General features: G+C 34.4%; 8 protein-coding genes and 1 non-coding gene across 10 annotated transcripts; 5 read left to right on the forward strand and 4 right to left on the reverse strand.

Moving 5' to 3' along the window:
• Positions 1–18,720: 18,720 nt before the first annotated feature.
• LOC124367100 (cilia- and flagella-associated protein 251-like) lies at positions 18,721–38,390 on the reverse strand. Its single transcript, XM_046823755.1, has 18 exons — positions 38,264–38,390; positions 37,338–37,450; positions 36,770–36,902; positions 35,688–35,796; positions 34,562–34,692; positions 33,398–33,529; positions 32,484–32,592; positions 30,669–30,808; positions 28,434–28,582; positions 27,991–28,169; positions 27,330–27,453; positions 26,997–27,086; positions 26,091–26,213; positions 24,348–24,439; positions 22,629–22,863; positions 21,350–21,611; positions 19,542–19,657; positions 18,721–18,847 (listed from the first exon to the last, which is right to left on the reverse strand). Exons 1-18 carry the CDS (start codon positions 38,358–38,360, stop codon positions 18,791–18,793), a joined length of 2,391 nt encoding a protein of 796 aa, XP_046679711.1. The 5' UTR covers positions 38,361–38,390; the 3' UTR covers positions 18,721–18,790.
• Positions 38,391–39,276: 886 nt separating this feature from the next.
• On the reverse strand, positions 39,277–45,225 carry LOC124368025. The gene is made up of 3 exons (XM_046825296.1): positions 44,890–45,225; positions 41,140–41,286; positions 39,277–39,336 (listed from the first exon to the last, which is right to left on the reverse strand). Exons 1-3 carry the CDS (start codon positions 45,118–45,120, stop codon positions 39,277–39,279), a joined length of 438 nt encoding a protein of 145 aa, XP_046681252.1. The 5' UTR covers positions 45,121–45,225.
• Positions 45,226–51,513: 6,288 nt separating this feature from the next.
• On the forward strand, positions 51,514–55,853 carry LOC124367102 (sorting nexin-29-like). The gene is made up of 3 exons (XM_046823757.1): positions 51,514–51,953; positions 55,322–55,546; positions 55,733–55,853. Exons 2-3 carry the CDS (start codon positions 55,323–55,325, stop codon positions 55,836–55,838), a joined length of 330 nt encoding a protein of 109 aa, XP_046679713.1. The 5' UTR covers positions 51,514–51,953; position 55,322; the 3' UTR covers positions 55,839–55,853.
• Positions 55,854–55,885: 32 nt separating this feature from the next.
• Positions 55,886–57,804, forward strand: LOC124367101 (sorting nexin-29-like). Its single transcript, XM_046823756.1, has 2 exons — positions 55,886–56,148; positions 57,604–57,804. Exons 1-2 carry the CDS (start codon positions 55,929–55,931, stop codon positions 57,801–57,803), a joined length of 420 nt encoding a protein of 139 aa, XP_046679712.1. The 5' UTR covers positions 55,886–55,928; the 3' UTR covers position 57,804.
• A 13,904-nt stretch (positions 57,805–71,708) lies between these two features.
• Positions 71,709–104,673, reverse strand: LOC124368026 (cilia- and flagella-associated protein 251-like). The gene is made up of 18 exons (XM_046825297.1): positions 104,429–104,673; positions 100,675–100,821; positions 93,147–93,250; positions 92,178–92,326; positions 91,259–91,371; positions 90,661–90,793; positions 89,578–89,686; positions 88,442–88,572; positions 87,299–87,430; positions 86,379–86,487; positions 84,546–84,685; positions 82,326–82,474; positions 81,883–82,061; positions 81,214–81,337; positions 80,881–80,970; positions 79,973–80,095; positions 73,343–73,434; positions 71,709–71,856 (listed from the first exon to the last, which is right to left on the reverse strand). The coding sequence occupies exons 1-18, from the start codon at positions 104,657–104,659 to the stop codon at positions 71,709–71,711; spliced, it is 2,403 nt and encodes an 800-aa protein (XP_046681253.1). The 5' UTR covers positions 104,660–104,673.
• A 19,571-nt stretch (positions 104,674–124,244) lies between these two features.
• On the forward strand, positions 124,245–154,550 carry LOC124367326 (sorting nexin-29). Its single transcript, XM_046824059.1, has 13 exons — positions 124,245–124,683; positions 128,043–128,267; positions 128,453–128,862; positions 130,313–130,455; positions 132,083–132,195; positions 135,320–135,431; positions 135,995–136,046; positions 137,530–137,689; positions 138,615–138,729; positions 141,685–141,909; positions 144,386–144,526; positions 152,643–152,782; positions 154,006–154,550. The coding sequence occupies exons 2-13, from the start codon at positions 128,044–128,046 to the stop codon at positions 154,091–154,093; spliced, it is 1,923 nt and encodes a 640-aa protein (XP_046680015.1). The 5' UTR covers positions 124,245–124,683; position 128,043; the 3' UTR covers positions 154,094–154,550.
• Positions 154,551–163,171: 8,621 nt separating this feature from the next.
• Positions 163,172–192,506, reverse strand: LOC124367328 (protein MCM10 homolog). 2 transcript variants are annotated; one of them, XM_046824061.1, is made up of 12 exons: positions 192,172–192,506; positions 189,193–189,625; positions 187,806–187,965; positions 186,400–186,554; positions 183,918–184,010; positions 181,959–182,127; positions 180,010–180,254; positions 174,297–175,215; positions 173,381–173,510; positions 173,101–173,291; positions 171,284–171,475; positions 163,172–163,492 (listed from the first exon to the last, which is right to left on the reverse strand). In XM_046824061.1, coding segments are annotated over exons 1-12 (2,796 nt in total). In that variant the 5' UTR covers positions 192,173–192,506; the 3' UTR covers positions 163,172–163,384. The 2 variants fall into 2 exon arrangements, with proteins under 2 accessions (XP_046680017.1, XP_046680016.1); XM_046824060.1 differs by having other exon boundaries at positions 163,173–163,492; positions 173,101–173,294; positions 192,172–192,504.
• Positions 192,507–200,520: 8,014 nt separating this feature from the next.
• On the forward strand, positions 200,521–200,594 carry Trnan-guu. Its single transcript has one exon. It is a non-coding gene; the product is annotated as a tRNA-Asn (tRNA).
• Positions 200,595–203,424: 2,830 nt separating this feature from the next.
• LOC124367329 (U6 small nuclear RNA (adenine-(43)-N(6))-methyltransferase-like) lies at positions 203,425–214,522 on the forward strand. The gene is made up of 6 exons (XM_046824062.1): positions 203,425–203,816; positions 208,808–209,024; positions 210,140–210,280; positions 211,407–211,662; positions 212,854–213,127; positions 213,941–214,522. The coding sequence occupies exons 1-6, from the start codon at positions 203,712–203,714 to the stop codon at positions 214,499–214,501; spliced, it is 1,554 nt and encodes a 517-aa protein (XP_046680018.1). The 5' UTR covers positions 203,425–203,711; the 3' UTR covers positions 214,502–214,522.
• Positions 214,523–244,489: the final 29,967 nt, after the last annotated feature.

The raw sequence follows: 244,489 nt of genomic DNA on the forward strand, positions 1-244,489 counted from the left end.
CTGAAAAACCTTCCTAAAGAACAGCAATTATGAATAGAATTGTTGTTGTTGAATTTCTGTCATAAAGTTTAATAAGTTCATATTATTTATCTAAAATTATTGATTGAATTGAAACAAAAAATTTGTTTTAACTATCTGAAAAAATGACATCTGTTTGTCAAACAAAATTCAAAGAATGGTTATTTCACCAAGTAAAACAAAATTCAATTTTATCATGTCAGAACTTGTCTCCCTCTGTTTAAGCCTCATAACCTAGTTTTAATCCCCTAAGAAAGTATTGTAGTTTAGTAGGAGAGGGAGGTGGTATATGGAATAAGTAGTTATCATATATTAAAAGACATTTTAAAAGTTTTATGGATAGTAAATCTTGTTTAATTTTTTTCAAAATTATTTTACAATTTTGAGGTATACAACACTGTGTGTATTTTTTGAGGGAATAGTTATTTAGTTTCTGGTTGTTTGGAATAATCTATTCAAAATTTCCGTAATCATAATCGTAACAGAATTTTCTAAAACATTGTCATATGTATTTAACAGTTATGATCTGACAGCAATACCACTATCACAGTCATATTTAGCTTCTTATGATCGCTATGATGTGAAATCATATGGCAGCCAAAAATACCCATTTATATACTTATGATGTTTTTATTATGAAATATCACACAGGTTTGTGGACGTGACTGTGATATTTCTTGAGAGATTCAAAACAAATTTGGAAAAATATGTGCATATTTCTGGGAAATTTTAGTAAGTCAGCCCAATTCCATTATAAATCTCAAGCTGCAGCTGGTTAGAATTTTGTATATATTCTGTGAACAAGGACAGACCAAAAATATGAACTAGTAGGATCTTTTTAAATATAATTTATTATATATTTGTAATTTATGTTTTAAAGTTTCGAGATGGTGATTATGAAAATGATTTTTAATCACAATGTGCCCCAAACTGTTGGTGTTATTAATAAAAATGTATTACAAGTTTTAAATTATACTCAAAATCATGTTACATATTAGTACCAAATTTATATCTTGGTTGTTATTTAGTTGGAGAAAATATACTGCTTTGAAACCAATTTCAGAGAACAATGAGAAAATTATTTAAACCGTAAAGAATTTAAAACTAGAGTAGGAAACCCATGTTTCCAAGTTCTACCATCTCGCATCAATTACTCTTTTGATTTTACCAAATAGATAATTATTCTACTAAATTTAGTACATTTTGTTCCAGTTATTTTTGGTACTGAATCTTCTCAATTGCTGTACAATGTAAACTGTGCCAATAAGACAACGTCACATTATTTGCCAGTATCCATCAGGTGACCAGTTTTATAGGAATAGCTGATTCAATAATTGCAACATATAACTGATTGATTACAGATATAATTTTCCCCATAGAGAAATAACTTAGTTAACACTGCTATTAATAAAATTTAAACTTTAGTTATAGAAGTCAAAAGAAAATAGTCATACATTTTGCTTCCCTATTTCTTTTGGAAATCTTTCACATTGGGATTTTATAAATAGTCCATATATCAAACATTTTTTATTTTGAAATGTAAAGCTTTATTAATTTTACAACATTTGAATCACTATTACTAATTTTCACACAACTAAACAATTAATTAATTAATCCAATTTATATTTTCATTCAATGTTTTCAAAATGGAAGATTTATTTTTTTAAATAAATGTTCCTCTTTTGCCGTCAAATTACTAAAAAAATGTACATTATTTGAAGATTAAAAAATTTTTAGATTTAGATTAGAAAAACATCCCAAATTCATAAAGATAACTTTCTGTAAGAGACTAAGTATTGTAATATTGTATTAAATAACGTGAGTAGGCTACTTTGCAAATTCTAAGTAGATATCTCTGCAATTTCATCATCCTCCGAATTTTCTGTCCTTGTAGCTTCGGCAGCATTAAGACTGGTTTCCTCAATAATCAGCATCTGATTTCTTAAATCTCTAATTACTTCCTCTTCTACTTCTGATGGAGTTGGTAGGGGGACTGCTAATTCAGAATCCGTAGATGAAGTAGAATGTTTAGCCTTCACTTTTTTTAAACTGGGGATGAACCGTGATGAGGGATTCCGGTGGGAAGTACAAAACTCATTATTTTATTTATTAATTTAACTAAAACATTTTAAAATTTTGGATGGATACAAACATAATAAATTTTATAAAGATCCAAAAGAGTACATACCTTATTCTAAATTTAATGACTCGTAAGTTTTAGAGATATTTTGAGTTTTGACAAAGATCAACTTTGACCATAATTATTAGCGTTATTGCAGCTGATTGCCATAGTCAACATATCTATGTATAAAGTGTTATGATATATTTTTATTTGAATTAAACTCTGGTTCCAAAGCAGTTTATTACAATTATATTATTAAGTTATAAATCAATTTATCATTATTCTAAGAGTGGAACAATTGAAAGGTTAAAAAACATGATAGAATAATTCACGAAAAGTGAGTTTTGAATTTTTTTAATGGTGGAGTAAAAATTCTACTGTTTTTATTAATGTAGTTGTAAATAACTGAACTTTTTATGATAGCAGGTGGTAGTGCTTTTTATCATTTAAATACCATTAAAAAAATAAACCATCGTCCACAGTAGTAGTTTATAACTTAAAGGATATATATTTTAGTACCAAACAGCTGATTAAACCAACAAACCCATTCAAACAATAAAATACTCAAAACTGAAAAAGTACATTATTTGTTACGCCAGTTTGATTTTCAAGAAATCCTAATGTGATAAATTCTAGATCTGGTATCATGATAAAAGTTTCGGACCTTTCAGTTATTATGTTTTCACTATTCAACAAGTTTCCTTCCCAAATTACCTTTTAAAATTCTGAATATATATTGTTAAACATAGATTATTTTCTCAATAAATGTAAGTTAGTTAAGCAAAATAAAAAAACACATTCACTACTTCTAGACAGTTGCCTCACATGTGCAGCAACTGAATTCTAGCAACAGGACTACCGCTGCACATTTACCGTGTGGTCCATAAAAGTAGACTGCATGCCCACGGGTGGTATTGTCCTCATGATTTTTACAATACTATTTATTTTGAACACCAGAACTATACACTATTTCATAACAATGTGAATCGCTTGGCCTCAGAATCTGACGATTAGTAACGTCACACCACAGTAGATTTTAATCTCCGAATCATAGTTTTAAACATTTTGTAACATATAACGATGGCAGATGTCCGAAATCCTATTATCATTTCAAACTATCTATAGTCAACAACAAACTTAAATAGTCACACACTGCTGGGATTCACTTACTTTCAGTTTTTTGTTAGTTTGGTATAAAACATAAAGGGTAATCAAATTGTAAAATTATAGAATAAAATAAATTAAAATACCATGCTATTCTCAGTTACGATTAGTAACGCAAGAAAATTAGCAGGCGGGGATTCCCTTACATCTTTTATATTCCTCATCGTCAAAATTCTCTCATGAACTGTCTAATTCTGCCTACTTTAGTTTTTCAAAGTGTTTTAAATGGGTGTTGACACAAAATCTTTCTTGAATACTGAACTTTGGAGTCTTCTCTTTCCATAGGTGCCAAAAATATTTCATTATCCATTCATAAAAGTGTTTTATTTGTTAACGTACGTAGACCACATGTGAGGTTACACCAGAGTTCGGTTTAACATGGTCTTATGGAGGATGTCACTCATCTTTTCAGACAAAAACTGCTAATTGAACTAATCTTGCAATGAATGTCCAAAAAAGAATAGTTGTTAAAGATGAGGCTGCTTAAAACAAGCATTGTTTCTGCATCAGATGATGTAAATAAATAAATAAATATATATATATATATATATATATATATATATATATACACTTTAATTATTCCATTTGTATGCTATACATTAAGGAAATCTTTTAAGTAAAGCTAATAACATAGACCTGATTAATCAATATAAACTTATAAATGGATGAAAGGATGTGGCAGGTTAATACTGACTGATTGGGCTGCAAAAATGGAACACCAGTGCCGGAAGAGGCTGAGGATGTTACTTGGCACTCAGTGCCAGAACAGGCTGAGGATGCCACTTGGCACCAGTGCCGGAAAAGCCTGAGGATACCACTTGGCACCCAGTGTCGGGACAGGCCGAGGATGTCACTTGGCACCAGTAGTGGAACATGCCGAGGGTGTCACTTGGCACCCAGTGCCGGAGCAGGCTGAGGATGTCACTTGGCATCATCCACTTGCAGTATGGGTTAAATGTGATGCCAGCTGGTGTTGTCAGCTAGCGAACTCGTTATGGGGTGCTCTTCATCACTTACAGGCAGAGGGAGACTGGTGATTTTGGCTCAGCGGATTTAGCTTGACTTGTTTCGTAAATATTCCATACGTTTCCCAGTAGGATTCTTAGTAGTTTTTAACAGTGCAGGGAATAAAAGACGGAACATATAGTGTTTTTTAACCTTCTTGCTAGCCATCCAGTGTTTAATTGTCATGATACGTTTTTTAATTGAAGTCGTATTTGCTGTTACTGTGCTCTCAAGGGAGTGCCGATAGCCGTGCAGTCTAAGACGTTGGACTTTGAGTCTGAGATAGCGCAGGTTCGAATCCTGTCTGTAACCCTTGCACAGTAACATCGCACAGGCCAGTGGTCCATGAGGATGGCAGAATAAAGCATAAAGGAGGATCGGCTTCTCCTTTAAAACAAAAATTATGTTGCAGTTTGCAACAAAGATTTAAAGCAATACTTATTCATTTCAATCTTGTATGAGGAAATTTTGTTAACACGTCTACCGGAGGTGACAGTAATATAATTGGTGGGACTCCCAGCATATGCTTTTGTGCCATTTGGTAACCAAATTAAATTCATAATTTCATGAAGGAAACCCCATTTATGTGTATAATTTTGAGTAAAACGGTTCCAAAGCAGTTTGAAGAACCATAAAAATCAGTCAATATAGGTTTGCCAGCATATGAAAGTGGGTGGCCAGTTCTAGGGTTAAACATTTGTAAAATAACAGATTGTATTTTGTTACGTACATACATAAAAACATTGAATATAACCTTATGTATGACCATTATCACTATTCTCCCTCAAGTCTGCAAGTGCACTTTTTAGCACCCTTAAGGGATTTGTGTCCCAGAAGGGTTTATCCCCTTTACATCTGGTACCAATAGTACCATCCTCCTCTTATACCATTGTTTACTGTTCATTTATATTTTACTAAAGAAGTTTGATAATTTGTTATAACAATACAAATAGTCAAACTGAGACTATTTAACCAGCCTTTTATATAATCTGCCTTTAGTAAACTGCAGATTGTTCTTGATTACCTTTAATTTAAATAATTATCTGTTTATTTACTCTATTATATTACCTATAAAAATAGTAATGTTATTGTTAAACAGTAGTGTAGCTAAGTATGGACAACAAACAGCATGTAACTGGTACCAAAGTGGCTGTTGCTCTGCCGTCATAAAATGTTGTTTGTGTTGTTCTATTGTTAGTGTATTTGTTCTTTCAATTACCTACAGTAATGAGAACGGTTTTCCAACGGTAACTAACAGAAGTTTGTCAATAACACTGTCAGTTTAAGACCATAAAAACGTTGTGTAATGTAATCACCTTTTTTGTGGAAAAAAGTAATGAGTTTTTTAAAGTGAACAATTTTAAAACGACAATTGAACAACAAAATACAGCAGAGCGTTAAAAACAATTTTAAGTGGTGGGAGAGTTCGTTTTAACTTTTCGTACAAAATTATGGCAATACTGGTGTTATTAGATTACTTGTTTCCCTATGAATTTCTATGTCGTCCAATTGTTATCTAGGTAATATAAATTCTATTTTTTTAACTACCTAGTTACGGAAATCAAATTTACAAAAAAAGCTTAGACTTACAAATGTAAAATAAATTGTGAGAATTGATCTGAACACACTGTACAATTATTGATGTTGCAATTTTTTAGTAAAGTGTTTTAGTTTACTCTGTGTTTTACTAGTTTGTTGAGATCTCCCCTGGCTTGAGCTGATTTCAGTATACACTGTTGTTGTGTGTACATACAAATCTGTTTGTAAAATTGCGTGTACAATATATACAAAATATAGGTTTAGTTTTGTATCTGTTCCAGTCTCGTATTCTATACCCAACCAATAATCACCTTTTTTATATCAAGTTTGGTGTCTTGATTAGCTTGTCTGTGATGGCAGGGAAAGTTTGCCATTGTAAAGTCTAATTTAGTATTTTTAACATAATACAATATAAAGGCTAGTAGTTAGACTGTACATTTCATTCTCTAAGATATTTTTATGTAACAGTTTAACTTATATCGTTTTTGTCATCAGCTGTAAATATTTTCTATTTGTACATTTTGTGATTGTATATAAACCTGTAGCACAGGTCATAACAGAAGAGTTCTTCATTCAAGTATGTATATATAGATCCACTGTAAACTATGTTTTGAGTTAGTTCTCTGCAACTAGGACACATGCTATTTGTAAAGATATTAAACATACATAAACCTATGTTCACCTTCTCAGTTATTTACCCCATTCACTTCTCTAGTTTAGACTGTGCCGCAACGATTTGCTTATAGTAGCTTTCCTCTACATCTCCTGTTGGATTAGATAGATACCTTTGAGGAAGACGACTTTCTTTGCGGCAATGATACTGTCGGAAAAAAGAGACCAGCCACCGCAAATCTCTATGTTGTCAATGAATTAATGTTTTGTTACTGTCTTTTATGAGTTGCGGTCATAATAATAGTGAATGAATGTGAGTGAGTAAATAATTATTATACATTTGTCTATGAATATAATAGTTGATATTATATTTTTATGTAAACAATTTAATTACTACAGTGATTTTTCCATCATGAGGTTATTTAGATTATTCTTTCTATGGTCGGTTGCGAGGGTGGCTGCTGCATTTTGATTTCATTATCAATGTGTTAGGCTCTAGATCACTACCACCATTAGATACCATTGTTTCTAGGAAGATCTAGGCTTATCTGCGCCTGTTATCTCATCTTAGCCTGTTATGCATCCAGTTAGTATTAATCCGACATTTTAAATTTTCACCACTTAACAAAAAGTCATAAATGGTCTTATCTTGATTTCAATCCTTCGATTTGAACTTGAAATTTGTTTATCAACATTGAGAATACCAATATTCAGCTTTGAATTCAGCATCACCATGAAGCAGATATTGGTATAGTCACTGTTTGTATCAGTCTTGTTTGATCAATGCTGAATTTATTCCAAAATGAACAAGACAACAGTCTCTGCTTTTAAAATTAAAAGAAAAATGCGTGTATTCTCAAAGCATATTCAACATGTGATGTCAGCCTTTTCACACCTATAGTCTGATATATGACACACATTTTTATGAATATTCAATTTGAATATTCAATATGAATTTTCATTTGATTCACAGATGCATTGAATCAAATGAAGCAACCAATATTAACTATGTTACACAAGAACAATATTTTTTGTGCTTTTACCATTCTGTATGTTACATTGGTAGCATATAAATGTGTATAGTAAGTCCAGTATCTTTTTCATAACAGGATAAGCCATTTCAATTTAAAATAGCTTTATTCAGACAAAACGTACATCAGTGTACAATAAATAGTGTCGTCTGTAATTTCTAATTACAATGTGTTCCTAAAACTAGGTCATATGTACTACACAATCATTTTACAGAATGTATCTACATTTAAAAGTCATCAATTGAATATAATACTCCGATAATTAAATAATCCACAACTAAACTTTTGTAAGTATTTTGGAAAACAACCTAATAAAATACATTTTTTGTAAAGCTTTTACACACATTGTAATTAAATATAAACAGTTTAAAGTTTCAATCTATAAATATGTGATTAAATTTAAGTTTTTTATATATTGTTATTGCTGGAAAGCCTATTTAACTGTCTATAATGCTTAAATAGTTAAGATTTTCATAAAAAATTACATGATTTTTGTGAAAATTTACAATTTAGAAAAAATATGCCCAGATGGTTTTAACTGAAAAACATTGGTGTCATTGGAAGGGTTAAACTTCACATTGTTATGGTCTGTAAATAAACAAGTGGAGATTGATCTAGACAAGTCATATTTCAAAATGCTAGAGATTGATGCTGTGTGAAGAAACATCATAGTCTTAACCTGTTCTTCAATCTGTCATTCATCAAATTACACATTAACGTCAGTATTTTGATAGAATGACAGTAAATGCCCAGTCTGCAACATCACTATCATTGACTTCAGTACTGAAATTGACCTAATGCTAGTCAGCAGTGATGATATAAAGAAAACTACAGATTTCATACTCTCATGCTGGATGTTATTGTAACTGAACATGAGATAAAAGAGCATACCCTATGTAGTGTTTTACAACCCAAGGTTTATTTAGACTAAAATGTAGAGAAAACAATAATGCTCTCCTTGTTAAATACAGAGTATCTGAACCCAAGACAAATTCATAGGGCTTCTGGAAGTTACAAGAAGAGTCAATTTTATGCAACATTTCCAAAATCCTTCCGGAGCTAGCACCCTACGAAAACTGAGTGAATAATGGAAGCTTTTACTGACAAATGGTTGAAAATGTATAGTATTTTATTAGTGAAGAATTCATTTTGGCCATAAAAACATTTAAGAAGTCTTCAAAGGGTTTTTGAGGAAAATGTTGTATAATAGCTCATTGTGATATGCCAACCAAATTGTAAATTTGGCAACACCATTAATTATGTATTAGGTTAGTTCTTTACCTGAAGAAGAGATCAGATTGCAGATCTCGAAACGTAGTGTTACTGATTTCTTGTTTCACTGAACGATGGCAAATGTCCGGAAAAATCCTGTTTCCTTCACAATCCTTCCATCGTCAAAAATAACCTTCAAACAAAGAACACCATTAAATTGTACATAAATAATGTTTGAAGGTGGGAGCTTCTGTGTGTAACTCTCCTGGGCAATAATTTTCAGTGTAACTCTAATACTAAATACAGCGTGACAATTTAACAATCTTGTGTTTACTGTCAAAAATATATACCTCAAGATTCAGTGAAAGTGAATTTTTCCTGATTTTTGAATGATTCTCAATCCTATCCTCCCATTTAGACATATTAACAATTTGACCATGTATTTAATTTGTGGTTAACTTATCTGTCACAAGAATAACAATATCATCTGTATATCTCTATACATACTTTTGAGTGCAGTACAGTGAATGTAGGATTTGCACAACCAGATTTACCAGAAGAGGAGAAAGACACATCTGTGGACAACTGCTGAGAGCCCTTGCACTAACCTTAGCCCCAAGACAATCGCTATCCTATCCTGTCCGTGAGCAAAGTCTTAAGTCGAGTATCAACTCTTACTCCTAGAACTATATCACAAATCATATGAGGACCAGTGTTGTCAAAAGGCCCTTCAATCTTTAATAAAACATCCAGAGACACTCCTTTTACCACCAATGCTTTTTCTATTATACACACTGAGTATGTAGGACTGAGTCATATGATTTCCATGGCATATATACATGCTGGTTTACATAAGGGCGCTGCAGAAGATCTTCCTCCCAAACAAACTTCATAGCCAGTTTTCAGATTCTTTATACAGAAGGACAGATAGCCCTGAAGGGTTTTTAATGATTCTATATCAATTGTTATAAATACACTGTACCCTAGATAATCACCATGTTAGAGGGCATTCCTGAGGAAGCTCATTCTTGCTCAAAGATTGCAAAATAACTCCTAAAGTAGGAGAGTCAAATAGCAGGCTTCTCTTGCCCATACACATAACTTAAATTGCCAATCCAGAACATTTGTGTATCTTTTTGTAGTTTTTATTTTTGTGTTAGAACAAACATAACAATGCCCTTGGATTTTTCGGTTTTGTCCTTTACAATTTGGCAGTGGATATGTAAAGTAGAGTTCTGCCAGGGACAAAGGATGCTTGTTGTCATTTGATGCAGTTCTCTTGATATTGGGATTTTTTTTCTTTTGGAGTGTGATGGGTATCAAAAATCCGTATAGTGAGATGTATACTGGAACTTGAAAAATGAACTTTCTTAGTTGATCCACCTATACTGACGTAAAATTTTAAAAAAAGCTTTTCAATATTGTGATTTCTAATAAATGAAAGAATACTTTCTGTGAACCACTTGGTTGTTTTTCAGTTGGACTCCATTGCATTATATCACTACATCTGTGTGATCCTACTACACCTATGTCCTTGCAGTAATCAATCACCACATTTGGCTTTAATTTTGTTATTTTCTTTTTTACAGAATTCATAACGTTCTCCAGTTACTTCAAACACGGTAATCTGTTACAGATTTTACAGTTACACGGAGACTGAGGCATAGTCATGTAACAACACGCATATGTTATTTTGAAGGAGAACATGCCAATTTTATTTTGATCATTAATTTGATCAAGGTAATGAACCTTTACTTATTTTGTACTCTTGTTCCATTTTATATAAAAAAAAGTCTGTAAAAATCAGCATAAAGTAAAATAGCCCTATACTGATACCATCTCTGAGGTTTCTGGTCAATTAGAGAAATCGCAATCTCTACATTCCATCCTGTCCCGTTGTTCTAGTAATATATTCCACATGTACATCCAACATCAAGGTGCCATCCAAAATAATTAAGAAATCAATTTCACTTAGTATTTAGCTGTAGTCCATAAGATAAAACTTCTTATCAGTAAGGGTGCTTCCCAACTGAGTATAAGGCCCTTCTTAAGGGAGGCAAGAGATGAAGAGAAACATCCCCTAGCAATGCTGAAAGCTGCAATTTTAACTTTATATACCACAATCTATGTACTTTTTCATTACTCTAGCTAAAGTAAGAACACCTCGCACTGAGACATCACTAGGAGTGCTTGGATAAAAAGCTGAATGTTTCTAAGCACCATTGAGGTAAGTAATGGTCATTGGAAGAAAAATACATCTCTGCAAGGTATTCCATATATTTTCTTTTTGTCATGTTTTTAAGGACTCCAATAGGGATGTCATCTGGAACCCTGGCATAAAGGGGTAAATTTTACATAATATCTCTGCAAAAAGCTATTGTTATTTAGAATATTCTAATCTTTGTAAATATATTCTGTCCCATTACTCCAGGACAGATTCCACAGTGCTTCAAAATGGACATTAAAACCATTACTATACATAATGATAAGTTTCCTAGTATCTGTGATTTAGTCATGGTCACAATGGAAGAAAACTGCTGCGGATGGAAGCTTGTTCTGCGATGTGTCATCTTTCAATGACTGTTATTATTTATTCTACTTCTGTTGTTAGCTTGACTATTTATTTTGTTGATTTGTTTACGTTGTCATTATTCATACATATTTATTCTTTGTTATATTTGTTTAGTTGTTTATATCGTTAATGGTTTATATTGTTAATTTTTTATAAATATTTATTTTATTTGTTAATACTTACACATTTTACTTTTTTTAATTGCTTGTTGTCTGCTTGATTTATATTTTTAATTGTTACTGTGTCATATTTGTGTATTTAGTTTATTGTTATTTGCTCGCATATCAAGTATTGTAGTTATTGCTTGCTTTCTTTCCATGGACTTTATTATATGATTGTTAGCCACTCATTAATGTATTAAGTATATATTAATTAACAATATTTATAATTCTTGATACACTCTGTTGGCAATCTTTGTTTGTTTTTTGTAATAATGTAAAATGTTGAATAAATAAATAAATAAAACTACATGTTACCAATGTATTCCATCATTTCGCCCCATGTTATGTTTCGAAGGATTCATTGTGGAGCGTAATATGAAATCCTGATGTGAACTAGGAAGTTTCCCACAGCAACTCTGGTGTAACATATAACTTATGACGATTTGAAATATTTCAGTCTCCGCATTCAATCCTGTTTCATGGCTCCAGATCAGATTCCGCATTGTCTCCAATAGGGACGTTACTCATTCCAATACTGTGAACAAACGATATAATCTCTAGTATCTGTGCAAGGTAAGTTACAGTAATTGGAAAATTAAACTTCGGCGACTTATTTCCATCTCATTGCTCATGTCATGCTTCAAAGGATTCCTAGAGAAGCGTTATTTGGAACTCTGATGTAGGCTAAGAAGCTTTCCACAGCAACTCTGAGATAACTTATAGTGGTTTGAAAAATCCCAGTCTCAGCACTTAATCCCCTGTTCTACTGCTCAAAGATGAATTTTTTATATTGCCTCGAATAGGAACAACACTATCTCAAAGCCAAACACAAAAAGCGACGTTTCCTATTTATGACGTAGCCTTAGTTGTAGTAATTTTAAGGAAAGGACATACCCTCCATTTATTTTGTAGTCTAGCTTTACTATATGGTTTTATAAATGTGACATTTCGTAAATGATATTTGGATTATATTATAGTGGTCTAATTCTTTAAAAATTTGAGTGGTACCATTCTGAGGCAACCGTCTTTTAATTAATAAAGATTAATCAAAATTGGTTCAGTAGTTTCAGCCATATATAAAAAAAGGAGACAGAAACAGGTCAAATCACATGACCTCCTCCTTTGAAGTCGGCTAAAAACATAAATTGTTTGCGTTCAAACAAATAAATAGTGCCTCTCAAAATTTTTGAAAATTCCCAATGTTTTCCAATTATACTGAGCTTGTGGTTACACAATCAGTTGATCACACAATTTATAAGTGTGACGTTGAACGAATAAATGGATTGGAGTGAATAAATGGACAGTGAGAATCGAGTCTAGACTAGCCAAGAGTCTTCAAAGACTAAGTGAACTAGAAAATCTTCTCTGCTTAAATTGGCCCACTGCTTGCTTGAATACATGTGTCATACTCTATCAATTTTAGTGAGGAAAGAGCAATAGAATCCAAACTAAATCAAATTTTTCTATGGAAAAAAGCTGTTAGATACATTTTTGAAATGCCTCACCTACCACACTAGAGAATCTTTAAAGAAATTAGGAATCTTAACAGTGCCCAGTCTTTATTACTAGGATAGGTTTCAGTATGTACTAAACTTTACATTCAAAATATGCTAATAATATACATAGATATAATATTAGACATATGCATAGATTTGTAAAATCACATTCAATACAGTTTTTTTTAAAGGATCCTAAGTAGTTTGACCTACATTTTTCTCAAGTTTTGCCTGTCAAAATTAAATCACAGAAAAAAAAAATTAGGTTTTAAAACTACCTTTATCATCTACAAGGTTTCCCGATTGTACCAACCAACAGGCTTCATGCACATCTCCGACTAACCAAGCTATGCAATTGGAAATGGAAAGTACTAAAAATAGGCAAGCGATCAACTGGTCACAGCATGAAGTACATGCAGTAGTTCATCTTTATTTGCTTCTTATTGCAATGCAAAGAACTAGATAACAGTCAAACAAACTATAATATAAATCAATTTTCTTACCTTCAATCCAGTAGTGGGAAGAGACCAACTTCAGTTTGTTCGTTTTCAAACGTTTTAGGTTGGAATTTATCACCTTTATATTTACATGAACACGTATTCCTGAGACTAGTCTGGGTGTCGCCAACATTTGCGTTCTCTTCATTGTCACGACCCACTACCACCGTTCATCATGCCACAAATACAAGTCATTCATTTAAACACGGTCTTTCTCAGTGTCACTAACAACATAACTGTTACATTGTAACTACACCAAACTGATCACCCACACTTGCATAGTTCAATCTGTACGTTCAAAACGATCATTACTCCGTTCATTGTAACTCACAATTTAAATTTGTAAGGAAATAAAATCGTTCCACGCACTGCATGGTTACTAGTATTAATACACAATAAAGAAAATATTATCTTTTAATGCCAAGGATTTCCCGCCAATACTGTCACGGATATTTAGAAAAAATACGCGCATTCTCCAGCCATTGGCGGGAACTGGGTGTGGTACTACGCTTGTCAGCAATAGACCAATCAGATAACAGGTTGGCATCAGAAGAGGGCGAAGCCTCTCACAGATTATAATGCGCACAACACATTACGAAATCAGCTGTTCTGGGGTTATCTTTCATACTAATTGGGCAGTTAGCTAATTTAATAGCAAACTATGTCTTGCAAAATCATGCATACTGTCAATATCTCAGAGAACATTTAGCTATACAAGTTTTCTGTTGAATATTGACATTATTATATGATAAGTTTGCCCAAATTTTCGAACTCACACATAGAGTTTTGCTTTTCCACCTCAAAGAAACAAGTAAATAGTTCCCAGGATATTTTGGATCTTTTCCTATTAACATAAAGGCAACGGTTCTCAAAAGAGTTCACAATGGTCAACATAGAATTGTTAGATTATAGTACTAATCCTGTTCTTAGTGTTGCAAGATTAAATTATCATTTCTGATGGCGATGTTTATAGCATATATGTAAGTATCCTATATTGTTTTAGCTTTACGTTTTAGCGTATTTCTAATTAAATATTCCTAATGGCCTTGCCTAAAAACAACAACGGGAAATTGGAATTTAACACAAAAAACAGAGACTTATTTCATATTTTTCGATTTTAGGCATTTTGCCATACTGTTTGCCAGTAAATTCTTCTTGGTAGTTTGGAATACAGACAACATCGGCCGGCCATTGATGTAACGGAACAAGAACTACTGTAACTGAAGTCCGGTGACTTTGGGAGCCAGTTTAAGAATCATTTCAGTTACCGTTCAGTCGATTACTTATTCTCTCCTGCTAGAGGTGAGTTCTGAAATGGAATTTACAACAAACGAGCGTTTATCGATCTTCTATTAATTCTGTAGAATAATTATATGATTATTATAATTGACTATTTTGTGTGGTTGTTAGTAATATTATTATGACTAATAGGTGATATTTGTATTTATTTAGTTTTACTGTGATTACATTCTTGTTTACACATATCAATTTCTGTATTTATAATAATTGGTTTTATTATCTTTTATGGTGATATTTCATTTTAAGCAATTTTTCTTCTTCTTCTTCTGAGGGGTAGCCTATTTCCATGCAGTGAAGCCTCGAGGGAATTTTGTGTACCCCGGAAGAGTACTGTGAAATCTACAAGTTTTAAATTTTAGCAGTCTCGCAAACCGCCGAAAACGACCGATCATGTCCTGCTGGAGAAATTCACCACGGTTTTCCAAAATGCCAAAGATGGCATAATGCTCCTTTGATATTGCTGGGCAATCAAAGGGAAGGCGTTCAACAGTTTCCTCCTGTTCATTATACATAACCACAGAGCGGACCATTCCGAAAAATGTTGAGTATGTGAAAATGCTTCATCAGACGCCCATGTCGATTCAGAGCAACAACCTAAGAAGACAGCGATCTACTTAAGGAGGGAAGATCAGACGCTACTTTCAGGAAAGATGACTGAAGAATCAGCATACTCACCCCTTTACCCGGATGCAAATTCTACCTTCTCACGTGTTCAATGCATGAACCCACTATAGGACGAGCCTAGAGAATTCACACCTAGGAATTTCACAGAACGGTTGAGAATCTGCCATGATAGACACCGAGCCAAGGTATCAGCCTTTCGTCTCCAAAGACATCTTCCCCTCATGACCAGGAACTCGACAAACAGTAACATTGTTGATTCCTACAAAATTGGCTGAGTGATGATAGGCACAGGAATTCTCCCTTTTGATTCAGTGGTTGTATATGGATATCTCGGCCACTTTGAGGTATGGAACCGTGTCCACAATCCGAGTAATTTGCCTATTCTTATTTGTTTGATTATCTCCTTTCCTTCCCTGACTCTCTCTGTTTTCTATGTTTATTGTAAGTGAAGATAGTGCTGAACAGTTCTAGTTATGTGACGTAAAATCTGTTCATTTCTTATCATGGGATATCGGTAAGGGAATAACTCTTTGAAGCAGATCCATATTCCATACCAGTAAAGAGTTCCTTGATGCTCTAAAGGAATTCAGCATTGGTGAGATTAATCTCTAACATAATTATCCACTTATTCTTTGTACCATGCGTACCTATACTTTTGATATTTTTATACTATTGTACAGCTTCTTCCTTCGCAAAACCTATTTGGTCTTTAAGAACCGTTTCACTAATTATTGTAATTACGTTTTCTGTATAACCTAAAAGTAAAAATCTTCATATTTCTCAATCTAAAAAGATACATAGTGTTGTCGTCATCTCGGTGTGCCCAATAAATCGCAGTTATAGCGCAGTATTGCTGTGTTGTGCTGTATTTGAATAATCCCATCAGAGACGTAGAGTTTATTTCGAGAACCACCGCTCGTTTTTGTCACTAAACTGTGAAAGGCTGTGTTGTCTCATATTTCTGCCAGTCTGCTTTCTCTCTTTTTGTACACTCATCCGTCTGTTCTTGTTAGATTATTTATAAAAAGGAATTCATATTTAATGTTTAACATTTCAAAATTATAATAACTTTACAACAATAAGTTCATAGTTAATTTATAGGAACATATGTATAAGTACTTCATCAATTATTCCACTCAAATTCTTTCATTATTTTACATTGCAATACCCCTTAAACTTACAACATGTATATCCACTTAACATAAAACTTGTCAGTTAAAAAAATAAGAAAACAAGTCCATATCATAAGCACAGTTTTCATTCAATTTAGATAAACACAAATATAAGGAGAAGGAAAGGATCCTTGGCACAACCACCTAATGTGAGTTAGCTGAGCTGATAGTCTATGAGAAAATACACAATATAATGCTAATGTCTGTTGCAACTTAAAATATTGCAGTTGCATGATATCTAGTGGGAAATGGAAGAAACAGCCACTACATACATATTTATTTAAAGATTAATGTGAATTGCAACTTTAAACAAATTATTTAGAATAGTGATGCTATCATCTAGAACTAGCTTTAATGAACAAAATATCTGCCACACAATCCCCACATGGATACAAGGTATATTCGCTAGAAAGACAAAGATAACGCTGAACAAAAAAATACTAATATTAAACAGTCAAATGCAAATGCAGTATAAACATTTTGTATAAATTACAAAAATATTAATTACAAAATTAAAACCATGATGGCAAACAAACACAAAACAGAATAATTATTGATTTACTACTAATTCAGTTTTAGAATCTCAAATTGAAAATACTGAAGCAATTATAAGACGTTAAATGAAAATCAAAAAGTAAAACAAATTGAAAGCTTGTCCAAACATCCAAACTTTGTTCAAACGGGAGCAGCACTAGCCGGGTGATTTACAGGGTTGTAAACTTTCCGCGAGGAGAAAGTCAACATTTTTAAACTAGTATTTATTATACCTCTATTCACTCGGTCGGCCACAACCGAAAGAAAGAAATGTTGTGTGACTTATTTTAGCACCGGTACTGCATGCAAGCAAACGTCTTAAAGATTTACAAATTTTCATTCACTGTATGCAAAATCTTTTTTTTTTTTTTGTTAAGCAGAGGGAACCTTCAAAAGGTACTGGCGTCCCAGTTATGTGGGCCTTACAGCACCTGGACCCTAGGTCCACTGACTGTAGAGGAAGCCCTGAAACATATTGGTTAACTTAGCCTAATTAGGAGTCGTTGTTTTCTGGAACAAAATTTAGTTAGAAAACTTTACTGTTACGTCCCAGGTTTGGGATCGCGGCTTCTTCCTTGGGTTGATTGCAAAATCTCTTACAGGCATATTAGACGCCCTTCTATTCAACCACTTTAAAATGTTTAAAGATATTTGAGTGCAATGTTTTGACGTATTGCCTCTCAATGTTATTGCTATTCTCTCTCCAGAGTTGAGAAGTGACGCCCACTTCACCGTTTGCTGTCGTTCTCCAACCTCTGGCCCCTGCACCCTCGTCGACTGAGATGTGTGTTGGGATGCAAAATGTCACTGAATCTTTTTATGTTGCCTTCAGTGCAATGGCGATCTACCTTATCTTCTCATACATTAAATCCGCTTCTTCCAACAAATGCTTCTTGATCTTTTTAATATTTAGGCCACTCAATAATTCATCTCAATCAAATGTAATTTCCCATTTATGACATAACAGTTCGTTGAGAATCAGATATCCCCCAAGAGGATTCACTTTTGGCTATTTTATTTCTACCATTTGAACCTATAATACTGGGTACAGCAAAAGCAATGTCACATAAATGTGGGTAACCTTATGGATGTCCAGGAGCGGCACATCACTAACCCCAAGTTCTGAAATATTGGGGTGCAAGGGTAGATTGGTAGGTCTAGTCTGCTGCAGAGTATGATTGCTGCTGATGGTGGGCCTCTGTTAAAGGCAGTTGGTAGTCTGAACATAATGGAGTGCTACTCCTGCCCGCTTTGACTGGTAGAAACTTTCCTCTCTGCCTTTATCTCATTACATCCTCAAAAATACTCAATCTGTTAAATGTAAGACGGTCATAATTTTTTCTACAAAATCAAAACACAGATCCTATACGTATGTATGTCGCCATTTTGTATAATCTGAACTAAGCAATGAGTCCATCCTCTTTCTTGTCCTCAGAAAGGCTTTTATTCTACAGCCTAAGTACAGAATATTTCCTGAATCTGCAGTAAGGAAATCTTTCTTAAAAAGTCCATGGAATGTTCAATCACTCCAAGAATGACCAGCTTCCCACGTCTATTTAGCCTGACCAAGTGATCCCATCAATATTGTCTATCCCAGTGAAAATACATGACCAGGTTTCAGATAAAGTATAATATCATAACATAAAAGAATAACACAACATCAAAAGTTATCCAAAAATTAAAATTTTAATAATAAAATCTGAAGGTATCAAACAAATTTAAAAACAATAGTCTAAATGTAGTTCTTGAAGCCCAACAAAGTCGTGAAAAATGTATCAAATGACATCTCCTGAAAAATGAAAATTACAAAGCGAATATATTTTTATGCTGACATTGAATTGAACAACAATTAGTAATATATTTTAAATAATAATCGTAGTATTCTTAGAAATAAAATATATGAAATTAAATTAAAAACCGAACTGCGGTAGAAAAACAAATAATCATTGCACCTGAATGGTGCAGATCAGGCTTTTGGATTAGAAACAATTTCGTTATACACACCCTCCAACATCCTTCTTCTGCTATAAACTTGCGCTGGGTTAATAACTTAAGTTTTTGGCACAGTTCCAAACTCTAGTGATCTCTAGAGTTAAAAAATAATAACTTCAAGGGCCAGGGTCATATGGACAGAGTATTGCGTATACAGTATTACATTAATTTCAAATAGCAAATTGCGATGTGCAACAGATTGAGTTCTTCATATCAAATTTTAATTTTCTTTAAGATTATAATATATGAGTATATGTTATACAAATGTATCATTATGTTTTTCGAATACTCTATCACAGTTCTGCAAATTATTATTAAATATGGTCCGAATTTTGGGTTCCGAGCACGAAATTAACAGATTTTTTATTATTATCTACTGAACGTCTGAACTGCCTTATAAAATAATGTGTGAAAACAGTTTTTTAAAACAAAAGTTATCATTCTAAAAGAATACCAGTGCTCTATGTGTTAAGGTCCAAGAAATAAAATACCTTAGGCATAAAGGGCATTGGGGGAACTGAATAATAATCTTCATGCCGTATCTCCAGCTTACTTTCCATCAAGGTGCTCAGGGAAGTGTACAGCTCTTGGAAGGTGGTCTCTTCACCTGGGCATACGACATATTGCATATAACATAAACAGGCATACACAGCATTGTAAAATATTTAGACATCAGTTTAGAAAACTTAGTGGTTTGGGATATAATATTTTAGCTTTATTATTCCAAGTTTTAATGGCTTAATATTTCAATTGTCCCATTAATTTAGTATTTTTTTCGTGTTTAGAATTTAGAATATTTAGCAATAAAACATTTTCTGAAAACATCGAACGAGAAGGCAATATAAAAACCATCACATATTTTTAATCCGTTCTTAATATCTAAATAAGTTATATTAAAAATATATACAGGAATTATTAATTTATTTCGAAGTGTACATGTGGAATGACCTTGTAAGATGTTATCATACACAAGTAATGTGACGAACAGTTTAAACTGTTGTGTGCCAGAAGAAATAGTTCAAAAGTACAGTTGTTAAAACTAGACTTATCAGGCAAACATTATGAAAAGCTATTAATAGTACAATGTTCTCTCAGTTTAAGAATGTCCATAAAGTCGAGTATATTTGTGCCTATTTCACAAACTATTTTCGCACACACATTGTTTCTGTCGCGATTAGAAGAGTGGAAGGAAAAATGGTAAAGGAAATATGAAGGGAACATCAAACATGAGGGGACCCTGTAGAAGACCTAAGGAGATTGGCAGGAGTGGTAGAGCGTACTGTAGACCGCTAGAGATGAGGGGTCTAGTTAATGAGCAAAATACCACCTTGGGTAATAATGTGGTTCATTCCTAGAACATTCATGCTCCTCTTTTGTAGTCGTATTTTCTGTAAATTTCCCGCAAATAGTAGCTACAAAAAGGTGTAGAAAAACGAGCCAATTCCAACCAAACAAAAATCCTTTCGTTAAGTTTTTCTTGAAGCTACAGCATGTACCCGTGAGGAATATGATGTATTGTGAAGGGAACGGGATCTTAACGGACATTTACCATCGTTCAGTGATACAAAAAAATCAGTGCAATCTGACCTCTCCTCAGGTAAATAACTAACCTAACACTTAAATGCAAGCTAATGTTAAAACAAACAAATCATACCAGAGTGAATTGTGATACGCTGAAGTAAGTAATCACAACCACCATGTTGTGTTTCAACTCCATGCACACTAACTTTACAACATGCACTTAATAAAAAGAAAACACAACACTAATAATTATTAAAACTGAACTACAGAATACAGGTCACGATAGGTCTCCACCCACCGTCCGACCACATGGAACTAACCAAAGGATAATAGTAAATTCCGATTGTCATGGCAGAAACAAGATGGCGACAAAAGAGGAGGAAATGGGAGTGAGCCTTATTTATTATTTGGAATTGGGGATAATACATCAGGAATCTTCTCAAAAGGAAATTAATCGATGCTTCATACAATAAATTGGCAGACCAACCTATCAGTCAATCATCAGTCGAAGTCAGGTCGTTTTTTTGCCAATTCTGAAAAGTGGACTAAATTTATAATAAACCAGTGCAAAGTCACATGATGGTTTTGGGAACTTCATCTAGACTGAACCAATACTAAATAAAATTACGGCGATTGTTACGGTAAAAACAAGATTGCAGCAAAAAAGAGAGTGTAAAAACGTCCGGAAATCAAGTTTCCTTCACAATCTTTCCTTTGTAAAAAACAAACTTTAAACAAAAATTGACGTGTAACTTAGTGGTAAAACTATTATGATCACCTGTAGTTACAAGCTTTTCGACCAGAGATTCTGTATTGAAGACAGGATCAACATCAAGTCTGCGCTGGCTAAGGTCGCGGTCGGTGAAGTAAGCACCTTCGTAGAAGTCCAGGAAAGCTTGATGCAAATCTGTTACAGTGAGTTCCCGACATGGACGGTGGTTCAAGTAGACTTTCACAAAGTCCTCATACTTGATCTTTGTTTCAGATTGGTGCTTCCTGCTCACGTCTGCGCCCAACACTTCGTACAGTATGTTGTCAATCTGTACAGACCATAAAGAAAAATTAATTTTCATCTCCGACAGGCAAAGTCACATTGTAAAAATGTGGTTGTCATGAGATATGAGGATATCAAATTCTGTAACTTGAAATCCACCCTATGATTATGGGAGTATGTACAAATTCAGTGCCAGACTGGGTCCATCAAAAAGCGCAAACCCTTTGGTCTTGAGGGCACAGTATTGTATCGAGGAATTTAGTTGAGAACCAGGGACCCAAGTCCCCAAGAAAATTGTGAAAAATAATTTATAAAAAGAGGGATTTTAGCTGATTTGAGTACGTTTTCTCTTTCTAGTAGCAAAAGACAATTCTGGAGTTTCCATAAAAGTTACTCTTCTTCATAACTCAGGATAAAATAAATTTTTTTAGGTGATATTGGTTTGATTCAATCGTATTCTTGATTTGTTTATCAGGCAAGGCAGACTAAAAAATCATACACTTAACATGTTTTGGTACAATACAGATTATTTGAATTATTATACAAATAGACATCACATTATAAAATATTGATAAGGGGATGAGAATGAAACATCAATTATTTTAGTAGTCAGTTACATACTTTTAATACAGTTCTTATACAAAATTAAGTATAACAGTCTGTTGTTTATTTACCTGAGCATAAAAAGTTAAAATTGAGTAATTATCGTCATACATCACAACACCAGAAAAACATTTTCTTTGCTCATAAAGATTGGTACTTGAGAGGAATTAATAAAAATCGAGCTGAATAATGGTATTTTAAGAAATGAGATGTTATTAGTCTTCTATGCAGATAGCATTACAACTACAAAACAACTTATCTTACTTTATAAACAAAGATAAAGATGTATTATAAGATAAGATTTTGATAAGTTTGTGATATACTGTATTTCAAGCTATAAACTTATAGTGGATTACGTATAGCTGGATTAAGCTGTTAATAAGAGTTACATCTCATCTCTTGAAGATTTGATCGTTACCTGATCCAGTCAGATCTAAACAAACCGAATATCGCATATCACCTGGTATTTGGTTGGGAAGAAGCCGAGGGCTTGGAAAATGTTAATCATCTCACAAACTTGAAGGGATTTGGAGAGAGTCCGCACAGTGTTAGGTCGCTCTCCCTGATGTATGAACTGCCCGAAGAGGAAGAACTCTCGAAGATCCTTTACTTGACTGCCTCCCTTCCCTCCCTCCAACAGTGACAAGAACGGATCTAGGCCAACTCCTCCTTGGGCGTAGAACTCATCCACGGCTCTGTCAACATTACAGTATAATTGGAGTAGATTTGTTGCTGCTGTCTGACAGCAAAAATATTATATAGGCAGTTTAGTTCATGTTTCATATGTTTAACTTAAAATTCTGTTTGTACTCCGGAAATTGTAGTGTAGGTTGATTGAAACATAAATTACTTCCCAATATTCTGAACAAAAACTCACTTGAAAAACAGTATACATACGTAATCATAACATTATTGTTTACAGCAGTTTTAAGTAGAATTCACAAGTGGCTGAAGTACTCTTTCAAATCAGAGACAGAATGATTTGTTTTATTCTCTAAGATCAATAAGTTGTGAAGCCTCCAGTTCACTTAGCCCTAAAGGGAACTTTGCGTTTGCTTCCGGATAGACAGGACGTTTCGGATGGGCAGGATTAGGCGTAAGGGCCATCTCCTGTCGAGATTTCATGAGTAGAGATAGTGGGTACCCACAATATCACAGTCTTATCGCCTTGGAAGAAGAAGAGGCCAGGGCTCTGTACCACCCTCTCTAGTCCAAGCGGGTAGGGGTGGCACGCCCTTATGTTTAGGCCAACAACTGTCTTTAAGACTTAGGGAGCCTGGCCATCTCAAACAGAGGCTCTCAGCAGCACCCTTGCACCCCAATATCTCGACATTTGCGGTTAGATAAGTATAAAATTGTTCAACACTGTTGGTCTGAAAATCATCAAATGAAGTGAGATGCACACACTGCGAGAATTTTTCAAATGTAATCTAATTGAGGCTTCACAATAAATTAGCATATCAAAAGAATTAAATAAGAAACCTAAACAAAATTGTGACATTTAAAGAAACCTTAGCCAATAGAATTCAAACACACAATATCACATATGTAAATAATTAAAAGTTTAAGGCCAAAGGCAGCTGCCTTTTATCCCTTTCCTTCCTAACCATCGCCATCCTGTCCCCCTCTTTGTTTAAAATGACTTGCCACGCTACCCAGGAAGCCCCATATACTTTTTTCACACTCTTTCACAATCACTGGTGGATTTTAAGTTATTATTTTGTGTTATTCTGTGTAATGAAATGGTTCGTAATCCTTCCAATCATCTGGACCCTCAGGTACATCCTTTGAGTTTTTTACGTATGCCTTTATTAGTTGATAACCTTGCGTTCATTAAGTTCTTGCCATTTAATTGAAAGTATTTAAAATATTTTGTGTTTGCTTAACTGTCCTAAGATCCTTTGACACCTGATTAGAAGGATAGATTTCAATCCTCTAAACGTAGTGGGTGCTTCTACTTTTAAAACATTAACGGGGAAGCAAATGTCTAAAAATCTGTTATCCTATCAAATCGTTCATCATCAATAATAAATTTTAAACAAATAGTTTGTTAGGCTGTCCTATTTATTGTTATTTGTTTGTATTATAATAAACTTGAATAACGTGAAAGTATTCATTTTGCAATGCGTTTCACGAAGAAAAAAATTAAAGAGTAATAAAAAACAACACAATTACTTACGTAGTATTGATTTTCCACATATTTATAACGCTACAGTTCTCTGATATTGTAAACATGTATTTCCCGTGTGAATGCATTCTGCAACAAATTATCTGAAACACAAATTATGCATTCTTAAACAAAACCTTTTTTTTTAAATATGTCACTTTTGTTTCTATTTAAAAATAAATGACACCCAATTTAATTAATTAACACCATCTTTGCAGCAAGCATTCAATCTATCAACTAAAAATATCGTTACCGGGTTAAGTTTAATAGTTATAAATTTAGTATATGTATCATAGACACTAGTAAAAAACATTAGTTACAGAAAATAAATTCAATTTATTTAGAATGGTGGCATAAAATGTGCAACTATCTTTTTCACATAATGCAGTTATGGTGGGAATGGTTGATTAAATGTGCTTCAATTCACCTTCCTCTTAAGTGCAGAATCTGAAGTCTGACTAAACATCGTAGTGCATACAAATGTGCATCTGCATGAGAACATCTCTTCAGTTAGATTACACTTGATGGTGTAACTGTTAGGTGACTGATGTCAAAACGAAGCAAGGAGTTCGATTTTTGCCTGTCGATTTTATTACTCTTCAGCCTGATAGGACTCCAGATTCCAGGAGACAAGCCTGAGACAGCGTCAGACTTCAGACGCTGCTCTAAGAAGAAGATGAACTGTAGCTAAACTCAACATCTCATCTTTTTTTTCAAACTACATTTCTATCTTTCCAAAAGGACAAGACAACATGATCGTTAAACGTTATGTAAAGATAAAATTCAGATTTTCTTACATAAATAAGTAGACTATAACAAAAATTAATGTTTTATTGTGCATCCCTTGAACTATTCTCCAGCACTAACAACAAATACTCAGCCTGTTATGTAGTTTAATCTGACCTAGTTAATGTGAACACGGGGAGACTTTCGACTATTATCGAAGAATTCGATATATTATCCAACTTCGATATGTAACAATCGTACACAATAAGAGTTGTAATAAATTACCGTAACAAGAAGAATCTCGTACATTGAAATTTTTAAAAACACAAACTGATCAATAACATTACAAAAAAAAAAAACCAACTATAGTGTAGATTTAGATATCAAAGAAACCTCACAATATTTATAACTTGCCCAGCTTGATATCAATGAGTAACCGCTTTTCGTACAATGGAGAAAAGGATTCTCCCCATGGGTTACCAGCAGCCAAACCCTCATGTTGACGCCACTTAAACAAATCCCGTCACTTGTGAGAAATACCTCACATATTTTCCTCATGTTCATCGCCATTTCCAAAGTCTAAAAATATTAGTTACTAGTTGTTGTTTATTGTTGGCATTAAAATTACTATAACTAATAATTTGAAATCATATGCTAAGTTAAATTAATAAATTGTAATATCGAATTATTCCTTCGGATAAAAATAATCGAACCATTCAATAATAGCAATCGAATAACGAGTGTAGGCCGCTTATTAAAGTCTACCCGTGGACACTTAGATCTTAGACTATTGCGTCAGAAGTTACGACTAGCATTCAATCTACTTTAACAATTGTCCTTGTGTTAGCAATGTTTCAACTCAGTTCAAAACAACAACAAAAGACCTTGGGTGGTAACCAATATGGACAGTATTCACAAAAATTGCAATTTGCTATAGGCTAGTTTTTTCCTAACCTCTTTATTTCTATTTTGATCCATGATGCACCCCTAATGATACAAAGTAGCATGATCAAACACGCACTATCTCACCCGTGTAGGACTCATCCTGTACGCTAAAGACTTGTAGGGGTTGCCGTCTGGAGGTAGAATGTGCAGACCGATCTCTTGATCAGTCCCAAATAACAGGTAAGGCTGGTCATCCCCTGTAAAACACTAACAGCTTCTGTTATTGTGAAACTCCAAATAAACATTTTGGAAATGATAGTTTAATTAAACCAAACAACAGTGTTCGTTGAGGTCAGAGCTGCCTGTAGAACATTCTGGCTCGCGTGGGACAAATTAATTACTTACTACCCTACTCCCGTAGTAGGAATGGGGCACGAATATTCATACTCATTTCCAACAATGTTGATATAATGCAATGGCTCATATAAAAAAATAATGTTAGAGGGGATTTAATTTAATTAGTGGTTTAAGAAGGATAAAATGTCCTCTAAAATTAGGAGTTCAGAAATCTTCACACTGGAAATCACTCATAAATAAATGTATTCTAGCTTAAAAGAAACTACTGGGTGCAAATTTCATGTATGTCTTTCAAAATTTGGTAAGGGGAGCTTTAGCTCCTTGACATATACGCCAATAAAGTATACTATGAAGCAATACAGACTTCATTGTGTTTAGACTACAAATCTGTACTAATTCATGATTCTAAAAAATATTACCTATGTAAACCTTTAGGTGCCAATTTTAATATGGTGGCCATTAAAACAGCTATATTGAATACTATATTTCAAACTTGCTTTTTTTAGTAAAAGAATTTACTGTGCAGTAACATTTGTTATACTGAAAACAAAAAATAATCATCTGTGGTAAAAGTAAAAAACAACAGGCTTCACAGGACAATTTCCTTTTAAGCTATCACTCTCCTATACATGTACCTTGACCTATAGTAGAAAATCTTGTACAATATTTAAACGATTTTCGTTCTAAAGTTACCTCTAGAAAGTTAATAGAAGATTCTAGGTTAGGAGCTTGTATAGTTTTGGAGCACCGTAGCGTGTCTGCTTCCAGAAACTTGAATTTCATCTGAAATAATAAAAGATAGTAAATCCTACAGATTAATATGATACCAATAAAGCTAAGTACTGTATCCAATGTTTTCAGGGTATACAACATAATCGTTACTGTTATTCTGTTTTAACTTGTGAATTCAACCTTATGCATATCGGGTAGTTTGTGTTTGTTTTCACTTATGTCCACAGAACTCAGCACATGCATAAATGTCTAATTCAAAAGTGTAGATCGATCCATACAAACGAATGGAGGCACCTCTGTGTTGACCATGAGGTAGTACTTTTCGTCCAGCGAGTAAGGCACAATACAGCAAGGCACTGCGCTCTGCTCGGCTCTATGGATGTTGAAGAACTTCAGTACTTTGTCAGTAACTACATCACTGGAACAACCAAGAGCAAATATTAAAACATTGAAATTATAAATTTCTCCATAATTTTCGATGTTCTATGGTGATGTTTCGCACAGTAAACCGCCTGGAAAATATTCACTTGTCAAGTTTTTTTCGGCAAGATGTTCATGCATTGTATTGTTGCCTAAATTATACCATCACGGATTTTTAAAAATACTGTTCAATGGACGTTAGCTCACCTTCTTCAAAGATATACGAGCACATATATTCTTCTCGCATAATAAGCACAGTTTATCAAAGTTTTGGAATGTTATAGCAAAAGTAAAGAAAAATACGTACATAACACTATTTTTTAGTTAATCTCTATAAACAAAATTAAATTCTTTATATAAAACGTTATAATTTTTATTCTAGCGCCATATTATTAACCCACACCACCTTACGATTAATAAACTAATAATATACTCCTTTATGAAATAGCTTTATTAATTAGTGATCTCGTTAAGTAAATCAATTCCAACAAAATGGAAAACTCCACTACGAAACCCATTCCTAGCTCCAACATACCTTTTGTTGACAATCTCAAATTGCACAATGTTGCGGTCTTCGCCAACGGTGAACAGCCGAAGACGATCATCGGAGGCGACAAACAAAATGTCCCTGATGACCTTGGAGTGAGCTTTGAACTGGCCGACAGATACAGGGGGGTCCAAAAGGTAGAACACGGTTATACACATCCCAGTGTCCTGTGTAATTAACGATGAATTTAGTCATGATCTATCTATATGTATGTTAATAAGTTGTGAATAAAAATAAAAATTAGAAATCCCACTGGTGGATAAATACATACTGGAGATGATATACAGCTAATCTCGTCATCTAGTGACAGTTGTTTACTATTTTTTCACCATTCGGCATATTATTATTATCACATTACAGCCCTTATCTCCAAACTGAGAATTCTTATAACGTTTTCATTAACACTACAAATAATGAAACACAAGACTTACCGCAACTGCGAAGTAATCGGATCTCGGTGAGAAGACTAAGTGAGTGATACAGTCTACACAGTTGGTGAGGGGTAGATAACGAGGAGTGAGTAGGAGAGGGTCCAACAGCCATACCTCCCCTGAGTACATGGCACAGGCGAGCACCAGTCCTGGATACGGACACGTTTGCAGTTAGTAACAGGCAAGTAAAGAAAACAAAAGCTTTGAATGATTTGTGGGCTTTTTCGGTTGTGATACCCCTCTTGAGCTAAGGAGATTGGGTAGAAACAGAAGATTTCAGTAGAATAATAGTTCTACCTAAGAACATAGTGGTGGTACTAACAAAATACTTTTGACACAAACAGTGCTTCATTTTGCCAAAAAATGTCTTTAATGAGTCAACATCTTTTAAGCACGATGACATAAAGCACTGCCAGCTCCAAGCGATGGTTAAAGCGTTTGGCTACCCTTTTGGGATCCATTACTCAAAGAGTCTTGAGACTTAAAGAGATTGGTTACCGTTTTGGAATACATGACTCAAATATATTCGGTTACACTTTTGGAATCCATTACTACAATAATCTTGACTCAAATAGAACGGTCACCCTTTTGTAATCCATTACTCAAAGAACCTTGAGGTTCAAAGACTTCAGTTACCCTTTTGAGATACATTACTTAAAGAGTCTTGAGGTTCAAAGCGTTCGGTTACCCTTTGGGAATCCATGACTAAAATAATCTTGACGCTCAAATAGATCGGTTATATTTTTCGGATTCATTACTAGAGTGACTTTGACCACACCAAGTGTCAACGACTGTCGTTGCTAACAAAACCATAAACGTAAGTTCTTGTTAACTTAGTGCTGTTACCTTTTTCGGCTTAAATTCACCTCTTGAGTTGAGTTTGTATAGAAATAACATATTTTAGCTGAAACACACTCCTACCTTAAGATAGGCCGGAGAAGGTAAGAAAATACCTTTGACACAAACTGTACTCCAATTTGCCAAACATCTTGTTCGATGAGTCAACACTTTTCAAGTACAGTTTTAATTTATAATAACATACATTATAGGTACAGTGTGTGATAAATGCGGTTCAATACTTCGAGAAATAACAAAAAAGATGATCTCAGTAAAAATATTCTTTTACCATCCTATTAGTACACGCATTTTGTTATTATTTACTATTATATTGCAATTAGATCAACTAACTACATTACCTTACATTCATAAACATTTTATAATTTATAATAAAAACCCTTACAACCGAATAATTAACACAAAGTTGGTGATCGTCGTGTTTGCGATGAATATCGACGCGAACTCGATGGACAAACATCACTTCGAAATAGTTTAACATTTATCTTTGACGTCGAAAATAATGAGATTTTTTATGTCTTTGCATTGGAAAGTGTGTGAAACAATCCTTCCGTTAATTTGTCAAGGTCGATATTTTTCTCCGACATTGAAACTGTCTACAGTAAGATTGAAATAGGATACATTATACGTTTTCAGCCTCGCAACTGTTGGTGTTTTGTTGCAATGCTATAGATAAACCGCTCGCAAAGAAACCTGCGCAGAAACAAATATCTGAGCAGCCACGCGCAGGAGAGGCCCCCTCCAGTGGTGGTGAGTAGGACAAACATCTCCTCGTCTCTGTTTTATCAGCTGTGTGGATCGTGTATCGTTCGCGCCATTTTGTTTACACTGCAGCAACTTACCTATTCTATAAGTATGTTTTTGTGAGTAGGTATATACTATTTTTATGAGTAAGCCTACACAAGCGTAAAATATTGATTGAACAGACTAAAGTAGCCATAGACGTATCCAGTGGGCTTGCGCTTTGGTGTGAAGTTAGCCACTAAGTGTGGCAGTGGTCAGGTCAGGGGATAGAGCAAGCGGGCGAGTGCCGAGCAGTGGTGGGGATACTGAGGGAGGGCGACACCACACCGGCGGAGGGATATTTACCCCACCCTGCGTGAACTACAAACGAACAGTGACTTTTTGTAAGCGGTTTTCCAATAATAGTGTGATTACTTAGTTCTTGTTGCAAAGAGAATTTTTGTTATAAAAGCAACTCTACCAAACGAAAGTTATTAATATTTTTATTCCTTGATGTGTTTATATCTTTGGTACTTTTCATCAACTAATAACATTAAAATCTTCCAAGTGCTAATAATTTGCAATCTATTTTGCAAATTATTGCCATTTACAATTTAAGAATTAAACTTATGAAAGCTCAAAATCAAAATCAAATACCTGAGGGCGAATATCGTAGAAAAGATACGGCTTTGCACGCATCCTCCCCTATTGGCAACTGTTTTGTGACCTTGATCTTGCAGTCACAAAAGTCAATCAAGATCACTTGTCCCTCTGATGTACCCGCACAGATGTAGGGACTGAAACAAACGCTTAAGTTAAATTTATTCAAATGTGCTTCTTCAAGTAATCTGTGGTAACGGTAAAACAAATTTTCATTAAACACAAGTTTAAAAATTACTGAGAGCTAGTGTCGATTTCAGTATTATTGGTAATCTAATAAGAGTTAGTATCAATCTTCATATAATTGATTGATATTACCTAGCTCAAAGTCTTATTAACCTATTAACATTTGAAGTTGTAAGACTGATGTTTCAATGTTAGAGAGCACGTATTGCACAAATTATATGTTTATTTAGCTAAGAATAACTGTATAATGAATACAAAAATCTTCTCCGTTAAAAATCTAAAAATGCCTATGGATTCAAATACCACGAAAAGAACACGCAGCACAGACTTGGTTTTCATTAGTCTAAATATAAATGTGAAGTTGACAATTTAAATTATCTTACAAACATTTCTTAAGTACCGTTTCTTAATATTTTAACTGAAGTTGACATGAACGTTCTGTTTGGTGCAAAAAGAGGGTTTCCAAGAGTAAGCAATGATTCCCCCAGGAGGGTTCACTTCTGGCTGATTTATACCTTCCAGATGAAACCCACACTGGGTACAGCAAAACAGACGAGTCACTTAAATCTGGGCAACCTTATGGATGTCCAGGAGCGGTACATCTCTAACAGCAAGATATTTGTATGATGGCTAATTTACAGTAGGTGTACAGGCAAATATTTTACCAACGAGAATGAATTATTACGTGAATTGTAAAGCAACAATACTGTATTGTTATTCTTCATCGGCTCTATTGAGATAAGCTGGTGGGAGGGGTATCGCGGAAAGTAGTACAAACTTAAGGGGAACCTTGAGCCCAAAAAGTTAGGGAAACACTGACTTAGGAATAGAAGATGAGAAAACTCTCATTGTACTTACTCTTAAAAGGACCTTTGACATGCTTCCAGAGTAACAGAATGTCCAGGTATGGGTAAGGTAAGTTTTATGGGTAATATCCTGTCAAGATCCTATGAGGAGGTATAGTGAACACTATATCTCAGTCATTTCACATTAGAAATGGAGGCTGACTCTGTTCCAGCCTGTGATCCTATAACTCTACAGTAGGGAGTACGAAAAAGTACTATTGAGGGAGGAGCCTATTTGATGCGTGACCTTGGAGCAGCCAATGAGAACTGAGCGACGTAGCCAAACTTGTCCCCGCTGCACCACAGCGGGCCGTGCCGGGCGGCAGTTAATGTGCTGAATGGCAACATCGCGCGGTCATTTCAATAATATTGGTCGCCGCCAACTGCACTTTTTTAGTCATCCCTACTGTATGGATCATTCCACCCAATCCGTCAGTCATCCTCAGCAGTAAACTGACATATCGATCAACCCTTTACCCTAATATCTTAGCATTTGTGGTTAGTAATGTGCCGCTCACTGAACATCCATAGGTTTGCCAGATGTGACACAATGGTTGTTGCTGTACCCAATATAGGAACTGGAACTGGAAGTTGTAAGCTAGCCAGAAGAGAACCCTCCTGGGGTACCATATATTATTTATTATGAAAGTAGTAAGGTGGCAATAATAATATACTTGCGATGAAGAAGTTTCACATGTAACTTTAACTGTACATATATATATATATATATATATATATATATATATTATAATCTTTTGAACAGTAAGGCACAAAGCGGTACCTTTGAGGCATGACATCTATCGCAGTATAGTTGGCACTGGAGGGGTACAGCATTTTCTTCGGAATCTCTTTTGTTGAGTTAAAATAAGCGACTTCTCCATTCTTTGTGCCTGTAAAAGCAAAATCAACTTAATTTTTAGTTTCTCATTTAAATAATATGTTATAAAGGAATTTGTAGGCTAATACAGTTTTAAAATCGTTGACACAACATAACTGAGGCACAATTATTGTGTATCACCAAAAAGTAGCTGCTATTAAAACAAATTAAATTAATACACTCATAATGACATTATGTAAATATACAAACAAGTTGACTCATTATAAGAGATTATAAGATTGGTTTTGAGATACCAAAAACGATTTTTTTATTATAAAAATATTTCAGACAACAAAACAACTTTCTAAAAACCAGTAAGCACAGGACCTCTGATTCAAGAACTGCTTATGTTCTGATTGGGCCGGGTATCCAGTTGACTGTGGCAAAAATATGTTTTTTTTTACGTAATGATCATTTCTTTAACTTAATTTTTAAATTTTTATGATTTTTAAATACATTTTAGTAAACGATCTAAACACAGCTTAATGCCCTATTATAAAAAAATATTACCCAGATCACTCTCTTGCCGGACGAGAACGATGATCCATTACACCACAGAGCCCTTACTTTTTGTCCATAAATTATTTTATTATTTGCCTCTAGTCTATTTCACATAATATGTTTAAATAACAATCCAAGACGTGACCTGACGGCAAACTATCTGTGAAACGACTTTTGATTGAATAAGTTTGTTTAAAGCGGGAGTAGTGTACTTTAATTTGAAGACAGTTAGTTGAACGAAAAGTACTCGCTCTGAGAGTATGAGTAGCGCGCTGATTTAAGTACTCATATTATTGTTATTGCGAACCAATACTCACTAATGATAAAATGACGGACGTTCAGGGGATTGTTTTGTAATGTAGCGTCGATCAGCTGTTCTGTCTCTTTGCGCCAAGTCACTGCGCAGCTGCTACTGTGAGCCGGGACTGGACACACTGCGTGTACCACGTCTACCAAAATACAAAAACAAAATACATTTTTTATATTAATTATAATAATTCTTTCATAATATTACGGGTATATAATGAAAATTAAATTGTATACTATAATATTATTGTGTAATGCATTGCTAATAGTATAGCAACGTTATGGGAATTAATTTTGTTGAATTTACGAGTGAAGAAAAATTTAAGTGGTCTTATACTACACTTATAAACAATATTTTAACGTATAAATTATGTCAATGATGAGATCAAATCTAAATATTAAATATGTTGTTGTAGTATAGAGACTTACAACTTTTTACCCAATCTCTCTCTCTCTCTCTCTCTCTCTCTCTCTCTCTCTCTCTCTCTCTCTCTCTCTCTCTCCCTCTCTAAGGAAAACACAAGACCTAATTTCATGACAGCTTTTGAAATAACACTGTTTACATATTCGGAGAATATTAACTTATAACCCATTAGTACTTCCGAAGGTGCAAAGAATCTCTTATAGCATACTCCACCAAATCGTACTCTAAACGGATTTAGTTAATTTGTTCCAGTAAATAAGTTGAGAAGAATTCCAAAAGTCAGAAGCTACTTCAAAAATAAATCTTTTTAAGTGCTTGTTGGAAATCGCGGCTGTAGTATCAACTTGAACTAGACTCTACCGGTCACTGGTTAACATGTTTATAGATATTTGTCTATTTATACTTTAATCCGTTTTCTACATTTCTAGAATGCTGATTTTTATAGTTGCATTGGCCAGAATGATCCAATTCTACCTTTACCACTTCTGTGACATGAGTATGACTGAATACTCTCCATAGTAGGTCATCAGTGACTACAACTCCTAAGCTCTTAAGTTTTGTATTAGCAGATTAACTTTAAATGACTCAAATGAGGACGAAGTAAATTATTGGAGAGGATATTTTCTTCACGTTGAATGACAAACTCAGATACTAACTTCCTATAAACTCTTTTAACTAAATTACATAATTCGTACATAATTAGTTTTTAAATCCTATAAAACCTCTATGGAAGATATAAAACAGTGTTTACCTCTAGCTTTACCATACAGATTGAAGGATAAGGTTAACAAAGTACCAAGCTGCTCTTTACTGGCCCACAAAAACTTAAGACTGTAGTCATAAAACCTTATGTTTCCCGAGACTGTCGCTATAGCAACTACTCTGTGAACAAAAACAAAAGATTTGCAGATTTGTTTACAATAAAACACAAGAGTTTTTTTTACTTAACAGAACTATATTTAGTTATTATGTCAAATTAACTTTACGTTATCATGCCTCATCAAGGGCAAAGAAGTATTCATACTTTAAAATTCCTTTAAGAATGAAAGGAAGGTTATCTCTATATGAAAGTCAACACCTTCAATCACTCACTCACTTATCACTCCAACTTTACGATATCTCTGAAAGTTGAAATTTGGCACACGCCTCATGGTGCCTCATGGATAAAACAGAAAAATTAAAACATCAAACATCTACAAGGATTGAAACCCCCAGAAGAAATTATATGTTGTTTTTAAAATATCCTGGTGGCACAGAATCATGAGATTTTAACAGACAAAGTAAGATTTTAACATAAAAATCAACCGTTCTTAGGGGTGGAAATGGGGTTGCACCCCCTTAAATAATATATATTTAGTTATTATGTCAAATTAACTTTACGTTATCATGCTTCATTGAAGTCAAATAAGTGTTCATACTTTAAAATTCCTTTAAGAAAGAAAGGAATGTTATCTCTACATGAAAGGCAACACCTTTAATCACTCACTCATTTATCACTCCAACTTTACGATATCTCTTAAAGTTGAAATTTGGCACACGCCTCATGGTACCTCAAATTTTATCCAAGGTGCCTCATGGACAAAATAGAGACCAAAATTAAAAGATCAAATATCTACAAGGATTGAAATGGGATTGAAACCCCCAGAAGAAATTATATGTTGTTTTCAAAATATCCCGATGGCACAGAATGATGAGATTTGAAATGAACACGTACATTATGTTCGCAACAGACAAAGTAAGATTTTAACATAAAAATCAACCGTTCTTAGGGGTGGAAATGGCGTTGCACCCCCTTAAATAACTAAATATTTGTTTTTCCAACTTTCCGATGTTCTAGGAAGACAAAGTTCAACAGAAACTCATAACAAGAGACTTACCCATCTACCACCTCAATGTGCGTTATTTGCTCCAAATGTAGACGGATGTGTTTTCCGTGATGTATGGTGTGGTGGAGCTTATCTTTGCCCTCCCACACGATCACATATCCTACACAAAAGCGTTACAAACATTGGATTATCATTTAGGGGCGTCGTGATTAAGTTTATTGGGCTGTGTAATACCAATATATCAGTTATATTCAATAAGTGTACAGTGTACCTGTATCTCTCATTTACTATTCAGCACTCACTTGTTTGCCATTGTTAGTTAAAACAATAAAACCTGTAAATCCCGACTTAAAGGGACGTCGGTTTTTAACTCTATTGCTAATGTAGAAATACGAGACATACCACAAAAGTTTTTGATACTAGCCTTAGAAAACTTCTTTCTCTCTCTCTTTTAAGGCTCAGCGCCTAAGTCAAGGTTATGTTATGTTAGGTTAGGTTGTTAAGCAACATCAGGAAATTAAGAAAGCAAAAACTTTTCAATGATAACATTGTTTATTGACAGCTAAAACAATTAATTCATAGTAAAACTTTAAAAATAGTTGAAACTCACGTTTTCAGATTTTTTTCGCCAGCTTTAATATTAGCGAATGTGTCAATGATATCATTAAAGTCAGGCTAAGTGGTTTTAAATTGAGTAAAGTATTCATTTCTGAATGGTTCTGAATGGGGACGGCGTAATACCTTGGCCCCATGGGCGGCAAATTCGTAAATCTGGCCCTTAAATGGTACATACCACTGGATAATGATTAAATGAGTTTTATCGAGTCAATGTATATTGTCGTGCACCTCATTAGGCAATTAGAATAGGTACCTCTCCATTGCATTATACTTTGTAGTCTGTTTGTCTCTGATGTCGAAACGATGTAAAGAATTCATTGTGAGCTTCTTCGTCGTCGACTTTTGTTTGGATCTCTTAAATGAATTTTAAAAATTCCAAAAGTTAAGTCTGTGACTGTCAGATCCCAGCCGTGCTTAAGAGTAATGTGAACTGTGGTACATCATATTTCGGTGAAATTCTGATATAACATATGTTATTTTAGGTGACCCCAAAAAGAATTTCCACTGTAACTAACCTTTGGAGGTAGAGGACAGAGCTATTGCCTCTCTTGGCAAATACGTTGTATCTGTAAAAGTGCCCAGACGGCTGTGAATCTGATGAAGGGTCTCACAGTGCAACCTCTCACCTGGATTTCTCGCGTCCTTTCTCTGCAAATATGATGCAAAAATATTAAAAAGTTGTAAGTAAACATTAACACTTTATGTATTTATAACTTATCTGAACGTCTCCCTACTTCGAGAGGTCTCGTACTGTTAGGGCTATCGTGTGTGTGTGTGTGTGTGTGTGTGTGTGTGTGTGTGTGTGTGTGTGTGTGTGCGAGAGAGAGAGAGAGAGAGAGAGAGAGAGAGAGAGAGAGAGAGAGAGAGAGAGAGAGAGAGAGAGAGAGGCGTTCTTAGCACTGACTCGTGAAATAAGACATTGTCGCTGTGTGTCCATAGTACGATTTAAAATTTTTTAGAGTTTCGTACCTCATGGTTTTTTTAAGTTTTTTTTTATTCGGTAACAACCAGAGCATTATTGTTTGTTAGTGGTGGTGACTATAATTTATGGGATTATGTAAGTAAAATTTCCACAATACTCACAAAAGAAAAGAAAAACACTGCTAACTGACTCGTCAGCACAAATTCCTCTTCACATCTCGGATTCATGACCAGCTCCACGACATCTCCGTATGACTCAATGATGTATTTATCAGCTAGAGGAGAAATAAATATTATTAATGTCAAATATGTATATGTATATATGAGAACATACAAGGAATAAACGTAGAGAGGGGGTGCGAATATACATTGGGAGTGCCGATGGCTGAGTGGTCTGACACCAGACATACCAGTGTTATAGATAGCGCAGGTTCAAATCCTGTAATTTAACAGTACCATCGAACTAGTACTGTATCGACTCTCCCCCCCCCCCGTTTGATAAAACCCTCGCACAATGCAGTGGCCCATGAGGATTGACAGAATAAGGCTTAAAAAGGAGGGATAAAGTTTTATTTTGAACTGTATAACTTTTCAGTAACTTAAACTTTATAACTTAAAAGTAGCCTTTTTTCAAATTTATCATTGACGATGGTAGATTTAAAGGAGTAACAGGACTTCGAAAATTTGCTATCGTTATGTGTTGTTCATTTAATCCTTGTAAAACATAACGATGGCAAATGCCCCATCCTTTCTATAAAAGTATCAAATATTAAGTGGAATAAGATCTACACAAACATTTGGATGACTTAGGACAACTATCTGGCGGTTATGGAAATTGTTGAGATTGTATTGCAAATTTTTCAGTCCTGCAACTTGTAGAAGCGTATGCATTAAGTCTGTGTAGACTTTTTTATTCTTTTGCTAGTCTATATCGCAGTAAAAATTGTTGGCTTATGAAAAAAACTTATTACACAATGTCTCTGTGACTAACCCTTTACTTTTTCTGTTCATGGTCATCCTGTTACGACCTTAGACCCTGGTTTTTCTTACTATCAGACCTCATGTTTTCAGCTGACCTCACCACTCACCGGCAGGTGTGTGCTTGTCTTCACGCCAGATCCAAACCTGAACCAGTGGGTGTGGAAGGGGCGACACCGTCACCAGGTACTCCCCAGACACGCTCATACCTGCCAAGATTGTCCCACTCGGGTGCACATTCTCCAGCACCTCTACCACACTGTGGGCAGGACAATTTAATCTTCACTGCACTTATATCACTATAAATACATTAAGCAGGAAAAATCTATAAATAGCTTTTTAACGCTTGAAACAAGATTCGACCTTGAAGGAAACATACACCAGTGTGATGATGGACTATTCATCTAATCCTTCATGAACATGGTAGGAGTACCACACCACGTATCGGAACAGGTTTTGCTGAGGAAAATTTAAATTTGATGCGTGCCGTAACTCTTCTCCTCCAACTTCCAACTACCATTCCTTGACCTTGAAAAATCGTTGAGCTTATGTGTGACCTTGAACATTTGAGTGAAATCTCTATCTTACCCTTGCAAAACGAACAAAAGCGTGACATAGACATCATTTCTAAAAGCTGCATTAAAAACGAAGTGTTTTTATCTTTCCCCACCGTCGCCCGTAAAAGAGGTAAACCACCTCACCCTTCGTAAGGTTGTAAGCATTAATGAAATAATAACAAATATGTCCAGCCTCTTTAAAAACTACGGTGCCAAAAACGCCACCACTCGTTATTTTGTCAATAACGAGTTTTCTGAACTGTCTTTAACGAACTGGTGGGTACAAGTTATTCAAATGTGTAAACAGAGACGGACAAAATGTTATTCATAGTTCTATCATTGCCTTTTAAAACTACATTTTAACTCATTTTCAATCATTTTGAGTTTTTGGGCTGTTTTGGTAAGTTTGTTTTGATAAAAAATGATGCTGAATAATAAAGTAAATATATATATTATATATGAGTACATATTTGGAAGTGTTCTAGCAAAGTAATTTACTCATTCTGAAATGTGTTATTTACCAAGGGCGAGAGTCCCAAATGATCACTCGGCTATTGGGCCCGCTGTCAGCTGATACTAGTAGAGAACCCGTCGAGTTTCTCGCCAAAGCAACTTATCTTGTTCAGCTGGAAACATAACACAATTTTAGCGGAAAACAGGATTTTGGACATTGTCATCGAAATGTGTTACAAAGATAGAACACTACATTTCGAAGGTTGGAATCTATCCTCGTCTTCAGGTGTAAAAATACTTTATACATCGATTTAAGTAAGCACAAATCGGTATATGATGGTTAACTCATCATGTAAAAAATGACAATAGATAAAATTGTAAGTAAAGAAATATCAAGAGTGTACCTGAGGTTAATATAGCTGTGTGAAGACTCACAAACTGCACAAACAACACGCTGTTCGCACCATACAAGGCGAGAGACTGACGGTCGATCAATTTCGGCTCATCCCGTAGTGGCACATATGAAGCAATAAACCGGTTGACTATGGCTGGAAAGGCAGACGCCCTCGGCCCTACGTTTTGTTCATCGTTTCAACGCCGTAGTGTTTAATCAAATGTTTTATCTGAAGTTTTATGATTATAGATTTTACAGAAATCGTAGCCGAGAAATGATTTTAGTACGGTACACAAAATAAAAGTGAACAAATCATATTTAAAAACTCAACAATCACGTATATTCTCGAAGCAAATACTTCCAAACAATCACAGGCATTAATTGCATATGCAATCCAACAGTAGGAGAATGCAAGAACTCAACTGATGCTATTAATTTAGCAAGTCATGCGGCATTACTAAGGTAGAAAGTACTAAGAAGATTAAACTCACCTAAATCCTCAAATTCAATTGATATCAGAAGGACTTGCTACAGTCGAAATTAGCTACAATAAACTAGTTTATAAATTGCTTGATGAAGGAATTCTATGTCTTAGTATGATCTATTTAAGAAATTAAACTAATTCATGTTATTTGGTTTGTAAGAGAATATGCACTGGTTCCAGTCAGAAAGCAGGATATGTGTAAGTCATTAGATTAAGTGACACATTAATTTGAATAGTGTGACCTCAAAAACAACGAAGCTACACTGAGTAGTCTAATTGAACTTGAATTTTGTTTTTTAAAAACAGTTTGAATTTAGTGCCGAATATGAACTTGACAACTTTATCAACAGTTTGAGCAACATCAATTTCCTTCTGTGTAGAAAAAGAAACGCTTCATTACATGAGAGTATGAACTAGCCATTTGATAGGGGATGCCCTAGCTTTATTTTGGAAATCGGAAGTGGTAACTGTCACATCTTGGTAAAACAAGATAGAAGTACAACACATAATGTAGAGCAATGGTTCAACGGTTTGATTCAATAAGGATGTTAAGTTCAGCTTCCTGTGACAATAAGGAAGTATAAACCCTGTGACAAAATTGACTCCTGGAATCTGGAATAAACATCCGTCTGAAGAGAACAGTCGGCGATGAAACTCAAAACGAACTCTTCACATCGTTTCGACATCAGAGATACATAGGCTACAAACAAATGTAATCCAGTTGAAATGATTTTCTCATTAGGAGCACAATTGATTAAAACATAGAAGTACGACACAGAACATAAGAAAATGCCAGCGTGGATTGAAGAAATACGTACATATTTTGAAGGAAAGATTAATTATATTTGTTGTGTAGGCCTAGATCTCTAATAATTGCCGTACAAAACCAAACAATGTGAAAATACATATCAAATCTCTATCTTGTACAATGACTATTCGACTTACACACAATAATTATTATTGCTAGCACTGCATTTGTGGCTTTTCTTTTAGATCAGTTTGATTCTTCCCTTGATCTCTGCATGCTGCTGTACAGACCGCTCATTGTTCCAGCCTTATAAACAGTGGGCTAACTATAAAGTTCAAAGGAATACTTACATGTCCTTGCATGAAGTGCATGGTATCCTCATGAAAGTTATACAGAACAGGGAACTGAGAGTTAGCAAACAGGATCAGAGATTTTTTGTCTGTGGAGAGGTTTAAAATCTGCACATCCGGGTTAAAACCAAAACACCACCTTGGCTCCTTAAACATGGAAATAAGTAACATTGTAAAAAACGCAGCAAATTGTGTTAAATCAGATATTATTCGAAAAATATACTCGTTGATGGTAAATATAAGTGATGAGCGTTCTAAAGCCTAAGTCTAATAGACTTGAACATTGAATTCCAAGACCTCAGTCTTCTAGCATTGATTATGGATCCTTCTGAGAAGATAAAATTTTCAATGCTATAAAGTCGTGCTCGTATGAAATCCCTCGACAGATGTACCACCTAGCGGTTATCGCTAGAAATACACGCTATTAGTAACCGGCGAGCAGCGCCAAGCGGAGTGTCGAAGAACTAATGCAGTGCGCGCAGTTTAGGATCCATAATCAAGGTAGAAGTACGACACATCACGTGTCGAGTAACAAACTTCTCTAAGGTTGTATTCAAATTTTCAAATCTGTAGTTCGTTCCATTCTCGAAATGTCCTGCGGACGGGTAGAAAGACGGACAATCGAACAGGAAATTTTACATTTCCTCCGGCAGGCAAATAAGAAACTATACTCAGCCTACTGAGTCATAGGCTTCAATGACGCCCAAGCCAAATTCCATGGTTCGACATACACCATCATACAACACATTCTTGCCTATGTAGAAATTAAATTTAACGCAAAATTTAAAATCAACAGAGTAAATCTTTCTCGAGAAATCTTTGCACATAATGCATTCCCATTTTTATTCATTGAATTAGGTTACATAGCAGTGTTCAAATAATAAAGGTTGCACTGAGCTACGGATGCTACTAAAAGAGTGCGCCGAAGCAAGTTTTAACATTGATTTTCTACTCTTTTTCGTTTTACTACATGAAAAGTCACACGTTGAAACCTTAAATGATGGATTCAGTTTGGTTACAAATTTATTTATTCTGTCTTTTCTTGTTGCCATCACGGTTATCCATTATCATAAGACCAAAGATAAAATATTCGCTAACGCTGTGTCAAATTCTATGGAGTGAGATACACCGTCATCCAACTCAGTGTTTCTAACACATACATGAAACATCAGGCAAACTTTCAAGTCTATTTGCCACTCCGTTATCGAGATTTCGTCCTGACAAACAGACAGACAGAAATGGATATTTTCCAGCCCAATTGTTAAAGCTCAACCAATTATAGGTATACTTAGCGTGCTGAAATACACTCAGGAACTATAAGGGTTAAGAACACGAAGTGGCTAGTTGACAACCTTTACATAAGTACAAAATTACGAGTGTAAATTAAGAAAGTCTTGTGAAAAAATGAAACAAGAATAACTTGCCATCAACGTTTTCCGGTTCAAGACGCGTTGAAAATTGCTAACTTAATGTAAATCTTAAAATATTTTGGCCAACGATTAATATATCAAAACATCTACTGAAGACGGATAAATTTGTTGTCCGATTGTTTAAGATTAGAAATGTGTTAGTAATTATTCTCAAAAAAGGAAATAGGATGTTTGTAGTTCAACTGTCCTCCTTATTCTGTTCGATAAGATCCTCGCATAGGCCAGCGGCCGATGAGGATGGGCAGAATAAGGCTTAAAAGGAGATCGTTAAAAAGATTCGATGTGGCTTAAGCCGGAAAACCTTTTGTTAGTCGTAGCATCAATCACGCAATCCTGAAAAATAAGAAAAATTTACGTTTCTCACCAGTGTTAGAGAATTTAGAATGCAAACTTTTTTCAATTTGGATTGCGTACTAATCTTACAATTTGGTCGTAAAAATCAAAGAAACAATTTTTCATTACAACGAGTAGGGTATTAAAAAAATCCTGCTTCTAACATTGAATTCGAGTAAACTGGACTGATAAAATATGTGCAAATAATATTACAATTTGGTATTTAGAATAATCGAAAATGAAGACGAATACTAAAATATGTCCAGTAATAAACTAAAATTTGGTTAATTTCTGTTATATCCCCATTTCTCAAAAGTTTTCAATTTACACCGAATGTAGCTTTCTAATAATACTCTCTTCCTCTGGTACAAGTAATATTATTGAATATTTCGTTAGCTCTGATCGAGCACACGCTCCAGATTTAGATCGTTAGGTAGAGAAAAAACACAATATTCATCTTGAAAAAGATCTGAAATCGGAGGCCTTACCATCGACGCGTCCTAAATGGATTATCAACAAATTCCTTATTTTGAATAATATGCTGCGTTGAAAAAAATAAAAGACGGTGACGTCTGCTGTTGGTCTCTATAGTATTAGCAAATAAGGATTGGGCCTAAAGAGCAAGTTAGTCGCCTCGCTCGTATGTACCCCACACTCACGAACGCGGAGGGTCAAGGCCAGTCCGGCACAGTTTTCCTCCTCAAGTTATTCTTATTCAATACCATCTTATACTCATAAGTAAACAATGATTTGTGACAATTTCAGTGTATTATACATTTTTGGTGTCATTTTTTCTTCTTGTAATTTTTACTATTCACGCATAGTAATCATTGTAAGATGACATTACAAATAAGTCAAATCTGAATTTGATTGGGTAAGAGTATTAGGTGACTAACAGAGTAAAAATGCTTCCGGGTTCTAATCCTCTGCACTATAATGTGAGTGGGGTCTGAGTCTCTGAGGGTGCGAATCTACCTGGTTCCAGCTCCAATCACTATATTCTAATACTATAAGGCAAACAAACAAAGAGCTTATTAATAGTATTGCCTTGATGTTTAATTATCTAATAAATGATCGCGCTATGATCTGATAAGCAGGATACCTAAATTTTCCTAGTTTGTTTAGATTAATTTTATCCGTTGGGTTCAGTATAGGTGGAGGAGAACTCGGTCTAGAGCCAGACTACAGCTAGTTGTGCAATATTGCACTATCTAGTAGAATGAAGATTACAAAACGAAGCCTGTCACTCAACGTATTGAAAATTCACATTTGCCTGTACGCTTCCATAAAATTTACAAATCTATTGAGTATAGACTTAAAATCTTGCGTTAATTCATTTCTGTGTTCGATGATGGCACACGTCCCTTCATGGGATTTGTCTTAGCGTTAGTTTAGCCTAACTTTCAGCAGGGGTTTCCAATGAATGAGCAACAGACTTGAAATTTTGTATATTTTTCTGCTACTCACATATTGTCTGTTTTCCATATGATATCTCGAGAACTAAATGTGATGTGGAATTGAAATTTTAAATGATGCTTCATGTATACTTAGACAACACCAAGTTGGATGATCTAGTAAGTTCCTTCGTGGAAATAGGCTGAGGTACAACTCTTCGCAGGATATCTCAAGAATGGATTGAGCTGTAAAGTTATGTTACGTTTATTGTATTCAAACAGAGTACAAGGTAACAGTTGTCCTCATAGTATGGTAACAGGTAACTCTGTAAACAGGGGAATTGAGTAGACACTAGACAGTGGGATGAACCATACCACACCAAGATGTTATTGAGCTAACGACCATGGCTTTGAAACTTAACGAACCCTGTTATGTAACACAATGATCTGGCGTATTCCTGGTCAATAAGTAAATCCATCACATTATACATCACAAATTACATTATTAAAAGCTCAGCGATTTAGTACTAAGCAAACAATCAACACCCCCTACCTTAAATGTTATTTCGTAATATATTTTTAGACATACTTACGAATGGGCTATTAACGTGAGATACTTCATCATGGGATATAAGTGTTTCACTTGATCCAAAATGATCACTTACTGATTTTAAAGTTCTTGTTTCAGTTGGGCCAACAGGCGTCAATGTAGTACCGCTACCAAATATGTCCGATTGCAAGAGTACTTGCTCCACCTTAGCTTTGGTATCTAAGAATGGCCTGTTTTTAAAATTCTTGATTGGCAAACTTAGTTCTTTAGCCATAACACTTATTCCTTCAATTTTATGTTTGATAGCGATTTTATCACTACTTTTCCCAGCAGCTAAACCTCGATCCTCTTTGGTTTTCCCCTTCAATCTTTCCCTAAGAGCCGGGAAAGCGACAAATTTAACTGAACTGAACCTATATTTGATGAAATTACCTTCAACTCTCTATCTATTGCAATTTCCTGTGGTTCTATTCCAATTTTGGAAAGTACTTCATCTAAAATTGACAACACAATTTCTATCTTACGGTGTTCACTGTTCATTTTCTCGGCCTCTACTGGTATCACTGACCTTACAGACAGCCTTCCCTCGAAGTTCAGATAATACCTCATATTTCCTCTCATTGCTGTTTGTGAAATTAAAGATGGTGTTTCAAGCTTCCTTTTGGAATTCTCGTCTAAGAAAGTGATGTGTCTCAAATCACCTGAGTGTTGAACAAGGTCTTTCTTAGACCCATGGGCTTTAATGCCATCTAAACGCTTTTTGTGACCATGTTTGTTAATATTCAAATCTTCCGATTTTACTCTTGACAGTTTTACCCTTCCATAGTCTTTGATACCTCTGTCATCATCTGTCTGTACAACGTACGTGAAGATGTCTTTATTCTCCGAAATCTTATCTCCGGCCTCTGATGTACTGTCTACACTTTTTTGACTTAAATCAGCATCTGAAGGAAATATTCTCGACTTCCTTATTCGAACTAATATTGTATCAACGTTGGTATCAGATTTTGTTGACATTTTCAGTATTTAAGTTAAATAGTTTTATTCGTTTTGTGCATATAAGATAGCTAACCTTGCTAATAGGACATTAATTGTAGTTAGTAATAATAGTAAGGTAGTTGGATATAACATATGGCTGAAAAAATATAACTGGTCTAAGTTACAATAGGTTTTAAGGTGAATTAAATGTCTCTATACAGCACATGTTAATTATTTTCAGATATTTAGACATGTTTTTTTTCGGAAATCATGAACCAAACGTATTTACCTTTTTTAATGTGTTTATAATTAACTTTTGTTTTTCGCTCTATATAATCAATAAACATATTGTTGCTTTAAAACAATTTTACATTGCATTTGCAAACGTCAATAAATAAAGCTAAAACGCTTGCAGTTTATATTCCAACATTCATTCATTGCGCGCATACTTACAGTAACTTACATTCTCTCTCATACATGGCTTTAATATTGGTACTTAGTTACGAAAATTAGAGGTCCCAACGGCGTAACATGAACCCATCTACACTTCAAACACTAAAAGATCCTTTAATCGAGCTTTAAAAAGTGTTGGATTGTTGACATTTTTTATGCTCTCAGGGAGATTATTAATTAATCTCACACTAGCTTCCGAAAGAAGTTGTTCAAATGCCAGTGTTCTATGATGTTGCATCATGTAGCTGTCCCCACCTCTAGTATCATACCTGTGGACTTCTCTGCCCCGCACTAACTCACATCGGAATCGGCAATACAGAGCTACATCTAACATGTAAAGGCAAGATAAACTAAAAAAACCATGCTTCCTGAAAGCATCGTGGTACGTTTCTCTTCGTTTTAATTTGCACATTATTCTAATTACTTTCTTCTGAAGCCTGAAAACTCTGTTGAATCTGATCCAGGCACACCCACCCTAAAGACGTAGGTTAATGGGACTATAAAAGGCTAAAGTACGCTATTTTTAGAACGTCAAAAGATAAAACTTGTGCCAAATTACTCACGGAAACAACGCCTGAAGCAATCCTTGCACATACATGTTCGGTCCAAGTTAATACTCTGTCGAGGCATGATTCTGATTTTCACAACAGAGTGGCATGGTGAACACAATCAAAAGCATTCGAAAGATCGAGAAATATACTAATTGAGTGCTTCCTGCCTTCTAAACCTCCTATGACTGTATCCAAAAGGTGTGTGATGGAATGAATTGTTGACACGTTTTTTCGAAATCCAAATTGGTTTGAAAACAAAACGTCAAACCTATTGAGGAAATCCATGAGTGTTTCGAAAATGTTCTTCAAATACTTCTCTCAAAACTGGCAGAATTTAAATATGACAATAGTTGCTTGCGAGGCAAAGATTGTCCTTCATTAAAATTTGAATCATTTGGCTGTTTTTAGCTGAGCTGAAAACACTCCTATTTCAACGGACATGTTAACCAGTCTTGTCAGTGTTTTTAAAATGTACTTTAGGCAACAATTGCCATCTCACCTCGTTCTCGCTAGCAGGAGAAAGCACCATAGACAATACTGGCCCATTTACAGGTTCCAAACCAGACTGACTGCCGCTAAAAGGGAGGTTCGGCACTGCGGTTGCAACAATATTACTAATCTCCATGGCCACTTCTTGTTGGGTTTGTAAAAGTTCATCACCAATTTTAATGTTTATTGGTTTTGAATATTTGGAAAAAATCTGGTTTTAAATGTGAGTTAATAATAAACCCTGGATTTGTTGTCTGCTCTCTTCTGTCTACTTTCAATGGCATAGGCTTTAGCTGCTTTTATGACTTTCCTGTAAAATTATCATATAACTTTTGAAAAAGTTTTAAACCGCTCATCTTGTCGAGATTTCCCAAAATATGGAGTAGTAAAACTGTAATTTTTTTCTCTTGATTTTAGAATGCCCTGGGTAACCCATTGATTTAAAAAAATATGTTTCCTTGGGCATTTTGATTGGAAAAGTGGCGTCAAGATATGTGGTTATAGAATAATTGAGTTCGTTGAATGTCTCATTTAGGGATTTTAAACTGCTTAAGAAAGTCCAGGATTCTTTTGAAAAAGACTGACAGAGACGATCAACATTTCTGGGATGTAGAGACTGTTTGAGTGTATTTATTTTTATGTTCGGGTTCCGGCCTCATTCCGCGCATGGTAACGTCCTGCGAAAAATGGCCAGAGATGGCGGTGTCCAATACAGAGACCACAGCAGTTGAAATGTTTGTGATGACATTGCCAATGACTGTACTTGATTTAGCGGTCACTCTGGTGGGTAAGTTGACAGCCCACTCCAATCCGAAGGAATTTAACACGTCTCGAAGCCGCTGGGTCATATGGGAGGTGTGGTTTAAGACATTGATACTAAAATCGCCAATTAAAATTAAGTGCTTGGATTTTGGTTTAAAACGGGACAAAATGATTCGAGTTTCTAAAAAAAATGTAAAGCTGCAACCTCTGGGATCTATACAATACAACTATGTTTATCTTTTCTGAGAATTTTAGGGAAACACTTGCGCCATGCACTAATTTCAAAGTCCAAGTCAGAACTATAGTTTGCTTTAAAATGTTCGATTTAAAAAAAAAGTTTTACAAAAATGGTCTCACCTCACCCTCTGAATAGATTAGGATGAAAAGAGTTTACTAATTGATAATTGTTTGTTCTAAACTGAGAAATTGAATTAATGTTAAAACTTTGTTCGGAAACAATAAAAACATCAGGATTCAATTCCTTACATGACGATGACAGTTCACTCACTTTATTCGTAGCGACCTGGGCATTTTGATGTACTCCAGGAAACTTATTCAAATTAAATTTAAGGTTTGTTTGTTTTGAACAATGCCAATTTGTGTTGTGGTTTACCGATACTGAAACCGAGATACGTCTACTGAGACTTTTAATAAAACATGTGGTCTTTGTACAGCCAGTTTATCTTCGTTGTTAATTTTTACTGGGTACGCAAATGAGTCTGTACCGAGGTACACAAGTAGGGAGTTTTCAAATGGAGGTCCAAAAAACGGACGAGAGCTCACTGGAGAAAAGGGGCCCGGCTGCATTAGTCAGTACAGTAACAGGAGGCTTAAGATGGCGTTCAGCAGGCACAGGAGGATCATTACAAGGTTCAGTTGCAGAAAGATGGCCAGCAGCAGAAGATCGAGTCCTGCATTGTGTTGAGGCCCGACAGTGGTCACGTATCCGGTGGCTTCAGAAGATGATTATTAAATATATTATGAAAGAATAAAAAAATAAATAATCTGAATTATGAAACTTACATTAGAAATTTGAAATTTAATGAAACAAATAAGATAAAAAAACTGCATGGTTATGTCACTTTTAGTTTCTGAGAAAAATTATCCTTTGTATTAAAAAATGTTTTTCTTAAATGCCCAATAAAATTAGTAAATACATCAATTCGGTCTTTATCTTCTTTTAGCGTATTCCAATTCTATGAAGTGTTGTTTTCCTCTAGCCTATAGTAGTATATTCCTCTTGTTGAAAAATTTCGAAAGTGAAGGAGTTATTATTCTGAATGGGGTCACCTGTTGTAGTGGTACGTACGTCTGATGGGGATGTTAGACTGAGAGTCGATTTCAAATTAACTCTTAATTCTCAAATGATTGATTCATACTATCCAATTCAAAGAATTGAAGTTTTTTTATGAAATGAAGAGAGGAAGTACTATTGTAACCTTAATTTTAACAAAGCGTATCCATACTTGGAGGTCGATAATAGCATTACAATGTTGCAAACATTATCTACACTTAGGGAATTTACTTAATGAATCGACTTGCATTTGGTATTAAAAGTGTCACAAATGAATTCCAAAACTTCGTGGATGGTGTTATTTTAGATCTGGAAGGGACAGGTGCATCTTTTGGTACCATAACAATCCAAGGGTTAACATTACAAGAGTGCAAGAACAGATTCATAAAAGTGTTTGTGGCAAATGAGGGAATCAAATCTTAATTTGAATCTCGAGAAATGTTAGTTATTGAACAAGAGATAAGTTAAATTTGCCATGTAATTAGTGCTGATAGTCTGAACAAATCTCCAGTTAAGATTAAATCTATAACAGAAGCTACTCGCCCGAGAAATATCGAGGAGCTTAGGATCTTTCTTAGTCTTACAGCGTACTACTCAAAGTTTATTCCTAATGCATCTACACTCATACAGTATTTAAGGTAACTTTTAAAGAAGGACTCCAAGTTCAAATCGAATGTACATTGTAAAATTGCATTCAACAGTGTGAAACAAGAAATATGAAATGATAAGGTGCTTGTTCAATTTGCTCCAATCTTCCCCTAACTCCGGTTACAGATGCAAGTCTAGTTGAATTATCTGGAGTGTTATCACACATCTTAGACAGAAACAGAACATCCTATTGCATTTATATCAAGATCACTGTCGTCAGCTGAAAGGGGCTATTCACAGTTGGACATGAAAGCTACGGCCATTTTCTGGTCATTTCAAAAGTTTTTACCACTATTTGTTTAGGAGGAAGTTAACACTTGCTGTAGATAAAAAACCATTACAATCCATTTTCACCCAAACAATTGGCTCTCCCAGGAACAACTACTTGTTTACTGATCGTTATGTGACATTCCTAAATGGTTTCAATTAAGCAATTGTACACAGACGGCCAGATAATCACAAAAATACTGACTGTTTTTTCTACATCATTTAGTTAGCAAATATGACAAGATCAACGAAGAACCCCTTATGAATTAACAGACTATCAATGCTATTTCAACGAGAACAAATTACCCATGTACGATTTACAGGCGAGGATCCAACTCTACCACGTGCCAATATGAAATTTGCTATATGGTAAGTTCGGTGGTGTTGGCAAATACTTCTGAGTGTAGAACGACTAAGAGAGGAGCCCTAAAGACCGTAGACTAAAAAATAAAATATGGTCAAATGGTAGCGTAGTCTTATTCCTGTTTACAAGTTTGAGGTTGAGTGTAAGGACAGCCGTACGCCTGCGTGTTTAAATATATATTTATTTTAATAACAGTGATTTTTTTTCTGTTAATAAGTATTCTAGCCATTGGAACTATATAAAACCACATATATATCAGAGAAAGGCACTATCTGCTTTATATATACAAAACTGTAGCCCGACATATTCAATACCTACATTTTTGAGCATACCTTGTTATAAAAACATAGCTATCGAATACGCATGCATTCGGAAAACTTATTACATATTATTTACAGGATCTGTTGCCTCCGAGATTTTGTGAGTTTTTTGAAAGCAAAATGTTTGTAATTTGTGTGTGTGTGTGTGTGTATGTGTGTGTGTGTGTTAAACTAACTTGTAAGAAGAGTATTTGAAAAATATATATTCAGAACTATTACAATAAATAGATTGTTATGGAAGCTAAACTGCAGCACTCATATTGAATAATTAGTTCTTATCCTCCCCTCGTAATAGAAACAAGTCAACATATATCAACTATTCTATCAGAGAATAAAAAAAAATAGTTTTTCGTTTGACAAATTATTTTACAACTGTCCATGCCTAAAAAATTATATATTATAATATTTATTATCATTATAATACATATAAAAACCAGCAACACTTTGTATTTAACGATCGTGAATCAGCTGTTTTGAATACATAATCCGTTATTTTCCGAGAAATGAAGAATCATATGGTTTTTATGTAGAAGTCCACAGAGCAGAGGCTGCAGTGAAATTGTTGATTGTTGATTTCTTTATTGTATCTTTTGGTACTTCGTAGTAAGCTCAGTTGTTTTCTAATTAAACTTGTTTTAGATATGGACAGTTATAAAATAATTTAATCAAATGAAAAACTAGTTTTTTATTCTCTGATAGAATAGTTAATGTATGTGGACTTGTTTCTATTACGTGAGAATAAGGACTACTAATTTAATATTAGTGCTGCTGTTTAGCTTTCATAACAATCTGTTGTAATAGTTTAAAGGTTTTGATTGAGAAAATAACTGTAATATTCCAGTGATATATCAGGCAGATATAAGTTGCTGATGTTAAGTTTTTATGATTCTTTTCATTAATACTTGTAATTCATGAGTAATACTTTTCAGTGATATTAAATAATGCTCTGAGGGAGCCAAGGCCTGCTCAGTCTTCTATAAGGTAAGATAATACAGACCTAGCCTATGATTAATGTTACATAAAGTAGGTATTATTTTTTATTTACAAATTTAAAGTCAAATTTAAAACCCTTATTTTCTCTAGAGTAGACTTCAATACAGATGCCCCTGAGCAATTAATTCTATGGTAACTCAACAGGCAGAGTGGCAAAATTTGAGTTTCGCATTACTAATCTATTGCGATTGTCCTCCTGAATAAACCAATATAAGGATTCAAGGGATGGAAAAGTAGTTCCATTTTCAATGGTTTATACTTTAACCATAACCAAAACTGTAGCTTATTTTTGATTATTTTTTGCCTATGTTACCATTTTAAAATTATCATATTTCCATGTTGTGTTCGCATGTTAAGTTAAATTAATGTCTTGCACTGGGTTGCACGTTTTGTTTTTTTTTTTTTACATTGCTATTAGGGTCTACTTAACTTTTTAACTTAATATTTACTTTAAAAAAACACTTTTTAACTTAGTACCTATTGCTTTTAGCTATCGCTTTGATTCAACGGTATTATGCCCGTGATTTAACTATGAGTTTACTGCACGATTGATTACCATTGTTTATATGTACTGTAATGTATATATATTTGAATGTAATTCTTGATCTGTTTTAACTTGCAAATTGTAATTGCATCATATTGTGACGATATCCATTGCCTGTAAATTTTTAAAGATCAATAAAGATATCTATCTATCCATCTAATTTTCTAAATTTAATTTTTGTCATTTTTATACCCTAAAACTTTATATTGATCAGCAGTATAATAAGAGGCCACCTCCACAATAGAATCATAGTATATCCTTAAAAACAGTAAAAAGTAACTAAATGTTAAACTGTTTTGTTTGTTACATTTTATAGATACACAACATAAGACAGTTTTTTATATAATGTAATTTGTGTCAACATTTTTGTCTCTATAGTTTAGTAGATAATCATAAATATGATTCTATTGTGGTGGTGGCCTCTTATTATACTGTAACCTTATATTGTTTTGTTCAGTAGGACTATAGTAATAGGTTAATAACCTGAATCTCGTTTCCGGTGTAGATAAAAATAATGCATACAAATTGAATGAAACGTTCAACAAACCAATAAATAGTGTAAAAAACAAAACAAGTGTAATAAATGAGCAAAACTAATATAACCATAAACCTTCTTATTTACTTTTATACTACTTGGTAACGTCCAATCACATAAAAATATCTTTTGATTTAAAAATAAAACATGAGTACTCAAAGAACTTATACTCTCACTCTGAAAAAACACGATGACCAAGTAAAAAGGAATAAATTAATTTCCTAATATTTTAACTTCTCACATAATCCGCAATCAAACACCTAAATATTTTTAAAAACTAAATAACTGTGTTACAGTTAACGCACCACGATTGAGTAATAAAGATCATTGTTGTTGAAGATCCACTGAAGGATACTGCACGTTACTATTGATGTTGCTTAACTAAGCTGTTCTAACCACAGAACACTTAGATAAGCTATTGGGAGTAGATTATGTTGAAAATCATAGTTAACAAGAAGCACAGTACACCAATATAACCACAAATTTACATTGAAATTATTGAATAACAAAATCTGATTTGTGATTTCCATCCCCTGTAACCATATATACATTGTTCGTTGAAAAGTACCGACAGGGAATGCCTTTCGCCATTAATGCAGACTTTGGTAGTACCTTCCCATATTAGTGGCAGAAAAAGAAAAACATACCTCAAATTGGTACCTAAATTCAAGCTCATAAAAGGTTAAATTACCTACACCACATGATAACAAATAGGTTAGTAGATGGGGAATGGACTATTTTGCTTTATTTGATGTTTTTGAAACAGTTTTGGGTAGGGTACGTTAAGCGGGCCCGGTTTTTTTATATCGAAGAATGTAATCATCGATACCTAATATTCGCTTCTCAAATCCTAAACTATCAATCGATATAAAAGTATCTATAGTCCTCAATAACAAACATTATGTTTTAAATTAAAAATGTGAATTTAATATTAACAGTGATCAAACCAATTATTATAACAAAAATTAAGAAAACTGAAGACGACCATATTTGCTCCTCTTGTAGTTACATTTGTTTCTTTCCCACAAGTTTCACATAATGGGTCTTTCGGTACGAGTCCTACATGTTGAAACCACGAAAAACTTGTCTTATAATCTTTCAAAGCAATGTCGTGTAGTTTTCTAAAATTGACTGCCATGTTAATAATCAAAATGTTACTTATGTAAGATTGAAATATTACCTTACGTGTATTATTTGAAAGTGTTTCCAGCTGTTGATATAGATTATTTACGTTAATTATTGTTCAAAATAATTTAATTAGTATCGATTGATTATATCGATGGTTATGATTAAGTAATATAGTTTGCCAGTTTCGATATAAAAAACCGGATCCACTTATCGTACCCTACCCACAGTTTTTTTAAGTTATTTCGTTTTTCTCTACTTATTACCATATATATTAAGTAGTCATAATATTATTAAGTATTCATGTCAAATTTAAAACAGTTAGTAGTTTTTTGCTTGACAGAAGCACAAACATTCACACAATGACATTTACAGTTCGTTGAATGTTCGAAAAGAACACATGTCTGTATTACGACATGTGTTATGTCTGACTACCTGTTTTGCTATCTTCATTCGTACCCTCATTATTCGTTCTTAGAAAGTAAATTTGATACTAAACAATTTATGTCCATGCTCTCCAATCTTTCTTCTCTATATCATCCTGTTTCCTTGGTTTAGTCTTGGAATTGTACAAATTTGTATATGTACCTAATCAGTATCATATCCTATATCAGTGCAAAATAGACTCACTGGCATCTCAATGGTTTTCATGGTCCTCAAAAAATGCTTTGTATTTCATTTGCAATGTTTGTGCTGTTTGTAAGTCTTTAGCAATTATGTCAGTTTTTATATCAAAACAAAATTGCCATAATGTTTTTGTTTGTGAACATCTTACTGTGAAATATTTCAACAGCCATTTGTTATTGTTTATTAATTGAATGTATTAAGGACCTGAGGGTCAGGAAACTAACAGTAAAAAAAGTTTACCTACATAAAAACTTTAATTTTTTAGGGCAGATAAATAAAAATATTGTTGAGAAATAACATACCAAAGTAATTCCATATCTTGGTTTTTCCAATTACTGAATTTAAACATTTTTTCAGAATTTCTTTTTTAGCAGACCCGTTTTATACTCAGATTATTATATAAATTTGTAATAAGTCATTTGTATTTGGGTCGGAATCAACAAGATAATGGGGATGACATTAAGGTCATGGTTATTGTTGATTGTATGTACCACCGTAGATAATTGATTTTATGAATTGTTCTAGAATGCTTCCTGTTCAAGTCATATCTACAGGAGTGGACGCGTGCAAAATCTTGCAGGCTGACTTGCTTCACTCCGTGAAACTCTGTCAGATTCGCTTCGGAGGCAGGACTGAGTTAGCAACAGAACTAGACCCCCACGTGGTAGATGTCTGCAACAGGATTGAAGCAGTGTTGAGTCATGGTTTAAGAACGAAGGCATTACCAAAAAAGAATCATTCCACTATCAAGTAAGAATGTAATAAAATACTGTAACATAAAGTCCTGTTAGTTTAAAATATGTTTTGAATATATTGGTTTATTCAATTTAAAAAATTTCAAGGTACGGTGGACATTAAAAAATATAGTTGATATTGATAAGCGTAAAACTTTGGGTTGTTCAAACCAGGATCGTAATGTGAGCTGATTATTTGCAGGCAAGTGACGGAGTTGGTATTGGGTGGTAACGGGCAGGAACCTGCAGTGGTGTTTTGGCATTTTGTTCGTGACTTCTTGACCAAACACGAGCGGGGACCGATATGAACAGTTTTTGAAGCAGATCTATACAGACAGTGGAAGAGGGAGAGAGCGTGGCTGCGATCGGCACTTAATGAAAAGTCGCTCGAACGCTACATGCTGTGTCTGATCGATGCTGCACCAGAGCATATCTCCGTGTACTACGAGGACTGGGCGTTCCTGCGAGACCAGGAGCTCAGCAATGTGTTGCCGCAGGCTGCGGCCGGTCTGGCATCTATACTCTTCGCGATCAATATCTGCCGGGCAGAGCTCAACCAAGATGGTGGCAGTGGAATTCCACCAGAGCCTGTGATACCAGCTCCTATCTCAATACCAGGTAGGGTTAGTTGCTTGATCTCAATCACTGATATCAATTTTGTTTTAGTGCTTCAAAAATATTTTTATAAGAGGGAACTACTACCTTAAGAACTATTTCATAAGTCCCGTATTCATTTACTCAGTTTTAACTTCCACAACTTGAGCCAAGACAAGAATATCAAACCATCTAGAACAGGACCTACATTGGTAAATGTTTCAAACTTTAAACAACATGATTTTTTTTTTAAAGAGTGAATCTTTTTGAGGTCGGATTTGTGGCATTACTCTAGTAATAAAGATCTTTAATTTTGATTTACTACTCGACCTATGCTCTCATTTAAGATTCCACTCTGACTCCTTGCGGGCGATCCCCCTGACATGACAAAAATATGGTAGTTACTTCAAAAAGTAGATTTACAGGTTTATGATGTACCAAGTTTTATTGCTTTACCTGCAATCGTTCGGTAATTATCAAGCCCTATCTTATGTAATAGTCATCCATCCGAAATATGTACGGTATATATGCTTTTAGTTATATTCTGTCAGTTTTAAACTATCTATTATAGTAACCCATTTACTGTTATAAATGTATAATTTTATATAGAGGCCATTTTTCCTGATTTCCAAGAGCACTTTTTAAAAATATAAAAGAATACTTAACAGTATTTGATTATACATGCCCGTTTATCGTTATTCTATAAAAGATAATAATTTTTGGAAAAGTATATTTTATGTTAAAAATATTTGTAATCATTTCGTTGTTTTCTTTTGATTGTAATCCTGTTAACATGGATTGGACACAGCACTAATGTGAATAGAGTAAGACTGTCCAACTAGTAAGCATAGCATCAGAAAATGGCTTTTAATTTCAACAAAAAAGTTCTTTGCATTAGAAAAATTAAGTTTTTATATAGAAAAAGATATTAGTTTATTGAAAACTGGATCCGTAAGTCTTATGCTAGAAGTTGTGGTGTCTGTCTAAAAAATTATGTCTAAATCACATCTGTTCATCAAACATGGCTATTTAAGGGTATTTTATTGACTACTGCTGTAGCCAGGTGATTATCAGCTGTTTTTTACTGTCGATAACTTGATGTCTTTTGGTTATTCGAACAGCTGTGTTTTTGGTTCAAATTTTTAACATTAACATAATGCTGATGACTAAATTTTCAATAATGATTAACAGGAAGATCCTTGTCTTTGGTATAATTCCAAATTGAATATTGGTCCACTTGCAACCTATGTTGTAGCTTTAGTTTGTTTTCTTTCCAGTTAACCTCAAATTATTGTACTTTAATGAATGAATTATTTAAAATTATGAGTTCAATCAATAACAACAGAGACATTAAACGGAATAAATGAAGGTAGAAAATGCATAATTAGTTAGGTATCGGTCTAATATTGAGTATTGTATACATTTTTAATAATATATCACGTATGGAAAAATGTCAAATGATTCGTTAAATGATTGCAGGAGACAAAAGTAAAAGTCGGAGAAGGAGGGTGGCTGGGAACATCATCTCTTTTGATGAAGATGACATCGCGGGACGGTTGGAAGAGTTCAGTGGCAATGTTGGCAGGTCTTCCTCTTCAACTCAAAACACCTCCCCAACAGAGGTAAAGTTGCATACCCACGAGGTGGCTGAGTTGTTTACTTATTGTACTGATAAATGAAGGGTCTATATTCCCGTATTTGGAAAAATGTTGGGCTGGGTAAATTGAAAGGTTTTAAAAAAACATGAATGCATAAAAATTGATTTAGTTATAGTGAAAATCCTGTTATAACGTTTCCTGCATATGATGTTTTCTTGCTTATAATGTTAATATTACATTTCACCAAAAACATAGTCTAGTTAAGGTTTCCTGCTTTGTAGTGTTTTCTCACTTGGTCCAGTACGTGTTTGAATACGTTTTTATCACTTACAATGTATTATCCTTGCAAATGTCTCTTGCACTGTTTTCGGCTTATTTTTTTGGATACTGGAAGCAAAGTTTGTGGTGGTGGCAGCATTGCATCAGTTAAACCACCACTACCTCACCCGGCCACCAGTGTGTTATTTCTACTTCTCTAATGCAAGGTGTAAAAAAAATACATATATGTGTTTACAGAGAAAATACTAATACAGTAGCTTACATCCATGCATAAACGCAATGTGCAAACATTAATATAAATGATACAATTGAAAGTAAAATGTTGTTTTCAAAACATATAACTCCTTAATTCGGTTTCACTATCTACGTTTTCATGCACAAAGTGCAACAAAAAATGGGCTTTTGCAATCAATAATGTATGAACTGTATATTAACTGTCAAACGCAAATGGATGCAGCAGATTCACTATAATACTTGTAAGTAGAAAATAAAATTTGCAAGTAAAATATTATTTTAAAACTATTGTTATTTGTGAATTTGGTTATCTACGGTTTATACACTAAGTACAAGAAAAACGTGTTTTAGCAAATGGTAATTTGTATACTGCTGATCAGGTTTCATCCATAAATAAACACAGCTGACTCACAGTGATGCGTGAATATAAATATTGAAATTATGAACAACAAAGTATTGTATTAAAAACTAAAATAAAATTATTGATTAGATTATCTCTCTAAGGTTATTCAAACGCAGAGAATGAAAAAAAAAACATGTTTCAGAGATCAGTATTTTATGTACTGCAGATCAGGCAATAATCTGTAATGCGGTGATTCCAAGCAGATTAGCTTGTCAAAATCTTATCAATTGATTCTCGGATTTGACTCTCCAATTAAGATGCATTAAGGATTTGGCTTTTGACACATTACTGACCTCCAGTGTCTCCAAGGCTCTAAGTAATCTTTAAAATGCCAAAAACAGTAATTTGAGGGAAAAAACTATGAGAACCCTAATTTGCTTACAAAGTTTCCTACTTTGTTGTCAGGAAAATGTTATAATGGGGTTTCAACTCTTGTTTAAGCATAAACTTCGCTTTAAATGAATTTGATTACTGAGAGTCTGTTACAGAACAGTTTATATAGTGGATAATTGACTAGAAATCTGTGACAGTAAAATATTGTTGGCCCTTAAAGTAACCGTACAAAAATGTTGCTCTGGAACGATTAGACGTTTTAAAATTGCAATTGAGAACTATGTTTATCCGTATCCTCTTTCCCACTATTGTTACCACAGATTTTGGTAATCTTCATTTTAAATTCAAGTACAGTGTATTAATTTTCATTGTACGTAACCCATGTATATTTATACGTTGATGTGTCTTTGATGCAGAGCGTGGTGGGTGATAGGAGTTGGAGTGTGTAGAGCCTATGGTGGACGACAACGGAGGACAAAGCGACATTGACATCAGCGGAGAATGTGACATCAGTTTCCGACCCTGACAATAAGTAAGTTCTGCCGATGTTTCTTGGTTATAAAATCCGAGCATATCATTTTAGTCTTTGAATGGAACATATTAATTCAACTGGACTTTTTTGCTTTGGTGGAATGAGAGAAAGGAAAAATCTTTAGTGAACTTCAGCAAAAAGTTAGTTTATCAAGGGACTAACAAAAGGATCGAAAATTCAGGGACATCCAAATAGAAAGTGTTAACACGATGGTAAAAAACCATATTTTACATAATTATACGTCAATAATTGTCCAAACCACAGTTTTTATGTCTTAAATATGTGTCATATCAATTACTCAATGTTTGTAAATATTTTGGCTGCAATCGTTATAATATGATTTTGACCTTCATAATATTTTCACTAAATGTTATCATTAGAAAGATTAAAAAAACAAACAAACAAATCACTTCATATGTTTCAAATTTATTAAAGATACGTTTTTAATCAGAGATGATAGACTTGTATTAATGAACTCTAACCTTCAGTTGTGAAAAGATTATCCCTATCCAAGATTTCACTGTTGATAGTGTGAGTAAAATAGTCAAGTTATCCTAGTAATAGTTAGCTTTGTGACAATTATTGTAATGTTTCTATAGAACATATTTTTCTGTGGTTAATACAGCTGACAATCTTGGCATTCAGGTGACCTAATAATGGCCAGCATTTAAGTGAAAATTAATTTGAGCTGGATTTCTGATCAGTGATAACTCCTTTTAAATACACAGAGGATGAAATAAGGTTTAATAAAATTTTACTGAAAATAGTCAAATTATTTTTAGTTTTATTTAAATTTATAGTTTTGACATTTATAATAGATTGTGATTCTCTTTTACTTAGTAGAAAAGTTTTTTTTTTTGCCATGTTTCATATTATAAATTTATATCCAGTATGAAATTGAACTTCCTATTTATTATAAGACAAATTTTTGTCAAATATGTAGTGAAAGTTGGTGGAATTATAGGGACTGTTACAGCACATTATGTTATCAGAAGCTGCTGCTGATAGTGGACTGTACTGTTATCAGTAATCTCTTCCACCAGGCCAACCAGGGGGCCCAGTGCTGTGTTGTAAACAGGATAATTTTTTAATATAGTTACTGAAGAAAGATCGCATCTGAATCAAATTTCTACAATTTTACAAAAAATAAGATTATTATTTTTTGTGTACAAGATAGATATTTAAGTCAGTACAATTCCTATCTTGACAGATGAAACTTTCTCTCATAGATAAAGTCTCTTGGATTTGTTTTCTGTGGGTTTCAAACTTATTCATTCCTTCTGATAACTGTGGGACCAAACAGAATATTTCAAGTGGAAACTAATAGAGTGCTAACTCAACCGAAAGAATTGTGGTGATTTAAACCTCATTGAGATAATAAAAGACAAAGTCCAAATTTATTTATTCATCTATATACAATTTAATAGTGCCAGTATTAGCCTATCCCTAGCTAATCTAATCTAATTGTAAAGTCATGTACATTTTATTGACAATTCTTGACCGCTCATACTAATTGTCAAAATGTAAGGTTTAAAACATTTTTTATTCGCTAAATATTTTCGTATTACAATTTAAATCTACGTTGAAATGTCTTTGACCAATGAAACAAGATATGAATGTATCTAATCATCTGAAATTTGAGGAACATTAATTACTTAAGTAAATCAAGTAAAGTAAGTTAGGGTAAATAAATTAACACATTCAAAATAATTTGTTACCTGTTATTTGTTCTATTACTGAACAGTTATCTAATTGTGAAGAAATTTGATATTTGATTGGACTAAGTTTGCAATAAGTTAACTTGTTGATTAATTTTCTACAAGATTATTTTTGTCCAATTTCTTCTGAGGTTATTATTGTTTTTAGATATTTGCAATAGCCACTATTTTTGACATTTAAGTGACAAATTTGACTAAACTTTCTTTTTAATATTGTTAGATTTTCTCAATTGGATTTGTAGTTGGTTGGTTAGTTACAAAAATATAAATTTTTAAATCAACACACACAGACAGACTGTTGGTAAACAAAAAGAAATAGGCCATTGCTTCAATTTAGTTTTTGGCACTTCTTGATCCATAGAACAATATCCTAAGGTTTATAATGAGACTTGTGACACATCCTGTGTAGAGAACTTGAACTTTTGCACGCCACTAATAAATCCATTAATTTTCCTATAACATCGAGACAAGTGAAAAAAGTTTTCTTTAAGTTCAAAGCTAATTTTTATTATAACTAAACTATAAAAGGTGAAAGCAAACAAAAGTATAAAACAGGCCATTTTTCTTAAAATTTGCATATTTATTGATAAAAAAAAACTATTTACAAAACTAATTTTAAATAAATTAAAATGTTATTGTAAAACATAATTAAACTGAAAAGTTTGATACACTACTAATTATTAGTATTATTTTCTAATCACAACGCTAACACACAATAAGGAATGATAACGAGATACGTAGTAGACGCGCACGCTCGTGACAACCGAGAAAGCAGTAATACACGCCACAGATATGTTTGGTTATGGCTCTGTAGTAGACACAGAACTGACGAGCAGGTGGTGGCGTTAAACAAAGGTGGCGCTCCCCTCCCCCCACCCACTGCAGAGTGAAGATCTCCGTGATAAGCACAGAGCGTGCACTGAGCATTTTTGAAGGCCTTTTGTGAACTAAAAAACTCTCCAAGAGACATAATCCATAATATCGGATATAACTGTATTTGGCGTTTTGGTCAAAGTCTACCATTTATAATATATCAGTTAATGGTGTGGGAAGGATTAAAGATACAATGCACAGCTTGTGTTTTCTACATCATCCACCTTCTGTATGAAGCACATTAGTCATAGTGAAATTTCATGAAAATGACCTCACCTCGGAGCCAATGTGACTCTTAAATATAATAAATAAATTTTTGCAATTAATTAATGATCAATTATTGCATGTTACTTATCCTCTTACAAAATTATTTCAACTGAAAAGCTAAATTTTTTGTTGAAAATACATTTGCTTGGCGTTCTTTTGGTGAGCAGTGTACATGGCAGATATTATTAGATTCAATTTGAAATATAAAAATAAAATTTAATTATATTATTCTACAACTTATTTGTTAAAGAGATTTTAAATTGAATATGCTACTCATAAATGACATTTCTTTTCACAGAAAAGGCTTAAGGCCAATTAGTAATTGCAGTATTGGAGAATTAATTCCAGTTCCTTTAACCGAAGAAAAGAAACGCAAACTTCTGAAGATTCCTTATCAGTTCCTAGTTTCTCTGAGGTTAGTTGCTGTACAAACTGTTAGTATTATATATTAGTTTTATAATAGTGGCTAATTTAGTTCAGGAAAACATGAAACTGTTTTTTAAAGGATATGAGAGGAGGAAGCTTAACCTTCACCATATTGGAAGGATATCCCTTGTATTCTTCATGATGAGGGCATAAAAATAACAAACAAAAATTGGATACTTCATACCCACAATTCAATTTCAAATATCAATTTATTCCAATTGTCTCATTTTTTAAGATCTTAATAATATGCATCCAAACAAGTTTTTAGTTTTTTGTAAAGTGTATACTTTTAATATTTAAATGTTAATGTACAAAATATTGAACAAATTTCTGAATAACGAATAAAAATGTCAAAATAATAAATGAAAAAGCGTTTAAAAGTGTACAAATTAAAAAAATGAGACAATCTATCGAAATTCTACAACTAAAAATGAGGTCTTAAATGTGCATTAGGATTAGCATTATTCTTATGCAATTATTAGTTTCATTATTGTTGATTGTTTGGAATTGTATTTAAATATGTTGTTTCTTCAGTTTATGTGTGTTTTTGATCTTGCTACTTTTTCAGGATGCAGATGCAGGAAGTGTGGAGGCTGTAGAAGCATGTTCTGGACCTTCTGGTGAGATTCTTTATGGTGCATTTGGTGACCATTCATTATGTACTTTGTATTATTTTATTTTCAATATTGTTTTTATTGATGTGTTGAATTTAGTATAGTTTTTGCTCTCAATATATTTTTGTTTAGCAGCGAATGTGTTAATTTACTGCTATGTCACACAAAAATTTAAAAAAACCTTACATAATTATGTAAAACCTATAAACAAAAAAATCTGTGTGTAATTTTTAGAAGAAAAACAGTTTTGCCTTTTTTTACTTTATATGCCCAAAAAATGTGTTCTACATTTAGTGGTTTAATTGTATTTATTTGTGATAAATCATTCGTCTAACCAAAAATCTATAAGAAAAATATTTGTAGTAGTCCAAATAAAGGTCGTCTAGTAATTTTCACTGAAAATAATGAAAATACAAGATAACTGGGATGAGGAAAATTTGATGTGGATAAGGGAAAAAGGGTTTAAAGCGACCATCTTTACCTGCACTTATAGTACAGAAAAAAAATGCAATTCTATGCCAAAGTCTTATTAATACCGATCCACAGTTTTTGAAAAAATTACTCTCCCGTCAGCCATCATCCACGCATTATAGATACTCTTTCTGAATCGCTTCCTCATATATTCAATAAGTTTAATCATTCTAATAATTATAATTCAAAGCTTTTATTTCTTCTTTTATTGATCAGACCGCGTGTTTTGAAATGTGAATGGTTAAAAAGGATCTAAAAATTTCACTTGTTTTTTTTACTGTTTTTGTATAACAAAATGTCTGCATATTTTTTAAGAAGGACTTTGACTGTTGTTAGTTTACTTGGCTTTTGCATCATACCACACTTTTTAAATTAAAATAATATATTTAGTATATTAAGTTATAAATAAATTTTAATGTATACTAATTGTAGTTAGCCATTAAAATTATTTTATTTTCTCAGTATTGCCTGCATTGAACTCTTGTTGTTGTCCGTATATCTGTCCATCTGTGCGATAACACTCGATAGAAAGGTCCCAGATACTTTAAACTTAGTATTGTAAGTTCCTCTTGGGCAAAAAAAAGATCCTATTGAAATTTTGTAACCTAAAAGTCAAATTAGAAGTCGATCTGTCTTGCGAGGTACTTTATTCATTCTTTTCTCGTCCTTCCAATATACTCTGTTAAAGTCAGTTTATTGGCCTAAACCTTTTAAATAAGTTTTTTTTCAAAAATATAAGTGATCTGTGCAATTTTTTGTCATCCTATATTGGCTATGAATTGTGTTTAACTTTACAAATTTCGTTCGAGAAACAGCATTTATTCTTTATCAATACCATATGGGATTTTGGGTAGAAAATCTTCAAAAAAAATTATAACAATAAAATCAATAGTCTTCTTGCGTTGCAATATTTGGTTTTGGTCTTCTTTTATGGGGAGGGAAGATAAATATAAAACCAGGCATTTTTACATAGCATCAAGTATCTATTGAACTTTCTTGCTCAATTCAGTTTCGGGAAGGAATCTGTTTAGTATAAATTTCAGAATTTAGTTGAGAATATCTCACTCCTGAATTCGACCAAAGAGACGACCACGAATGAGTGCGAGAGGATGTTTTAGTGTTGTGTAGGGATCGAGAGTGGCGTTGGGACTCCATAAGGGTGGCACGGGCTACAGAAGGACATGGAAGCGCTGAAGGAGACGAACCAGGCACTGAAGGCTCAACTGAAAAACTGACAAGTCGGCAGCATCAGCAGGAACCTGCAAGGACTTTTTAAGAAGTCCGGAAAACAGGCTCTTGACAGGTAGTCACCAAATTTATTATAATATTTAAAAATGGAAAATTAAATTAAACGTACAAATCGTATGTCTGAAACTTCAAAAGGCATTTGTTAAGATAGGCACTAAACATTTAAGTCAATCTACAATTATTTACATGACAAGTTATTCCAGTGACACATTTGTTTCGATAAAATTATTTTTCTGAATGAGGAAAGATGATAAAACTTGAATCGACTTCTTGGTTGTTATCAGGCAAGAATAGGTTTGCCAAACCAGTACGAAGGAACCTAACGGTCTTGTTGAAATTGTGTTGTTCTCACATCTATCTGTGCAATAACTCTTAAATAGGAAATTAGCGTAGGGAACTTGAAAATGGAAGTACGCAATTGAATATATGGAGTCCAAAAAGCAGGTCTTCTGTTCCTGTCCATCTGCACTTCTTGTGTGCATGGATGTTCTTGATAGGTAGATCCTAGAGAACTTTTAATATGGTACATAGGATTCCTCAAAAGGCGTCCGAGGAATGAACCCTTTTGGCTTTTGGAATCTTGGCCAAAGGTACAGTGAAGTTTCAGTTTTGTGCACCCAACGCTCTCCTTGTTACATTCCGTTGGGATCCCTCATTCAGTACTTACGGAGCCTGTATCGGTTTACTCACGTTGTCGTGATTGGTCTTTCTCTTCCAATCACAACACTTTGCAGTGGCAGTTTTAAAAAAAATTGTCTTGGAGGAACGTATTTGAATAGACCGAAGAAGTCAAGAAAAAACAAATATTAATCAATATTGTGTCTAATTTTTTACTAACATTTATACACTTTATTTGGGGTATTAATTTTCAATTTAAAATAAAATAAAAATAATTTTGATAATAATAGTAATTAGTTAAATCATTTACCTGAAAACATTCCTGTCAAATTTATTAACATATTGATAAGAGAGAATTTTAGAAAAATCTAAATTTTATAAAACGAAATTAAAGAAATAATTGTAGTAAATACAAAAGCAATATAAAAATACTCCTGAATCTTACCCGTATCCTTATTTATCCCGTTGTTTGGCTTAATTAACGTGTATACAGTGTTTTTGTTGATAGAGTACATGAAGCTATATAAAGGCATTCCAACTTCGGAAATAAGTGGGTTTGGTGCGGTTGCAGATGTTGTAAACAAGAGCAACGGAGGGGAACACAATGATAGAGGCAGATCTCGCGCCTATTACGAGAAGAAGTTGGGTTCACAGGTTAAAACTTGTAAAGAATCTGAATAAGAAAATTAGTATTCATTTTTAGATTTGTACATATTTAATAATTACTTTGTTTAAAACCTCTAAGAAGTCACAAGCGAAGATGGAAGCTCTTGAAAAAAAAATATAACCCTATTCATCATTAGACCCACTGGGCAACCAAAAACTCTGTGAAAATTCTGTAAATATAAAGACATTATTGGTTCATCAATAATAGAACCTTACTATTGTTAATTATCCTAATAATTCTTAATTAAAGAAGAATAAAGATGGAGCTCTATAAAATAACAATCTCTCGTTATGAAAAAAAAAAAAATAGCCTAAGTTTAATAATAAAATTTCAATAAACATTGATACACAAAAAAAAAAAAAAAAAAAAAAAAGAGACAACTTTGCTCCGCCGGGACTCGAAACCCGGATCTCTTACTTGCCGGGTGAATGTGCTGACTAACAAACCTTACACCACCGACGCAGAGCCCTTACTTTGTATTTACGAATACCATGTATATATGTATTTTGGCCCGATCTGTACATAGTGCGTTTTTGTAAATATACCATCGTATATTATTTTTATTATAATTATATTTATTTATAGGTAACCATAGTATATATTTACACAATTATATTAATAAGAGTTCTTCAGTAATTTGTTTTATTGATAGTAAATTTAGGCAAATAGTTTGTAGTCATTCATTCTATGAGACATTTCATTAATCGTCAATTATTTGTATTAGCCATCTAATCCACTCTGATCCACACCCTACAACCTTTGTTCAAACCAAAAAACAACAAAACATACCAGGTAACTCGGAAAAACTTTCTTTTCAAAACATTTTCAATAAACGCTTTGAGGAAATTTTCAATTTTTACAGTTATACATGAACATTAAAATAAATATTGGAAATATGAATGCAATCCCCCCCCCCCACCCCCCCCCCCCCCCACCCCCCCCCCCCCCCACCCCCCCCCCCCCCCACCCCCCCCCCCCCCCACCCCCCCCCCCCCCCACCCCCCCCAAATATCATAACATAAAAGAATAACACAACATCAAAAGTTATCCAAAAATTAAAATTTTAATAATAAAATCTGAAGGTATCAAACAAATTTAAAAACAATAGTCTAAATTTAGTTCTTGAAGCCCAGCAAAGTCGTGAAAAAATGTATCAAATGACATCTCCTGAAAAATGAAAATTACAAAATGAAATATATTTTTATGCTGACATTGAATTGAACAACAATTAGTAATATATTTTAAATAATAATCGTAGTATTCTTAGAAATAAAATATATGAAATTAAATTAAAAACCGAACTGCGGTAGAAAAACAAATAATCATTGCACCTGAATGGTGCGCAGATCAGGTCTTTTGGATTAGAAACAATTTCGTTTATACACACCCTCCAACATCCTTCTTCTGCCTATAAACTTGCGCTTGGGTTAAGAACTTAAAGTTTTTTGGCACAGTTCCAAACTCTAGTGATCTCTAGGGTTAAAAAATAATAACTTCAAGGGGCCAGGAGGGTCATATGGACAGAGTGTTGCGTATATTACATTAATTTCAAATAGCCAATTGCGATGTGCAACAGATTGAGTTCTTCATATCAATAATTTATAATTTTCTTTAAGATTATAATATATGAGTATATGTTATACAAAATGTATCATTATGGTTTTTCGAATACTGTGTCACGATTCTGCAAATTATTATTAAATATGGTCCGAATTTTGGGTTACAAGCACGAAATTCGTCTGATTTTTTTATTATTATCTACTGAACGTCTGAACTGCCTTATAAAATAATGTGTGAAAACAGTTTTTACAACAAAAGTCGTCATTATAAAAGAAATACCATTTATGTGTTAAGGTCCAAGAAATTAAAATACCTTAGGCATAAAGGGCATTGGGGGGAACTGAATAATAATCTTCATGTCGTATCTCCAGCTTACTTTCCCATCAAGGTGCTCAGGGAAGTGTACAGCTTCTTGGAAGGTGGTTTCTTCACCTGGGCATACGACATATTGCATATAACATAAACAGGCATACACAGCATTGTAAAATATTTAGACATCAGTTTAGAAAACTTAGTGGTTTGGGATATAATATTTTAGCTTTATTATTCCAAGTTTTAATGGCTTAATATTTCAATTGTCCCATTAATTTAGTATTTTTTTCGTGTTTAGAATTTAGAATATTTAGCAATAAAACATTTTCTGAAAACATCGAACGAGAAAGACAATATAAAGACTATCACATATTTTTAATCCGTTCTTAATATCTAATTAAGTTATATTAAAAATATATACAGGAATTATTAATTTATTTCGAAGTGTAAATATGGAATGACCTTGTAAGATGTTATCATACAAAAGTAATGTGACGAACAGTTTAAACTGTTTGTGTGCCAGAAGAAATAGTTCAAAAGTACAGTTGTTAAAACTAGACTTATCAGGCAAACATTATGAAAAGCTATTAATAGTACAATGTTCTCTCAGTTTAAGAATGTCCATAAAGTCGAGTATATTTGTGCCTATTTCACAAACTATTTTCGCACACACATTGTTTCTGTCGCGATTAGAAGAGTGGAAGGAAAAATGGTAAAGGGAAATATGAAGGGAACATAAAACATGAGGGGACCCTGTAGAAGACCTAAGGAGATTGGCAGTAGTGGTAGAGCGTACTGTAGACCGGTTAGAGATGAGGGGTCTAGTTAATGAGCAAAATACCACCTTGGAAAACAATTTTGTGGTTCATTCCTAGAACATTCATGTTTCTCTTTTGTAGTAGTATTTTATGTAAAATTTCTGCAAATAGCAGCTACAGAAAGGTGTAGAAATAACTAGCAGATAAAGATTTGGTACAGAAGGAGACGTAGAGTAGATAAGAGCGTCCTCCTATAGGTAGAATCTGACCCACCATCTCAGTGTCAAAGTCTGGTGCCGTAGATCTGTGTGGTTACCCGTTTTAAGGTTCTGCCCTGCTTTAACATGTTATATTAATGTTTTCAGCACACACATTACAATAATGCACTGTACCACTTGCAAATTATTTAACTCATAAGTTTTTCTATCTACAAGTATTAAACGAGCCAATTCCAACCAAACAAAAAACTCTTTCGTTAAGTTTTTCTTGAATCTACAGCATGTACCCGTGAGGAATATGATGTATTGTGAAGGGAACGGGATCTTAACGGACATTTACCATCGTTCAGTGATACAAAAAAATCAGTGCAATCTGACCTCTCCTCAGGTAAATAACTAACCTAACACTTAAATGCAAGCTAATGTTAAAATAAACAAATCATACCAGAGTGAATTGTGATACGCTGAAGTAAGTAATCACAACCACCATGTTGTGTTTCAACTCCATGCACACTAACTTTACAACATGCACTTAATAAAAAGAAAACACAACACTAATAATTATTAAAACTGAACTACAGAATACAGGTCACGATAGGTCTCCACCCACCGTCCGACCACATGGAACTAACCAAAGGTTAATAGTAAATTCCGATCGTCATGGCAGAAACAAGATGGCGACAAAAGAGGAGGAAATGGGAGTGAGCCTTATTTATTATTTGGAATTGGGGATAATACATCAGGAATCTTCTCAAAAGGAAATTAATCGATGCTTCATACAATAAATTGGCAGACCAACCTATCAGTCAATCATCAGTCGAAGTCAGGTCGTTTTTTTGCCAATTCTGAAAAGTGGACTAAATTTATAATAAACCAGTGCAAAGTCACATGATGGTTTTGGGAACTTCATCTAGACTGAACCAATACTAAATAAAATGGCGATTGTTACGGTAAAAACAAGATTGCAGCAAAAAAGAGAGTGTAAAAACGTCCGGAAATCAAGTTTCCTTCACAATCTTTCCTTTGTAAAAAACAAACTTTAAACAAAAATTGACGTGTAACTTAGTGGTAAAACTATTATGATCACCTGTAGTTACAAGCTTTTCGACCAGAGATTCTGTATTGAAGACAGGATCAACATCAAGTCTGCGCTGGCTAAGGTCGCGGTCGGTGAAGTAAGCACCTTCGTAGAAGTCCAGGAAAGCTTGATGCAAATCTGTTACAGTGAGTTCCCGACATGGACGGTGGTTCAAGTAGACTTTCACAAAGTCCTCATACTTGATCTTTGTTTCAGATTGGTGCTTCCTGCTCACGTCTGCGCCCAACACTTCGTACAGTATGTTGTCAATCTGTACAGACCATAAAGAAAAATTAATTTTCATCTCCGACAGGCAAAGTCACATTGTAAAAATGTGGTTGTCATGAGATATGAGGATATCAAATTCTGTAACTTGAAATCCACCCTATGATTATGGGAGTATGTACAAATTCAGTGCCAGACTGGGTCCATCAAAAAGCGCAAACCCTTTGGTCTTGAGGGCACAGTATTGTATCGAGGAATTTAGTTGAGAACCAGGGACCCAAGTCCCCAAGAAAATTGTGAAAAATAATTTATAAAAAGAGGGATTTTAGCTGATTTGAGTACGTTTTCTCTTTCTAGTAGCAAAAGACAATTCTGGAGTTTCCATAAAAGTTACTCTTCTTCATAACTCAGGATAAAATAAATTTTTTTAGGTGATATTGGTTTGATTCAATCGTATTCTTGATTTGTTTATCAGGCAAGGCAGACTAAAAAATCATACACTTAACATGTTTTGGTACAATACAGATTATTTGAATTATTATACAAATAGACATCACATTATAAAATATTGATAAGGGGATGAGAATGAAACATCAATTATTTTAGTAGTCAGTTACATACTTTTAATACAGTTCTTATACAAAATTAAGTATAACAGTCTGTTGTTTATTTACCTGAGCATAAAAAGTTAAAATTGAGTAATTATCGTCATACATCACAACACCAGAAAAACATTTTCTTTGCTCATAAAGATTGGTACTTGAGAGGAATTAATAAAAATCGAGCTGAATAATGGTATTTTAAGAAATGAGATGTTATTAGTCTTCTATGCAGATAGCATTACAACTACAAAACAACTTATCTTACTTTATAAACAAAGATAAAGATGTATTATAAGATAAGATTTTGATAAGTTTGTGATATACTGTATTTCAAGCTATAAACTTATAGTGGATTACGTATAGCTGGATTAAGCTGTTAATAAGAGTTACATCTCATCTCTTTGAAGATTTGATCGTTACCTGATCCAGTCAGATCTAAACAAACCGAATATCGCATATCACCTGGTATTTGGTTGGGAAGAAGCCGAGGGCTTGGAAAATGTTAATCATCTCACAAACTTGAAGGGATTTGGAGAGAGTCCGCACAGTGTTAGGTCGCTCTCCCTGATGTATGAACTGCCCGAAGAGGAAGAAACTCTCGAAGATCCTTTACTTGACTGCCTCCCTTCCCTCCCTCCAACAGTGACAAGAACGGATCTAGGCCAACTCCTCCTTGGGCGTAGAACTCATCCACGGCTCTGTCAACATTACAGTATAATTGGAGTAGATTTGTTGCTGCTGTCTGACAGCAAAAATATTATATAGGCAGTTTAGTTCATGTTTCATATGTTTAACTTAAAATTCTGTTTGTACTCCGGAAATTGTAGTGTAGGTTGATTGAAACATAAATTACTTCCCAATATTCTGAACAAAAACTCACTTGAAAAACAGTATACATACGTAATCATAACATTATTGTTTACAGCAGTTTTAAGTAGAATTCACAAGTGGCTGAAGTACTCTTTCAAATCAGAGACAGAATGATTTGTTTTATTCTCTAAGATCAATAAGTTGTGAAGCCTCCAGTTCACTTAGCCCTAAAGGGAACTTTGCGTTTGCTTCCGGATAGACAGGACGTTTCGGATGGGCAGGATTAGGCGTAAGGGCCATCTCCTGTCGAGATTTCATGAGTAGAGATAGTGGGTACCCACAATATCACAGTCTTATCGCCTTGGAAGAAGAAGAGGCCAGGGCTCTGTACCACCCTCTCTAGTCCAAGCGGGTAGGGGTGGCACGCCCTTATGTTTAGGCCAACAACTGTCTTTAAGACTTAGGGAGCCTGGCCATCTCAAACAGAGGCTCTCAGCAGCACCCTTGCACCCCAATATCTCGACATTTGCGGTTAGATAAGTATAAAATTGTTCAACACTGTTGGTCTGAAAATCATCAAATGAAGTGAGATGCACACACTGCGAGAATTTTTCAAATGTAATCTAATTGAGGCTTCACAATAAATTAGCATATCAAAAGAATTAAATAAGAAACCTAAACAAAATTGTGACATTTAAAGAAACCTTAGCCAATAGAATTCAAACACACAATATCACATATGTAAATAATTAAAAGTTTAAGGCCAAAGGCAGCTGCCTTTTATCCCTTTCCTTCCTAACCATCGCCATCCTGTCCCCCTCTTTGTTTAAAATGACTTGCCACGCTACCCAGGAAGCCCCATATACTTTTTTCACACTCTTTCACAATCACTGGTGGATTTTAAGTTATTATTTTGTGTTATTCTGTGTAATGAAATGGTTCGTAATCCTTCCAATCATCTGGACCCTCAGGTACATCCTTTGAGTTTTTTACGTATGCCTTTATTAGTTGATAACCTTTGCGTTCATTAAGTTCTTGCCATTTAATTGAAAGTATTTAAAATATTTTGTGTTTGCTTAACTGTCCTAAGATCCTTTGACACCTGATTAGAAGGATAGATTTCAATCCTCTAAACGTAGTGGGTGCTTCTACTTTTAAAACATTAACGGGGAAGCAAATGTCTAAAAAATCTGTTATCCTATTCAAATCGTTCATCATCAATAATAAATTTTAAACAAATAGTTTGTTAGGCTGTCCTATTTATTATTTGTTTGTATTATAATAAACTTGAATAACGTGAAAGTATTCATTTTGCAATGCGTTTCACGAAGAAAAAAAATTAAAGAGTAATAAAAAAACAACACAATTACTTACGTAGTATTGATTTTCCACATATTTATAACGCTACAGTTCTCTGATATTGTAAACATGTATTTCCCGTGTGAATGCATTCTGCAACAAATTATCTGAAACACAAATTATGCATTCTTAAACAAAACCTTTTTTATTAAATATGTCACTTTTGTTTCTATTTAAAAATAAATGACACCCAATTTAATTAATTAACACCATCTTTGCAGCAAGCATTCAATCTATCAACTAAAAATATCGTTACCGGGTTAAGTTTAATAGCTATAAATTTAGTATATGTATCATAGACACCAGTAAAAAACATTAGTTACAGAAAATAAATTCAATTTATTTAGAATGGTGGCATAAAATGTGCAACTATCTTTTTCACATAATGCAGTTATGGTGGGAATGGTTGATTAAATGTGCTTCAATTCACCTTCCTCTTAAGTGCAGAATCTGAAGTCCGACTAAACATCGTAGTGCATGCAAATGTGCATCTGCATGAGAAAATCTCTTCAGTTAGATTACACTTGATGGTGTACTGTTAGGTGACTGATGTCAAAACGAAGCAAGGAGTTCGATTTTTGCCTGTCGATTTTATTACTCTTCAGCCTGATAGGACTCCAGATTAGAATAAGAATAAGAATAAATTTATTTTCTCAGGATAACATAAATACATACAGTTAGTTTACAGAGCGTGAAAAAAAAAAACAAAACAAAACAAAAACTCTCCCAGGTCTGACCTTAATGAAGAAAAAAAATATCAAATTATACAAACTAAAAAAAAACCTTTGTCCAAATTGTTAAGTCTTAAACTACTATGTACATTACAGCAACTACAATATGAATGTTAAATTAAAAGTATACATCAGATTAAAGCTAACAAAATACACAACTAGAGGAAGAAAAACTAATAACATTTTTAATATGTACATAAAAAAACAATATTTTTAAATCCTGGAGAAAAATTTAGGCCTCCAAGGCAAGCCTGTTTAGAGGACAACCGTGTAATTATATTATTAAAAACTAAAAAAAAATAAAAAGTTCAGACTTTTAAATTTAAAAAGAAAAAAAGTCCCTATAAGCTATTTTATTGAAATTTTGTAATCATGTGTAAGATAATACATGCTACTGGAATCTATTTCAGGGTAAATTTTGTGGACCATGCTTGGAAAATTAATGAAAATTTAATTCATTTATTCCTGAACCTCAATTAAAACCTCAATGTCGCAGAAAGAAAACAACCATTGTTTTAATGTCTTCAAAAAACAGAATTTTGACTTTTTTAAATTTTATTTCATTAGGAATTTTGTTAAATATCTTGGGGCTAAAAAAAGTAAGTTTTAGTAAAAAATGTTTTTTGTGGTTTAGGTGTTCTAAAGTTATTTGCATTGCGAAGTTTAAACCTATACTCATTAATGTCAACATCCGGTAGGTTTCCACTCTTATCGTAGAACAACTTTAAAGTTTTGTACACAAACAAAATCTTAGAGGTAAAATATTAAGGCTGACAAATAGAGGGAATGAGGTTTCAGTTTTAGGTTTGTTTACCATAATTCTAATAAAATGTTTTTGAAAGTTTCAAAATAGGCTGTAGCTTTGTCTTGTAAGTGCCTCCCCAACACGAAATACCATAGTCTAACCGACTGTTTACCAATGAAAAATAAAAAAGACGTAATATCTCTTTGTCACAAAAATTCCCTCAGAAAATAAAAAACTCGTAAATAATTTTTTTTTAATTTAGATTTCAATACTAATATGTGGTTATTCCAGTTTAATTCTCTGTCTAACACTACGCCTAGATATTTAACTTCACTTGCTTCTGCAACCGGTTTTACAAGATAAATTGCAAATAGAATTATTGCAAAAGACAATTAAAACATTTATAAAATAATTGCACCGGCGTCAAAAGGCACTTGACCTCTTAAACTAAAATTAATATAACTTGTCTTCTCAGGGCTAAGAACCATTCTGTTTTTACAAAACCACCACTTTAGCGCTTTGAGATCAAACATTCATAGCAAGCTCTATATCACCCCAGCTGGAGCTGGAATAACACAAAGCAGTGTCGTCAGCAAAACAAGTTTATACTACCCTGAAGACTAGCATTACAAAGATCATTGATGTAAATTAAGAAAAGAGTAGGGCCTAAAACTGATCCTTGAGGTGCACCACACTTAATTTCATCCATTGCACTGAAAACTCCATTAATTTTTACACACTGTCTTCTAGATTTTAAATAATCTTGAAACCAATTTAAAACAACTCCCCTTATCCCACAGTCAAACATTTTTCCCAATAATATTCCGTGATCAACAGTGTCAAAGGCTTTTTTTATGTCCAAAAACAGCCCACTAACATGTTTGTTTTGGTCAAGTCCCTCAGATATCAATCCAATGAAATTTAAAAGTGTAGTTTCGGTGCTCACCGCCCTCTCTGAACCCATACTGATTGCGACTAAAAAACTCCGTCAAAGTGAGGAAATTAATCAATTTTTCGCTTCATAATTTTCTCTAAGACCTTAGATATGGTAGAAACCAAAGAGATAGGGCGGAAGTTGCTACAAATTGTTGAGGGGCCTTTCTTGTGAATCGGAATAACAACTGCTGACTTCAATTTTTCCGGAAAAACTCCTGTTTGAAAACTTAAATTTTACTATAAATAAAAGAACATAACAAATTTTAGGAAATGTGTGTTTAATTAAAGTTGAAACTAATTCCGTCTAATCCGGGAGACTTGCCATTCTTTAATGAGTTGACAGCGTCTTGCAGGGTCCTGTAAGAGTACAGGTTCCAGAAACATAGAACGCATTTCGTAATTCTTAGGGAATGACCCGGCATAAAGGCAAAAATTCACAATTTGTCGGTTCTTCAATACTGTCGGCTAAGCTATCAACAACCGTTAGGAAATAGTTGTTGAATTTATCAGCTATTATTTTAGGATCTCTAGTAATTTCATTTTGTCCTATTTCCAATGAATAATCCATTTGTTTACTTTTTTGACCAGTTATTTCATTTAAAATATTCCAAGTTTGTTTTGGGTTACCTTTGCTTTTTTCAAACAGATTTTTATAATAAGCATTTTTTAGATCTTTTATGTCTTTGTTCAGTTTATTTCGAAAGCGAATGAAAAAAAATATTAAACCTGTCACCTTGTTGGTTTCTGTGCTTTTTAAATCTCTTAAAACAGTTTATTTCTAAATATGATACGCTTACAGATTCCATCGTTGATCCAAGGTTTCAACTTAACACATTTATTTCTTAGTTCAATTTCAGCTTTACTTGCACTAATCGCAACTTGCAACAAATCATAAAACTTATCAAAAGCATCAGACGCGTTTTCCGTTCCATACACTTGTGCCCAGTCAGTTTGGTCGAGAACATCGTTAAGATATTTATAGTTGATGCGGTATTGTTTACTTGTGCTATCAGCTGTTCGAGGACCGGGTGAGGAGGGGCGCCCCCCCTCAACCCACCCCCACACGGCTGTCAGCGAGTGGTCGGTTATGTGAGCATGCTCTACCGCAGCACTGATCATTGTCTTGTCTTTGCAGGCAAGTTTAACATAAACATGATCAATGCATGTCTTCAGAACGCTCTGCAATTCTTGTAGGCTCATTGATCATCGACTCAAATCCATGACTAGCCATCAACATTTCTTAATCGTCTACTGCACTACTATTGATTAGTAAATTAATGTTCATGTCACCAATTATACAAGCACTTCTTTTTTAATTTTAGTTCATTTTCTAAAAATGTTTGTAGCTCAGATAAAAACGCAGGAATAGAATAATGTTGCAACCTGTACATAGCCATAAAAAACCATTCATATGAATCAATTTTAACGGAGAACGATAAAAACATCTGCTGTTTGAAAATAATTAGTAGTTGAAATAAAATTTACACTTTTAACAAACGAGTCATGAACATAGACAGCGACTCCACCAGCTCTATATTTATTATTACATTTTAAAAATAGCGTAATAGCCATTAATTTGGTACAGATTCGCTTCGGAATCTTTATTAATCCATATCTCGGAAAGGAATATAAAATCGGGTCGTCTTTTTATAAGAAGATAGGTGTACTAGCAGGCTATCAAAGTTATGCCTCATGCTGCGAATATTTTGATGAATAACCATAAAAGTTCTATCGAAACAATTTATCTCTTCCAAAACTAGTATCATTTAATTAAGTTCAATTTTTTTATTAGTAATATAATTTTGGACTGCCTTTAGAGAAAAATTAAACTAAAATATTACAATACATGTCACAAAAAAATTCATAATTAATTTCATCAATTACACAGCAAATTAAAGTTATGGAATCAATAATTAAATACATACTTACAATACAAGAATAGTACTAGAGCCTTTCAAGGTCAGCCTGGTTACATACTTGTATGACAGGTGCATTGTCCTCTTTTCTTAGGAAAAACTTTTCCTCCCCGGTGCCACACATACTTGTACCCTTTGTCCTTTTTCGCCTGACGAGCGAGCGCATACAACCTCCTCCTTGAAGGTGTCAGTGACTCGTTGAGGTAGATTGTGGAGTCCATAGCCATTCCAAGATGCCGCGTTGAGAGATCCCTCTTCTGATGCTTCCTCTTCTGGAGTTCCTCCTTGTTCAAGCCGACGGACAAACTTTCACAATGATGCCACGGGGGGTCCTCTGCGAGCCGCATCATTCTTCTTCCCCAGACGGTGACAAGCGTCGATCATCGTGGCGTTGATGTCCATGTTAACCGCTTTCCCAACTTTAACCACGATGTCAACCACGTCGTCGACAGTCTCTGTAGGCTCCTCAGGGATGCCCTGGATCTCGATGCAGTTTTCCTCCTGGAGTACATCTCTTGTTCCTCTACGCGGGTCTCCAAAGCAGCAAATCTCATTCCTCAACGCTTTATTCTCCGCCTCCAACTTCTCCATCCCTTCCCTATACTTCTTCATTTCATCCACCTGGCTCCTCAAAATAGCAGCAGTTTCGGCGAGCTTGGTGTCAAGGCTCTCATGTGATTTATTGAAGTCAGCAATTATTACTTTCTGGTCAGATTTTATTTCATTGAATTGCCTGCATGACATCTTCAAGTGACAGTTTACCTTGCTCAGCCTGTACTTCCAGTCTCATACTGCGACGTCGGATTGCAGCACATGGGTTGCACCTCCAGGCGATGTCCTCATTAGTGAGAGTCTCGATATCCACTTTGCTCATGTTAACACAGTTTCCATGAAACAAACGCCCACAGTCAGCACACAACAACTTTAGGTGTTTACCGGTGACGGCCTTCACACAAACGCCACAACTCGACATAATTAACAAATAAACAAACAAATTAATAAAAATATAGACAAATTGCGAAATTAAAACTCCACCAAGTGATCCACTAACTACGATAGTTAACGCACACACAACTCCAGTATCGCGAACTTAAAACCCTGCAAAGGGACACAGAGAGAGATAAGAGCTGAGCGATCCGCACTGCCTGAACTCTGAACCATCACTGATTCCAGGAGACAAGCCTGAGACAGCGTCAGACTTCAGACGCTGCTCTAAGAAGAAGATGAACTGTAGCTAAACTCAACATCTCATCTTTTTTATCAAACCACATTTCTGTCTTTCCAAAAGGATAAGACAACATGATCGTTAAACGTTATGTAAAGATAAAATTCAGATTTTCTTACATAAATAAGTAGACTATAACAAAAATTAATGTTTTATTGTGCATCCCTGGAATTATTCTCCAGCACTAACAATAAATACTCAGCCTGTTATGTAGTTTAATCTGACCTAGTTAATGTGAACACGGGGAGACTATCGACTATTATCGAAGAATTCGATATATTATCCAACTTCGATATGTAACAATCGTACACAATAAGAGTTGTAATAAATTACCGTAACAAGAAGAATCTCGTACATTGAAATTTTAAAAACACAAACTGATCAATAACATTACAAAAAAAAAAACAAAACCAACTATAGTGTAGATTTAGATATCAAAGAAACCTCACAATATTTATAACTTGCCCAGCTTGAATCAATGAGTAACCGCTTTCGTACAATGGAGAAAAGGATTCTCCCCATGGGTTACCAGCAGCCAAACCCTCATGTTGACGCCACTTAAACAAATCCCGTCACTTGTGAGAAATACCTCACATATTTTCCTCATGTTCATCGCCATTTCCAAAGTCTAAAAATATTAGTTACTAGTTGTTGTTTATTGTTGGCATTAAAATTACTATAACTAATAATTTGAAATCATATGCTAAGTTAAATTAATAAATTGTAATATCGAATTATTCCTTCGGATAAAAATAATCGAACCATTCAATAATAGCAATCGAATAACGAGTGTAGGCCGCTTATTAAAGTCTACCCGTGGACACTTAGATCTTAGACTATTGCGTCAGAAGTTACGACTAGCATTCAATCTACTTTAACAATTGTCCTTGTGTTAGCAATGTTTCAACTCAGTTCAAAACAACAACAAAAGACCTTGGGTGGTAACCAATATGGACAGTATTCACAAAAATTGCAATTTGCTATAGGCTAGTTTTTTCCTAACCTCTTTATTTCTATTTTGACATTACTGGACAGAACCATGATGCACCCCTAATGATACAAAGTAGCATGATCAAACACGCACTATCTCACCCGTGCAGGACTCATCCTGTACGCTAAAGACTTGTAGGGGTTGCCGTCTGGAGGTAGAATGTGCAGACCGATCTCTTGATCAGTCCCAAATAACAGGTAAGGCTGGTCATCCCCTGTAAAACACTAACAGCTTCTGTTATTGTGAAACTCCAAATAAACATTTTGGAAATGATAGTTTAATTAAACCAAAGAGCAGTGTTCGTTGAGGGTCAGAGCTGCCTGTAGAACATTCTGGCTCGCGTAGGACAAATTAATTACTTACTACCCTACTCCCGTAGTAGGAATGGGGCACGAATATTCATACTCATTTCCAACAATGTTGATATAATGCAATGGCTCATATAAAAAAATAATGTCAGAGGGGGATTTAATTTAATTAGTGGTTTAAGAAGGATAAAATACCCTCTAAAATTAGGAGTTCAGAAATCTTCACACTGGAAATCACTCATAAATAAATGTATTCTAGCTTAAAAGAAACTACTGGGTGCAAATTTCATGTATGTCTTTCAAAATTTGGTAAGGGGAGCTTTAGCTCCTTGACATATACGCCAATAAAGTATACTATGAAGCAATACAGACTTCATTGTGTTTAGACTACAAATCTGTACTAATTCATGATTCTAAAAAATATTACCTATGTAAACCTTTAGGTGCCAATTTTAATATGGTGGCCATTAAAACAGCTATATTAAATACTATATTTCAAACTTGCTTTTTTTAGGAAAAGAATTTACTGTGCAGTAACATTTGTTATACTGAAAACAAAAAATAATCATCTGTGGTAAAAGTAAAAAACAACAGGCTTCACAGGACAATTTCCTTTTAAGCTATCACTCTCCTATACATGTACCTTGACCTATAGTAGAAAATCTTGTACAATATTTAAACGATTTTCGTTCTAAAGTTACCTCTAGAAAGTTAATAGAAGATTCTAGGTTAGGAGCTTGTATAGTTTTGGAGCACCGTAGCGTGTCTGCTTCCAGAAACTTGAATTTCATCTGAAATAATAAAAGATAGTAAATCCTACAGATTAATATGATACCAATAAAGCTAAGTACTGTATCCAATGTTTTCAGGGTATACAACATAATCGTTACTGTTATTCTGTTTTAACTTGTGAATTCAACCTTATGCATATCGGGTAGTTTGTGTTTGTTTTCACTTATGTCCACAGAACTCAGCACATGCATAAATGTCTAATTCAAAAGTGTAGATCGATCCATACAAACGAATGGAGGCACCTCTGTGTTGACCATGAGGTAGTACTTTTCGTCCAGCGAGTAAGGCACAATACAGCAAGGCACTGCGCTCTGCTCGGCTCTATGGATGTTGAAGAACTTCAGTACTTTGTCAGTAACTACATCACTGGAACAACCAAGAGCAAATATTAAAACATTGAAATTATAAATTTCTCCATAATTTTCGATGTTCTATGGTGATGTTTCGCACAGTAAACCGCCTGGATAATATTCACTTGTCAAGTTTTTTTCGGCAAGATGTTCATGCATTGTGCATTGTATTGTTGCCTAAATTATACCATCACGGATTTAAAAAAATACTGTTCAATGGACGTTAGCTCACCTTCTTCAAAGATATACGAGCACATATATTCTTCTCGCATAATAAGCACAGTTTATCAAAGTTTTGGAATGTTATAGCAAAAGTAAAGAAAAATACGTACTTAACACTATTTGTTTAGTTAATCTCTATAAACAAAATTAAATTCTTTATATAAAACGTTATAATTTTTATTCTAGCGCCATATTATTAACCCACACCACCTTACGATTAATAAACTAATAATATACTCCTTTATGAAATAGCTTTATTAATTAGTGATCTCGTTAAGTAAATCAATTCCAACAAAATGGAAAACTCCACTACGAAACCCATTCCTAGCTCCAACATACCTTTTGTTGACAATCTCAAATTGCACAATGTTGCGGTCTTCGCCAACGGTGAACAGCCGAAGACGATCATCGGAGGCGACAAACAAAATGTCCCTGATGACCTTGGAGTGAGCTTTGAACTGGCCGACAGATACAGGGGGGTCCAAAAGGTAGAACACGGTTATACACATCCCAGTGTCCTGTGTAATTAACGATGAATTTAGTCATGATCTATCTATATGTATGTTAATAAGTTGTGAATAAAAATAAAAATTAGAAATCCCACTGGTGGATAAATACATACTGGAGATGATATACAGCTAATCTCGTCATCTAGTGACAGTTGTTTACTATTCTTTCACCATTCGGCATATTATTATTATCACATTACAGCCCTTATCTCCAAACTGAGAATTCTTATAACGTTTTCATTAACACTACAAATAATGAAACACAAGACTTACCGCAACTGCGAAGTAATCGGATCTCGGTGAGAAGACTAAGTGAGTGATACAGTCTACACAGTTGGTGAGGGGTAGATAACGAGGGGTGAGTAGGAGAGGGTCCAACAGCCATACCTCCCCTGAGTACATGGCACAGGCGAGCACCAGTCCTGGATACGGACTCGTTTGCAGTTAGTAACAGGCAAGTAAAGAAAACAAAAGCTTTGAATGATTTGTGGGCTTTTTCGGTTGTGATACCCCTCTTGAGCTAAGGAGATTGGGTAGAAACAGAAGATTTCAGTAGAATCATAGTTCTACCTAAGACCATAGTGGTGGTACTAACAAAATACTTTTGACACAAACAGTGCTTCATGTTGCCAAAAAATGTCTTTAATGAGTCAACATCTTTTAAGCACGATGACATAGAGCACTGCCAGCTTCAAGCGATGGTTAAAGCGTTTGGCTACCCTTTTGGGATCCATTACTCAAAGAGTCTTGAGACTTAAAGAGATTGGTTACCGTTTTGGAATACATGACTCAAATATATTCGGTTACACTTTTGGAATCCATTACTACAATAATCTTGACTCAAATAGAACGGTCACCCTTTTGTAATCCATTACTCAAAGAACCTTGAGATTCAAAGCCTTCAGTTACCCTTTTGAGATACATTACTTAAAGAGTCTTGAGGTTCAAAGCGTTCGGTTACCCTTTTGGAATCCATGACTAAAATAATCTTGACGCTCAAATAGATCGGTTATATTTTTCGGATTCATTACTAGAGTGACTTTGACCACACCAAGTGTCGACGACTGTCATTGCTAACAAAACCATAAACGTAAGTTCTTGTTAACTTAGTGCTGTTACCTTTTTCGGCTTAAATTCGTCTCTTGAGTTGAGTTTGTATAGAAATAACAGATTTTAGCTGAAACGCACTCCTACCTTAGGATAGGCCGGAGATGGTAAGAAAATACCTTTGCTACAAACTGTACTCCAATTTGCCAAACATCTTGTTTGATGAGTCAACATTTTTCAAGTACAGTTTTAAGTTATAATAAAATATATTATAGGTACAGAGTGTCTGATAAATGCGGTTAAAAACTTCAAGAAATAATAAAAAAGATTATCTCAGTAAAATATTCTTTTACCATCGTATTAGTACACGCATTTTGTTATTATTTACTATTATGTTCCAATGAGATCAACTAACTACATTATCTTACATTTATAAACATTTTGTAATTTATAAAAAAAACCTTACAACCGAATAATTAACACAAAGTTGGTGATCGTCGTGTTTGCGATGAATATCGACGCGAACTCGATGGACAAACATCACTTCGAAATAGTTTAACATTTATCTTTGACGTCGAAAATAATGAGATTTTTTATGTCTTTGCATTGGAAAGTGTGTGAAACAATCCTTCCGTTAATTTGTCAAGGTCGATATTTTTCTCCGACATTGAATCTGTCTACATTAAGATTGAAATAGGAGAAGTTATACGTTTTCAGCCTCGCAACTGTTGGTGTTTTGTTGCAATGCTATAGATAAACCGCTCGCAAAGAAACCTGCGCAGAAACAAATATCTGAGCAGCCACGCGCAGGAGAGGCCCCCTCCAGTGGTGGTGAGTAGGACAAACATCTCCTCGTCTCTGTTTTATCAGCTGTGTGGATCGTGTATCGTTCGCGCCATTTTGTTTACACTGCAGCAACTTACCTATTCTATAAGTATGTTTTTGTGAGTAGGTATATACTATTTTTATGAGTAAGCCTACACAAGCGTAAAATATTGATTGAACAGACTAAAGTAGCCATAGACGTATCCAGTGGGCTTGCGCTTTGGTGTGAAGTTAGCCACTAAGTGGCAGTGGTCAGGTCAGGGGATAGAGCAAGCGGGCGAGTGCCGAGCAGTGGTGGGGATACTGAGGGAGGGCGACACCACACCGGCGGAGGGATATTTACCCCACCCTGCGTGAACTACAAACGAACAGTGACTTTTTGTAAGCGGTTTTCCAATAATAGTGTGATTACTTGTTGCAAAGAGAATTTTTGTTATAAAAGCAACTCTACCAAACGAAAGTTATTAATATTTTTTATTCCTTGATGTGTTTATATCTTTGGTACTTTTCATCAACTAATAACATTAAAATCTTCTAAGTGCTAATAATCTATTTTGCAAATTATTGCCATTTACAATTTAAGAATTAAACTTATGAAAGCTCAAAATCAAAATCAAATACCTGAGGGCGAATATCGTAGAAAAGACACGGCTTTGCACGCATCCTCCCCTATTGGCAACTGTTTTGTGACCTTGATCTTGCAGTCACAAAAGTCAATCAAGATCACTTGTCCCTCTGATGTACCCGCACAGATGTAGGGACTGAAACAAACGCTTAAGTTAAATTTATTCAAATGAGCTTCTTCAAGTAATCTGTGGTAACGGTAAAACAAATTTTCATTAAACACAAGTTTAAAAATTACTGAGAGCTAGTGTCGATTTCAGTATTATTGGTAATCTAATAAGAGTTAGTATCAATCTTCATATAATTGATTGATATTACCTAGCTCAAAGTCTTATTAACCTATTAACATTTGCAGTTGCAAGACTGATGTTTCAATGTTAGAGAGCACGTATTGCACAAATTATATGTTTATTTAGCTAAGAATAACTGTATAATGAATACAAAAATCTTCTCCGTTAAAAATCTGAAAATGCCTATGGATTCAAATACCACGAAAAAGAACACGCAGCACAGACTTGATTTTCATTAGTCTAAATATAACTGTGTATAACACTGTGAAGTTGACAATTTAAATTATCTTTCAAACATTTCTTAAGTACCTCCAGGCCCATTTTGGACACACATTTTAACTGAAGTTGACATTAACGTTCTGTTTGGAGCAAAAAGAGGGTTTCCAAGAGTAAGCAATGATTCCCCCAGGAGGGTTCACTTCTGGCTGATTTATACCTTCCAGATGAAACCACACTGGGTACAGCAAAACAGACGAGTCACTTAAATCTGGGTAACCTTATGGATGTCCAGGAGCGGTATATCTCTAACAGCAAGATATTTGTATGATGGCTAATTTACAATAGGTGTACAGGCAAATATTTTACCAACGGGAATGAATTATTACGTGAATTGTAAAGCAACAATACTGTATTGTTATTCTTCATCGGCTCTATTGAGATAAGCTGGTGGGAGGGGTATCGCGGAAAGTAGTACAAACTTAAGGGGAACCTTGAGCCCAAAAAGTTAGGGAAACACTGACTTAGGAATAGAAGATGAGAAAACTCTCATTGTACTTACTCTTAAAAGGACCTTTGACATGCTTCCAGAGTAACAGAATGTCCAGGTATGGGTAAGGTAAGTTTTATGGGTAATATCCTGTCAAGATCCTATGAGGAGGTATAGTGAACACTATATCTCAGTCATTTCAAATTAGAAAGGGAGGCTAACTCTGTTCCAGCCTGTGTTCCTATAACTCTACAGTAGGGAGTACGAAAAAGTACTATTGAGGGAGGAGCCTATTTGATGCGTGACCTTGGAGCAGCCAATGAGAACTGAGCGACGTTGCCAAACTTGTCCCCGCTGCACCACAGCGGGCCGTGCCGGGCGGCAGTTAATGTGCTGAGTGGCAACAACGCGCGGTCATTTCAATAATATTGGTCGCCGCCAACTGCACTTTTTAGTCATCCCTACTGTATGGATCATTCCACCCAATCCGTCAGTCATCCTCAGCAGTAAACTGACATCGATCAACCCTTTACCCTAATATCTTAGCATTTGTGGTTAGTAATGTGCCGCTCACTGAACATCCACAGGTTTGCCAGATGTGACACAATGGTTTTTGCTGTACCCAATATAGGAACTGGAACTGGAAGTTGTAAGCTAGCCAGAAGAGAACCCTCCTGGGGTACCATATATTATGTATTATGAAAGTAGTAAGGTGGCAATAATAATATACTTGCGATGAAGAAGTTTCACATGTAACTTTAACTGTTTTTTATATATATATATATATATATATATATATTATAATCTTTTGAACAGTAAGGCACAAAGCGGTACCTTTGAGGCATGACATCTATCGCAGTATAGTTGGCACTGGAGGGGTACAGCATTTTCTTCGGAATCTCTTTTGTTGAGTTAAAATAAGCGACTTCTCCATTCTTTGTACCTGTAAAAGCAAAATCAACTTAATTTTTAGTTTCTCATTTAAATAATATGTTATAAAGGAATTTGTAGGCTAATACAGTTTAAAATCGTTGACACAACATAACTGAGGCACAATTATTGTGTATCACCAAAAAGTAGCTGCTATTAAAACAAATTAAATTAATACACTCACAATGACATTATGTAAATATACAAACAAGTTGACTCATTATGAGAGATTATAAGATTGGTTTTGAGATACAAAAAACGATTTTTTTTTATTATAAAAATATTTCAGACAACAAAACATCTTTCTAAAAACCAGTACGCACAGGACCTCTGATTCAAGAGCTGCTTATGTTCTGATTGGGCCGGGTATCCAGTTGACTGGAGTTGCTTGCAAAAATATATTTTTTTTTACCTAATGATCATTTCTTTAACTTAATTTTTAAATTTTTATGATTTTTAAATACATTTTAGTAAACGATCTAAACACAGCTTAATGCCCTATTATAAAAAAATATTACCCAGATCACTCTCTTGCCGGACGAGAACGATGATCCATTACACCACAGAGCCCTTACTTTTTGTCCATAAATTATTTTATTATTTGCCTCTAGTCTATTTCACATAATATGTTTAAATAACAATCCAAGACGTGACCTGACGGCAAACTATCTGTGAAACGACTTTTGATTGAATAAGTTTGTTTAAAGCGGGAGTAGTGTACTTTAATTTGAAGACAGTTAGTTGAACGAAAAGTACTCGCTCTGAGAGTATGAGTAGCGCGCTGGTTTAAGTACTCATAATTGTTATTGCGAACCAATACTCACTAATGATAAAATGACGGACGTTCAGGGGATTGTTTTGTAATGTAGCGTCGATCAGCTGTTCTGTCTCTTTGCGCCAAGTCACTGCGCAGCTGCTACTGTGAGCCGGGACTGGACACACTGCGTGTACCACGTCTACCAAAATACAAAAACAAAATACATTTTTTATATTAATTATAATAATTCTTTCATAATATTACGGGTATATAATGAAAATTAAATTGTATACTATAATATTATTGTGTAATGCATTGCTAATAGTATAGCAACGTTATGGGAATTATTTTGTTGAATTTCGAGTGAAGAAAAATTTAAGTGGTCTTATACTACACTTATAAACAATATTTTAACGTATAAATTATGTCAATGATGAGATCAAATCTAAATATTAAATATGTTGTTGTAGTATAGAGATTTACAACTTTTTACCCAATCTCTCTCTCTCTCTCTCTCTCTCTCTCTCTCTCTCTCTCTCTCTCTCTCTCTCTCTCCCTCTCTAAGGAAAACACAAGACCTAATTTCATGACAGCTTTTGAAATAACACTGTTTACATATTCGGAGAATATTAACTTATAACCCATTAGTACTTCCGAAGGTGCAAAGAATCTCTTATAGCATACTCCACCAAATCGTACTCTAAACGGATTTAGTTAATTTGTTCCAGTAAATAAGTTGAGAAGAATTCCAAAAGCCAGAAGCTACTTCAAAAATAAATCTTTGTTAAATGCTTGTTGGAAATCGCGGCTGTAGTATCAACTTTAACCGGTCACTGGTTAACATATTTATAGATATTTGTCTGTTTATACTTTAATCCGTCTTCCACATTTCTAGAATGCTGATTTTTATAGTTGCATTGGCCAGAATGATCCAATTCTACCTTTACCACTTCTGTTATGACTGAATACTCTCCATAGTAGGTCATCAGTGACTACAACTCCTAAGCTCTTAAGTTTTGTATTAACAGATTAACTTTAAATGACTCAAATAAGAACGATGTAAATTATTGGAGAGGATATTTGCTTCACGTTGAATGACAAACGCAGATACTCACTTCCTATAAACTCTTTTAACTAAATTACATAATTCGTACATAATTAGTTTTTAAATCCTATAAAACCTCTATGGAAGATATAAAACAGTGTTTACCTCTAGCTTTACCATACAGATTGAAGGATAAGGTTAACAAAGTACCAAGCTGCTCTTTACTGGCCCACAAAAACTTAAGACTGTAGTCATAAAACCTTATGTTTCCCGAGACTGTCGCTATAGCAACTACTCTGTGAACAAAAACAAAAGATTTGCAGATTTGTTTACAATAAAACACAAGAGTTTTTTTTACTTAACAGAACTATATTTAGTTATTATGTCAAATTAACTTTGCGTTATCATGCTTCATTGAGGTCAAAGAAGTGTTCATACTTTAAAATTCCTTTAAGAATGAAAGGAAGGTTATCTCTATATGAAAGGCAACACCTTTAATCACTTACTCACTCACTTATCACTCCAAATTTACGATACCTATCTCTGAAAGTTGAAATTTGGCACACGCCTCATGGTGCCTCATGGATAAAACAGAAAAATTAAAACATCAAACTTCTACAAGGATTGAAACCCCCAGAAGAAATTATATGTTGTTTTTTAAAATATCCTGGTGGCGCAGAATCATGAGATTTTAACAGACAAAGTAAGATTTTAACATAATAATCAACCGTTCTTAGGGGTGGAAATGGGGTTGCACCCCCTTACATAATATATATTTAGTTATTATGTCAAATTAACTTTACGTTATCATGCTTCATTGAGGTCAAATAAGTGTGTTCATACTTTAAAATTCCTTTAAGAAAGAAAGGAATGTTATCTCTACATGAAAGGCAACACCTTTAATCACTCACTCATTTATCACTCACTCCAACTTTACGATATCTCTTAAAGTTGAAATTTGGCACACGCCTCATGGTACCTCAAATTTTATCCAAGGTGCCTCATGGACAAAATAGAAAAATTAAAAGATCAAATATCTACAAGGATTGAAATGGGATTGAAACCCCAGAAGAAATTATATGTTGTTTTCAAAATATCCCGATGGCACAGAATGATGCGATTTGAAATGAACACGTACATTATGTTCGCAACAGACAAAGTAAGATTTTAACATAAAAATCAACCGTTCTTAGGGGTGGAAATGAGGTTCCACCCCCTTAAATAACTAAATATTTGTTTTTCCAACTTTCCGATGTTCTAGGAAGACAAAGTTGAACAGAAACTCGCAATAAGAGACTTACCCATCTACCACCTCAATGTGCGTTATTTGCTCCAAATGTAGACGGATGTGTTTTCCGTGATGTATGGTGTGGTGGAGCTTATCTTTGCCCTCCCACACGATCACATATCCTACACAAAAGCGTTACAAACATTGGATTATCATTTAGGGGCGTCGTGATTAAGTTTATTGGGCTGTGTAATACCAATATATCAGTTATATTCAATAAGTGTACAGTGTACCTGTATCTCTCATTTACTATTCAGCACTCACTTGTTTGCCATTGTTAGTTAAAACAATAAAACCTGTAAATCCCGACTTAAAGGGACGTCGGTTTTTAACTCTATTGCTAATGTAGAAATACGAGACATACCACAAAAGTTTTTTGATACTAGCCTTAGAAAACTTCTTTCTCTCTCTCTTTTAAGCCTCAGCGCCTAAGTCAAGGTTATGTTATGTTAGGTTAGGTTGTTAAGCAACATCAGGAAATTAAGAAAGCAAAAACTTTTCAATGATAACATTGTTTATTGACAGCTAAAACAATTAATTCATAGTAAAACTTTAAAAATAGTTGAAACTCACGTTTTCAGATTTTTTTCGCCAGCTTTAATATTAGCGAATGTGTCAATGATATCATTAAAGTCAGGCTAAGTGGTTTTAAATTGAGTAAAGTATTCATTTCTGAATGGTTCTGAATGGGGACGGCGTAATACCTTGGCCCCATGGGCGGCAAATTCGTAAATCTGGCCCTTAAATGGTACATACCACTGGATAATGATTAAATGAGTTTTATCGAGTCAATGTATATTGTCGTGCACCTCATTAGGCAATTAGAATAGGTACCTCTCCATTGCATTATACTTTGTAGTCTGTTTGTCTCTGATGTCGAAACGATGTAAAGAATTCATTGTGAGCTTCTTCGTCGTCGACTTTTGTTTGGATCTCTTAAATGAATTTTAAAAATTCCAAAAGTTAAGTCTGTGACTGTCAGATCCCAGCCGTGCTTAAGAGTAATGTGAACTGTGGTACATCATATTTCGGTGAAATTCTGATATAACATGTGTTATTTTAGGTAACCCCAAAAAGAATTTCCACTGTTACTGACCTTTGGAGGTAGAGGACAGAGCTATTGCCTCTCTTGGCAAATAGGTTGTATCTGTAAAAGTGCCCAGACGGCTGTGAATCTGATGAAGGGTCTCACAGTGCAACCTCTCACTTGGATTGCTCGCTCCCTTTCTCTGCAAATATGATGCAAAAATATTAAAAAGTAGTAAGTGAACATTTACACTTTATGTGAACATGTATAACTTTTCTGAACGTCTCCCTACTTCGAGAGAACTCGTACTGTTAAGGCTATCATGTGTGTGTGTGTGTGTGTGTGTGTGTGAGAGAGAGAGAGAGAGAGAGAGAGAGAGAGAGAGAGAGAGAGAGAGGAGAGAGAGAGAGAGAGAGAGAGAGAGAGAGAGAGAGAGAGAGGCGTTCTTAGCACTGACTCGTGAAATAAGACATTGTCGCTGTGTGTCCATAGTACGATTTAAAATTTTTTAGAGTTTCGTACCTCATGGTACATACCAGACTCGATCTTGGGTTTTAATAGCACACAACGGTTTTTTTTATTCGGTCACAACCAGAGCATTATTGTTCGTTTGTGGTAGTGACTATAATTTATGGGATTATGTAAGTAAAATTTCCACAATACTCACAAAAGAAAAGAAAAACACTGCTAACTGACTCGTCAGCACAAATTCCTCTTCACATCTCGGATTCATGACCAGCTCCACGACATCTCCGTATGACTCAATGATGTATTTTTCAGCTAGAGGAGAAATACATATTATTAATGTCAAATATGTATATGTATGTATGAGAACATACAAGGAATAAACGTAGAGAGGGGATGCGAATATACATTGGGAGTGCCGATGGCTGAGTGGTCTGACGCCAGACATACCAGTGTTATAGATAGCGCAGGTACAAATCCCGTAATTTAACAGTACCATCGAACTAGTACTGTATCGACTCCCCCCCGTTTGATAAAATTCTCGCACAATGCAGTGGCCCACGAGGATTGACAGAATAAGGCTTAAAAAGGAGGGATAAAGTTTTATTTTGAAACTGTATAACTTTTCAGTAACTTAACTTTATAACTTAAAAGTAGCCTTTGTTTCAAATTTACCATTCACGATGGTAGATTTAAAGGAGTAACAGGACTTCGAACATTTGCTATCGTTATGTGTTGTTCGTTAATCCTTGTAAAGCATAACGATGGCAAATGCCCCATCCTTTCTATAAAGGTATCAAATATTAAGTGGAATAAGATCTACACAAACATTTGGATGACTTAGGACAACTATCTGGCGGTTATGGAAATTGTTGAGATTTTATTGCAGATTTTTCAGTTCTGCAACTTTTAGAACCGTATGCATTAAGTGTATGTAGACTTTTTTTATTCTTTCGCTAGTCTATATCGCAGTAAATTGTTGGCTTATGAAAAAAACTTATTACACAATGTCTCTGTGACTAACCCTTTACTTTTTCTGTTCATGGTCATCCTGTTACGACCTTAGACCCTGGTTTTTCTTACTATCAGACCTCACGTTTTCAACGGACCTCACCACTCACCGGCAGGTGTGTGCTTGTCTTCACGCCAGATCCAAACCTGAACCAGTGGGTGTGGAAGGGGCGACACCGTCACCAGGTACTCCCCAGTCACGCTCATACCTGCCAAGATTGTCCCACTCGGGTGCACATTCTCCAGCACCTCTACCACACTGTGGGCAGGACAATTTAATCTTCACTGCACTTATATCACTATAAATACATTAAGCAGGAAAAAATCTATAAATAGCTTTTTAACGCTTGAAACAAGATTCGACCTTGAAGGAAACATACACCAGTGTGATGATGGACTATTCATCTAATCCTTCATGAACATGGTAGGAGTACCACACCACGTATCGGAACAGGTTTTGCTGAGGAAAATTTAAATTTGATGCGTGCCGTAACTCTTCTCCTCCAACTTCCAACTACCATTCCTTGACCTTGAAAAATCGTTGAGCTTATGTGTGACCTTGAACATTTGAGTGAAATCTCTATCTTACCCTTGCAAAACGAACAAAAGCGTGACATAGACATCATTTCTAAAAGCTGCATTAAAAACGAAGTGTTTTTATCTTTCCCCACCGTCGCCCGTAAAAGAGGTAAACCACCTCACCCTTCGTAAGGTTGTAAGCATTAATGAAATAATAACAAATATGTCCAGCCTCTTTAAAAACTACGGTGCCAAAAACGCCACCACTCGTTATTTTGTCAATAACGAGTTTTCTGAACTGTCTTTAACGAACTGGTGGGTACAAGTTATTCAAATGTGTAAACAGAGACGGACAAAATGTTATTCATAGTTCTATCATTGCCTTTTAAAACTACATTTTAACTCATTTTCAATCATTTTGAGTTTTTGGGCTGTTTTGGTAAGTTTGTTTTGATAAAAAATGATGCTGAATAATAAAGTAAATATATATATTATATATGAGTACATATTTGGAAATGTTCTAGCAAAGTAATTTACTCATTCTGAAATGTGTTATTTACCAAGGGCGAGAGTCCCAAATGATCACTCGGCTATTGGGCCCGCTGTCAGCTGATACTAGTAGAGAACCCGTCGAGTTTCTCGCCAAGCAACTTATCTTGTTCAGCTGGAAACACAACACAATTTTAGCGGAAAACAGGATTTTGGACATTGTCATCGAAATGTGTTACAAAGATAGAACACTACATTTCGAAGGTTGGAATCTATCCTCGTCTTCAGGTGTAAAAATACTTTATACATCGATTTAAGTAAGCACAAATTGGTATATGATGGTTAACTCATCATGTAAAAAATTACAATAGATAAATTTGAACGTCAAAAATATCAAGAGTGTACCTGAGGTTGTACCATAGTTCAAATTCATTTATGCTGAATCACGGTAGGAACTAGGCTCTTATTAACTAGACGCGGTGCGGGGACATTGTTTGTTCAGTTGGACCGGCAATCAGCTGATCGGTCAGTGACGTATCGGGTGATGCGTTCCTCCCGGCTCGCTGGAGGAGCGGTCAGTCTAGTCTTGGCGATTGAGGAGTACGTGTAACGGTCGAGTTAGTAGCTGAAGTTCTTTCTCTAACCCAATAGTTGGGATTTAGAGTAATTTATTTTTCGTGGGTAAAGTCAATTTGAAGTATTTAAAATTTTTAGTGCGTTTTAAGATCCGATCTGCCTCCGTAATCTTCAAAGTAGTAAGTCCCGTACCAGCGTATAGTTAATATCTTTTATTTTATAATACTGTATTAAAAATTTCTAAAGTTTCCCATCTTTCAGAGTCTGAAAATTTAATTCAAATTTTTGAAGTTTTGTGAATTAAATTTTGGTGATAAAGTAAATATCAAGTTTTGTGTTATATTAATTTTGAGTATTTTGAGAAGAGAACTTTTATTTTGTTTTGTTAATTTAAACCATTTTTTGGAGAAGTATACATTTTTAGTTTAATTTTAATTTCAGTACCTTTTGATCAGACTCTTAATTAGATTTGATTGATTGAGTGATTTTTGAATAAAATTGAATCAAAAGTTTGTAAACTTTGTAAACTTTTGGATGAACTTGAATTTCGGAATAAACCAAGTATTTCCGAAAAGTTGTTTAATTTTATAAAGTATTAGCTCCATATAAATTACAAAATATGTGCTGTAATAACGGTACAAGGTTAATATAGCTGTGTGAAGACTCACAAACTGCACAAACAACACACTGTTCGCACCATACAAGGCGAGAGACTGACGGTCGATCAATTTCGGTCGATCAATTTCGGCTCATCCCGTAGTGGCACATATGAAGCAATAAACCGGTTGACTATGGTTGGAAAGGCAGACGCCTTCGGCCCTACGTTTTGTTCATCGTTTCAACGCCGTAGTGTTTAATCAAATGTTTTCTCTGAAGTTTTATGATTATAGATTTTACAGAAATCGTAGCCGAGAAATGATTTTAGTACGGTACACAAAATAAAAGTGAGCAAATCATATTTAAAAACTCAACAATCACGTATATTCTCGAAGCAAATACTTCCAAACAATCACAGGCATTAATTGCATATGCAATCCAACAGTAGGAGAATGCAAGAACTCAATTGATGCTATTAATTTAGCAAGTCATGCGGCATTACTAAGGTAGAAAGTACTAAGAAGATTAAACTCACCTAAATCCTCAAATTCAATTTATATCAGAAGGACTTGCTAGAGTCGAAATTAGCTACAATAAACTAGTTTATAAATTGCTTGATGAAGGAATTCTATGTCTTAGTATGATCTATTTAAGAAATTAAATTAATTCATGTTATTTGGTTTGTAAGAGAATATGCACTGGTTCCAGTCAGAAAGCAGGATATGTTTAAGTCATTAGATTAAGTGACACATTAATTTGAATAGTGTGACCTCAAAAACAACGAAGCTACACTGAGTAGTCTAATTGAACTTGAATTTTGTTTTTAAAACAGTTTGAATTTAGTGCCGAATATGAACTTGACAACTTTATCAACAGTTTTGAGCAACATCAATTTCCTTCTGTGTAGAAAAAGAAACGCTTCATTACATGAGAGTATGAACTAGCCATTTGATAGGGGATGCCCTAGCTTTATTTTGGAAATCGGAAGTGGTAACTGTCACATCTTGGTAAAACAAGATAGAAGTACAACACATAATGTAGAGCAATGGTTCAACGGTTTGATTCAATAAGGATGTTAAGTTCAGCTCCAGTTCACCTTCCACTTATTGCAGCGTCTGAAGTATAACCCTGTGACAAAATTGACTCCTGGAATCTGGAATAAACATCCGTCTGAAGAGAACAGTCGGCGATGAAACTCAAAACGAACTCTTCACATCGTTTCGACATCAGAGACACATAGGCTACAAACAAATGTAATCCAGTTGAAATGATTTTCTCATTAGGAGCACAATTGAGTAAAACATAGAAGTACGACACAGAACATAAGGACAGCAATAAGGCAAAAGCCTTGTTTTTAGGTCCCTCTGTAACACAAATTATTAACCATGGTAGCCCTGATGTTGTAAAGCAACAACTGAAAGATCTTTCTTTTTACTCATTTGACTTTGCTTTTCTTTGTATAAATAATAATAATGGAGCGGAACTCAAGTCTGACAATGGCACTCATTGGAGTTTACTTTTTATTGATATTAATGCTAAGTCTGGTCACTGTCTTGACTCTCTTTCAAACACTAATTTGGGCATTGCCAAAAAGATTTTTGTACATAAATTGAATTTTGAAGAAAACATGTTTTTTTGTAACTAAATGTAGTCAAACAGAGCAAAGATTTTGAATGTGTGGTATACATGTCCTTGTGAATACCAAGCTTGTCTATGACGGATATTGTAGTGCTGTTAGGATAAGTAACACTTCTTTCAATGATTGGTGTATTTTCTTCTCACATATTTGTGCCTCACCCAAGTGGTGTAAATGTAAATAGTAATAAGGGGACCTCCTCTCTGACATTCCTGTGGTAGGCCTGGAACGAAATGAGGCTGTAAACTGTAGCTCAGTTTGAAAGCATTAGTAATAGTAAATGTGACTCTGTAATGGGCAAAAACAAAGGTTAAGGATAATTTTTGGACAAGGGTGAGTCCCAATCATAGCAAACAACTAAAGTCCAATAGAATACAAGCTCAAATAAAATCTAGTTTTGTCCACAAAAATCCGTATGTATGTATTGTTAGGTTCTGGTGACCAGGAGGAAGTAAACTCTGGCGTAGTTGGTGTAATAAGAAATGTATCTGGTAAATGGGAATGTTAAACGGAAGAGAAATACCAAAAATAATAAGTATAGAAAGTCCTCCAAAGGTAATGTTACCTCAGTTACACAAGATGCTAAACATAAGCCTAGTTGTATTAATATGAAATGTTGCAGTAATGTTTACTGAGGTAGTTGCAAGTAGTAGTAGGGCTGACTTGGGGGTCTGTTGTACTTCTGGAGAGGCCGGCTCTGATTCATACTCAATTGGGTGTCTATCATCCGCGGGGGGGTGTTGGTGATTGGGGACTCTTTGTTGAGGTACGCGGGTGCCCCTTGTGCTGAGAATGGGGCAACCGTTGATGTCTGTCCCGGGGCAAAAAAATAGTACATATTAAGCAAAAGCTTTCGGGGTATGTGGCTTCCCAGCCGAAGCTTATCTTCATTCATGCTGGGACAAATAATCTGGTAAATGGGTACAATGGGGGTGCTGGATATAATGGTGGATGGGGAGAAAGAAGGCTGCTCTCCACAGCATGGCTGATCTGCTGAGTGTTGCTAAGGGTCAGTTCCCTGAATCTAGGATCATCTTGAGTGGAGTCCTGAAGCGAGGAGACATCAGCAACTCATCCATTTATCCTTTTTTACGAGCAATTAGATCTCATGTGCAATAACTTCGGTGTGGTTTTTGTTGACGCCAATGACTCAATAAAAAGATATCACTTGGCTCGTGATGGTCGTCATCTTAACAGAACGGGGAACCATCTTCTCGGCAACTTTATTTTCTCTCATATTCAGGAGGGAGTGGATGTAGTGCCTCCGGTGGTTAGCTCTGTACCTCTTCCTCTAGCGCCTACTTCTTCGGAGACCGCAGCCTTGGACGGTCATCCCTCTTTGAATGTTTTGCCTTCAGTGGCAGCTCTGTACAACCACCTTTATCTCCCACCTTGTCGGGAAACGCCGTCATAGGCCGCCATCTCTCTGCAGATTAGCCCATGTGAAACATTCGTTCAATTAACACGGGGTTCAGTGAGCTCTGCTCTGTGGTTGAGGATTTTAACTTTGATTTCCTGGGTATCTCAGAAACCTGGCTTACTCCTGATATGTCTTCGGATTGTTACAGTTTGAAGGGCTATTCATTTTGGCGTTGTTGATAGGACGTGCGGCCCTGGCTTGCCTTCAAATGGCGGCGGTGTCGCCCGTCTACTTCAGGGAAAGATTCGATATGAAGCGGATCTATCTTGATCATATTGATGGCCGGCTGGAATACATATGCGTGTTGGGAAAAGTTCAGGGATTACGCTTGTGTGTCTGTGTTGTCTACAAGCCTCCGAATATCCCTTATTCATGCTTTTCCTTCTCTGTTCCACGCCCTCTTCATTGACATGCTCTCTCAAGTTGATGAGGTTGATTTTGATGGGCGACTTTAATGTTGATCTTCTTGGGAACAATAAGCCGGAGTTCAAATATTTTCAGGAATCTCTTGGCATCGATGAACCTTGCTCAGATCGTCAATGAGCCAACCCGCGAAACAGACAATACCGCAGCCTTGATTGATCATATCATCGTTAGGAATTCCCTGAGCAACATGACTGTTGGTGTGGTTGACACGTCTAAGATCTTGGATGGTCGAGGCAAGCGTATCACTGACCACAAGTTGGTTTTCTGTGACTGCCCTTGCAAGACTAAGGAAAGGATGAAGGAAAGGTTCATTTCCTACAGAGAAAACTGTCAAAAGTGGATCTGCAAATGTTTTCCTCAGAGCTTTCCTCCATTGAATGGCATGGGATTGAACTTCAGAGTGATGTTGACGATGCTGTGGATATGTTAACCGCGGGGAATTATGCAGGTATTTGATGCATGTGCTCCATTGGTAAAAAAGCGTGTGACCAAAAGGAAGGCGCCTTGGCGAAAATTCAGAAATAATGCTTTTGACATGCACAAAAAACCAATTAAAAAAAGATTTACTTTGTCGTAATGATGCACGTGCGAAAGCGGCATACTCTAGCGCACGCAATAAACTTAATTACGCCGTTAGAAAGGCGAAAAAAGATATTTTGCGGCAAAGTTAAAGTGCAGTGACTCAAAATCTTTCTGGGCAACCTTGCGCGCAGGAGATCTAAAGGTGGGCACTGCTGGCGGTTCTATATCGGTTAATATTTCCCCGGATGAAATTAACCGCTACTTTGCTGGCTTGGGTGGCGATAACAGTGTGAACCCGGAAAGGCTCGGTTTTTATAAGCACGCTACTTACGAAAAGGTTCAAGATAAATTTCAGTTTCGGCAGGTGAGTGAGAGTGAGGTAAAAAACATTATCAACAGTATCTCCACAGCGGCTTTTGGCATTGACGGAATTTCAATCATCATGGTCAGAGCAGTTAGTCCTTTCTGTATCGGGGCTATCACCCATATCATTAATCTCTCTCTCTCCTCTGGCCGATTCCCCTCTGGATGGAAAAAAAAGCCTGGTCATCCCTCTTCCCAAAAATAGTAATCCTACTTGTGTGTCCGAGCTTAGGCCATTTCCATTTTGCCAGTTCTGTCTAAAGGTATTGGAAAGAATTGTGACAAATCAGTTGGTTTCCTTCCTGGAGTGCAGCGGTGTTTTGCCCGATAGTCAGTCTGGTTTCAGGAAGGATTTCAGTACGACATCTGCTCTACTAAGTTTGACAAGCCAACTTTTTTCCGCCAGGGATAAGAATTTATGTAGTAGTTTAGCTGCTCTTGATTTCTCACATGCATTCGATTCAGTGAATTTTGATATTGTTTTTGGCTAAGCTGCATTACTACGGTTTTGATCAGGTTTCAAACAATGTGGTTTCGCTCTTATCTGATCGACAGAACCCAGGTAACCAGGTTGAATGATCGTCTTTCAGGGATTGCTCTCAAGGAGTCAGGGGTTCCTCAGGGTAGCTGGCTTAGGTCCTATTATGTTTTCTATTGTATACTTCGGATCTTAATCTTGAGTTATCATTCTGTTCCCTTTACTCCTACGCTGATGACACTCAGCTTGTGTTGTTATCCTCCATTACAGTCTTCCTTGGCAATGCAGCAGATTTAATTGCTGATTTGTCGAGGGTCAGGCTCTGGGGCTGACGATCACGGGCTTCAGTTGAATCCAAGAAAGTGTTCACTTGTTAATTTTTACCCCTCTTGAAATGCAGTCTTTCTTGGTAATGGACCCTTGGGAGTTTCCTTGGGAGGTGTTCCTTTGCAGGTTTCAGGACACAGTAAAAATCCTTGGCGTTACTTTTGACAAGCAGTTAACCTTCTTGAACCATGTTCAAAATATCAATCGTGGTGTAATGAATAGGTTAAGAGTGTTGTTTAGGTTTAAGGGGTTGCTCCAGGAGGAAGTGAAAACTGAAGATTGTCAAAGCTGTGGTTTTCCCAGTTATTGTTTATGCTCTTCCTGTATTTGGGGGAAGATTGACCCTTGAGGGTGCGGTCCTGATTTGATGGGTTACAGAACTCTGCTGTAAGATTTGTGTACGGCCTGAGAAAATTTGATCACGTTAGCCAGTATCGCCGTTACAGCAAGGATCCTCCCGATAAAGTACATTTTCAAACTCCAGGTGGCTTGCCGTGTTCACAAGGTGTTGCTGACGGGAAAACCCTCTTACCTCAGGGGGATGCTACAGACCCGGGCTGAGATTAGGGACTGTCACACTCGGCAGGACGCCATGCTGGAGGTGCCCAGGGTCAGGCTGGAGATGGGGAGGAATGGATTTCAATACTTTGGCCCCCAGATATACAAAACAGTGTCCCTCACAGTCTAAAGGCTTATGGATATTCCTCGTTTAAGGACAATCTGAGACTGGCTTTGGAGAAGGAGTGTTTCACTCTAAATAGCTGTGTAATGTATTAGATTAGTTTAAGTTAGGTTAGATTAGTTTAATTTTATATTTCTCGGATGATGATATAGATTTGTATGTGCCTTGATTTAAAATGTATGACTTCAGTTATTTTGAAAAAACAACAATGTAATGTTGAAAATCGCGGCAAATAAAGACGTTATTATTATTATTATAAGAAAATGCCAGCGTGGATTGAAGAAATACGTACATATTTTGAAGGAAAGATTAATTATATTTGTTGTGTAGGCCTAGATCTCTAATAATTGCCGTACAAAACCAAACAATGTGAAAATACATATCAAATCTCTATCTTGTACAATGACTATTCGACTTACACTCAATAATTATTATTGCTAGCACTGCATTTGTGGCTTTTCTTTTAGATCAGTTTGATTCTTCCCTTGATCTCTGCATGCTGCTGTACAGACCGCTCATTGTTCCAGCCTTATAAACAGTGGGCTAACTATAAAGTTCAAAGGAATACTTACATGTCCTTGCATGAAGTGCATGGTATCCTCATGAAAGTTATACAGAACAGGGAACTGAGAGTTAGCAAACAGGATCAGAGATTTTTTGTCTGTGGAGAGGTTTAAAATCTGCACATCCGGGTTAAAACCAAAACACCACCTTGGCTCCTTAAACATGGAAATAAGTAACATTGTAAAAAAACGTAGCAAATTATGTTAAATTATATATTATTAGAAATAGATTCGTTGATGGTAAATGTATGTGATAAGCGCCCTGAAGCCTAAGTCTATTAACCCCTTGAATTCCAAGACTTCAGTCTTCTAGCGTTGATTATGGATCCTTCTGAGAAGATAAACTTTTCAATGCTATAAGTCGTGCTCGTATGAAATCCCTCGACAGATGTGCCACCTAGCGGTTAACGCTAGAAACACACGCTATTAGTAACCGGCGAGCAGCGCCAAGCGGAGTGTCGAAGAACTAATGCAGTGCGCGCAGTTTAGGATCCATAATCAAGGTAGAAGTACGACACATCACGTGTCGAGTAACCAAACTTCTCTAAGGTTGTATTCAAATTTTCAAATCTGTAGTTCGTTCCCATTCTCGAAATGTCCTGCGGACGGGTAGAAAGACGGACAATTCGAACAGGAAATTTTACATTTTCTCCGGCAGGCAAATAAGAAACTATACTCAGCCTACTGAGTCATAGGCTTCATCAATGACGACCAAGCCAAATTCCATGGTTCGACATACACCATCATACAACACATTCTTGCCTATGTAGAAATTAAATTTAACGCAAAATTTAAAAATCAACAGAGTAAATCTTTCTTGAGAAATCTTTCCACATAATGCATTCCCATTTTTTTATTCATTGAATTAGGTTACATAGCCAGTGTTTAAATAATAAAGGTTGCACTGAGCTACGGATGCTACTAAAAGAGTGCGCCGAAGCAAGTTTTATCATTGATTTTCTACTCTTTTTCGTTTTACTACATGAAAAGTCACACGTTGAAACCTTAAATGATGGATTCAGTTTGGTTACAAATTATTTATTCTGTCTTTTCTTGTTGCCATCACGGTTATCCATTATCATAAGACCAAAGATAAAATATTCGCTAACGCTGTGTCAAATCCTATGCAGTGAGATAACCGTCATCGAACTCAGTGTTTCTAACACATACATGAAGCTTCAGGCAAACTTTTAAAGTCTATTTGTCTCTCCGTTATCGAGATATCGTCCGGTAAAACAGACAGACAGAAAAGATATTTTCCGGCCCAATCGTTAAAGCTCAACCAATTATATAGGCAATACTTAGCGTGATGATGAAATACACTCAGGAGTGAACGAGTGTAAATTAAGAAAGTTTTGTGAAAAATGAAACAAGAATAACTTGCCATCAACGTTTTTTTTCCGGTTCAAGACCTGTCGAAAAATTGCTATAAGAATTGCGTAAATAAGAAGAATTTACGTTTCTCACCAGTGTTAGAGATTTAGAATACAAAACTTTTTTTCAATTTGGATTGCGTACTAATCTTACAATTTGTTGGTAAAATTCAAAGAAACAATTTTTCATACGATGTTGAGGTATTACAAACAATCCTACTTTCTAACATTGAATTCGAGTAAACTTGACTGATAAAATATGTACAAATAATATTATAATTTTGTATTTAGAATAATCTAAAATGAAGACGAATACTAAAAATAAATCCAGTTAATAAACTAAAATTTGTTTTAAATTTTGTTATATCCCCATTTCTTAAAAGTTTTCTATTCACACCGAATGTAGCTTTCTAATAATACTACTCCACTGGTATAAGTAATGTTATTAAATATTTCGTTAGCTCTGATTGAGCACTACGTTCCCGATATAGATTATTAGGGGTAGAGAAAAAGCACAATATTGATCTTGAAAAAGATCTGAAATCGGAGGCCTTACCATCGACTCGTCCTAAATGGATTCTCAACAATTCCTTATTTTGAATAATATGCTGTTTTTTTTAAACGGAAGGTTTAAAAAAAAACGGTGACGTATGCTGTTGGTCCTTATAGTATTAGCAAATAAGGATTGCGCCTAAAGAGCAAGTTAGTCGCTTCGCTCGTATGTACCCGACACTCACGAACACGGAGGGTTGAGGCCAGTCCGGCACAGTTTTCCTCCTCAAGTTATTCTTATTCAATACCATCTTATACTCATAAGTAAACAATGATTTGTGACAATTTCAGTGTATTACACATTTTTGGTGTCATTTTTCTTCTTGTAATTTTTACTATTCACGCATAGTAATCATTGTAAGATGACATTACAAAATAATTAAAATCTGAATTTGATTGGGTAAGTGTATTAGGTGACTAACAGAGCAAAAATGCTTTCCGGGTTCTAATCCTCTGCACTATAGTGTGAGTGAGGTCTGAGTCTCTGAGGGTGCGAATCTACCTGGTTCCAGCTCCAATCACTATATTTTAATACTATAAGGCAAACAAACACAGAGCTTGGTAATAGTATTGCACTTGATGTTTAATTATCTAATAAATGATCGCCCTATGATCTGATAAGCAGGATACGTAAAATTTTTCCTAGTTTGTTTAGATTAATTTTATCCGTTGGGTTCAGTATAGGTGGAGGAGAACTCGGTCTAGAGCCAGACTACAGCTAGTTGTGTGATATTGCATTATCTAGTAGGATGAACATTAAAAAAACGGAGCCTGTCACTCAGCGTGCTGAAAATTCACATTTGCATGTACGCCTCCCTCCTTTTTTAAAGCCTTATTCTGTCAATCCTCATGGGCCCACTGCATTGTGCGAGGATTTATCAAACGGGGGGGGGAGTCGATACAGTACTAGTTCGATGGTACTGTTTAATTAAGGGATTTGCGGGATTTGTACCTGCGCTATCTATAACACTGGTATGTCTGGTGTCAGACCACTCAGCATCGGCACTCCCAATGTATATTCGGCATCCCTCTCTACGTTTATTCCTTGTATGTTCTCATACATACATATACATATTTGACATTAATATATGTATTTTTCCTCTAGCTGATAAATACATCATTGAGTCGTTACATTAAAATCTACAAAAAACCTATTGAGATATAGACTTAAAAACCTTGCGTTAATTCATTTCTGTGTTCGATGATGGCACACGTCCCTTCATGAGATTTGTCTTAACGTTAGTTTAGCCTAACTTTCATCAGGGGTTTCCAATAAATGAGCAACAGACTTGAAATTTTGTATATTTTCTGCTACTCACGTATTGTCTGTCTTCCATATGATATCTAGAGAACTAAATGTGATGTGGAATTGACATTTTAAATGATGCTTCATTTATACTTAGACAACCACACTAAGTTGGATGATCTAGTAAGTTCCTTCGTGGAAATAGGCTGAGCTACAACTCTTCGCATGATATCTCAAGAATGGATTGAGCTGTAAAGTTAATTTACGTTTATTGTACTTAAACAGAGTATAAGGTAACACTTATCCTCGTGGTATGATAACAGGTAACTTTGTAGACAGATGAATTGAGTAGACAGTGGGATGAACCATACCACACCAAGATGTTATTGAGCTAACGACCATGGCTTTGAAACTTAACGAACCCTGTTATGTCACACAATGATCTGGCGTATTCCTGGTCAATAAGTAAATCCATCAAATTATACATCACAAATTACATTATTAAAAGCTCAGCCCATTTAGTACTAAGCAAACAATCAACACCCCCTACCTTAAAATTTTATTTTGTAATGTATTTTTAGACATACTTAACGAATGGGCTATTAACGTGAGATACTTCATCATGGGATATAAGTGTTTCACTTGATCCAAAATGATCACTTACTGATTTTAAAGGTCTTGTTTCAGTTGGGCCAACAGGCGTCAATGTAGTACCGCTACCAAATATGTCCGATTGCAAGAGTACTTGCTCCACCTTAGCTTTGGTATCTAAGAACGGCCTGTTTTTAAAAATCTTGATTGGCAAACTTAGTTCTTTAGCCATAACACTTATTCCTTCAATTTTATGTTTTTTGATAGCGATTTTATCACTACTTCTTCACCAGCAGCTAAACTTCGATCCTCTTTGGTTTTCCCCTTCAATCTTTCCCTAAGAGCCGGGAAAGCGACAAATTTAACTGAACCTATATATTTGATGAAATTACCTTCAACTCTCTATCTATTGCAATTTCCTGTGGTTCTATTCCAATTTTTGGAAGTACTTCATCTAAAATTGACAACACAATTTCTATCTTACGATGTTCACTGTTCATTTTCTCGGCCTCTACTGGTATCACTGACCTTACAGACAGCCTTCCCTCGAAGTTCAGATAATACCTCATATTTCCTCTCATTGCTGTTTGTGAAATTAAAGATGGTGATTCAAGCTTCCTTTTGGAATTCTCGTCTAAGAAAGTGATGTGTCTCAAATCACCTGAGTGTTTGAACAAGGTCTTTCTTAGACCCATGGGCTTTAATGCCATCTAAACGCTTTTTGTGACCATGTTTGTTAATATTCAAATCTTCCGATTTTACTCTTGACAGTTTTACCCTTCCATAGTCTTTGATTCCTCTGTCATCAATCTGTCTGTACAACGTACGTGGAAGATGTCTTTTATTCTCCGAAATCTTATCTCCGGCCTCTGATGTACTGTCTACACTTTTTGACTTAAATCAGCATCTGAAGGAAATATTCTCGACTTTCTTATTCGAACTAATATTGTATCAACGTTGGTATCAGATCTTGTTGACATTTTCAGTATTTAAGTTAAATAGTTTTATTCGTTTCGTTTTGTGTATATAAGATAGCTAACCTTGCTAATAGGACATTAATTGTAGTTGGTAATAATAGTAAGGTAGTTGGATATAACATATATGGCTGAAAAAATATAACTGGTCTAAGTTACAATAGGTTTTTTTAAGGTGAATTAAATGTCTCTATATAGCACATGTTAATTATTTTCAGATATTTAGGACATTGTTTTTTTTTTTTCGGAAATCATAAACCAAACGTATTTACCTTTTTTAATGTGTTTATATATTTTTTTTTTTTGACTAATTTATTTACAATCTGTTTTATATACAACAAACAATAAGTAAATTTGATGATAAATCTTAAGGACATGGTTAATCAAAGTTCATTAACCTTAATTAACATAAACATTTAAGAGATTGTTCATCTTTAAAATCGATCAGCTAAGTTTAAGAAATCATGTCTTTTTAGCCGAAAATTGATGGTCACTGTTTTGTCCAGCAGATTAATAGCCAAGTAGTTTTAGGATGCAGAAGTTTTAATTTGTTTTTGATACTTGATGCAGAACTTTGGAATTTCTTCAGTAACAAAAGGGATGATTCGTGTCTCAGTGAATGACTTCATTACGAACATACCATGGGGCCTGTAATATGTTTCGGAGAACTTTAGATTGGAAAACGCTGTATAATTTCAATATTTGATGTAGAAGCAACTCCCCACAGTTGAATTCCGTACGTTCAGATGGGCTTTAGAACAGTCTTGTACAACAACAGTTTGCTTTCTATTGATAAATGGGATTTTGTTCCCAAAAAAGCCAATTTTAGTTTTGAAAATTTTGAATTTAATTGGAGCCTTTTGTTCCATATGTGTGGTTTCCAAGTCAGCTTCCTATCGAGATGTTACACCCAGATACTTAGCTTAATTTCTTTGAGGAATTTGAATGTTGTTTAAAAACACTGGTGGACAGGTGTCATGTTTCAAACGTAAATGTGACGTGAACAGATTTAGTTTTTCATTCACTTTAATTCTCCAAGTTTTAAAGCCAAACTGTGATAGAATTTAAGTTAGTTTGTAGAATTTGTGATGCTACAACATGGTTGGAGTGGGATGCCAGTACGGCAGTGTCATCGGCGAATGTTGCTGTCAAAGAATTTTGATTAGTTGGAATGTCTGCAGTGAAAATTAAGTACAGCACTGGTCCTAGTACACTTCCCTGAGGTACACCAGAGTTTATTTCATTCAGATCTGAAAGACAATCATCAAACTTGATTTGGAAAAATACCTTCGTTCTAAATAAGATTTTATAATGTTGTAAACAGTGTGACGTAGATGACTTTTTATTTTAAATAGAAGCCCTTCATGCCACACTTTGTCAAAGGCTTGACTCACATCGAGAAAATGCTGCAGAACAAAATTTTCTTGGATTCCAAATCTTGCCTTATTATATTAGCTACTCTATGGACTTGTTCGATAGTGGAGTGGGTGCACTCTGAAACCAAAACTGATGATTGGGAATTAAATTGCATTCAGTTATAAAAACCTGAAGTCGTTTTAAAAAAAATAACTTTTAGAATAATTTAGAAGGTATAGGTAGTAGACTGATTGGCCTGTAGGACATTCATTACTTCGTTTTGAGGTTTTCCTGGCTTAGGAACAACAATTAACTTGAGCCACCTTCCATTGTGATGGGAAGTATTCAAGCCTCAAAATAGCATTAAATACGAAGGTAAGAAAGAGTATGGCTTTCCTAGGAAGCTCTTGTAGTATCTTACCTGTTATTAACTCATAACCAGGGGCCTTTTTGGGATTAAGATTTTTAATCTCATCATATATTTCAGATGGTTTAAAGGAGCCAATAGGTAGTGAGAGTTGGTTAGGTGAATCAAGAAAACTCCTTTACAACATGTCTATTATCAAAGTTGTTATCTACAGGGGTATGGGTTTGAAAACATTACTAAAATATGCAGCAAACAAATCAGTTTTTCTCTCTGTTACTTTTCGCCCAAGAACCATCTGGTTTAGATATTGGAGGAATGGGCACTTGCGGTTTTCTTTGTGCTTTTTGTTACTTTCCATAAAGAATAGTCTGTTGCTTCAGTTGGGGAGAGATTTGAAGTGAATTCTTGAAACCATATGTTTTTTAAGTTTTTAAGCAAAATCTTTAACTGTCTTGATTGCTCTGTTAAACATTGTTTTATCTCTTACATTTCTAGAATTTTGCCATATTCTTCGTAAGCGACGTTTTTGAGCAATGTGCTGCTTAATATATATTGGGTAATTGATATTGCCACACGTTGTTATTATTAAGTTCAGGCGTTGCACTCCAAGCAGATTTCTGAACAGTATAATTAAAAATTTCCACAGCGTTGTCTATTTCCTCTCTTGTTTTAAGTGATATATTAAGACTTAAACTGTCATTTAACGTTTCACGAAACCTTCACCCAGTTTGTGCCTTTATTCGATAAGGACGCTGCCTTTTCTTTCAATACAAATGATAAACTTATTGATAGGATGACCGGAGAGTGATTTCGGACGACACAAATCAAGAGATGAAACAGCCTCCATATAGTTAGGAGAAATACCTCCCGTAACAAAGAAATCAGAAGATATGGAATTTTGTTGGGATCTGAAGGCCAATAGGTTGGTTCCCCTGTAGATACGTAACTCAAGTGATTGTTATTCATGCAATTTAACAAATTTCTACCTCTAGGGTTAATCAACCTTGAACCCCACATGACATGTTTGGCATTAAAGTCACCACCTGCTACAAAACGAGAGGCCCTAAAGTTTCGAAAAATTCGTTGAATTGAAGTTTTGGTAATATTGTGCCTCGGGGGGACAGTAAAACACCAGAAAATGTAAGTGGTCCCATCCAGTCCTCAACCACTATGCTTGTAGCTTGAATATGATCTTCTTGAAATCTAGGTAATTCATAATGTTTTATTTGTTTTCTGATTAGCACAAGCGCTACCTCCATGCGCCGTATTGTCAGGGTGGTTGTAGAATAAAAAGTAAAATTTGGGGATTTTGAAAAAAATTTAAGTTTGTTAAAGTGGGTCTCAGAAATTAACATAATATCTATTTTGTGTATTGAAATAAAAAGTTGAATATCTTGGCCATGTCGGGCCAAGCCATTGGCATTCCAGAGTCCAATCCTATAAAATCTATTCATTTTAGTTTTGATATGACAGTTGTCAATAGGTTAATCAATGTACCTATTTGCTGGGCTTGTTGAGACATCATCATTTCGAACTTATTTAAAAATCCATCAATTATTTGATTCAGATTGTGATTTGCTTCTACATTTGATTGACCTGATGCCACTCTAGCATAAGATAAGGTTGGTGATTACTGGTTGAGACTGATTACCTGTTGAATTTTGAGTACGAACAGATATAGGTCTATCTACTTCTCGATCTTGCACTGGAGGAGGAGTGTCTTTTTTTAACGCTGGTCTTAGAGGTGGGAAAAGCCTTTTTCTTAATATCTTTGTAAATAGAGCAACCTTTTATAGTTGGCTGGGTGCTCACCACCACATAATACACATTTGGGAGGAACATTTACAGATTTATTACAGCTGCTAGTATCATGATCTGAGCCGCATTTTACACAGCGGTTTTGGTACCAAGCAGTAAGCCTTTGTGTGCCCATATCTTTGACACTTTTTGCACTGCACCACATCATTACGTTTGTAAGGGGGCTCAAGTACAATTTTGGCATTTAGTAGGAATTCAATTTTAAAAATGTCTTTGTTGTTTGATGCTGGCTCTTAAGTCTACAAAAAAAATTGACAGTGGATCTTTAGATTTGCTACTTCTAAGGTTCGACACATTCCTAACTTTGTGGTTATAAGCTTCTATAGCTGTTTTAATTTCCTGGGGTTCCGTAGAGAAGTGCATATTCTTAAGCACTACTCTATAAGCTCTGTCACCCTTTATTTGGTATGTATGGAAGTTTACTTTCATGTTAGTTAAATGTTTTGACTAATGCGCGGTAGGCTTCAAATAGTATCAGTGTTAATTTTTACTTTATCTCTAGCTATGCATTTAAAAGAATATGACTCTTTTTTAATTACTTGTTCAATGTTTACCATCATTTTACTTATGTTGACAATGTTGGGGGATCAAATATAGGTGGAGGCCTCACCTTCGTCCTAATTTGTCGTCATTCATCGTTTCTTCTTCAGAGCCTAGGTTGGCGTTACTCAGCATTTCAAATCGTTGTGCAATTCAATAGGTCTAGCAGTTTTTTGCAACGTACTCTGTAGGTCTACAAGGTTTCTTAACATCTGAAACGTTGGCTGTTGACAAATGTCTTTTGTTTCTAGTTGTTTCGATTTGCCACTCGTTTTTATTATTGACATCGTCATTAGAAATAGTTTTTCCTGAAATGATGTTCATTGTTTGCTTATTAGAACAATAATTGTGATCATTAGTTATGGTATCAAAATCCAAACAGTTTGAGTTGTTTGAAGGGGCAAATTTTTAAGTTGTCCATTACCTTCTCACTTGAAAAACTACTAATAGTAAACAAACTCTGAAAACAATTAAAGTTAAACCCGTGAGGGGGTCCCCTTGTTAGATGCCATCTAACAAAATAGTAGCTCTGAAGAAATTTTTTAATTTTCTAATTTAGGCCTCCTGATTCTTAGCAAGTGCCTCATAGGCTATATAACACGTATTTTCACTGTGGTTGTGATATGATTCATGCGTAGGCAGTGGAGGGGGGAGGGGTGGAAGCGCGCGCCGCATACTCTGTTAGTTGCCATCTATACACGGGACTGATCGCGTTAGCGTTTTGTTATGCTTAGTTCGCGTTTCTTATGAACAAAGTTTTTAGTCTTTTATTGTATTATTTGAGTGTCTAAGTGAAACATTTTAGCGTAGAATTAATTTCAAGTGTCACTTAGTGTCACTTAGTCTAATAAATGGTCAGATTATCTACAACCTGAATACAAAAGACACCATGCAGAGGAGGACTTTCATAACGAGCTTGCGAGGGACCTAGTAAAGCCGCATATTTCTACATAGAGCTTCTATTCAGACCCTCTCACTCCCGTTGAGGACCAGCATCAGGGCTGTCGCCGGTGTAGAACTTCCTGAGCCAAACCCCCACCAGGTAGGGATTGATCTTTTTTACCAGTAACTAAAAACTGTATACATTTAATATTTTACCGATATAAAACACTTGGTCTTACAAAAAACTCTAATACTTCTTGATTGTGAACACAATAAATTCTTTGATCCGATCCTACATTATAAAAATATATATATATATGTATATATATCTGTTTGTATTTTTTTTCAGTTGTCGAGGGACGAAAACCAAGGTGTCACTACTGCCCTGTCAGGAAAAACAGGTTTACTCCATACAAATGCTCAGCTTGTGAAAGATCCGTATGCAAGGAGCACACTGCCAAAACAAGCTATTGGTGCCACAACTGTGCAGCAGAAGGGAACTAGATCTAAGTTTTTTGTTTCTTGTATTAGTTTTTCCACTTCACATGCATTATTTTTACATTATCAATTTAATTTAGAATGTCTTAAATATAATAAAAAAACATTTCCTTAGTAACTGAAAAAAATTATTTCAACCTTCTGCATGTGTAAGTAAATGGGGATAAATTTAATAAAATTAAAAAAATCCAATAGTTAGTAATTATTTTTGTTATTAATTTTTTTTTAAATTGCCTGACACTTGTAAAATTACAAATTAACTTATCAGGAAACAGGTACAAATTGCATTTATAAGTGCAAGTTAAGATTTAAAAGCAATAGAGAGCAAATAGCAATAAAAAAACGCAATGTTAGATGGGCAGCTATACAGGTGGACCTACTACGTAAGTGGAATATACGGGGACTCCTCACGGGTTAACGGGTAAGGTTAGTTTGTAGGAAAAGTACTGGAAAAAAAAGATTACGAAAAAAATCTAAACATTTTTATGTAAATTAATTATGAACAAAAATGTTTTAAGAACTGTTTTTATATAGTTTTAACCACTAATTGGGTTAAAAAAACTACATTTTAAATTAAAATAAAGGACACAACACTGAAACAAGCACAGCTGGGGTTCACACATACATCGATTCCAAAAATACCAGTCGTGTTTATAATTAACTTTTGTTTTTCGCTCTATATAATCAATAATCATATTGTTGTTTTAAACCAATTTTACATTGCATTTGCAAAACGTCAATAAAATAAAGCTAAAACGCGCTTGCAGTTTACATTCCAACATTCATTCATTGCGCGCATACTTACAGTAACTTACATTCTCTCTCATACGTGGCTTTAATATTGGTACTTAGTTACGAAAACTTAGATGTCCCCACGGCGTAACATGAACCCATCTACACTTCAAACACTAAAAGATCCTTTAATCGAGCTTTAAAAAGTGTTGGATTGTTGGCATTTTTTATGCTCTCAGGGAGAATTATTAATTAATCTCACACTAGCTTCCGAAGGAAGTTGTTCAAATGCGAGTGTTCTATGATGTTTGCATCATGTAGCTGTCCCCACCTCTAGTATCATACCTGTGGACGTTCTCTGCCCCACACTAAACTCACATCGGAATCGGCAATACAGAGCTACATCTAACATGTAAAGGCAAGATAAACTAAAAAAAACCATGCTTCCTGAAAGCATCGTGGCACGTTTCTCTTCGTTTCAATTTGCACATTATTCTAATTACTCTTCTTCTGAACCCTGAAAACTCTGGTTGAATCTGATCCTGGCACACCCACCCCAAAGACGTAGGTTAATGGGACTATAAAAGGCTAAAGTACGCTATTTTAGAACGTCAAAAAGATAAAACTTGTGCCAAATTACTCACGGAAAAAAAAACGCCTGAAAGCAATCCTTGCACATACATGATCGGTCCAAGTTAATACTCTGTCGAGGCATGATTCTGATTTTAACAACAGAGTGGCATGGTGAACACAATCAAAAGCATTCAAAAGATCGAGAAATTATACTAATTGAGTGCTTCCTGCCTTCCAAACCTTCTATGACTGTATCCAAAAGGTGTGTGATGGAATGAATTGTTGACACGTTTTTTTTCGAAATCCAAATCGATTTGAAAACAAAACGTCAAAACCTATTGAGGAAATCCATGAGTGTTTCGAAAATGTTTTTCAAATACTTGTCTCAAAACTGGCAGAATTTAAATAGGACAATTAAATAGGACCGTTGCTTGCGAGGCAAAGATTGTCCTTCATGAAAATTTGAATCATTTGGCTGTTTTTAGCTGAGCTGAAAACACTCCTATTTCAACGGGGACATGTTAACCAGTCTTGTCAGTGGTTTCAAAATGTACTTTAGGCAACAATTGCCATCTCACCTCGTTCTCGCTAGCAGGAAGAAAGCATTTACAGGTTCCAAACTAGACCGACTGCCGCTAAAAAGGGAGGTTCGACACCGTGGTTTGCAACAATATTACTAAACTCCATGGCCACTTCTTGAGGGGTTTGTAAAAGTTTCATGTCTGCCCCAATTTTAATTTTTATTGGTTTTGAATATTTGGAAAAAATCTGGTTTTAAATGTGAGGTTAATAGTAAACCCTGGATTTGTTGTCTGCTCTCTCTGTCTACTTTCAATGGCATAGGCTTTAGCTGCTTTTATGACTTTCCTGTAAATTATCATATAGCTTTTGAAAAAGTTTTAAACCCGCTCATATTGTCGAGATTCCCAAAATATGGAGTAGTAAAACTTTAATTTTTTTCTCTTGATTTTAGAATGTCCTGGGTAACCCATTGCTTTTTTTTGAGATTTTATGTTTCCTTTGGGTATTTTGATGGGGGAAAGTGGCGTCAAGATATGTGGTTATAGAATAATTGAGTTCGTTGAATGTCTCATTTAGGGATTTAAACTTGCTTAAGAAAGTCCAGGATACCTTTGAGACGATCAACATTTCTGAAATTTAGAGACCGTTAGAGTTTATTTATTTTGGTTTTCGGGTTCCGGCCTCACTGCAATGGATGGTAACCTCCTGCGCAAAATGGTCAGAGATGGCGGTGACCAATTACAGAGACCACAGCAGTTGAAATGTTTGTGATGACATTGCCATGGCTGTACTCGATTTTAGCGGTCACTCTGGTGGGTAAGTTCACAGCCCACTCTAATCCGAAGAAATTTAACACGTCTCGAGGCCGCTGGGTCCATATGGTCGGTGTGGTCTAAGACATTGATACTAAAATCGTCAATTATGATGAAATGCTAGGATTTTGGTTTAAAAACAGGGCAAAATGATTCGAGTTTCTAAAAAAAATGTAACACTGCAAACTTCTGGGATCTATACAATCCCGACTATGTTTATCTTTTCTGAGAATTTTAGGAAACTCTTACGCCATGCACTAATTTCAAAGTCCAAGTCAGAAGGAGGAAGTTAACACTTGCTGTAGATAAAAAAACAATTACAATCCATTTTTTCAACCAAAACAATTGGCTCTCCCAGGAACAACAACTTCTTGTTTACTGATCGTTATGTGGCATTCCTAAATGCGATTCAATTAAGCAATTGTACACAGGACGGCCAGATAATCACAAGAATACTGACTTTTTTTTCTACATCACTTAGTTAGCAAATATGAACAAGATCGACGAAGAACCCCCTTATGAATTAATAGACTATCAATGCTATTTCAACGAGAACAACATATTACCCATGTACATTTACAGACGAAGATCCAACTCTACCACGTGCCAATATGAAATTTGCTATATATGGATCCTTCTGAGAAGATAAAATTTTCAATGCTATAAAGTCGTGCTCGTATGAAATCCCTCGACAGATGTACCACCTAGCGGTTAACGCTAGAAATACACGCTATTAGTAACCGGCGAGCAGCGCCAAGCGGAGTGTCGAAGAACTAATGCAGTGCGCGCAGTTTAGGATCCATAATCAAGGTAGAAGTACGACACATCACGTGTCGAGTAACAAACTTCTCTAAGGTTGTATTCAAATTTTCAAATCTGTAGTTCGTTCCATTCTCGAAATGTCCTGCGGACGGGTAGAAAGACGGACAATCGAACAGGAAATTTTACATTTCCTCCGGCAGGCAAATAAGAAACTATACTCAGCCTACTGAGTCATAGGCTTCAATGACGCCCAAGCCAAATTCCATGGTTCGACATACACCATCATACAACACATTCTTGCCTATGTAGAAATTAAATTTAACGCAAAATTTAAAATCAACAGAGTAAATCTTTCTCGAGAAATCTTTGCACATAATGCATTCCCATTTTTATTCATTGAATTAGGTTACATAGCAGTGTTCAAATAATAAAGGTTGCACTGAGCTACGGATGCTACTAAAAGAGTGCGCCGAAGCAAGTTTTAACATTGATTTTCTACTCTTTTTCGTTTTACTACATGAAAAGTCACACGTTGAAACCTTAAATGATGGATTCAGTTTGGTTACAAATTTATTTATTCTGTCTTTTCTTGTTGCCATCACGGTTATCCATTATCATAAGACCAAAGATAAAATATTCGCTAACGCTGTGTCAAATTCTATGGAGTGAGATACACCGTCATCCAACTCAGTGTTTCTAACACATACATGAAACATCAGGCAAACTTTCAAGTCTATTTGCCACTCCGTTATCGAGATTTCGTCCTGACAAACAGACAGACAGAAATGGATATTTTCCAGCCCAATTGTTAAAGCTCAACCAATTATAGGTATACTTAGCGTGCTGAAATACACTCAGGAACTATAAGGGTTAAGAACACGAAGTGGCTAGTTGACAACCTTTACATAAGTACAAAATTACGAGTGTAAATTAAGAAAGTCTTGTGAAAAAATGAAACAAGAATAACTTGCCATCAACGTTTTCCGGTTCAAGACGCGTTGAAAATTGCTAACATAATGTAAATCTTAAAATATTTTGGCCAACGATTAATATATCAAAACATCTACTGAAGACGGATAAATTTGTTGTCCGATTGTTTAAGATTAGAAATGTGTTAGTAATTATTCTCAAAAAAGGAAATAGGATGTTTGTAGTTCAACTCTCCTCCTTATTCTGTTCGATAAGATCCTCGCATAGGCCAGCGGCCGATGAGGATGGGCAGAATAAGGCTTAAAAGGAGATCGTTAAAAAGATTCGATGTGGCTTAAGCCGGAAAACCTTTTGTTAGTCGTAGCATCAATCACGCAATCCTGAAAAATAAGAAAAATTTACGTTTCTCACCAGTGTTAGAGAATTTAGAATGCAAACTTTTTTCAATTTGGATTGCGTACTAATCTTACAATTTGGTCGTAAAAATCAAAGAAACAATTTTTCATTCAACGAGTAGGGTATTAAAACAATCCTGCTTCTAACATTGAATTCGAGTAAACTGGACTGATAAAATATGTGCAAATAATATTACAATTTGGTATTTAGAATAATCGAAAATGAAGATGAATACTAAAATATGTCCAGTAATAAACTAAAATTTGGTTAATTTCTGTTATATCCCCATTTCTCAAAAGTTTTCTATTACACCGAATGTAGCTTTCTAATAATACTCCCTTCCCCTGGTACAAGTAATATTATTGAATATTTCGTTAGCTCTGATCGAGCACACGCTCCCGATTTAGATCGTTAGGTAGAGAAAAAAAACAATATTCATCTTGAAAAAGATCTGAAATCGGAGGCCTTACCGTCTACGCGTCCTAAATGGATTATCAACAAATTCCTTATTTTGAATAATATGCTGCTTTTAAAACGGAAGGTTGAAAAAAAATAAAGACGGTGACGTATGCTGTTGGTCTCTATAGTATTAGCAAATAAGGATTGCGCCTAAAAAGCAAGTTAGTCGCCTCGCTCGTACGAGTGTACCCCACACTCACGAACGCGGAGGGTTGAGGCCAGTCCGGCACAGTTTTCCTCCTCAAGTTATTCTTATTCAATACCATCTTATACTCATAAGTAAACAATGATTTGTGACAATTTCAGTGTATTATACATTTTTTGTGTCATTTTTCTTCTTGTAATTTTTACTATTCACGCATAGTAATCATTGTAAGATGACATTACAAATAAGTAAAATCTGAATTTGATTGGGTAAGAGTATTAGGTGACTAACAGAGTAAAAATGCTTCCGGGTTCTAATCCTCTGCACTATAATGTGAGTGGGGTCTGAGTCTCTGAGGGTGCGAATCTACCTGGTTCCAGCTCCAATCACTATATTCTAATACTATAAGGCAAACAAAGAGCTTAGTAATAGTATTGCCTTGATGTTTAATTATCTAATAAATGATCGCGCTATGATCTGATAAGCAGGATACCTAAATTTTCCTAGTTTGTTTAGATTAATTTTATCCGTTGGGTTCAGTATAGGTGGAGGAGAACTCGGTCTAGAGCCAGACTACAGCTAGTTGTGCAATATTGCACTATCTAGTAGAATGAACATTACAAAACGGAGCCTGTCACTCAACGTATTGAAAATTCACATTTGCCTGTACGCTTCCATAAAATCTACAAATCTATTGAGTATAGACTTAAAATCTTGCGTTAATTCATTTCTGTGTTCGATGATGGCACACGTCCCTTCATGGGATTTGTCTTAGCGTTAGTTTAGCCTAACTTTCATCAGGGGTTTCCAATGAATGAGCAACAGACTTGAAATTTTGTATATTTTTCTGCTACTCACGTATTGTCTGTTTTCCATATGATATCTCGAGAACTAAATGTGATGTGGAATTGAAATTTTAAATGATGCTTCATGTATACTTAGACAACATCAAGTTTGGATGATCTAGTAAGTTCCTTCGTGGAAATAGGCTGAGGTACAACTCTTCGCAGGATATCTCAAGAATGGATTGAGCTGTAAAGTTATGTTACGTTTATTGTATTCAAACAGAGTACAAGGTAACAGTTGTCCTCATAGTATGGTAACAGGTAACTCTGTAAACAGGGGAATTGAGTAGACACTAGACAGTGGGATGAACCATACCACACCAAGATGTTATTGAGCTAACGACCATGGCTTTGAAACTTAACGAACCCTGTTATGTAACACAATGATCTGGCGTATTCCTGGTCAATAAGTAAATCCATCACATTATACATCACAAATTACATTATTAAAAGCTCAGCGATTTAGTACTAAGCAAACAATCAACACCCCCTACCTTAAATGTTATTTCGTAATATATTTTTAGACATACTTACGAATGGGCTATTAACGTGAGATACTTCATCATGGGATATAAGTGTTTCACTTGATCCAAAATGATCACTTACTGATTTTAAAGGTCTTGTTTCAGTTGGGCCAACAGGCGTCAATGTAGTACCGCTACCAAATATGTCCGATTGCAAGAGTACTTGCTCCACCTTAGCTTTGGTATCTAAGAATGGCCTGTTTTTAAAAATTCTTGATTGGCAAACTTAGTTCTTTAGCCATAACACTTATTCCTTCAATTTTATGTTTGATAGCGATTTTATCACTACTTTTCCCAGCAGCTAAACTTCGATCCTCTTTGGTTTTCCCCTTCAATCTTTCCCTAAGAGCCGGGAAAGCGACAAATTTAACTGAACCTATATTTGATGAAATTACCTTCAACTCTCTATCTATTGCAATTTCCTGTGGTTCTATTCCAATTTTGGAAAGTACTTCATCTAAAATTGACAACACAATTTCTATCTTACGGATGTTCACTGTTCATTTTCTCGGCCTCTACTGGTATCACTGACCTTACAGACAGCCTTCCCTCGAAGTTCAGATAATACCTCATATTTCCTCTCATTGCTGTTTGTGAAATTAAAGATGGTGTTTCAAGCTTCCTTTTGGAATTCTCGTCTAAGAAAGTGATGTGTCTCAAATCACCTGAGTGTTGAACAAGGTCTTTCTTAGACCCATGGGCTTTAATGCCATCTAAACGCTTTTTGTGACCATGTTTGTTAATATTCAAATCTTCCGATTTTACTCTTGACAGTTTTACCCTTCCATAGTCTTTGATACCTCTGTCATCATCTGTCTGTACAACGTACGTGAAGATGTCTTTATTCTCCGAAATCTTATCTCCGGCCTCTGATGTACTGTCTACACTTTTTTGACTTAAATCAGCATCTGAAGGAAATATTCTCGACTTTCCTTATTCGAACTAATATTGTATCAACGTTGGTATCAGATTTTGTTGACATTTTCAGTATTTAAGTTAAATAGTTTTATTCGTTTTGTGCATATAAGATAGCTAACCTTGCTAATAGGACATTAATTGTAGTTAGTAATAATAGTAAGGTAGTTGGATATAACATATGGCTGAAAAATATAACTGGTCTAAGTTACAATAGGTTTTAAGGTGAATTAAATGTCTCTATACAGCACATGTTAATTATTTTCAGATATTTAGACATGTTTTTTTTTCGGAAATCATGAACCAAACGTATTTACCTTTTTTAATGTGTTTATAATTAACTTTTGTTTTTCGCTCTATATAATCAATAAACATATTGTTGCTTTAAAACAATTTTACATTGCATTTGCAAACGTCAATAAATAAAGCTAAAACGCTTGCAGTTTATATTCCAACATTCATTCATTGCGCGCATACTTACAGTAACTTACATTCTCTCTCATACATGGCTTTAATATTGGTACTTAGTTACGAAAATTAGAGGTCCCAACGGCGTAACATGAACCCATCTACACTTCAAACACTAAAAGATCCTTTAATCGAGCTTTAAAAAGTGTTGGATTGTTGACATTTTTTATGCTCTCAGGGAGATTATTAATTAATCTCACACTAGCTTCCGAAAGAAGTTGTTCAAATGCCAGTGTTCTATGATGTTGCATCATGTAGCTGTCCCCACCTCTAGTATCATACCTGTGGACTTCTCTGCCCCGCACTAACTCACATCGGAATCGGCAATACAGAGCTACATCTAACATGTAAAGGCAAGATAAACTAAAAAACCATGCTTCCTGAAAGCATCGTGGTACGTTTCTCTTCGTTTTAATTTGCACATTATTCTAATTACTTTCTTCTGAAGCCTGAAAACTCTGTTGAATCTGATCCAGGCACACCCACCCAAAGACGTAGGTTAATGGGACTATAAAAGGCTAAAGTACGCTATTTTTAGAACGTCAAAAGATAAAACTTGTGCCAAATTACTCACGGAAACAACGCCTGAAGCAATCCTTGCACATACATGATCGGTCCAAGTTAATACTCTGTCGAGGCATGATTCTGATTTTCACAACAGAGTGGCATGGTGAACACAATCAAAAGCATTCGAAAGATCGAGAAATATACTAATTGAGTGCTTCCTGCCTTCTAAACCTCCTATGACTGTATCCAAAAGGTGTGTGATGGAATGAATTGTTGACACGTTTTTTCGAAATCCAAATTGGTTTGAAAACAAAACGTCAAACCTATTGAGGAAATCCATGAGTGTTTCGAAAATGTTCTTCAAATACTTGTCTCAAAACTGGCAGAATTTAAATATGACAATAGTTGCTTGCGAGGCAAAGATTGTCCTTCATTAAAATTTGAATCATTTGGCTGTTTTTAGCTGAGCTGAAAACACTCCTATTTCAACGGACATGTTAACCAGTCTTGTCAGTGTTTTTAAAATGTACTTTAGGCAACAATTGCCATCTCACCTCGTTCTCGCTAGCAGGAGAAAGCACCATAGACAATACTGGCCCATTTACAGGTTCCAAACTAGACTGACTGCCGCTAAAAGGGAGGTTCGGCACTGCGGTTGCAACAATATTACTAATCTCCATGGCCACTTCTTGTTGGGTTTGTAAAAGTTCATCACCAATTTTAATGTTTATTGGTTTTGAATATTTGGAAAAAATCTGGTTTTAAATGTGAGTTAATAATAAACCCTGGATTTGTTGTCTGCTCTCTTCTGTCTACTTTCAATGGCATAGGCTTTAGCTGCTTTTATGACTTTCCTGTAAAATTATCATATAACTTTTGAAAAAGTTTTTAAACCGCTCATCTTGTCGAGATTCCCAAAATATGGAGTAGTAAAACTGTAATTTTTTTCTCTTGATTTTAGAATGCCCTGGGTAACCCATTGATTTAAAAAAAATATTTTCCTTGGGCATTTTGATTGGAAAAGTGGCGTCAAGATATGTGGTTATAGAATAATTGAGTTCGTTGAATGTCTCATTTAGGGATTTTAAACTGCTTAAGAAAGTCCAGGATTCTTTTGAAAAAGACTGACAGAGACGATCAACATTTCTGGGATGTAGAGACTGTTTGAGTGTATTTATTTTTATGTTCGGGTTCCGGCCTCATTCCGCGCATGGTAACGTCCTGCGAAAAATGGTCAGAGATGGCGGTGTCCAATACAGAGACCACAGCAGTTGAAATGTTTGTGATGACATTGCCAATGACTGTACTTGATTTAGCGGTCACTCTGGTGGGTAAGTTGACAGCCCACTCCAATCCGAAGGAATTTAACACGTCTCGAAGCCGCTGGGTCATATGGGAGGTGTGGTTTAAGACATTGATACTAAAATCGCCAATTAAAATTAAGTGCTTGGATTTTGGTTTAAAACGGGACAAAATGATTCGAGTTTCTAAAAAAAATGTAAAGCTGCAACCTCTGGGATCTATACAATACGACTATGTTTATCTTTTCTGAGAATTTTAGGGAAACACTTGCGCCATGCACTAATTTCAAAGTCCAAGTCAGAACTATAGTTTGCTTTAAAATGTTCGATTTAAAAAAAAAGTTTTACAAAAATGGTCTCACCTCACCCTCTGAATAGATTAGGATGAAAAGAGTTTACTAATTGATAATTGTTTGTTCTAAACTGAGAAATTGAATTAATGTTAAAACTTTGTTCGGAAACAATAAAAACATCAGGATTCAATTCCTTACATGACGATGACAGTTCACTCACTTTATTCGTAGCGACCTGGGCATTTTGATGTACTCCAGGAAACTTATTCAAATTAAATTTAAGGTTTGTTTGTTTTGAACAATGCCAATTTGTGTTGTGGTTTACCGATACTGAAACCGAGATACGTCTACTGAGACTTTTAATAAAACATGTGGTCTTTGTACAGCCAGTTTATCTTCGTTGTTAATTTTTACTGGGTACGCAAATGAGTCTGTACCGAGGTACACAAGTAGGGAGTTTTCAAATGGAGGTCCAAAAACGGACGAGAGCTCACTGGAGAAAAGGGGCCCGGCTGCATTAGTCAGTACAGTAACAGGAGGCTTAAGATGGCGTTCAGCAGGCACAGGAGGATCATTACAAGGTTCAGTTGCAGAAAGATGGCCAGCAGCAGAAGATCGAGTCCTGCATTGTGTTGAGGCCCGACAGTGGTCACGTATCCGGTGGCTTCAGAAGATGATTATTAAATATATTATGAAAGAATAAAAAAATAAATAATCTGAATTATGAAACTTACATTAGAAATTTGAAATTTAATGAAACAAATAAGATAAAAAAACTGCATGGTTATGTCACTTTTAGTTTCTGAGAAAAATTATCCTTTGTATTAAAAAATGTTTTTCTTAAATGCCCAATAAAATTAGTAAATACATCAATTCGGTCTTTATCTTCTTTTAGCGTATTCCAATTCTATGAAGTGTTGTTTTCCTCTAGCCTATAGTAGTATATTCCTCTTGTTGAAAAATTTCGAAAGTGAAGGAGTTATTATTCTGAATGGGGTCACCTGTTGTAGTGGTACGTACGTCTGATGGGGATGTTAGACTGAGAGTCGATTTCAAATTAACTCTTAATTCTCAAATGATTGATTCATACTATCCAATTCAAAGAATTGAAGTTTTTTTATGAAATGAAGAGAGGAAGTACTATTGTAACCTTAATTTTAACAAAGCGTATCCATACTTGGAGGTCGATAATAGCATTACAATGTTGCAAACATTATCTACACTTAGGGAATTTACTTAATGAATCGACTTGCATTTGGTATTAAAAGTGTCACAAATGAATTCCAAAACTTCGTGGATGGTGTTATTTTAGATCTGGAAGGGACAGGTGCATCTTTTGGTACCATAACAATCCAAGGGTTAACATTACAAGAGTGCAAGAACAGATTCATAAAAGTGTTTGTGGCAAATGAGGGAATCAAATCTTAATTTGAATCTCGAGAAATGTTAGTTATTGAACAAGAGATAATTTAAATTTGCCATGTAATTAGTGCTGATAGTCTGAACAAATCTCCAGTTAAGATTAAATCTATAACAGAAGCTACTCGCCCGAGAAATATCGAGGAGCTTAGGATCTTTCTTAGTCTTACAGCGTACTACTCAAAGTTTATTCCTAATGCATCTACACTCATACAGTATTTAAAAGGTAACTTTTAAAGAAGGACTCCAAGTTCAAATCGAATGTACATTGTAAAATTGCATTCAACAGTGTGAAACAAGAAATATGAAATGATAAGGTGCTTGTTCAATTTGCTCCAATCTTCCCCTAACTCCGGTTACAGATGCAAGTCTAGTTGAATTATCTGGAGTGTTATCACACATCTTAGACAGAAACAGAACATCCTATTGCATTTATATCAAGATCACTGTCGTCAGCTGAAAGGGGCTATTCACAGTTGGACATGAAAGCTACGGCCATTTTCTGGTCATTTCAAAAGTTTTACCACTATTTGTTTAGGAGGAAGTTAACACTTGCTGTAGATAAAAAACCATTACAATCCATTTTCACCCAAACAATTGGCTCTCCCAGGAACAACAACTTGTTTACTGATCGTTATGTGACATTCCTAAATGGTTTCAATTAAGCAATTGTACACAGACGGCCAGATAATCACAAAAATACTGACTGTTTTTTCTACATCATTTAGTTAGCAAATATGACAAGATCAACGAAGAACCCCTTATGAATTAACAGACTATCAATGCTATTTCAACGAGAACAAATTACCCATGTACGATTTACAGGCGAGGATCCAACTCTACCACGTGCCAATATGAAATTTGCTATATAGTAAGTTCGGTGGTGTTGGCAAATACTTCTGAGTGTAGAACGACTAAGAGAGGAGCTCTAAAGACCGTAGACTAAAAAATAAAATATGGTCAAATGGTAGCGTAGTCTTATTCCTGTTTACAAGTTTGAGGTTGAGTGTAAGGACAGCCGTACGCCTGCGTGTTTAAATATATATTTATTTTAATAACAGTGATTTTTTTTCTGTTAATAAGTATTCTAGCCATTGGAACTATATAAAACCACATATCTATCAGAGAAAGGCACTATCTGCTTTATATATACAAAACTGTAGCCCGACACATTCAATACCTACATTTTTGAGCATACCTTGTTATAAAAACATAGCTATCGAATACGCATGCATTCGGAAAACTTATTACATATTATTTACAGGATCTGTTGCCTCCGAGATCTTGAGATCTTGTGAGTTTTTGAAAGCAAAATGTTTGTGTGTGTGTGTTTGTGTGTGTGTGTGTGTGTGTGTGTGTGTGTGTGTGTGTGTGTGTGTGTGTGTGTGTGTGTGTGTGTGTGTGTGTTAAACTAACTTGTAAGAAGAGTATTTGAAAAATATATATTCAGAACTATTACAATAAATAGATTGTTATGGAAGCTAAACTGCAGCACTCATATTGAATAATTAGTTCTTATCCTCCCCTCGTAATAGAAACAAGTCAACATATATCAACTATTCTATCAGAGAATAAAAAAAAATAGTTTTTCGTTTGACAAATTATTTTACTACTGTCCATGTCTAAAAATTATATATTATAATATTTATTATAATTATAATACATATAAAACCAGCAACACTTTGTGTTTAACGATCGTGAATCAGCTGTTTTGAATACAAAATCCGTTATTTTCCGAGAAATGAAGAATCATATGGTTTTTATGTAGAAGTCCACAGAGCAGAGGCTGCAGTGAAATTGTTGATTGTTGATTTCTTTATTGTATCTTTTGGTACTTCGTAGTAAGCTCAGTTGTTTTCTAATTAAACTTGTTTTAGATATGGACAGTTATAAAATAATTTAATCAAATGAAAAACTAGTTTTTTATTCTCTGATAGAATAGTTAATGTATGTGGACTTGTTTCTATTACGTGAGAATAAGGACTACTAATTTAATATTAGTGCTGCTGTTTAGCTTTCATAACAATCTGTTGTAATAGTTTAAAGGTTTGATTGAGAAAATAACTGTAATATTCCAGTGATATATCAGGCAGATATAAGTTGCTGATGTTAAGTTTTTATGATTCTTTTCATTAATACTTGTAATTCATGAGTAATACTTTTCAGTGATATTAAATAATGCTCTGAGGGAGCCAAGGCCTGCTCAGTCTTCTATAAGGTAAGATAATACAGACCTAGCCTATGATTAATGTTACATAAAGTAGGTATTTTTTATTTACAAATTTAAAGTCAAATTTAAAACCCTTATTTTCTCTAGAGTAGACTTCAATACAGATGCCCCTGAGCAATTAATTCTATGGTAACTCAACAGGCAGAGTGGCAAAATTTGAGTTTCGCATTACTAATCTATTGCGATTGTCCTCCTGAATAAACCAATATAAGGATTCAAGGGATGGAAAAGTAGTTCCATTTTCAATGGTTTATACTTTAACCATAACCAAAACTGTAGCTTATTTTTGATTATTTTTTGCCTATGTTACCATTTTAAAATTATCATATTTCCATGTTGTGTTCGCATGTTAAGTTAAATTAATGTCTTGCACTGGGTTGCACGTTTTGTTTTTTTTTTTTACATTGCTATTAGGGTCTACTTAACTTTTTAACTTAATATTTACTTTAAAAAACACTTTTTAACTTAGTACCTATTGCTTTTAGCTATCGCTTTGATTCAACGGTATTATGCCCGTGATTTAACTATGAGTTTACTGCACGATTGATTACCATTGTTTATATGTACTGTAATGTATATATATTTGAATGTAATTCTTGATCTGTTTTAACTTGCAAATTGTAATTGCATCATATTGTGACGATATCCATTGCCTGTAAATTTTTAAAGATCAATAAAGATATCTATCTATCCATCTAATTTTCTAAATTTAATTTTTGTCATTTTTATACCCTAAAACTTTATATTGATCAGCAGTATAATAAGAGGCCACCTCCACAATAGAATCATAGTATATCCTTAAAAACAGTAAAAAGTAACTAAATGTTAAACTGTTTTGTTTGTTACATTTTATAGATACACAACATAAGACAGTTTTTATATAATGTAATTTGTGTCAACATTTTTGTCTCTATAGTTTAGATAATCATAAATAGGCCTATGATTCTATTGTGGTGGTGGCCTCTTATTATACTGTAACCTTATATTGTTTTGTTCAGTAGGACTATAGTAATAGGTTAATAACCTGAATCTCGTTTCCGGTGTAGATAAAAATAATGCATACAAATTGAATGAAACGTTCAACAAACCAATAAATAGTGTAAAAAACAAACAAGTGTAATAAATGAGCAAAACTAATATAACCATAAACCTTCTTATTTACTTTTATACTACTTGGTAACGTCCAATCACATAAAAATATCTTTTGATTTAAAAATAAAACATGAGTACTCAAAGAACTTATACTCTCACTCTGAAAAAACACGATGACCAAGTAAAAAGGAATAAATTAATTTCCTAATATTTTAACTTCTCACATAATCCGCAATCAAACACCTAAATATTTTTAAAAACTAAATAACTGTGTTACAGTTAACGCACCACGACTGAGTAATAAAGATCATTGTTGTTGAAGATCCACTGAAGGATACTGCACGTTACTATTGATGTTGCTTAACTAAGCTGTTCTAACCACAGAACACTTAGATAAGCTATTGGGAGTAGATTATGTTGAAAATCATAGTTAACAAGAAGCACAGTACACCAATATAACCACAAATTTACATTGAAATTATTGAATAACAAATCTGATTTGTGATTTCCATCCCCTGTAACCATATATACATTGTTCGTTGAAAAGTACCGACAGGGAATGCCTTTCGCCATTAATGCAGACTTTGGTAGTACCTTCCCATATTAGTGGCAGAAAAAGAAAAACACCTCAAATTGGTACCTAAATTCAAGCTCATAAAAGGTTAAATTACCTACACCACATGATAACAAATAGGTTAGTAGATGGGGAATGGACTATTTTGCTTTATTTGATGTTTTTGAAACAGTTTTGGGTAGGGTACGTTAAGCGGGCCCGGTTTTTTTTATATCGAAGAATGTAATCATCGATACCTAATATTCGCTTCTCAAATCCTAAACTATCAATCGATATAAAAGTATCTATAGTCCTCAATAACAAACATTATGTTTTAAATTAAAATGTGAATTTAATATTAACAGTGATCAAACCAATTATTATAACAAAAATTAAGAAAACTGAAGACGACCATATTTGCTCCTCTTGTAGTTACATTTGTTTCTTTCCCACAAGTTTCACATAATGGGTCTTTCGGTACGAGTCCTACATGTTGAAACCACGAAAAACTTGTCTTATAATCTTTCAAAGCAATGTCGTGTAGTTTTCTAAAATTGACTGCCATGTTAATAATCAAAATGTTACTTATGTAAGATTGAAATATTACCTTACGTGTATTATTTGAAAGTGTTTCCAGCTGTTGATATAGATTATTTACGTTAATTATTGTTCAAAATAATTAATTAGTATCGATTGATTATATCGATGGTTATGATTAAGTAATATAGTTTGCCAGTTTCGATATAAAAAACCGGATCCACTTATCGTACCCTACCCACAGTTTTTTTAAGTTATTTCGTTTTCTCTACTTATTACCATATATATTAAGTAGTCATAATATTATTAAGTATTCATGTCAAATTTAAAACAGTTAGTAGTTTTTGCTTGACAGAAGCACAAACATTCACACAATGACATTTACAGTTCGTTGAATGTTCGAAAAGAACACATGTCTGTATTACGACATGTGTTATGTCTGACTACCTGTTTTGCTATCTTCATTCGTACCCTCATTATTCGTTCTTAGAAAGTAAATTTGATACTAAACAATTTATGTCCATGCTCTCCAATCTTTCTTCTCTATATCATCCTGTTTCCTTGGTTTAGTCTTGGAATTGTACAAATTTGTATATGTACCTAATCAGTATCATATCCTATATCAGTGCAAAATAGACTCACTGGCATCTCAATGGTTTTCATGGTCCTCAAAAAATGCTTTGTATTTCATTTGCAATGTTTGTGCTGTTTGTAAGTCTTTAGCAATTATGTCAGTTTTTATATCAAAACAAAATTGCCATAATGTTTTTGTTTGTGAACATCTTACTGTGAAATATTTCAACAGCCATTTGTTATTGTTTATTAATTGAATGTATTAAGGACCTGAGGGTCAGGAAACTAACAGTAAAAAAAGTTTACCTACATAAAAACTTTAATTTTTTAGGGCAGATAAATAAAAATATTGTTGAGAAATAACATACCAAAGTAATTCCATATCTTGGTTTTTCCAATTACTGAATTTAAACATTTTTTCAGAATTTCTTTTTTAGCAGACCCGTTTTATACTCAGATTATTATATAAATTTGTAATAAGTCATTTGTATTTGGGTCGGAATCAACAAAGATAATGGGGATGACATTAAGGTCATGGTTATTGTTGATTGTATGTACCACCGTAGATAATTGATTTTATGAATTGTTCTAGAATGCTTCCTGTTCAAGTCATATCTACAGGAGTGGACGCGTGCAAAATCTTGCAGGCTGACTTGCTTCACTCCGTGAAACTCTGTCAGATTCGCTTCGGAGGCAGGACTGAGTTAGCAACAGAACTAGACCCCCACGTGGTAGATGTCTGCAACAGGATTGAAGCAGTGTTGAGTCATGGTTTAAGAACGAAGGCATTACCAAAAAAGAATCATTCCACTATCAAGTAAGAATGTAATAAAATACTGTAACATAAAGTCCTGTTAGTTTAAATATGTTTTGAATATATTGGTTTATTCAATTTAAAAAATTTCAAGGTACGGTGGACATTAAAAAATATAGTTGATATTGATAAGCGTAAAACTTTGGGTTGTTCAAACCAGGATCGTAATGTGAGCTGATTATTTGCAGGCAAGTGACGGAGTTGGTATTGGGTGGTAACGGGCAGGAACCTGCAGTGGTGTTTTGGCATTTTGTTCGTGACTTCTTGACCAAACACGAGCGGGACCGATATGAACAGTTGAAGCAGATCTATACAGACAGTGGAAGAGGGAGAGCGTGGCTGCGATCGGCACTTAATGAAAAGTCGCTCGAACGCTACATGCTGTGTCTGATCGATGCTGCACCAGAGCATATCTCCGTGTACTACGAGGACTGGGCGTTCCTGCGAGACCAGGAGCTCAGCAATGTGTTGCCGCAGGCTGCGGCCGGTCTGGCATCTATACTCTTCGCGATCAATATCTGCCGGGCAGAGCTCAACCAAGATGGTGGCAGTGGAATTCCACCAGAGCCTGTGATACCAGCTCCTATCTCAATACCAGGTAGGGTTAGTTGCTTGATCTCAATCACTGATATCAATTTTGTTTTAGTGCTTCAAAAATATTTTTATAAGAGGGAACTACTACCTTAAGAACTATTTCATAAGTCCCGTATTCATTTACTCAGTTTTAACTTCCACAACTTGAGCCAAGACAAGAATATCAAACCATCTAGAACAAGACCTACATTGTAAATGTTTCAAACTTTAAACAACATGATTTTTTTTTTAAAGAGTGAATCTTTTGAGGTCGGATTTGTGGCATTACTCTAGTAATAAAGATCTTTAATTTGATTTACTACTCGACCTATGCTCTCATTTAAGATTCCACTCTGACTCCTTGCGGGCGATCCCCCTGACATGACAAAAATATGGTAGTTACTTCAAAAAGTAGATTTACAGGTTTATGATGTACCAAGTTTTATTGCTTTACCTGCAATCGTTCGGTAATTATCAAGCCCTATCTTATGTAATAGTCATCCATCCGAAATATGTACGGTATATATGCTTTTAGTTATATTCTGTCAGTTTTAAACTATCTATTATAGTAACCCATTTACTGTTATAAATGTATAATTTTATATAGAGGCCATTTTTCCTGATTTCCAAGAGCACTTTTTAAAAATATAAAAGAATACTTAACAGTATTTGATTATACATGCCCGTTTATCGTTATTCTATAAAAGATAATAATTTTTGGAAAAGTATATTTTATGTTAAAAATATTTGTATCATTTCGTTGTTTTCTTTTGATTGTAATCCTGTTAACATGGATTGGACACAGCACTAATGTGAATAGAGTAAGACTGTCCAACTAGTAAGCATAGCATCAGAAAATGGCTTTTAATTTCAACAAAAAAGTTCTTTGCATTAGAAAAATTAAGTTTTTATATAGAAAAAGATATTAGTTTATTGAAACTGGATCCGTAAGTCTTATGCTAGAAGTTGTGGTGTCTGTCTAAAAAATTATGTCTAAATCACATCTGTTCATCAAACATGGCTATTTAAGGGTATTTTATTGACTACTGCTGTAGCCAGGTGATTATCAGCTGTTTTTTACTGTCGATAACTTGATGTCTTTTGGTTATTCGAACAGCTGTGTTTTGGTTCAAATTTTTAACATTAACATAATGCTGATGACTAAATTTTCAATAATGATTAACAGGAAGATCCTTGTCTTTGGTATAATTCCAAATTGAATATTGGTCCACTTGCAACCTATGTTGTAGCTTTAGTTTGTTTTCTTTCCAGTTAACCTCAAATTATTGTACTTTAATGAATGAATTATTTAAAATTATGAGTTCAATCAATAACAACAGAGACATTAAACGGAATAAATGAAGGTAGAAAAATGCATAATTAGTTAGGTATCGGTCTAATATTGAGTATTGTATACATTTTTAATAATATATCACGTATGGAAAAATGTCAAATGATTCGTTAAATGATTGCAGGAGACAAAAGTAAAAGTCGGAGAAGGAGGGTGGCTGGGAACATCATCTCTTTTGATGAAGATGACATCGCGGGACGGTTGGAAGAGTTCAGTGGCAATGTTGGCAGGTCTTCCTCTTCAACTCAAAACACCTCCCCAACAGAGGTAAAGTTGCATACCCACGAGGTGGCTGAGTTGTTTACTTATTGTACTGATAAATGAAGGGTCTATATTCCCGTATTTGGAAAAATGTTGGGCTGGGTAAATTGAAAGGTTTTAAAAAAACATGAATGCATAAAAATTGATTTAGTTATAGTGAAATCCTGTTATAACGTTTCCTGCATATGATGTTTTCTTGCTTATAATGTTAATATTACATTTCACCAAAAACATAGTCTAGTTAAGGTTTCCTGCTTTGTAGTGTTTTCTCACTTGGTCCAGTACGTGTTTGAATACGTTTTTATCACTTACAATGTATTATCCTTGCAAATGTCTCTTGCACTGTTTTCGGCTTATTTTTTTGGATACTGGAAGCAAAGTTTGTGGTGGTGGCAGCATTGCATCAGTTAAACCACCACTACCTCACCCGGCCACCAGTGTGTTATTTCTACTTCTCTAATGCAAGGTGTAAAAAAAATACATATATGTGTTTACAGAGAAAATACTAATACAGTAGCTTACATCCATGCATAAACGCAATGTGCAAACATTAATATAAATGATACAATTGAAAGTAAAATGTTGTTTTCAAAACATATAACTCCTTAATTCGGTTCACTATCTACGTTTTCATGCACAAAGTGCAACAAAAAATGGCTTTTGCAATCAATAATGTATGAACTGTATATTAACTGTCAACCGCAAATGGATGCAGCAGATTCACTATAATACTTGTAAGTAGAAAATAAAATTTGCAAGTAAAATATTATTTTAAAACTATTGTTATTTGTGAATTTGGTTATCTACGGTTTATACACTAAGTACAAGAAAAACGTGTTTTAGCAAATGGTAATTTGTATACTGCTGATCAGGTTTCATCCATAAATAAACACAGCTGACTCACAGTGATGCGTGAATATAAATATTGAAATTATGAACAACAAAGTATTGTATTAAAAACTAAAATAAATTATTGATTAGATTATCTCTCTAAGGTTATTCAAACGCAGAGAATGAAAAAAAAACATGTTTCAGAGATCAGTATTTTATGTACTGCAGATCAGGCAATAATCTGTAATGCGGTGATTCCAAGCAGATTAGCTTGTCAAATCTTATCAATTGATTCTCGGATTTGACTCTCCAATTAAGATGCATTAAGGATTTGGCTTTTGACACATTACTGACCTCCAGTGTCTCCAAGGCTCTAAGTAATCTTTAAAATGCCAAAAACAGTAATTTGAGGGAAAAACTATGAGAACCCTAATTTGCTTACAAAGTTTCCTACTTTGTTGTCAGGAAAATGTTATAATGGGGTTTCACTCTTGTTTAAGCATAAACTTCGCTTTAAATGAATTTGATTACTGAGAGTCTGTTACAGAACAGTTTATATAGTGGATAATTGACTAGAAATTGTGACAGTAAAATATTGTTGGCCCTTAAAGTAACCGTACAAAAATGTTGCTCTGGAACGTTAGACGTTAAAATTGCAATTGAGAACTATGTTTATCCGTATCCTCTTCCACTATTGTTACCACAGATTTTGGTAATCTTCATTTTAAATTCAAGTACAGTGTATTAATTTTCATTGTACGTAACCCATGTATATTTATACGTTGATGTGTCTTTGATGCAGAGCGTGGTGGTGATAGGAGTGGAGTGTGTAGAGCCTATGGTGGACGACAACGGAGGACAAAGCGACATTGACATCAGCGGAGAATGTGACATCAGTTCCGACCCTGACAATAAGTAAGTTCTGCCGATGTTCTTGGTTATAAAATCCGAGCATATCATTTTAGTCTTTGAATGGAACATATTAATTCAACTGGACTTTTTTGCTTTGGTGGAATGAGAGAAAGGAAAATCTTTAGTGAACTTCAGCAAAAGTTAGTTTATCAAGGGACTAACAAAAGGATCGAAAATTCAGGGACATCCAAATAGAAAGTGTTAACACGATGGTAAAAAACCATATTTTACATAATTATACGTCAATAATTGTCCAAACCACAGTTTTTATGTCTTAAATATGTGTCATATCAATTACTCAATGTTTGTAAATATTTTGGCTGCAATCGTTATAATATGATTTTGACCTTCATAATATTTTCACTAAATGTTATCATTAGAAAGATTAAAAAAACAAACAAACAAATCACTTCATATGTTTCAAATTTATTAAAGATACGTTTTTAATCAGAGATGATAGACTTGTATTAATGAACTCTAACCTTCAGTTGTGAAAAGATTATCCCTATCCAAGATTTCACTGTTGATAGTGTGAGTAAATAGTCAAGTTATCCTAGTAATAGTTAGCTTTGTGACAATTATTGTAATGTTTCTATAGAACATATTTTTCTGTGGTTAATACAGCTGACAATCTTGGCATTCAGGTGACCTAATAATGGCCAGCATTTAAGTGAAAATTAATTTGAGCTGGATTTCTGATCAGTGATAACTCCTTTTAAATACACAGAGGATGAAATAAGGTTTAATAAAATTTTACTGAAATAGTCAAATTATTTTTAGTTTTATTTAAATTTATAGTTTTGACATTTATAATAGATTGTGATTCTCTTTACTTAGTAGAAAAGTTTTTTTTGCCATGTTTCATATTATAAATTTATATCCAGTATGAAATTGAACTTCCTATTTATTATAAGACAAATTTTTGTCAAATATGTAGTGAAAGTTGGTGGAATTATAGGACTGTTACAGCACATTATGTTATCAGAAGCTGCTGCTGATAGTGGACTGTACTGTTATCAGTATCTCTTCCACCAGGCCAACCAGGGGGCCCAGTGCTGTGTTGTAAACAGGATAATTTTTTAATATAGTTACTGAAGAAAGATCGCATCTGAATCAAATTTCTACAATTTTACAAAAAAAAGATTATTATTTTTTGTGTACAAGATAGATATTTAAGTCAGTACAATTCCTATCTTGACAGATGAAACTTTCTCTCATAGATAAAGTCTCTTGGATTTGTTTTCTGTGGGTTTCAAACTTATTCATTCCTTCTGATAACTGTGGGACCAAACAGAATATTTCAAGTGGAAACTAATAGAGTGCTAACTCAACCGAAAGATTGTGGTGATTTAAACCTCATTGAGATAATAAAAGACAAAGTCCAAATTTATTTATTCATCTATATACAATTTAATAGTGCCAGTATTAGCCTATCCCTAGCTAATCTAATCTAATTGTAAAGTCATGTACATTTTATTGACAATTCTTGACCGCTCATACTAATTGTCAAAATGTAAGGTTTAAACATTTTTTATTCGCTAAATATTTTCGTATTACAATTTAAATCTACGTTGAATGTCTTTGACCAATGAAACAAGATATGAATGTATCTAATCATCTGAAATTTGAGGAACATTAATTACTTAAGTAAATCAAGTAAAGTAAGTAAGTTAGGGTAAATAAATTAACACATTCAAAATAATTTGTTACCTGTTATTTGTTCTATTACTGAACAGTTATCTAATTGTGAAGAAATTTGATATTTGATTGGACTAAGTTTGCAATAAGTTAACTTGTTGATTAATTTTCTACAAGATTATTTTTGTCAATTTCTTCTGAGGTTATTATTGTTTTTAGATATTTGCAATAGCCACTATTTTGACATTTAAGTGACAAATTTGACTAAACTTTCTTTTTAATATTGTTAGATTTTCTCAATTGGATTTGTAGTTGGTTGGTTAGTTACAAAAATATAAATTTTTAAATCAACACACACAGACAGACTGTTGGTAAACAAAAAGAAATAGGCCATTGCTTCAATTTAGTTTTTGGCACTTCTTGATCCATAGAACAATATCCTAAGGTTTATAATGAGACTTGTGACACATCCTGTGTAGACAACTTGAACTTTTGCACGCCACTAATAAATCCATTAATTTTCCTATAACGTCGAGACAAGTGAAAAAGTTTTCTTTAAGTTCAAAGCTAATTTTTATTATAACTAAACTATAAAAGGTGAAAGCAAACAAAAGTATAAAACAGGCCATTTTTCTTAAAATTTGCATATTTATTGATAAAAAAAACTATTTACAAAACTAATTTTAAATAAATTAAAATGTTATTGTAAAACATAATTAAACTGAAAAGTTTGATACACTACTAATTATTAGTGTATTTTCTAATCACAACGCTAACACACAATAAGGAATGATAACGAGATACGTAGTAGACGCGCACGCTCGTGACAACCGAGAAAGCAGTAATACACGCCACAGATATGTTTGGTTATGGCTCTGTAGTAGACACAGAACTGACGAGCAGGTGGTGGCGTTAAACAAAGGGCGCTCCCCTCCCCCCACTGCAGAGTGAAGATCTCCGTGATAAGCACAGAGCGTGCACTGAGCATTTTGAAGGCCTTTTGTGAACTAAAAAACTCTCCAAGAGACATAATCCATAATATCGGATATAACTGTATTTGGCGTTTTGGTCAAAGTCTACCATTATAATATATCTGTTAATGGTGTGGGAAGGATTAAAGATACAATGCTCAGCTGTGTTCTACATCATCACCTTCTGTATGAAGCCATTAGTCATAGTGAAATTTCATGAAAATGACCTCACCTCGGAGCCAATGTGACTCTTAAATATAATAAATAAATTTTTGCAATTAATTAATGATCAATTATTGCATGTTACTTATCCTCTTACAAAATTATTTCAACTGAAAGCTAAATTTTTTGTTGAAAATACATTTGCTTGGCGTTCTTTTGGTGAGCAGTGTACATGGCAGATATTATTAGATTCAATTTGAAATATAAAAATAAATTTAATTATATTATTCTACAACTTATTTGTTAAAGAGATTTTAAATTGATATGCTACTCATAAATGACATTTCTTTTCACAGAAAAGGCTTAAGGCCAATTAGTAATTGCAGTATTGGAGAATTAATTCCAGTTCCTTTAACCGAAGAAACGCAAACTTCTGAAGATTCCTTATCAGTTCCTAGTTTCTCTGAGGTTAGTGCTGTACAAACTGTTAGTATTATATATTAGTTTTATAATAGTGCTAATTTAGTTCAGGAAAACATGAAACTTTTAAAGGATATGAGAGGAGGAAGCTTAACCTTCACCATATTGGAAGGATATCCCTTGTATTCTTCATGAGGGCATAAAAATAACAAACAAAAATTGGATACTTCATACCCACAATTCAATTTCAAATATCAATTTATTCCAATTGTCTCATTTTTAAGATCTTAATAATATGCATCCAAACAAGTTTTAGTTTTTTGTAAAGTGTATACTTTTAATATTTAAATGTTAATGTACAAAATATTGAACAAATTTCTGAATAACGAATAAAAATGTCAAAATAATTGAAAAAGCGTTTAAAAGTGTACAAATTAAAAAAATGAGACATCTATCGAAATTCTACAACTAAAAATGAGGTCTTAAATGTGCATTAGGATTAGCATTATTCTTATGCAATTATTAGTTTCATTATTGTTGATTGTTTGGAATTGTATTTAAATATGTTGTTCTTCAGTTATGTGTGTTTTTGATCTTGCTACTTTTTTCAGGATGCAGATGCAGGAAGTGTGGAGGCTGTAGAAGCATGTTCTGGACCTTCTGGTGAGATTCTTTATGGTGCATTTGGTGACCATTCATTATGTACTTTGTATTATTTTATTTCAATATTGTTTTTATTGATGTGTTGATTTAGTATAGTTTTTGCTCTCAATATATTTTTGTTAGCAGCGAATGTGTTAATTTACTGCTATGTCACACAAAAATTTAAAAAAACCTTACATAATTATGTAAAACTATAAACAAAAATTCGTGTGTAATTTTTAGAAAAACAGTTTTGCCTTTTTTACTTTATGCCCAAAAAATGTTCTACATTTAGTGGTTTAATGTATTTATTTGTGATAAATACACGTCTAACCAAAATCTATAAGAAAAATATTTGTAGTAGTCCAAATAAGTCGTCTAGTATTTTCACTGAAAATAATGAAAATACAAGATAACTGGGATGAGGAAATTTGATGTGGAAAGGGTTAAAGCGACCATCTTTACCTGCACTTATAGTACAGAAAAAAACAATTCTATGCCAATGTCTTATTAATACCGATCCACAGTTTTTGAAAAATTACTCTCCCTCAGCCATCATCCACGCATTATAGATACTCTTTCTGAATCGCTCTCATATATAATAAGTTAATCATTCTAATAATTAATTCAAAGCTTTTATTTCTTCTTTTATTGATCAGACCGGTGTTTTGAAATGTGAATGGTTAAAAAGGATCTAAATTTCACTTGTTTTTTTACTGTTTTGTAACAAAATGTCTGCATATTTTTAAGACTTTGACGTTGTTAGTTTACTTGCTTTTGCATCTACCACACTTTTTAAATTAAAATAATATATTTAGTATATTAAGTTATAAATAAATTTATGTATACTAATTGTAGTTAGCCATTAAAATTATTTTTCTCAGTATTGCCTGCATTGAACTCTTGTTGTTGTCCGTATATCTGTCCATCTGTGCGATAACTCTCGATAGAAAGGTCCCAGATACTTTAAACTTAGTATGTAAGTTCCTCTTGGGCAAAAAAAGATCCTATTGATTTTGTAACCTAAAAGTCAAATAGAAGTCGATCTGTCTTGCGAGGTACTTTATTCATTCTTTCTCGTCCTTCAATACTCTGTTAAATCAGTTTATTGGCCTAACTTTTAAATAAGTTTTTCAAAATATAAGTGATCTGTGCAATTTTTGTCATCTATATTGGCTATGAATTGTGTTAACTTTACAAATTTCGTAGAAAGCATTTATTCTTTATCAATAATATGGATATTGGGTAGAAAATCTTCAAAAAAATTATAACAATAAAATCAATAGTCTTCTAGCTGCAATATTTGGTTTTGGTCTTCTTTTATGGGGAGGGAAGATAAATATAAAACCAGGCATTTTACATAGCATCAAGTATCTATTGAACTTTCTTGCTCAATTCAGTTTCGGGAAGAATCTGTTTAGTATAATTTCAGAATTTAGTTGAGAATATCTCTGAATTCGACCAAAGAGACGACCACGAATGAGTGGTGTTTTGTGTTGTGTAGGGATCGAAGTGGCGTTGGACTCCAAGGTGGCACGGCTACAGAAGGACATGGAAGCGCTGAAGGAGACGAACCAGGCACTGAAGGCTCAACTGAAACTGACAAGTCGGCAGCATCAGCAGGACCTGCAGACTTTAGAAGTCCGGAAACAGGCTCTTGACAGGTAGTCACCAAATTTATTATAATTTAAGGAATTAAATTAACGTACAAATCGTATGTCTGAAACTTCAAAAGGCATTTGTTAAGCACTAAACATTTAAGTAATCCTACAATTATTTACATGACCAAGTTATTCCAGTGAACATTTGTTCGATAAAATTATTTTTCTGAATGAGGAAAGATGATAAAATTGAATCGACTTCTTGGTGTTATCAGGCAAGAATAGTTTGCCAACCAGTACGAAGGACCTAACGGTCTTGTTGAAATTGTGTTGTTCTCCATCTATCTGTGCAATAACTCTTAATAGAAATTGCGTAGGGACTTGAAAATGGAAGTACGCAATTGAATATTTGGAGTCAAAAAGCAGTCTGTCTGTCCATCTGCCTTCTTGTGTGATGATTCTTGATAGGTAGATCCTAGAGACTTTAAATATGGTACATAGGTTCCTCAAGGTCCGAGGAAGAACCCTTTTGGCTTTTGGAATCTGCCAAAGGACAGTGAGTCAGTTTGTGCACCACCTCTTGTTACATTCCGTTGGGTCCTTCAGTACTCCTGTATCGGTTTACTCCGTTGTCGTTTCTTCTCTTCAATCACAACACTTTGCCAGTTTAAATTGTCTGGAGTTTGAATGACCGAAGAAGTCAAGAAAATATTAATCAATATTGCTAATTTTTATTACATTTTACACTTTATTTGGGTATTAATTTTCAATTTAAATAAAATAAAATAATTTTTATAATAGTAATTAGTTAATAATTTCCTGTAAACATTCCTGTAATTTATTACATATTATAAGAGAGAATTTTAGAAAAATCTAATTATAACGAAATTAAAAAATAATTGTAGTAATACAAAGAAATATAAAAATACCTGATCTTACCGTTCCTTATTTTCCCGTGTTTGGCTTAATTACGTGTATGTTTTTGTAGAGAGAATGAGCTATTAAAGCATCAACTTCGGAAATATGTGGGTGCGGTGCAGATGTTGAAACAGCAAGAGGGACACAATGAAGAGGCAGACCTTTACGAGAAGAAGTTGGTTCAGGTAAACTGAGATCTGAATAGAAATTAGTTTCATTTTTAGTTGTAATATTTATATTACTTGTTAAACCTCTAAGTCACAAGCGAAGATGAGCTCTGAAAAAATTACCCTATTCATTAGACACTGGGAACCAAACTCTGTAAAATTCTGTAAATAAAACATTATGGTTCATAATAATGAACTTACTATTGTTAATTCTTATAATTCTTATTAGTGAATAAAGATGGAGCTCTATAAAAATCTCTCTTAAAAAAAAAAATAGCCTAATTTAATTTCAATAAACATTGAATCACAAAAAAGTACTTGCTCCGCCGGGACTCGAACCCGGATCTCTTACTTGCCGGGTGAATGTGCTACCATTACACCACAGAGCCCTTACTTTTTACGATTCAATTATATTGTATTTGGCCGTATCTGTACATATGCGTTTTTAAATAACCATGTATATATTTTATATATTTATATTTTTTATAACCATATATATATTTACACAATTTTTAATAGTTCTTCAGTAATTTGTTTTATTGTAAATTTTGCTAAAGTTTTATCATTCATTCTATGAGACATTTCATGATCGTCAATTATTATGCCATCTAATCCACTTCACTTTGTTCACTACCGGTACTACTTTCTTTCAAAACATTTTCAATAAACGCTTTGAGAAATTTCAATTTATACATGATACATGAACATAAATAAATATTGGAAATATGAACTGCAATCAAAATATTCTTTGCAAAACAAAGATTTGGTAATTTAGGTACACAAGGTGCGACAAAACACGGTTTAGCGATTAGTAATTTCTGTAATGCTGATCAGCTGTCGCCCCTGAATAGACGTGCTTCCTACATGAGCATACACATAGATTATATGAATTTCAAGCCATTTATATTATATAAAATCAAAATTGGTTAACTGCCTAAAATTTTCCATGTACCACTACTAGCTAATCAACAATAATAGTCGTACAATAATAAATTTGCCTCTGCTTGGGAAATTTTGTTTTCCATCATTTTTATGCAATGTAAACTGAAGGACAGGCTGTGCAAACAATGGGTTAACCCTTTGTGCTCGAAAAACCAACAGCACTGGCCACACCAAGGTTGCAGACAGCTCACATTAGTTTTGCCGTAGTTTGTCCTCGCAACTCGTACAGATGGCCGCGCTACTTTCATTGACAGCTCAGTGGCCATATTTGTTGTTTGCATCCTCAGATTGGAATTATTTTTCAATTTCCTCCGTGTTATTTGCATAGTAATTAAAAATGGTTAAAGATGAAATCAAAAATATCTTTGTGTTAATCTTTGAATACAAAGATTAACACATTTGGGAAATTTAACTTAAATACGTATATTGTTAACAAAGATATGTAATAAAATAATATAAAGTAGGCTTTTACAGTTATGTTATACTCGGACATTAACTATTTTACATTTTTCTCAGTCTTTCAATTTTTTGATTGAATAAAACTTTTAAAAATACACACCTATGTGTAAGTCAAGAATAGTTAGCACATGTCTTCTAGTAACATTTTCTTGGTTTCTATCACTTAATATGGGTCATTTGTCTTATTTACACTTAGAAGAGAAGATATTTACACTATTTTACATTAGAGAGGAATAATTATAGGCTAATTTAAAATTTACCGCTTTACTTAAAAATTACTTTAAAATAAAGCTGCTCGATAGGTTTCAGCACTCACTTTTCATTATAAAACAAAGAGAATATTAGACAATAACTGCTATGTTTAGTGGCCAGTGGTGCTGGCCTTACGAGCTATAGACGTATTATATCTTGGCCAGTACAGCTCCAAGGACAAATTATAATTACAATTACTGCCTTCAAGTGCATATGGTTAACACTTTGTACCCTGAGCTCGAGTATAGGTCGGGCCGCGTCGGCAGCGCCTGCTACCAGCGCCCGACTATAGCTCGGGTCGTGTTATTTAATTGTATTATTTAGCTCAGTCATCTTATTTTTGGATTCAAACATTTTGATTATGTTCATTGGTTGTCTAAGTTCGTATTTGTTGGTTTTGAGATCCCTGGGTCACGTTTTAGTAATGAAATACGTATATTTATCGTCGTATTACAAGCGAGTCTAGACAGCTGATCATAAGCGCCGCGGCTGATCGTCGGTTCTGTCAGTTTGCTTTGTAGTATTTCATGTTGTGTATTGTGAGTCTTAGTGATGTCTTACAAATCTTGCTGACAAATACTGAAGCAAATGTTATTATAATGTATTCTAAATGTGAATTTAACTGTTTGAAAAAAATCAGAACTTTAGTTTTTTACTGAATGAAGTAAAGGCAGATGTAAGCAATGTGAGGTTATCCGTGTGTTTTGTTTTGTATTTACACTCGCTTTGTTCTTTCTTCTCGACTTTCCGTTGATTTTCTTTTATATTCTTTATTTATTATTTTCAAGTTTAAATAATATGGGTGATGAAATCAAAAGTGATGCAATTCGCGATCTTTTGTTTAACTCTGAGTCGGAAAATTACGATAATTTTGATACATGCCTGGGACCAAATATTGATTTTATGAACGATCTAAACGAAAATGTGCGAGATCCTGTATTTGATTCAGAACATTGTGCTTTAAAAATTACCACACTAAGGCGAACTACCTGAACTAACAAGCTATGTAGCAAAAACTGTTTTTGTATTTTTTACATAACATTCAATATTATGTAATAATTTTATTTTGAAAATAAACTTTATATTTGTATACATTTAAAAAGAGTATGTATCTCTATCTTTAAAAAGATATATAGTATGAGTTTATAACATAATTACTGTAATAACACAGAATTTTTTTAAATCATCATAAAACCCCCAGGGAGCCACGCCGAAACATGTATTAAGAGCCCAGAGTACAAAGTGTTAAAATAGTAAAACATCCACCAGCATTGAAAATGGTTTCGCAGCATGTAGATCTAATCGCCCTATTGTCGGCAGGTGGCAGAGATGCACGGTGAACTGATGGAACTCAATGACCGACTGCAGCGCAGCCTCCAGAACAAGGACGCCACCATCAAGCGTCTTCGGGCAGAGCTGGAGAGCTTGCGAGGACCTCTGCTGGAGTCTGATGACGAAGACCTGTGCAGTCCTGCGCTGATCAGTCTCTGGATACCCTCGGTGTTCCTGGCCGGCAACAACAGCTCTCAACACCATGTCTACCAGGTGCGGTCATTCTACTCCTGAATCAGATTTGGTGGGATGCTAAGTCTCTTGGGAAAGTAGAAATTTGAGGGGAAGTGTGTTCCATGACAGGAAATATAACCCTTTGGGGAAGATTTTCGAGCACTGAGTGGTCTGGGATAAATACCGAGCTCAAAGTTGGTTACGTAGACTATGTTTAGCCATTCTTTAATGTTATGGGCTGTTCTTAATTCTGAAAATATCCGCTAAGTGTTGTTGCTATGGTCTTCACTGGTTCTTTTACTAAAAGGAAAGTGCAGTTCATTTCGTTTTGTAACTGGCAGCACTGATCAACAGTATCGATTTGTAATTGATGACCTGTTTGTTCGAGTGCTTTGTCATTGTTTTCGATTGGCAGATACTACATGTGAGGTTAGGTGTTTCTGTTTTTGTTTAGTTGCGAGTTTTAATCGAAATGGAATAAAAAAAACTGTGTGATTCTATCAATTTAACGGTTTGTGCAAGGATAAAAACCTGAACGTTAAGATGAAGATTATTTGGATTATTTTACAGTATGTTTTATTATTTGTTAAGTAATTTTGTGTACATGGATAAAAAACTCTGAATTTTGTATTAAACAAGAAGTTGAGTAAAATTTTCATCAAAATCATAAAACACATTACTTATAATATTTTCCTTTAATACTATTTTTAAGCTTTAAAACTTTAGATATATGCATGAACATTTTTTATTTCTGTAAAAAAACTTTTTATATTTTAAGTAAGTATGTTAAAGTTAGTTAGAAAGTACCTAAAAAAGTTTGTTTTAAAAAATAATAAAATGCATGTAAAAATGTTAACTTTCTTAATAATTGTTACAAATAATATTTAATATATGAAATGAAGATTTTGCTGTAAAGACAATGGTAACAAAATTAATGCACCATCTTTAATGAATTTTGTTTTAACCAAAATCTTACTTTTTTGCCCAATTTTAATTGTTGCTACCAGTCCTGCTGATGCTTCAGTAAATACTTCCTCAATGGGTTAAGGGGACGCATGGTGTTTGAGTAATGTAATTTAGACAAGTACTTAAATGGCTATTCCTCACTCTTTCATTAATACATTAACACAAAATACTCAGTTTTTTATCCTTGCTAGCAGATGATGATCACCAACAATTGAGTTGGTTACTTATTCCAGTTTATGTCCCTGAATTAACATGACTTATACATATAAATAATTAACCCAAACGAAAACCGGCCCAGGCACAGGTACAGTTTTAGTAAGCACAGGTTAGACTGTAGATCCTAAAAGTAGATGTCTGCTGCCATAGAATTAGGGGTCAGCACATGTACTTATGAGAAATTCAAGATAGTAGATCAGGGTGCTAGGGAAATCCAAGAATGGTGTTGAGTAAAATATATTGAACTGCCATTGTTGAATGGGAAAACTGTAACAGATACCTGTGGTTGGTGCGTTGACATTTAAATTAAGAAGTAGTGATGCATGTCTAAAGTGGAGTAGCCTTAAACGAAGCCTAATTTGGGATAGGGACAGAAAGAATTTCTTCTTGTGCAACCGTCGAATTGTTTTAAATAAGGATAAGGTGACTTGGTCATGAATGCAAACCCTAGAGTTCTTCTCTTAGAGTTGATAAAATCACCATTTTAGTAATTTATAGACATTGGCCTATAGTTTGTGTAGACAGGTATTTGATTTTCAATGTGCATGTTTTTGTTGTGTCAGGTAATTCAATCTTTCCGACCATAGCTTGATCTCAAATTCTTTATTTGTAATACAGAGATATAGACTTATCCGTATAGATATGTAACCCATAAAACAAAATGAAAAACAAATTAGCAATATATCAAAATGTAATGTATCAAAATGTGTGTCTTCAGGCCATACCAAAAGAGTGATTTCAATTAAATTTAACCTCATGAAAAAGGAATTTAAAGTTATCTCTATGTGTAATATTATCGTGATGCCTAAGTTAATTTTTTCTAAGTTCGCTTGGTCATAACTGTGTTTGTTTATTGTATTTACGATTTTGTAGAAATTATCACCTTTCCTTACAATTATACAAACTTTTCAGTTATTTTAATTTTAGGTTTATAAATATTGTTATTTGTTGTAATAAGTTTATTTTTATGGAAATCTATAACACGTAAATAAATCAAACTCACCCTAATATTCACTAAATGAAGTAAATGGTGATTTTATGGAAAAAAATAATCTTCTATCTTCACTGTAATTGCTGTAAATTAAATACAAACCTTACATATTTTAAAAAATTAAAATTTAAACCTTAAAATTCTACTAGTCAATTCTTTTGAGGTTTTGAGCCTTAATTGCAGTTAGCAATTGTATGTGTTGCCAAACACAGCAAATAAAATGAAATATTTAAAATCTTTCCAAATTTTCTCTTAACACTTTATTGTTTTATAATGGTAAACAAGTAGTTATTTCTATTACATTTAAGTGTACCTAATATCCGTGTGGTTTACCATGTTTAGATACACCTGAGAATATGCGATGAGGAGTGGAACGTCTACCGTCGATACGCTCAGTTCTATTTGCTTCACAAGACTCTAAAGAAACAGTATCCGGTCATCGGAACGTTCTTTTTCCCACCAAAGAAGACTCTGGGAAATAAGGTAGGTGGTTTGTTTTTGTTCGCTAGAAGCCAATGTACTCCAAAACCATCCTGGATCTGTTGAAATGTGGACGATGACAAAACAAGTGGATATTGCAGGTTGTGCTTTAGAGTTGCTGATAAAGCCTGGGGTAAGTTGTTGAGAAAGCTGCTACATTTTGAAGACTGTCAAGAGAGTTGGCAATGTGAGGTTTTTTAAAACTGTAGACAGAGTTGTTGGCGACAAAAAAAATGAAATTTTACAATGATTCAGGCAAGAGAAAAGGGCTACTGGAAACATAGTTTGTATAGTTGTGGCAAAAACAGCTAATTATGACAATAGACAATTATTTCTTTATTAACATATTCTTTGAGAACAGTTACACGTCAAATGGTCAATAAATAAAATTATAATAAATTTCAGCAATTCACTGGAGCAAGTCCATAAACTCATTCTCTGAGTAGAACGGCCGTTCCAGAAGCCATGCTGTGAGTTGCCTCTTGAAGTTTTTTGGCTGTTCTCTCTTGAGGTGCTCTGGAAGGTTGTTGTAATAGAGGGCACCTTTGTAAGATGGTTTTTGCTCGAACAGGCTCAGGCGATGCTGTGGGATGGTGAAGTTTGCTGCGTGTCTGGTGTTGTGCTGATGTAGGTCTCGGTGTCTTGGCTGTGTTGTTGTAATTGTGTGAATGATGACTTCCCTTATATAAAGTGATACTATTGTGAGTATTTTTAGGTCCTTAAATGACTCCCTGCAGCTGTCCCTGTAGTTTAAGTTGGCTATGCATCTAATTGCTCTTTTTTGCTTTACAAGTAATTTATCTAAATTGCCCTTTGACGCCCCTCCCCATGCTGCAATACCATATCTGAGGTGCGATTCAAAAAGGGCATAGTAAGCAACTCTGGCCACGTCTGGACTGCATACTTGCTTAATTCTTCTTATGGTGTACAGGCTAGTGGATAATTTCTTGTTAAGCTGATCGACGTGGGGTTTCCAGGATAGTTTGGAGTCAATTATGATGCCTAGGTATTTTGTAGAAGTTTGTGTCTGTAGTCCGGGTAGTGATACATTTGTGTTGTTGCGCTTAGTGGTGAATGTCATTTGTACGGTTTTGTTCTGATTTAGGACCAGATCATTGGAGGAGCAGTAGAGTTTTGTTCTGTGGAAGTGCATGCTGGTTGTTAGTTCTAGCCTTTCTGTTGTTCTGTCGGCGAGAGTGAGTACTGTGTCATCAGCATACATTATATTGTGGCCTGCTTCACCTATCCATCCAGGCAGGTCATTAACAAAGAGGATGAATAGAACTGGCCCCAGTACTGACCCCTGCGGCACTCCTCTTCTTATACTGGTGGCTTTGGAAAGTGTCTTGTGTTTGGCGTTGTCCTTTGTGTAGGCTATTTCCACATGCTGTGTCCTATTGGAAAGGTAGCTCTTGAACCATTCCGCCGCCATTCCTCGTACACCCAGCCCTTGTAGTTTGGAGATAAGTTGTTCATGGTTCAGGCAGTCGAACGCCTTACTGAAGTCGAGGAAGAGGCTTGTGGCAGTGCATCCTTCTTCAAGTTGGTCTAAGATATATTCAGTAAGTTGGATTATGGCAGTGGTTGTCGATCTGCCTTTGCAGAAACCATGTTGCTGATTGTTGAGGAGGTTATGTTGTTGTAGATGGTGTATGAGTTGGGTGAGCGCTATTTTTTTTATTATTTTCGAGAATGTTGAAATTAAGGATATTGGCCTGTAACTGTTTCTTTCTGTGGTTGGTCCACTTTTATATTTCGGGTAGACTTTTGATATTTTTAATTTATCTGGAAAAATGCCTTGTGAGAGTGATTTATTTATCAGTTCTGTTAGGGGTGGTGATATTTCATTTTTACAATTTTTGATCATTTTAGCTGATATTTCGTCAATTCCGAATGAGGTTTTAGGCTTTAATGACTGGATGGTTGTTTGAACTTCGTCCAGTGTAACCCGCCTAAATTGAAAAACATGATTTGTTGCTGGTAGGAAATCTGGTATGTTGTTATTTATTGTGTTGTCAAAATCTTTAAGTGTCCTTTCAGCAATTGTTGAAAAAAAATCATTGAAATGGTTGGAAACTTCTGTTGGGTCGTCTATTATTTTATTGTCTATTTGGAGGTTGATGTGGTTTTCCTTGTTTGGTTTGGATTCTCTTTCTCGGTTTATTGTTTGCCACAGAGCTCTAGACTTGTTTTCTGCCCTGTTGATATAGGCAGTGGAGTGTTCTTTCCGGAGCTGCTTGAGATGTTGGTCATATTCCTTTTTACTTGCAGCTGTTTTAGCTTTGACCTCAGGTTGCCCCGTTAGTTGTTCCTTTCCTAGGTCTTTAACATATACACTTCTCAGCCTAGTGGACTCTTGATCCCAGATCTGTGGCTTTCTCTGTTGTTTGGGTCTGGTTGTTTTCAGTGGACAGGTGAAGTTTAGGATTGACTGCAGTGTAGTGTTGAAGTTATTATAGGCTTCGTTTGTATCCTGAGTTGAGCTTACATTTTCCCAGTGTTGTTCCTGTAATTGTGTTCTGAAAAGGTCTATTGTTTGCTTGTTGATGGTTCGTTTGTTTTCTTTAATATTGCTATTGATAGGTTTTTTTATAGTTATTTTTGCTATTTGTGCAGTATGGTCTGATAGTCCTGATTGTGTTACTGAGGTTTCTATATGTTGGGGTTCTATGTTAGAGCATATCCAGTTTATTGATGTTGCTGTGTTATTAGTGATGCGTGTGGGTGGTAGGTTAAGTCTTTTAATGTTAAATGGCATTAGTAGGTCTTCTATTTTTGACTTTTCGGTGTTGTCAGCAGCTAAGTTGTCCACGTTTATGTCACCCATTATGACTATTTGCCTGTCGGCAGTAAGTGCTCTCTCGAGTTGTTCCGAGATGATGGCTGTTGCTGTATCAAGGTTTGCACTCGGGGGCCTATAGACTCCTAGCACCAGTAGCAATTTCTTGTTAAATTTTAGCTCAAAGAGGGCGGTTTCGCAAGTCATTTCGGATTCTTCTCCGCTTGTGCATAATAGCGATACTTGTTTTTCTGCGCTTTTTCTTACATATCCCGCCACGCCCCCTTTGACATGATTTTTTCTGCAGAACCCTCCGACAAGTGAGTAGCCTTCTATACATGTGTTTTGTAGATTTTGTTTTGACAGGCCATGTTCTGTTATTATCACAAAGTCAGGAGTTTCTTCTTGTAGGTAGTGCGCCAGTCTATCTATCTTACCTGACAACCAATTGATGTTTTGGTGAAGGATCTTAAGGTGTGTTTGGTGGTTTTTGGGTCTTGATTGGAGTTGTAGTTTTTGTGGGGATGGTGTGTGTATTCAAGTGATTTTTGTGTCTTTCTTTTGGTTGTGATCTTCGTTCTAAAAAAGGTGTGTGAAGTACTATCTGCGGCTCCTCTATATTGCTTTGGGTATTGGGCGTTTCTGTATTTATGTAGAATTCTGACAGCTAATGTGGGCTGAGTAGATTTATTTGTTTTATCCATTGCCCCAGTTTGTCGTTGCTATTCGGTGTTATGTATAAAAATGAGTTTGTGTGTCTTGAGACAGCAACAATGCAGTGGTGCAGTGATTCATAAATGTCTTCCTGTCTGGCGGATGTTCGAACGACAGCTATGTTTTTGGCTTGTCTGCCTTGGAATTCATGAATCGTGGATGCCTTAAATCCCAGCTTGTTTAATTCCCTTTTCTCTGACTGTTTAAATACTAGGTATTTATATTCCTTTTTTTCCGGGATGAGATTCAGACCCTCCAGTCCGTTGTACTGCCGTATCTCAAGCTCTTTTTCTATTTTGTTTGTTGTTTTAATTCCTTGTTCGTAGTACTTTGATATTATGGCTGTAGTACTTTTTGTACATCTGTAGGTTGTGTTTAGTGTTTTCGTGGTCTTGGCTATCTCTGTTATGTCGTGGTATTTAACTTCTATGTTTTTTGTTCGATTTATATATGGTATTTGGTTGCAATCGCCAATAAGCATCACTTCATCAGCTCCTGATAGGACAGCTGCAAACAATATCTCTCCCGCGTGCAGCATTAGAGCTTCATCAATGTAAAGTCTCTTGTAGGTGTTTCCTCGTTTTAGGTGTTGTGTTGAGTTTATTAGGAATGAGTGTACAGTTCGGAATGTGTCATTACACGCTGATTGGGCATAGTCTGGATGTTTGCTTTTAAAGCGCTGTCGGAAATCTATAGCTGAGTCTCTTGTGGGAAATAGAATGAGGTCTCCAATGTTGTAGTTGTTAAGTAAGAATGTTGTTTTTCCACATCCTGGTACGCCTTGTATTATGTTAAGGTTTTTACTGTATGTGTGTTGGATGTTGATGTGCTTTGTGCTGTTGTAAAGGCAAAGTTCGTTCAGGAGTAGTGTATCAGCTGAGACTAAGATGTTATGGTTTATTGCTGTGTTATTCGTGACAGTCTTGTATTTTCCACTTTTGTCCATTTCAATTTGTACTAAGCGGGCTCCATCAAAACCGAAACGGTATGGTGTTGGGCTTATTGTTTCCTTTTGCGTGAGGAACTTCCCTGTTTTTAGGTTAATTATGGCATATTTGTTTTGTGTTTTATTGCTAAGCTCTTGTAATTTAAGATTGTCTTTTTGGATGTGACATGTTGTATTCCCTGTATATATTGTTTAGCTGGTGTAGCAATATGCTTTCTTTGGATTTCCAGATTTCTCTTTGTTCCTGCATTGCTGCTTGAGCAAACATTTCCTTGTCGTTGTTAGGTAGGCATGGTGGTTGGTAAGTGTTTGCTCTCGTGTATGTTCCCCGTATTGTCCTCCATGTGCTGTAATATGTGCCTGTTTCTCTTGTTGTGAATATTTTTGCTATTTTCCTTTGTGATTTGCCGGTAGTGCTATCAAGGAGGTCGTCAACTATCTTCTTGTTGTCTCTTGATTGGGTGTATATTCGAAACCGGTGTAGATAGGCATTGCATGCATATTGAAGGAGCACTTGGATCATTTCTCTAATATGTATTTTGCTGTTTTGCTGTTTCTAGAACTTCTTCAAGTTTGACAGAGAAAAGTATTGGGAATTTAATACAGTCATTGGCCAGTTCTAAAAACCTGGTCCAGGAAAATGTTATGATTAAATTAGAAATGAAAAAACTTGCACTAATTATGTATTGCATAATTTTTTTGTCAGTAATAAATTGCATAAGATGGATTCTGAACCATTAGTCGGATGGCTAACGAGCTGTTCAAGATTCAAGAGTTGTTAAGAACAAAATCATTCAGTGAACACCCGTCCAAAGAGTTGCCACACTTGTCTATTTTTTGCTTAATTGTAGTGATTGTTGTCACTAGACAAGGTTAATGGTATTGCTGGTTTCATAACAAGCATAGATCGGTTGACTGATTCTCAGAAAAACATGTAATACTGGTGGCCAGCCTGTAAGTGTCTTATAATTGTGTGTGTTTAAAATGCATGTATGTATAAACTAAATTCAACACATTTTTGGGTGTTGACAATTTAGTATACAGTCTAAAATTTGTAAATAAATCTGTAAAGAAATACTTTTTCATTTTCAGCTTTGTATCCTTGGTGGAAGTAAGTAGGTTTTAATGGAAAAGACATTTTTTTATATACTTCCACATTACATTTATTAAAATATTAATACATTTATATAAAATAAATAAAAATAATAATAATAATAAATAAAAAAATAAATGAATAAAAAATTTAAAATAAAATAAATTTAATGTGGAAGCGTATAAAAAATGTCTTTTCCATTAAAAGAAATACTTTTTTAAGAAACATGTTTATTGAAAACTTTGAGTTTCCAAAATTTACTTTTTTACTTTTATTCAGTATATTTTATCAGTTATTTTGTTACGTTGTATAAATTTTACCACATGAATTTGATTTGTATCTTTCTAATGATAACACAAGAGAAATATGAATATTATAAAAAGCTTATGAAAGTGTCAATGAAGTTGTGTGGTTGCCACCATGATAGCAGCTTCTCACAAAACATTTAATAATATTGAACCACTAATATGTTTATGTACATGGTACATTAAACCCTTCGTACGCCGCTAATGAATTCTATAATTTCCCTTTAAAGCCAAGACAACTACAAAATGTGTTTTCTCTAAGTTCAAAGCTGATTTTTACTATAAATATTGTGTAATAGTTGAATAAATAAAAAAAATAAACAGGTTATTTTAGTTAAAATTTGAATTTTATTGATAAAAATCTAAAAATAACTGTTAATTTGATTTTAACCTTTTGAGTGCCGCAGTGTCGCTAAATTTAACGTTTCGTATTTCGATAATATTTTATTTAGTACAAGGTTATTTAGGTCAAATAACCAGATAGCTGTATTCAATAGGTTCCAAACTATCGATAAATACGAGTTTTATGTTGTTTCCCTACTCTTAGATCTGTGAAACATTTGTTGTTTGGGTACTTATAAGGAGGCCACTATATTTGGACGAGTTTTTCTTATTGAGGACAAAATAAATTATAGTATTACTTTTTTTTAATCTATTTTGAAGTTTACAAGTTATTACGACAATCAATGAAAACAAAAACTAAAAGAACAACATTTAATATTTGAAAATAACAAGTGATTCCTACATCTAAGCCTACTTGAAGGGACGCTTGTCTAGGCCTATTCGTTATTCTTCAAGTATTTTTCGTTTCATTATGGAAAAAGAAAAGTATTAGGAACGTATAATGAAGTTTATTTCGGTCCCTGATAAGGAAAACTCGTCCAAAAATGATGGGCTGCGATAATACCGAAGTACCTACGCGATGATTTTGTCTACAGTCACGACGTACCGTGTTGCGTAATGACCATTCTTGTTGTTTGTGTGCCGATAACCAAGAATTTGAGTTAATACAAACTAAAATAGTAATTTACACAGAGTTTTACCGTATTTCTTTATAAAAGTAATGTAGTGATTTGATTTGTCTCCAAGCGAAAAATGTGAGTTTTCAGTGCAAATATAATAGGGTTATTTTGGTTTTTACAAAGTTTCTGACACTCATACAAAAGAAATGTAAGCAAGTATTTGTCTCTACATTTACTAATCATATTTATTTGTGTTGTCTTGATGTTTTATTTGATGTATTGTGAAAAATAACACTATTACTATGTAATTTATAAGCTCTGACAAATGAAGTACAATTTACAAAATGTCGTTACCAGGCAGCATTTTGTTTATACATATGAATGACATATTTGTTTAATTGTAGAATAAAATATTATACATGGGTTTTATTTGGAATTTATGGCCTTTATCATGGTATGAAGGAAAAAACATCTTAAAAAATACCGTATACACTCAAATTAGATGCAAACCTAACATTTTATAAAAAAGTAAAAAAATATTTTTGTAAACTAAAATTTTTATATTTTTATAAAGCAAATTTTGTTTGTAATGATATTTTGTTTTTTCTTTATTTTATTATAAAAAAGACAGCAACAAAATTATGCAAATCTGTTGGATAGTTATTTTACAACAGCTGTTTTCCCAAAAGCTTAGAAATATACAAAAAAAAAAAACAGCCCAGCACTTTATGACTTGGGAAAATGCCAGCGGCACTCAAAGGGTTAATTAAAATTCATGGTACAGTAGTATAATAAAACTGAAAAATTATATAAACTACTAATTATTAGTATATTTTATTATTTTGATTATTACCTAATTCTAACCCAACTGGTATGTGAGAGATTACTCCCATCATTACCATATTATTCTCAAAAAATAAAACATACCTTGTCGCACTATAAAAAAAGATAAAAAATTTAACATAAACACAACACTATAACACGATGAAGAACAGTAAGGAGTTACCTAGTAGACACACTAGTGACAACCGACTAAGCAGTAATACATGTAATACATGCCACTGACAGACAACGGATATGTTTGGTTATGGCTCTGTAGGACACACAGGGCAAGTGAGCAGGTGCAGGGAGCTAGACAAAGGGCACCCCCATCCCTCTACCATGGAATGTAGATCATCTAATAATAATTTATGTCCAACTATAATACAGACGGAGCATGCAACAGCCATTTTGAGGGCAATTTTTTAACTAAAAAACTCTCCATTAGACACAATGTATAATATCGGTAATAATTGTGTTTGGTGTTTCGGTAATGTACAGGATGCAAAGTTCGTGGAGGAGAGAAGACAGAGGCTGCAACAATACTTGCGGCGTGTCATGAACCATCTGACAAGCTCCCACTCGTTACTCACCACTGCCCCGAGTAAACCGCTGCTCATTTCATTGATGCCATTCTTCGGGTGAGTCATTAACCATCTGGTGTCTTTGCTCAATTGTGTGTAAATAAATTAGTGAGTGCAATTAAACAGTGATTCAGATGAATTTAAGGATTCAGTGATTTTAGTGGCTGAAGATTTGGTTTAAATGTAAGGCTTTAAATTGGTCATTGGTATGCTTAAATATCATGACAAAACCTATAAAATATCAAATACTTTAATTATTTATTCATATTTTGTTCTGCTGAAAGTGAATTCTCTTTCAACTTATGCTATAAATGTTGGAAACGTATATTTTCCAATCTGAGTTTTTCTTAATGTTGTTATTTGTCGTTAGGGTGACAATGAATTTTTCCGAACAAATCAAATCAAACTTTATCCACAATTTGTATATAAATCAATATATAAACATTATATGGCGACATAACAGTTTTTGATTACAATATTATTTATAATAAACTATATTAAAAATGACAACTTTCCTATGAAATTTCATAAGAAATCATTAGAAGAGTACAAAGCCTTTTCAAAAAGGTATCGTTTCAATTCTTTCTCAAACGTAAAATCATTATTTATACTTACAATATGTTGTGGCACTTTGTAATAAAATTGTATACCTGCAACCAGTGGGTTTGTCTTATAAATTAATACTCGCAGCCAGCTGTTAATTGATTCCAATTTCTTATTAAGTAATTATGATAGGAACCAAGTTTTAATTTATCACATGCATACATAAGCACTTGTATGTTTAGAGACACTACAGTCTTATGTTGAGTTCATTTAAAACGATTCAATAAGTTTCTTTTCGTCGAAAAACTTGCCAAGATGCAAATAAAATTTTGTTGAATAATGAAATGTTTTTGTATACTTTTTGTACTGGAACAGCCCCATACACAAAGTGATCAGGGCCAGGGTGATCTAGCAAAAAGTTTGGGAAGGGAAACAAGTGGAGGGTCCGCCCCCTGAATATTAAAAATATACATAGTTAAAACAAGTTTTTATACATTATATTATGTATTATTTTATACATTATACATTCGGAAATAACTTAAATCCATCACTTAAATAGATCATTTCGTTATCCCTTTGGAAAGTAAGAAAAAGTAAATAATCAGGCTGTAAATTAAAATCTAGCTGATAGGAATTCTTGTATCCCTTAACAAACTCTCTCTAGAAATCCTTTTAGTTCCTCCTCTCTCCTCTCACTGAGAATGATATTATTTTCAACATGTGCTGACATGTTCCAGCGAGCAGCAACCTGTAGAAGACAAGCGCAAGACGAGTCCGTTCTCGCGGGAAGGCCCCCCCGACAGCCCTCAGTACACGGGCCTCTAACTGTGATAGACCATTAAATAAGTTTAGTGTATGAGAACAGTGCTATTGTTATTTTTTTGTAAGTACTATATTATGACTATAATAATAATGTGTGATGTGATATTATGTACTAATCGTTCGAGTGAGAGCTGATCTGTAAGTATTTACACTGATGTCGTCAGTGTAGCTGGCCTATGCTATTCTTACTTGTAAGTATCCGCTTTCAAGATCAAACACTGGTTGCTAAGTAAGTTGCTCATACTTACTAAGTTTTGAGTTTGTCGGTGAAGTTAGTACGCAGATCTTAATTGTACCAAACTAATGTTTTATATATATTCAGTTAATTAAGTTTGAGAAGTTATATATTTTAATAGTTGTATAGTCAATATAAGAGAGTATATTAAGTTTGCGTTGCAATAGTTTATTTGCTTTTTTGGAACAAAGCATTACTCTTAATACAACAGATATTTAACTTTTACATAATATAGTTATTTTCAAATCTAGTTCTATTTCCCTCTCCTGATGAAATTAGAATGGTTTTATTTAATTTCCTGAGTGTGTGGCTTTTTGAACATTGCTTTTTTTAAGCGATTATAAATTGATAAACCAAGCAAAATTGATAAAGTAGCTAAAGGTTTTGAAACTTTCTATTACGAATACCTTAAAATTGAAGGTAAAGACAGATATGGAGAATTGGTTTTTAGTTATTGAAATTCCAATATCGTCTCCTTCTCCCCAAGTTAGTTATATGGATGAAAACTGTATTGAATATTTTAAATTAAAGTGTTTATTACAGATGATAATAATTGATAATAATGTATTATATTCTTACTAAACTACAGCTATTTAGTAAATAACGTATATTGCTGCTTCAAATCACTTTGTATTGTACAAATCAGATTTTTTACATTAACGCTTTAATAAATTTAGAAACTAATACAGTAAAACCTGACATATCCCTTCTATAACCGGCTTGGTGACAAACAAAAGTAACTGAACAAGGAATGCCGCAAGCGCTATCTTGATCACTTTCTCTCCACGTCAGCTGTTGGGGCGAGAGGGAGGTGAGAGTATAGTAGGGGCTTTATTTCCCTCATGACAACCTCACCTTTGCTATTTTTAGAAAAAATGAACTTGGCAAAACTGTGATATCAGCTGTTGGTGTTAGCTTTTGAACGTCCGTTGAGACGAGTTGTGGGACAGTTGAAAGTATTGTACATTATCAAAGATTTTACTTTTTATTAAATACAATTGCATTTATACCCTTTCGAATTAAATTTTACTGAATTTATGTAACCATCAAAATTTAAAATATCAATAGTTCAGTTTAGTTTTTGTAATCATTAATTTATTCAATTTCATTGGAAAAAGTTTTTGCGAGTGTTTTAGTGCAGTTGGTTGTCACAAATGCCTTAAAAAATTAAATCGGAAATTGGTACAGTAGTAGATACAATATATGAACACTATATTAAATAAATCCATAGTGAAACGAAAACACATTAACAATGAAAAACGTACTTTTTGGTTCCTTAGTGGCAGATATTTTTAAAAGTTACAGATTTTATGACTAGAATCGTATTTTTACAATTTTATTCTAAAATCCATAACTGGCTGTAACGACATCTGAACTACCCTATTGCCACATTACGCTGGATATGACAGGTTTTATTGTACACGTATTATTCACCGTACACGGTAAATAAAACCCAATTTGGTAAACTGAAGCAGCAAACATTGCAAGTTCGAATCACCCTTCGAGCTTAGATTTTAAAAGTAAATATTTTGTATTAGTTAGGGAATTGAATCCAAAAATTTAAATACATACTCTCGTATGCTCAGAATGTTTAATTATAAGATTGTCTATGTTATGTGGCGTATAATCTTTTATAGGCTCAAGATTTTTATAATTTTACAATTTTAAAAGATTTAGGACAAAATTAGATGAAAAAGTATTTGAAAATACTGCTTTGCAGCAATTGAAGAGGAGTTACACAGAATAGAGCCTCTGCTAGGTTAATGGGAAAGTTAAAAAGAACTGGTGTATTTGTTTGACATGCGTGTAGTGTTTGTTATGTTTAGTTAATGTCGTAACTTATTGCTGTTAGATCAGGGCATTATTAATTGTTATGTGTTTATTTATTTTTAAACTATGATGTCAGGAAGTGAAGTGTGCAATTTTTATCGTAATTATTCGTTGGCTCAAGAGTATTCTCAATCACTAGTTCCTACTAATAACTGTCAGTAGTAAATGTCTTTCTCAAACATTTTTTTTTTTCGTTCTTTATTGCGCAAGTCGAGTCAAAATATATTTTATTCTATAAGTGGTACATAGCAATGTATGTATTTGGATAGAATCAAGACAAATAAAAAATTGTGGTAAATTATAGAATAGAAAAGGACCGAAAATACTCGTGATAACAAAACAGAAACTTTTGAAATAAATTTAATAGATTCTAACTGTTTGTTTTTGTAATTTTTTATTGTGTATTCTCAGCTTAGAGTATCAAGGGAAATTCCGGAAACGAGTGCTTTCTCAGTTAAATATTGTTTTAGTTTGTAATCTAGCTCTTTCTTAATTTTATTGGGCAACTGTGAAAAGAATTTTTACCGATGTAGCTAGCTTTATTTTTGTAAAACTCCAAATTGTATCCAAAACCGCTTGGTTCCGAGTGTTACAGCAGTGGTTTGTTTAAATTAGAACTTCATTGTTATGTTCTTTGACATACTTTATTCTTTCAAGACGTATAAACTATAAGGATTTTAAGCTTTGAAAATGAGTTTTACAGTTAATAGATTTTAAAACCCATCATAATTCTGATGGCCCTTTTTGTTTAGTAAGAATTTTATCTAAGTTACTTTTAGAAGCAGCTCCGTATATACATGTTCCATATGATAAGTGTGAATGTATCAAAGAATGATAAATGGTTTTTAAGAGGTAAAATCGCATGTTTTTGACATTGGATGTGCATTACTGCTTTGTGATTAATCTTGAACAGCAATAGCTACGCTAATGGCAGAACAGTTTACTTTTCTCTTGCTTCAAAATATTGAAATTGGAACATTTAAAAAATGTTATTCATATATTTTAAAATTATTTACTGGTGATGGTTTGTGTTTTTTTGTATTCTGTTTACTGGAAAGATTTTTGTGTAATGAAGGTGAGCTGGGTGTAGTTCACTATTCTTCCAATGGTTAACTTCCATACAACTTTTTCGAGTTCAGTGCAGTCAGCTTCCTTAATGCCAAGCAAGTTATTTCATCTTTTCCACACTAGGCTGTAATAAGTGTCTTTTTCGGAGGTTTGGGTTTAACTCCCTTAATTTTATCATCCTTTTACACAAAATTAAAAATTTTGTTGTGACAATGTTCGAATGTGATGTCATTTTTATATCTCTATATAAATCATTAAATCCTTTAAAGAATTGCTTTTAGACACAAAACCATGAATTTTTCTGAAAAATGACTGGTATTGAAATTGGAAAAATTACAATAAAAATTTTCTAGAGATAAATGTATAAGTTAGGCATATTATATTCTATTCTGTGAGGATAGTTTTTTTTTTTTGCGCATGGTGTGCATTAGTAGTCAGTTTGCGCTGAGCTGCAGTCACATGAACATGGCCGTCTCTGTTAATTCTCCCGCCAAATGTGAATTGAGGAGTGCTATTCATTTCCTGCAAGCAGAAAGGAATAGTGCAGCAGACATTCTCCAATGGATTTCTGCTGCACATTGCCTTGTGTGTGAATCATGTTTTTCTTTAAAGTCAATGTTGATGTGTGGACTGCTCTTCCCGATGATTTTTTTTCTTTCTTTTTTTTGCTTTGAATTATCATAATGAATCCACTTTACACCTTTAAACCTTTTTTCTTTGCCTTCGGAGCAGCTGTCACAGATGAAAACTCACCTTTCGACATCTATTGGCTTCAACGTGTTGTACTCAATTTCCTAGTTCATGGATCAGTTCATGGGCTTTTTAAACGTAACGAAATGGTTTTTTGAGTTAGTCCCAATGTTACTTACTCCGCAAGTGTGTGTCTGACAAGAATTTTCTTCCGATATGTTCTCCAATTCTTCATCAGTTTCCGGCCTTCCTTGATGTTCTTCATCCTCCGTGTCAAAATTGCCATCCTTGAACCGTCTAAACCAAAACTCACCTTCGCCACTCTTGTGTCCTCCGCTCGTTCGAGATAAATGGCTCACCGAATCTTGGACTATTTTGTGTACAATTTGGAATGAAATTTCTAAGGTAGTGGACTGTAATGTGCTCTTTTGTGACTAAACAGACGATGTTGTCATGAGAATAGGCAGCAGTGCAACTATTTATATAATATTTTAATAACTTGAATAATTATTAATGGTTTCATTCATCAAAGTTCAATAAGTGTATCATTAAGAATACCTATGTAAGAGTCACCAGAATATTATTTCATACCAACAAGAATCTATAATTTAATCTTTCAACTTGTTTACCATAAATAATAATATATTTATTATTAGTATGTTTTAACACGTTCACGATGACATGTACCTCATCGGGTACACACGATCTTTCACAAATGATGTTGTGTACCTAATCGGGTACATAATGAACTTCCGTAAAGTATTTCGTACACCTGAAGGAGTACACGTTGCTATGCATTTCCTTATTGCGTTTTTATTGTTTGCCTATTTTGGTGGTTTCTTAAATTTAATCCCGTTCTTAAATAAATACCTCTATCGAGCGTATAATTTTTAAGATAAATTTACTTTTTAGGTACACTTTGGAGTACGCAAAAAAAATATATTTAAATAATTTTTTTTAATTGCAAGGCCTACGATTTTAGCTATTATTATTGAAAAATTCTATAGCAAATAAATGTCAGGAAATAAGCCGTCGTTGTGAACGTGTTAATGTTTTTATCGTTATCCAGCTCATATTAGAACTGTCTGATTAATTTCATATACATGTATAATTATTAAGTATCCAGTACTCTAATTCTATTTTTTTCATTTGAGTAGTAAATAAGGAAATGCCATTTCTTTTGTATATGTAGTGAACTCTGCTAGATTTTTGCTGCTATTAAAGAACAGCTGTTATTTGTATACAGAATGTTTGATATCAAGACTTCTGTGTAAATGAACTGTATCAAATGCAATGATTAAGGTTTTAGTAGACATGGCAGTTAAAGTAACTAACTGCGAGAGATTTGGTTCTTATCATGAATTGATTGCTTTTGATATCAAAGAGTTTGTTTGTTTGCTGTGCAAATCTTTAGTCTTTTTGTGTAAAATGGTAATTACCGAAAAAAAAAATGTTCAAGAGAAAATGGTAACAATTTTTATCATATCAGTGGACAAATACAATTAACTATATATCTGTTTTATAGTTTAGTAATAGTTCCAAAATTTCAACTATTTATATCTACTCAATAAGATACAAAGCTATAGAAAGGCAATTTTGTTGTGTAACTTTTATTTTAAGAAGTAATAACTCTTTTACCTTAAAAAATTAATAGTTTTAGTTTGACTTGTTTTAAGAAATTGGTTGAACGTACAAATCATGGTTTTTTTATTATTTGTTGTGTTGTACTAGTTTTACTCTCTATCAAGGTAACCATTTAACGTTTGTTCCTCATAAAAAAAACTTCCGATTCTGAACTATTTTATCATGCGAAGATTAAACTGCAGATTTTACAGCTAGTTGGTTTACTGGTTTTTGTTTGATTGTGTCAAATAAAAATAATTTTCAATAAATACAACCTAATTTATTTGCATAGACATTTAAAAATGCCAATGTTCTCAATGGTTTTACACACAATAGATTCAACTTTTTTGAACTTAAAATAAAAAATAGCTTCCTTGTTTTTAGAAAATTTAAACTTTTGACTAATATTCTGACACATCAATTTTTGTAATTTAATTCTCCGACTCATCCATTTTGTGAAATAAAATACTCCCTTTTTATAGTAGAAGTACAAAGTAATTCTTGTTGATTTAAGTTAAATAACTTTTTCTCCTGTGCGAATGAATATATTGGCAAGAAGTAAGAGGAATTATTACACAACTCAATATTTTGTAGGAAGGCAACATGAAATCAGATATATTTTTTTCCGTTTTTATCCTAATTTTACGTAGTGTTTTGTGCTTTACTCTTGTCATTTAACTCATTGTGTGTGTGTCTGTAATTCTTGATTTATAATGTTTAATTCCACTGTAAATATGCTGTTTTTATGTATATGATGTTTTTATTGTTATTATGAAATAGTTTGTTAGCCATTCCTGTGAATGTATCAGGTACCTTAAGAACATTCTCTTATTGTTGAATTGATCAAATTATTGCAATAATTGTTTTAATGTACATACTCTGCAGTATCCTTAATTCTTGTTATTGTTTTTTATAAGTTTAAATGGTATAAAAAATGGTTTTAAAAAGTTTGTAAATTATTACATAATGAGCCTATATTGGCACTTGAACATAAAAAACTTTTTTAGTAATATTAATTATTTGGCTACCTAATCTGTCTAAAGCAAAAAAGTATGCTTGAATTATGATCGAAACTATCTGTAAGTTTTTTTAGGTTGAGTGGTAGAGAGCTTATAGTCGTATTATGCTTGGAGTAAATTTGATCAGGCATTTTTAAACAAAAAATGTTGTTTAAGCCTTATTTGAAACCAATACCTTTGTATTGTTTTTTTTTTTTTTTTTTTTTTTTTTTTTTTTCAGTAAAATACATACATTTGCCTTTTTACTTTTTAGCAAAATTTAATTTGTAGAAGAAGGTTTGTTGTAAATTTCTACAATGCACACTAGTTAACCAAGACATAACATAACTGTATCCATAATAATGTATTTATTCATTAAAAAAATGTTATTTTTGCGTTAACAAATTCTTACTGAAAGTGAAATGTAACGTTTGTACATGTTTATTTTTTTAACAGAAATAAAACCAATGCTGTTACACGAGTGATTACTGAACTGCATCCCTCTGTCTTTACGAGTGATTACTGAACTGCATCCCTCTGTCTTTACAATAAATACACAAAAAACAACCTCTGTTTAAGCACATTCCATCCTTGTAACTCTGTGTCTTTACAACTTATACAAAAAAAATCCATATAGATAAACATACTCTATCCTCATTACTCTCTGTCTTTACATTCCAACAAGAACCCGCTATAATTCTTTTTCTATTCTTTCTATCTTCTGGGAATTTTATTAAAGGGCTGTGATTAAAGTTACAAAAATTAGCCAAAAACTGATGAACCACCTTTTTAAGTGTTTTCGCCATTCATAAAAACACTAGGATTGTGACCTCACTATCCCTTCTGTAACATCAATGAGTTGGTTTCATTCGTACATAATCATGGTCTATTGCCATTCATACATTGTGTGAACTTCATTCATTGCAGGCGCAACAAACTTTACTTTAAATAAATGTCAGTATTAATATCCTGCACGTGCTCTCTGAATGGGCTATCCAGATGGTGTGGGCCCATCACATTTTATTTTTGACTTCATAAATGATCAATTAGATGCCCACAAAATATGCATTCTTTTCCATCTTAACTCTTCAAGTAAACAACGGATGCTGTAGAACATGAATATGTTCTAGGGTTACGGAAAATGATCTGCATCAATGCTGCATGCGCACAATGGAACGTTGCGTACAAACATTGCAACCGGGAACATGGAGCTGTGTAAAAAAGTAAAGTAAAGAATGTCTTATTTTACCAGGCGAAGTTAGGGCTAAGTAGTAGTGATGGGAGAATCAAATACTTAAAAGAATCGAATACAGTGAATTCGAATTCACCCCTGTATTCAAATACTTTTGCTCAGCTGAGCTTTTCTAACAGACAAGTCTAGACCTGTCTTACTTCTTTCCCGCAATCTATTGTTCCTGGGTTATTTCACTTGTTTGTCACGAATTCACCACTGTATTCAAATACTTTTGCTTTTTGTGCCTTTGGCTTTTGGTGCCTCATATAAATAAGTCATACCCATGAACTTCAGAAAAAATATCTTTGTTTACCTCAGTTCCGTCTGAAAGACTATTTTCCACAGCAGGTCTTGTCACTAATTGCCGTAGAAATAGACTGAAGCCAGAAAACCTCAATAATATTTTGTTTTTACACAACAATATGAAATAAATATTCATATTTGTCTTTATTGCTTAGAACCGTAACTCTGAAATAATATGTATTTTTTAATTTAATAATTATACAATTAATTATACATTTTTTCAAGTATTAAAATTTGTAATTATTTTTTCAAATTATGAATCTCCCCTAAATTATTCTTTTCAAAGTCTCCATATATGTATTCATTTTAAACCTCATATGAATACGAATACAGCTCTTGGATATTTTATTTGAATACTATTTGTCAGAATAAACGAATACTCCAGGTTTGAATTCAATTCTTCCAGAGAAATTGTATTCATTTCAAAAGTATTCGAATTCATTTTGATGTATCGAATATGTGAATACTCTGGCTGTATTTGAATACTATTCGATTCTCCCATCACTACTAAGAAGCCCTCTCTAACACTTAACCTGGGGACCAACGGCTTAAAGGTGACTTCCGAACCACCACCAATGGCCGGGCAGGCGGGACGCTTGCAAGGACAGGATCGCTCAGCGGTCAACTATCCAAGCAGCAGCCACGCTCGACGTTGCTTGGTCTGGTTATCTTGCGATAACCGCCGTACCCGCTGTGTAGATACAGAGGAAGGGCCAACCTCACTCAAAGGGCTATAAAACAATTTTCCACAATATCAGTTTTTAGTGATGAAACAAATGACTGAGGCCTTAATATAATATACCATAATACATACCCACTGCTATTCTTCCTTTGATGAGGCAACTGCTATTCTTCCTTAACAGTTTTCTTAAGGAGGCACATTAATATAATATAGCAGACCGCAGCCAAATAGTCAGATAACATTTAAGGCAGTGTTCAGCGATGTTGAGGCGTATCAGTGATTTCCATTTACATAAAACTTGCAGCAGTGTTGGACACATGGTATAGAGGAGGGATTCAAACGTAACAAGCACCATGGAACTAGTTTGGTGCGGGCTGCTTTAGAACTTTGTTTTATATACATATATATATACTGTGAATATAAAAATAAATATTAAAGTATGACTTTTATTTTAAAAGTACAAATCTTAATATACATATACAAATAATTAAGCAACAATAAGATATTTTTGTGGATTGAGAACATTTTTAAGTTAAAAGACGAACATGTATAAATTTGTTACATTGATCACAGATTGCTTAAAAGTCTTGAAATACATAAAATATGAATAATCCTGTTGACGAGGATGACGTCATGAATCAGGAACCAGAAGATCCAGGTTGGTGTCAGTCACAACAGAGTTCATAAACGTCTGTTCTCCACCTCTTATCGATAAGTGCACCGTTGCTGATTTCCTTTCCTGCAACGAAACAGTCTCTTGTAATGAAGCTATAAGCTTAACAATTTGAAATTTTAAAGTTTTGAGAGTTTAAATAACATGAATTTATGGTGTTTACTAGTTTTACGTCTAATTTCATCATGATTACAACTGTTTCCATGGTTTCAAGCAATATGCGTGGACAAACACGTTAAGATGGTGTTCCACAAGGTCACCTACTTAGGACTCAGAATATTCCAAATATATCATTCTATGAAAAACATGATGGAAAGTCTGCATATGAATAGTAGATTGATCGTGTTTTTTAATATTTTCTCAGGAAAAGTGTTCAAAACAAAAACCAATACCAATACCCTGGGACAATATTCTAAGGTTAATCATTTTTTCTAGGATGCGTATGAAATGCCAACAAATATGAGGTGTATTGATTCTACAATGATAAAAACCTTAATTTTTAATTATTAAGGTTATTAACACTTATTGTACCAATATTATTTAATAGGCTATCGAGAATAGGTTTTCAGACTATTACTATCGAAAAAATGAGAAAGAGTTACAATGCCAAATTTATTTATGTAGATGTACAGGGTGATTCAAAAAGAATACCACAACTTTAGAAATTTTTAACTCTGCAGAGAATAAAAGGAGAGCTAAGATCTATATGTCGGCGAATTAAGGAAGCTCTAAAGTTTCATTTAGTTGCTCATTTGTTCACTTGAGGCGCTTTTGACAAGGCGTCAGCGTCTGTTCATGCTAAGATGGCGACTGCTAAATAGAAAGCTTTTGGTGTTATTGAGTACGGCAGAAGTGAATCGACGGCAGTTGTTCAACGTGCATTTTGAACGAAGTATGGTGTTCAACTTCCTGATAGTTGTTGTATGAAACGTTGGTATAAACAGTTTATAGAGAATGGGTATTTTGTGCAAAGGGAAAGGTTCTGCACGGCCGCGCCCGAGTGATGAAAATGTAGCAAGCATTTGTTCGCAGCCCAGGTAAATCGACTCGAAGAGCTAGCAGAGAGCTGCAACTTCCACAAACAACTGTATGGAGAGTCCTAAGAAAAAGGTTAGTAATTAAACCTTATCGTCTTAAAATGGTTCAAGCCCTTTCTGCAGCTGGTAAGATTAAAAACTCGATTTCTGTGAGTTTATCCTTGCTCAAATGGAAACAGATGAATCTTTCGTTTCAAAGATTTTGTTTAGTGATGAAGCTACTTTCCACACTAACGGGAAAGTCAACCGGCACGATGTATGTATATAGGGCACTGATAATCCACAGTAAATAATTGAGCATGAACATGACTCGCCTAAGGTGAACGTTTTCTGTGCAATTTCGGCCAATAAAGGTTTTGGTCCCTTTTTCTTCGAAGGTGCTACTGCAACTGGACTATAGTATCTAGAGATGTTGGGGAATTGGCTGTTCCCTCAGCTCGAACAAGAAGCACAACAATTTATATTTCAGCAGGATGGAGTGCCACTACATTGGCACTTATATGTCAGTGACTACCTGAATGTCAACTACCCGAGGCGATGGATCGGCCGCTAGGCAGCCCGCGACAGAGCACTTCATCACTGGCCTCCAAGAAGCCCTGCCCTTACCCCTGCGATTTTTTTCTCATGAGGGTATGTTAAGGATATGGTGTTTCGGCCACCTCTACCAGCCACCATTGATGATTTGAAACAAGAAATAACAACAGCTATCCAAACTGTTATGCCTGATATGCTACTGACAGAGTGGAGTAAATTTGAGTATCGGGTTGATATTGCTCGAGTGTCTGGAGAGGGTCACATTAAACAACTCTGAACTTGTTTTGAGTGAAAATTTGTTTAATACTCTTTGTAATGATGTATCACAGAAGGTTCTATTATGTTTCTTCCATTAAATACAAAATTTTAAAGTTGTGGTATTCTTTTGAATCACTCTGTACATAGATATTTTGTATCAATTATTAGGTCATTTATTCACGGCATTTCCATCATTATTTTTCAAAAAGTAATTTACTATCAAGGACTCATGTTGTGTTATTGGCATTGAATAAACAAACCCAATGTCAGTGGGGTCAGTACTTTTTGTGTAATCCAATAAGAAAAGGTAAATTTAACTTATAGCAGTTAAGCTTAATTTGCTTTAGTTCATATAAGTCAATTATTTTTATAAAGTTCAGTGATGTTTATTTTATTAAGTGTACATACACATAAAAAAGCATTAGTACAGCTAACATTTTGTTTTTCTACAAACAGACTAATTTTGACTAAATCAAGAGTGTCAATGTTGTAAAAGCCTACATGTACAGGTTTTTTAACAATTCCAAATCTTATTTTTCCACAAAAACCCAACATTTTATGCTGAAAAAAAAAACAATGCTTCAGATACATACGAACTTTGTTTGCCAACATTGTTAGTAATAAGATTTTCAAAAGTTTGTGGTTCGTGCCAACTCTTGTTACAATTTTGAAAGTCTATTTTTAAATTCCTTTATATGATGGATTTTTATCGGTAAATTATGTCTATAATATTCACGATAGTTCACCTTTTCTAGATGCATATTAGTGAAAAAGATTTAATTTTGGTAATTTTTTCTAAATTACACCTAATATGTATGCAAAGTTGGAATATAAATAAACATCATACTGCCTTTCTGAAATGTTCTTCAACAGTTTCATTTTGATCTAATTATAACCCTATACAAAGCTTTTATTTTATGTGATACTAATGTACTGTTCAGGTTCTTGTCCGATATTCACCCATAAATATATAACCCAAAAGTGATATGCGACTCAGTTAAAGCAAAAATATATTATTTTCAAGGTCGTCATGCTAGTAAATGAATTTAGACATTTGTCTCGATGCATATAGGACCTGAAGATATTTTTTACAAACTTTAATCCTACAGTCACTTAGGTAATCTTCGTTTCTCATATGAAATTAAAAAAGGAAGATCCATTTTTTAGTATGAGTTCATCTTGCATTTAGTACCCACCTAAAATGTGATTCTAAGTTGCACTTTCTCTTTTTTACAAAACCACATTTTAAATACCCTGATTTTCCGTGGTGTGACGAAAGTAAAAGAATTTGCCAAAACCACATTTTAAATGCCCTGACTTTCCGTGGTATAGCAAAAGTAAAAGAATTTGCCGAAGCTTCTAGGAACAAAGGTAATAAATACTACCTCCTTAGAAGGCCACATGAAGATATTGCAGGTATTTCCTGAGGCTGAAATGCTAACTAAATTGCAGGTATTTCCTGAGGCTGAAATGCTAACCAATGTGTCAGACGCATTGGTTAAGAAATACTCCTTTGACAACCCATATTATACGGTCTCTATCGAAAGTAGGGAGAAATGGATTTAAAAGGAGGCAAAATATTGGTCACATTGATGTAAAACACACTACTTAAGTCAGTGAAGCTTACTTAACTAAACTAATAGTTTTTCTGCAATTTTATATAAATAAATAAAAAATAAAATGTTGTTCTTTGGTACCAACGGCTGGACCGACGTGGTTATTTTTATTTAAAATGGTAGCAAAAACCATATTATTTTCTTTTTTTTTAGGAAAATGGAAAATATGTATAGATTTTAAAGTTTCCAATGAAACAGGATATTAAAAGAATTATAGTACAGTAAATAGCAATAACAATGTATAGTATTATCTGAATTTTAGTGTACTTAGTGCCAGTTAGTGTACTAAGTATATTATTGAAACATTGTTATCAAATAAAATTTAATGAACAAAATTGTGATTATATGCACGTGAGGTACCCATAATAGGTATTTCTGGGCATTGTGGTACAGAATATTTACAGTGGCTATAGGGAATAAAAAAAGAGAAGTCAGGTTATCTATTGACCTTCCGCGATATCGCCATCGTTGCGTTCTAACAGGTTCTTTGATACTCCTTGTGTCTGTCTATTTGTAGAGTTTTGTAAACTGCATGTACTAAACTGTGTCTATACTAAATGCGAATACGATTCCTTCAACAGCTGTTACTATTGAGTTTCTGTCTTGAGACGTCTAGACTCACTCTAGAGTATTCGGTCGATGTTAGGCAACCTTAGAATTAAAGCAACCATAAAAATATCAGTAGAGACAAGTTCTATGGAGCGGACAACCAAAGCTATCGCGCGATAAGATAACGTTTTTCAAGAAACAGTTCTAGAGAACTGGATTACAATAGAGGGATATAAATCTGAGCTGTGATGTTTTACTGATACCACACATTAGTGTTCTATTTATAAGTTTTCGAGTTAGTTTTCACCCATGAATACATAATGATGGGTCTCTATTACAGAAATGTTGTGTGAAAACAATAATTTGACTGCATAAACGTGATCTAATAATACCATAATGGCCACTAATATTATTGAGTTATTGGATCTAAATCGTTTTGGGGGGCATAAACTTTGACTAATCAAATTTTCTTTCTGTACCAAAATTAAATAAAATATCAATTAATTCTAAACAATGATATTTGTTTGTTTTCATGGATACCAAATAAATTTAAAATTCTGTATTATTAATTATTTCCTTGGTAACTAGTTGTCTTTTATTCAAAGGCTTGAGCTTGTTGCACGTGTTTTGAGAGCTCTTTTACTGTAAACAAATCGTGGTTCAATCTAGTTGAAAGGTCTAAAGAGAGGTCGAAAAGCAAGTTCAGGAGGTACACTAAGAGGAGTTTATCCACCCGTTTGAAAGGTTCTAACGAAGAAGGAGAGAAAGCTCCGCTCCAGTAGTCCACTCTTTTGTTAGAGACAGCTTCGTCTTCAGGAAGAAAAGAGGAAGTCACCCAAAGTCCCAACCACCAGGGTTTCTTGAAGAGGACACAGCCCAGCGGAGTAGACAACAGGAGGTTTCAACTTCCGAAAAGTTCCGAAAAGGCTTCGAAAGAGCTCCTTCTTTGAACTCCTGAGTCAGCAGAGGAGTCCTCCACATCCTTTGTGAACTTCAACAGGACAGGCGCCCAGAGAGTCTAAGGGAGATCTTCACGCTTTCTTCTGCTTGGAAGCAAACTTCAGGAAAAAACTCTAGGTTTAAACTTCCGAAAAGGCTTCGAGAGAGCTCCTTCTTTGAACTCCTGAGTCAGCAGAGGAGTCCTCCACATCCTTTGTGAACTTCAACAGGACAGGTGCCCAGAGAGTCTAAGGGAGATCTTCACGCTTTCTTCTGCTAGAAAGCAAACTTCGGGAAAAAACTCCAAGGTTCTTCAGTCTAGGTTTCAACTTCTGAAAAGGCTTCGAAAGAGGTCCTTCTTTGAACTCCTGAGTCAGCAGAGGAGTCCTCCACATCCACCTTTGTGAACTTCAACAGGACAGGTGCCCAGAGAGTCTAAGGTAGATCTTCACAACTCCGTGCATCCTGACGACTCTCTTTGGAATCATCTGCAGCCAATCTATCTTTGAGTATACTATTGGAATGTGGGGCGGTGTGTTCGTGTAACCCTACTGGGAGCGGTATTAAATGGACAAAACAGATAGGATGACCGCTACACTACGTCGCGATGGTCGGGGCGGCGTAGACATGGGGGGGTAGGACACCCCCCTCAACACTACACCCAACTTCCAGACACACACACCAACACCATAGCCACCAATACTTGTATGAAAATGAAGACATTGGCGAAGATTTTACGACCTCTAAATTATTGTTCCTGTAAGAGATTTAAATTTGTGTAATAAAACACTTATTTCTATTTTGTGCTGTTATAAATTTTGAGGGAATCTAGAATTTAACACTGGGTAAATAGTGCATATTATTGCAACTAATATTGAAATTTATGAATCTAAGTGCGAATATCAACCTTATAGGTTATCGAAAAAACAAAATATTCAAATACTTAGAATGTTTAAAGAAAATTGTTCAAAAACAAAAACACACATCAAAATATCAGATTGATTTATAATTTTAATCTTTAAAACATTTAGTGACAAATATTTAAAGAGTCAACTAAGGTTATTCCTGGTTTGCCATTGAAAAGCATTGGGCAGTTCAATAATGTTCCAAACAGCAATTTGTAACTATTGTTCCTAATGTAAAATCTTCAAATGATTGAAAAATTCCATTTGTGCTACACGTTTTTAACCTAAATAAATCAGAACAATATATAATGCGTTATCAATGTGCGACAACACACAGAAATGTTATTGAAAATGGTTAATAGTTTCAACTGTGAATGACAATTTAATTCATGCAAGAATTTCTTCGGGATTTTTCCATTACCAAGCACAGAAAATAAAACGTCACAATTATAAAAAAAATATGATTGCATTGTACGGTTTTCCGTAAATAAAAATAAATTTAATTTTTTTACTTGGAAATGTGTTTTACACGAGCTGGTAGTTGAATTATAAATAATTCGAAATTTAACGTATAAGAAAAAATATCTGTCGAAATGCAAAACTTCAAAAATATTGTTTGTAGGTTATACTTATGTACCTAATTAATTGGTTATTTAGTTAAATTAATACCTTCAATGAACAATCCAAGCTAATTAAGGATCTGGACACACACTCTACCAACCTGGTCTAAACCGTAGACAAGAGTTTTGTCGGTCTCGAAACGTATTTCTTAAGTTTAGACAAAAAATATTTCAAGGAGCTGGATTCTTGTTCCAGGTATAGGCTACTTCCACGTTAAAATTTAAATTACTTCAGTTAAATGAATATGCAGTGATAAATTTAAAGTATTAACATAGTTATTATTAAAAAAGTATTAATCTTAAACTACAAATGTATATATGTATTCAATTCACACAATTGATAACGGCAGTGTGCAGGTTATCTATACATTTTGTACAGGTCCAATAAACTTTGTAGTTAAGTAAAAGTAATACCTTTGAAGTATTAAAACATTTATTACTACAAAAATAATATTAAACTACAAAAGTGTTTATCTGTTTTAAACACCACACTCATTTCTACACAGATGGTTCACGCCTTGACTCTAGGGCAGAATACGGAATATACGGACCAGGAGTTGACATGACTTCCCCTGGGAAGACATGCCACGGTTTTTCAGGCGGAGGTCATGGCAATAGACTCATGTTCCAGAAAGCTCATACAAATGAGAACAAAAGGATTAAAATACTTAATACTTTCTGATAGTCAGGCTGCACTAAAGGCACTTGATACCTGTTTGTTTGACTCAAAAGCAGTCTGGGAATGTAAGAATGCTCTAGCTGAGCTGGCTACGAATAACAGAGTAACACTCGGTTGGGTACCGGGTCATGAAGGCATTCATGGTAATGAAAAATCAGACATCCTCACCAAAAAGGGAGCGGAGTCAGGTTGTGGGATAGCCTTTTTCAACAGTAAAGCTCTGGTTAAAGATGAGGAAAAAAGGATAAGAAACATAATTTGGAGTAAAGCCTCCGGATTAAGACTATCCAAAATGTTTATCTCTGCTTACGTTAAAGGGTGGACAGCTCTCTTAGATCAGAATAAAGAGGATGTAAGACTAATATTCGGAATGTTGACAGGACATGGCTCTCTAAGGAAAAAAAAAAAAATCTTATGAGGGTGGGCCTTAGCCAGACTAACGAATGTAGACTCTGTGGAGAAGAGGAGGAATCAGCAGAGCATATTTGGTTAGATTGTCCTGCCTCTTAGAAACTCGGAAAAGATTGATGGGAGCATATCTCCTCAGCCCCAAGGATATCATAGAACAGGAGCCCTCAAATCTGATCAATTTTTGCAAAAGCCTCGGACTTTGAGGATACAAAATTAACAAACTGTCCTTTTCCCTCAGAAAGGAAAACAAAAAATTAAAAAAAAGAATTTGCCACAGCCGACTGGATCTTCTGTTTGTTGGTTCCTTACCCGCATCATGGCCGCCCGCTTCCAGTTGGCCTGTCCACAGTTCTTGCAGTTGTGCAGCGGGATCACCTCCAGTGAAACGGTTCGGTTGCGACAATTGTGACACTCAAAGAACCGTTTCACCGCACTGATAACCTTGATCGGATGTTTCTCTGCCTTGCACAGCTCGGATGGCGAGAACCATTTGTACTTGCACTGAAAACAACCAGATATCAGTGTTATTTTGATAGAGCTCCAGTATCAATGTTTTAGTTAAACCTTGTAACTGATGGGTTACTAAATGTTACTACTAGCAAAAGGAAATTAAAATGAGTTTAGAATAACACATAAACAGCAAAGCTGATAGAAAGAGCCAATCATCACCTTCTGTCAAACCATTCCAATCCTGTCCTCTCTTGAAACTTTGCATTTCTAAATTTCTCTAACTACATCAATTTGTTTTTTTTTCATTCTCAGATGTAGAGAGAGTATAAATGTCCAACCAAAACATTATTAGGTTCAGTAATTATAAAAGATTTTGTCTTAAATTTTAAATACAAGCACACGTTAAATCCGGCTACGCTAGTGACTTTTGATAAATACCTTGTGGAACATAATTGCACATGATGACAAAACGTTTTCTCCGCTGACTAAAATGGCATAATACTTAAACATGATACAGATTATTAAAAAATCACTGTTTTCAATGGAACCAAATATCAACTTTATCAAATGGTGACAAACTAACAAAAATAAGTAAAATCAGAATTAATCAGTAGAACGAAAACGAAATTGTGCTTCTGACTCCTATCTATGCTAGCTTTGTTTTCACCGCCCCTGGCTTGAGGGTTTTAAATCTGCAAAACCTTTATAAGACCTCTCCGCTCTGGCTTTGAAGCAACGTCCTGTTCTGTGGTTTGACAGGCCAATTGCTTAACCAACATGAAACTTTTACAGTAAGTACATGGGTTATACTTTCAGGAAGTGACATGTTTTTATAAATTTATTACTTAAGGAAAGTATATTTTTTAATTAAACAGAATTTAAAAAAGTTACATGATTAACTATTTTCTTCACAAAATTTATTTTGTTTATAAATAAAAAAATATGTTAATCCGTGAGGCGATAACTCGTAAATACTGTAAACATATCCATTATTATCTTCAACAATTTTTATTTGGGTCCGATTACAAAATTGCCTAAATTTCTCACTCTAAATGACCGTAATTTTACGTGGTTTGTTCAAAAATTGTTCCACTTTTTTCTATATTCAGGGAATTTACTATAAAGGGCAATAAGATTGATTACACCACCTTGGATGCTCTTACTCAAGATGATTGAATGCAAACAAATTTCCTAAACACAGACACAATTATAAATAAACAAAGGTTTAATAAAACCTCAATATCTTAGTTAATTTTGGTCAAATCTCCATAACTTTTTCATTTAAATACTCATAATGAAACTCAATAAATCTGACATGATAATTGTTAGATTTGCCACCAAACTTGTTTTGCTCTCCCCTTCTAGAGAGGTTGCTCTAGAGGCATTACCGCTGGAGGATGGGTTCTTCAACGAAGACCTTGTGTGTAAGATGTGTGGGCAGCACAAGTAGATAGCTGAGCACACAGTTTTTGACTGTGATGAGCTGATAGGGCAAAGAGCACAGGCATTTTGAACACTGGTAAAAAACAGGTAATCATATCTTATCATTTCTTTCTTTTTCTATTCTTACCCTTCATTCCCGTCTATGAAGCTGGCAAGTGGGAATGTAAACAAGTAGTTCTGCATCAGTGCTCACTAACATTTAACAAAAACTTCAACTACAAATTGTACTGTACCTTCAAACAACGGAACGCTTTACAGTCCATTTTATAAGTGGTCAACATCTTCTCTTCCATCTTCTCCTTCTTCTCCATCTTATCATAGTAGTCGTCAATTGCTTGATTTTCCGCGTTTGTGATCAGATCCTCGTGTTTGGACGATGCGTTCATGAGTTCAATGAAGCGTTGACTGAGCTGACTTTTCTCTCCTACTGACAAATTGAAAACGCATTATAGTCAAAATTACTTCTCCCACTATTGAGATTTCTTGTTTCTGTTTACTCACAAAACCACTTACCACGATCACCGTCTTCGTCGTCAGTCCTCTTCCTTTTCTTTTCTTGATTCAACTCAACTTTATCTTTTTTCGCACTTGGGTCTTCCTTTTTTATGGGCCCATTAAGTTTGACATACTTCAGTGCTTTCATCTGAACAACAAATACAATTAAAAATAAAATAACAGGACTAAAAATCTAAATAAAATAACAGGACTAAAAATCTAAGTTTATATAGTTAGTTGGGATTTCAAATGAATTTGTTTTTACAACGCAGCTTTAAACTTTAGCCCTATGTTAAAGCAGAGACTCATATGCATGGCCGGCAGCTAAATAATCTCACTAGGGTATCCTCTTAATTTGGTTGTAGTTAAAAAAACATACTGAAATACAGGTATCTTGGCTACTAAATATAAAACAGAATTATCTGAATGTTCTAGGTGTTTATAACAGGATATACCAGTTGCTATACAGGCTGCATTTTGAAAGTAATGCACATCTTTGAAATTCAGTCCTGATGTGTGCGATCCGGCGTTTCAGTCTCTTGTGCACTTCCAGGTAAAAGGCTGCATTGATAGTTTGTCCTTGCGGTATAAACTCAAAATGGACGATTCCTCGGATGTCAAAGAAGAGAAACATCATTGTTTTGAAGCGAGATTTGCTCATGAACCCCACCAACTCAAACAGCCATTTCCCGCAATAGACTAGACCTATCGAATTACCCTCTCCACCCAGAATCTCGACATTTGCGGTCAGTGATGTGCCGCTCCTGGACATCCATAAGGTAGGTTCAACTGGAAGATATAAAACAGTCAGAAGTAATCCCTGCTGGGTCACCAGATAATTTATGAGCAAAAGATTAGACACTGTGTGACACTTTTTATACACTATTTGTAACTACGGTATACGAAAATTAGTTACAACTCATTGTGTACTCACCTTAGCACTGCTGGAACGAATAGGTACAGACAAGCTGAGACTCCCAAACTCGCTGAGCTTGGGCGAATTGGTGTGGACTATGTCCTGCATTCTCTTCTTGGAATATTCAGGAGAAGTTAAGTCTTTATCGGTCTTCTTAACTGACCCCACTTTGTCCGTTAACTTCTGATTATTTGTGTCACACCTGGTGTTCAACATGGACTCGTATTTCGAGGGAGGTTTTCTCTCACACAACGGACTTGTCTGGGTTTTTTCACTAGGACTCTTACTGTTTGTATTTGGTGTCAAAACAGGAACTCTCGATTGCCTTTTACCTTTATCACTCTGTAAACTGTCAATAACACACTTTCCTGCTGAACTATTGTTCGTTTTGAACTGACTTGTTAGATTAGTTTTATCAGGAGTACTGGTAAATATTTTATTTTCGCTTTCATTATCAAATTCGAAGCTGACATCAAGCATACTTGCTTTTTCTGGCTTCTGACGCTTCGGCGTGACTTGAGAATTGATTTTATTTACGTTGCTGGATTCGCTTGTTTTACTGTGTACACTCGATAATTTTGTTAAGCTTTCAAATCTGTTTTTCGACGGCAATTTCTTCCCAGTAGGTGTTTTAGGCTGGTGTTGGGGATCTGATAATGGGGAACTAATCACATTATCAGATTTACTTTTAGTTCTACTTTCATTTGCAGAGTCCAGTAATCTTTTCTCTTTCAGTTTTTCAACAATGTTTATAGGCTTGCTGCGTAACTTTTCTTCTTTTAGTTTATTATCACTATCATTTAGACCTGAAAAATGTTTATGGAGTGGCCCACTAATTTCTTTTTTTATTTCAGGTTTTCCTTTCGCCAGTAAAGAATTTGCAGAATATTTAGGAGAACCACTTTGTTTTTCTTCTTTTTTAGGCATTCCTAGTCCTCTGAAAAAATTTATTTCGATTAAATTACTAAAATAATAATACATATAATAACAAGTTTTAAAAAGTTTGTACTGTGAATCAGTCAACTAGAATAGTATAGCTTTGCGTTATAACATTCGGTCAACTTTCACAATACAGGTATAGGTTCTTGGTATACAAATCAAAAGGTACAATACGATGTCAAGGACAAAAACTGGGACGGTTTGAATGGATTTAAAGTTTCTAACTCTCGTTATTGTACAAAATAGATATATACTGACAAATACACAATTGAAAGAAAAAGATCCTCTCAAACAGAACGCACACAAGATACGTAGTAACAGCAGTATTTATCTAATGAAGCTTTGATCTAAAGTTTGGATGGAGGTTACGTAGTAACAGCAGTATTTATCTAATGAAACTTTGATCTAAAGTTTGGATGGAGGTTACGTAGTAACAGCAGTATATATCTAATGAAGCTTTGATCTAAAGTTTGGATGGAGGTTACGTAGTAACAGCAGTATTTATCTAATGAAGCTTTGATCTAAAGTTTGGATGGAGGTTACGTAGTAACAGCAGTATTTATCTAATGAAACTTTGATCTAAAGTTTGGATGGAGGTTACGTAGTAACAGCAGTACAGTAGAACCCCTCATATCCGGCCACCACGGGACCGAGCTCCTTGCCGGATAACGATTCGGCCGGATAAACCAACCTACAGTACACAGCACTTTGACGAAACAAAATAATTGTACTGTACTGTACTAACCGCACTGGAAATAATCAACGAACTGTTTACAGGTTAAACCTATTAGCTCAACTGGGACAACACAGGAAAATGTAAACAAATAGATACACCAAAATAACGCAAGAGTCGTGGGAGACTAGTGCGTGCACTGTGCGTCTGCAAGCCGTGGTAAATAAATTTCGATATTGGCTTCCGGAAAGTGGCCGGATAAACCGAGGTGCGGTAAAACTGAGGCCGGATATGAGGGGTTCTACTGTATTTATCTAATGAAACTTTGATCTAAAGTTTGGATGGAGGTTACGTAGTAACAGCAGTATTTATCTAATGAAATTTTGATCTAAAGAAATTTGGATGGAGAAAGTTTCTAAGGATATGAGAACATTCAAACAGGTTGCCAAGTATCTGCTTGCTGTTTAACTGTGCATAAGCTGGTAAGGATGAAGATCCTTGGTAATCGGTAAAAGGTCTTTGAATATTACAAGGAAATGTAAAACCTGACACAAAACATATTTGACGATTACATTTTGATAGCTAAATCATGTTTTATTAATCTTAGTTCTTAAATCTTCAGTCAATCTCAGGAAAACTCCACTTCTTCAACTTGATTATGTAAATGACTGCTAATCATTAGCAGTTTCGGTATAACCTCTGACTGAACACAGCTTTTTGCAGCGAGGCTAAAATATTTTACAAGAAGATAATACACAATGTTCCAATATGGAGTGAACCGGAAAATTTGATATACTAATTTTGGTACTAATCATTATAAACCCTTATATAATTTCCATTTGATTATTTTCAGCAAACAATCTTTACCATAGCTGAATAAGTTAGGTTCCAAAGCAAACATTAATACTAAGTGTAAACAAGAAACACTACACCGTTCTATTAGAGCTCCAGCAGATTAGAACGGTGTGATCTGGATAGAAACAATTATGCTATCCAGATCACACCGTTCTAATCTGCTGGAGCTTTACTTGGAACTATTTTACACAACCCTATAATCTCAAATAATTCCTGATACATATTAAAATCTAGTTTGTCAAAAATACAAATTTTTTTTAGAACAAAATTAAGTTTATTACGAATATGGTATTTGAATCGAATCAAATTAATATAGGTATATCATTTTGTAAAACAAACTTTATGTGCTTTTCAACACAACAAAACAGAAATATTTCCATAGATAACAATAATATTGAGCAACTAGAAAATACAAAATTTTTGGGTTTAAACTTTGATGTTAACCTTAGCTGGGATAAACATATTGACCAAATAATATGTCAAATTAATTCTGGGCTATATGCTCTAAGACACATGTCATATTTTTGTAACATAACTGTTCTGAAAACTATTCTTATGCTCATATTCAATCTCATATCTCTTATGGTGCACGTGTCTGTGGAGCTACTTCTCAAAATCTTAACAGGATTCTCATTTTACAAAACAAAGCCACAAGAATAATGTTACATTTAAAACAGGACGACTCTGTAAAACTGCATTTTCAAACCTCAAAATTTTAACGATTTACGGCTACATATTTTGGAAAGTATTCTGTATGTTGAACAACAACACGACCGTTTCAAATTATATGATACTAGCAGTTGCCCGCGGCTTCGCACGCAATTTCCCATTGAAAAACAGTACACTACACGTATTCTTTTTCCATCACATTCTAAACATTGCTGAGATAATTGATAGTTGTTCCTTCGTGAGCCTCTTGGGCGCATTATGATGGTATGTACCATATTTCCGGCCTCTATCTTTCGTGGTTTTTTGCTAGGTGTTGATAAGTTATTCAAAACAATTAATTTATATGGATGAATCTCGATAAACTAATTAGGTTATACAGAATCAAATTCGGTCTGTTAAAATTAATTTTCTGTCTAAGATATTTCCTGTATTATTGAGGAGTGTGCCTTCAAGAAAATGTATCAACGAAAACCAATTTCGATCATGAAGCGTCTTCTTTCGGCTCTTTTCATTTACCTTCGATCTAACCAAATTCGATTACCTTATGTGCAAACATCCACGGATTTGTACAATGAGGTTGTTTTGGAAATAGCGTTTAGTAATATTTTTATTGCATTAGATAGTTTATTGATCATTGGAGCAATCTAAATATAAAATTAGGCAATGACGTCTTCTATGCAACCTGCATTACACTACTGATCAAGCACTTTACAATAACAATTTTCTAAATTTTAAATGTAAACTAATGTTTGTGCCTCTTTGATGAACTTCAGTTGAAAGTATTAACAATTGTTAAGTATCAGTTCGCTTTGTATTACGTGTCGTAACCCAGTCTGTCGGATCCAATATAAAACACGTTTACGTTCTTATCATAACATTCGAATGTAAAGAAACTAATTTTTCAATTTAAATTTGACTTTATTTGGTGAAATGAACGTGTTATGGGTGGTAAAAAGCACTCTAAATGTTAATTCAGACCAAAAGCTATACCTGTTCCAAATTTCAGCACAATCCGTATAGCAGTTTCAGTGTGATTCGAGGACAAACCTCCAAACATCCAAATATCCAAACATTCAAACTTTCGCATTTATAATATTAGTGGGAAGCCACATCCATACAATACAAGGAATAAAAATTATACAGTACCGCCTCGACAAAAACTAAAATCTTTTAAGAAAAAGACCACGTACTCAGGAGTAAATTTTTTTTAAATATATCCCTAAAAGCATTACTGACATACAAGATAAGACAGATTTAGACAAGGTTTGAAGGACTATATTGTTGGTAAGGCTTTGTACTCCTTACAGGAACTTTGCTGTCAGTATTATCTTTGTATTTTCACTTTCTAAAATGGTCTACACATACCGGTTATGTTGCAACCCGAGTAGCTAAGGGTTTGTTCCTGTTAAAGAGTTTTAAGAAATAATGTTTCCTGTGATGTATTGTTAAGTGTTAACTATGCCCATATTTTTAGTCACCTAAACTATGGAATCTCTATATGGGGTAATTCTCCATCTGCTAAAAGACTCTTCGTTTTACAAAACAGCAGGCCATTAGAATTATAAGTAACATTTCTAGTCAAGAGCATTGTAAACCCTTTTTAAGAATCTTGGTGTACTAACATTGCCGTCCATGTATATTTTATCCATTTTAGTGTTTGTTAGAAGCAATTTAGATAGTTTTCAGGAATTAGCTGCAGTTCACAATCGTGACACAAGAAACAAGCATAGGCTGCTTAATAGCAAGTGTACCTTTAGTTTAACTCAGAAAAGTTTCCAATACCAAGGGATTAAATTTTATAATGTACTACCTAATTTTATTCAAACTATACCAGTCAATTTGTTCAAGAAAACACATAATAAACAAATTTTGATAAAGAACTGTATCTACAATGTAGAAAACTCTTTATATATAGACGACTTTTTAAATTAAGCGTGATGCAGCTTAGCGACATTTTATTTGATTTTTTTTAGCAGCTTAGCGACATTTTATTTGATTTTTTTTTACCATTGTTACACTTTTTTATTAGTGTTTTTTAACATAAAAAATTGTCTATTGTCTAACTGTGATATAAATTCATTAATGTAAACTGTAAATTTCGTTATTAAAAAAAGATTATTGCATATGTTTTTAACTTTGTTATTTATTTATAAATTTGTTTAAGCGGTAATTTTAATTGTTTGAATTTTAAGCATTAGTGTTGAAGGTCTTTTTCTTACTGTTGGTACTACATTGTTTTTTCCTGTTTTTGTGTATTTCTATTTGATAACTTGTGTATTTTAGTTCATCACTTTTTAATTTTTAACACTAGAGTAATGTTTTTCTTTAGATTACAAATACATCAACCACCTAAAGGAAAATAATTGTATTGTAATATAGTTTGTATTTATATAATACATGACTGTTTACTATGTTCATGATAACGTTTATTGTACACCTGTGTATTTAATGACAAAAAAGCTTCTTGATTCTTGGTTCTATAGAGTTTTACAATTTTAATAATTATTTATTTCAATCAATTGACACTGTTCAATGTACAGAATGTGCAAACATAAATAAAGATTGTTGTCTATTGTCTATACACTGTCAACTTACTCCAAAGTCAGTGCACTCCGTGTGGCAGGAGAGCCTGTCAACTTTTGCAGTCGTTCGGCATCTTTCATCAACTGAACACGAGCTGACTGGACTTGGCTCGAAGGTTTTGCCATCGGCAGAGACTCAGGCCCAAAGCGACTCTCACATTTGTTGAATAGTTGGCTCAGACGAGTCTTGTCCTTCGCGATTTGCTTCCGGTTAGGCTTCGACTTGACAGCAGTGAAACTTTTTCCACCGTAAAACACCTTGAACAAAGCATTTGGAAATTAAGAATAATCCTGTAATCCTCAAATTTTAATAATTAATTAAAAATAATCTGAAAACGTGCTTATGGTACATGTTGTGAGGTAAGTTTTTTTCAATCCTTATATTCCGATTTATCATATTATGAGTTTTTCTGGATATTATAGAGAACTAGTCCAATCAGAATAGTATAATGTACACAATTTTCAAATGCCATAATACTTAGGCACCACTCAATATGAGTATGAATTTTGTGAGTGTATTAATTCTAATCACAAAATGGCCCAAGTAGATAAAATATACATTATAATTCGGTTATATTGACTCATACTCCATTATAACAATATAGACTAAAATGTAATTCCCAAAGTTCATTTGCGTGAGATAAATTTACCATCAACAAAATTTACAGTACATAGGTAATATCGGCAATAGCTATCCTACAGTAATAAAAAATAAATTAAACACAATACGTAGTTAACACATAAAACGCAAAACAAATAAAAACAAGTTGATTGGTTTGCCCAGATCGAACATTATTGGAGTATGTAGAAAACTGCAGAATAAAGTTTTGTCGTTGTTATCGCCGCTGTTACCACTATCATCAGTGTACCGTAATCGATGTTTGTACAGCTTTTTTCATTTTAAAAATTGAGTTAAATATGTAGTGTAACTTAAATTGCTGTTTCTACTCAGGAATTGGATTTTCTTTTCAAAAAGCTTTATTTTGTATTCCATGAATGTGTTCAATATTTCCCCTTTTTTGCACAAATCAAATATTTCAAGTATATTTTCAGTTTTATTTATTGAGGGATAATAAAACACAAGTTACTTGTAAGTGTTATGAAAAATCTATTGGAAGAAGTTGAAATCATTTTGCAAGACACATTAATTACTAGTGAAACAAAATGTCCTTTGGAGTTTCAATACAATTAGTAAGACCTTCCTGAATGAAGTAATTTTACTAATTATATCAATTTCTTCTTCTTCTTCTTCCATGGGACGGCCTACTGCCATGCACTTAAGCCTCAATGGCCTTTTGCGCACCCCGGAAGCACACCATGAGCCCTACCAGTCTATGATTTCAGCAGTTCCACAAACCGCTGAAAACAACCTATCAGGTCCTCCTGGAGAAATTCACCACCCTTGTCCAAACTACCAAAGATGGCATACCGCTTGGCTCTCTTGCTATTGTAGGACAATCAAAGAGCAAGTGTTCAGCAGTTTCCTCCTGCTCATCACACATTCTACAGAGCAGATCCTCCTGAAGGATGCTGACTCTGTGAAGGATGCTTCCTCAGGTGACCATGTCCTGTGATCAGACCTATAACCTGAGAAGACATCAATCTACTTAGTGAGAGAAGGTCAGATGCCACTCTGGAGGAAGGCGACTGTACTACAATTCTGCTCATTCTCATGCCCGGATGAGGCATCCATCTTCTCTATGTTCAGTGTGAACCCATTTCGAGACAACCCCAAAGGATTCACACCTTGGAACACTGCAGAACGGTTGAGGGCCTGTCATAATTGACGCTGAGCCCCGGTTGGCCAGGGCATCAGCTCTTTCATTCCCAGGGATCCCCTTATGACCAGGAATCCCAACAAACAGTTACATTGTTGATTCTGGCAAGGGAAGAGACACAACGAATAATTCAGTTTTTTGTTCGACACTGATAAAATCAAATGTTTATTTTCAACTGAAATACCTCGTTCTTGCCGAGAACTTTGTTTTTGAGTTCGTTCAGACCTCCTCCCCAGGACGCTTGGAGTTCAGCACGACCAGTGAACTTCCGGTATTCTTGCTTCACATGGTACACGCAGAATTCACATTGGTTCTTGTTCACAAAGGATGTGCAGGGCTCTCCATTCTTCTTTCTGAAAAGTGAAATGAGGTGATTTGTGAATAAAAATATTTCAAATACCTTTAAAGTCAACTATATGTCCTATAGATAAACCGCTAGCAAAGAAACCAGTGTAGAAGCAAATATCTGAGCAGCCATGCGCAGGAGGGGCCCCTCCAGTGGTGGGGAGTGGGTCAAGCATCTCCTCGTCTCTGTTTTATCAGCTGTGTGGATTGTGTCTCGCTCACGGCATTTTGTTTACACTGCAGCTACTTAACTATTCTATAAGTATATTGTATTTTGTGTGTAGGTCTATACAAGTGTACAATATTAATTGAACAGACTAAATTGCCATAGACGTATCCATGGAGCTTGTGTTTTGGTGTGAGGTTAGCCACTAAGTAGCAGTGGCCAGGTCAGGGGATAGAGCAAGCGGGCGAGTGACGAGCAGTGGTGGGGATACTGGGACAGGGCGGCATCACAGCGGCAGAGGGGTATTTACCTCACCCTGCGTGAATTAAAATCCCTCAGTCTCTTTTTGTAAACGGTTTACCTATAGGACGACATTTCTCATCTAATATCACCTTATTTTCAAATTCAATTTAATGTAGTAAAACAATGTAATAAAACTAATATGCATACCAATATGATATTAATTGTCAAAAATACAGTAGAAGTTGCTAAAAGTTTGTGCATATTTTGCAAGAAGCTACAATCATTGTGGCAACACGCAACTTCACTAAAATAACCTTTGTTCACCAAGTAGTTATTCAGGAAGCAGATTCGATTGGTACTATTGGAAAGACCATTATAAAATTATTCATAATCTGTCAATTAAAAATGCAAATATTTGGCACAATAATATATTTTAGAAACCAATTTCAGTAAAATTTTTATTTGACAAAAGTCGGATACATTGGACCGATGTAAAAGAGATGATTGAATTTGTTGTAAACATTGGTTTTTTTTCGTATTTAAATCAAATAGTAGCAGAAGAACTCTAGTTTACTATAGAGCAATCTACATTTGGGTTTAAGAATTCTAACAGCAGCTGATTTGTACACCTGATTCTCAGCTGTTCTTTGTCTGCTTCCGCCATTTTGAATCAGCCCATGGCCGTTACCATGGGGTATGGTTAGTATGGATACCAAGTGTAATTGTAATCTTGTTGTTTGTTGTGAATTAATAGAGTCCATTCCAAACACACTCAGAAAACATTTTAAACATGTTTCGTTCTTATTTTCTTACTTATTTTATAAACAATTGATTAAAACTAGGCATATAAAATTTTTTTGGATTTGTAAATATTATATAAAATCCAAACTTTGCAGAAAATAAGATAAATGTATTGTACATTTTTCCTGTTCAGTAACATATTTGTCATATTTTATATAATCTCAATTTGTCTAAAAATATTTAAGTATACTATTATTTGAGGCCAAAAGTAAAACTTTTTTATTAACTACAGTATATTTTACATTTCTGTATTGAATGTTAAAAAAAACAACATGGAATAGATGACTGTAATATTATTATTTTCTTCAAAACTTTACCTTTCATTTAAGTCTACATGATGATACACAAACAGTATTTTTAATGGATTTTTGAAAATATGATTGCATTATGCCTAAAACCTGCCTGTCACTGAGTAGTTTTTAATACTGCCAGGAGTTTCTGACCTAATAAGTAATTTAGTGCAGCAATTAATTAATGGGAAATTAAGAGATCAACAAGTGAATAATATTCTTCACAACACTGCTGTACTTATCCTTCACGTAAAACTTAAAGAACACTATTATCAGAGACAACTGAATCTTAACTTACCGTGCCTTACAGACTCCCAGATCCTTGGACTGGCCCCAAATCATGATTTGGTCAGGATTAAGCACGGACAAGGCAGCAATGTCGCGAGAGCTCCTGAACAACCCAACATAAGCATAACGGAGACATCAACAACACAGGGAAGTCGGGATGTGGAGGAAGGGTGGGGGGGGGGGGTAGCGACAAAGGAACTACACCTGTCCCAAAACACACACAAATTTATCTTCAAAAGTTGAACCATTTGTTACAGAAGACTTAAATAATAGATCTTGTGACTGTTTTGTTCATATAAAAATCTTGACTGATCAGATTTCTGAAATAACTGAAAATCAACGAGAGTTGCGTAAGCAGTTGGACATATTAAAAGCAGAAAATGCTCATCTTACCGCAACTATGGATAGCCATACCGAGGCTATTGGTGATATCTTAACAGGTAACAGTGATAAAGTTTCGTATTCAAGTGTCTTAAAATCTAATAAAAATCCCGTTGACTGTTTTTCATTGCTCTATGGTGGTGTAAAAAAACTTACCAAGAAAGTCTTATCAGGTTATGTATGAGTAAATACAGCGAATTCCTGTTATACCATGCTATGAAATACCAAAATTTTACGCAATCTGACTCAGATAAATTTTCAGGCATGACTTTAGATAGTACATTTCACAGAAATACAAATATAATAAACTGTGTTTTCGGCTGCATTGGTCATTGTCCGCTTGAAAACAAACTTTGTTTTAATAATTTTACAAAAAACACAATTTAATAAGTAATTTTTTTGTCTGAAATATAGTTTGGAAATATAGTTTGTATCGAGCAATTGGTACTTTGGTATTATCCGTAGAACACTGCTTCACTATCTACTACTAGTTATTACACAATATAAGTAGGTTTAGATTAGTTTATCATAAAAATGTTACTAGTAGTACCAAAGTTAAAGATAACTTTGACTCTACGAGCGCTCACGTAATCTGACCTTGAATTTGGGCACTATCTCGAGGGATGTTTTTATATTTTTGCAAAACTTAAACTTTGTTAAATTAAACATTTTCTATGTTTAATACATACGTATGTATTTACCTATGTATATCGTGTAGATATACGTTGATAATAAGTAGGAACAGAGTGGTTATACAGATTTCAACGTAAATACAAAAAAATTTCAATAAACACAAATACATAAACACATACGCATGCAAATCGTCTTAATTTAGGTATACATCACGGAAATATTTATACATAAAATATACGCACATTAGGTACAACAGATTTTTTCCATGCCGAACACCACTTAAATTTGTATCAAAAAGAGCAAAACTAAGTGAACTTTAAAGTACCTAATTCTTTTTATATCAGTAAAAGAAAAATATGATAGTGGATTTTGCTCCTAGCAAACACTAAATATTACTTTTAGAACTCTAGTATCACAAAGAAATTATACGTATAATTGGTATTAATTTATTTGATGTATTGCACAATCAAACAAACATGTTATATGTATATATTGCTCATGTCACTTGAAGGGACAAAATAAATTGGAAATGTAAATAATGCAATTTTGTCTCTCATTATTACGCTTTGCTTAGTTATCTATGTGTACAAGTGTTGTATTCTTAAACAATACATATTTCAAAAATTATAAAAAACTATATTTTTACAGTGTGGATTTCATGTTATAATTTATGTATTATAAACACCACCCAATGTTTTTTATAACTGATTGATTGCGAAGATTTATAACCAATTAACACATTGTTGTTGTCGATAAGTGCTCTTGCTTCGGAGCGGAGGTCAGGGCCTTGATGCTGGGGGCCTAGGGGGTATAGCCGTTGGCGGCTTTGGAGTTCAATTCAATTCAATTCAAAAAAAGTGTGGAGTGTGGTACTTAGGGCAATGGAATGCAAGTTCAATGAATGCGAGTGTGTCTTGTAATTTTACTGTAAATATGTATAAAGTTACATTAATTATTGATGCTTGTTTTTTAAGCTAAGGTTCATTTAATATATAATTTTAAATAAATGGATTTATTTTTAGTTATAAATGTATATATGTTAGTTTAATTCTTTTTAGGTTAAGTTGTAAAGAGGACTTTATAGCCCTAACTTTGCCTCTAATAAAGACATTTTTCATTTCATTGTTTTAGATTGCAATACATACTTTTACCAGCTCTGTTTCTAAAGTTGCAGTAATGAATTTCTAAGCTGACTAGATATAATTGAGATGTTAATGGCAGAAAAGCGATGGAAATCTAATGAATGCCACCACCCACAGATTCCCATATGTATGGATTGACTAAAAAATCTAACTCCATATAATGTTCATCGCCATATTCTCTTAAAAAATGCAATAATTTTTTTTTCCACAAAAGATTTCGGGAGGCAAATAATGATAAACGCTCTAACGTGTTAGATGTTCAAAAATAGGTGAAATGTGAAAAATAATGCACGCAATGCGAAATTCTGTTTAGAAAACAGGTCACAGACCACTTACTCTTTATTATCAAGCAGAGTTGCATTCAGAATCCCAACTACGATGTGTGTACTGGTCTTCCACAGCTCTTTGTACGCTTTACCAAAGAGGAAGACAGACACAGTGGTGAGTCCCTCCCTTAAATCGCTAAGCGTCCAGCAAGCATAAGGGTTGCCCTGCAACAGGTTCAATCTGTCAGAATGATTTTTCAATTCAATTCAAAATTTCTTTATTCATCAAGACACAGGTGTACGTCAAACTTACTCAAATTTATACAATACATGGGCAATAAATTAGAGAAACTTAAATACTTTAATTAAAACATTAGTAAACCAAACTATCAACCCATTAGACAAAAAAAACTTTCCAATGAATAAATAAAGCAAAGATGTCTTATTTAACCACACGAAGTTAGAGCTAAAAAGCTCTCTCTAACACTTAACATGGGGACCAACGGCTCAAAGGTGACTTCCGAACCACCACCAACAGCCGGGCTGCTTGCAAGGACAGGATCGCTCAGCGGTCACCCATCCAAGCAGCAACCACGCTCAACGTTGTACCCACTACACTACGCCATTGGCAATTAGCCAATAGGCTTTCCAATTAGAAATGTTTTAATTTTATTTTGAATATGTTTTGGTTTTCTATGTTTTTTTTAACTCACATGGCAAATTATTTAGAGAAACTTAATTCCTACATAGCTAGGTTTCTTGGCATACAGTTCTAGTCTATGACTATCATAAACTAGTTGCTGAATGTTTCTTATGTAATAACTGTGGAAACTCCCCATTTTGGGGTAGTTGGTCTAAATTGCCCTTAATATGAATTATCAACTGACAAAAGTACAATCCATAAACAGTACAAAATCCTAATGATCGGAAATGTTCTTTTACAGAATCCTAATTTTAATATTATTCTAATGACCTTTTTTTGTAAAATTAAAATTTAATTTAATTTAATGTTTGGTGTTTCGCCATATTGGGATAGCCCAAATATATGAGATTCCACAAAAGCAAAATAAATTTATTTCAACACCCTCCACAATTATAAAACATTGAACTCAAATTAAACCTACCAAGACAACGTTTTTGTAACTAACAACTACCACGCTTAGATGTTAACTTTTGGGTTGATAACAAAAATATATATTTAAGCTATATATATATATATATATATATCTCTGCTTGAATAGTTAACATGCAACAAATCTAATTTTCCGGATGACTCATACAATGCAAATTTACTCTCGGTTTTTGATTCCAAGTATGGGAACTGAGTTTGAGTTCCGGCATTGTCAATCAAATTAGTCATTGGACCCAAACCTGAGTGGGATCAGTCATTTAACTTTATACCTTTTAATACTCATGGTTTCACCCAAAATTTGAGTTAACTCAGTTGAAACGTGACAATCTACAGAATAAACTGACCTTTTGAGAGGTTTTGATGAATTTAGACACAATAACGCCGGCGAGCACCCAGTCGCTGGATTTCTCACCGGTTTGGATGTGTTTCACGAGCTTGCTGAATGTGACAGGAGTTTTGCCGACCATTCTCTCCTGTAGAACCTGAGACGATACCAAGGGATTTCTGTAAACAAACAGATGTGGAAATATAAATGTTTCACTAATGTCTCAAATCAATCATGGTCAAAGTATTTGGCAGTGGAAATTATATTCTTGGAAATCATACAAGAGGAATATGTTCAAACTGTTATAAAACAGTTTGTACCAGACACAGAGTCATAAATTTTGACTTGCCTTGAAAACATCAAAAGCAAATGCAGATGGTGTTGTAAACAATTTAAATTTTTTTCTAATTCAAGCACTTCCTTCTTTGACAGATATGATTAAAATGGTGCTCATTATATCATAAGTATCCCATTTGTATACTCATGTTGGAGATTTATTAATTGCACAAATAATTACTGATCTTGGACATAATACTAAACAATAATTCACTTAACAATAATGTCATTTGCGTTTCTATTACATTCGGAATAACTCATACAGTGGTGCTTAAATAAGGCAAGATGGGCCATGTTTTTAATCTTTAAAGGCTGTTACAACAAAAATACTGTCCGTAAAGTAAGATCTAACCAAGTTAATTGTCAAAATTTTAAGAGGTTAATTTATATTCAACATTGAGAGGAAATATACAGTGTTCCATAAAACTTGTAATTAATTACAAGCTAGGTGCCATATTGGAAAATGGCAGTAAAATTTGGAATTCTACATTCATACTTTTAATTAGCACTAAAAAGTAGGTGAAATTCCCCATTTAAACCAATATTCTTTGTATGTTTTCTCTGGTAAAAATTCATCCCCAACATACTCTCCCCCATATTTACATTACTGATTCAAAAAATGAATATAAACAGGTTGAAAAGCTGCAGTCTTATTCATTCACACTTTTAATCTCAAACCTTGCTTTTAATATCCTTTAGACTTGAGCTGAAGTCACCATATTCATAGAAGTCCTAAGGTTCTATATCTCCCTTTCATTTCTTATGTGTCATTATAATAAATCCGACAAGCCAAGAAAAAGTGGTGTCAGACAAAAAAGTGGGCCCAATTAATAAAAAACCAACTACAAACATTAAAAACTATTGGTCAACAAAATGTGTTAGTTAATGAGTTTTCTGAATCTCCAGACTTAAAAATCTGATCTTAATTTTATAAAATTAACCAAAATTTAAACACTCAAGTGAACAAGAAACAATAAATACAACATTATAAATTTGTAAGGTATACTAGGAGTTATTATGTAATGAGTTTTTATTTAGATATACAAGTTTCCTAAAATTTTATAACTTACATGATTCGAATTCCAAAGAAAGGATCACTATAAATGTCCTTACTAGCAGCAGTCTTTGGTAGCACTGGTGGGCTTGAACTCAAAGAAGCCAATGTTGTCTTCTTTGTCTTCCACGATGGACTTTCAAAATAGTTAGTAGAAGAATTTGACTGCTTTTTCAGCACATTTTTAATAGTCCGGCCTGCTTCAGTATAGGTTTGGTTTTCAGTATACTTGTTGTCCTCATCGTCTGAAGAATCTGTATCGCCATTGTGAATCTCACTCTTTGTGTGGAATTTAGGATGTTCAATAATAGATTTTGCTGGAGTTTTATTGACTTTTTTGGAACGAACTGTGCCTGGCTGGTCACATGGTTCATGCACGTTGGCCGGCTCTTCCAACGTATCAGACTCAAAAAGTTTTGACAGCTCCTCCAAATCATTTTCAAAATCCACTGCAACAATTGCACAATACGTTAATCAATAAGCTATTACAATACAGTTGTATGCCCTAAAAGATAAGTTTAAATTAGTTGAAAAGTAGACGTATCTCCTTAAATTGCTATATTATTAAAGCAAGTTTTGGGACACACTTTGAATACAACCTAATTTTAATAGGCAAGAATTTTATTGTCTTTAATCACAATTGTGCAATGGACAATGTCATATTGGATTATAGGAAATAATTAACAACCTAATGATTACCTATAAATATAAAATAGTCAACAATACAAACAGGTCTTCAAAAGTAATAATAAAATAACAATAAACTCTATAACTAATTTAACATATAAAGAAACACATAATTAACATGTTAGAAGTCGTACTTTTTGAGAAATCAAAATTTTTAATTTGTTTTTTCAAAAAAACGTTTTATGACAAAGTACGTTGTGTTGTACAATAAAAGAAAGAGCATTTAAAACTGGGTAAAATGACACTACTCCCGTCTTTCTAACTTGATTAGGAGAACAGTTATGGTGATTTCAAAAAAGTGTTGGTTCCTGTTTTTTTTTTTTTTTTTTTTGTTGAGGAACTTTATAGCCGTAACTTTGAATCCGTTTGAAATATTTTGGGTGAAAGTGGCAATTTTCCTTATCTATTTGAAGACTACCTTCATACCAAATTTCATTAAATTCTGAAGTGGTCATGTTTATACCCTGTGTTGCGGGTTTCTCACCTGATGGCAAAGAACAAAAACCATCAATCAATAAATTTAAAACATTTTAAGTCTGATCACAAATGTTTGAGAAATCTAAAAATATCATGAGACGAAACGTACACTGGACAGGCTGTTTTAGACAAAGATCTTTACCAAATCAGTTCATACCACTAGACAAACATAACTTCCTCAATCTTGAAAACTATCTTAAAGTGAAGAAAAAACTTCATTTTCTATTATATTTACAATAAAGCCGCCTAACCATAACACCCATGCTCTAAATGGGTGGCCTCCATTTAATTTAAAGCACCAAGAGAATTACATTTTGTTTAGTATATTTTTTAATTAGCCCTACTATTTTTAGGTTATTTCATTTTACCAACACTTGTATTGGTTTTAAAAATCATTAAAAACATTCACTTAATATATTTTAATAGCTTTATCTATATAAAAATGTAAGTTGATATAGAAATGTTGGGAAATTACCACAATATTAAATATTATCATTAGCTACTTGAATAACAACACAGTTATTAAAAAAGTACAATTGTTGGAGTCTTAAAAGGATCAAACTGATAGATACAATTGATGACATAATTCAATGTCCACAAAGAAATTTATTCTTACCAAAATCAACATTTAATCAATTCCTGAACATAACATTATGCCATAATCTACTTCAAATCTTATAACAGCTTGATGCTATTAAATTCATAATTATTTTCACATTAATATTTTTCAAAAAATGTTAATAATACAGACGGGTAGGGTACGATAAGCGGACCTGGTTTTTTATATCGAAGAATATAGTCATCGATACCTAATATTCGCATCTCAAATCCTAGACTATCAATCGATATAAAAGTACCTATATAGCCCTCAATAACAATCACATGTTTTAAATTAAAATATGAATTTAATATTTACAGTGAACAAACAAATTATTATAACCAAAATTAGGAAAACTGAAGATGACCATATTTACTCCTCTCACAGTTACAGTTGTTTCTTTCCCACAAATTACACATAATGGGTTTTTCGGTACGAGTCCAACATGTTGAAGCCACGAAAAAGCAACGTCGTGTAGTTTTCTAAAATTGACTGCCATTTTTAATAATCAGAATTACTTATGTAAAATTGAAATATTATCCTATGTGTATTATTTTAGAGTGTTTACAGCCGTTGATATAGATTATTTAAGTTAATAGTTCAAAATAATTGATTATATCGATGGTTATGATTAAGTAATATCGTTTGCCAATTTCGATATAAAAAAACCGGGTCCGCTTATCGTACCCTACCCATGCAGACATGCAAAAACAGCTCAACATAAACATTGGAATGTGTTTTAGATTAACATATTGTCTGTATAATCCTGACTATCCTAAAGTCGCAGTGAATGGGTTAAGCTGAAGAAATACAAAATAACTTATGGCTTATGTGTTTCACATTTCATTACATCCAAACATATGAAAAAATGTGTTTACATACACAACATTGTAGATTAGGAATCCGGTTATCCATGAAAAACATTTCAACTGTAACCTATCATTGGACTTGACAATAGTAGGGCTACAATAATGAAGGCCTATGTCTTATACATTTATCTTAATATTAAAAAGGATTACGCTGTATCAATGTTATTTTTACTAGGCCTAATAATGGTATTAACTTTAAATTGTGAAGTTAGGCTACTTACTACTAATCCTGATAAAAATTATATCTGTTGATAGTTAATTTTAAAAAATTAGTAGGGTAAGAAATAGTCTAAGAAAATTATATGAATAAAAGTCTAGATAAAGAGGAATTTGTATTTCTTAAGGTTAGGTCCAGTATACTTACTTGTTTTTTGTTCCTTGATAAAAATGTTAAAAAATGCTAGGGCTACAGAAATTTAATTAATCATAATCATCTAGTATCATAGAAGAGTATGAACGAAACTCTTAATCCTTTTTGTATGAAAGCACCTTGTTCTTGTTAAATGAATGATAATATAAGAAAATTTAAAAAATTGTGTTTTATTTCATCACAACTAAAAGTACAACAAAATAATCAAACAACAATAAAAACGTGTTTAATTTGTCTAATCATTCATAAATATAACACAACACTAACTAAAATCTAAATAAATAGTAAATAAACCAATTTTAAAAAAATTAAGGACTTAACCAAACAGCAAGTGAAATTGAGAAACATTGAATGAATATGAAACAGCCGATAGCCGACATGGCTTTGTAATTGCGGGTTGGCGGGAAATAACATTTTCATCTTTTTTCTGTTTCATCGTTTAGCTGTCTTTGATTGACCATATAACAATGCGCATCTAGATCAGATCAGAGGTGAGAAGCCATGATGGAGCGGAAGGTCGACTTTCAGAATGACGAGGATGCATGAACATAAATGTTCATGTGAAGCTGAATTTGTTGATGTACAGAGTATTAAAGGACCGAGTGGATAGTTATATGAGAGCGACATGATTTGTATCTAACCCCATTGTTGTATTTGTTAGTTTAATTCGTTTTATGTGTGACATTTATTGACGTGACAACGTCTTAAATTAGGTTGCGGCTCGGAGTCACTCATGAAAAAGTGTAACGCCCGGTAACGTTACGATGCCCGTCCAGTGGGTCCGCCGCACGGGATCCGCACGGGATAAAGCAGATAACTGTGGGTCCGCCGCACGGGATAAAGCAGATAACTATGTTTATTCGTGAAAATGTGGAGTGCTTAGATTCGTCATTTACAACAACTACAACAATAAAGGTAAATAATTGTACACTGATATTTCATGATCGTAAACTATGATTGATTGATTAATTGTTAGATTGGCACAAAAGTTGAGAAACTGAGTTTATAGGTTATGTCATACTATTGACAAATGTTGATAGTGTTAAGTAAATTATTAGTTTAAATCACTCTGCAATCAATCGTAATTCAGTCGATTGAGAAGAAACAGCGCGTATTGCTAGTCAAACATTTAAAATAACAAATTATAACCTCTAACATGTCATAACAGTGCGACCAAACAAACGAACTAAACCGACCAATCACCACGCGCGGAGTTAGAATTTAACTGTGTTTAGCAAGAATTTCAAATTCCAATTTTAGTAAATGTTTTATTCAACTTTACCATTTACAATAACAAATTTTAATTAATTTCAAATTATGTACAATGTTTTAGTAAACAAAATATATTTCTATAGTTAAAATTTGTGCAATTTTTATTTTCATTCAATTCCTTGTTCCTATTGTGCAATTTAATAATATTCATATCAATAAATATTCTACCGAGAAAAAGACGTTGTCACGTAAAATCTTCGCCCGTAAAACCGGCTTTACAGGCAACCATAATTTTTTTTAAGTAAATTGTGTTTTATTGACTTAACACCCCAGTACAAGCGTAGTTTTGTGACACCATCTATCCAGTGAACAATGGTCAACGATTAAGTCTGCAAGTATTTAACTACGTAAGTATCGTGAAAGGTCAACTCCCAGTGACTAATTCCAAAATTAAGAGTTTTCAAGGCTATTCGAGAGTTCAATAGTTCTCTATTTGTACATTGCCAGCAAGGTTGGTCAAGAATTCTTTTAAATATGAAATGAAATTAAATATATGCCTTTATTTAAGAGGCGGAGTTAGGGCTATTTAGCCCTCTCTACCACTCAACCTTACATAACACACACACACACACACACACACACACACACACACACACACACACACACACACACACACACACACACACACACACACATTCAATATATATATGTACATTGAATGTTGACCTTAACTATTTTAAATTAAAATAAATGCTTAAAAAATTAACCAAAATATACACATACTATTTAATAATTAATTAAATATCAAACTTATTACCTTAATAAGTAGAAACATTACAAACAAAGTTAAATTAAAACTTAAATTAACAGTTTACTTTTTAAAGAATTTATCTTTATTGCTACATTAATTCGCTAAACACACAGCTTGACTATAAACACTCCACGAGCACCACCACCCGTCACCCATACAGACCGCCCAGCAAACAAGTAATTGACCTTTGCCCCAAAACGAGCTCGACCTTCTATAATACGGATATTATCAGAAAGAGAGTTCCAGAGGCAACATGCCTGTACAGTGAACGGCTTACTGAAGAAGTTCGATCGATGAACAGGAATTGACAGTAACGTGGATCCCCTTCTCGTAGGTCGTTCACTTATATCGGAAATAAATTTGAAATTTTCGGACAGGTAAACAGGTTACTTGTTTTTGATAACTGAATGTAGAGTTGAAAGAATGTAAAGTTGTTGAGGTTTCATAAGCGATAGCTGTTTGAAAAATGGAGTCACATGCTCATAACGTCTAAGATTGAAAATAAATCTGATACAATAGTTTTGAGCACGTTGAAGCCTGTCCGAAAGCTCAACAGTCATGTCATTGATCACAGCGTCACAGTAGTTGAAGTGTGGCAGTATGAGAGTTTTAATCAGCATAACTTTGACACTGAACGGTAGATATAAAGCAAAACGTTTTAAACTGTGAATGCCAGTAAATACTCTATTACACGTTACCGTAACCTAGTCATTCCGCATAAGACTTGAGCTCGTAGTAAGGCCAAGGGTTTTCAATTTGTTTTGAAAATTTAGTACGTAGTTATTAAGTTTAAGTTTTGGTACAACGTTGAAGTCCAAACGGTCGATCAATCTTGGGTTTCCCAATACCATTGCCTGCGTTTTGTCTTCATTTAATTTCAGACCATGTTTAATTGCCCAACAAGCAATTGATTCAATGTATTGATTGAGTAGAACCATAAACGTGTTCAATTCATCAAGCGAACAGTGTACGTAAATTTGTAAATCATCGGCATAAAGATGAAACTTAGAGTGTCGTATAATAGATGTGACGTCATTAATGTAAAGTGAGAACAATGGGGGTCCAAGAACGGAGCCCTGCGGAACACTCCGTGTTACGGTTTTCCATTCAGGTATTGTTTCCCCTTCTTTGATACATTGCTGTCGCCCAGTAAGATACGATTTGACCCAGATAACACACCCATCGGAGAAACCATACTTCTTCAATTTGATGAGGAGAAGGGGATAATAAACACAGTCGAAGGCTTTGGAAAAGTCAAAAAGCAGTAAAATGGTGATTAGTCTCTTGTCCATTGCCAATCTAATATCATTGGTGATTTTAATTAGGGTTGTGATGGTCCTGTGATTAGGACTGAATCCAGACTGGCATTTAGATAAGATGTATATACTGGAAACTGTTATGATGGTTAGATCAAATTTTGACAAATTACCCCGATTGGGGTCAAATCACAACTACTTTACTAGAAATAGAAATCAATTGGCAGTACATAAACATGCATTGGAATTTCATTATAAAAAACCTAGCTCGGCAGGTATTAAATTTATAAGCCAAGTCCCTAGGAATTTATTTAACATAGAAAATGATTTATTGTTTAAAAAACATTTTAAAAAATTTTTGACAGATAAGGCTTTGTATTCATTTGGAGAATATATGGACACATAGGATATAATCAAATAAAACATGTAAGATGATGCCATTCCTTATTTGTATAAATTCAAATGTAATTGTACAAATAATATGAATAAAGTTAATTTGAACTTGAACTTGAACTTGAATGTTATAGGTATCCAGATAAGGTGAAATTTGTTGATGTACTACTCTTTCAAGGCATTTGGAGAAACAAGGGATTATCTTTCTATTACTCCATGGAATATGAAAGATGTTCGACTGTCTGAATGTACGTATACTGGTGTCCCGAAAACAGTGAAGAGCTGTTTTAAATTAGCTATGACGGTTGCCAACGAAACATCTGTACAAGAGAATGTAAAAGTAAACATTGACAATGAGATAGCGATCTTTACTTACGTAAGGCAGGGGTCCTTTGAAATCTAAGTAAAGTCTTAACCAGTAAAGCCTTAAAAGGAGATATATCCTTAACGAGTAAACCTTCATGGCGTAAATCTTGGTTTGATAGAAGTACAAACATTACACGACGCTATTGCACGCAGTATCACTTCCAAAGAGAAAGTTACGTTTTTATTTATTTTATTTATTTTGACTTATAAATAGCTACAGGTCATCAGTTACCTAAATTAGCTATATTAAATAAAACAAAAATTAAACAAAAATTATACTATCCTCTAACCTAAGTGCAGTGCAAAATTACAAATAAATTAATAATTATACTAGCTCAAAAAAACAAAATGAACGATGTTATTCTTAACAATAGAGGAAAAAAAAACGTTCACCTTGAAAATAAATACATGCACAACATCTTAAAATTATATAAGAATTAAATTGAAAGAGCAAAATGAAACACTTCTAAACAAATAATATCTAGATTGGTTACATGAATAACATACAAAAAAATCCTACAAATAATCCAAAAACTTAACTTATTGGTAAGAATACTAAGAATTAAACAGATTTTTACAGCTTTTCGAGTAAAAGTCTCAAACTAAAGGTTTTAATTTTCCAATAAAATCTTTTGCACTTCCTAAATGTAAATCAATATAAGAATGGTTGTTATTATAATAAATCTAAAACTCCTAAACAAAGAAAAATAATAATGGCTGATTGTGTTACATCTAGGAATAAAAAACAATATTTTGGACCTTGAATGAAACTTAGGGACATAAAAGTTTATATTTTTAAGTAAATGTGAACTATCAATTCAGGTTATTTAGTAATTTAAATAAAAAAGATAGATTAAAAATTAGTCTTCTTGCTGAAAGTTTTTGAAAATTAAATAAATTTCTTAAAGAATCAGTGGGGAAATTTCTATACACATATGTGTTGTGTTTTTTTAGATACAAATATCTTAAAAATTTATTTTGAATAATTTCAACGGACTGAATATTTGTTAATGTATAGGGTTCCCAAATAATTGAACAGTATTCCAATCCACTTCTAACAAAAGAAAAATATAAGGATTTGATTGCGTCAATGGATGAAAAAATATTTTGCATTCCTCATAACAAAACCTAGCATTTTGTAAGCCTTACTGATGGTAACGTCTAAATGTTTGTCGAACTTAAAAGAAGAATCAAACATAACTCCTAGATCTTTAATTTCTTTCAGATTTTCCAGTTTGTACCCATTTATAAAATAATTAAAAGTTCTACCCTTTTTTGATCTGGAGTAAGTCATGCAGAAACATTTTTTTACATTTAAATGTAACCTATTACAGTTTACAACCATTCAAAAAGGTTATCCAGAGATTCTTGCAAGAGTTTAGAATCATACTCATTGTAAATTGGTCTGTATAGTTTTAGATCATCAGCATAAAGAAGCGGTTTTGAATTCTGTAACTCTTCAGGAAGGTCATTCATAAAAGCTATGAATAAAAGCGGTCCCAGGTTAGACCCTTGAGGCACACCTGAAGCACTTAAATACTGTTTTGATTTTTAAATTTGATATTGATACATATTGTAATCTATTTTTGAGGTAAGACTCAATAAAAAGTACAAATCCATTGTTAAATTCGAACTTTAACAGCTTCCTTAACAGAGGAGTCATGATTGACCTTATCAAAAGCTTTGGCAAAGTCCGTATATATTACATCTACCCTTCCACCATTGTCTAATTCAGCAGAAATATCCAAGGAAAACTCCATTAAATTTGAAACAACTGAGCGACGTGGGAGAAACCCATGCTGCTGAGCTGACAGTCTACCTTTAATATTTGTATATATATGTTTGTAAATTAACAGCTCAAAAAACCTTGGCAAATGAATTTAATAAAGATATTGGACGATAATTTTCTACGTTTTCAGCTTGGCCTGACTTAAGACAGGAACAACCTTTGCTTCTTTCCAACGTTGGGGAAAATTAAAACTTGAGAAGGACAAATTAAAGAGATAGCACAGTGGTTCTGCTAAAACTTCTCCACAACCTTTTACAACATTATGAAGGAATATTGTCAGGACCTGAGGACCTATTTGATTTCATTTCATTGATAGCTTCTATGACATCTGATACCGAAAAAACTTTCTTTATTTCTTTACATAAGACAGTTGGGTTGTATTGAGTTTTGCAAGTCATAAGCAGAAGAATTCTGGTCAAACACCGAAGAGAAATATGAAGCAAAAGCATTTGGGACATCCTGGCTTACTCACTGCATTATTTTTTATATTTCAGTCAGCTTGACCTAAATTATAACATGAATTGCGCTTGGAGCTAATGTAGTTCCAAAATTACTTTGGGTCAGTCTTTATTCTTTCTTCAACAAAAGATAAATAATTTTTATGAGAAATCTGAATCATCGTTTTAAGTTTAGTTCTGAGATGTGTTTAAACATTATATCATGGTATTTGGAATATTTTTCTCTTTTTGGACAATCTGTTCTTCAGTTTAATGTTCTTAATTATTTCATTTGAAAACCAAATAGGATACTTTGTATTTCTACAATTGCGTTTTTTAGGCACAAACTGATCGATACATGAGAACACTGTGTTGTAAAAATAAATCTACTGCTTCATCGATGTCTTTAGTCCTAAACAATGAACTCCAGTCACTATCTCTAAACGCACAGTAAAGTTGGAAAAAAAATTTTGCATTGTTAAAAGAGTAGTATTCAATTGAAATCTGTTGTACTTGAGGGATTTAATTTGGGTACTGTATGCTGAGTAAAGGGACTATCAAAAACTAATGGGGGGTGATGAACATCAACTGTCACTAGTGGATTATTTGTGTGTTCGACCGTAAGTTTATTGTTACTTAAAACCAGATCTAGCGTTACGTTATTTGAATTGCAAATATTATTATACGAGTTTAAGTTATAAAAATGTCATTAAGTTGTGAATAGTTTTAGAAATAAATTGAACCAGTCAACAAGTTATATAATGAATTCCATTAATTTCAGTAATGTTAAAATCCCCCAATATAATAATTTTTCCGTCAAACATATCAGTAATACTATAAAGCTCAGAACAATAATCATAATATAATTGCTGCGTACTGTTTGGAGGAAAATAAACGACGTTTATGTAAAGAGCGTGATGTGAGTGCGGGCGGCGTCCAACTCGAGTAAACACCTGTGTGACACATTAACACGTGAAGCTCTTTTAAAGTTGGGAGGGATTATGAATTGCAGACCATATCGTAGAGAAAGCATCAGCTGCCGCACTATCAGAACCTAGTCTATAAAAAATGACGTACTGAAAACATAACAGTTCCAATCTCCATTGCCTTATTTTCTCATTCTCCACTTTGCCATGGTGATTGTTATCAAACGTCAATAAATACCACAGACCTCTGCTCTGTTATCAGTTTTATGTAATTACCGATAAGATAATAATGCCTCCATTTACGCAAACCATCAACTTGAACCAATCTTTCTACAGAATTGTTTTACTCTGACCCACACAACATTTTTGAAAAGAACGCAAGATGGTGACCAACCTGTGATAAAGTTGCAACAATAGCAGTTTCTGATGTATCTGTATCAACTGTGAAAGGTACTTTAGGATCAATGCATGTTACAACAACATTTTATAAATCTTTCTTTATTAGATCTTAAAAAGCTAGAAATGCTTCTTGGTATAAAGGATAGCGGAAGGACTTATCTAACATTCTAATGTCTTAGGAAAGCAGCGTCCATTAAGGAAACAGTTTTCTCAGAGCCTCCATCTGATTAGGATCTGGTTTAATAGCACTATTAGCATTCAAGTACCCCAATATATTTACATCTTAGATTTTATAGCAACAGGTTTACAACCAGGTTTTAGATTAGTAAATAATGAAGCAGGGGTAACAGCTCTAACTGCTACATTACAAAGTGTCGGTGGAACTTTGTTGCCTCCAAATGTCAGTTTCACACTAGCTTGTTTCTTCAGTATATGGTGGCTAATAATTACATCAGAACAAACACACACACACACACAATTTATTCATTAAAATATATATATATATATATATATATATATATATATATATATATATATATATATATATATATATTTAACTGAGAATACATACTGTACTATACATTGATATATTAATCTCTAACAGAAAAAGGACACTGATTACTTACCCAGCTATAAGATTATTTATATACATTAAAACTCCACGCGCGTGCGTGTGTTTTTGTGTGAGTGATATAAAAAATGTGGATACAATACATTTACAAGACATAGCAATATTTCAACGGTACTCTCAGAAGCCTCCGTGGCGCAATCGGCTAGCGCGTTCGGCTGTTAACCGAAAGGTTGGTGGTTCGAGCCCACCCGGGGGCGTAAGATTTTGCAGCTTTTATAGTCATTCGTCCAAGAGTTACTAGCAACACTGCGCTTAAAATATTTCATACCAAACTTGTTTAGTATTATATTTTTTAGTTTGAGACATAAAGTGTTTTTAATTATGAGTACCTATTTAATTCTTTAATTATTATTCCTAAAATTAAAATAGGTATTAATTTGGTTATTTTATAATGATTTTAAAACGATATATATAGCACGTTAAATATATATATATATATATATATATATATATATATATATATATATATATATATATATAAAATTTAAGGTTAAATACTCAATAGTATAAAAAAAGAATACATTAAAGAGTATTTTATATAAAATCTCTTTACTATTTTATTTTATTTTTTAAGGCAATTCTAAATTATTTACTAATTTAACTTCAAATGAAGATACTAAGATGACGTACAATATTATATTACATAATGTAATGATGGCGCTTTTACTACTGTAAACACACGATGAGATAGTTCAAAAATAATACAATTCTCAAATTATAAAATAATTATTTTACTTGTAATATTAACAAAAGATTATACACTTAAGGGATATTAATTATAAGGATAATTAAACAGAAATATAAATCGCAGAACATATTAAACAATTATGGTATATTTAACAATTATTTATAGTTATTTAACAAATTTTCAGCGGAAAGTATAAAGTTAATGTTTTTATTCTACTGCAATTATCCATGCGTTTTCTGCGACACAACCTTTGGTTACAGTTGATTACACACAGAATGTTACAGTTGATTTTTAAATACACTATGTAATAAGCAAATATATTCATACATTTCGTTATTTTAAATTTTGTTACCATTGGGGTCCATTGTCATTTCTCAGTGAACTATTTAGTTTGCTAACAATAATGTCTTCTCATCTCTGATAGTCATCGCTGGTGCCCTCGACAACCGCGCAGTTAGCTATATAAGTGTACTAATCAAAATGTCCTCTCCGATCTTATTGACACCTCTGGTGTCCACTTATGTCTTTTTCTATAGGCCTGATGGGCACCTTAGTTGACCAAATGTATCTTTTTGTAGTTGACATTTAATTATACTATTATGTATTATAGTGCTGAGACTTTGTATGTAAGAACTATATTATAGGAAGGTTCATTTTCTTAGGTAGTACTGCAAGGCCGAAATTTCGCGTGTACATAATGTAAACAAATAGCCTATCATATGTGTGTTGCGCTGAATAAGTTGGGCGTAGTAGTTTTGTTTGTTAATCAAGTTATATTTGATTTAGTTTAGTACTAAGTTCGTTATGGTTTTATTTATTAAGTGTGTATTTTTAATGTAGTTGATTAATACTTAACACGAGTAATATATTTAATTACTTAGATAAATTTAATGATATAAGAGACGTATTGTAAGAGTATGATGGTACTAGTGTATCAGATCATCAGTTGATGTTTCATCTAATGTAGGTCAAAGACTTTGAAATGAAATTTGTAATGACAATGAATTGAGAAATAGTGTCGAAGAGAAGGACTATAGTGAAGTACCTACTGGAAGTTTTATTGCATTGCACTGTTTGCAGTTACCTTACAGCAGGAAGAACCCGAAAAGGGAGCAAATATTATCGCAAAACCTATTTAAATGAGCCAGGTCTCTGTGTGAATACATGTTTTGAGAAGTAGGTACCATACTGAAAAGAACTCTAAAGATTAAATTTGTTATGAAAAAATAAGAATGGTTTTCTGATAGTAACTTTTTTGTTATTTTCTTCAATCAATATTTCATTTATGAAGTATGGATTATTAAATAGTATGTACATTTTATTGTTCTTCAATTTATTAGGTCATAGATAACAATTAAATGTTAGTACACATATGGTCTTTAATCTTTTAATAAACCAAGGCCATTATTACATTGCTAGAATTCCTCTAAAACAGGCTTACAGCTTAGAGCTTAGGTAGCGTAAAGTAGGAAAGATGGTAGCAGAGCGGACTGTGCACAGCCAAGGACCCCAGGAGTGGCCATCAGACCTGATATATTTTCATTAGTAAACTTTTAGAGAGTTGATGAAGATAGAAGTGGGCCCCAATAGTGGCCATGAGACCTGAGAGGACAGTTATTAAAATGCTCAACAGATCGTAAAGGGGGTCAATTTATTTTTATCTTCTTTGATAAATGTTGTCTTTGCGATAAAGGGTACTTATTATTATATTATGGGGTTCAATCTTGAAATGAAGAATTTAATGTACCGTTTATGTTTTAATACGGAAATTCTCTTTAATAATAAAAGTATTGTTCATTCTAATTAATTGTAAAATAATTAAATGATACAATTTTAACATTATAAACGAATATAAGTGTAGTTTCACTTCTTAGAGATGTTTTTTTTCAATTTGTACTTCTATTTATAAATAGAAAATTTCGTACACACAAATTACCTATCCTTTTAATGTCGTGCTTTGCTTGTTGACGGAGCAATTTAAAACTATATTTTCTAACAAATAATTATTCTTTATGTTTTATATCTTTATCTATTAAAGCAATTATTTGACAAGGGATAAAAGAAATATTACGTTAGAAGTCTTACTAGATAATTTATGTGTGTATATATTACTGAGAACAGAGATATAATTATTAGCGGTGAAGTATCTCCACATTTAATTTTCTGATGTAAAATGCGTATTAATTTATATTACAAAAATTCAAGAAAGTTATTGTCAGAGAATCACACAATCACTTGTCACTGAAATTACATGGCAGTGCATCTCAGGGTTTCATGGCGTCACAAAGCCCTCTTTTTATAGATAAACTGAAAAAAAAAGAATTTGTTGTATCGTCTGGTCGGCGCAATGCGACGTCTGACGTTCGTAAATAATTATTTTGAGGTTAAAAAATTGATGACTTTTGTCTAGTGGCTACTTAGTGCTAATAAGATGTGATATATTATGGTGGATTATCAGTTCAGTAACATAGATTACAGATTTAATAGTTCTCTCTTAATCTGAATGTTTACTTCCCTAATATTAGTTTCAATTTGTGTTGACATCGAGGTCTTAGATCAAGAGAACTTAGGTTAGATTAAAATCAGAATTTTCATTTCATGTTGAACGTAATTTGTTTTCTAAAAAATGTCTCTAAACAAATTTATGCATCCCAGAAACGTGTATAGAAAACCTCCAGACTTCAAAGCTCTTGCAATAAAGTATCCAGAATTCAGAAAATATGCCAAACAGGTAACAACTCAGTAGGAGGTTAGGTAATTCATTTTGTTAATATTTCCAAGTCCCACTTTACATGAGTTGCTGATTTTTTTAGTGGAGATGCTTAAAAATATGAGGTTAAGAATGTTATTTTGTTCATGAAGCTAATGCTGGGTATAATATATTAGGATAAATGTCAAATTATGGCTGAAATGGTAAAATAACGTAAACTAGGGCTCTTTGTTCCACTTTTGAGTATGTTGTGTTTTCATTTAAAGAAATGCATATAAAATAATAGATATAAAAGGGAGGAAAGCCTAAATAATAACATGAATTGCAAGAAAAAGCCCTGGCCATCAGTGCGGGCTTCAGCGCCACCATGCAATAGTGGCAAAAAAAAGGAAAACATCCTTGAGATAAGTTACTACCTAAATTCTTTCTCAGGTCATGTAACTGCTCCTTTCCACCCTATCTAAAATTCCTTAACCATGACATTAGAATAACCATTCCATAACTTAATATGACATTAGAAAAGTAGCCTACCCGGAGGCCAATCAGAAAAAACAGTGAATTGAAATAATAAAATTTCTTACAATAAAAATAAAATAATAAAAAAATAAAAATATTAGAAAACTTACAAAATATGCAATGAGGATATGTAAGAAGATACAACTTCTTGGCTGCTCTGGGAATTTTGTGTAAAACAAAACAACAAAATAATAGTGTATCCTCAGCTAGAGGACAATACAATAGCTACCACATCTATCACACAAAGAAACCCCCGTTCAAAACTCCATGACACACTAAAAACAAAACAATTTCTGAATTATTGTTCATTGCAGTGCTGTCAAAAAACTTAAGAGAACACATACTACACTTATTTATCACTTCACCACACATTGGAGGTGACTAAAATGGAAGTGGAGAAAAGTAATTGGTAAATCTTAAGCTCAGCGACTACCGCTCCGATCGCCGTAATTTTTTGCATTCTAACACAGGTTAATGTAATTTCACCGAAAAAAATAGTCCCGATTATCGCCGTAGCCGTTTACTCCCCCCCCAAAAAAAATTTTTTGGAAAAAATAAAATTAAAAAAACCTGACTGACAGTGCATTTATTCGGTTTTTTTTTTTGTGTTATTAGTTCGTAGGGCACGTAATTTCACCGAAAAAAGTAGTCCCGATTATCGCTGTAGCCGTTTACTCCCCCCCCCAAAAAAATTTTGGTAAAAATAAAATTTGAAAAACCTGACTGACAATGCATTTATTCGTTTTTTTGGTGTTATTAGTTCGTAGGGTAGTAGTCCATGTACGCTACTAATTCTAGTATAAACTCGTCTTATCTTATCAGTAATAAACGCGCGCCGCTTATCTTTTGCCTGTAATGAAATCTGCGTTAGTTCTGTCTGAGTGTTGTGTGTGTAAGCAGTCATGCGTGATCTGGGCTTGGACTTTGCAAGCTCGAGTTAATTTTTTTTCTAAAAGAGCAAGCAGCGCGAAGCGCTGCGCAGCGGGCAAGCATCACGTGATCTGAATTTTGAATAGGCAAGCTAGGGTCTTTTTAGCGTGTGACAAGAACCATCGCAAGCCATGTCAATAACTTCACTAATTATTCCTTGTCCATGTGGGTTTGTTTGTGTACGTCTGGCGGTCAATCGAAGCCGTCCTATAGGTCACGTGACCCGTGCGGCCAATCGGAAACCTTCCTGTTTGTCACGTGGCTACTGTCAATTCATCAAAACGTCCATGGTCGGCCATTGTTTTTAGTTTGATAGTCGAAAATCTTGTTATTTATGTGTTTTGTATTGCCAACATTGTACTGCCGTAAAACTGGTTTTTATATGTTAGGGATAATCGGGACTATTTTTTTCGGTGAAATTACGTTAACCTGTGTTAGAATGCAAAAAAATTACGGCGATCGGAGCGGTAGTCGCTGATCTTAATATTTACCAAGTAATTCACCATAGTTTTATAGATAACTGTTTTTCTGAACAAGATTGATTATAGTATCTAAAAATGAATTTTTACTGGTAAAATCAAAAACTTCAAAGAAGATGTATCCAGTTGTTGTTTAACACATCCTATAGAAGTTTATAGTCTGTAGTACCTAGAAAAGGTGTATGGGCCTATAACACCCAGGCTGTAGGTAAGTTATGTGACCTAGAAAATATTTACATGGTTGTAAATATATGGTTCGACTGGAGCAAAGTAACTCCCCACTTCTGAGTAAAATCTAACTAAAAATTTGTTTTTATATTCAAATACAGTTAAACTAATTTTAATGTGCAAAACAGTTACATAGATTAATTTATCATTATGTATAAAGCTATAGAATATAAGTTTGCTTATATTTAGAGTTACATTGAATAACATTTTTGAAGGTTGACACAGCTTCAAAGCAGCTTATAGTGAAAAAAAAATCGCCAAAGACCAGGAAACGATTCCTAAATCTACGCAGAGGCGCTACCCATTGGTGAAACCTGGAACTAAATGGTTATGTTTTAATGACCTGGCACCAAACATTTTTCAGGAATGGAGCAAAGTAACACTCTCAGGGGCAAAGTAGCTCCAGTTTACGGTACGAGTTTCGTATTATCAACCTGTTCCTATCATCCTCATGAACAAAACAATATCAGGTTTTAAGGGGTGGATATGAAAAATAACAGAGTTGTAGAACATTAAAAGTGGACCTACTTTTCTCACACGGAGCAATATTGTACAGATGCGCAGGGCGTTACGTGAACTTGTTGTGACCTTGAGTCAACCTCGTATTAGTTTCTGATGACGTCAACAGTTGCACCATCTTTGGATGCGCAAATTAACAATAATACTGAATTCAACGTTTGTGTTGATTTAGACCTTCCGAGATTAAAACTTGAGTGCCCTTATTTATGTTATTATATTATTATGAACAAGTTTAATTCATGTTGTAATTTATTACCTGCAACCCCTGTGATGGCACTGTTGTACCGAAACATGTAGATTTTATATGCACCACAAATTACTGATATTCGACGGAGGATTGGAACCCATTATTAGTTAGATATAATGGGTTTTGCTACTCAGGATACTCAAAATTTATTATGGTGGTGGAGAGACTTATATTTATTTTCAGTTGCAAGATAATATAACACAAAAGGTTCCTGCTATTACATATATTTGATGTTTAGCTGAAAAATATTGTTTAGACTATGGCAGGTACTATCTCGATGGATGATTTTCACTTCCATGAAAATATAGACCAGTTGTGTCTTAGCCAGGAACGTTTCAGTTGTAAAGTTTAATCTTCTGCTCTGACTGGGATGGTACTTGAAGAAAGAGCAAAGCTCTCAATCTTCAACTGAGTACGCTTAGAATGCTATCAAAAATTCCATGAGCTCGCCAGCTAGAAACTTTCTCAACCTACTACTTGAGGCAGTAGCATCTGTGTCAAATGAATGTTGGACAAAAATTGACAAAGAGATCTTGTCTACTGTCTGAGAAATATGACAATTTTGGAGTTACATAAGCAGATCAGCGGGTTCACTTTGTCAGAACATGCTACTCCAACATTTGTGGTTCATGCCACCTGGGGAAGGAAGAACCTTTCTTGTCTGGTCATGCTCGAGTGGTTCTCTTGATAAATAGAGAGGGTTTTATCCATAATCTGAGTTGAGCAGCTCCTCAGAGTTAAAACGGATTGTTGCTTTTAAAAGCCATGCCGCCTGCCACTTATCATGGCTGCTAAAGCATAGTGGGTATCACCATTGTGCCACTCACTTCGGCCTCGTTGGGAAACCTTTGGAGTAGACATTTGGCTTAGTGAAGCATTTTCGTCTCTTCAGACACAAATGGACAACAGATTTAAACTCTCACTGTGTTATAGCGTACCCATTTGAAGATTGAGACCTTTGCTCTCTCTTCGAGTACTATCAAAGCCAGTGTAGGAGACAAAACTAATGTTTCTCGTTTGTAGCCATCAGAGTAAGTAGATTTGCAAAGCCAAACAATCAAATGGTTAAAGCATTGAGAATTATAATGTAAAGTATCCAAACATTGTTAGGGCCGTTTTACTGTGTTATGACAACCTTTATTCCCATATTTAAACAATGAAAGAAGTGTACAAAGTACATCATTTCTACATAATAAATTCAAATAATAACATTTATTTTCAACAAGAGCTCCAACAAATAAACTACTAATCTGAGAAAAAAATCAACATCAATGAAGAGACTGAAAATTGTAGTAGAATGGTTTTTCCCTTTTTCTTAAACTTGTGTCAAAGATATATAAATTACGATTTGTAACTACTAATCGATATATCATTTTACCCACTATCCAATGAAATGATTACTTTTGTCGAAACACTCTATGGTTTACTACACAAAGTGACAATTCCACAGTGATGGTCACCAGTTCTTTAGTTAACTTCCGTTGTTTTAGTTGCTACAGACTGGTAAGTTTTAATTACCAACTGCTTCATAATTTAGGTGTGAATGGTACTATCTTGTGCGTTCTAATTCACTTACTGACAAAGACAGCTGAAAAGGATGAGTTACTCGAAAGGCACGTCTGATTGTATAAGCCGTGTGTACGATGTCTGCAGTCACATGGCAACAAAAAAGAATAAGCATTATAAGAAAGAACACTTAAATATATCAACTCATCAAAAGGGAGCTGTTTTAGAAGATTTGTTCTGATTCTCAACCACCTCCTCTTACAATAAGAATAAAGTGATACAATGGCGTATTGAAGGATCTGATGGAATGTAAAGAAAAATGTCATATGATTCTATTTAGTTCATTTACAAATTTGTTTATTGCGTGATTTTTTTGTGTTGAAATCATGGGTATCCATCCATAGGACCAATGTAAAATAGTAGGAATATTTTTTAGCTTTAATTTTGACCTTTTGACCACCAAGTCTTTATGCCCTTTCTATCAAGAATCATCACAAAGGTGGACAGACGATTTTAAGGAGAACCTGTTGGACCCTTAACTTTTAAAGAAGCACCTTGTACAAAACTATGTTAAATTTGTGTTTCAGGAAATATCAGGAAAGGTTTCTATTGACTTCAAGAACAAAGAATCGTTACGAGCCCTTACATCAACTTTGCTCAAGGAGGATTTTGGTCTAGATGTGGAGATCCCTCTGAATCGGCTAATCCCAACTCTCCCGCTACGTTTGAATTACTTGTTGTGGATCGAGGATATTCTGGCAGCCAATCGTAAAACATCAGATATTGTAAAGGGAATAGATATTGGTGAGTAATGTATTAATGAAGAGTTGTAAGCAAATGGCTTAAAGAAGAGGCATTTTACTCTGTGAATGAATATTTGGCCTTTGATATTAATGCCTTAAGTTTTTAATTTTATCTAGTAAAGTTTTAACTTTTGTTTTATAGTTTTAGATTTTAAGTTTTAACCACCTGATTTACATATTTATTTTAAATATTTATATTGTTACAATTTTCATTAGGTTTTAATTGTATATGTTCTTTGAGTTTCTTGTTCAATTTGTGTTTTTAATTTTTTTACCATACAATGCTTTCATTATTTCATAGATAATTTCCTACAACCACTCTCTATTTATACCAGTTAATAGTTTTGTAAATTCTTATGTCTTTTACAACGTTCGTGTATTTTTAAAATAAGTCTCTAGTCTAAAATTATTATTTTTTTTAAGTATTACTGCCCAATAGTTTGACAAAGTCTATTGTAACGTTATGTTACTTGATGACTAATAAAGACATTTTGAATCTTAATTAAATTTAATCTTCCGTTTAATAGATGAAATCAAGATACAAGATATATTTAAATTTAATGAGTTTCAATTTACGTCTAACATCTTTTTTAGAACTTAGTTGTGAATTCATTTCTATTTTGATGTCAGTATAAATGAAATCTTACATTATACTAGGCATATTCAGAAAGTAAGTGAACTGAGGCTCTTACCGCTGGAGGGATATTTTGTTCGACATGTTGGCTACAGTACCATGTTACTTGTAGCCTGAATCTTCCCCTCCGCAACGAGACTGGTTCGAGGTAAGTATATGTTGAGAACTGTCAATGCGACAATAAGCTTAATGAAAAACGTCAACACAATCTTCCGCCATGTGAATACGCGGCGTCACACTTACTCATACGATTCATTGCTTTGTCACCATATGCAGTTTTTATCTCATTATAAACTCCAACTGGAATTTATCCATTCCAAATAAGATAACAGGTGATGTTGGTTGCTTCCTCTGGCCATGAGACCTCAGTACACTGACTTTCTGGATATGCCTCGTATTTGATATTTTCTGTTGGACATCGTTGTTGAGAACTTTAATAAGTTTGTATTTATGTTTAACATCGCTCTGTGTATTTCTGTTAGGATGTGGAGCAAGCTGTGTGTACCCGTTGTTAGCCGCTAAACATTTCCAATGGCAGATGTTGGGCACGGAAGTGGACGAGGAGAGTGTTTTGATCGCATCAAACAACGTAACGAGAAACGGTCTGAGTGATAGAATAACAAGTAAGCTTACTTCTCACTGCTTTGGAATCAAATATTTGCATCGATTTTAAAATGTAGAACAGGTTTTATTTTATCTTAGGGTAAAATTATTGGAAACGGTGTGTTTGGAATTTATTGAAAACAATACTCTACCTTGCTACGACAGCGTAACCTTCTTTGTTCACAGTTCATCATCGACGATGGTAATTTGAAGTAGAGTAAAGTAAAGAATGTCTTATTTTACCAGGCGAAGTTAGGGCTAAGAAGCCCTCTCTAACATTTAACCTGGGGACCAACGGCTTAAAGGTGACTTCCGAACCACCACCAATGGCTGGGCAGGCGGGCCGCTTGCAAGGACAGGATGACTCAGCGGTCACCTATCCAAGCAGCGGCCTGCTCGAAGTTGCTTGATCTGGTTATCTTGCGATAACCGCAGTACCAGCTACACTGCGCCATTGGCTGAAAGTTCTAAGTTCTCTAAAGCCATTCATGAAGTGGCTATAGTTGATTTGATTGATATACAATAACAGGATTACAGCATGCCTTTGTTAATTGTTGAACTAAAAGAAACACAAGATTTCAAGGCCTCGAATCTGCTTTCCTGGTCAGGTGCCAAATTAATTTTTAAAGTGGTGATGTTTGGTCAAGAGATAAATTCCGGAAGTAAAAAAAAAGGATTCTAATTGAATTATTCAACTGGTGTAGAAAGTAAAAATTTATTGTACACAAAATGACTACCTGCAAATGCTCATTTTCAAATTTAAATAGAAGCTATGTACAATAACTTTGGTGTTATAATTTCTTTTTGGTTTCTGCCTCTATACATCAAATTCTCTGAGTGTCTAATTTACAAATCAGTTTTCAAAATTAAATTGGTTGAAAATTAAGGGAAAAAAGAGGAAAATAAATTTGCCTTATTTTGGGGCTGCTGGCACGTTTAGCCTTAATTATCATCAATCGTCATTGCATCTTTGGACTTAATAGCGAACAAAAAAACAGGTTAAAATGTTCCATCACATATTTTTATTTATAAAATTATTTTACTAGTAATAAACTTATTGTATATCTGTTTTGAAAATTAGTCTCATCGTAGAGTTTTAATTCAATGACTTATAATAGTATTAGAAGTGATTAGTTTTATTTTCAGTCCAGAAAACTCCAGAAAGAACGATGCTGGATGGTGTGCTGGAGGCTGACACTGTGTACGACTTCTGTGTTTGTAATCCTCCGTTCTTCAGTTCTGAGGAGGAGCTGGAACCACAGAATGTGGCAAGGTCACCCTCCCGACCACCTCCCCGCAACGCCATGACAGGAGCCTCCTGGGAGTTAGTGACGCCTGGTGGTGAAGTGGCCTTCGTCGAAAGCATTATACAAGACAGTCTCAAGCTGAAGGATAAAGTTAGGTACGCATCATTGAATTGTTCTTTACATATTATAATTGAGTATCTTGTTCTCACAGTACACCTCCAGCACAGCTCATGGTCTAATTTGGAGTCTAAGGTAATGAAGTGAAATGAAAAATGTCTATTTATAGATGTGAAATTAAGACTAAAAAGTTCTCTCTTCCACTTGACCTCTAAACACAGATAAAGAAAATAAAATCAAACCATTCCTATTACAATATCGTAACGGGCATGTAAAACTAAATTTATTACGTTTAATAATTAATTACTATACAACATAAAAATTTAAATTTTAAAATTAAAAATTGATTATATTAATTAAACTCTAACAAAACTATCTTTAATACAATAATCAACTAATAGAATTATAACATCCTTATCAGCTGTCATTCTCCATTCACTCAGGTTACATGCAGTTACCCCAAGTGCGACCACAAGAACCACCAACCATCACTCTCCGAGTTAGCAGATAGGAGGCCTTAACTTTAGCCCCAAAGCGATGGAGCTTGTCAATAAATCTGATATTATCTGGGAGAACGTTCCACAATCGACATGCGGAAACAGTGGAAAGATTTATTATATAAAGCTGTCTGATGATTTGGAATTGATAATAAAAATGCACCCCTGCGAGTTCTACGATTCAACACAATGGCTTCAAAGCAATACCTAGTGTCACAGTAAAGAAGCTTTATGGTATTTGAAAATGGCACTTTCCATTATCAAATCACCAGCTAGACGTCAAAGATCAGTCCAGCATTTTTAACACAGATTTACTGTACTGTGTTAAAACCCTTATAAGTATTATCTCACGAGATTTATATTTTGTGTGATCTTAAGATTACAGTTCAGTTGAAAATATGATTTTCATTTCCTCAGTACACTATTTTAATATAATCAACACTCATTTCCTCTTTGTGAAGTAATATAGTATTAACAATGAGGATAATATTGGTGTAAAACGATTTTATATCAGTACAAAATAATTATGTTCAAATGCATGTGTGTGTGTACTTGCAGACTATAACAATATATTGATCAGTATTAGAATATAAGTTCAGGAATGTGCGAGCAAAGCAAGCCAGAATTTGATAAGCAGTGAGCTTGACCCTTGGTTTATTTTTTAAAAAGAAATTTCATTTTGATATTTTAATATTTGCTCACTAAAAGCTAAGTTTGATGTTTTTGTCACAGAGTGTACAGTGTGATGTTGGGTCACAAGACGAGTGTAGGGAAGATTTTGGCAGCACTCAAAAAGCCAGAGGTGCAAAAAGTAACGAGTTACAAGTTCTGTCAGGGACGCACCACCAGGTGGGGCATAGCGTGGACGCTGACACCTTCGGTGACCTTGCCTGCGGTCAAACAGCAACCGTTACAGAAGCCCAAGAGCCTTCCCTTCTCTCACATGTTCGACACGGACATGAAGCAGACTCTGGAAGTGCTGCGCCAGCTCATGGTGAAGTTACAGGTGAGTACAATACAACGAAAACTTAGAAGAATTTGGTGATATGGCATTTTCCACAGGTTTTGCGCAATAACAAAGTAAATAAACTCCAGTATTGATTAGAAAGTAACAAACTTTTGCAGTTCAATAACAGTACACAATGTTATTCAAGTTTTTATAGATATACTATCTCTGTTTTACTTTCAGTTCTCATGTACTTTACTTTCAAGTTTTCCTTCACTTTACAATTGTCATGGTTCAAACATACATCACTGTTGACGTTTTGAGTGGTCTACAGATTTATTTTCATAACTGCTAAATTTTAAATATATCTCAGAATATCAGCTTGTTTGGGTTGTTTAATTTGGCATGTATCTTGCTCCATCTTGCCTACTATAATAGGGACTATATTTCACGTAAACACAGTATGAAATGAAAATAACATAGTAGATATTTTGTAATATTAGTTGTTGTGGCATGTGGTATGTCTTGAGTATTGGAATATTAATTGTCTATAAATAAAACGCTTTAGTAACCTTTTAGTAAAAACTTGTATTCTAATTTGCACTATACTATTACCAAAACTGTATATTATAAGTTGAAGCACTACTAAAGTGATATGGTATACAGAGAGCTGCTGCCAAAGTTACCAGTTTCATTTAAAGACTAATTAATATTCCAATACTCAAAGCATAACCGCACGTGTCGTAATATTTGTAATATTGAATTAATAAATAAATTATGCTATTAATACATAAAAACATTTTCCTCGGGAAATTTCTGTGTAAAATATTAAGTAGTAAAGTTACATTTTGCTGAAATTAAGGAATTTTTCAGATTACCTATTCCGTTCGGAAAAACAGCGATGAGATTTGCGGAATGGAGATCACTGCACTGGCAAACACTTGGACTAACTCTAGGAGGAAAAGACGTGAGGAAAAGAGAAAGCAAGCAGTGAGTAAAAGTGAGAACAATAATACGGAATTGAAACCAGAGGACAGCCAAAGTGTAGGTCCTGAGGTTTGTGAAAATGAGAGGGAAGAAATTGAAGAAAAAGTCCAAATAGATGTCTGTGATAAGATTAGTGAAAATGGTTCTCCGAAATCAGAAGAAGTTGAGAGAAATCCAGATCTTGTGACAGAAAATGAGATTGCTAGAGTTGGAACCAAACGTACCTGTGATGAAGATGCAAAGTGTTCAAATAATCCAAAACGAGTGAAGGTGGAAAATTCCAAAGCAGCATCTAAAACGGAGCCTTATTTCATTGGTTTGTTGTTACTAGAACAGAAGTCCTTTGGAACAGAGATGGAACTGTCCTGGATAAGAGGATCAGGCGGACGAGATTCTGCACATCAGTTATTGCAGTACTTCAAAAATAACATAAAATGTTATGAATAAAAATCTTTTTTTACCCATTCATTTGTGTTATTTCATGTTGACAAACTTAAACACGTTCTAGTTCAAATCTTTTGTTATTTTATGGGTACAAGTTAATCCAAACTAATTACTTGTACATATTACAGCATACACGTAAAAAAGAATAGTATATAATCATGATATTGACACATTGTAGTAGTGTAATTATACTTTTTTCAATATAAATTTTGATTACAAAAAGAGAAGGTCATCTTGCTTAAATCCTTGCACCAATTTCAAGAATCAAAATCTTTCAGTGGTGTAACTAAGACAACTTTGGGAGGGATGAGTTTGAATGAAGAGCATACCACAGTTGAAATATGGAATAAACCTAAATTTAAATAAATTAGATATGCAAAATTCAATCTTGTACATTTAACTGGTGTATTTCAAACAAGTTGGATTGCTGTTACATGTATATTTTAAAACATTATTGGCTTTTGGGTTTGGTTCTAACCCTCCTATCCACTCCCTGAACTGAGTGCAGCTGATTTGGTGGTCCTTGAGCAGATTCAATATTTGCTTTAATTTCCAAAAGTGCTCTTACCAAACAGTCTTAATCCAAGATGCTGTGGTATAATTAGATGTATCCATCTCACTTGCTCAAAACAGTTGAATTATGAGTCTTATAGCAAGTTTTAAACAGACAACGAGGTAAAACAGAAATTTTTTACAAAGGTTAAGGTTCTAAAGTCAAATGTTCTTAAAGCCATTGGTAATAATTCATTTGATCAGGTTGATAGCCGACGAATTAATTGAAACTTTTAAATGCACAGTAATCCAGTTCCATTGAATTAGATTTTATAAAACAAAGACCCATTTGAAGTTTAATTCAAGTTAACATAAAACCATTCACTAGGAAAATATTAAAGCAGTATCATTATGATGTCAGTCACATTACTCCGTCAAGGGAAAATTTATCACTGTTGAGACCTTATATCCGCAAACGATTTAGTATCCCTCTACACATCTAACCAATTACAAAACGTCTAACCATTTAATTAGTGTTCACTCTGTGGGTATAGTTCACGTTGAAGTGAAGTTTTTTTATCTCATTTAAGCCTCAGCGTCAGCTATGCCGGCTTCGAAGTGCACTGGTTTTTATTTTCAACGTACATGATTGGACCTCCCCGGGATTTGAACCCGTGATCTCTCGGTTAGAGAGCCGAGACTCTAACCATTAGCCTACGGAAGAGGACGAAGTGATGTTAATGAGAAGGAAATTTTGACAGAAACAATGACAAGTAGGAACTTCCCAGTCATAGACATCCAAAGAAATCAAAGACATATATTTTGACCGTCACCTATTTTGCAAAGTGGCATGTGAATGGGACTGCCTCCCAGAAACTTCTACTAAATGATGTCAGAATTAGAGCAGAACTGTATATAATGTCAGTAAAACAACAAAGCTAGAATTAGTAGAGGTTTGGAAACCTGCATAACAGCAATTCCAAATACTCTCCTGTATCTATTAGGCAAAAGTATTATTAAAGATAGAATGAGTTTAAGAAAGTAAGATTGTTATACTGCTAGCAAAGTATTCCCCACAATGTATAAAAAATCGTTTCTCAAGTAGAAAAACATGCTCTGAGGAAGTTCTTTTCAGTACATCCGTTAACAGTGACATTTTCCCAGTCTCCCAACTCCAGTTCAAAATGTGGCTAGTCCCAGATGTCAAATTTTGACACAAAACAGAGTTTTACCAATGAAAAATCTATAAATCTAACGAATTAAATTAATCATACACTCACTTCAGTACATGCGTAATTACTAAGCTTGGGAATTCCAGCCTGTACATTTACAACATAAAACAACAGTTAAAGGCAACTCCGTACACCAAAGGATTCATACTAGAGCTATAAAAGGGGCTTATTTAAGTGAGGAAGAGTTAGTAAACACTAGAATTGAAGAAATTCGGAAAATACAAAGTGCCAATCCCACAGCCGCATACAAAAACTGGATGATTTATTGAGTGCCCCGTGCTCTAACATGAACAATAAACCAATCCTTCTGGATATGAAATGCAAACCCATAGTTCTATGGGGAGTTTAAACAAAAGCAATCTAAACCATACTTGCTCAAGAAAAGCATGTTAAGTAAACTACTATTCCTTACTTCCCTATACACGATTGTATACTATTGAAAATATTATAAAACTAATTAGTAGGCAATATAATGTTATACAACCTATTACAGTTAAATAGTCATATTGTCTTTCATTTATTAAATTAAATGCAAGATTGTAATCTAAAAATATTTCAGTGGAATGCAGGTCCATTGCACCTGAACTTGTGCAATTTTTCTCAACATAGAGAATTCATGTGGTTATCATATAAGAAACTTGGTTAACTAGTCATTACTCTTATATGATATAAAATATAGCCTCTTAAGAGTAGACAGAGATGCAGACTATAGTTGAATAGCTATTTTAATTCATAAAGCTGCATCTTAAGAAATTGTTAAAGAAATAAATACTGAATCAACTTTTATACTCTTAAGTATAATAACGACTAATCTGAAAGATTTCATTAAAATTATGAATTTTTATATCACTAATAAGATTAACAGTACGTTTGGTTTGAAAACATAGTTTCAAATGATAAGAGATATACTAGTACTATCATATTATGTGGACACTTTAATAAGCGCCATCCCAGATAATCCCACAACGACTCCAAACTTTTTTCATCAGCAAAGTGTATTACGCCATCAAAAGTAGAAAATTTGTTCTCTCTTGTAAGCCTCAGCTCTTTGCTATGCTGGCTTGTCTGAGTCACTTTGGCTATTATTCCTGTTCTGATGCGGCCTCCACGGGATTTAAAACTATTGAAAGATGTAAACATAGAATGTCAAGAATTACAGAAAAACAATGAAATAAAACTTTTGATTTTATTGTAATACATTGTAAACAACACGTCATCTCCCCTGAGCTTAGAGCTACTCTCAATAAAAATTCTGTTCCTTAGCTCGTCTTTACTTTCTCAATGGATATCCGCCTGCATACATTTTCCAAGAGTTCCTAATCTTCTTCTTACGTTTCTGGATTTCCACGTAACTTTCCCGCTACGCATTTCAGAACAGTAATTTGATCTATATAAATGTTGCATGGCAGCTTGATTTCTTTCTTCTTCAATGTTTTCTTTGTCAAGACTATTTTCTTGTCAGACTAAATCCAACTGGCATCGTTACTTTTGTAAATAAAACTTACGTCATTACTTTCGACCTAAGAAAAACTCTGTGAATGATACATCTGTTCCACACGAGTTGAAAATCTGTTCTTGGAAATGACGTTATTCAAGCCTGATTCTAAATCCTTTGGTGTCTCTTCATGGCATAGCATTCTTTTAAGAGTTTTTGTTGTTCCTAGATACCCCTCTACTTGCTCATTTAACGAATGACGATTGGCTAGAATATGAATATAGTTTATGTAAATATATGTTCTTTTCTAATCTGTATATTTACAGAAAGTTGAAAAGTCTGAAGAAGTGAAACATATGCCATTCTCAGATACGATAATTGTAGGAATATTTTATCGTCAAATTATGAGTTTTAATTTTTTTACCGTTGTTGATTTAGTCATGTTATTAATTGTGACTATTTTTGTCAATGTTGAAAAGCGTCAACAAAGATCAGAAAATATTTACCCAGAAAAGGAGCAACAAAATCCACAAGAGTTCGGGTCCAAGGTGACTTGCAGTGTGGCTAAGTGCCAAGGAACTTTCTCTGTTGTTGCCAAGCAAGACTGTGAGACACACCTCGGATCTATCGATGTTAGGCCACCATACGTATTCATAAGGGAGAGATTTCATATTTACTATTCTCTGATGCGTATCGTGAAGATCGTCCAACATTTTATGTAAAAGTCTCTCCAGAATGACAGTTCTTACTTCCAAAATGATACACCTTTATGTAAGGTTGGTCTGTTTTTCTTTTATGCATAGGCTTTAATTTCAGGTTAAATATCAGATAGTTGGGCTGCAATTCACTAAGAATAATATCTTTCTCGGCTTCGTCACTCATTTTTTGTAACTGAAAGAAAAGACCTGCTTCCTAAAAATAATAGATTGTTTACAGTATCGAAACGTTCATTAGTCTCATCAAATTCTTGGTCTTCATCGATAGGTATACGACTAAGACAGTTGACCTTAGCAAATTTCGTGGTAAACACATACGCTATTTTGAAAATAAAATGAGTTATCTACAAAGCCTGCTGCTGTAGTCTGCATAAAGTAACTAAAGAGGTTCCTTTCATTGTTCCTAACGTAGACAGGAGTGGAGGGTATATCTCTGTTTATAGTAAACAATTTGGAACCCCAAAGATAAATGCGAAATTTCTTCAGCGCGTAAATGATTTCCAAGGCTTCTTCATATGGGAGTAATTTCTCTTTGTAGATGTCGAAGTCTTTGGGTAAAATGCAATTGGTTCAAATTTGACATCAAAAAGTGAAACAGGTGACGTGTGGTGTTCATTTAAAAAATTAATATTATTTTTGTTCAGACAATAAATTATAGCTCATCGTTGAACTAGCATAATATGGGTTATGTGTAAGATATAAGATCGACGTTTGTGTTAGTGAGATTAACTTGTGGTTGCCAACTATCGTTATCCATACCTAACCTCACAGACCGTTATCCAAATATTTATATTTCTAGTATTTTAGTTTTATGTTTACATTGTAACTTTCTTCTTCCATAGTTTACTTTCGTTAACCTTCTTTCATTATTTTAGAAACATTGTTATAATCTAATCCTGTCCACCCAAATTTAACCTATAGAATAGTTTATTCCGCGCACGTTTAGGCTGGACCTGAGATGTCCGAATCAGGTCCAGCCAATCCAAGCCAAATGGCTACTAATGATTTGGAGATTGAAAAAGCCGTGGAATCTATTATGAATCCAAATGACCCCATTAATATGGATTTAGATCACACTTATTGTAGTAATGCTAACATTGACAGTAAAGAGTTAAAACGGAAAAGAGATCAGGCCAATGAGGAGTATAATTCTAATAAAAATGGGTTAGCTGCCAAAACTAATGCTAAAAAAAGTTTTATCAAAAGATACTATACAGCTAAAAATAAAGGACCATATGAAATAATTATTCAACATAAAGATAAACACAAACTAAATCCATTTCAAGTGGGAAAAATAATCAAACAACACCACAATGATATAGATTTTATTACACGTGCTGGTAATAATCTATCAGTCATTTGCAAAAATTACACTGCTGCAAATAACTTAATTGATTCACATCAATTAATGAACTACAATGTTTTTGTACCCACCATCAGAATTTATTCTGTAGGAGTTTGTATATGTAGAACCTGAAGTAAGCGAGGATGAAATACTAAATGAATCTGTAAGTGAACACCCTCTAATTCAAGTTCATAGAATTAAAAGAAGGGTAAACAATAATTTGGTTGATACAAACTTTGTAAAAATAACATTTGAATCAGATAATCTTCCAGATTTTATTAAACTTAATTATGTTCGTATGAAAGTTGAAACTTTTGTTATTCCTGTTAAACAGTGCTACAGATGCTTTTCATATGGACACGTGGCTAATTCACCATGTAAAAATGATAGATTATGCAGAGATTGTGGAGACAAATTCCATTCGGAATCTGAACCTTGTTCACAACCTAAGAAATGTGTACATTGTTATGGTCCACATAGTAGTTCATTGAAGTTTTGTCCGGAGTTCAAAAGGCAGAAACTTATTAAAAACAGAATGAGCGTCAATAAGGAAGATTATTTTACTGCTAGTGCACACTATCCTATAACCTATAAAATAACAAGAGATAACCGTTTTATAAAACAATCTTATGCAGAAAAAATTAAAACAAACAATGATTCGGATTATCCAGAACTACCTGTAACTGACAATAACAAACCATCTTACTACCATCCTAATAATAGATTTTCACCTCTGAGTAATTTAGTTGAAAATGATAATAGTGCTAGTTATAGTGCCTACACATACAGAAAACCTAAATCTAAAGTAAATACCTTCAGTTATAGTAGTAACATGAACTCCAGACAAATCCCTTCAAATAGATTTGGTAACACAAACAAGCCAAATCAAGGTACAGGTTCAGACAACATCGAAGAAACATACTCTACGCTATCAACAGACAATGAAAGTAATAGAGAGCAATTAAAAACCCTTTTGCAGGATAAAATTTACGAGTTAAGGGGTAAATGCCTTAAAATTAACCTATCAAATACTAACACAGCAGCAAAAAAAAACAAATTGAAGAGATCTTCTTACCTTATAGGCATAAATAAAGATAACACAAGCAAAGGTGAAAATGTAAGACCTCCTGAAAAACCGAACAAATTAGGTATAAATAGTAAAGGCAATAGCTTTACTAAAAATAAATAAGGTCATCCTTACTTAACCTTCATCAATCTATTTTGAGATCACTGAAACTAAATTATTAAAACTAACAATATTAGCAACAATGGAAATACATAATTTAAAAGTATTTCAGTGGAATGCCAGGTCATTGAAACATAAATGGCCTGAGGTAATGCAATTCTTTTCCAATCAGGGCATTCATATTGGTGCGGTACAAGAAACTTGGCTAACCAATCATGACAAGTTGATTGACAACAATTATTATCTACTAAGACTAGACAGATTTGATGGATATGGTGGCATAGCACTAATAGTACACAAAGCCATAACTACTCAAGTAGTTAGAGAAATTAATACAGAATCTACCCAACTCCTTAGTATTACCACCACCAATTTGAAGTATCCAATTAAAATCATAAACTTGTATAGCACCAAGAAGAAAATAAACAAGGAATTTTGGTTTGAAAATTTATTTTCTGATGATAAAGGGTATACTCTAGTGTGCGGTGATTTCAATGCCCACCACCCTTTTTGGGGTTGCAATAAAGCTAACAGTAGAGGTAATGATATATACAACCATTACAATAACTCCCTATTCATACTTGCAAACTCAAATAATCCAACCACAGCTCCAGCTTTATACCATCAACAGTCTATAATAGATTTAACATTTGTTTCACCTAAGTTATACTCAACGATGCTCAGTAGGGATGTATTGCATGATCCAATGGGGAGTGATCATTTTCCAATTACAATCAGCTTTCAAATTAGTCAATTGTATTCTAACATAAATCTAAACAAGAATTATACTAGAAATGTTAAGAGAGCTAATTGGGAAGTGTATACAAACTACATAGAGCAGGTGTTAGCGGATATCCCTGACCATTCATCGGTAGATATAAATAAATTTTATAACTTAATGACGGAGGCAATAAATATGGCAACTCCTTGTGCAAGAAAGGCAAACATTGCTGAAAAGTTAGGTTTTGTTCCTAAAACTTGGTGGACTGAACAGTGTTCTCTGGCAGTTGCTCAGAGGAGGCTGTCTTTTAAAATATTTAAACAAAATATGACTGCACTTACATATAGAAATTATCAAATTGCTCAACACAAAGCTCAGGTAGTAATTCAACAAGCGAAAAAACAGGGTTGGTCTAATCTATGCAATCAGATTAGTGACAGAAAGTCATCAACCTATGCTTGGAAAATTATTAACAAACTAAGGAACAACACAATGGCCCACAATCATGAATTTGATAATAATACTGAATTGGCAGAAAGATTTATGAGTCATATTGTTCCAGATTATGTAGCTCAAGTCAATGAAATTAACTACCCCATAATCAATATTACCAGTCAAGGAAGCTTTCTTGAAGATAGTTTTAATATGAAAGAACTTCATAATGCTATTTATTCTAAGAAAAAGGATACATCCCCAGGATTAGATGGAGTCACATATAGTATGATAAAGAACCTCCCAATGAGTGCACTCTGTATTCTGCTAAATTGTTACAATAATATATGGAACTATAAAGTGGAATTACCTAAACAATGGAAAGAAATTAAAATAATAGCTATTCTTAAACCTAATAAAAATAAAGGTAATGAACAGTCATATAGGCCTATCTCATTAATCTCCTGTATAATGAAGATCATGAATACAATGATCAAGAATAGGTTTGAGTGGCTAATTAACAAGCAAAAATTAATTCCTGAAAATCAATTTGGATTTCGGAAGAAGCGTGGCTGCTCAGATTATTTACTTACCTTAACCACAGATATACAGGTTGCACTAACTCAAAGAGAAAATGTTATTGTTGCAGCACTTGACATTTCAGGTGCTTATGATAATGTAGCTATTCCACTCCTGCTGAGAAAAATTATACATGCAAGGTATACCAACAAAGTTTATACATCATTTTAGTAAATGGCTCATAGGAAGAAGTCTACATCTGATTCTTCCAAATGAAACAATTACCAGACATGCCTACAAAGGTTTGCCTCAAGGAAGTGTAATAAGTCCTCTTCTTTTTTCATTGTACGTCTCTGATTTAAAGAACATCCTACCTGAAGAAATACAGACAGTACAGTTTGCTGATGATATATCTCTTTACACTTGTCATAAGAACTATGACACAGCATTCAACAATATGCAAATTGCACTCAACAACATTGTTAAAAGCTTTGATAAACTATATCTTGAGCTTAATGCCACCAAAAGTAATATTACAGTATTTTCAAGTAAAAGAAATAATGATAATGAACAGTACGGATATTTTTATGTTAATGGTCACAAAGTAACACCTAAAAATACTATCAAACTGTTAGGTGTGACAATAGATAATAAACTGTCATTTTCAGATCATATAAATAACCTATGCAACCAATGTCAAAAAGACTTAAATATCCTTAAACTGTTAGCATGTGGAAGACAGGGATCTCATCCGGACTTCATAATTAAAGTATACAGAAGTCTCATACTGGCTAAACTGGATTATTGTAGTTTTTTGTTTGGTCATGTATCTGCAAAGTTACTAAATAAACTTGAAGTTATACAAAATCAAGCCTTGAGGATAACCATGGATGCATTTAAATCTACACCTATCATAGCTTTACAAACCGAAACCTCTACATTACCATTAAGTATGAGGCGTACTGCCATTGCAGAAAGAGTCATATACAAAATAATATATGATGAAGAACATCCAGCACACTATAAAATTAATTATCTCAATCTATTAATCAGCATGTCAAGTTATTGGAAGAATAGGAAAATCCCTCTGTATATAAAAGCCATACATAAGATTGGTGAAGTGGATCATAATTACTTTGACCATAAACTTAAAATACCAAACCACTGGGATTTAGACTGTCCAATTTTATTGACTAATCCAAATGTAGTATTTAATACATTAATAGATAATGAAAGTTACAGTAAAAAGACCTGTAATGCGGCGGTAATCCATCAGGGAATAAATAGAATGTTTGTAAACAAAATATAAAGATTGTTTGGCAGTTTTCACAGATGGTTCAAAATGCAATGAAAAGGTTGGAGCTGCTGTTTATATTCCATCACTAGAAATAGAACACAATTTTAAGCTAAGCCAGTATATGTCGAGTTACTCTGCAGAAATATATGCAATTTATTTAGCAGTTGAGTTTGTTCTACCATTAAATGAAGTCAGCATAGTTATATGCACTGACTCTTTATCAGCCATCATGGCATTGGAAAACTGCAGTAAGGGACATAAAGAAAATGGTATTATCATGATGATTTTTAAACTGTTGGTGGAAACACAGAAAAGAATATATATTCAGTGGATACCTGGACATATAGGAATCCATTATAATGAAAGGGTGGATAAATTAGCTAAGGAAGCAGCTAATGATGGAGTGGAAACACAATACCTGCCAGTACCTATTGATGATTTTAAAGCCTTCCAGAAAAAATTTTATGGTTTACAATTTACAAACCTCTTACAACAATCCTCAAAAGCTGGGTGGTTTAAACAGATACAGAGCCAATTTACAAAATACCCATGGTTTAAATCATGTAATTTTAGCAGGTGGGAAATCATTAATATCAGTAGATTGAGGCTTGGTCATGGCAATGTAAATTCATGTCTATACAGAATAAAAAAAATACTTCACTCCGCTATGCCTAAACTGCACAATGGCTAAGATAGAGACAATGGAACATGTTTTGCTGGAATGTCCCAAGTACTCTTATGCCAGGCAACTTAGTTACAAGAAAGTAAATCAATCAAAATACAAAGCCAATCAACAGAATTCGAATATTATATTAATCGATTTGCTGCGAAAAGCAGACACTCCAATTTATAAAGAAATTAATGATTTTTTAAAAATAGTAAGTAGAACCATGTAAATTTGATTAGGTTGTGGAACACTTAGAATACATGCAGTGGCAGTGAAAAATATCAAAATCACTATCATATAATCCAATCAAAGAGATTTCCTTAGTTTTTCCTTCTCCTAACTAACCATAAAATTATACAGAACATGTTAGAAATTATGGTTCTAGGGTATGGATTTTACTCTACATAACCTTCATAGAAAACAAACAAAATGAAATAAACATCTGATAAGCTAATAGCAATATAGTAAATTACAAAAAAAGAAGAAAATAAAAAACACATGAATTGGAAAATGCAAAGACTAACTAATTGTTCATAGCTTGGCCAGCAACCACAAGGTTCATATGTAAAAAAGTGAATACGGCAAATAACTAGAAAGAAGACATAACAAGTGTACTACGTGGCCGCATTATAAGATTATAAAGGCCAGCCAACAGGCAAAAAGAAAAAAAAAAAAAAAAAAACATTTGACATCTGGAAAGATGAGGTTATGTTTGTGTTTTAAAAAGAGCTGTGCTGTTTCAGTGTTGTGTCCTTTATTTTAATTTAAAATGTAGTTTTTTTACCCAATTAGTGGTTAAAACTATATAAAACCGTTCTTAAAACATTTTTGTTCATAATTACATAAAAATGTTTAGATTTTTTTCGTAATCTTTTTTTTCCAGTACTTTTCCTACAACTAACTTTACCCGTTAACTTTAATTGTTTTCAGTGTTTGTTTACTATTAGTAGTTTTTCAAGTGAGAAGGTAATGGACAACTTAAAATTTGCCCCTTCAAACAACTCAAACTGTTTGGATTTTGATACCATAACTAATGATCACAATTATTGTTCTAATAAGCAAACAATGAACATAATTTCAGGAAAAACTATTTCTAATGACGATGTCAATAATCAAAACGAGTGGCAAATCGAAACAACTAGAAACAAAAGACATTTGTCAACAGCCAACGTTTCAGATGTTAAGAAACCTTGTAGATCTACAGAGTACGTTGCAAAAACTGCTAGACCTATTGAATTGCACAACAGATTTGAAATGCTGAGTAACGCCAACCTAGGCTCTGAAGAAGAAACGATGAATGACGACAAATGTAGAACGAAGGTGAGGCCTCCACCTATATTTGTCCCCAACATTGTCAACATAAGTAAAATGATGATAAACATTGAACAAGTAATTAAAAAAAGAGTCATATTCATTTAAATGCATAGCTAGAAATAAAGTAAAAATTAACACTGGTACTATTGAAGCCTACCGCGCATTAGTCAAACATTTAACTAACATGAAAGTAAACTTCCATACATACCAAATAAAGGGTGACAGAGCTTATAGAGTAGTGCTTAAGAATATGCACTTCTCTACGGAACCCCAGGAAATTAAAACAGCTATAGAAGCTTATAACCACAAAGTTAGGAATGTGTCGAACCTTAGAAGTAGCAAATCTAAAGATCCACTGTCAATTTTTTTTGTAGACTTAGAGCCAGCATCAAACAACAAAGACATTTTTAAAATTGAATTCCTACTAAATGCAAAAATTGTACTTGAGCCCCCTTACAAACGTAATGATGTGGTGCAGTGCAAAAAGTGTCAAAGATATGGGCACACAAAGGCTTACTGCTGGTACCAAAATCGCTGTGTAAAATGCGGCTCAGATCATGATACTAGCAGCTGTAATAAATCTGTAAATGTTCCTCCCAAATGTGTATTATGTGGTGGTGAGCACCCAGCCTACTATAAAGGTTGCTCTATTTACAAAGATATTAAGAAAAAGGCTTTTCCACCTCTAAGACCAGCGTTAAAAAAAGACACTCCTCCTCCAGTGCAAGATCGAGAAGTAGATAGACCTATATCTGTTCGTACTCAAAATTCAACAGGTAATCAGTCTCAACCAGTATCACCAACCTTATCTTATGCTAGAGTGGCATCAGGTCAATCAAATGTAGAAGCAAATCACAATCTGAATCAAATAATTGATGGATTTTTAAATAAGTTCGAAATGATGATGTCTCAACAAGCCCAGCAAATAGGTACATTGATTAACCTATTGACAACTGTCATATCAAAACTAAAATGAATAGATTTTATAGGATTGGACTCTGGAATGCCAATGGCTTGGCCCGACATGGCCAAGATATTCAACTTTTTATTTCAATACACAAAATAGATATTATGTTAATTTCTGAGACCCACTTTACAAACTTAAATTTTTTCAAAATCCCAAATTTTACTTTTTATTCTACAAACCACCCTGACAATACGGCGCATGGAGGTAGCGCTGTGCTAATCAGAAAACAAATAAAACATTATGAATTACCTAGATTTCAAGAAGATCATATTCAAGCTACAAGCATAGTGGTTGAGGACTGGATGGGACCACTTACATTTTCTGGTGTTTACTGTCCCCCGAGGCACAATATTACCAAACTTCAATTCAACGAATTTTTCGAAACTTTAGGGCCTCGTTTTGTAGCAGGTGGTGACTTTAATGCCAAACATGTCATGTGGGGTTCAAGATTGATTAACCCTAGAGGTAGAAATTTGTTAAATTGCATGAATGACAATCACTTGAGTTACGTATCTACAGGGGAACCAACCTATTGGCCTTCAGATCCCAACAAAATTCCAGATCTTCTTGATTTCTTTGTTACGGGAGGTATTTTCTCCTAACTATATGGAGGCTGTTTCATCTCTTGATTTGTCGTCCGATCACTCTCCGGTCATCCTATCAATAAGTTCATCATTTGTATTGAAAGAAAAGGCAGCGTCCTTATCGAATAAAGGCACAAACTGGGTGAAGTTTCGTGAAACGTTAAATGACAGTTTAAGTCTTAATATATCACTTAAAACAAGAGAGGAAATAGACAACGCTGTGGAAATTTTTAATTATACTGTTCAGAAATCTGCTTGGAGTGCAACGCCTGAACTTAATAATACAACGTGTGGCAATATCAATTACCCAATATATATTAAGCAGCACATTGCTCAAAAACGTCGCTTACGAAGAATATGGCAAAATTCTAGAAATGTAAGAGATAAAACAATGTTTAACAGAGCATCAAGACAGTTAAAGATTTTGCTTAAAAACTTAAAAAACATATGGTTTCAAGAATTCACTTCAAATCTCTCCCCAACTGAAGCAACAGACTATTCTTTATGGAAAGTAACAAAAAGCACAAAGAAACCGCAAGTGCCCATTCCTCCAATATCTAAACCAGATGGTTCTTGGGCGAAAAGTAACAGAGAGAAAACTGATTTGTTTGCTGCATATTTTAGTAATGTTTTCAAACCATACCCTGTAGATAACAACTTTGATAATAGACATGTTGTAAATGAGTTTCTTGATTCACCTAACCAACTCTCACTACCTATTGGCTCCTTTAAACCATCTGAAATATATGATGAGATTAAAAATCTTAATCCCAAAAAGGCCCCTGGTTATGAGTTAATAACAGGTAAGATACTACAAGAGCTTCCTAGGAAAGCCATACTCTTTCTTACCTTCGTATTTAATGCTATTTTGAGGCTTGAATACTTCCCATCACAATGGAAGGTGGCTCAAGTTATTGTTGTTCCTAAGCCAGGAAAACCTCAAAACGAAGTAATGTCCTACAGGCCAATCAGTCTACTACCTATACCTTCTAAATTATTCGAAAAGTTATTTTTAAAACGACTTCAGGTTTTTATAACTGAATGCAATTTAATTCCCAATCATCAGTTTGGTTTCAGAGTGCACCACTCCACTATCGAACAAGTCCATAGAGTAGCTAATATAATAAGGCAAGACTTGGAATCAAGAAAATTTTGTTCTGCAGCATTTCTCGATGTGAGTCAAGCCTTTGACAAAGTGTGGCATGAAGGGCTTCTATTTAAAATAAAAAGTCATCTACCTCACACTGTTTACAACATTATAAAATCTTATTTAGAACGAAGGTATTTTCAAATCAAGTTTGATGATTGTCTTTCAGATCTGAATGAAATAAACTCTGGTGTACCTCAGGGAAGTGTACTAGGACCAGTCCTGTACTTAATTTTCACTGCAGACATTCCAACTAATAACAATTCTTTGACAGCAACATTCGCCGATGACACTGCCGTACTGGCATCCCACTCCAACCATGTTGTAGCATCACAAATTCTACAAACTAACTTAAATTCTATCACAGTTTGGCTTAAAACTTGGAGAATTAAAGTGAATGAAACTAAATCAGTTCACGTCACATTTACGTTTGAAACATGACACCTGTCCACCAGTGTTTTTAAACAACATTCAAATTCCTCAAAGAAATGAAGCTAAGTATCTGGGTGTACATCTCGATAGGAAGCTGACTTGGAAAACCACACATATGGAACAAAAGGCTCCAATTAAATTCAAAATTTTCAAAACTAAATTGGCTTTTTGGGAACAAATCCCATTTATCAATAGAAAGCAAACTATTGTTGTACAAGACTGTTCTAAAGCCCATCTGGACGTACGGAATTCAACTGTGGGGAGTTGCTTCTACATCAAATATTGAAATTATACAGCGTTTCCAATCTAAAGTTCTCCGAAAGATATTACAGGCCCCATGGTATGTTCGTAATGAAGTCATTCACAGAGACACGAATATCCCTTTTGTTACTGAAGAAATTCCAAAGTTCTGCATCAAGTATCAAAACAAATTAAACTCTCATCCTAACTACTTGGCTATTAATCTGCTGGACAACAGTGACCATCAATTTCGGCTAAAAAGACATGATTTCTTAAACTTAGCTGATCGATTTTAAAGATGAACAATCTCTTAAATGTTTATGTTAATTAAGGTTAATGAACTTTGATTAACCATGTCCTTAAGATTTATCATCAAATTTACTTATTGTTTGTTGTATATAAACAGATTGTAAATAAATTAAAGTCAAAATAAAAAAAAATAAAAAAATCTGGAAAGATGGTGGCACCGATGCCCACTGAATAATGAATCTACTTTTGTAACTTGTAAAGTGGCACTAAGACTGTAGCATACACAAATGTTTGTTTGATTTCATTCTCTGCCTCTGAATGTCCACCGTCCAAATCCAAGCAACTCTCTATTTTCGGTGTGCGTTTTGGTTCACGCATTTTTAGGATCGACTTCAACTTGTCAACATTTGTACATATTCCTTCTTTGGTAATGCTCAGGACCAAGTAGTTTATGCTCTGTATAAATTTGCTCTTATCGGTTTTAAACAAAATACATGTTCTGTAACACGGTTAACATTTCTTCTAATGTTTTCAAATACTGACTTTGTTATGTTTTATGACAACAACGTCATTAAGTAAAAATGCAGCACCTTGTAGTTTATTCTACACAGAATGCATTCTCTTTTGGGAAATACTAATCGCAGGAACAACGCTAAAACAAAGTCTGTTGTAACACATAAGCATCTGTCCAATCTAAATTTCACTGCTTCTTATTTTTGTGAATAACTCTTTATGGCAGGAAAAGAAAATGTATGCAATTCTATAGCTTGATTTAAACCAATGGAAAAATCAGCACAAATTCGCAAATTACTATTAGGCTTCCTGACAATTACACATGGTGCAGTCCATACGGAGTAATTGATCTCTTCCCGAATGCCGTTTTTTTAGTAGACAGCCAAGTTGCTCCCTTACTTTATGCTTAAAAGCCAATTGAACTAGTCTAGCTTTTTTAAACTGGTACTGCAACCTTCCTTAAGTATAAGTGAGCTGATACTTTGAAAAACTTCTGAATACGAAAATCTCTGGAAAACTTACTGAATACGAAAATTCATACGTAATACCGCTTATATAGTACATAAATTAATAAACTATTTTTCGAGACTAACGCAATGTTTGGTGTGTGTCATAAATCATATCTTGCAAACCAAAAAGTAACATAGTATGTAAGTTGAACTGGACAATCCAATCTAAATTACCCCAGCAGCTTACCAGTTTGCACATTGAAATAAGTAAACATGGTGAACTTGAATGAAGAACACGTTTCCCTATATAATTTTGACAAGTTTCTTCAGACACTAAGTTACGCCACTATCATTATCAAACTGCGTGAAGACTGGTTATTCATTAATAGCTAGCTTTTATATTAACATGTTGAAGTTATGTGCTCTGTGCCTAATAGAACGTCGTGGCGTGAATACTGTCCACTGAATTAGATGCAATAAAGTTTTGACAAGATTTAGTAGATTCATTTATAGCTGTCTCAACTGACTTTCATTTTACAAATTCTTGTAATATGACTTACTTCCACACTTACTTTAAATGTGTACTACCATAAATAAATCAAGACATGACAGCAGTTAACAAAATAATTTGTCTAATCTATCAGTTAAAAGTAAAAACAGTAATTAAACAGGCAGGTGTACGAATTTATTTTCCAATACTAAATATAAAAAATAATCAGCATGGAAAATTGTTCAAAAACTCTTAAACAATACAAATTTTACCATAACGCATTTTAGACTAATGTGGATTTGGCGGATAAATAAAACAATTGTAGGATATAACGTTTTTCCAAATGTTATGTTCTACAATTTTTATAACAACTAATGACATCATTGGTGCAATGGAAACCGAGATAATCACGGAAAAAGAGTCAACACCAAAATAAATGTATGTGCAAATATTCAGATTTTTATCTCTCATTCCGAGGTTTACCGCTAAAATGAGTGGCTGTTATACTATTATTAAACAAATACCTTCCAAAAAACAGCTTTTTGATAAAAGAATTGATGTTAGCGGTGTGTAAATAAATGAAACATTATACCTAATACACAATTCGGATTTCGTAAAAATTGAGGCTGTTAGGAGAACTTTTTCACAACTCCCCCCCTCACTCTCTTCCTAAGTTTCCCTTTATACATTTGAGGACCTAGAAATCAGCGAATCCATTTGTTTTCCAACTTTAAATTGACAATTGTAGTTTTTGAGTTTAAATTTATATTTTTGTTAAAAATTTATCATAGTTAATTCCTCTACACAAATAAGCAATTCTTGGAATTAAAATTTTCATTCTAATTAAATCTTCATTTAATCATTACTGTTTTCTAGAAACTCGTTTCATTTTAATTTTAGGAACATATAGATATATCAAAATAATAAAATAAATATTGAAGAAATGTATCGTATTATTCCTGTACGGGTGCATTATACATGCAACTTTGTTTATTGAGTTTATGTAAGGAAATAATCCAATTTAATTTTTATCAAACTTTAAAAGGTTTATATGAACACTTTTGGAACCATAATAAAGATAAGGTACTATAAAATGTCTAATAAATGAACATCAAAATGCCACTAAACAGGGTACCGTTTGCATTGTATCTGAAGCCAGCTAACTGACAAATCAGAAAAAAAATTAGGCCAAGCCATACTCCCAACCCAAAATTTAGTCTGTTCTCAACTCAACTGTCTAGTTTATACTTTTACACAGGGGCAGGAGCCTGAGAGAACCACCGTGAAGTTAGCGTCACTTTATCGTCCAGACCGTCTAGTGCATCAATGTTGCAGTCATCAATCTGAAGGCGTTAACAAAAATTCAAAAACTGAGATAAATTGTATAATACTAATTATAAAAACGATCTTTCACAAAATCAACACAGTTTTTTCTATTTATTACTTTCCACAAAGGTTTCCCATTAAATGTGTCATGAATAAAATTCCCAAATATAATACCTAAGTAAACCGTAGGAATGTATCGTAAAATGGACGTCCTCTAATAAATGCCACTCCTGAGACTTAACCAAACAAGTGCCCGCAATGGAACTTCGTACACAGATGCTCTGTAAGCTGAACTTTAATATACCAACGTCAAAAAGGTGGTGTCGGCCGTCAGAGGTCCTATCGTCGAAATTAAATGCACCGTTAGACGGGGCGTTCTCGTATAAAAGTCGCTCCTGAGACTAAACCAAACAAGTGCCCGCAATGAAACTTTGTACACAGATGCTCTGTAAGCTGAACTATAATATACCAACGTCAAATAGGTGGTGTCGGCCGTCAGAGGTCCTATCGTCAAAATAAAATGCACGGTTAGACGGGGCGTTCTCGTATAAAAGTCACTTCTGAGACTTAACCAAACAAGTGCCCGCAATGAAACTTTGTACACAGATGCTCTGTAAGCTGAACTTTAATATACCAACGTCAAAAAGGTGGTGTCGGCCGTCAGAGGTCCTATCGTCTAAATTAAATGCACCGTTAGACGGGGCGTTCTCGTATAAAAGTCGCTCCTGAGACTAAACCAAACAAGTGCCCGCAATGAAACTTTGTACACAGATGCTCTGTAAGCTGAACTTTAATATACCAACGTCAAATAGGTGGTGTCGGCCGTCAGAGGTCCTATCGTCAAAATTAAATTCACGGTTAGACGGGCGTTCTCGTATAAAAGTCACTCCTGAGACTTAACCAAACGAGTGCCCGCAATGGAACTTTGTACACAGATGCTCTGTAAGCTGAACTTTAATATACCAACGTCAAATAGGTGGTGTCGGCCGTCAGAGGTCCTATCGTCTAAATTAAATGCACCGTTAGACGGGGCGTTCTCGTATAAAAGTCGCTCCTGAGACTAAACCAAACAAGTGCCCGCAATGAAACTTTGGACACAGATGCTCTGTAAGCTGAACTTTAATATACCAACGTCAAAAAGGTGGTGTCGGCCGTCAGAGGTCCTATCGTCGAAATTAAATGCACCGTTAGACGGGGCGTTCTCGTATAAAAGTCGCTCCTGAGACTAAACCAAACAAGTGCCCGCAATGAAACTTTGTACACAGATGCTCTGTAAGCTGAACTTTAATATACCAACGATAAATAGGTGGTGTCGGCCGTCAGAGGTCCTATCGTCTAAATTAAATGCACCGTTAGACGGGGCGTTCTCGTATAAAAGTCGCTCCTGAGGACTTAACCAAAACAAGTGCCCGCAATGAAACTTTGTACACAGATGCTCTGTAAGCTGAACTTTAATATACCAACGTCAAATAGGTGGTGTCTGTCGGCCGTCAGAGGTCCTATCGTCAAAATTAAATTCACGGTTAGACGGGCGTTCTCGTATAAAAGTCACTCCTGAGACTTAACCAAACAAGTGCCCGCAATGGAACTTTGTACACAGATGCTCTGTAAGCTGAACTTTAATATACCAACGTCAAAAAGGTGGTGTCGGCCGTCAGAGGTGCTATCGTCTAAATTAAATGCACCGTTAGACGGGGCGTTCTCGTATAAAAGTCGCTCCTGAGACTAAACCAAACAAGTGCCCGCAATGAAACTTTGTACACAGATGCTCTGTAAGCTGAACTTTAATATACCAACGTCAAATAGGTGGTGTCGGCCGTCAGAGGTCCTATCGTCAAAATTAAATGCACGGTTAGACGGGCGTTCTCGTATAAAAGTCGCTCCTGAGACTTAACCCAAACAAGTGCCCACAATGAAACTTTGTACACAGATGCTCTGTAAGCTGAACTTTAATATACCAACGTCAAATAGGTGGTGTCGGCCGTCAGAGGTCCTATCGTCAAAATTAAATGCACGGTTAGACGGGCGTTCTCGTATAAAAGTCACTCCTGAGACTTAACCAAACAAGTGCCCGCAATGAAACTTTGTACACAGATGCTCTGTAAGCTGAACTTTAATATACCAACGTCAAAAAGGTGGTGATGTCGGCCGTCAGAGGTCCTATCGTCGAAATTAAATGCACCGTTAGACGGGGCGTTCTCGTATAAAAGTCGCTCCTGAGACTAAACCAAACAAGTGCCCGCAATGAAACTTTGTACACAGATGCTCTGTAAGCTGAACTTTAATATACCAACGTCAAATAGGTGGTGTCGGCCGTCAGAGGTCCTATCGTCAACATTAAATGCACGGTTAGACGGGCGTTCTCGTATAAAAGTCGCTCCTGAGACTTAACCAAACAAGTGCCCACAATGAAACTTTGTACACAGATGCTCTGTAAGCTGAACTTTAATATACCAACGTCAAAAAGGTGGTGTCGGCCGTCAGAGGTCCTATCGTCGAAATTAAATGCACCGTTAGACGGGGCGTTCTCGTATAAAAGTCGCTCCTGAGACTAAACCAAACAAGTGCCCGCAATGAAACTTTGTACACAGATGCTCTGTAAGCTGAACTTTAATATACCAACGTCAAATAGGTGGTGTTGGCCGTCAGAGGTACTATCGTCAACATTAAATGCACGGTTAGACGGGCGTTCTCGTATAAAAGTCGCTCCTGAGACTTAACCAAACAAGTGCCCACAATGAAACTTTGTACACAGATGCTCTGTAAGCTGAACTTTAATATACCAACGTCAAATAGGTGGTGTCGGCCGTCAGAGGTCCTATCGTCGAAATTAAATGCACCGTTAGACGGGGCGTTCTCGTATAAAAGTCGCTCCTGAGACTAAACCAAACAAGTGCCCGCAATGAAACTTTGTACACAGATGCTCTGTAAGCTGAACTTTAATATACCAACGTCAAATAGGTGGTGTTGGCCGTCAGAGGTACTATCGTCAACATTAAATGCACGGTTAGACGGGCGTTCTCGTATAAAAGTCGTTCCTGAGACTTAACCAAACAAGTGCCCGCAATGAAACTTTGTACACAGATGCTCTGTAAGCTGAACTTTAATATACCAACGTCAAATAGGTGGTGTCGGGCCGTCAGAGGTCCTATCGTCAAAATTAAATGCACGGTTAGACGGGCGTTCTCGTATAAAAGTCACTCTTGAGACTTAACCAAACAAGTGCCCGCAATGAAAACTTTGTACACAGATGCTCTGTAAGCTGAACTTTAATATACCAACGTCAAAAAGGTGGTGTCGGCCGTCAGAGGTCCTATCGTCGAAATTAAATGCACCGTTAGACGGGGCGTTCTCGTATAAAAGTGGCTCCTGAGACTAAACCAAACAAGTGCCCGCAATGAAACTTTGTACACAGATGCTCTGTAAGCTGAACTTTAATATACCAACGTTAAATAGGTGGTGTCGGCCGTCAGAGGTCCTATCGTCTAAATTAAATGCACCGTTAGACGGGGCGTTCTCGTATAAAAGTCGCTCCTGAGACTAAACCAAACAAGTGCCCGCAATGAAACTTTGTACACAGATGCTCTGTAAGCTGAACTTTAATATACCAACGTCAAATAGGTGGTGTCGGCCGTCAGAGGTCCTATCGTCAAAATTAAATTCACGGTTAGACGGGCGTTCTCGTATAAAAGTCACTCCTGAGACTTAACCAAACAAGTGCCCGCAATGGAACTTTGTACACAGATGCTCTGTAAGCTGAACTTTAATATACCAACGTCAAAAAGGTGGTGTCGGCCGTCAGAGGTCCTATCGTCTAAATTAAATGCACCGTTAGACGGGGCGTTCTCGTATAAAAGTCGCTCCTGAGACTAAACCAAACAAGTGCCCGCAATGAAACTTTGTACACAGATGCTCTGTAAGCTGAACTTTAATATACCAACGTCAAATAGGTGGTGTCGGGCCGTCAGAGGTCCTATCGTCGAAATTAAATGCACCGTTAGACGGGGCGTTCTCGTATAAAAGTCGCTCCTGAGACTAAACCAAACAAGTGCCCGCAATGAAACTTTGTACACAGATGAAAGGGAGTAATAAAAATAATGCAAGAAAATTCAAGCATGTTTGGAATAAGTTTCTAACACAATTACCTGAGTCAGATATTGGAATAAAGCAAATAACAGGCAAAGGAGAAACATTCGCTGATAGATTAAAAGACAGCAGAGGCTGTGTGAAATCATTGACTTATTGCAAATCACCAGGCCACCAGGACTTACAAACATCAACGAAAACAGAAATCTTTATTAACAATACAATTCATAGCACTGTTATTTTGTGGGAAAATGAGTGTAAAAAAGATCAGAGATTTGAACATTTAGTCAAAGAGTTTATTAGCTGTCATCGTAGGGTCGGTGGAGTGTGTACGTGGACAGATTTTGATGACATGTATTTGTATAAATATAAAGAAAATCTAAAACAAATCAGATCTATCAAAAAACCCGTAATTCTAGTTTTTAAAAAGTGCTTGTATAAGTTTTGCGACAATGAAATGATCATACACTTAAGTACAGTTTGGGGACGAATTAAAAATTGAAATAAGAGAATCAGAAAGAGGTAGTGACAACTACGACATCTGTGGACATTACCAGTATTATGACGATAAAAAATACCCTTTTGATAGAATGGACGAAATTTTATATCGAGATAGAATATGGATGTCAGTATTCGATAGTTCAAAAACATGTTTACAGTGAATATGTCACCAATGAGACTGACAATATGAATAAGGAAATATTACATCAAAAAGGAAAAATTAATGTATCGGCTAATTGTTCAAACAATGAGGAATACCTAAAAAAAAAATATTGAAAATATTGCAGAAAAATCAGGAAAATCGTACATAGCAGTACCTAAAAGGAAACATTCCTTGTCGTGCTCTAATAAATTTGCAGTTGAAGAAAAAAGAGTTACTGGTCACATAGACGACGTAATGGTTAACGGTGTATTTGATACAGCCACATTTAGAATTTGGTTCCGAAATGCTGTAATAAAACAAGCAAATATCAGTTGCAGGTTAATATTTACAAATAGTAGACTAAGACATAATGAAAATTTAAAATATGTAACATATGCAAGGTGTGGCTCAAGCGCAGCTGGAAAATGTAAAGAGTTTAAATTTGAAGTTGAAATAACTGATATTGTTGATGTAAGAATAACGAGCAGCGGTACGTCTGTCCCGATTCATACTGGAAAGAAAAGGTCTTACCAACTGAGGGGAGGAGAACGTAAAATATACAAAAAGAAGTTGTTACTAGATCAAGCAAAAACGGTACAGAATGAAGATATGAAACATATAAATATAGATGCTGCTATTGATCTTAATATGCAGTCTGTCAGAACATTAATGACGCTGAGAAAATGTCGATCAGAAGCGTTCAAAGAAGATGACTTGCACTCAAACGACTTGTTAGACCTAATTTTACTGGCAAAAACCAAATCAGTTTCATCCACTGAGGAGGAGAAATATATAAGAAAGGTAGTAGCCTCACCCTTCCAGGTATATATGTTTACAGGTCTGCAAAGAAAGGTAATCGCAAGTAAAAACGTGCCAGCTGGTTATTTTGATGCAACAGGCTCGGTTGCAAGACAAGTGGTCTTATCTAATAACAAACCTATTTTGTATTATGCATTGGTTGTTAATGTTAATGGTGAAATTTTACCTGTCATAGAAATGTTATCTGAGGTACATGACATAAGCGCCCTAGCTGATTTATTTACAACTTATAAGTATTTCTGCTTGAAATCAAGTAAACAACATTGGCCACTTATTAAACGTATTGTTTGTGATTGGAGTTGGGCTATGATGATAGGAATTGTTATATCTTGGAACTCGATGGATTTGTTGCAATATCTCCGTATGTGCTACGACATCGTAACGGACAGGAGTGACCCGCAGCAGTATAGAGCTAAAATAACAATACACGCATGCTGTGCACATTTCATGAAAATGGTTAGTGACAGGCTCTCAAAAGAAAATATTTTAAATAAGAGAGTGAAGGAAATGATACTGAAAGTGATGGGTCTCCTGGTAATATGCAATTCAGTGAGTGAGACTGATGAGATCTACACAATGCTTGCAACTATATCACTCAGTGAAAAGAATTACTCTATTACAAAACATGAGATTGATAAAGTGAACCAGATACTTGAAAATAAAGACCTAGTTATATCAAAATCAGACATTCCTCAAAATTCAAACCTTAACGACATAGATAATGAATATGTGAGTGGAAAAACAAAGCTAGATAGTCCCTTTTTTACCAGATATTGTTCAATTCTACAAATTGTTACGGACAAGCTACACACCATCAGGAAAAATGAACCAGCAACCGAAGAATTAAACATTTATTACTGTCCAGGATTCTTCGATTATGTTCATAACCACTTAATGCCACTGTTACCTTTTTGGAGTGGCTTAATGTTGTTTATGCATGGAAGTGAAGAATTTAATAGATTATCAAACGCGAACGTTGAGAACTACTTCCAACAGGTTAAACACAGACTTTTAAAGAGTAAAACGAATTTAAAAATAGGGCGTTTGATAAAACTTCTAAAAAGCAATGTACAGTCTTCATTGAAAAATATAAGTATAGATATTTCAGATTATAACAAAGAAAGAAAACAACGAGTTAGACAGAAAAATAACTTTTGTGATATTGAAACTAAGGTCATATTGAATCCAATGGAGCCAAAGACTGTCCAAACCACTTTTGAACAGCCATGCCAGATAAGTAATGAATTTCATTCTGAGGATATTGAAGATGTTGATGATCCAAGTATCACAGAAACATGGCAAAAGAAGCGCAGGTCGACTTCTACATATCACTTGACTACAAACAAACCCTTAAGAAATTCGAAATTATTTACAAAAACAAACTTGTAGTGCAGGATTTGAGAACGCCGATAAACCTACAGTAGACGAGCCGCCAGAAAATGAAGAGAAGTACATAAACTATTGATAGAGGACTACCTTCAGAAAACGAACACAAGTACAAGAAAAGAAATAGGAAGTGTAGGTGAAGATAATAACAGGAAATTTAGGGTGAGTATGAGCAAACAGTATCCTCACGTCTGTGCGATTCCAAATGGCCTATTTATGAATCCAGATTTTTATTTGTACGAGGAAAATGAATTAGAAACAGATACGTATGTAGTAGCCTTTTTTAAAAATTTAGTGCCTACAAAAAAACTGTATCTGTTCGGAGACGCATATTTCACATTGAATGGATCGAGAGAATTACACCAGAATGTGATCGACTGCGCTATTGTTGCTCTAATTAAAAAACTGTGCAAAACAGACAACGTTAAATTCGTCAATACAGAAACTTGCGGAACACTTTTTAAAAACATAATTCCGTTACTGCAGCATCGCCTGTTTGGTATTATTTCCGAAACTTAAATGAGTATGACAAAATTCTAATGCCGTATATTGTATCAAACAAAAATCACTATTGCGTGCTGGTTGGAGACATACAGAACCACACATGCTTTTTCTACAACCCACTGCCAAGATATCCGGACAACTGTGAAGTTGGATTTAAAAAAATTTTAGGACATTTCTCAGTGGTCTTCAAAAAACTCAGTACAAGAATGATGGCATGAAAGTAGACAGATGGACATATGTAAAAGGCGAGGGGGCAGTCCAAAGTGATAGCTTTAATTGTGGAATATATGTTATAAATTATATAGAATGTTTTCTGAAAGACCAAAAAATGCCGACGAAAATAAATCCTACTGATTATAGAGAATACTTAAAAAGAGAAATTCTGCAATGGTCAGATAATATGGCAGACATATGCTTACAATGTGGAAAAGGGGAGAGACTCGATGCAAAATATGGATAGTGTGCGACAGCTGCAAACGATGGGCTCACTTCAAACCATGTCTTAAGTATTTAAGTAAAACCCAACATGAGGTTGAGGTAAATGATTTCATATTTATTTGCAAACTTTGCCAACAATTTAAATCGAAATACAACAGGAACCCATGGGAATGAAACAATTAACAACAACACCTGTTTTTTAAGGAAAACTATTAGGTCCCGCCCAACGCAAAGAAAAGTGCTTAACGGTTTGGTGGTGGATTGAGTAGCTGCCAATATCGTTATGCACAGTATATTGATAGACAGAAGCCAAGGAAAGAAAGCAATTTTATTAACCTGCATGTAGAATTAGCATCAACCACGGTATAGCAAAAATATTAGGTCCCGCCCAACGCAAAGAAAAGTGCTTAACGGTTTGGTGGTGGATTGAGTAGCTGCCAATATCGTTATGCACAGTATATTGATAGACAGAAGCCAAGGAAATAAAGCAATTTTATTAATTTGTATATAGAATTAGCATCAACCACGGTATAGCAAAAATATTAGGTCCCGCCCAACGCAAAGAAAAGTGCTTAACGGTTTTGGTGGTGGATTGAGTAGCTGCCAATATCGTTATGCACAGTATATTGATAGACAGAAGCCAAGGAAAGAAAGCAATTTTATTAATTTGTATATAGAATTAGCATCAACCACGGTATAGCAAAAATATTAGGTCCCGCCCAACGCAAAGAAAAGTGCTTAACGGTTTGGTGGAGGATTGAGTAGCTGCCAATATCGTTATGCCCAGTATATTGATAGACAGAAGCCAATGAATTGAAGAGATCCAAATAGAACTTGCAACAACCACTGTTTGAAAAAGTTATTAGGTCCCACAAAAATAATGAGATGTTTCCTGAAGTTGTTGGTAGTGAAACTAGTAGCTACCATTAGTTTTATATTAATTGTAATTATTATCAAGAACCCTAACCCTACAACTAACTACCTCATACGCCATACTTAACCCCGAAATATACTATACTCTACTTCCACCACCTCATCTCTTTCGAAAAGAATCCTTCTACAACCAGAACCTGCTTAGACGATGGTAATGACCACACGAAGGACGTGTCGCTGTCGTGAGCAACATGTTCTCCTCTTCCTGACAACATGATTTACTGAAGTGGTAAAGGGATACAATTGTCCCTCAGATTGATATTTAGATTAAACGTATATTTAGATTGTCTATAAGAATACTCTTTACAGGTGAAGTAAAACATTAATAACAAAAAGTAAATTTTAGAAATTGTAAATGTTTTACAGCCGTATTTTTCTTCATTATTATTGTATGGGAATTGTGTCATAACTGACAGAGCGCAGTGAATACATACATACGGTCCTTCTTATCCCATACATGTGTTAGCGTAAATATTTCCATCCACGAATAATTTAATTGTTTTGCTTAAATCATGGCCTGTAAATTCATTCCCATAATATATCATACATGTATATAGACATTTCAGTAACAGTTTCTGCTATTGATGTCCGTAAAATAGGTCCATAGTTGCATGGCAGAGTAAATTTTGTTGGTGTTGGGTATTTGTAATATAAATTTAAAAAACTCGTACATAGCATATGCTTTAAGAAATTGTAATAACATATTTGTTGGTATTATCTTTTAAGTTTGTACCCGTTGAGTTCCAGAGTCTAGAGAAGGAAGAAGAAAAAAGAAGAAAGTGGTGTTTTTTTAGTGGGTATGCCATCAGAATACTATCTGGTGGAGAGCCCCACACTTGTTCGCTTGGTTACGGTAAGACCAAGCGTTCGTGCAGCAATGCATTTTTTCACCACTTAAAAAAAAAAAAAAAACATGGTTTGTGTCATATTAATTTTACTTTTTGTTATAGCTCTCATTTTTTTAAAATTTCCTGACTACATGGAAAAGAAGTACGAGTATTGTCTAATAAAAAGGTAATATATTACTTATATAACTAATAAGTACAAAACACAAACAACTTCAACTTCGTTGGTATATTAAAGTTCAGCTTACAGAGCATCTGTGTACAAAGTTTCATTGCGGGCACTTGTTTGGTTAAGTCTCAGGAGTGACTTTTATACGAGAACGCCCGTCTAACCGTGCATTTAATTTTGACGATAGGACCTCTGACGGCCGACACCACCTTTTTGACGTTGGTATATTAAAGTTCAGCTTACAGATCTGTGTACAAAGTTTCATTGCGGGCACTTGTTTGGTTTAGTCTCAGGAGCGACTTTTATACGAGAACGCCCGTCTAACGGTGCATTTAATTTCGACGATAGGACCTCTGACGGCCGACACCACCTTTTTGACGTTGGTATATTAAAGTTCAGCTTACAGAGCATCTGTGTACAAAGTTTCATTGCGGGCACTTGTTTGGTTAAGTCTCAGGAGTGACTTTTATACGAGAACGCCCGTCTAACCGTGCATTTAATTTTGACGATAGGACCTCTGACGGCCGACACCACCTATTTGACGTTGGTATATTAAAGTTCAGCTTACAGAGCATCTGTGTACAAAGTTTCATTGCGGGCACTTGTTTGGTTTAGTCTCAGGAGCGACTTTTATACGAGAACGCCCCGTCTAACGGTGCATTTAATTTCGACGATAGGACCTCTGACGGCCGACACCACCTTTTTGACGTTGGTATATTAAAGTTCAGCTTACAGAGCATCTGTGTACAAAGTTTCATTGCGGGCACTTGTTTGGTTTAGTCTCAGGAGTGACTTTTATACGAGAACGCCCGTCTAACCGTGCATTTAATTTTGACGATAGGACCTCTGACGGCCGACACCACCTATTTGACGTTGGTATATTAAAGTTCAGCTTACAGAGCATCTGTGTACAAAGTTTCATTGCGGGCACTTGTTTGGTTTAGTCTCAGGAGCGACTTTTATACGAGAACGCCCCGTCTAACGGTGCATTTAATTTCGACGATAGGACCTCTGACGGCCGACACACCACCTTTTTGACGTTGGTATATTAAAGTTCAGCTTACAGAGCATCTGTGTACAAAGTTTCATTGCGGGCACTTGTTTGGTTAAGTCTCAGGAGTGACTTTTATACGAGAACGCCCGTCTAACCGTGCATTTAATTTTGACGATAGGACCTCTGACGGCCGACACCACCTATTTGACGTTGGTATATTAAAGTTCAGCTTACAGAGCATCTGTGTACAAAGTTTCATTGCGGGCACTTGTTTGGTTTAGTCTCAGGAGCGACTTTTATACGAGAACGCCCGTCTAAACGGTGCATTTAATTTCGACGATAGGACCTCTGACGGGCCGACACCACCTTTTTGACGTTGGTATATTAAAGTTCAGCTTACAGAGCATCTGTGTACAAAGTTTCATTGCGGGCACTTGTTTGGTTTAGTCTCAGGAGCGACTTTTATACGAGAACGCCCGTCTAACGGTGCATTTAATTTAGACGATAGGACCTCTGACGGCCGACACCACCTTTTTGACGTTGGTATATTAAAGTTCAGCTTACAGAGCATCTGTGTACAAAGTTTCATTGCGGGCACTTGTTTGGTTAAGTCTCAGGAGTGACTTTTATACGAGAACGCCCGTCTAACCGTGCATTTAATTTTGACGATAGGACCTCTGACGGCCGACACCACCTATTTGACGTTGGTATATTAAAGTTCAGCTTATAGAGCATCTGTGTACAAAGTTTCATTGCGGGCACTTGTTTGGTTAAGTCTCAGGAGCGACTTTTATACGAGAACGCCCCGTCTAACGGTGCATTTAATTTAGACGATAGGACCTCTGACGGCCGACACCACCTTTTTGACGTTGGTATATTAAAGTTCAGCTTACAGAGCATCTGTGTACAAAGTTTCATTGCGGGCACTTGTTTGGTTAAGTCTCAGGAGTGACTTTTATACGAGAACGCCCGTCTAACCGTGCATTTAATTTTGACGATAGGACCTCTGACGGCCGACACCACCTATTTGACGTTGGTATATTAAAGTTCAGCTTACAGAGCATCTGTGTACAAAGTTTCATTGCGGGCACTTGTTTGGTTAAGTCTCAGGAGTGACTTTTATACGAGAAACGCCCGTCTAACCGTGCATTTAATTTTGACGATAGGACCTCTGACGGCCGACACCACCTTTTTGACGTTGGTATATTAAAGTTCAGCTTACAGAGCATCTGTGTACAAAGTTTCATTGCGGGCACTTGTTTGGTTAAGTCTCAGGAGTGACTTTTATACGAGAACGCCCGTCTAACCGTGCATTTAATTTTGACGATAGGACCTCTGACGGCCGACAACCACCACCTATTTGACGTTGGTATATTAAAGTTTCAGCTTACAGAGCATCTGTGTACAAAGTTTCATTGCGG

Source organism: Homalodisca vitripennis, chromosome 8 (genome assembly GCF_021130785.1).
Source record: "Homalodisca vitripennis isolate AUS2020 chromosome 8, UT_GWSS_2.1, whole genome shotgun sequence".
NCBI classification, from domain to species: Eukaryota; Metazoa; Arthropoda; class Insecta; order Hemiptera; family Cicadellidae; genus Homalodisca; species Homalodisca vitripennis.

Bases quoted from the DNA above. Each gene is read 5' to 3' on its own strand.
- LOC124368026 (XM_046825297.1), bottom strand. From the start codon at position 104,659: ATGGCTAAAGAACTAAGTTTGCCAATCAAGATTTTTAAAAACAGGCCG. The intron at 93,251-100,674 runs GTAAGTATTCCT...TTGTGTTTCCAG, and splicing joins TGCACTTCATGCAAGGACAT to CTGAACAAGATAAGTTGCTT. The intron at 91,372-92,177 runs GTGAGTGGTGAG...TTTCTCCTCTAG, and splicing joins AGACAAGCACACACCTGCCG to CTGAAAAATACATCATTGAG.
- LOC124367101 (XM_046823756.1), top strand. From the start codon at position 55,929: ATGCTGTGTCTGATCGATGCTGCACCAGAGCATATCTCCGTGTACTAC. The intron at 56,149-57,603 runs GTAGGGTTAGTT...AAATGATTGCAG, and splicing joins AGCTCCTATCTCAATACCAG to GAGACAAAAGTAAAAGTCGG.
- LOC124368025 (XM_046825296.1), bottom strand. From the start codon at position 45,120: ATGGCTAAAGAACTAAGTTTGCCAATCAAGAATTTTAAAAACAGGCCA. The intron at 41,287-44,889 runs GTAAGTATGTCT...TCCATGTTTAAG, and splicing joins CTCACGTTAATAGCCCATTC to GAGCCAAGGTGGTGTTTTGG. The intron at 39,337-41,139 runs GTAAGTATTCCT...TTATGTTTCCAG, and splicing joins TGCACTTCATGCAAGGACAT to CTGAACAAGATAAGTTGCTT.
- LOC124367328 (XM_046824060.1), bottom strand. The intron at 182,128-183,917 runs GTAAGTTAAGAT...TTCACTTTTCAG, and splicing joins CTGGGAGTCTGTAAGGCACG to AAAGAAGAATGGAGAGCCCT. The intron at 163,493-171,283 runs GTAAGGAACCAA...GTTTCGTTGCAG, and splicing joins AGCGGGCGGCCATGATGCGG to GAAAGGAAATCAGCAACGGT.
- LOC124367100 (XM_046823755.1), bottom strand. From the start codon at position 38,360: ATGAGCGTGTCTGGGGAGTACCTGGTGACGGTGTCGCCCCTTCCACAC. The intron at 32,593-33,397 runs GTGAGTATTGGT...TTGCTTTTACAG, and splicing joins CGTCCGTCATTTTATCATTA to GCACAAAGAATGGAGAAGTC. The intron at 27,454-27,990 runs GTATGTTGGAGC...TGGTTGTTCCAG, and splicing joins TTTGAGATTGTCAACAAAAG to TGATGTAGTTACTGACAAAG.
- LOC124367329 (XM_046824062.1), top strand. From the start codon at position 203,712: ATGTCTCTAAACAAATTTATGCATCCCAGAAACGTGTATAGAAAACCT. The intron at 209,025-210,139 runs GTGAGTAATGTA...TATTTCTGTTAG, and splicing joins TGTAAAGGGAATAGATATTG to GATGTGGAGCAAGCTGTGTG. The intron at 211,663-212,853 runs GTACGCATCATT...TTTTTGTCACAG, and splicing joins AAGCTGAAGGATAAAGTTAG to AGTGTACAGTGTGATGTTGG.
- LOC124367102 (XM_046823757.1), top strand. From the start codon at position 55,323: ATGCTTCCTGTTCAAGTCATATCTACAGGAGTGGACGCGTGCAAAATC. The intron at 55,547-55,732 runs GTAAGAATGTAA...GATTATTTGCAG, and splicing joins AAGAATCATTCCACTATCAA to GCAAGTGACGGAGTTGGTAT.
- LOC124367326 (XM_046824059.1), top strand. From the start codon at position 128,044: ATGCTTCCTGTTCAAGTCATATCTACAGGAGTGGACGCGTGCAAAATC. The intron at 144,527-152,642 runs GTAGGTGGTTTG...GGTAATGTACAG, and splicing joins AGAAGACTCTGGGAAATAAG to GATGCAAAGTTCGTGGAGGA. The intron at 152,783-154,005 runs GTGAGTCATTAA...GACATGTTCCAG, and splicing joins TCATTGATGCCATTCTTCGG to CGAGCAGCAACCTGTAGAAG.